General features: G+C 40.1%; 1 protein-coding gene across 1 annotated transcript; it reads right to left on the bottom strand.

The window, feature by feature from the left end:
• Positions 1–123,328: 123,328 nt before the first annotated feature.
• On the bottom strand, positions 123,329–266,120 carry CARD11 (caspase recruitment domain family member 11). The gene is made up of 24 exons (XM_007498411.2): positions 265,799–266,120; positions 181,814–182,026; positions 179,735–179,872; positions 176,657–176,982; positions 175,098–175,277; positions 171,073–171,225; positions 169,601–169,726; positions 168,811–169,008; positions 164,477–164,653; positions 162,732–162,783; positions 159,138–159,205; positions 157,584–157,684; positions 156,020–156,072; positions 154,058–154,190; positions 152,770–152,971; positions 152,147–152,273; positions 146,961–147,201; positions 145,762–145,858; positions 143,393–143,488; positions 142,350–142,485; positions 140,189–140,368; positions 135,078–135,202; positions 131,272–131,387; positions 123,329–124,199 (listed from the first exon to the last, which is right to left on the bottom strand). The coding sequence occupies exons 1-24, from the start codon at positions 265,809–265,811 to the stop codon at positions 123,995–123,997; spliced, it is 3,456 nt and encodes a 1,151-aa protein (XP_007498473.1). The 5' UTR covers positions 265,812–266,120; the 3' UTR covers positions 123,329–123,994.
• Positions 266,121–288,358: the final 22,238 nt, after the last annotated feature.

Below are 288,358 nucleotides of genomic sequence, written 5' to 3'. Positions count from 1 at the left end.
GACAGAAACAGGCTTAGAGAAATGACCTACTGAAGGTTATTTTGAGCCTCTTTTCACTAAAATAAGGTCGTGGACAAGTAAGAATGTTAATACCAATTTGAAACTATGGCCCAAGTTACTAGCTCTGTCCTTCAGTCAGGAGATACTTTCTCCCAGCAAATGCTGTCTCCTTGGTAGTGTGGGGAGTATTGGCAAATGTGGGGAGGCTCACATTTTGTGAGCCAAGAGAACATTTTGTAGGCAGATGTAGGCTGGGCTCGATATAGAAAAGTCTGAAATTTTAGCTGGAAGAGACTCTCAAGGCCACCTAGTAAAAGCTCTCATTTTTTTAGACCTAGGCTTAAGCAGATTATGCCCAAGTCACACAGATGGGGCAGGTACTAATAAGACCAAGATTTACATGAGCTCTTTCCCAAGACATGTAGATGTCTCCCATGAAGTGAAATCGACCATTCTGACTGGCCATGGCCAGAAATGGAAAGCAAACAAATTTTCTGTGGCCAAGGGTGGGATAACTTCCCATTTCTCAGATCTGACCCCCCCTCATCACCTTTTAGGCTTTGTGACTTTTCAGCTGGATAAAGGGCAAAAGGGAATAGATAATGCTTACCCCTGGAAGGATGAGTAGGCTCATTTAAAAATTGCTATTAGAGCCCTAACTTCAATTGAATAAGTTTTCGGGTGCCTCTAGAGAGTCAGATGAAGACACTTGTTTCTTGGCTGTAGGAACATCCTGATTATAATTCTTCCTTTTCCCCTGTAGGGCAGAATAATTCTTTCTCTTTTGGATTTAATGGGCCAGAACCTCATTCCACCTAACTCTGTGGGGCATCTATGGAGAAAATTGAACATTGATGCTCCAGACCGTTGCCCCAAAGAAGAATGATCATAGCAGCAAAAGCCTGTATTACTCAGGAGAAATCCTCAAATAGCAGGCACATTTTAGCTTCCTCACAAAATATGCCTTTCAGAACTAAGGTTCTTCATCCTGACTTTGCAATGAGATACATCATGGATTCTTACCTGGTGGTCATTTGTTTTTAAAAAATATTTGATAACTATATTTCAATATTTAATTGACTTCTTTTGTAATCCTATGCATTTTATTTTGTGTGTTTAAAAACATTATTTTGAGAAGGCATCCATAGCCTATATTAGACTGTAAAAAAGCTCTTTTGCCTCTTTTTATATGCCCACTGCTTAGTATAATACCTGACAAATAGTAGGTGCTTAATAAATGTTTATTGGGGCAGCTGGGTAGCTCAGTGTATTGAGAGTCAGACCTAGAGACGGGAGGTCCTAGTTTCAAATCTGACCTCAGACACTTCCCAGCTGTGTGACTCTGGGCAAGTCACTTGACCCCCATTGCCTAGCCCTTACCACTCTTCCACCTTGGAGCCAATACACAGTATTGACTCTAAGACGGAAGGTAAGGGTTTTAAAACAAAGGGGTGTATGGGGTGTTCAGGGAGGGGAAGTATCTCTGGTATGGAGGGCTTGTCGTGCCCTCCTAGGGCAGCTCTCTGACCCTCACCTGACACCCAGCTTTCACTTGTGGCTCCCAGTAGCTGCTAGCATGCGGCGGTGGCCACACCCCGGGCAACAGCTTCGATAGGCCAGCTAAACCTTGTGAGGGTAGTCATTGGGTCATTGACCCCTGGTGAACCAGGGCTTTGCTCACCCAGCATGTGAAGACTGCTTCGGCCGAACAGATGGAAGAAACCAATAAGAAGGTTCAATGGCTGAGAGGCCGTCGCAACAAAGCACTGTGGAGTGCTTAGGGTGTGATGGAGCACAAAAGACAACACGGCCATCCAATGCAGCTGAGGAAGTCTCCAGGTATAACGACTTTTCGTGCCACTGGACCCAGGCTTCCAACGCCGAGAGAGTGGGACTGTCTCTGTGCATCGACTTTTCTACTTAAATCTTCTTCATGCACAAGTGTTTTTGTGCACACTCATCTATCATAGATGAAAACGCACAAAGACAATCGTCATCCTCAGTTACGGAGAGACTACTACTACTGCTATTGGGGTAGGGGACTCAGGGGATTGAGAGCCAAGATGAGAGATGGGAGGTCCTGGGTTCAAATTGGGCTCAATCACTTCCTAGTTCTGTGACTCTTAACCTCCATTACTTTTCTGACTTAGAATCAGTATTGATTCTAAGATGGAAGGAAAGGGTTTAAAAAATGCTTATTGACTGACTGAAAGGGGGTATAGAACACAAAAAAGGCCAAGATCCCCTAACTTAAGTTAGTTTGTTCAAGGGGTATCATGAATTTTAACAAAAATTTGTAACGTATGTTTAATGGTCATAACTTAGAACTAGAAATAAATGCAATGGGGTCAGCTGGTTGGTCAATCGACAAAGATATAGCTAGAGATGAGGGTTTCTGAGTTCAGATTTGTTTTCAGATGCTTCTTAGCTGTGTTACCCTGGGAAAGTCACATTCATTGCCTGACCCTTACTGCTCTTCTGCCTTGGAACCTCTGCATACTATTGATTCTAATATGAAAGATAAAGTTTTTTTTTTTTTAAGAAATGAATGCAGTTAGTTCAGTTCTAGATCCCAAAGAACAAAAACATCACTCCATATTCTTTCCATCTAAAACCCTGGTGTTTATTGATCACATACAAATTGCCAGTGGATGTACACCAAGAAGATGCAAAATACAAATGCTAATTGGTGCTGTGGCCAACTGATTTCTCAACACTTTGTTCTGGTCCCTGAACCGTAAAGCAGTGACTCAAAATTTTGGGGAAAATCATCCCTATCGCTGGGTCTGAGTGGCAGTAGGAGATGTGAAGGACACTGTTTTATATCTAAGAAGGAGAAGAGAACTAGAATCTTTTTCAACTGTACCCATCTAGAACAAGCAAACCAAAAATACCTTGAATATACGAATCAAGAGCAAAATAGATAGAGGTGTATTCAGAGTGTGATGGATCCTGATCCATTACCTCCCATGTAAAATCAGGCTAGTTCTTTTCCTAAAAGCCAAGTAAGTTGTGCCTGAGATTTTATGAGCTCAAGGCAAAAACTGGTTTGATATTGAAATGGTTAACCTCCTGGTAACCTCAGGATGGATTGATGTGGCTTTCTGTGTACCTAAGGGGTTAGTAAGTCTTCCCACATGGAGTCAGAGCCCTTTGGGCTTGGTGAATGGCCCAGGATCCTTCAAGTCACCACACCCTGCCCTCTTGGCCATTTACCATATGGAGGACAGAGAGGCCAGATCTGCCCAGTTGGAGTGCCACATCCTTGTGGAGTATATCTTCTATGTTATGAATAAGTAAACCTCCTTTTAACTCTTGAATGACCTCTAAGTACAAATCAGTTCTACTATAACTTGTCTTTTTAAAAAGATGAATTTGCTCCAGCCTGATTGATATATTAGGGAGCATAATGGGAATTTTGAGAATAATGCGAATTTCAAGAAATCAAGACTGATTTCTTTCAGCAAAAGGAGCTAGGATGCAGAAAGATGCACCACTTTCTCTCTAACTCATAAGCTATAAGCAGCCCTTCTGAGTCACATTTCCACAAGGAAGATCAAGTGTCATTACTGACTATCTTCTGGTGCAGTGGGAGCTGTGAGTGCAGAAGGGATGGTCCACACTATCCCCAAAAGGTTGTCCTTTCTTCCTATGGCTTGCTTAATTTGCAGCCTGGGGTGCAGGACCTCTGTTTATGGTAGGATGGAGCTTATTGGGAAAATAGATGTTGCATTATAGCAGTAATGACCACATTGCATTTTGGTACAAGGTTGTACCTCAACTACAAGGGAAATGGTCAGTGTCAGATTCCTCCCACTACATAAGGGTAGGTGAAATTTCTTTGGTGTCACATAGCAGAGCAATCTGTCAATGGATTCTTAACATGGACTTCATGAGCTTTTTTCCTTTTTTACCCTTACCTTCCATCTTAGAATCAATACTGTGGGTTGATTTCTAAGGCAAAAAAATAGTAAGGGCTAGGCAATGGAGGTTACGTGACTTGCCCAGGGTCACACAGCTAGATATTTGAAGCCAGGACCAACTATCTCTAAGCCTGGCTCTCAATCCACTGAGCTACCTCGATGCCCCTGCTTATTTTATTTTATTTTTTTACAATCTGGATCTGGATCGATTTTTTACTCAGGTCATGTTTATTCCTCCTTAGGCAACACATTGTCCTCTCTTGGGGCTCACCATTTTGATTACAAACAGTTTGGACCCCTAATTACAAACAGTTTGGACCCCTAGTTCAAGAGATCCATCAGTCTCAGCCTCCCTAGACAATAGTCAATAAACATTTGCTAAGTGTCTGCTATCTGCCAGGCACTCTGTTAAGCTTTGGGGATAAAAAGGAAGGCAAAAGACACTTCTTATTGTGGAAGAACTCACAGATGAATGGAAAAATATGTATAAACCAGCAATCTGTATTATGTTATAATATAGGATCAATCGGAAATAATCACGAGAGAGAAGAATTAAGGCTGTGGGATTTTAGCTGGGACTTGAAGGAAGTCAAGGAAGTTTGGAGGTGGAGAAGAGGGGAGAGAGAATTCCATGCATAGAAGGCAACCAGTGGGAATGATCAGAGTCTGAAGATGGAGTATCTTATCCAAGGTCACTGGATGGTAGAATATTTGGAGGACTATAAGGAATTAGAAGCCTGGAAAATAAGGAAGAGGCCAGTTTATAAAGGGTTTTGAATGCCATAGAGAGGATTTTATATTTGATCATGGAGGCAATAGGGAGCCACTGGAATTTACTGAGTAGTGGAGGTAACATGAGGAGGCTTACTTACTCTTCAAAATCACTTTGACAACTGAATGGAGGAATGGACTGGAGTGGGGAGAGACTGGTGGTAGGTGATTGCTATAGTTCAGGCATGAGATGAGAGCCTGCACTGGGGTAGCTGCCATGTCAGGGGTGAGAATACACATGTAAGAAATGTCCTGAAGGTAAAATTTGACCGGTCTTGGCAACAGATTGGATATGGGCCATGAGAGAGACTCTGAGGATTGATTGTAAGTTTATATTATTATAGATTTATTATATATTATTTTATTTATTAATTATATATAATATAATTAATTATATAATTATAGATTATATATCCCTGCCATGTTTTCTTTTTTGTACTTAAAAACATTATTCTGAAGAAAGCTGCAAAGGCTTCTCCAGACTGCCAAAGTAGTTCATGCCACCAAAATGGTAAAGACCTCCTGTTCTAGTGGTTTCTGCCTACCTATTGGGGTTAGAGGTCTTGTCTCTCCAGATTATATTAGAACTCTGGAGATCATGTCACCCAGCCCCCTTATTTTCTAGAGGAGAAGTCATTTGCCCAAAGTCACAGAAGTCAAAAGAAACAGTCCCAGAATTTGAATTGGACTCCAAATTCAGCCCTTTTTTTGTACTACATGTCATTGTCTAGGTCTATGGATTCCTATGAACGAGTGTTCTTTCCATGTCATTTAAGAAATAAACATAAACCTATTAGATGTTTGGGTTTATGAGAGGTAGTGTAAACTGAAAATAATAATGAACCTAGAGTCAGAGCCCCTGAATTCAGGCACTTTCTACCTAGGTAACTTTAGGGGAAACATTCATCTTTCCTGAGCCTATGTCTAAATGAGGAGGTTACACTACAGGACCTTCTAGTCCAGCTCTGTGAGCCTGTAATTCCAGGAAGGTCATGATGCTGAATGAATTCTCCTCCATCCCCTCCACTCTGGCCCTTCCCATTCCCTGTCCCCAAGAGTGTGGTTAATTGTTTGTTCTTGTCTTGCCAGAATGATTTTTACTAGATTTGCTACTTATTAGACACCCTGAATACATTATCTCTAGAAAATTCCCCATATCTCCCTTCTAGCAGTTTTCCTGACTGGCTTCTAAGGGGTGCTCTGAGGGCCTCGGATGGAATTTAGAGAAGGCGCCATTAGCTTCTAATATAAATAAAACAGCAACATGTATGAACACATGAGGGCTGAATCTTAACCAAATCAAAAAACAACTCCCTGCTCTGCCATCCTGCTGACACAGCTGCTCAGAATGGGCCCTCCTGGTTCCCAGAAGATGTGTTAATGGCTAGGAGGAAAGTGGCCTCTCCTCCCCCCCAACTCCCCCCCCCCCAATTCAAGGCCTGCCTGCATCACACAGCTTTTCTTCCTTAAAATCATGCTGACCCAAGAGAAGCAGACACTGCTGTCAGCATGACAGAAGCATCCCTCTGTTCTACTGTGGCCCGGGAGGGGGAAGTGGGGTGATGTTCCAGGGCTTCTATGTTGCAGAGGAGGCCCCAGTGACAATAGTCCCAGGCCTTTCACAGGTAAGAGCGGCAGCAGCCTTTGCCCAGTGCTCTTGGATGGAGACCTTTCAGACAGAGGCTGAATTTGTTTTTTTTTTAATTTGAGGGGCGGCTAGGTAGCACAGTGGACACAGTGCCAGGTCTGGAGTACAGAGGTCCTAGGTTCAAATTTGGTCTCAGACTCCTAGCTGTATGACCCTGGGCAAGTCACTTTACCCCATTTGCTTAGACCTTGCCCTTCTGTCTTAGAGTTGCTACTAGGACAGAAGGGAAGCTTTTTAAAAAAATTGACAGACATCAATGAACTTCATTATTTCCATATACAAAGAAAAAGAGAAAAAAGGAATTATTTATGAAACCGTGAATCTTAATTATGTATAGTTTGCATTTAAATTTAATGAGAATTCCAATGCTGACCTGATTACCTGCATTTCTTTCTCCTTTCTCTTATATTTTTTTATTTCTTCCATTCTCTTTTATTTCTTTTCTCCATCTTTTTTTTCAACACTAAACCTATATATTCTCTCCTCTCTCCATCAATCTTTTTCTCTTAAGGAAAACAAATAAATGCTTTTTTGGTATTAAATAAATACAGTCAAGCAAAACAGTTTCACCTATTGACTGTCAGAAAATGCCGTACCATTCTGCCCCATCAGCCATCATCTCTCTGCCAAGAGACATTAATCATGTAAGAGTTGTCTTAATTTCTTCTGATATCTTGTCACACCATAGAGGTGGCCTTGGGTTCCTTAGACCATGAGTACATTGCCCAAACTCTGGATGGTCCCACCATGTTGGGAAGATTCCATTTACAGATTAGTGACTGAGACTTTTTCAAGAAACAGCTAGGCTGAGCTCAGAGAGGCTCATTGCTGAAAGGTTCGCTATTATTTTTCAGTCTCATGAATTCACAAAGATTAAGAACAAGAGGGCTTGTGTCTGCTTTAGAATCTAAGTCTTAGGGCCATGAAGGACCTTAGAGGCCTTTTAGTACAACCTCCTCTTTATTTACTGGAAACTGAGGCCGAGGGAGGTTAAGTGACTTCCACTTGGTTACACAAGAAGTAAGGATCCGAGATTTGAATTCAGGTCCTCTGATTTTTTTAAAACCATGTCTATGGTTTCATTGATCATGATAGGAAATAATACTGATATAGATACATGCTTTCTTGGTGACTTGCAGGGAGTTGCCTGGAGAATGAGGGTCAAACAGTCACTGTGTGGGAGGTGTAAGACCTGAAGGATGCTAGTCTGAGACTGGCTTTCTACCCACTAGGTAACACTGCCTTTTGGAACACTCTAAGGTTTTACTGAATGCTTTCTTGACATTTCTTTGCTTTCTACTGCTGGGTGGATTGTCTGGGTATTATTGTCCCCATTTTGCAGAAGAGGAAATTTAGACTCAAAGAGATTAAATGATTTGCCCAAGATCACTCAATGAATGTTTGTGAGCCCATTGCCGTTTCCATGATGCCATGGAAATAGGGACCTAGTTGTGATCCGTGCCATTAGAATATCTACCCACCTCCCAGGAGTGAAATCAGGGAACCTTAATGTAGGGACACAAATATAGTTATTTTGGGTCTTCTCTGAATTATAGACTGTAAGCACTATGAAGGCAGGGACCAATTAGACCAGGGTCTAAATTGTCTGTCTCCATTAGTATCTGGGGTAGTGCTCTTCAGGGAACATGGGAATACATATTTATATAGGGCCTTCTCTTAGCCAGATAGATGGCTCTGTGGATAGAGTGTTGGGGCCTGGAGACAAGAAGACCTGAGTTCAAATTTGACCTCAGACACTTACTTGCTCTGTGATCCTGGGCAAGTCACTTAACCTCTATTTGCCTTAATCCATTGGAGAAGGAAATGGAAAACCACTCTTGTATCTTTGCCAAGGAGACCCCATGGACTGTCTGGCCCACAGGGTCACAAAGAATCAGACATGACTGAACCACGATAACAATAGTGTCTACTCTGTACTAAGCACTTAAAAATATGCCTGTGCACAACCTATATTGGGAAGAAGAGAACATGAATTGCAAAATCTCAGAAAACAATTATTAAAATAAAAAAAAGATCTTATTCAATGTTTGTAACAATCCTGAGGTGGGTGCTATTATCACCTCCTTGTTGTTGAGGAAACCAAGGCAGACAGAGGTTAAGTAATTTGACTGGGGCCCACAGCTAGTAGGTGTCTAAGAATGGGTTTGAATTTCTGAATTCAGCCCAATTCTTTATCTGCTGCCTCTTTATAGTAGATCTCAGTTGTGGCTTCCAGGGGTGCAGATGGAGATCCATGACTGCCCATGATTTGAAGCTCCCTCCCATCCTCTCAAAAAGTCATCACCAGAGCTCTACCCAACCTGCTAGGGACCTTCCTCATGTTCTCTGGACAATTCTGGGATAACAGTAGAGGAAATAGGTCCATCTTGCCAAATGACCAGCCTATCATTTTTATTTTTTAAATCCTTCATTTGCTTTTCTGGCAGAATGGTAGTAATGTGTAGAAACCTGCTCCCATTCACCATGTCCCTTTTCATTGGTCTTTGGCTGATTCTTCTTCTTCTTTTTTAAACCCTTATCTTCTCTCTTAGAATTGACACTAAGTATGAGTTCCATGGTAGAAGAGTGGTAAGGGCAAGGCAATGACAATTAAGTGATTTTCACAGAAGTGTCTAAGGCTGGATTTGAGCCCAGGACTTCCCATCTTCAGGCCAGGCTCTCTATCAACTGAACCACCTACTTGCCCTCTTTTGCCAATTCCCAACTTTAATTCTTTGAAGAATTTGAATTCTTTGAAGAATGTGTTCTACAACACATAATTATATATCCCTGGAAAAAGAACAGTGTTAAAAATATGGGCCTTTGTTTCAAGGAGACTCTTAAGGCCATTAAAAAGAACTATTCAATTTCCCAAAATCAATGTGGCTCATTCTCTTTCTCCTGTTCAATTCTGGTCTCAGATCATTGGACATTTGCAGTGTCTGCCCAAGTCTTGATGAATGAGCTCCATAGGTTGTCCATTCAGCTGTTGTATAGTCATACCTGCACTAAATTGAGCCAAAATGCCAACTCTTTTCTTTTGGTCTTGGGTTCTGGGGAAAGGAGGGCAGAAAATATATTACTGAATATACAGAACAATGGGAAGGTGGTTGATGATAATGCATTGTCAACCATTAGTGGGATGAATGATTAGGTGACAGTCATTAACTGTTACTATGCCAACTCTGATGGCAAGTGGCAGGACCCTTGTCAGTAGCTGGCAGGGGATTTAGGAGATAGTAACTGATCTGCATGTTCTTGAAAATTGCTTAGCATTCCATTTCCCCAATTCATAGTTTTTATACACTCTCTAGGAATCAGGAAGGAAAGAAGGAAAAAAAACCCATTTATTAAGAGCCTACTCTGTACTCTACAGATATTATCTCATTTTTTCTTTGCAATAGCCCTGGCAGGGAAATGCTTTTATTATTATTATCTTTATTTTACAATTGAAGAAACTAAGGCAGACAGAAGGTAAATGACCACCTGGGGGTCATATAGCTAGTAGGTGTCTGAGGCTGGATTTGAAATCAGGTGTTCCTGATTCCAATCTCAATTCTCTTATCACTGCATACTATCTAGCTGCCACAGGAGTGGCGTTATTCAAAAGTACATCATCTCAAGCCCTTTCCTCTGCCTAGTTGCCCAAGTCTCATGTTCCTACTGACACGGAGGGGAAATTTTATGGGATGCTTTTGCTAGTGAAGCTATCTTGGCTACATATGTTCCCTATGTGTATGTCCATTCCTATGAATGTTCCCAGATCAGACTTGGTCATGTGACCAGAAGAATTACTTGGTTTCAAAGTGTTCCTTCCCCAACCAGTGAGCCTGGGGTCTGTGGGAAAAGTGTACCCCTCTGGGTAAGGCAGAGATTTTTCTTTGCCATTTATTTTGAAATATTATTTAATTAAATGCCTTTTGTTCTGTGAAGCAGTCTTGATAACACTCTGTACTAAATATGTATAAAAATGTTAAAGATCTCCTCAACAAATGCCACATAGCTGGACAATGGAAAAATAAAAGATTGACTCACAGGGAGACTAACAAGAACTTGACAATGATAGTCTTACAGAAAAATGAAAAAAGGATTTGCTCATTGTGTCAAAAGCCCCACTTACCCCCGAAACATTTCTATCGACTTGCCACAATTTGAAGTTAACATCATCTGAATCATTCCTTTGGATTTGGAGACCTGGAAACTGTTTGTTGCCTGGGGAAAGGGAACAATTTTAGTAGATACTAACACAATTATATGGGTTACTCTAAAAGATTAGCTAGTTATGTCCTCTGAAGGACTCAGTCTCCTAATTTATAAAATGGGAGCATAATTTTCTAAACCTGATTTAGATAATAGAATGAGGTCAAAGAGTGGCCACTGTAAAATGGAGATTTGAACCCTGGACTTCAATCCCCAGAAGTCCTTCCAGAATTCCCTATAATCTCACCTGAGGGCAAGAACACAATTTAGTATTTAAAGGGCTCTCTGCCTCCCAAGCTCTTTCTTCTTCTGCTTCTAAGCACACGCACCTCTCTACTTGGCATGTAAGATGTAGTAAGTGAAATGTGAATGGGCTAAGGAGCCGTAGGCACGTGCTTTTCTTATTTTATATTTCTTTATCCTTGATTTCTAATAATATTTAATAAACCTCATAAAATATAATACTTTTAGTAGAGAAACTAATTTAATTTTTACACCACTGTGGTAGAGGGAAAGGAGCTCATGATAGTTTTAATGTCTAAGGATGACTTTGGATGACTATAGTGTAGTCTGAGTCACACGAACTGACACGAATACATTTGCTACATGGTCTTTCCTCTTATTTTGTATTCTCATTCATTCATTCATATACTCTACAACCCACCCATAGTAAACTTCACAGCAGTTAAAGACAGCAGATGACAACCCCCCCCCCCAAAGCCTAATGTAGTATTTCCACAGATAAATGACATCATCTGAGTATCTGACATTATTGGATCCATAGGACCCCTGAAAGGGATGTTGCTGGGTGAGGGGAGTGTAAGTTGGGACACAGTTCTAGGAGTGTGGGTTCTTTTGGCTACATGTGTTACTTATGGATGTTCCCTCTCCCATCGGCAGAGATTGTTACCTATTCATGCCCCCTTCTCCCACAGGAATTCCCTGAACCCACATATTCCTTCTCTAACCGGTGGCATGAAAACCTTTTTGTAAATGTACCTCTCTGTGTATGGGGGTAGGTGAGGATTTCCCTTGCCATTTATTTTTGCAAAGCTATTTATGATTATTATTAGCTTCAAAATAGTTGTCTTCTGATTGGTTTAGTAAAAGACACAAGATATTTACCCAAATCTGAGCCTTGCATTCAGGGTAGCTTATAAGGGGTCCAAATGTTGGGGGGGGGGGAGAGTCTCAGCCTATGTATCCATGGGGCAGTATACGTTCGTAGGAATATAGAGCAATACAAAGAGCAACAAAGATCCACTGACCTGCCCTTTCAGAGTCAAGTCTTCTTGTAAAGACCTGTAGCCCTGGGAGCTGGATGCTGTTTCACACAAAGGGACTTCAGCTCTGGGCATGTGCCTCAAAGAGAGATGTCAGGGCTCTTCCCCTCCTTCGCTCTCTAACTCTTTAGCCTTCTCCCTAGAGAGCCAGGGAAAACCTCTTAATAGGTTACTATCATCTCTTCTAGAAGGGTACTTAATGTGTGAGGTAAATTAGGCATAAGATAGCAATTTATTTCTTGTTGCACAAAAGAAATGCTTAAAACAGAAGCCTCATAAATGAGACTTAACCCTGTCACTTAACCCTGTTTGCCTCAGTTTCTCATCTGTAAAATGAGCTGGCGATGGAAATGACAAACCATTCCAGTAGCTTTGCCAAGAGAAAGCCAATTGGGATCAGGAAGAGTTGACAGGAACGAGTGAACAGCAGTGACACAATTATAGCCCACAATGCCTAACATATTCTCTCAAGAGATTTGTCATGAATACATTACATGTATTATCATGTAAATACTTTGTGGGACTGCTATACTGGCATTTTACTCTCGCCTGAGACCTAGACTAGCCAAGCCACTGGGCCAATGTCCATAGCTTCTGTCGGGCTACACAGGCAGGGATCGTCCTGTTGATGGACATCTCTTCTGAGGAGTGTTGTGGTAGCAGGAAGTTTCTGGCCCCAGTCAGCCCCCAGACCCAGGAACTTCCAACCTGTTAAATGCATGAGGTTGCCACTGTGGCTAGGAGCATCTATCTCAGGAGTGCTGGTAAAACACGGATGTTCACTCACTGAAAGAAACAGGAAATAGTCCCTGTTCTGAAAGAGCTTACATTCTACTGAGAATACACAAAAAAATAAATAATTTGAGAATACACAAAGGAAGAAAGAAAGAAAGAGAGAATTTGAGAAAGACAAGAATACTGCAATGGGGGTGGGGTAATGAAAGAATTTGCCTAGGAAATGGTGTCTAAACTAAGCTTTGAAGGAAGTGAAATAGTCTAAGAGGTGATGGTGAAGATGGAGTGCATTCTAAGCAATGGGAGAAAATGCTGAAGACACATATAATGCCAGGTCCAGGAAATTGCTGAGTCTACTATGGATGGGCTGTACACTGTATGACTGGGAAAAGTCTGAAATAAGTTTGGTGAAGTATATTGTGTAGGATCTTAAAAAAATTTTTTTTATAACTGATTACATGTAATAAATTTCAACAACAGAACAATGAGGCAGATGTGATAACCCAAACACACACACACACACACACACACACACACACACACACACACGCAAAGACAGGAAGAGATCTAGACAGTTCTCTAAAGCAATAATATTAACTACTAATATAATTAGACCTTTAAGTGGACCACTTAATTAGGCTACTCTTCCTAACTTGCTTAAGGGGTTGCCTGGGGATTGGTAAGAAGTTAAATGGGTTGCCCAGGTCCCTCCAAGCAATATTTGTCAGAGGAAGAACTTTTGAACTCAGGTCTTCCTAACACCAAGACTGCCTCTCAATTCTAAGATTAAAAACTTGGAAAGCAGAGGACTAATATTCTAGTTTTTTAATTGCTCCACCCAGTGACTTTTTCTTTATTTTTATTCTCCTAGTCCTCCCTTAAACATTTAACAATGATGGCTATTGACTTTTTCTTGAAATTCTCTTCTCCCTTGGCTTTTGTGGAACCACTCTTTCCCTGTTCTAGTCAAGTGATCCTTCTGTTTCCTTTTCCTTATTCTCACCCCACCCTCTAATTGTGGGCAACCCTCAAGGCTCAGTCTTCAACTCTCTGCTCTTGTTCCTATATTCAACTGGTTCATCCACTCTCTTGGCTTCAACAAACGTCTTTATGTCTATCAGTAATAAAATCTTAAAGTTTGAAACTTCTCCAAAACATCTAATTCATCCCATACCCAGAAGGAAGAATCTTTTCTCCAATATTACTAACAGGTGGTCATCTAACCTCCTCTTGATGATCTAATAAATAGGAAACTCACTTTTTCCAGGAATAGCTGCTTTTGATTACATTATATGCTCAAGTCCTGCCTCTGTCACATACTGGTTGTAAGGCCCTTAGGCTCTCAGAATTCAAGGAAACTTTCCAAGATCAAGTTTCAGTGAAGATGCTGACCTAGAATGGTAGAGGGAGTTTCTTCCTCTGAGAGTTCCCTCTATCAGTCAAATCACAGGACCATCTCCTATCCCTGTTTATTTTTCTATTGGTTTGAGGCAGCTAGTTGATATGGTGGATCTCTGGAGCACTGATCCTGGAAGGTCAGTAAAGACCTAAGTTTGAATCTAGCTTTAGACACTTACTAGCTATGTGACTTTGGGCAAGTCACTTAACCTCTGTTTGTCTCAGTTTCTTCCTCTATAAAATGGGGATAATAATAGTACTTACGTTCCAGTTGCATTATGAAGATCAAATGAAAAGTACTGGGGACAAACTTTATGTAAACATTAGCTATTATCATTTTTTTATTAGTTAAGGATTCGCCTCTATGCAAATGACTTTGAAGTCTTTATTTCCCATCCTTACCATCCGTAAATTTAAATTTTTTATAACTATTTCCATATAATTGAGTTCCTTTGTAATTAGACAAAAGTACATATATATATATATAAATATAATATAAATATGTAAATATATATTGTATATAAAAACATAATTCTAAGAAGAGGAACCCAGGCTTCACCAGAGAGCCAAAGGGATTTACTGAAAAAAGAGGTGGTCATTGTTCAGTCATTTCTATATGTAAAAATAGAGACTTGAATCCAGGACTTCAATCCCCAGAAGTCCTTGCTCCACTTCCCCAGAATGCTTTGTAATCTCACTGAATTCTCACCTGGGCCGAGAGCAGATTATGATTTAAAGGGTCTTTGCCATAGGCTGGCGCTCTTTTTCTTTCCTGTTTCTGCTTGCAAGCAGACACGGCTCTTTTCATAATGTAGGTGAGGTTGTGTCTAGGCCTAGACACATGTTTTCTTATTCTGTATTTTCTTTAATCCTTAACCTCTAATAAACCTCTAAAAATATAATACTCCTTGCAGAGAGAAACTAATTTCTACATGCCTCAGCTTTCCCTAAAATTTTAATCTTTCCATTTATGGCAACCACTTCGGGAAAATGAAATATCTCAATCTTCTGATTCTTTTCTCTACTTTAGTTCAGCCTTTAATAGCTACTGCCTAGAATTTTTTTAAGCTACATTTCTCCAAGATGCTTTTTAAGAAAATCATCTTGATCAACTCCTGCTGGCAGCTATCTGCTTCAGACTTCTTGAGCCCTTCTCTCCCACCAGCTCAGCCACTTCTCCCTGCCTGCGTACGTTTCCTGCCTGCAGCCATCTGCTCCAGACCGGTTTGCTGTTTTGACCCAGATTGCAGCTCACCTGCCCGCTCTGCTCAGCCCTGCTGCTTGTCTGCATTCCTGTCCCAGCCCTGCCCACCCCGGTGTTCTCTCTCGCTCACCTGGCCCACCTGATTCAACCTAGATTGCAATCACCTGGTGACCTTCCTGCCCAACAAACTCTAGCCTTGGAGCAGATCACTCATCGCTCAGGACTCATTTCTACCAGCTGGTAAAAAATGGGGGTATTGGCTCCACGTGGGCGGATCAGAGGAGGAGAGAGACAAGAGGGAAAGAAAGGTTTTTTCAAGCAGGAACTTAAAAGCATGGCTATTTTACAAGGATATCTTTTAATTGCATTGATCCTTTTATTGACTTCACCTGTGTGTCAGGGAAAATATTCAACACCCTACAACCATTTAGCTAACTATGGGGAAAAAACTCTGCGGCTCAGTGAACTGAGAGCCAGGCCTAGAGATGGGAGGTTCTCAGTTGAAATCTGGCCTGAGACACTTCATGGCCGTGTGGCCCTGAGCAGATCGCTTGGACCTCATTGCTTACCCCTTATCAATTTGCCTTCGGACAATAGACATTTAAATGGATAATAACCTAAAGAACTTTGAAGATTGGAGGCTATATTTTTAAGGCATTTCAGACTCCAGTGGATTATAAAAAATCTCTGTATTCTATTGCATTTTCCTGATTGTTTTGTTTAAGATATAACTTTGTGATTTTAAGTTCATATATTACTGGATTCAATATTATTCTGTTATACTGTTCATTTAATGTACTGAGTTTTAAAATTCTGTTGCTTTTCCCTATAACCATAATGAGATTATTGTAATTAAGCCCATATATGAAAACAGCCTTTCTATTTTGCCTTTGTAAATTGTCACATAGAGGATAGATAGACTCCATCAGAACTGCTTACAATTGCTATAACAACCTTTGGAAAATTTAATGTGTTAAATATCTCAATTGATTTTAAGGGTTTTTAAACATGATTTTTGGAATTTGTTTTTAACAATCTCTGGTCATTTTTTGCCTGCCCCTACCATGAGGTAAAGGCCCATACCTGAAGTGAAATACAACTATAACCCCCAACCTTCCCACATTTCTAAATATGTGAATGGAAGTTGGGGCAGTTAATCTCAGGGCATTTGTACCCCTAAAAAAGCCTCCAAAAAGGAGCACCTCTCATTTATACTCTTCAGCTTATTACTTTACTTCCACCAGAATGATATTTCTTAATGATGTTCTAAACCCAAAATGAGTTTTAATCACCAAGGTTGAAATATTGCTACATTTGTAAAAAATTGTGACAAATATCTATCAATTCATAGGTTTTTAAAAAAATGCCATACAGAAACATGTGAAATATGATAGTGTGCTTGTTTGCTATTGTAATTAATTGGGCTATTGAGAATTTTGGGGATATTTATATCTACATATTTGTACTACTGTTCTTTAACAATGAAAAATGTTACCTTGTTCAATTCATTTGCTTTCACTCACAGTAGATCATGGCCAGGCATGAAGAGGAAATGGATCTCATTTTTGGTGAGAAAGCCTTTCATTCTATATTTTCTTAGCTGAAACAGAGTGTCAATGATTATAAGCTATATTTTTGAAATTTTAAGAGACTTTTATTATTATATTTTTCTTGCATGCACAATATACTTTTTCAGTTTTTAAAATTATTTTTCTCTCCTTTTTTATATTTGAAGCACATGTCACCAACATTAAGATTTTCTTTAACTTTTTGACTTTTCAGTACTATACGTTTAAAATACATTTGTCAATGCATGCCCCCAAAGCTAGAGACTATAAAAATGATGCCACTAATTATTTAAAAAAATTATGGGACTTTGCTTAATGATTCTGTCTGATTCCAGGACAAGATATACACACAAGAGCCATTGCACAGAGCCAAAGAAAAGTCAATCCAGGATGTATTGATGCGCTTCTAGGCCAATCCAAAGGTCTTGAACCTAGTGTGAAGACTCGAGGTTACTGTGTTTAACATGTTGTTACGATATAGGCTTTCCTTGTGTCCACACTCACTCTGAAGATATTCACAGACAAGTATCCCTGAAACCTTGGCTCATATAATTTGGTCCCCTTTTCTGCCTTTCATAGTGTGGTAACTTTCTGTAGTCCTGGCTACTGACTGGGTAAATGCATCATTGCTTAGATCATTTTGATTGGGCCCTGATTCAAGGACCTGTTATAGATTTATTTTTCTTTTACTTAGAATTTTTATACATAAGACTTTAATAGTCTATATTTTCATCCAGAAATTTTTCTTTTTTATTTGGATTTTTCTGACATTTTTTAAATTTCTCAGAATGAGTATTCAGCTTACAAAGGCTAGCTTTTTATCTTTTGTTGACTGAGGACTCCAGGACAGATTTGGGAGGGAGACTGATGAAAGACAGAAAGGGCAATAAATAACTCAGTTGTTCCCCTTATCTTACCTGAACTGGGTTGAAAGGTGTTTTGAATTGTAGGTCAGGGCCCAGTGTGGGGCCTGACAACATGGTGGGGAACCATGTGTTGAGAACTTGTGTATATTGCCTGTTTGCTGCCTAGTCAGTCGGTGCTTCTTAGCCTGTCATTGAAGTGCTCTCTTTCTTGAAGGGAATAAATGATTGCCTCTTTTTACTCCTGCCTTCTGATTCTAGTCTTGTTTATTTGAGAGTGGGGCACTTGTCATCATTTTTTATCTTACACACCCTCTTTGCCACTTTTCTGTCTTGGAACCAATACATAGCATTGATTCTAAGACAGAAGGTAAGGGTTTTAAAAAAAGAGGCAATGTTGCACATAGAGTGCTGGATTTGGAAGTCAATAAGGCCTGGGTTGGAATTTGATACTCATTAGTTATGTGATCTTGGGCGAGTGACTCACTCTCTCAGCCTCAGTTTCTTCATTTGTAGTATTAATAAGGGTACAGACTTTTCAGGGTAGCTGCAAGTGGAAAGAAAATCTTGCTCTGGAATATGGGTTTAGATGCTGCCTCTGACAATTACTATCTATGTGGACTTTAGTGTTGTCATGAAATTTTAGACCTTCATTTCCTCATCCATAAAATAAAGGGTTTGGGCTGGATGACCACTGAGGTCCCTTCTGGCTCTAGCTCTCTGATCCTAAGTTTAGGATTATTGTGTAGATCACATGAGATAATGTAGGAAAAGCCCTTGGCAAGCTTGTATAAATGTCAGTTGCTCTAAAACAGCGGTTCTCAACCTCTCAATTTGTAGCAATGAGAATACATAATGCATATTCCCGAATCATAACTTTAGCAAAATTATGGTTTTGAAGTAGCCACAAAAATAATTTTTTGGTTTGGGGTCACTGCAACATGAGGAACTGTATTGCGGGGTCACGGCATTAGAAAGGTTGAGAACCACTGCTCTAAAATCTTATTTTTAATATTACTATCGTCTCCTGGTTCAAGAATCTATAATGGCTTCTTCTCTATTGCCTCATCATAGCCAAACTTCTTTGCCTGATGTGATATGCTTTGATCCTCTTTCCCAGAGTTTACCCTGTCTCAGACTCAAAGTCTGTCCTTCAGATTTACCTTGAGGAATTGAGATACTGCTCTATTCTATTACACTGCTATAAGCACCCTTGGCTTGCTCCCCACTATTTTTAGGGGCCAGTCCCCAGTTTCATTTATCCACTTAATAGTGAATAGTATTTAAAAAGGGATATTTGCTTTATTTTTAAAATTGAATTAAAAACTTTTCCCAATTACATATAAAAATAGTTTCCAACATTTACAAAAGAATTCTGACTCTAGAATTCTCCCCCTCTTTCTACCCACACTGAGATGGTAAGCAAAAGAGTGCTCACTTTTAAAAAGGACTAGATGTTAGGCAGTGGAGTGCTGGGGCTCATCTTCCTCAGTTCAGATCTGATTTCAAACACTTACTAGCTGTGTGACCCTGGGCAAGTCACTTGACTGTTTGCCTCAGTTTCCACCTCTGTAAATTGAACTGGAGAAGAAATTGGCAAACCACTTCAGTATCTGTGCCAAGAAAACCTCAAATAGGGTCGTGAAGAGCCAAACTGTACAACAACAAATAGGGAGGGTAGCTAGAATTTACTTTTTATTTACCTCCCCATAGAGAAGCAAGTCACATCCAGTTTTGGAGTGTTACCCCCTGTAGCTCAGCTTTTCTGCTGACTACTGAAATACCCTGAGAAGAGACATTGATTAACAAAATCTTTTCCATCCCATCCAACTGTAGAAGAGATACATTCCTTCCCCTTATAAATGAGTCTTTATGGAGATCATATTCCAAGATTTTCTTTCTGTTGACTTGGAAGATGAAATTCCAATTTCCTGAGTAGCATGTGAATTGTTTCTCTATTTCCATTTTTCTTAATGATTTTAAACAGGATTATGTGTTTTACTTTAAAAATGTATGTTCTTAGTCTGCCAATAAGGAGCTGTAAAGATAAATAAAATAACTTTGAAAGACTCAAGAACTCTGATCAATTTAATAACCAATTTAAATTGCAGAGGATAGAGGATGAAACATGCTATCCACTCCCTGAAAGAAAGGTAATTGACTCAAGGTGCAGGATGAGGACTTGCATTTTCGCAGATGGCCAGGGTAGCAATTTGTTTTGCTTGATTCCACATATTTCTTACAAAGATTTTGTTTTTCCATTTTTTTTTAGTTGGGGAATTGGTAAATGGAAGGAAGAGGGTGGTTGGCAATAGATTTCCAAAAAGAAAAAGAAAGGGAGAAAGTGTCATTAAAGCATTTTTTTTTTTACATTGCACAGAATAGGGGCTGCTAGATGACCTAGTGGATAGAGAATCAAGCCTAGAGACAGGAGGTTCTGGGTTCATATTTGGCCTCTGAAACTTCCTAGCTTTGAGATCCTGGGCAAGTACCTTAATGCTAACTGCCTGGCCCTTATTGTTCTGCCTTTGAACTGATGTAGAATAAGAATTTTTAGAATAACAAAATAAAATAAAATGTACAGAAGAGAACAGAAGGCAAGCTAGAAGGAAATAGATAAGTTTGAAAGTCCTATATTGAAGTTATATATTGATAGAAAGCTGTACTTAAGATGGATAATTTTCATTTACAATTTTTATTCTACTTTGTATATGGAAATACTAATTTTATTTGGTATTTGTTAGGTTCAGAATTAAAATGAAAAAAAATTAAAATGTTTCCCAGCATGTCTGGGATGGGGACTCAAGCCAATGGAGTTCAATGACCCATATTAGTGCTAGGCTGAATCCTTTTCAATTCCAGAGCAAGTGGAAAATGCATTATATCTGTATGTCTTAGAGTTCCTTGGCACAGGACTGCATGGAACAGGCACTCAGAAAATAGAGTATTAAGTTTAGATTTGGGAGACCCAGATTCAAGTCCAAACTCTAACACTTACTAGTTGTGTGATCTTAGACAAGTCACTTAACATCTGTGAATGTCCTTTTCCTTTTCCTTAAAATGTGGATAATAATACTTATATCATCTACCTTAATAGGATTGTTGGGAAGATCATAAGACCATAAAAACCATTTGGTCAAATCCCTTCATTTTATAGAAAAGGAGCCTGAGGTTTGGGGAGTTGAATGCCTCACTCAAGTACATACACAGAGTAAATAGCAAAGTCAGGATTCAAATTCAGTTTCAAGGGGATCCTTGACTCAAGGTTCTTTTCCCTTTACCAAATGACTCTCACCAAATGTATACAAAGCAGTTTGGGGCATTCGCCATCCTCACCTCTTAGTTTCCTTCAGAATTTAGCTTGAACATTGCCTCCTACATGAGACCTTCCAGGCCCTCAGGTTGCTATTGCCTGCTCCCAGAATTTCTTTTACTAATTTAGTATATAGTTGTTATGCATATTGCCTCTCTTCAATCTCCTTGAGGGCAGTTACTATTTCATTTCTGCCTAGCACATAATAGGTTTAACAAATTTATTAATTATCATATATAATTTAATATGATTAACCATTAATTATGTTAAATTAATCAAACATTAAGAAATGTTATGAATAATTATAAAACCATCAAGTGCAAGGCATCATGGTCTGTCATTATTCTTCTTACGGAACGAAGGTTACCAGCGATGCTTGAGATAATAAATTGATTATTAATGAAAAGCTGATCTTGAATGAGTAGTAATTCATTTACTAGTTTGGGTAGCTGGTGACTTTTAACTCCAGCTATATATGTTGTCTATTTCTGTGTCTCCTAGTAAAACATGGCCTGTTGTTTATGCTTTGACCGCTAGATGTCACTTGTGCCACATACAGAGTCTAACAGAAAGATGGTGCACACCCTTCCCCCTCAACCTCACACATGAGTTATTCACAAATGAGCCTTCTATTTTTCCTCCTTAGCATCTGTATTTCCTCCTCTAGGACGGACAACAGATAGTCCCCCATACCTGGCTACAAATTTCCCTGACTGGCTGTAGTCATGCTCTCAGCCTCCCCTGAAAGATCCCTGTGGCCACTGGTCAACTGCAGCCACCTCTGGCTGCTGGGGGAGAGAGACCCCAACCCCCAGAGGCATCTCCTTCCCATGGGATGTCTCAGCTTGAGTCTTCTCAGCACTGTTCTTTCTGTTCTATCTGTCTTGATCTATTGCAGTCAACCATCCACTTTCCCAGCCAGCCTTAGTGGCTGCCCATCTGCCACTTTCAGACCATTAGAGGGGAAAGACCTATGTAGCTAGCCTCATCACTGACACAGCCTGGTCACTCATTCATCAGCCCAATTCTCTTGAGGGATGGGAATGAGTTGTGCAGGGATTGAGTGAAGGTCAGTTCAGTCTCTAAGCTCCTTAAAAAAAACCAACAAATCAAAAACCCAAAGCTAAAAAACCTGATCCTGACAAGAGGCTATAGACTCCCAAATCAAGAGTGGGGCATGACCAAAGAGTGAGTTTGCTTTGCTTGAATATATGTATATATACATATGTATATAATTTATATACATATGTAGTTTTCTTTGGTTTTCTTTTTTATTGAGGGGTAGGGAGGTAGGAGAGAGGAAATTACTTCTTAATTGAAAATGATGATGATTATTTATTAAGATATTTTGTTTTCCTAATTACATGAATGACAATTTTCAATATATATTTCCCAAGATTATAAGATATACACTGTCTTCTTTCCTTTCCATCCCCTTCCTAGAGATGAAAAGCAATTTACTATGGGTTATTCATATATCATCATGCAAAACATTTTTGTAACATTGTTGTAAGAGTATCCCAAAACTTTAAAATAAAAACATAAATAAACTAACATGAAAAATAGTATGCTTTGATTTGCATTCTGACTCCAACAGTTCTTTCTTTGGAGGCGGACAGCATTCTTTCTCATAAGTCCTTTAGAATTGTCCTGGATCACTTCCGGTCAAGATGGCGGCTTAGAGAAAGCTAAAGTCCAGATCTCCTGAAACCCTTCCTTACCGATCTCAAACGGAATGCTCCTAGGGCACCGAAGTTCAAAACGATCAACAGCATAGACCCTGGGAGTCCTCCTCCTGGACCTGGACCTGGATCAAAAGGTATGGCCCCCCCAAAAGCCAGAACCCGAGACCACTTGGACCTAAGGAGTAGGCAGAAGGAAGGTCCTAGGACCCATCCCCCCCAACCCAGAGCGCCGAGTCCGAGTCCAAGGCATCAGAGGCAACCTCAGAGCCCCATGGCCTGCTATTCTGAAGGCCACATCCTGAAAACAACCTAACCCAGTCGAGGGGGCACCCAGACAGCAGGGAAACAGAGAGAGACGGGGAAGCTCGTAACACCCCGGGAGGAGCCCTCGGAGCTCCGGGAAGCTGCGGCCCCTCCCCCTCAGAGAGCAGGGTCATCTGGAACAACAGCAACCCTCAGGGCTGGCAAAAGGGCCTCGGGAGCCGGCTATTCTGAAGGCCACATCCTGAAAACAACCTAACCCAGCTGAGGGGGCACCCAGACAGCAGGGAAATAGAGAGCCTGGGGGAGCTTGTAACCCCCTGGCTGGATCCTTCCATTGGAGTCTCACGAAAAAAGTCCCTGCCTCAAGGCTTACTAAATTCAACCCAGGGAAAGCTAATCTCATTAGGAGCCCTTGGAGCTCCAGGAAGCCGCGGCCCTCCCCCCGCAGAGTGCTGCTGCTGACTGGCTAAGGCACAGGAACAAGGGCCAAGCTAGGCTCAGAGCATGGAAGTAAGGCAATGGAGAAGCATCAGGAGGGTGCCGAGGAGAGGAGGGCAGTAACAGGGACACACCAGCAATTCCTGGCTCCCCGGGAAGACAGAACAACAACTGCATAGAACTGACAATCTGCCTAGGGCTAAAACCTCTGAACGCCAGACAGAGATAAGAAAAGCTAATCCTCCCCACTCAGATAGAGATGGCAAACTACTCAGAAGCACAAAAGCCCCAAAATTCCAAAAGAAACAAGAAGAAGGGGGCAACTTTGGACATATTTTATGGAGCAAAAATACAAAACACAGAGGAGATAGAAGAGGAAACACAAGCAAATGCTCTGATACCTTCCAAAGGAAATGGAAACCCTCCACAAACCCATAAAGAATTTGAATCTGAAATGAGCAAAAAGATGGAAGCCTTCTGGGAGGAAAAGTGGGAAATAATGCAAAAGAAATTCATGCATCTACAAAACCAGTTTGACCAAACTGTAAAAGAAAACCAGGCTTTAAAGCAAGAACTAATAAAGCAAAGCCAAAAGACCAAGAAATTAGAAGAGAACATAAAATATCTCACTGACAAAGTGACAGATTTGGAAAATAGAGGGAGAAGAGATAATTTAAGAATAATTGGACTTCCAGAAAAGCCAGAAATAAACACCAAACTCGACATCGTAATACAAGAGATAATCAAAGACAATTGCCCAGAGATTCTAGAACAAGGGGGCAATACAGCCACTGACAGAGCTCACAGAACACCCTCTACACTAAACCCCCAAAAGACAACTCCCAGGAATGTAATTGCCAAATTCCAAAACTCTCAAACAAAAGAAAAAATCCTACAAGAAGCCAGAAAAAGACAATTTAGATATAAAGGAATGCCAATCAGGGTCACACAAGACCTTGCAAGTTCTACTCTAAATGATCGTAAGGCATGGAACATGATCTTCAGAAAGGCAAGAGAGCTGGGTCTTCAACCAAGAATCAGCTATCCAGCAAAACTGACTATATACTTCCAAGGGAAAGTATGGGCATTCAACAAAATAGAAGATTTCCAAGTTTTTGCAAAGAAAAGACCAGAGCTCTGTGGAAAGTTCGACACCAAAAAACAAAGAGCATGGAATACCTGAAAAGGTAAATATGAAGGAAAGGGAAAAGGAAAAAATGTTATCTTCTTCTTTTACTCAAACTCTCTTCTATAAGGACTACATTTATATCAATCTATGTATACTAACATGTGGGGAAAATGTAATGTGTAAATAGGGGGAAAAGAAAGACCAAATAGAATAATCTTTCTCACACAAAGATTCACATGGGAAGGAGAGGGGAAGAAAACTCCTATAAGAAGGAGAGGAAGAGAATTTTTACTTAAACCTTACTCTCAGGGAAATCAACTCTGAGAGGGAAAAACATCCAGATCCATTGGGATCTTGAATTCTCTCTTACCCAACAAGGGTAGAGAGAAGGGAAAACCAAGGCGGGGAGGGGGAGAGGGAATACAAAAGGGGAGGGAAAGAGGGGGGAATGGGTGGGATCAAAAAGGGAGGGACTAAAAAGGGAAACATATCAAGGGAGGGGACAAGGGGGACCAATTTAAAGCAAATCACTGGACTAAAACGTAGAGCTGAAGAAGAAAAGGTTAGAACTAGGGAAGGATATCAAAATGCCAGGGAGTCCACAAGTGACAGTCATAACATTGAATGTGAATGGGATGAACTCACCCATAAAATGTAGACAAATAGCAGAATGGATTAGAATCCAAAACCCTACCATGTGTTGTCTCCAAGAAACACACATGAGGAAGGTTGACACCCACAAGGTCAGAATTAAAGGATGGAGTAAGACCTTCTGGGCCTCAACTGACAGAAAGAAGGCAGGAGTGGCAATCATGATATCTGATAAAGCCAAAGCAAAAATAGACCTGATCAAAAGGGATAGGGAAAGTAATTATATTTTGTTAAAAGGGACTTTAGATAATGAGGAAATATCACTAATAAACATGTATGCACCAAATAATATAGCACCCAAATTTCTAATGGAGAAACTAGGAGAATTGAAGGGAGAAATAGACAGTAAAACCATATTAGTGGGAGACTTGAACCAACCATTATCAAATTTAGATAGATCAAACCAAAAAATAAATAAGAAAGAGGTGAAAGAAGTGAATGAAATCTTAGAAAAATTAGAATTAATAGACATATGGAGAAAAATAAATAGGGATAAAAAGGAATACACCTTCTCAGCACCACATGGCACATTCACAAAAATTGACCATACATTAGGTCACAGAAACATAACACACAAATGCAGAAAAGCAGAAATAATAAATGCAGCCTTCTCAGACCACAAGGCAATAAAAATAATGATCAGTAAAGGTACATGGAAAACCAAATCAAAAACTAATTGGAAATTAAACAATATGATACTCCAAAATTGTTTAGTTAGAGAAGAAATCATAGAAACAATTAATAATTTTACCGAGGAAAATGACAATGGTGAGACATCCTTTCAAACATTCTGGGATGCAGCCAAAGCAGTAATCAGAAGTAAATTCATATCCCTGAGTGCATATATCAACAAACTAGGGAGAGCAGAGATCAATCCATTGGAAATGCAAATAAAAAAACTCAAAAGCGATCAAATTAAACCCCCCCAGCAGAAAACCAAACTAGAAATCCTAAAAATTAAGGGAGAAATTAATAAAATCGAAAGTGATAGAACTATTGATTTAATAAATAAGACAAGAAGCTGGTACTTTGAAAAAACAAACAAAATAGACAAAGTACTGGTCAATCTAATTTAAAAAAGGAAGGAAGAAAAGCAAATGAACAGCATCAAAATGAAAAGGGGGACAGCACCTCCGATGAAGAGGAAATTAAGGCAATCATTAAAAATTACTTTGCCCAATTATATGGCAATAAATACACCAACTTAGGTGATATGGATGAATATATACAAAAATACAAACTGCCTAGACTAACAGAAGAGGAAATAGAATTCTTAAATAATCCCATATCAGAAAATGAAATCCAACAGGCCATCAAAGAACTTCCTAAGAAAAAATACCCAGGGCCTGATGGATTCACCAGTGAATTCTATCAAACATTCAGAGAACAGTTAATCCCAATACTATACAAACTATTTGACATAATAAGCAAAGAGGGAGTTCTACTAAACTCCTTTTATGACACAAACATGGTACTGATTCCAAAACCAGGCAGGTCAAAAATCAGAGAAAGAAAACTATAGACCAATCTCCCTAATGAATATAGATGCAAAAATCTTAAATAGGATACTAGCAAAAAGACTCCAGCAAGTGATCAGAAGGGTCATCCATCATGATCAAGTAGGATTTATACCAGGGATGCAGGGCTGGTTCAATATTAGGAAAACCATCCACATCATTGACCATATCAACAAGCAAACCAACAAGAATCACATGATTATCTCGATAAGACGCAGAAAAAGCCTTTGATAAAATACACCACCCATTCCTATTAAAAACACTAGAAAGCATAGGAATAGAAGGGTTGTTCCTAAAAATAATAAACAGTATATATCTAAAACTACCAGCTAATATCATCTGCAATGGGGATAAACTAGATGCATTCCCAATAAGATCAGGAGTAAAACAAGGATGCCCATTATCACCTCTATTATTTGACATTGTACTAGAAACACTAGCAGTAGCAATTAGAGAAGAAAAAGAAATTGAAGGCATCAAAATAGGCAAGGAGGAGACCACGTTATCACTCTTTGCAGATGACATGATGGTCTACTTAAAGAATCCTAGAGATTCAACCAAAAAGCTAATTGAAATAATCAACAACTTTAGCAAAATTGCAGGATACAAAATAAACCCACATAAGTCATCAGCTTTTCTATATATCTCCAACACAACTCAGCAGCAAAAACTAGAAAGAGAAATCCCATTCAAAATCACCTTAGACAAAATAAAATACCTAGGAATCTATCTCCCGAGACAAACACAGGAACTATATGAACACAACTACAAAACACTCTCCACACAACTAAAACTAGACTTGAACAATTGGAAAAACATTAACTGCTCATGAATAGGACAAGCCAATATAATAAAAATGACCATCCTACCCAAACTTATTTATCTGTTTAGTGCCATACCCATTGAACTCCCAAAATATTTCTTTACTGATTTAGAATTGTCCTGGATCACTGTATTGCTGAGAGTAGTGAAGTCTATCACAGTTAATCATTCCACAATATTGCTCTTACTGGGTACAATGTTTTCTTGGTTCTGCTTATTTCACTCTTCATCATCTTTACAGCTTTTTCTGAAACCATCCTGCTTATTATTTCTTATAACACAATAGTGAAAAACATTTTTAAGGAAAATAAAACAAAATAAAATCTTGTATCAGCTGATGCCATTCTTCTCTTTCTTTCTCATCTTCTGCAGAAATGCAGAACTTTGCATTTGCAGAGACCTCAGAGACCATCTAGACCAATCTATAAAAAGGAATCCTTTCTACAGTATTCCCAACAAGTGGTTGGTCATCCGGCCTTTGCATGAAGATCTTCATTGAAGAGCAGCCCATCCTATTTTGGAAAAATTTCCTTTATATCAAGCCTTTGCCTCCTGGGGCCACTTGGAATAATGCTAACCCCTCTTTCTTAGGTTTGTTGTTGTTCAGTCATGTCCTACTCTTCATGACCCCATTTGGGGTTTTCTTGGCAAAGATATTGGGTTGATTTGTCATTTGTGTCTGAGGTTGGATTTGTTGTTATTGTTCAGTTATGTCTCACCTTTCATGACCCCATGTGGGGTTTTCTTGGCAAAGATACCAGAGTAACTTGCTATTTCCTTCTCCAGTTTATTTGACAGATGAGGAAACTGAGATAAACAGAGTTAACTTACCCAGGGTCACATAGTTAGTAAGTGTATAAGGCTGGATTTGAACTTAGGAAGATGAACCTCCTTGACTCTAGGTCTAGCACTCTATCCACTTTGTCACTTGGCTGCCCTTCTTTTGGACAACTCTTCAAATACCTAAAGACAACTATCCCATTCTCTCTGTTTTCTCTTTGAGCTAATCCTCCTCAGTTCCTTCAGTGGATCCTCATATGGCATGTAGGCTCTTCAGCATTCTGGATGCCCTCCTCTGGATGTTCTCCAGTGTCCTCTCTAAAATGTGGTGTCCTGTACTGGATTAATACTATAGAAGTTTTTGGACCAGGATTGAGCTCAGTTGGGCTACTACCACCTTAGCCTGGATTAGCCCTTTCTTTAGGGCAACCTAAGAATGCATTTGGGCACAGTGGATTAAGCAACAGTATGATCTAGAAGATTCATCTTCCTGAGTGCAAATCCAGCCTCTACCACATACTAATTGTGTGAATCTGGGCAAGCCAGTTAAACCTGTTTGCCTCAATTTCCTCATCTATAAAATTAGCTGGAGAAGGAAATGACAAACTACAGCTGTATATTTGTCAAGAAAACCCCAAATGAGGTCATGAAGACAATGATGCAGGACGACTTTGAGAGACTTATGAGAAAGAATGCTCTCCACATCCTGAGAAAGAACTGTGGGAGTAGAAACGCAGAAGAAAAACAACTGCTTGATCACATGGGTCGATGAGGGTATTATTGGGGATGTAGACTCTAAAGGATCACCCTAGTGCAAATAGTAATAATATGGAAATAGGTCTTGATCAATGATAGATGTAAAGCCCAGTGGAATTGCTTGTGGGCTATGGGGGGGATGGGAAGAGGGGAGGGAAAGAATATGAATTATGTAACTGTGGAAAATATTCTGAATTAATTGATTAAATAAATATATATAAATAATAAATAAATATAAAATAAAATAAATTACATAAAAGAAAAAATAAAAAAAATTATTTCCAAAAAAATGAAGTCACGAAGAGTAGGACACAACTGAAAAATGACGCAATGACAACAAGACTGCATTAATTTTCTTGATGCTATATTATAACATTGAATTTACAGCTCACTAGAACCACCAGACATTTTTCAGATAAGCTGTTTATATCTTTGCATTTCACACCCTATATTTGTAGAGTCATTTTTAAAAACACAAGAGTAAGACTTTATATTTGCCCTATTATATTCCATCATTTTTTTATTTGGCTCAGGGTTCTGGCCTGGCATGATCTCTTTGGGTCCTCTCATTTAGCTGCAAATATAAGCATGCCACCCAAGCCTTTATCCAAACCATAGATAAAAATGTTAAATCTCATAGATCCTTTAGGCCTTTTGCTAGAGACCTTCCTAGGAGACAAGATTTTTTTTAAACCTTTACCTTCCATCTTAGAATCAATATTATGTATTAGTTCTAAGGCAGAAGTGTGAATGCACAATAGGGGTTAAGTGACTCGCTCAGGGTTGCATGCCTAGGAAGTGTATAAGGTCAGGTTTGAACCCAGGATCTCCTGTCTCCAGGCCTAACTTTCTATCCACTGAGCCAGCTAGTTGCTCCCAACGTTAAATTTTTAATTGATATCCTTTGAGTCCTGTCTTTCAACCAGCTCCAAATCTATCTAACTAAATTATATTATCTAGCCCACATCTTTCCATCGTTTCCCAAGAACAAGCAAATTTTTTTTCAAAAGCTTTTTAAAATTCTAAATTCAAGGCTTGCGTTTGTTACCTTCAACAAGAAATCTTTTCTGATCTTCCCCATCAAGAGTGTTTTCTCTCTTTTCTGTTGGTCTGTCTGCAAGCCAATCTAGCTGAAGCAGAAAGGCACCCTAAGGGAGAGAAGCATATAATAGACAAGTCAAGCCATCCCCACTCCCTTGACCATTCTCTCCTTTAGACTCCAATAGAGAGGAAGCAGACCCTCAACTCAAGAGCTTTGGACATAGTGATGTTTCTAGTCCAACGCCTGCTGCTACTGTTCTGGGAAGTGATCCCTGTGGAGCTATAGCCTGGCAACTGTTCTTGTAGGTGCTATAGCCACAGCTCCCAAAGTCAGAAAAGAGCCAGAAAGCTCTTGCCACCATTGTTCTTTGGTTGTTGTTCAGCTGTGTCTGACTCTTCCTGATCCCATTTGGGTTTTTCTTGGCAAAGATACTACATAGGTTTACCATTTCCTTCTCCAGCTCATTTGACAGATAAGGAACTGAGGAAAACAGGGTTAAGTGACTTCTCCAGGGTTGCCCAGCTAGTAAGTGTGTGAGGCCAGATTTGGACTCATGAAGATGAGCCTTCCTGACACTGGACTCAGGACTCTACCCCCTGCCCCATCTAGCCGCCCCACTAATGTTCTTGGTGCTGTCAAGTAATTCAACATCAGAAAGTGATATGATTTTATTAGTGAAAATGACATTAAATACATGTATAACCCGGATCAAATTGTTTACCATCTCTGGGAAGGGTGAGGAAGACAATTTGGATGTTAGAACTTCAGAAAACGAATGTGGAACATTGTTATTATATGTAATTGGTCAAATAAAATAGCTTTAAAAACAAAACAGAACAAAATAAAGAATTTTTTAAAATGACATTAAAGAAGAGGCAGTACCATAAGGACCACAGGACTTTTTTGTTGTATTTGTAAGATCGAACTAATGTCTGCTAGCGCTTCCTTGCAACATGGATTAGAGGCTCAGTTTTCTTTAAAAGGAGGCAAAGTGATTCCCAAGACCTGACTGGCCTCTGTTTTCCTGACATAGTTTTCTGGTCCTGTAAGGGGATCACCTACATCCCTACCCAGACAGGATCCAACCCTTTCAGACTTTGTGGGTGTCTGAGACCATTTGAGTCACCATACTGTGCCCTGATCACCTGCTGACTGGACAAATTTTCCTAAGGAGGAGAAGGAAGCTGCATTTCGCCAAACTGAAGCTTGCCCCTCTCCAAGCCTTGTGGTGCATCTTCAAGTCTCCACAACATTTGGAAAGCTGTAGGATCACATCCGCCAATTCTTCTGGTCCCTGGGGAGGAAGTTTATTTGGTCCAGGTGACTTGAACTTGTCAAGGTCTATTTTGTTCTATTTTGCTCTGTTCTTCCTATGATCCAAAGATCATTTTCTCCTTGGCAGAGGAAAGAAGCAAAATACAAATTGAGGTGCTCTGCCTTCTCTTTAGAGACTGTAGGATTTTGAGTCAGGAAGAGCTGAGTTCAAATTCTGCCTCAAAATTGGACAGATCACTAAATTGACATCTGCTTCAGCATCTTTATGTGTAAATTGATGATAATAAAAGCACCTACCTACCTTTCAAGGTTGTGAGAATCTAGTAAAATAACCTAAAATGCATTTGTTTTATTTTATTTTATTTGTCAAAACCCTTACCTGCTGTCTTAGAATGAATATGGTGAATTGGTTCTAAGGCAGAAGAGCAGTAAGGGCTAGGCAATGGGGGTTAAGTGACTTGTCCAGGAGCATACAATTAGGAATTGTCTGAGACCAGATTTGAACCCAGGCCTTCCTGTCTCTAGGCCTGGCTCTCAATCCACCCAGCCACCCAGCTGCCCCCACTGCTTTGCTTTATTAAATAATAAATAGTATACACTTAAAAATAAATATTATATGTAAATAAACTTACATATAAATATTATATATAGTATATATAGTAGTAGTCTCTCAGTAACTGAGAATGATGATTGTCTTTGTGCGTTTTCATCTATGGTGTACCCTCATCGGGGTTAGAATAGATGAGTGTGCACAAAGACACTTGTGCGTGAAGGAGATTTAAGTAGAAGAGTCGATGCATAGAGACAGTCCCACTCTCTTGGCATTGGAAGCCTGGGTCCAGTGGCACGAAAAGTCGTTACACCTGGAGACTTCCTCAGCTGCATTGGATGGCCTGTTGTCCTTTGTGCTCCAACATGCCCTGAGCACTCCACAGTGCTTTGCTGTGTCGCCATCTCAGCCGTTGAACTATTCCGTCTGTTCGGCTGAAGCAGTCTTCACATGCTGGGTGAGCAAAGCCTTAGTTCACCAGGGGTCTACAACCTGATGGCTACCCTCACATGGTTTAGCCGACCTGTTGAAGCTGTTGCCTGGAGTGTGGCCGCTGCCGCATGCTAGCAGCTACTAGGAGCCACAAGTGAGAGCTGGGTGTCAGGTGGGTGTCAGAGGCCGGAGAGCTGCCCTAGAAGGGCACAACAAGCCCTCCATACCAGAGATACTACCCCTCCCTGAACACCCCATACACCCCTATAATATATATATTATATAATATAGATAAAATAACCTAAAGTGCTTTGTTTTATTAAATAATAAACATAATATAACAAATATAAATATATTTATATCTATATTAATCATATATAAATATGAATATTATATATAATATAAACAAGGAAAATAACTTAAAGTGTTTTGTTTTGTTAAATAAGTAAATATTATATAATATAAATGTTATAGATTTAAATATGCATTTAAATATAGAAATTATACATAATATAAATAATTAAAATAATCTAGTGTTTTGTTTTATTAAATAAGTAAATTTAATATAATATAAATATCATAATATAATTATTTTCAATTATTTATTATTTTATATATTTGTTTTATTAAATAAGTAAATATCATGTAATATAAACATTATATATAATATAAATAAGTAAACTGAAGTGCTTTGTTTTATTATTATTATCTGCTAGTATTATTCTATTTACTCTGAGAAATGGTTTATCTCTTTAGATCATAAAAATGGAAAAAATTAAATAACTCACCTTTCTACAGAAAGGTTTTCTTTTCTTTGATTTATGAATCTTTTTTTTTCATATCACCATCTCTTTCCAGTGATGACTTCTTTATTCCCATGGAATCCCCTTCTTATAGATAAGAATAGTCATGCAAAAGAAATCAATACATTGGTCACATCTGAAAATATATGCCCAATTCTATACAGTTCTATGCCCAAGTCTCTCTGCCAATAGGGGAGACGTGTTTTACAGGCAGTCCTCTGAATTCAGGAGCACTTACTGCACTGATCAGGGTTCTAAAGTCATCTCATGTTGTTTTCCTTTCTACAGTATGTCCCAAAAGTCTTAAGGCAGCTTTAACTACTTAGAACAGCACTAAGACTTTTGGGACACCATGCATCATTATGGCTTTTGTTGTGCATTGTTATCCAGGTTCTGCTCAGTTTACTCACTCCGTATCAGTTAATTCTAATCTCTCAGTTTTTTTATGAATTCTTCATATTTATAATTTCTTTTGGTTCAGCAATATTCCATTATTTTACAATACCACAATTTTTTTCAGTCATCCTTCAATTGATGGGAATCTACTTTCCTTCTAGCCCTTTGTTACTACAAAAAAGGCTATTTTATATCTTTTTGCAGCTATGTGGCAAAGTGGGTAGAATTCCAGGTTTAAAGTGGGAAGGACATCTATCTGAGTTCAAATCTCATCTCAGACACTTATTTACAAGTTGTGTGACTCTGGGCAACTCACTTTGCCCTGTTTACCTCAGTTTCCTCTTCTGCAAAATGATCTGGAGAAGGAACTGGCAAATCACTCCAGTACCAAGAAAACCCCAAATGGTGCCACAAAGTTGAACCCTATTGAAAAACAAGTGAATAGCAACAAGGTCTTTTCTAATTGTAAATCTACTCTCCTATGATCATCATCAAGGTATCCAGTCAAAAATTCCCCAAATACCCAAGGAGGAGACAAAAAAATGTCTCAGTGACCGATTCAAAATGTAGCTGATGCTCATCTCTCTTTAGGTTTAGATAGAGCATAGAATATCAGAACCAGAAGTAACCCTGGAGATCGTCTGGTCCAAATGCCTCATTTTATAGTCGAGGTCCCATGAGGTTGAGGAATTTTCTTGGGGAATTGTCTTAGGCCAAATTTGAGCTCAGATCTTCCTGACTCCATGTCTATTTACTGAGCTGCCCTGCTCTACTGCTTCATTTTAAGCAGAAAGTAAAGAACCAGTTGGCAGGGATTTCATTGAGAAGACTTCTCTTTCAGGTCCACATTAAATAAGAAGACCTGAGAACTCCTTCAGTTCCTGAGATTCTGGAGGATACTTTATTTAAGAGGTAGCTAGGATTGAGTATTGGGGCTGGAGTCAGAAGACTTGAATTCAAGTCTGGATTTGGATATTTCCTAGCTCTGTGATCTTGGGCAAGTCATTTAACCTCTGTCTGCCTCAGTTTCCTCATCTATGGAATGAGGATAATAATAGCACCTTTTTTTCTCAGGGGTATTGGGAAGATCAAATGAGATAATACATGTAAAGCACTCTGCAAACCTTAAAGCATTATTTAACTGCTATTGTTGTTAATGTTATTGTTATTGTCAGCACAATCAGAGATCTCCAGAGTCCTGATAGCTTAGTTCTCACAGATTGAAAGTTAGGTTCTGGGAGCAGCTAGATAGCACAGTGGATAGAGTGCCAGATATGGAGTCCAGAGGTCCTGGGTTCAAATCTGACCTCAGCTGTTTCCTAGCAAGGCAGTTAACCCCAATTGCCTAGCCCTTGCCCCTCTTCTGTCTCAGAAGTGATGTGAAGACAGAAGGTAAGGGTTAAAAAAAGTTAGGTTCTGTTCGAGGGTCTCTCATTTTAGCATTCAGACTCAGCTTTTACGATTCTTCTATCATGTTCTGCCTGGGAAAGGACCTTCTTCCCCTCTGCATGCAGCAGCACGAATGTTTAACAATTATAACCCAGTCAAAGGCTCCCAATTATGCCACTCAGAACCTCTTTGTGCCACTCAGACAAAGGTGGCTTTGTAAGTGTGCAGAATTATTATTATTGTTATTAATTTAACATGATATCAACACTGCAGCCCCTTCTATTCTGACCCTTTCAATTTGCCTGAATAACTCCAGGCATAATAGACTCAGCCCACATCATTTCCCAGGTAACCATGAAAAGGCGTAAGTGAGCCAAGAGGGCTGCTCATTCCTTACGATAGCCAGCTCTGGGGATGGAGTGGGGCAGTGATGATCATAGGTTCAGAACTCTCCTGTTGGAAATGAATTCAGAGATTGTCTAGTCTAACCCTCTCATTTTACAGATGAGGAAACTGAGACCCAGTGATTTGCCCAAGGTCACACAAATACTAGCAAGAGACAGGATTTGAATTTAGGTCTTTTGACTTCAGAACCAGTGCTCATTTCATCTCACAAAATAAATCATCTTCTTGGTAGCACATATCCAAAATAGTGTGAGTCTTGATTTGGGCATCTGAGCACAGAGAAACATAGATTGAGAGCTGGAATGAATGAATGAATGTTAAAGGTTATGTAACCAATCCTTTCATTTTACAGATGAACGAACTGAGGCTCAGTGACTTATCCAAGGTCACCCAGGTAGTAAGAGTCAGGGGTGAGATTTGAACCCAGGTGTTGTGACTCCAGAACAACTGCTCTTTTTACTGAACTATACTACCTCCCCAAGGGTCTAGCCCTGGGAAAATCAAGCCCAGGCTTTGTTATTTGATGCTGGAGATGTTGATAAATTCATCTTATGACTTGAACTTCAGATGTGCTGTGTTAAAATTTATCTTCTGAAAACACAAAAATAATACTGAGGACTGAACAAGGATCCCTTCAACAACACTTCTCTGTTTTTAGAGAGATCCATAGATTTAGAGATGAAAGGAAACTTCAAGACTGTCAAGTCATTTTACAAAAGAGGAATTTGACATAAAAAGAAACTGATGCACAGAGAAGGCCCAGTGTCACAAAGTGTAGAAATGTCTAAGGTAAGATATAAACCCAGTAGGTCTGTATCCCAAAGGAGTCAGAGATAGGGGAAAAGGACCTATGTCTATGAAAAATTCATAACAGCTATTTTTTATGGTGGCAAAGAATTGAAAACCAAAGGGATGTCCATCAATTGGGGAATGGTTTAGCAAGTTGTAGTATATGATTATAATAGAATATTATTGGGACGTAAGAAATGAGGAACAAGATAATCAGAAAAAAACCCCCGGAAAGACTTATCTGAAGTATTGCAAAGTGAAGTGAGTAGAATCAGGAGAATGTACACAGCAACAGCAACATTGTAGGATGATCAACTGTGAATGACTTAGCTACTATCAGCAACACAAAGATCTGGGACAACTGTGTCTAGCCACTGCCATGGAAAGACCTGACAGTCTGAATGCAGATTGAAGCCCACCACTCTGCTTTTCATTTCTTCTGTGAACTTTTTCCTGTGTAAGTGATATGTGGCTTCTTTCATAATATGAGGAATGTGGAACCAGGTACTGTGTGATAATAACCCATGTCATATTATCTACTTGCTGTCTTGGGGAAGAGGGAGAAGAGGGGAGTAAAGGAAAGAATCTGGACCCCCCAAATGTCAGAAAATGATTATTAAAAATTGTATCAACATGTACTCTGGAAAAAAAAGATGTGAACCCAAGTCTTTTTCACTTCAGACGCCTGTAATGATTGAATTCTCAAGATCTTGCGGAGATAAAAGGGAAATTATTTCACATAAGATATACTAATTCAATATTAATTTTCCACATGCCTCATCATTATTCCAGACTGCCTCTCATCTTTAAAAAAGGTCAGCTTTCACTTTAAAACCTTCAGACACGCTATCTCTTTTTTGGTCTTTTAAGAATTTAAATTATTTATTTTAAAATATTATGAAAAAAAATTCTGAGTTCTCAATTCTCTTCATTCCTTCTACTCCCTCAACTTACTGAGAAGGAAAGTAATACATCAGTTTTACACATGAAATCATGCAAAACCTATTTCTATATTTGCTGTATCCCCATCCCCCCCAAAGCAAGAAAAATAAAGTGAGAAAATGATACTTCTATTTACATTTTGAGTTTGTCAGTTCTCTGGATGTGGACAGCATGTTTTCATCATTAATCCTTTGGAACAGTCTCGGATCATTGTATCGATTAGTGTAACCAAGTGTTTCACAGTAGAATATCTTTATAATAGGTGGTACAGTAGATAGAGTACTGGGCCTGGAGTCAGGAAGACTCCTTTTTCCTGGGTTCAAAACCAGTCTTAGTCATTTACCAGCTATGTGACCCAAACACTTAGCCCTCCTTGACTCAGTTTTCTCATCTGTAAAATGAGCTGGTGAAGGATCTGTCAAGCCACTTCAGAATTTCTGCCAAGAAAATCCTAAATGAGGTCACAAAGAGTTGGCCATGAACAAAACAACTGAACAAAAACAACAAACAACAGTGTTATTATGGTGCATAATGATCTCCTGCTTCTTTTCACTTCCCTTTACATTAGTTCATCTAGGTTTTGCCATAGTTTTCTAAAACCACTCCGTCATTATTTCTTATAGCACAATAGCATTCTATCACAATCATAGGCTACAACTTGTTTAGCCATTCCCCAGTTGATATACATCCCCATAATTTTCAATTTTTTGCTTCCACGAAAAGAACTGCTATAAATATTTTTCTTCAAGTAGGTAATTTCCCTTTTTCTTTGATCTCGTTGGGATACAGACTTAGTAATGTTATTGCTGAATCAGAGGGTATGCATAGTTTAAAAAAAGATCCTTATCTTCCATCTTAGAATCAATACTGTGTGTTGATTCCAAGGCAGAAGAGCAGTAAGGGCTAGGCAATGGGGGTTAAGTGACTTGCCCAGGGTGACACAACTAGGAAGTGTCTAAGGCCAGATTTGAATGTAGGACCTCTTGTCTCTAGGTCTGGCTCTCAATTCACTGAGCTACTTAACTGTCCCCCCCTTTTTTTTCCATCTGAGGTTTTCTTGAAAAAGATAGTAGAGCTGTTTGCCATTGCCTTCTCCAGCTCATTTGACAGGTGAGGAAACTGAGGCAATGGGGGTTAAATGACTTGCCCAAGGTCACATAAGTAGTAAGTGTCTGAGGCAAGATTTGAACTAAGGACCTTCTGTCTCAGCTTGGCTCTCTATCACTAAACCACCTAGTTGCTCCTGAGTACACAGTTTTAAGCCCTTTGGGCATAAATCCAATTGTTCTCCAGAATGGTTGGACCAGTTCAGTACTCCACCAGCAGTTCCTTAGTGTACCCATTTTTTCCTCATCCCCTCTAGCATTTGTCATTTCTGATAGGTGTGAGGTGGTACCTCAGAGTTATTTTGATTTGCATTTCTCTATCAATAGGTCACATTATCTCTTGATGAAGACCATTCCACCTCTGGTTAGCTTGTTAGGAAGATATTCTTTTTTTTTTAAAATATATTTTATTTGATCATTTCCAAGCATTATTCGTTAAAGACATAGATCATTTTCTTTTCCTCCCCCCCACCCCCCATAGCCGACGCGTAAGTCCACTGGGCATTAGATGTTTTCTTGATTTGAACCCATTGCTTTGTTGATAGTATTTGCATTAGAGTGTTCATTTAGAGTCTATCCTCTGTCATGTCCCCTCAACCTCTGTATTCAGGCAGTTGCTTTTCCTCGGTGTTTCCACTCCCATAGTTTATCCTTTGCTTATGAATGGTGTTTTTTTCTCCTGGATCCCTGCAAGTTGTTCAGGGACATTACACCACTACTAATGGAGAAGTCCATTACGTTCGATTATACCACAGTGTGTTTGTCTCTGTGTACAATGTTCTCCTGGTTCTGCTCCTCTCGCTCTGCATCACTTCCTGGAGGTTGTTCCAGTCTCCATGGAACTTCTCCACTTTATTATTCCTTTGAGCACAATAGTATTCCATCACCAACATATACCACAGTTTGTTCAGCCATTCCCCAATTGATGGGCATCCCCTCGTTTTCCAGTTTTGGGCCACCACAAAGAGCGCAGCTATGAATATTTTTGCACAAGTCTTTTTGTCCATTATCTCTTTGGGGTACAGACCCAGCAGTGCTATGGCTCGGTCAAAGGGTAGATATTCTTTTGTTGCCCTTTGGGCATAGTTCCAAATTGCCCTCCAGAATGGTTGGATCAGTTCACAGCTCCACCAGCAATGAATTAATGTCCCTGCTTTGCCACATCCCTTCCAGCATTCATTACTTTCCTTTGCTGTTATGTTAGCCAATCTGCTAGGTGTGAGGTGATACCTCAGAGTTGTTTTGATTTGCATCTCTCTGATTATAAGAGATGTAGAACACTTCTTCATGTGCTTCATGTGCTTTCATTGATTTCTTTATCTGAGAACTGCCTATCCATTTCCCTTGCCCATTTATCAATTGGAGAATGGCTTGATTTTTTGTACAATTGATTTAGCTCATTATAAATATGAGTAATTAAACCTTTGTCAGAGGTTTGGAAGATATTCTTTACAGTAAGTCTAAACCTGTTTCTTCAGCATCCATCCAATTCTTCGCTCTGGGCCAACAGAACAACTCTAATAATCCTTGTTCCATAGGTCAGCCTTCTAAACACTTTAAGGCAGCTCTCAGGTCTCCCCTCAGTCTGTTCTTCTTCATGGTGTCATGATGGTATAATTGATAACAAAGTTCTAACAGATGCTCTCTTGCCAGTTCTTCCAATGAACTTCTACTTGTGCCCCTTATATAAGTGACTAGCCCAGGTCACACAGAAAGTGTCTGAGGCCATATTTGAACCCAGGACCTCTAGTCTCTGGGTCTGACACTATCCACTAAGCAACCTGGTTGCCCCCTTTAACATTCATTTTTGACAAATTTGAGTTCATAATTTTCTCCCTCTTCTCTTCGCTCATTGAGAAGGCAAGTTAGTTGATTTAGGGTATCAATATAGGAAATAGGTGCCTTCATGCAAAACATATTTCCATATTAGGCATGTAAAAAACACAGACCAAGAAAAAAAGAGGAAAAAAAGAAAAATACAGTTTAAGAAAGTATGCTTTAATCTGCATTCAGACTCCATCAATTCTTTCTCTGGAGGTGAGTAGCATTTTTCACGTTGAATCTTTTAGAATTGTCTTAGATCATTGTCTTGCTGAGAATTGTATAGCTAAATTATTGACAGTTGATCATCATATAATATTGCTTGTCCTGTATAAAATGTTCTCTTGGTTCTGCTCACTTCATTTGCATCAGTTTATGTAAGCCTTTCTGAGTTTTTCTACTATAAGCCTATAACTACAACTTATTCAGCCATTGTCCAATTGATGTACATTGTTTTGATTTTCAATTCTTTGCTACAGAAAGAGGTGTTATAAATATTTTTGTGCACATTGTCCTTTTCTTTTTCTTATTTCTTTGGGATATAGATCTAGTAGTGATTTGCTAGGTCGAAGGGTATACCCAGTTTTATAGCCTTTGGGGCATAGTTCCAAACTGCTCTCCAGAATGGTTGGATCATTATAAATTTATTTTTAAAAATACTTCAATAATTGTATTTCAGTATGATTGATTTCTTTGTAATTTTTTGCATTAAATAGTTGTCTAGAGGCAGCTGTCTAGAAATGGTACATTGCATAAAAGGTTGGGCCTATAGTCAAGAAAACCTGAGTTTAAATTTTGCCTCAGATAGTACATGAGCCTGGGCAAATTATTTTAGCTGACTACCTAACTTTCCTCAACTCTAAAACTGGGAATATTAAAACATAATCTACCTCCCAGGCTATTGGTGAGAATCAAATGAGATATTATTTGTAAAACATTCAGCACAGTACCTGGAATATAGTAGGCAGTATTTAGATTCTTCGCATCCCCTCCCCAAATGACTGAGTGTGCTCCTGCTGGACCAATCTCTAATTGAAAGGGTGAATAAAGGGTCATACCCAAACAAAATCTCTGGTCTTGTCAACATCAAAGTTCTTTCCAATGATGAAGATTTTATTTTATTTTATTTTATTTTTGCTTTTGCTTTTGTTTTTAAATTTAAGTTAATTTATTTAGTCAATTTAGAACATTATTCCTTGGTTACAAGAATCATATTATTTCCCTCCTTCCCCTCCCCCACCCTTTCCCATAGCTGACGTGCAATTCCACTGGGTATTACATGTGTCCTTGATCAGAACCTATTTCCATGTTGTTTGCACTAGGATTTTCATTTAGAGTCTACATCCCCAACTATATGCTCCTCCACCCATGTATTGAAGCAGTTGTTTTTTCTTCTGTTTCTACTCCCATTGTTTTTCCTCTGAATGTGGATAGTGGTTTTTCTCATAGATCCCTCTGGGGTGTTCAGGATCACTGCATTGCCAGTAATGGAGAAGTCCATTACAATCGATTGCACCACAGTATATATCAGTCTCTGTGTACAATGTTCTCCTGGTTCTGCTCCTCTCACTCTGCATCACTTCCTGGAGGTTGTTCCAGTTCCCATGGAATTCCTCCACTTTATTATTCCTTACAGCACAATAGTATTCCATCACCAACATGTACCACAATTTGTTCAGCCATTCCCCAATTGAAGGGCATCCCCTCATTTTCCATTTTTTGCCATCACAAAGACAATGATGAAGATTTTAATGGATCTGTGGTTGCCCATATGGTGTGACTTGTGCCTGCATCCTCCTAGAAGTTCACCCAAAAGTCTGGAAATTTTCTGTTTTGTCCTGATCTCACTAGAGTACCAGTAGAGTAATCTGGCTATCCATTTGTCATCCCATACTCTCCCCCAAATGAATTTCTTTTCCAATCATACAATTCCTTGATAACATCATTTACTCTTATTCTTCAAAGTTCATCACTGGCTATGTATCCTTTTTATCTTAATCTAAAAAAATTTTTTGAACTTAAACACATCCCTTCCCTATCCCCCCTTCCAATCCAAAGCATTTCTATATGCACAGAAGAACAAAAAGGAGAGGACTATGTAGGAATCCATTTACTGGTTATGTGTAACACTCTACTTGTACTCACCAACTCTCATCTTTGGAATCCACTGTGTCCAGTGGAGAGGGAAAATGTGAATTTAAAATTGTTCTGTTTGGGAAGGGGTGGGATTTAAAAAAATCTCCCTTACTGTAAAAATGTCAGGATTTATGGGTCACAGGAAGAAGCCAGGTTTTATTTGTTTTCACTTTGGGAGTTTTTTTAGTTGAAATTTTTTTCACATTCCTCATGAATGTAAATTTGTACTATTTAACTATAAAATCTTGTCATGTGTACAAAAATAAAAAATTCCCCCTCCAAAAAATTGTCCTGTTTCATATTCATTTTTAATTTTTCACAGGCTATTTTATTTTGTATTTCACCATCATACAGAAACAACTGAGGAATACTGATATTAGAAATATGGATCCTTGCATTCATGGGAAACTTGGAGCCCTTAAAGGAGCTTTGCAATTTCTTAAATGCAATACAGGAATATTATCTTCCTCTTATTTAACTCCTGATTCAACTCAATGTCCATTTGCGCTGTTTGTAACCAGATACACAGACTGATGGATAAGTTCCACAAGTTGTTTTTCTAAATATATGCCATAATATGGGCAATGGATACTCTTCATCCACTTGATCTTTCCTGTGTGGATGGTGATGCCAAACTTTTCTGACTAACTTCAGATCTCTTCCAGAGCAATGTTCTAGGGCTTAATGTCAACAGCACAGTTTCATATGTAACTAGGAGCATCTGGAGAACCTCATCCATGTTGGAACTTTCTTATCACAGTGGGAGCACCTTTGGTAAGCATACATCTTCTGATATTCCTTCCCTAATAAGTGAATCAATGAACAAGGTTATTATCACTGTTGTATTTTTCAAGGAATCTTGAACGTATGATGTATGGATAGGAGATATCTTGAAAAAAAAAAAGCTTGAGCTATGTGTGATGCTAACCTATAATCCATGCTACTTTCTGGTCTAAACACAGTAGATTTTTTGAGCTTTGGAGTTCTGAGTGATAGTTGGGTTATAGTTTAGGAGGTGTATTCCATATATCTGGCACCAATATGGTGAGTCTTTCCAAAGGGAGGAACACCAGACTGTGCAAAGAAGGAAAGAAAGGAAGGGAAGAAGGAAGGGGAAAAAGAGAAGAAAAAAGGAAAGAAGGAAGGAAGTTATTTGACAGGCACTACATTAAGTGCTGGGAATACAAATATAAGCAAAAAGAATGACAGTTGCTGCCTTCAAGGAGCTTAAATTTTTTAAAAATCCCTTACATTCTATCTTGGTATCAATACTGTGTATTGGTTCTAAGGCAGAAGAGTGGTAAGGGCTAGGCAATGGGGGTTAAGTGACTTGCCCAGGATCATACAGCTGGGAAGTTTCTGAGGCCAGATTTGAATCTAGGACCTCTCATTTCTAGGCCTGGTTCTCAATCCATTGAGCTACCCAGATGTCCCAAGGAGCTTAAATTTTAATGAGGGACACAACAGACAAAAAGGAAAAGTGATGGGGGTGGGTTGGTAGGAGGAGAAGTAGAAAGTCAAGGGGATATGTTTTTGGAGTCCAGAAAGTCCAGAACAGGGCTGGGAGGAGAGTGAAGGCAGGTTGTTCCAGGGCAAGGAGACCCTAGGTACTGAGGGAAATTCCAGGATGAGCCAATAGATGAAAGGGTATAATTTTTAAGTCCAGGACAGAGGGAGAATTGACTTTTTTAATAAATGGAGCCAGTCAAAGTTCCCATGCCCATCAGACCTGTGAAGAGTCTTTATACTTCCAGTGATGGAGGCGAAATTGACCAGCCTTGAAAATACAGGAAAACTTTAATAAGCTGGCTGGCCTTGGGAGTTTGTCAGAACCATAAATACCCCAGCTGTAGTGGGTACCAGATAAAGGCCAGGAAGACCCCAATAAATATGCCAAACTGCAGGAAGACCTCAATAATATAGAATTGTCAAAGTTCTTAGAATAGTAGGAAGCAGATAAGAGCCATACATGCAGGCAAAATTCCAAGGATGGTAGCAGATAAGGGGCTGAAAGACCGTACATGATGAAAAGTATTTAAAACCCAGCCTGTCAGAAGCAACTTGGAACTCTGATGGCAGATGTTCCCACTGGTGCGCACCAGTCCATAATAAAGGACCCTTTGTCTGTTGACATTGTCCTCGGTCTTCCATGGTGGTGGGTGAAATCCCGGACCTTAACACCAGCCTGAACAAAAAAGGAAGTCCTAGTTGTGAGAAAAAGAAAATGAGTCAGAAATATTTTTCTACAGAATTTTATGCTAACTCTCATTCAGTTATGAAATGGTAAAGATTTGAACTATAGTTGACCATCACTTGCAAAATCCTTCTTGTTCATTATTAAGACCCTGATAAAGGTTACCTTCTTCATGAGAGTGATGATGGAGCAGGCTTCCAACCCCTTAATAGAAAGGGGTAGAATGTGTGCAGATGCAGATGTGGGCATGTAGATGTAGAATGAGACATGTATTGAAATATACAGACTATGATTTTTTTTTTGCTTGTCTATACATATTTTTTATAAGTGAGGGTTTCCATTGTTGGGGAGAGGGGGAGAATTGTGGAAGGAATGGGTGATAGTGATGCCAAACTCCCCCCCCCCAAACTACCCCACAGAAAGGAGAGTCATTGAAACATTTAGCAAGTATTTATTCATTTTAATTAATTAATTAAAATATGTTTCCATGTTTCTATGATTCATTTTCTTTCTCTCCTCTCTTCTCTTCTCCTCCCTCCTCTCAAAGCTGACAAACAATTCCACTGGATTGTACAAATGTTGTCACTTGATACCTATTTCCATATTATCATTTTTGCTATAAAGAAATTTTAAAAGCCTAAACCCCAAATCACATATGCATATATACATATATACATATGATAAGTGATATCATATGTTTTTCATTTGCATTTCTACTCCCATAGTTCTTTCTCTCAATGGGGATAGCATTCTTTCCCATAAGTCCTTTAGGAGTGTCCTGGCTTGTTACATTGCTACTAGTTACAAAGTCCATTACATTGAATTATTCCACAGTATTTTACTTAGCAAATATTTAAGAGGGAATACAGAAAAGCAAGGAAATTCTGCTACTATTGTGTTAATTTAATATAAAATAAAATGGATAATATAAAATATCCAATAAAACCATAGATAATAGAGTTTCATACATACATACATACACACACACACACGATTTGTTTCCTGTTCTTTTTTTTTTTTGTATCCTTAAAGGTGACCATGAACATCACAGGAGGTGCCACCATGAGCTGGAGATGTTTTGGTCAAAGCTGGATATGGGGTGAACAGATTGCATTCAGAGACTGCTGCTAATGCAGACTGAAAAAGTATGTCAGACCTATAGACTGCTGATTGAAAAGAGTAAATGGAACAAATGACAGTGAATCCTCTTCTCCACCAATTCTTTTCTTGCCTTTCCAAGAAGGACTTGTGGACCATTCTTAATGCAACTTCTTTTTTTATTCTTATTTCATATATAGCAAAACCATCAAGGTTGATATGATTATTGCTTAGGCAGAAAGTAACGGTTAAAATAAAGAAATATTATTTAACCCAAATCTTCCTATCTTGTTCATAAAGATAGCAAAGCATTTTTCCAATGCTTTGATAAAATCCAAATATAGTACTAAAGAACAAATGGGTCAAAGAACAAATCATAGAAACAACCAACAATTTCATTAAAGAAAATGACAATGAAGAGGCAACATATCAAAATTTATGAGGTGTAGCCAAAGTAGTGCATAGGGGGAAATTCATATCTATAAATGCTTACATCAATAAAAGAGAAAGAGCAGATTGTTGAATTGGCATGCAACTGAAAAAACTGGAAAAAGAACAAATTAAAAATCCCCAATTAAACACCAAATTATAAATCCTGAAAGTCAAGGGAGAGATTAATAAAATTCAAAGTAAGAAAGCAATTGAACTATTAGATAAGGAGTTGGTTTAATGAATAAATAAATAAAATTGATAAACCATCAGTTAGCTTGATAAAAAAAGAAGAAAATCAAATTACCGATATTGAAAATGAAATAGGCAAAATCACAATCAATGAAGAAAAATTTAAAGCAATTATTAGAAGTTACTTTACCCAAATTTTCATTATTATCTAGCTGCTTTATCTCATCCTTTTTAAATAAGTAGTCCCATCTCCTTATTTATCTTCCTCTTGTCCTCAGTATAGATTTTAAAAACCTCCTTTACTTTTCTCAGTATTTATTGCCTCCCAATACCCATTCTCCTGATACTATTCTTAAACTATAGCTATATACTCAATATATATGTACTCAAATATATATACTCAAATTATAGCTATACTATAGCTTTCTTGATACTATTCAGACACATTGCTTCTCTTTTGTACATGTTTATTTATGTTTAGTTCTTCTACATTTAACCAGTAGATGGCACTGTCAGCCACTCTCCTGGTCCTGTTCATCAAGAAGTTTCCAACACTCCACTAGCCCCATCTTCATTCCCTCAGTTATAAGGGCTCCAACTCATTAGGGAGAAAGGCTAAAATTTTTGTGGTTCTCAGAGAGTCTGTGATTATCTGCTTTCTAGCTCCACCACTCCCTGTCATACTGAATTATCATCAAGGAGGTGTTGATTAATGTGGATGAACTCCTATCAGAATTAGCTCTTAAGTCCCTATCCTGTAGAAAAACTCATTTCCTTTTTTGAACTTGCTATATTTCACTGTGTTCTAGTCATGTGACCTTGGCATAATGGGCTTAGTGTCCCATAGGAAGGGACAAACCTTCTTGGATACTGAACACAGTATTTTACTCTTGGCATTGAATTAATAAAAGCAATAAAACCACACACAATAAAGCATCTATTGTGCAGCTACATCCACAGCTTCTTCTAGATCCAGGCAGTTTCCAGATACTCTATGGTTTGCTGTGAAGCCAGGAGTTCAAGGAAACATGCAATTCCTTTTGCTTAGTTATCAAAGTCATGCCTCCTATAACTAGGCAAAGGAACATATTTGTTGTTCAGTTGTTTTATTGGCAAGGATACTGGAGTGGTTTGCCAGTTCCTTCTGCAGCTCATTTGACTGATGAGGAAACTGAAGCAAACAGGATTAAGTGACTTGTCCAGGGTCATATGGCTATGTCTGAATCCAGATTTGAACTTGGGAAGATGAATCTTTCTAACTCCAGGCCCAGTACTCTATCCACTATACCTCCTAGCTGTCCCTGAGGGAGTGTATTCATTATAGCAAATGCACAAGTGATTCCATTCCATCATATCTTCTGCATCAGATTATTTCCACTCTCATCCTGACTCTCTCACTAATCTTCATTCTCTCCTTATTTATTGGTTGCTTTCTTACAAACATGTTCATGTTGTTACTGTAAGTATGTCACTTAACCTCTGTTTGACTCAGTTTCCTCACCTATAAAATGAGTATAATAAAGCATTTACATCTTAGTGTAGTTGTGAGGATGAAATGAGATAATATTTATGTTAAGATCATAATAAAGCATATTGATATTAAGACAATAATAAAATTAAGATAACAAAACACAAGTAAACATTATATTAATTCTTCTTGCTGTTATCTATTGTTATCTTTATTCCTGTTATCTATTGTCCTAAATCTCTCCTCTAGTTGTTGCTAAACTCCTTGAGAAAGCTTTTTTTTTTGTTTGTTTGTTCATTTTAATACCTTATCAATTCCAAGACAGAAGAAAGGCAAGGGCTGGGCAATAATCGGGGTTAAGTGACTTGCTCAGGGTCATGAAATTAGGAAGTATCTGAAGTCATATTTGAACTCAGGTCCTTTTGACTCCAGGCCCGATGCTTTATCCACTTTGCTACCTAGCTGACCCTAAGAAGACTGTCTACAATAGGTGCCTCCACTTTGTTTCCTTTATCTCAACTCTAGTCTGGCTTTTGATATCATTCAACTGAAATGGCTCTTTCCAAAGTTATCAATGACCTAGTGACCTTTACAAATCTATAGACCTTTGCTCAGTTCTCATTTTCCTCATCCTCTCTTCAGGCGTGGATAATCACCCTCTTCTCCTTGATATTCTTATTCTCTCTAGGTTTTCATGCTTCTGTTGTCTGGACAGCTCCTTCTTGGGCCCTTTTGCTGACTCTTATACACATACTTGCAAACTGGGGATATTCTTCAAGGGATTGTCCTGGGGCTTCTTCTCTTTTCTCTCTCTTATTTTATTTGGTGATCTCATCAGTTCCCATGGTTTCAATTTTCATCTCTATGCAGATGATTCTCAGATATGTTTTCTAGCCCTAATCTCTCTTCCTGTCACCAAACTCCCTATTGGACATCTTGAACTAGTTATCCTGCAGACATCTTAAACTTGATACATTCAAAGTCAAAATCATTCCTTTTCTCTGCAACCCTTTCCTTTTTTTGGACTTGTCTATGCCTATCAAGGGCACCATCTTCATAGTCACCTAATCTCAGAATTTAGGTACCATCTTTAATTCATTCTCTCCGTGAAGACTGGATTTAGTTATCTCCTGGTAGCTAAATGAAGATGTGTAGTTCTTCCTTCATTGTAAAGATAAAATTGTAATCTCCAGATTTTAACAATGAAGGTACTTAGCTCTTCCTTTATAGTGAAGCTAGAATTTTAACCCACAATCTATTTTTAGATTTTAATCCACAAAAAGGTGATAACTCAGTATTTTAAGTACATCTACCCATTTTAACTACAAATGGTGTTAAGTAACTACAAAAGGTGAACTTACCAAAAAAAGGTGTTAAGTAACCCAAAAAGATATAATCTAACCAAAGAAGATGAGAATGAGAGTGGGCAATCCTGGAGAAAAGTGTCTGCTGTGATTGTTAGATGTGAAATTTAGGGGAGTTGACACAGGAGAAAAAGATTCTTTAAAAAGAGGATGAAAGGCCAAAAATTAGATATATTTGATCCGAGTTTCAAGTTGGAGGGAGGCTCTGACTTGTAGTAGAGACTGGAAGACAGACCCTTGAGTGACCGGAAGACAGACACTCAGACTTCTTTTAAATTAGAAGGTCATCCTTGGTGAGTGAAAGGCTGAATTAGTGACCCCGCCTTTCTGGAGGTGTGAAGCCTCCAAGAAAGGCCCATCATCTTGAGACTCTCTTCCCCTGACTGGGGCTTAGAAATTTCTAACTGGCTCAGAGGAAGCCAGAGTTTTTTTTTCTCTCTCTCATTCCTTAATATCTTCCCTCTATTGTACTTAAACTACCATAAATTCATTTTACTTTAGTAATTCATTTGGGATTTAGAAATTTAAATCCCTGGCAACTACCTATTATATATTCAGAGTCCAACCACAAACAAATTTAACATCTCTCAGCCCTTCTTCCCCACATTCAATTACTTGTCAAATCCTGTTGTTTCTACCTTGGTAATGTTTCTCATATTCACCCCCTTCTTTTCTCTGACACTAACCCCATCCTGGTATAGGCCCTTATCATGTCATGCCTGGACTATTGTAATAGTCTGCTTATTGTTCCCCCACCTCAAGTCTCCCTCCCCTCCAACCAATCCTCCACTCAGACGGTTAGGGAGGTCTAGCATCTCTGATCCATCTTCGGTGTTAACCTGACACCCAATTTTCACCTGTGAAGCAAACACAGTGGCTAGACCCTGGTAAAACCATTTTGGCAGGTGGTCTCAACCAGGTTGAGGATAACTGAAAAGCCTCAGACCTGTTGGTGAGATGTGGAGGGATGTCTACCCTAAGCCTGTGAAGGCTTATCTCCAAAGAATGGGTGGATGAGAATAATTTATTCTAGCATCCAGTAAGGCAGATGAAACTGGCCATGTAGAGCATTTAGAGCTTGGTCTTGCATCAAAAACACTAAGGTATTCTGGACCATTGCCAATCATCTTTACTTTTGTCCTGCTCTGGACTTCAGTGACTTTGGAAGAGATAGTAAAGTCAACAATTTGGCACAACTCTGCCTCACTTAAATCCAATTCATGCTTGAGTCAAGACATCACTCTTGTGATGTTATTGATCCTCTTCAAAACAAAGGACAAACAGTAATAACCATCTTCCTTAAATGTAGATCTAACTTCATATCCTGTCCTTCTACTCCCACTCCCCAATTTAATAAACTCCAATGGCTCCCCTAATACTTCCAGGATCAAATATGAAATGCTCTGTTTGGTTTTTAAAGCTCTTCATAAGCTGGCTCCTTCCTATCTTCCTAGTCTTCATAAAACTTACTGTCCCTCCATATATTCTTTTTTTTTTTTTAACCATTACCTTGGAATCATTATTAAGTATCAGTTCCAAGGCAGAATAGTAAAAGGGATAGGCGATTGGGGCTAAATGATGTGCCCAGGATCACCCAGATAGGAGGTGTCTGAGGTTAAGTTTGAACCTAGGCTCTCTCCAATGACCCACCCTAACTGTCCTGTCCCCTCCATATATTCTAAGATCCAGTATTGCTGTTCTCATTGCTGTTCCTCCCACATAAAAGTTCCTAGCTTAAATGAACATTCTCACTGGCAGGCCCGAATTCATGGGATGCTCTCCCTCTTTCTGTCTCCCTCCTACTTTTTTGGGGTCTAAGTTTCAGTTAATGTGCCACCCGATGAAGGAATTTTTTTCCAGTTCTCCTTAAGCTAAGTGCCCTCACTTTGAGATCATCTCTAATTTATCCTGTTTATAGCTTATTTGAACATTGTTATTTGCATGTTGTCTCCCCTAGCAGATTGTGAGCTCTTCAAGGGCAGTGTGTGTGTGTGTGTGTGTGTGTGTGTGAGAGAGAGAGAGAGAGAGAGAGAGAGAGAGAGAGAGAGAGAGAGAGAGAGAGAGAGAGAGAGAGGGAAGAAAGGTAGATAGATATGCTGTTAATCTTCCTTGGCATGTCTCTGACCACAAGACTTATTTTTTTTTCTACAACTCTTTCTCATTGACATATTATATATATTTCTTCTTGATCCCCATCAGAAAGTCAAAGTCCAGGCATTCTATGGAGTAGGGGAAGGGCAGAAAAAGCAATAGGGGTATTATATCTATATGCCTTTAAAAATAAAAAATAGATTTTAAAGTATTGCACAGTCATAAAAGCAGTTAGGTGGCATAGTGGATAGATTGCTGGGCCTGGAGTCAGGAAGACTCATCTTCCAGAGTTCAAATTTGGCCTTAGACATTTAATAGCTGTGCGCCCCTGGACAAGTCACTTAATCCTGCTTGCCTCAGTTCCTTGTTCCATTACAATTTTTGTAAAATAAGCTTGAGAAAGAAATGGCAAACCACTCTAGGATCTTTGCCAAGAAAACCCAAAATGGGGGCACAAAGAGTCAGACACAATTGAAAATGACTGAACAAATAGACATAAAACTTCTCTTGGTCAGTGAGTTTCTTTGTTTGTCCCCATTAGTCTCTACAAATTGTCCCCTCTTTCCCTCATTGGAACCATTTGTAGGAGCCATTAGAATTTTATTCTTGGGAGTTTGCCATCTCCCGTAGTTTGCCTTCTTCTCTATATGAGCAATTTTATCTGTCCTGTCTCTTAGCTCTTTGAAAATGTTCTTCTAAAATCTAGGGCACATATGCTAGTTTTCCGTGTCTAGTTTTCCTCTTCTATAATATGGAATCTGAAATCAAGAGGTCATTTTCTTTCAGGGTTCACATCTTTATCAATTTGTTTCTTCTTATTTGTTAGAAGGATGTTTAGAAGAATACTTCTTCTTGTCAATTCTTCCACCTTTTGAAGAATGAAATGACCATCAAGGCAAGTAAAGAATGTATGAGTTGTTTTGCTTTTGAGAGAGAGAGCTCCAGCATCTATCTAGATAGTTGGACTACATATATATCTCTAAGTATATAGTTGCCCAACAAAAAGTATGGGTGTGTGTGTATGTATATAAAATCACTGTTATATCTTGTATCTCACCACATTTGGAATTGGTTTCCTTAAACTCTGGTCCTCTTCTTTCTTCTGGTTAGGTAGGTTGTAGTATGTGAATAGGACAGAGCTTTTCCTCCATTTTTCCTTATCCAAATTTTCTCTTCCTTGTTTTCTCTCTCTAGCTTCTAGGTTTCCTCACATGACTATATATCTCACTATTTAACATACTAACCTTTTATTTATTCTGTCTTTTTTCTAATAAGACAAACCTGTCCATAGCAGTACCCAGGTGTTGTATCCTATTCTACCAATTCTAAGTAATTTCTTTTGGAGACCATATCTCCTTATCTTGACCAGGCTGGCAGGACAGAGGCTGATTGGGTTTAATCCCAGTACTAATGATCTTGACTCTGATTGGCTTTAGATCTACTACAGCTGGGCAGTCCAGAGCCCCGGCCATCCAATAACCACAATCTCTTCTGCATCAGGGATTAGAGGCATGGACCATTGTGGCTAATATGATTTCTAAGAGAGAGACTTTCCCTCCTGCTGATATGATCTTAACTTGGCCTTCTTTATTATACAAGTTGCATCTGAAGCAATGTATTTTTTTTTAGATTTGAAAAAGTTTATTTAATTAATTGATTTCGAATATTTTCCCAAGGTTATATGATTCATGTTCTTTCCCTCCCCTCCTCCCACCCCCCTCCCATAGCCAACAAGCAGTTCCACTGGGTTTTACACGTGTCATTGATCAAGACCTATTTCCATAAGCAATGTATTTTTTGATATTGTCTCTCTTGGATGACTGGCTATTGATTTTTATTAATTATTATTAATATTAATTTTGTTCTTCCTGTGAATAATAATAAAAATAGCTAATATTTATATAGTACCTACTGTGTGCCAGGTACTATGCTACTTTACAATAATTATTTCATTTGATTCTTACAAAAACTATGGGAGAGTGCTATTATTATCCCCATTTTTGTAGTTGAGGAAACTAAGGCCCAGGGTTATATAGTTAGTAAGCACCTGAGGGTGGCTTTGAACTCATGACTTTCAGATTCTAGGTAAAAATAATAATAGCAAACATTTATATAGTAATTATTACTATAGGCACTGTGCTAAATACTTTATAAATATTTTCTCATTTGATTCTAAATTCTAAAAATTTGATTCAACAGCCCTAAAAGGTAGGTGCAATTATTATCTCATTTTAAATTTAATTCCCATCAGAGAGTAAAAGTGTAGTCCTTTTGTGCAGTTGGGGAAAGGCAGAAAAAAGTAATAGGCTAAGTGACTTTCCTAGGGTCATACAATTAGTAAGTAGCTGAGGCTGGATTTGAATTCATGCCTTCCTGACTCCAAGTTCAGTGCTCTATTAACTGTGCCACCTCACTCTCTATGTTGTATTCTCCAAAGTTAATTTTCTCCCTTTGCTTTTTCAATTTCAAGCCCATTTGATAAGATTTTCAAGACTTTAAGCAAATACGTTTTTAACAGCCCTAAATAGTTGCTTGGCCAAGAAGCTGACATTCTCGAACTTAAACCACATTCCAGAAATCCAAATCTTATTCTCAGGTATTATCTTCTTAACCAGCTGTTCACTTCTTAAAGCTTTCTTTCTCATCAGAAATCCTTATCTTCAAGGAGTTGCATCTATAGAGAAATTCACTTGTCACCCATGGCTTCAGTTTCTTGCCTGGTGTTTCACCATCTCTAGCAAAGCTTTTGCTTTCTAGGTTTCATTTGCAGTTATTTCCCTCCGTTGACTTCCTCAGAGTAGGTAATACTCATTAAGTATGATAAAACAGAGAGTTTCTTTGTCATGTTCCATGTATGTGGGCCATATGACCCAGTGGGAGCACTGTACTTTGTAGCCCCATGTCTGCTGGTCCACCTCATGGATGCTCAAGGCACCTCCATGTATGAATCTCTGAACAGAAGTCCGGAGGCAAGGCTAATAGGTTTCCTTCACCTAGGTAGCATGCTTTAAAGTTTGCAGATTGGTTTAGGAGAACTAAGAGTTGGTTCATGTACATGGAAAGTACATTAGCCCACAGAGAGATTTAATGACCCTTTTATGGGGTGGAGGGCCAGTATTTGGTGTTTTTTCCCATTTGAAAAAATAGCCTTTGAAAGCCTTGAATGCCCAAGCTCTGAGGCTCCTTGTCTGAATTCCCAAGGAGGTCAGATCAGCAGCTGTGTAGATAATGATCATCTGTGTGGAAGAGCGAGTGAGTCCCTTAGCTCTGGGAACATTCACATTAGGGTGAATCACAGACCCAGGCCAAAGTCTTAGATATAAGTTAAGAATTTGGATGCTGTGTGTTCTGCTACTTCTCTTTTTTCTGGTCGTTGCCTTGGGACAATTGAATTATACAGTAGTTTCTAAAGGAAAAACTTTTAGAAACATCATGGACTATGTGGGGAAATGAGACTTGTCCTATACATAAGGGAGTTGCAGAAACCTTCAACCTTGGGCTACTGTTTTTCTTGTGAACCTGACTTCTAGCTGGTGGTACTTACAGCAGAGGGATTAGAGGCAGCCTAGAATCCAGGGAATGGCACATGCCTGGTGGACTGTATTCCTAATTGGAAGTACCTTGGGGGGCATTTCAGTAGGTGGGTTTTTCTCTTTTCTCTTTTCCCTTCCTTCCTTCCTTCCTTCCTTCCTTCCTTCCTTCCTTCCTTCCTTCCTTCCTTCCTTCCTTCCTTCCTTCCTTCCTTCCTTCCTTCCTTCCTTCCTTCCTTCCTTCCTTCCTTCCTTCCTTCCTTCCTTCCTTCCTTCCTTCCTTCCTTCCTTCCTTCCTTCCTTCCTATCAATACTGTATATTGGTTCCAAGGCAGAAGAGTGGTAAGGACTAGGCAATGGGGGTTAAGTGACTTGCCCAGGATCACACAGCAGCTAGGAAGTGTCTGAGGTCAGATTTGAATTTAGGACCTCCTATCTCTGGACCTGGCCTTCAATCTACTGAGCTACCCAGCTGCCTCCAATGGGTTTTTCTATACCTTGCCTTGAGATCAAGACTGAATCTTCTGTGCTTCAAAATTTACCCTCAAACTTTTTACTTCATATATATATATATATATATATATACATATATATATATACGTATATATATATATATATATATATATAAACTTTGCGTATGGACTGACTTTAATTTTTTGATATGGCTGCTGACTTACCACAAACCTATCCATTTAGAAAGCATTCACTGCTAAATATGCACTTATATATTATTAGTTGATTTGTGAACTGATTTGGTCATTCTGGAAAACATTTTGAATTACTAGGTCTATACTCCAAAAAGATCAAAGAAAAAGGGGAAAAGTCACATATGAATTTTTTTTTTGTTACACACAAAAATACTTATAGTAATTTTCCTAGTAGTAACAAAGAGTTGGAAACTCAGGGAGCACCCATCAGTTGGGGAATGGATGAACAAATTTGGGCAGAGAAACAAAATGGAATATTGTTTTGCTGTGAGGAATGACAAGTTGGATGGTGTTAGAGAACCCTAGGAAGAGCTATATAGAGCGATGCAGACATAAATGAGCTGAACCAGAACAATTTATACAGTGACATTATAAAGGTTGCATAACCGAGTGGAACTGCTTGTCAACTCCAGTGGGGGGTAAGGGTGGAAGAGGAGAGGGAAACAACAAGAAACATGTAAACATGGAAAAATTTAAATATTTAAAAAGAAAAAACAACAACCCAATGACATTATAAAGGAAAATACCTTTGAAAGACTTGGTGATTCCAATGGAGAAATCCAAATGATTCTTGAAAACTGATGATAAAGCATGATACCACCTCCTGTGATATACTCAGGCTGCCCAAGAAGACAAACATTTTCAAAAACAGATAATGTAGAGTTTGTTTTGCTTGACTACGAATATTTGTTAAATTCAAAATCTTTGTTTTTCTTCATTCCCTCTCCCTAAATAATGGGTGGGAGAAAGGGTGAAGGGAGACAGATTGAATAGGAAAAAAAGAGAGTCATTGAGGTATGAGGGGAGAATAGAAGGGGCCAGAAAGAAGCACAGATAGGACAGCCTTGACAGCAGTATTGAAACAAAACCAATCAAACAAAGAAATGGGCAGCTAGGGAACATAGTGGATAGAGTGCCAAGCCTGGAGATAGGAGGCGTTGGGTTCAAATCTGGCCTCAGACACTTCCTAGCAGTATGACCTTAGATAAGTCACAGCCCCCATTGCTTAGCCTTTATTACTCTTTTGTCTTAGAATTGTTGCTAGGGAAGAAGTTAAGGGTTAAATAAAGGAAAGCTATAGTTTGAATTTACTAAATACATAAAAATACAAGTTGTACAAAATAGATTCCTGTAGCTATCAATACAATTCTCTTTTTTATTCTGCTAGGCATGTAGAAACATTAATTTTATTTGATGCTTGTTAAATTCAGAATAAAATAATTTTTAGAAAATGTAGAACTGATAAGTAAGACAGAAGGTAAAAGTTTTTTAAAAGAAGAAATAGGAAAACAAACAAACAAACAAACAAAGAATCACCTACCATCCACATCCAAAGGAAGAACTATGGTAAAAGAAACCCAGAAGAAAAACAACTGCTTGATCACATGGGTCAATGGGGATAGGATTGGGGATGTAGACTCTAAGCGATCACCTGAGTGCAAATATCAATAATATGGAAATAGGTCTGGATCAATGACACATGTAAAACCCAGTGGAATTGTGTGCCAACTATGGGAGGGGGTTGGGAGGAGGGGAGAGAAAGAACATGAGTTTTGTAACCATGGAAAATATTCTAATTCATCTAGTAAAATTAAAAAAAAAAAAAGGATCACCTACCAAAGTCTCAGTTAAGTACTGAATGGACTTTTCTTGGTACTCCCTGTGTTTCCACATCCTGATTCCTTGAAGCTGAAGAAATTGCTTCCCCTTTAGAGGGCCCAGCTCCTCCCTCCAGGGGGAGAACATCATACCTATTACTTAGTGACAGGTAATCAATAACCCTTTCCTTTTCCTTCTTTTTCTTTGTCATCTTTTTCTATCTTCCAGCTTCTTGACACAGGTAAGGGTTCTTCTCTGCCTCTTATGATTCTCCTTTGTTCTCTCTTTGGAATCCTTCCATTCTTTCAAAGAACACTTCAGTCCCCAAGTGCCTCAGACTAGTCATTATGAACTCCTTCATTCTGTCCCCAGCTGAAAAGTAAGCAAATACTGCAAGCTGGTAAAAACAAGATGGTAGAATTAGACAGAAGTGCACAAAATAGATTAGCTTTAACAGTCACAGAAACCAAAATCAGATTTAGTGCTTGCAATAAACATAATTTCAGTCTCTAGGAAGAAAATTCTCTCCTTCAGTTTTTATCTTTATGGGTCCAGGCAGTGTGATATATAGAGAGCTGGCCTTGAACTCAAGGAGACTTGGGTTTGAGTTTTGCCTCTGACACTGGCTGTGTGACTGTGGGCAAGTCATTTAAGCTCTTGGTGCTCTAGGCTCACCTCTTTGGTTCTTGACTTAGAATCCATGAATTTCTTGTTAATATTTTGATGGTAATTTTTAAAGCAAAATTGTTTTTTGGTAATCATATGTATTTTGTTTTATGAATTTGAAAGCATTATTTTGAGAAAGGATATGGAAGCTTTACCAGAGTGCCAAAAGGATCCATGACAAAAAATGGTTAAGTTGCATTGGTTACAAGTTTCCTTATCAGGGTGTTCCTTCTACAGATGAATAGCAGGGCCATACTTAATTTCTAACAGTATGATGAAGATATATATGTGAAATAATAACCCATAGCATGATACATTGAAAAGAACCAAGAAATGAGAATTCAAAGTCCTGGATTCAAATCTAGCTCTATAGCAGATTTTCTGTGCTTATGGTTGCTGTCCTTTGTACATGAAGAGGACCAAAATGACGTTACAATTGTCAGGATCTGGGGCATTTAGTTGGTTAAGTGGATAGAGTGCCCAGTCCAGAGCTGGGAGGAATTGGGTTCAAATTTAGTCTCAGATACTTCTTAGCTATGTGACCTTGGGCAAGTCACTTAACTCCATTTCTCTAACCCTTGTCTTGGAGTTCTTGCCAAGACAGAAAGTAAGGGTTAAAATATATTTTTAAAAATTGGAACAGCTAGGTAGCATAGTGGATAGAGTGCCAGGCCAGGAATCAGTTCAAATCTGGGTGTAAATCTGGCCTCAGACTTAGCTGTGTGATCCTGGGGAAATCATTTAACCCCATTTGCCCAGGCATTGCCTTTATCTCTTAGAGTTGTGACTAGGACAGAAAGCAAAGGTTTTAAAAAACAAACAAAAAGAAACGATGTCAGGGTCGATGTACAGTGTGTCCAGCTATGACTGATCAAACCATTATGAGCTCGGGAGGCTCTACTGCAGGTCGGGTACAAAGAGCCCATGTGAACATCTGAGATGGAGATGTCTCTACATTTTCACTTCTCATGTTTCTTTTGAGCTCCTGAAATCCTGCTTTGCTCACAGAGCACAGAGCCTCCTTAGATGCGGTGCACCATACCCAATGGTCCAGTGACTTTCTGGATGGCTTTAGACAAGGGTCTTAATCCCTCTGAGAATCAGTCTTCTCATCTGTAAAATGAGGATCAGAATACAAAAATTTGCCTCCCCACAAAGCTGTTATGAGAAAAATGCTTTAGAATTTGGTCCTTTTATCACAGAATTTGATAGAATTTCATTGTTGAAAGGGACTTTAATATCTACCTAATGCAACCTGTGCTTAGTCAAAATCAATAAATTTTGATTAGGTACTTCTTCCCTCAACAACCACATTGGACAAATAGTCATCCAGACTTTGCTTGAAGGCCTCCAATGTGAGACATGAACATGTACCAGGCTATGGTTCAGGAGGTCTGAATTCTTGTCCATGGTGTGTAGGTAAGTCACTTCTGCCTCTCTTGGCTGTAAAGTTTCCTTTTCTGTAAAATAAGATTTGGACTACATGATCTCTGAGGACTGTAAAGGTAAATTTAAGGTTGTGACTGAATATAAATTTAATTGGTCGCTAGGGAAAATCCCAAATAAAATACTCAAGACAGTTTGGAAATGTTATGATGGTTTAATTAATATAGAGGGAAGGAATTAAGAAGAAGAGAGAGGGAAAAGGGTATAGGATTTCTCTGGACTAACCTGTGCCAGGGGGAATTCAAAGACCTCCGCCACGAGGTCTCCTCAGAAGATTAAAGGCTTCCTAAGAGGATAGTGTTTTGGAAGGTAAAGGAAAAAAGAATCAGCCTAAACTCTGAGAGACCTCAGAGAAGATGCCTTACCTGACCTATGATATTAAGCTTCTCCCAGTAACTATATAAAGCACACTCATCCCCAAACCCTGATAATAGCTGCAGCCATGCCAAGATGCTCAGCACGCTGCTGCCAGCCACCTCTCTGTGAGAAGAGGCCGAGAGAGTAAGTGACACGAAATATATAGACTGTTTTTTTACATCACATGTACCAATGGTAGCTTAAGCTTGACTTAGGACAGCTCAGGGTTCTGTCAGTTGTTTCTGATTTGTCATTTGCTAGCACATGTCTGTCAAAGGCCATCCTTCTCAATACTTAATCCTTAAGTAGGGGTAGAGACATTCCTGTTTTGTTAGACAAAGCAGGGTGGAGTAAATCTAAAATTCACAGCTCACTGCTACCTTTACAATTATATGAATGAATGAATGAAACATTTATTAAGCACTTACCAGGAGCTAAGCACCAGGAAGTTGTGTGGCTCAGTGGATAGAGCACTGAGCTGGGAATCAGGAAGACTCATCTTTCAGAGTTCAAATCTGGCCTTGGACATTTACTAGTTGTATAACCCTTGAACAAATCACTTCATCACCCTGTTTGCCTCAGTTCCTCATCTGTAAAATGTGATGGAGAAAGAAATGGCAAACCTCAAATGGGGTCATGGAGAATCAGACATGGTTGAATATGACAACAGATGGGCTAAGCCTTAGAAACACAACTTTTAAAAGTTAGAGTTCCTCCTCTCAAGAAGCTCACATTCTAATGGGGGGGGGGGAGAAACCACAAATGGAAGGTTCAGTCAGATGGAGATATCCCCTGGTCACCAGCACAAAGAGATAGTAATGTCTTTTCTTTAATGTCATTTCCACTAAAAAAAATCCTATCAGCTTCTCATATTGAACCGTGGGATGATGCTAAAGACATGCCAGAGGTGGTAAGAACTTTCTTTTCTGGATCTTTAGTGACTGGGGCTGTAGCACCTGCAAGAGTAATTGCCAGGCTGTATCTCCAACAGAGTTGCTTCCAGGATGATGACTGAGGGCACTGGGCTGGAAGCCTCAGTATCCTGAAGGCTCTTGGGAACTAGTGTAAAAATAGACTCGAACTCTGGACTTCAATCCCCAGAAGCCCTTGCTCCACTTCCCCAGAATGTTTTGAATTCTCACGTGGGCAGAGATTGAGAAGGTACTTAACCTGATTTACAAAGGCTTTTGTGGGTCTTTTGGACTTCTGTTTTGGAGCAGATGCGTCTCTTTCATGGTGTAAGGTTATCTTGTCTAGGCCTCTCTGGCCTAGGCATGTGCTTTTTATTATGTAATTTCTTTAATCCTTAACCTTTAATAAACCTCATAAAAATATAATACTCCTTGCAGAGAGAAACTAATTTCTACCTGCCTCAGTTTCCCTAAAGTTTAATTCTTTACACTAGGAGGCTTGATGAATTGATATTCAGGCATAGAGACAGGAGGTCCTGAGTTCAAATGTGACCACAGACACTTCTTAGCTGTGTGACCCTGGGCAATCACAAACCCATTGCCTAACTCTTACCATGCTTTTGCCTTGGAACTAATACAGTGTTCATTCTAAAATGGAAGGTAAGGGTTAAAAAAGGGGGGGGCAGAGTCCTGGACTTTTTCCATAAGGATCTTAGGGGAGATGGTTGTTTGACTTGTTTAATACCTGTTGTCTTCTGTCTCTCCCTAAGGGATGGATATCTTGATACTTTAGCTAGGTTGGCTTGCCTACCCATCAATGGCAGCTGGTAGAAAGGGCTGGTTTGTTCTCCACAGGAATTGTCTCCCTGGATAATGGCCATGAGGGCTGGACTGGCAGCAGGACAGGTAGTTGGGGGAGGAGGGTGATGATGCTATGATCTATGATTCATAATTCTATTTTTTAATACTATGCCAGCTGCATATTTCTGGTCAAGTATAATGGGTCTGCAAAATGTAACAGAGTAAAAAAAGTATCTGCTAGAGGCAGCTAGGAGCTTGCAGACACTTCCTAGCTGGGTGACTTTGGGTGAGTCACTTAACCCCCATTGTCTAGCTCTTCCTGCTCTTCTGCCTTGGAACCAATATACAGTATTGATTCCAAGATAGATGATAAGGGTTTTAAAAAAGTATATACTTAGAAGGAATACACTTGATAGGCTCTCAGCAGCCTATAAAAGTGAGGCACAGGGGTGGTGTGGCAGCATGAGTGGAGAGTAGGGAGTTGGGAATGGATGGGAGAGAGATTATAGTAGAAAGCAGGAACGAAACAAGCATGTACAGTGCCAGATACTGTACTCAGCTCTTTACAAATATCTTTTCATTTAAAACAGCCTTACAATAACCCTGGGAGGTAGATGCTATTATTAACCCCATTTTACAGATGAAGAAACTGAGGCAAAAGAAGGCTAAGTGACTCATCCAGGCTCACACAGCAGGAATCTGAAGTGAGTTTTGAATTCAGGTCTTCCCGACTCCAGGTTTATCCATCGTTACACTTCACTACCTAGATATTCTTATTGATAGGGTTATCTTCAGCAGGCCATTTGTTGCCCCTTCTTCCCATTCTCCACCCCATTATGATGCTTCCCTCCTTGCCACTGAGCTCAGAATACTCCTTGATTTCCAGCACCCTTGCAGTACCCTATGTTCCCTACCTTTTCCTCTCCTCTCCTTCCCCTTATCAAAACATATCTGTTCTCTGTCCCATTTCTTCATCACATTGAAAACAATCTATCCAATAAGTGAGTTAGAGTACTATGTTCAAGAATACTAAAGATTTCATGTACTAGCCCTTTGGGATAGCTTCTGTTAAAGGAAGCATCCTGGAAACATCACACCTTGCCTTAAGGAAATGGACATGTAGCGATAAAGACGTACTGTGGCTGGTAGAGAAGGGAAATTCTATTAGTTTGAGAGCATCTTTCTGAGCCTTCTCCAAACTCTACTTCTTGTTCAGGCCTTTCTGGAGGGAAACTGATTCAGGAAAAACAAAGGAATCGATTCCACCAGGAAATCTGGTACTCAGTGGCTCTATTCAAGTGGGTAAGTTAGTCCTTCGACTAACAGGCTTGGAGGTAACCTGGATTCTCCTTTTTGCTTCTTGGTAGTAAGGGGCTGTGTGTTTAGCCCAGACGTCAAAGCATACTATTTGTATTCTTTTGTGGAGTGAGCCCAGATCCCCAGGGATGGGTGTTGCCAAAGGGCAAAAGGATATTATTATAGAAGAGGGGCTGTATGATTTAAGGCAACAACATCCTGGGAAACGCAGAGAAGGTGGACAGCAGGAAGATGGAAGAGTGTTGGCAGAAAGCTAACAGAATGAGTGATCTGTATTTCATTGAGATGGTATGTTGGAGTCCACATGGGGGGAGATTAAATATCTCATCCCCTGAATGCATAAAGGCAGAAATAAATCAGGCTTTACTGCAAGCATGGTGACAGGGAGTTAATTAGGAGAGGAAAAAAATACATTTCAATTCACGAAGAAAAGAAGCAAGAGAAAGACTGGTGTTGATGGAGGTCATGTTATGTTGTCTAGGGGCCTGTAAGTCCCCTTCTTCAGGCACTGGAAACTGGGGGCAGTTTAGCTGGTACAGTTGAGTTAAATTCATTATCACTTGTTTCCTCACACTGGATGAGTAGTATTCCCCTATCCTCCACCTTCTACATCCACAGGCACTACGATCACAATACAAAGGAAGGGGGCAATGGGAAACTGTGGGGAGGACAGAAGTTCGAATCCCAGTTCTGCCACTTTATCTGTCTGACCTTGGACAAATTATGCCACCTCTCTGAGACTGTTCTTTCATCTGTAAAATAGAGTTAGGCTTGGACTAGAGGACTTCTAAGGCCCCTTCTAGCTCAAAGTTTATGATTTTATGACCCAAGGTTAAACACTGAGGGGCTTTCTCAACCTCTATTAATCTTTCCTTAATAAATGCTTCTCTAATTTTTTCCAGTTACTGTCCATTTGGCTCAGAAAACATTCTATTGTTCCCATTCCCTAACATCATCAAGGCCATGAACCAGAGATGGGAGGTTCTGTGTTCAAATCTGATTTGAGATACTTGCTAGGTGTGTGATCCTGGGCAAGTTGCTTAACCCCTACTGCTCTTCTATCTTGGAACCAATACATAGAATATACAGTATTTACTCTAGGACGAAAGGTAAGGGTTTAAAAAACCAACAAAAACAACTAATGGGGATGAGGAAAGACTTCATCCAGAAGATTGATACATGCAGTACAATTTAAAATAAACCTTTCCCATGCTGACAATAAGTTTATGATTCATAAGTACTTAATTGCATTAGAGAAGCCATTATGTGAGGGGTTCCCCATCTTGTATACCTGTACCCCAGAGGGTACAAAAAGCTTATCAAAAGGGGAAGGAATAATTGGCAAATAATTCTATTATCCTATTGAAATTAATCTCTTTATTTTATTTCTTATGTACATGTGTGTGGTAAACTCTGGAATTTATTCCCATCCATATGGACTTGTTTGAGGACACAGAAAGGTTGGAAACACCTGACCCATTTGAAGGAACCTTGAAGGGAGTCTTTTTGGGGAAAGACTAACTCCTTCTGTAATGCAGATGAGACCTCATTTTCTCTGAAGAGATTTATTCTCATGGTGAAAGGGGATGTGTGGCATTTATGAACTGAATGTTTGACTCACTTCAGTGAAGAGAAGGCTAGACTTGGTGACAAGAGAATCTGGTTTTAATTCCTCCTTTGGGCACTAATTAACTCTGTGATGCTGGGCATGTCAGTTTAATTTCTCTAATCCTTAGTTTCTTCATCTGCAAGATGGGGATAAGAAATTAATAGTAAAAACTCTTACCTTACAGAGTTGTATGGAAAATCAAACAAGATCATGTATTGAAAGCACTTTGCAAACCTTAGGAGCCCTAGTTAGCCTTGCCAGGAGGAAGAAAAGAACCTGAGGATCTGAGGGAAGACCAGCAAAGGCCTGAACATTCTGGAGGAGAGCTGGGAATGCTGCTCTTCCCATCCCTCCTGGATTCCTCACCATCTCACCGTGCCCTACATCCACGCTATTGCCAAGGACTGTTGATTTCACCTTTGTAGCATCATTCCAGTATGCCCCTTCTCTCCTCTGACACTGCCACCACTTTAGGACAGGTCCTTATCTCCTTACACCTGAACAATTACAATAAGCTGCTGGTGGGTCTGCTTGCCTCAAATCTACCTCCACTCCAGTTCATCCTCTATTGAGCTATTAGAGAGATTTTCCCAAAGTACCAGTCCTATCATGCCACCCTTTGTCCCCAGCCTCTCCACTCAACAGACTCCCTATCGCTTCCAGGAGAAGAAACAAAATTTTCTTCTTGGTAATCAAAGCCCTTAATAACTTGCTAAATTACTTCTTACATTTCCAGTCTTTTTACATAGTATTCCAGGGTCCATGGTCTTCAATCTAGTGACACTGGCATCTTGGATGTATCCTGAAGAAGACCTTCGATCTCTCTGCGCTGAACATTTTTTTTTTCTGGCTGTCCCCATGCTTGGAATTCTCTCTCTCTCTCTTCCACTCTTGAATACCAATTTCCTTAGCTTCCTTTAAGTCCAAACTAAATTCCAACTTCCACAGGAAGCCTTCTCCAACCACCCTTCATTTCAGGACCTTCCCTCAGTTAATTATTTCCTGTTTATCCCATGGAGTGTATGAGTGTTTAAGGACTAGCACTGCTGGTGTGAGGACTTGCTGAGTCCTAACTTTTTAGGGCTGCTCATTTGTCTTTAACTTCTACCTCTCTCCCAAATTTCACCTGTGGCACCAAGCAACTGTAGCATGTCCAGTGGTCATCCCCTGGTACAACTGTCTCAGGAGAAAGGCTTCAAACCCATCAGTGAGTTAGGGAGTTAGGGAGACGCCTACTCCAAGCACTACTCCAAGACTTCTCCCTAAGAATGGGTGGATGAGAGCTATCTGTTACAATGGCCATAAAGGCAGCTGAAGCAGGTGCTGTGGAGCACTTAGACATCAGAGATGCCAAGGTCATCCCCTGCATCCTTGGCCATCATCAGCTGCCTTATCTTTGTTTTACCACTGAACTTAGATGACTTTGGGCAACTCTGCCTCTCTTCAACCCAATGCACACAAGTCAAGAGACCATCCTGTGATGTCATTGGTCTTCTTCACAAAGGACAAACAACATTTATCCCATTTTTAACTTACTTTTTGTGTACTCATTTGCATGCTGTTTTCCCTCTCAGACCAAGGATTATCTTTTGCCTCTTTTTGTATCTCAGGGACTTAGTTTAGTGTCTGCACATAGTAAATGATTATTAAATGTTCATTGGTTGATTGATTGATTGATAGATAAGCCAGTATTTTGTTCCTGCCACAATGTTCATCCCCAAAAGGGGCCATGCAGGAAGGAGTCTTCATAGTATAATTCTTCCTTGGAAATACTTTAATGGCTAAATAATATCACACAAGAAACTCAGCCTTATTATTTTTTAGGCACCTTATTTGGCCTAGCACAGTGTGGCCCAGCTTAATCACCCACTTTTCCCTACTGACTTGGTTCCAAATGACTTCTGGATGTTTAAAAAAATCAATCACGGAATCATAGAATATTTGAGCTGGAAGAGACCTTGGTGATTATCATAAGAATAGTCTCCATTTCTATAGCATTTTAAGATCTGCAAAGAACTTTGCATACATTAAATCATTTGATCCTCTTGGAAATCCTGTGAAGTGGGGTAGTGCAAGCATTATCACTTCAGTTTTACAGATCAGGAAACATGAGACTTATCTGTGACTCATTTGCTGAAGGCCACATAAACTAGTCCTTTAATTCCGGAGGTGTCACAGCAACTATGCTTTAAACCCAGGTTGCTTTAGGGTAGTGATGGTGAACCTTTTACAGATCAAGTGCCCAAACTGAATCCCTCAGTTGCATGTGGGCCCCACCCCTTACCCCTCAGATAGGAGAGAGGAAGCACTCCCCTTGGGCTGTTGGGCTGAGAGGCAATGATGGGACAGATGTCCTCAGGCTCCTGTGGAGAGGGGGGGGTATCAACCTCTTCTGGCACACGTTCCATAGATTTGCCAACACGGCTTTAGGGGATGGGGAGTTCCCCCAAGTGACAGTATCTATAGCATAGGAGTTATCTTATAACATCATAGATCTAGATTTGGAAGAGACCTTAGAGTCATTAAGTCCAATCCCCTCATGTTATAAATGAGGAAACTGAGGCCCAGATATGTTAAGTGACTTATCCAGGTCACATAGTTTGTCAGCATGTGAGACAGAATTTAAATTCAACTCTCCTAGATTTCAAGTTTAGTGCCCTATATTTATTCTCTGGAAATATAGTTTCACTCTGTGTCTGCACAAAAGTAGAAATTCTAGCTACAATTAGTATATTAAAAAGTATGTGTCATGGACTCTGTAGCAGTCCACACCTATCTAGGGACAAGGGAAACAGAATGTAAAGATTGTCTTAGAAGAGAGCATGCTCAGTCTTGCACATGGCTAGGAAAGCCTCTGACCCTTGGCCCCAGCTTCCCCCAGGTTAGGCGGGAAAACAGGTTTCTTTGTGCTCACCTGGCTAAGGGAAACCACACCTATACCTTGTTGTTAACCAATGATAATCATCCCTATGTATTGTGTATATTTGCATATCAAAGAGATTAAATACAGGGCCGCAGCAAGCTCCACCTCTCTTCTCTCTCTCTCTCTCTCTCTCTCTCTCTCTCTCTCTCTCTCTCTCTCTCTCTCTCTCTCTCTCTCTCTCGGATCTCAGCTCCTACTGATGCCTGTCCTTGCTGGAGCTTGGCCAAGCTCCATCTTTGATTCCTTTCCTGATCTACCTCTCCCACCTGGGACCTGGCCTTCGGCCAGGCACTTTCTTTTCTCTATCATGTCTCCAACCTGTGTGGTATTAAATTTGGATCTTTGGATGGGTATAAGCCTTCTGAGTAGTCCACTGATCGTAGTTTTTGCTGTGGCTCCTTGATAATTAATAAGGCCTGGATTTCTGACTCATTCCTGCCACCTCATATCTCTAAGTTGGCTCCGCCATCCCCCTCGTGGCATCCAGAACTTCTATCCTTCCTCTATCTTCCTACCTTGAGGCATCTCACGGGTTCAAGGAAGCTTCAGACTCTGAATGGAGCTCCAAAAAAATACCAAATATGTTCTTATCAAAGGCACCATTGCTGGAGTTAGAATCTGATCTTCTGACTTGTAAGGGATAATATTTATTTGGATGGATAAATTCTGACATGTTGGTTAAAAGGTTAACTACATTATTTTGTAGTCATACTTCTTTTAAAAGCACAGATTTTATTTTGATCTCTATTGTCAATACAAGTATTAAAAAATTGACCATGAGTATAAAATAAAATAAAGAAAATGAACATGAAAACTGAAACCAGTAACCCCTCCCAAAAAACTACAAGAGATTATAAATGATTGTATATACATCTATAAATCTCATTATTTATTGAGTCACAGGTCTCTCTGAATGTGTATGCTATCTTTGTGTATATATATGTGTATATAGAAACAATATCTTTCTCTCTCTATCTGTATCTCTATCTAGATTTGTATCTATTCATTTATCTCTGTCTTCATTTATCTAGCTGTTCTATCTATTAATTTATCTGTTCATCTTTATTTATGTCTGTCTTTTTCTCTCTATCTTTCTGTCTGTCTATCTATCTATCTATCTATCTATCTATCTATCTATCTATCTATCTATCTGTCTGTCTGTCTGTCTGTCTTCCAAGGCAGACTTGAGTTCAAGTCCCAACTCTGTTATATACTAGCTGAGAGATCCTGGGAAATTAATTTTATTTCTCATTGTCCTAGACTCTCTAAGGCTACAATGTGCAGAACAATGACTGATCAGTATTAATAGTTTCTTCACAAGGGAGTTCCCTATACTAATAAAATCATAGATCTAGTCCAACGTATTCCTAAAGAAATTCATACACATACATATACATTTATGCACACATGTAACTATATTAATACTTTTAGATCTCTGTCCAATGTACTAAGCCTGTATGTATGATGCTGCATACATAGTGTGTGTGTGTGTGTGTGTGAGAGAGAGAGAGAGACAGAGACAGAGACAGAGAGAGAGAGAGAGAGAGAGAGAGAGAGAGAGAGAGAGAGAGAGAGAGAGAGAGAGAGAGAAAGAGAGAGAGAGAGAGATACAGGGAGAGAGAGATAGGGGTTCAGTGGATAGTGCTCTATAGCTGAAGTCAGGAAGACCTGAGTTCAAATCAAACTTTAGACACTAGCTAACTATGTGATAGCGAGTCATCCTGGATAAATCATTCAACCTCTTATCTGACTCAGTTTCCTCAGTAGTAAAAGGGGATGATAATAGTAACCACCTCCCAGAGTTGTTGTGAATATAAACATGAAATATTTATATATAACATATGGCATATATAATATATAGTTAGTGGTAGTCTCTCTGTGACCGAGAATGACAATTGTCTTTGTGCATTATCATCTATTGATGTACCCTCATGTGGCTTTGGAGTCCAAAGGCTGAGGCGCACAGTTTGTGGCACATGGGGCCTGGGATGCCAGTTGTTACGGGAGGTGCGGGTGTGGCCTGGTGTTGGCGTTCACATGCAGCGGCAAGATGTCAACGTTGCTCATCTTCAAAGGTGGTGGCGGCATGGTGAATGTGGGTTCGCCAGCTGCTTCTGACAGAGGCAGTGAGTTCTAGTTGCTTTGGTGTCATGCCAGCCCACTTCAAGTTTGACTTTGGCTGATCCTTGAATCTTTTCTTTGGTCAGCCTTGTTTCCTGAGTCCAGCTGACAGTTCACCATAGAATATCTGTCTTGGTATTCGCTGTGGGTCCATGCGGATGACGTGTCCAGACCATCGTAGCTGGGTTTGGAGGACCATGACTTCGATGCTGGTGGAGTTGGCTCTGTCGAGGACTTCCTGATTGGTGAGTCGGTCCTGCCATCAGATCCTCATGACTGACCAGAGGGAGCGTTGGTGGAATTGCTCCAGCTGTTTCATGTGCTTCCGGTACAGAGTCCATGTCTTGCAACTGTACAGGAGCGAGCTGAGGACCACTGCATTGTACACTTTGAGCTCCATCTCAGTGCTTACACCTCTGTGTTGGAGGACTTTGCAGCGCAGCCGCCCGAGTGCCTGGTTGGCCTTTTGGATCCTGGCATTGATCTTGTGGTCTAGGGACCTGTCGTTGGCGATAGTGCTGCCCAGGTACTTGAAAGTGTTGACGTTAGAAAGCTGCGTGCCGTCGATTGTAATGCACGGCTGGTTAGTTGGCCTCCCTGGTGCAGGTTGGAACAGCACCTCTGTTTTGCTGAGGCTGATAGTCAGGCCAAACAGTTTTGTTGCGGTGGAGAACCTGTCCACAATGGTTTGGAGATGATTTTCTTGGTGGGCCATGAGAGCACAGTTATCTGAGAAGAGAGCTTCCAGGATGAGTCTCTCTGTTGTCTTTGTTTTTGCAGTCAGGAGGCGAAGGTCAAATAGTGAGCCATCCAGTCGGTATTTGATGTAGATGCGCAGGTCTAGATCCATCACAGCATGTTGTAATAATATATAAATAATATTTGTAATGCACTTGGTCCATTGCCTGGCACATAGTAGGTGCTATATATTTAGTTATTATATGGACTTCTTTATTTTTATTATATTTATTTCTTTGCACGCTTATATTCCTATGTGTACAATCATATACATATGTGTGTGTGTCCATGTATGCAAGTTCTTTGAGAACAAGGATTTTTTTTTGTCTGTTTCATCCTCAGCAGACCATTTATGTCTGGCACACAGAAGGGGCTTACTAAATACTTGTTGCTTAGTTGATGTATAACTGTATATATGGGAGTGTGTGTATGCAGATATGTGTAGAGAGCACGGTAGAATGTAATGGGGGACAAAGGAGAGATCCCAAGAAATAAAAACTCAGAAAATTTGAGAAGGGAGAAAATGTCTGCTTCTTACATATACAATCCACGCTGCTTGCAATGTAAACTTGTATATGCGCCCACACCTACACACACCAACACTGCCAGCTTGGGAACTCTGGGATTTGTACAGATGAAGACTTAAACTAGTGAAAGGCAGACATGCTTGCTTCTCCTTCTCCATCTAGGCCCTTCCCGGCTCTCTAACCACTTATTGTCGGAAGGCCTTCCCTGATCCCAAAAGTTAAGCAAACCCCAAGTCCCCCGGAACAGATTAGGGGACCAAGAGACTTCCGGGAAAGGGGGGGGGGGCTTCTAAGGCCAGGACCTGTCAGCCAGGAGGGATAGCCCAGCAGCTCCAGGGTTCCCAGGGAATGGATGGTGTAAGGTCTCTGAAGGTGAAGTGTGGGCTGCTCACTCACGGACTTCCCAGCAGCTCCCCAGTAGGAGATACCTCGCGGGCCAGGTGCCACTCCCACTGAGCTAGTGTGAGGACGTGTGGGGGCCCGGAAGCAGCCGGCCCCAGGGACAGATGGCTCTTTGCTGGCTGCCCCAGTCCTGAGCCTGGTAAACAAGATGCGGCTTGGCTAAAGCCACAGGACTATCCCCGGCCCCCACAGCAGACCCACTCCCTGCGCTGTCAGGTGCAAGGATTAGATGCAGAATAATGCAGTCCCCGATCAAACCTGCAGCTGTAACTCAAAGCCCAGACGTTGCCAGCGCCATAAATTTGGACGGAAAGTGCAGCTCTAGCAGTTTGCGAACGAGAGCCGGCGAGGCCGATTGAATTACAGCCGTGGGAGGAAAGCAGAATCCCCCTGCCCAACATCGTTAGCGAGGAGAGCTGGGGATTGATTACTCACCGACTTTAATGAAATGGAATTTTAATTTATAACTCAACACCGAGGCGGGGGATGCCAAGGCGGTGGGTGGGCTCAGTCTGGTGGGGAGCCCCAGTGCTAGGTGGGGAGGGCCAACTCAGTGCGGGACAAGGAGTGGGGTAGGGGACAAACGTAAACTTAAGAGTACCCATCATCCATCCCACTTATTTTGTGGATGAGGAACCTGAGGACCAAAGACAAAAGGACATGCCCAGGCAGGGACCAGAGGACTTGAAACTTGAACCCAGGTCTTCTGATTCCATACGAAGTGCCCTTTCTATTCCACAATGTTTCCTTTAATTAGTGATCAGAGGCTTTGTCATTAACTCAAGTTAATGAAGGGAACTGGCAGTTCCCCAAGGCTTTTTGGGGTGGGGAAGAGGAAGAGGCCTATCATTCTTTCAGTCTCTCTCTCTCTCTCTCTCTCTCTCTCTCTCTCTCTCTCTCTCTCTCTCTTCAATTATACAATTATCTGTCTAGCTAATCTATCTATTATGACTTGACATTTTTGAAATTTTATTTTAAAAATTGTTTCAATGAACAGGTCTATTTTTTCATCCTTATTGGAAAAGAAAAACATAACAAATATACATAATTAAATAAAACAAATTCCTGCATTGACCATATTCAAAATATGCAGTTTGCTCTGCATCTTGAGTCCATTATCTCTTTGTCAGGAGGTGGAGAGCATATACCATTTTAAAATTTATTTTTATTTTTTTTTAACCCTTGCATCTTAGAATCAATACTATGTATTAGTTCCAAGGCAGAAGAGCAGTCAGGGGTTGGCAATAGGAATAAAGTGACCTGCCCAGGGTCACAGAGCTATGAAGTGTTAGAGGTCAAATTTGAACCCAGGGCTTCTTATCTCTAGTTCTGCCTCACTATTCACTGAGTCACCTACCTGTCCCCAAAGCATACTTTATCACTGATCCTTTAAAATTGTAGTTGGTCACTGCCTTGATTAGATTTGTTAAATCTTCTGAAGTTGTTTGTCTTTACAATGTTATTCTTGTATAAATTGTGCTTATGGTTCTGCTTACTTCACTCTGTATCACTTCATACAAGCCTTCCCAGGATTCTTTGAAAACATTCCTTTAGTCACTTCTTTTGGTATAAGAATATTACAGTACATCTACAGACCATTACAAAAAGAACTCCCTCTCTCCCTCCCTCCCTCCCTCCCTCCCTTCCTTCCTTCCTTCCTTCCTTCCTTCCTTCCTTCCTTCCTTCCTTCCTTCCTTCCTTCCTTCCTTCCTTCCTTCCTTCCTTCCTTCCTTCCTTCCTTCCTTCCTTCCTTCCTTCCTTCCTTCCTTCCTTCCTTCCTTCCCTCATCTCTCTCTCTCTCTCTCTCTCTCTCTCTCTCTCTCTCTCTCTCTCTCTCTCTCTCTCTCTCTCTCTCTCATAGTATCAAAGATAAAAACAGACAGGTGGAAAGGGTTAGGCATTGGGGGTTAAACGACTTGACCAAGGTTACAAAGATGTATCTGAGACCAAATTTGAACACAGGCCCTCTAGGTTTTGAGCTCCATCTACTGTGCTACCTAGCTGTCCCCTTTTCTCCTGTCTTAGATTTCTTTGGTAAATGAGCCTAGTAGGGTGATATCTTCAGGTCAAAGTTTAGTGATTTTTTTGGACATAGTTCTAAATTGATTTTCAGAATGGATGGACAAATTCACAGCCCCTACCAACAATGCAATGGTATTGTCCTTCTGACTCCAAATCTCAGAAAGAGATTTCTTAGAGGTTCATTTTACTGATGAGGTCTAGGGAGGTCAAATGACTTGCCCATATCCTTCTTATATAGTCAATATATGTTAGAGGCTGGACTTAAAACCAATTATTTCTAACCACAAAGCCAGCATTTACTACAATGTGGCTGCCTCTTCTGATTTCAATTCAATTTCCCTAGCATTTATTAACCATCTAGTACTTCATACCATATTAGATATTAGAGACAAAAAGGCACAGCTCCCCCAATCCCCACTCTGAAGGAGCTTAAATTCTATTAGAACAATAAATAGCAATACCAGACTCCCTCCTCCTGCCCTATTTAAAAAGTTTCATTTTTAGCCTTTTAAAAATATTCTGGCATTATCTCTACTGAGTTTTGCAACAACTTTTTTGTTCCCATTTTACAAATTAGAAAACAGAGACTTAAAGAGGTTAATTAACTTGCAAATGTCACAAAACTGGTAAGGGCTAGGCAAGTGAGGGTTAAGTGACTTGCCCAGATTCACACACAGCTGGGAAGTGTCTGAGGGTAGACATGCTAGGAATGGCACTCTATCCACTTTATTACCTAACTGTCCTTTCCTGCCTAGTGATTGAATAATTAATTGATTTAAGATATCTATGATGTCTGTGTTAGACCAGGGATGGGGCAAAGATAGAAAGAAAAAGAAATTGTTTAGAGTAGTGGGGTAAAGCCAGAGGCCACCAAACCATGATTAAGGATCCCTGTAGGTAACATATTGACTTAGAAAATCATACATGTGTGTGTATCATCACATTGAAATTAAAGAGGAGTTACATTCTGATCTGGCTCTAGCTGCACTTAGGAGTGTTGTGGGAACATGCAGCTGCATGTTTGATACTTCTGACTTAGAGAACCTGAGCTTCACCAAACAAAATGCTTTTATCCCAGTTGGAGAGCAGAGAGTACTATTAGAAAGGACTTTTAAAAATTGAACACCTCGGGGCAGCTAGGTTGCTCAATGGATGGAGAGCTGGGCTTAGAGATAGGAGATCTTGGGTTCAAATATGGCCTCAGACATTTGCTGGCTGTGTGACCCTGGACAAATCACATAACCCCCATTGCCTAACCCTCACTGCTCATCTGCTTTGGAACCAATTCAGAGTATTGATTCTATGATGAAAGGTAAGGGTTTTAAAAAAATAGAAAATGGAACACCTCAAGCTTTCCTAGGCTTCCTAGGGCTGGAAGGAATCTTAGAGACCATAGGATATTAAATGTTGAGCTGGGAGGAAGTTGAGAGATTATTTAGTCAGACTTCCTCATTTTATAGATGAAGAATCTGAGACTTCAGGAATGTTAGATGACTTGTCCAAGTTCACCTTGGACAGATAGTAAGCATGAAAGGCAAGGTTTAGTCTTTGATTTCAGAGATAGTGTCCCTTCTACTAAGCCATGTCATCTTGTCCAAGTCCATGGAGCCAGTTGCCATGACTCCTGGATAGGACCATTCAATGATCCACTATTTTTTCAGTGTTCCACACTGATTTTCTTTCTTTTTTTTTTTTAAAGATTTAAAACTCATCCTTTCTCTATCCCATCAGACCCCTATCTGGTACTTTCCATCAAGCTGGCTTCCAACAAATGTATGTTTAAACAAACAAACAAACAAAGGCTAATTTAGGGAAATGAGCAGGATACCAGGGAATACTGGGAATATTAAGAAAATCTGGGAATACAGGGAATAACTAAGGACACCTTAGCATGTGAGGAACTTTTCTGGGTGTTGTTTGGGCTGAGCTAGAGTGATTATTCAGAAAAGACCTTTCTTTTTCAATGACCAAGTCTGCTTAGGGAGAAGGCTTTGGTTTTGACTGGGGTTGGAAGCAAGGGTGGAACAAGGAAGTCATGCAGAGAGAAAGCATAAAAGCCTGAGTGAACATAGTGCTAAACTGAATAAGAAACTCAACCTCTATTAGCCTCAGTTTCACTCTCTGCTCCACAGGGTAGCTTTAAGGAAATAATTTTTTCCCCAACCTTAAAGTGCCAAAGAAATGAGAACTGTTTTTCTTGTTGGGGTTGGATGAAGGATGGTGAGGGAAGGTGGTAGGATAATACAAGCATGTTTGTATAGAGGAGGAAGAGGAGAGAGAAAGAGAAAAGGAGGAGAATGGAGAAGAGGAGGGGGAGGAGGAAGAGAAGGAAGAAGAGGAAGGGAGAATAGATGCAGTATGATATATGGAAAGAATACTCTTTTGACATCAAAGAGGACTTTTTTTCCTTTTTGCCATTTCTTGGTTTTCCCTAGCACTTATCACATCATCTGGCTCATAGTAGGCACTTAGTAAATGCTATCTGACTTAAGTTGAAAACCTGATTCTGCAGTTTGTTGCTCGTATGATCTTGGACCAGTTATTTCTCCTCTTTTAGTCTCAATTTCCTTTATTTATAAAATGAGTGATGTGGACTAGATTATTTCCAAGCTCCTTTTCAGTCCTAAATACTATGAAAAGCAGAATCTGGCAGCTAATCTTTGAATCTGTTATTTATCTTTCATTTTGAAGAGGACCAATGACATGGGTTGATGTCTTAATTCTCCAGGTAAATTGGATTTAAGTGGGGCAGAGTTACACAATGTTATCAGTCTCTCTGTTCCAGGGTCATCAGCATCCAGTGGCAAGACAAAAGGCAAGACAAAAGTGCCCCAGGATTCAGTGGATGTCCCTGGCATCTTCAATGTCTCACATAGCTTCAGTTGACTTCATGGCAATTGGAACACATTGTTCTCTTTTGCCTCTTATGTTTAGGAAGGTTTTCATAAGCTTGAGGCAGATATCACCCACCCTGCTAATTCACTGATGGGTTTGAGGCTTGTCACTTAACCTCAACCTGATTTAGTCCATCTGTAGGGGCAGTTTTACTGGGGGGGGGTGATTGCTGCACATGCTACAGCTTCTTGGAGCTACAGATGAAATTTGAATGATAGGGAGACACCAACGATGGATGAGCAGCCCTGAAAAAGGGCTTGGCAAGTTCTCATATGAGAGGTGCTAGTCCTCCCTAAACACCCCATACACCTTAGTACAATGATGGTGAAACTTTTAGAGGAGTGGTGATGTCCTGAAGCTCATGTGGAAAGGGAAGGAGAGGAGCGTGGCCACATGTCCCTCTGGTTTCCTAGTAATTGACTCTGGCAAACTCTGTGCTGGGGCAACAGCAGGAGTGCCCACAGAGGGGGCTCTGAGTACCCCTTCTGACACTCATGCCATAGGTTTGCCATCATGGCCTTAGTACTTCTCTGACTAACTTTTGCTTGATGTTTCTTTGCTATTTTGCCCCAAATTTAAAACTTGGCTATTTGATTTATCATTCTTGCTTGATCTGTCATTAGAATAGGCATATAGTGGGAACTTAGACCTCATATTAAATTTATATTGAACTCAGTAATCCATGGGAATTCCAGAGTAGAACACAATGTATAGATACACCCCCCACATAAAACAAATAAATGTATATATATAAATATATATGTGAATTAATAATAAATTTGTAAAATTATGAAAAAAGCTCTTCCTAAGCTATTTTTGGGAAGAGATGGACAGAGTGACTGAGGATATGGATATGGGTGATCATGATCAACAGTTTGTACCTGGAGACTTTCTCATAGTATTTGTATCATAGAATGGTTAAGACTATATCACTGTTTTGGAAAGAATGGAAGGAAAGATGAAAAGAGAAGTAACATGAATAGTTTTGAATAGTATGAAATCTCACAGGTAGAGTATTTACTGCATTCTTGAATGGTACTGACTGGAAATTAATATTAGTAACATTAGAGAACCTTCTGTTTGGGGTGTCCACTTCAACTGAATAAAGATTTACAAGTTATTGTACCAGATTCTAGGGATACAAAGACAAGAGAATAGTAGTCGCTGACCTCCAGGGGTTTAAAGTTTACTTGGAAGGTACAACATGTAAGCAGACAAATCTATACATAATTATTTGAGGAAGGAAATGCTTCTAATGACTAGGGCACTTAGGAAAGGTTTATGGTAGGAAATAGCACATGAGCTAAGCTTTGAGGAAAGCCAGGAACTTATGATATGGCACTGAGACAGGAGTACATTCTAGATGTGTTGGGAGTTGGGGAAAGCTAATCTGTGAAAAGGCATGGAGGTAGGAGATATTTGTTTCCCTAAATTTGAGGAATAACATGTAGGCCAGTTTGGCTGAATAGAAGCAAATATGAAGAGGAATAATGTGAAATAAGCCTGGAAAAATAGACTAGAATCAGATTGCAGAGGTCTTTAAATATCATGCTAAATATTAAAAATTTTTGTCTTAAAAGCACGAGGGAGCTGCTGAAGACACAAAAAGAAAGGTGTGATATGGTCAGATTAGGGAGATCTTTATTTTGGCAGGTGGGTAAAAGATGACTTGGAGAGAGGAAAGATTATGCTAAGATGCTAAGATGATGCCTGTTTTCAGGCATCAAGAAAGATGAAGGACTGAATTAAGAAGAAGAGTGTTGGAGTTGAGATAGGGAATGGATGCAAAGGATGTTATAGAGACATAATTGTCAAGATTCCTTGTCCTGGGACCATTCCCCAGCATCTTTCCTAGTCCTTCCTTCGATTATTCAAAAGTATTTCTTTATGCATAAATCCCTCCAACGTCTTAGAATACCTAACAGACCTAATCATAAGTCATTGACCATGACACACAGAAGGATATTTTCATGGAAGGAGGCCTGTCTTAAACTTCAAGGCTTCCTGGTTAGGCCATTATGATACAGGTGTCTTGCCCCCAAAGTCATGGTGAAGATCCTCCAACTATTCTATACACACCTCTCTAGCTAACAGCAAGCCACCTTGTCTGTTCTAGGTTCAGGGGTCCTCAAGGCACTGAGACTGCTCCTAGCACACACTGCCAGGTGGCCATTATGGAAAAATGGTCTGAGATCATATTCAAATTGTCTGACTCAACAAAACTTAATTTGGAGCCTCCATTCTCCTGTCTAGGGACCTGAGACATTAAGGTTAAGACCACAAGCTAGAGGAAAAAGGATGTTTCCCCCCCCCCCCATTACATGTGGACTGGAGCCCATGCCTCTGCTCTGGGAATGTCAGTGAAAATTTCTGAAACAGAGAAATTAACAGTAAAAATGTATCCCTCATTTGATCCCCTAGCCTCAGATAATTATAGAAGACTAAAACTTATTGATAGGTTATATCTTCACCATGAGAAAATGATAGAACCCGAATAGAATGTAAGTTCCTTGAGGGCAGGGACCCTTCCCCCCTCGCCTTACTTTTGTCTTTGATCCTTAGCACCTGGGACAGTTCTTGGTACATAGCTTCAAAAAATGCTTGCTGAATTGAATTGAAATTAGAGCAACTTCACATATTAGAGGAGGGAAAAAAAAAACCATTTCTTAGTCACTTACCCTCTGATGAAACCCAGGCACCTTATAATTTCATAGGCAGAAATCGTATGTTATTCTCTTCTTCATGATTTCTCTTTTGGAAAGAATAATTAAAAAAAACATTAAAAAAAGAAATAAACCAGGAATCATCAAGAAGTTCTAAACTATGGGATGGAGTAGTACAAAAGAGAGCATTGAAGGCAGGACTGGAGCTGCCCAGCTCAGACAAACTCAGAAGTTGGACAGCAGGGCTGTCTCTACCCAATACCCTAGGTTCATCACTACTGAGTTACCTCAGAAGTCATCATGATCAGTTATCAAAGTTTGTGCACTAAAATCTCAGAGTACTTAGGAATCCTTTGCAAAGTTCATTTTCTCAAACTCTTGCAATTTTACCCTGCATCTTGCTTTGTTCATCTCAGGTTTTATCTTTCTTTGAAGTCTTTCAGCTATATGACCTGCCACTTACCCAACTTATCATCTTTTTTGCCTGGTCCTTCTAGCCCAAATCTATAAAAAACCCTTCTCCTTCTTCCTCATAGATTGGGGAAGTTTCAATCAGTGCTATAGCACCCGTGTATAGCATTTATCTGGCAAATTGGAGTTTGCAAAGCAAATTTTACATTAATTCTATTTACCCTGTGATAAGACACACTTATTCCCAGGATCGGATTGGCCTCAAATTCTAAGACACTGCTTCTTTCCATACCCCCTCAGTCCACATGGAGTAGGCCCTGAGCAAAGCTACCCCTGGTACTTCAGTGACTCTGGCTTCCCTGATACAGTTTCTTGCTTATCTAAGGTCGTGGTGTCAAATATAGTCAGCTACATTCCCAAGTTGGATCAGGAACCAAATTAAAATGTAATTTGGAAATATTTAATAAAATAAATAAAAATACAATAAACATAGATGATATTAATTTGTGGTTTTCTTAGTCAATATGCAATCTGCAGAGATGTTTATTTATGGTTTTGTTAGTGGCCTTGTTTCTATTTGAATTTGGCACCACTGATATAAGGTCATTAAAAACCCAGCTATGTGGAATCTGGATCTTTCAGTCTTGGTGGGTGCCTAAGATCATATGAGTTTCCAAATTCTGATAACATACTGAACAGAGGTGTTTCTAGATGCAGAGGAGGGGAGCTGTGTCTAGATAAGCTAGGTGCTTTTGTATGGTTGTGGCATATTCTTCCTGTGCTAAGGGAAAATAAATCTGCTTTGTTAAATGTTTAACTACTTCTGAGTGCCTCATTTTGTCCCAACTTTGAACTTCAACTAAGAAATGGCTGGTGTTAGAACTGTACCTAGACCCACCCAACAATCCTGTAAGATAAGTCCTATTATTATCACCCACCTATTATATTTACAGATGAGGAAACTGAGGCTCAGAGTAGTTAAGTGATTTGCCCAGGTCACATAGTTAGGAAGTGTGAGAAACAGGCTTTCTGCTCAGATCTTTCTGACCCCAAGTCCAACACCTCCTCACTGCCTCAATTCATTCCTTATATTTGTAACTCCAGTGCCTTGCATGATGCTTTAATAGAAGGAACTTAATAAATGCTTGTTGATGGATTGATTGATTGAGTGACAGGTCTTCCCTTGGCCAGAGAAAGGGGGTAGAATCTCAGTCCCTGATCTGCAGACACCAAGAGATGTTACATGGGTTGGTCATACCCATGTCCCACCTCTCCAGTGCTTGTTCAGTGGATGAACCATTGTTCTAGATGAGAGTTTGGTAGAAATGCCATTCTCCAGAGTTGAGGAAAGTGAGGAAAACCTCTCTGAGAGGCTGGAAGACAAACAATCATCTTGGGAAGCCAGTTATAGTGAGGGAGTGTTTATACACATGAAGGATGGCGAACCTAGGAGATCCAAGAACTTTCTGAAAGATGGAGGAAAAGCCGAGTGGAGTGGCTCTGGCTGCTTGTCACTACTCTGACTTAACACCTGTCTATGGCCAACTGGAGGATATAGAGAACAAAGGAATAGGCTCTGTACTATTCTATTCTTCCAATCACCTTGCCCCCCCTCCATAAAATATAAGAGAAGCAATGTTATGGTGTTTTCTGTTTGCATGTTTTCTCTTCATTTAGCCCGTGAGCTTTTTTGAGGGCAAGAACTATGGCTTCCCATTCCTTTTGTATGAGACCTGATACATTATAAGTACTTAATAAAAGCTTCTCCAACTTGACTGGTGGAAATCTTCCTGGACTGGGAGTCAGAGGCCTGAATTCTATGCCCAACCTTTATTCCTGGCTAGCTGTGTGATGAAGACAGGTTACTTTCCCTCTCTGGTATTCATTTTCCTCATCTGTAAAATAAGGGCATTGGACTTGGTTAGAAGGTCTTTACTTGAGATCCATGAACTTGTTCTTTGAAAAAATTTAATAACTTTCAATATAATTGAATTTCAGCATTTCAAAATATAATTCAATAGTTCATTATAATTGATCTCCTTTACAATCTATGACTTTTAAGCATTAAAAATCATCATTCTGAAAAGGGTCCAGAGATTACTTCAAATTATCAAAGGGATCCAAGACATAAAATGGTTAAGAACTCCTGGATCAGAGAGTTACAGCTTGAACATTCTATGAGGCACTGAGAATTCTCCCCAAATGCCCTAAGTTTTAGCTAATTTTGGCATGTCAGGCTTGTATAGAGGGATTCAATGGTCAGAGGCTAAGTGTGATTTCTTTATCATTTCCTTTTATCTCTGTCTGTCTCTCTCTTCAGCAGCGTCCTTCCTGCCATCATCCTGACATTAGTTCAGCCTGGCACGATGGATGGATGGGGCCAAAAGGCAAATACTGTCACTATACAGAAGTTAAGGCAGACTGATCAGACACAGTCTGATGGGTGAGGAGTAAATCTTTCAGGTTTGGGGTAGAAACTGTTTTCTCCTGCTTGATCTGACAAGTGAAGGTATTTATAGGGAGGTGTGTATGTGTGTGTGTGTGTGTGTGTGTGTGTGTGTGTGTGTGTGTGTGTGTGACATGGATTATATAGGTAGGGCCAGACTTACTATAGCTAAAATAATACCTATATCTGGTGATTTAAAGGGAGCCTCTAACTTCTTCTACCTTTAAATACCTCCCTCATTGGCCAAAGTGTTTGAATTCTCCTGTTAGGGTAATCCTTGCTAGTTAAGGGCACTGTATTTTTTGAAATCTCCTTTGAGATGCAAACACATCAATTGGGAGTCAATGCATATCAGCAAGAATCAGTTTCTTCCACATTTTCAGGAAGAGATTGGACAAAAACTCACTTACTTTTAGGTGAGAAAACTCGGTCCTAAACATATGAAGTGACCTGCCAAATGTCATATCTAGGTAGTAAGGAGCACAGTCAGGATTCAGTGAGGATTTGTCATTCCAATTTCAGCACTCTTAACAGGATCAATGTATCACCCATTGGATCGGAGGATTTAGCACTGGAAGAAACCTTGGAGGTCATCTAATTCAGGGAATGACCTGGTAAATCACCTCTGCGAACCGGGCTAAAGCAGGTTGAGAATAACTGATGGGCCACAAACCTCATCCATAAGTTAAGGGAGTGTTTATAAACCTCAAATATGTGAAGACTCCCCCTGGCAGATGAGAACAATTTGTTCCAATGGCCACGAAGGAGGTGGAAGCAACTGTTATAGGGCACTTAGAGCTTGTTTAGACATTGGAGAAGCCAAGATCATCCACTGCCTCTGGGGCCATTGCCAGTCATCCTGACTTTGGTCATGCCACAGAACTTTTATTTTTTTAACACCCTTACCTTTTGTCTTAGAATCCATACTAAGTACCATGTTCCAAGGCAGAAGCCTGGCAAGGGCTAAGGCATTGAAGTTAAGTGACTTGCCCAAGGTTCCAAAGTTAGGAAGTATCTCAGTCCAAATTTGAACCCAGGACCTCCTGTCTCCAGTTATGGCTCTCTAACCACTGAATGGTGATGGACTCTGGAAGAGAGAATGAGGCTGATGACACAGTGCAACTGTCTTACTTAAATCCATTTCACATAGAAGTCAGGCCATTACCTCTTGATCTTATTGGTCCTTTTTGAAAATGGAGGACATGGGGCAGCTAGGTGACTAAGTGGATTGAGAACCAGGTCCAGACAAATTGGCCTCAGATACTTCTAGTTGTGTGACTCTGTTGGGTGTCACTTAATCTGTGACCCGGGCAAGTCACTTAATCCCCATTACCTAGCCCTTACCACTCTTTTGCCTTGAATCAATCCAAAATATTAATTCTAAGAGAGAAGGTAAGACTTAACAAACTGAAGGACAAACAGCAAGTTCAGGGGTTAACAGACCTCTATGGCCCTTGAGCTCAGAATGCTTTTTACATTTTAAATAAAGTTTTATTGTATTTTAACAATAGACTGGATTCTAGCCTCACCCCCTTCATTTCTTCATTTGACAGATGGGGAGGCTGGGGCTTATGGAGGTGAAATAATTTGTCCAAGGCCACCACCAGGTAAGAGGTGGCAGAGATGCCATTTGAAACTAGGCTATCTGATTCCAAATTCAGAACATGTGCCACTCAGATCAGGGATTCTAAATCCATGTCTATGAACTTTAAAAAATATTTTTGTAACTATTGCAATATAATGGGTTTTCTTTTGTCATCCTATGTATTTTATGTACTTAAAACCTTATTTTCAGGAAGAGGCCCATAGGTTTCACTGGACTGCCATAGGGGTCCACAACACAAAGAGAAGATTCCCTGCCTTAGGGAAAGGGGGTGGGGTTCAGGATGCAGGAACTGGGGAGCCAGGAGCCAGTAGGAACCTATCTGTGGGGAGGCCACTGAAGATGAACCTCTTTCATGTTTTTGCCTCAGGCCAGTCAAGGCAGGAGGTCTGAGGGATGGCTAGAGGGAATGTATACCATGTCAAAGGACTAATGGAGAGTCCAGGGTACTGTAGCAGGGGACTGGAGACTCAGAGCACACAGATCAGTCACAGGAGGAAAGGTGCCAAGGCAGTCCTGGCTTTTTGGCTTTACATTATTTTTATAGAAGGTAAATCAATACAAATGTGCTCCAGCACACTCATGCACAGTGTCTTTTGGCTACAAGGTGACCAGGGGTTGGCCATGTCTCCTCAGAACTGAGAACAGCTCAATCCAGGGAGATTTGTACCATCCAGTGGCATGTAGTTGCAGGTGAGAAGAAAAACTTGAGCTGGGAACAGGGTCCTGTCAACTTGGCAGCAGCTCTGGGCCCGGGTCCTCAAGGCTTCCAAAAGACAGACTCTCTAGTCAAGGGGTAGACCTTATTTGCAGCCCCCAATGCAGGTCATGTTGATTCAGCTTGTCATCCAGGCATTTCAATTAGGACCTGACTGTACCAAGGGGCGTCCTAAATGGTTTCTATCAAAGACATGCCTCAGAAAGGACATCATAATTGAATGAGCCTGATAATGATGAGTATAATGACAGGGCACTGTCTCCCTTGGAGTTGTCACATCTGTAAGGCACAATTGCACATACATCAATATTTCTTCCCTCTGATCTGCTTTCCTTTCCCCTGCCAAGGGCTCCCACAAACTCACTTCATTGGGTTGATTTCTAATAATAATTTACATTTCTATTGAGCCCTTAAGGTTTCCAGTGCACATCTCTATGAGATAGGAAGGGAGAAGAGAGGGATGTTTCTAGATGTTGACATTCATCTCATTGACCACTAGAGAGAGGTATAATTCTTTACAATGCAGAAATTAATCTGTTAGAAAATGCACAAGAATGAGAGAAAGAGAGGGGGGGAGGGGGGAAGAGAGAGAGAGAGGGGGAGAGAGAGAGAGAGAGAGAGAGAGAGGACGAGAGAGAGAGAGAAGACGAGAGAGAGAGAGAGAGAGGAGAGAGAAGAGAGAGAGAGAGAGAGAGAGAGAGAGAGAGAGAGAGAGAGAGAGAGAGAGAGAGAGTGAGAGGGGAGAGAGAGAGAGAGAGAGAGAAAGTTTCAGAGAGACAGGGTGGGAGTGCCAGAGAGACAGTGAGGGACAGATAGACAGAAAAAAGGAAAAGGCAGAGGGAGAGAATAAGAAAGACATAGCCAGAAACAGAGAGATAGAGAAACAAATGCAGAGAGAGTGAGAGAGAGAGAGAGGGAAAGAAAGGGGAAAAAATGAAAAGAAAAAATGTCAGGAAAAATATAGTAGTTGATATTAATCCAAGGTGAATGCAGTAAATCATGGAGTGTAATAACAATAATAATAAAGTTAACGAATTGAAACAGTGCCAGATTAGCAGAGATATTTAATGTTTCACTCTCGGCATCAATAATGTTGCAACTGAGTCTTTTCCCGACATATGGACTCTGGGTGAAATCCATCACCAATATCTTAATGCTTCTAAGTATACTTCATTCCCAACTGCTACCTTTCCCTCTAGACTACCACGGAGTCATATCAGTGGGGAAAAAATTTCACAATTACAATTGTGAAGCCTTGGGATTGGAGCTGGCCACTCGGCTACACAACTGTGACCCTAAATGCAGCAGAAAATTGGTCCTGCAAATGTTACCGTCTCTGCTGTCATCTCTCTTGGCTGGCTGCCCTATTCAATTACCCTTTCAGCTGCTTCAGGAAGCCTGCTTGATTTTTTGGGAGTAGGTCCTAGTTCTCATCCACAGAAGAACGCTGAGCCCTAACCACAAAGTCCAGAAGCACCCAGCATGGGCCAAAGCTGACACCCAGATTTAGGAAACTAGGGAAGATGGGGGTCACCTTCAGGGGAGAGTGAACTGCAAGCGTGGGGCTAATTGTCCGGCCATGGAGATGGCTATTCTAACTCCTCCTGGGATGAGCGTACAGCCCATCCCCCACACCTACCATGTCCCCCCTGGTCAGAATCGCACAAAGCCATTTTTATTTCAATATTCATTCTTAGCTTGTTTGCATGCAGTGTGTAACTGTTCTCTCTCTCCTTTATTTTATCATGATTATCTATGGGTCTGCTCTAATGTGATCTATTTTAAGCAACTGTGTTCCTAGAGAATCAGGAGGCCCGTGCCTTATTGCAGGTTACTGTATTAGTGCCTAGCACAGTGCCAGCTGCATTAGCATCCCAAAAAAATTTGTATTTGATGATAAAAAGGATCTTTTAACAGTGATGACAAGAACCACTAGCACAGACGTTAGAAATCCCATTTAATAATAGCTCAAGGCCTCAGCCTTCAGCAAAACTCTTCTTCCCCAAATTCCTGTAACACTTATCATCAGTAGCATTCCTGAGATCATAGGCTCAGAGATTTAGAGCAGAAAGGAAACTGAGAGATCACAATCTCTAAAGTTTGAAGGCAACATTGAGGCCAGCTAGTCTGACCAACCCAATTTTATAAATAAGGAAATTGGAGTGGGCATAGACAGGGTAAATGACCTGTCCAATGTCACACAGACGAATGGAAATGGAAAAGAAAAGTACGAATCCCAGCCTTTTGAAGCTCTGGACAGCTTGGTGGCCCAGCGGATAGAGCGCAAGGCCTGGAGTCAAGAAGAGTCTTCTTTCTGAGTTCAAATCTGGCCTCAGACACTTACTAGTTGTATGACCCTGGGGAAGTGGCTTAATCTGGTTTGCCTCAATTTCCTCATCTGTCAAAAGAGCTAGGGAAGGAAATAGCAAACCACTCCAGTATCTTTGCCAAGAAAACTCCCCAAAATGGGGTTACAAAGAGTCAGACACAACTGCAAAATGACTAACAACAGACTTCTGAGATTCCAAACCCAGAAATTTTCCATTGTACAACTTGGTACTTTGCACATGCTGCCTAGCATTATTATGTATCTTTGGGGAGTACAGATTATGTTCCCCTTTTAGATTATTAGCACTTGAAGACAGATTTTTTTGTACATATTCTATCCCACCTAGCAGAGTAATTTCTTTTTAAAATAGATTTTTATTGATATCTTTTGTTTTTGTATTATGTTTCCCTTGTAGCCCTCTCTGCCCTCCTGAAAAGCCACACCTTATAACAAAGAATTTATTTTTAAAAAATAAAAACAGGAAGAAGGAAAAAATTAAGTAAAACTCATCAACATTAAAAACATGATTTCACATACAATATTCCACACCTTTGCACCCTGAATTTTGCAAGGAGTTGGGGAACATGTCTTTCCGTATCTCTTCATTGGGGCCATGTTTGAACATCATTTCACACCATTCAGTTTTGAATGTTGGGTAGTTCTTTTCATTTACATTGTTGTCGTCCTTGTGTAGGCTTTGCTTACTTCCATCTGCATCCGTTCATTTATGTCTTTCCATGCGTATCAGTATGTACAGTATTCATCTTTTTTTACATCACAATAATAGGGGCAGCTAGAGCACCAGGCCTGGGGTCAGGAGGACTCATCTTCCAGAGTTCAAATCTGGCTTCAGACACTAATTGTGTGACCCTGGCCAAGTCACTTAACTCTGTTTCAGTTTCCTTATCTGTAACATGAGAGGGAAAGGGAAATGGCAAACCACTCTGGTATCTCTGCCAAGAAAAATCTAAATAGAATAACAAAGAGTAAGATATAACCAAACAACAACAATATAATAATTCTACTCCATTACATTCACATACCACAATTTGTTTAGACCTTCTCCAACTGATGGGCCATTACTGAGGCACAAAATATGAACAAAATCATTTCTGTACAGATTAAGCATTCAATAAAGGTTTGTTGTTGATGGTGATCATGTTTTGTACTTTTGCAATATGTTTTGGGCACATCATTTCATTTGGCCTTCAAGAATGAAGAATGCAGAACAGATTTCGCTACCGCTATTTTACAAATAAAGAAACCGAGGTGTTGAGAGGTTGGGACTTCTCAGCAACTATGATAGGTAGATTATACTTACAAGACCATTTATTTCTTCCCTCTCACATGCCATAAAGCCTAGGCCTCTCCTTGGCACAGAGGCACATAGAATCTCAGACTTGAAGGGATTTCAGTGGCCATTGACTTCAACTTGCATTTAAATAGCAATTTCTTCTATGGCATCCCTGCTAAGTGGTCATTCGGCATCCCCTTGAAGTTCTCTAGTCATGGGGAACTGATTATTTAATGAGAGAACCCATTCCACACTTCAGTAGAGCTAATTTTAAGGAAATTTTCCCTTATATTGAGCTGAAATCTATGTCTCTGAAACTTCCAAATATTGCTTTTAGTGCTGCCATGAAGAGATAAGCAGAAGGAATCTCATACCTCTGCCATGTGGCAACCTTACAAATGAATATTATTACTACCTGTACTAATGATAATTCACAATTAAATAGCACTTTGAATTTATAGAAGTTTATAGAAACTTTCTCATTTGGTCCTCATAACATTATGAGATGAATGTTATTATTATTCCATTTTATAAATGAGGAAATTGAGGCAAAAAGGCAAGTGGTTTTTCCTTGGTCCCACAACTAGCAAGCATCTGGGGTAGAATTTAAACTTCCTCACTCTAGGACAAGTTAAGGGTCTTCCTGACTCCAATTTCATACTACTTTTGAAAATAGATATCGTGTCCTTTCAAATTCTTCTCATCTTCAGGCTAAATGATTTATTTCCTTCATGGGCTATGATGTCTAGTCCTCTCACCATTTTCTTTACCCTCTACTGAAAATACTCCAGCTTGTCTCTACCCTTTATACAGTACAAAGCCCTGAGAACTAAATACAATTTCTCAGAAGTGGTCTGACCAGGTTAGAGTAAAACAAAACCATCATTTCCTTAATTTTGACTTCTTTGTTGCTATTATTGTGTTGGTGGTTCATCCTTTATCTTCAAAAAGGACTAATGTCAATCACATTTTAGTGAGGGCAGAGTTGCACAAAGTTATCAGCCTCACTTTCTCTTCCACAGTCAATGAAGTCCACTGGCAAGACAAAAGTCAGGACAATTGGTGATGGCCCAGGATGCAATGGATGACTTTTGGCATCTTTGATGTTTGACTAAGCCCTAAGCAAGTTACAGCTTATGGCCATTGTAATAAATTATTCTCATCTGGCATTTCATTGGAGGAAATCTTCATATTTGTAGCGTAAGAGTTATGTATGTCATAATTATTTATTTAGCTAGTAGGTCAACAAGTATTGAACACCCAGTTGATTTTGTTCAGTAATAAGGACCATTTTCTGTCAAATGCTATTAGCAGTGGTTATACTGAAGTGGGATAATTTAGTGGATGAGATTTTGAACTTAGAAGACCTTTGTTCAAATCTCATCTCAGATGATAGCTGTGTGACCTTGGCACTTAAAGCTACTCTGTGCTTCACTTCCTGGGCACTGTGGCTTCTAAGGTCTTCTCCAGTTCTCAGTCTTTGATCCTGTGGTCTTGGGTGTCCTGACTAATACCCAGAAGGTACTCCGGGAGTGATATTAAGCTCCCTCTAACTCTCAGTTGGTTACTTCTCTCCCTTATGTCCATCTCACAGGAATGGGTAGCAGTACTCGACTCTTTAGTCTAAGCTTTTACATTGTTGGCCCAGCCCCAAATTCTATACTGGAGAAACTATAACCCTGGTCTATTGTTGAGTTTCAGTGGGACTTATATAAGAATAAGATATATATAGTTCTCAAGAAATTTTATTAGAAAGGAATAAAATCCAACACATTAAAGCAATCAGCATGTGTTGAAAGCTCCCAAATCCTTCTCAAGTTAGGCAATCCAACCTTCCCCCCTCTCAGACCCCTTCCTCATTTTATCTTCTAGCAATAAGGAACCCAGTTCAGATGCTCAGGTTCAATTCCCTTTCTTACAACTGAAGAGAAGGAAAGCATTGGCCACAGTTAATTGGTCCAGCTAGATTGGATATTAAAGGACCTGACTAGATGCTGATGGGGCCTTTCCTTTTCCTGATTCACCTCCAGTCTACTCAGTTTGTTACTGAGTAGAGCACAGTGTTTTGTTTTGATTTACCTCGGGGGCAGCTAGGGAGCTCAATGGATTGAGAACCAGTCCAGAAGTCCTAGGTTCAAATCTGGTCTCAGACACTAGCTAGCTGTATGACCCCTGGGCAAGTCACTGAACTCCCATTGCCCTAGCCCTTACTGCTCTTCTGCCTTGGAACCAATACATAGTATTGATTCTAAGCCAGAAGGTAAGGGTTTAAAAAAAAACAAACTCTTACCTTCTGACTAAGTTAGCATTCTAAGGCAGAAGAGCAACAAGAGGGAGGCAGTTGGGGTTAAGTGACTTGCCCAGGGTCATACAAGTAGGAAATATCTATGACCAGATTTGAACCCAGCTCCTTCCAACTCCTGGTCTGGCTCTTTATCCATTGTGCTGTCTAGATGCCCCAGATGCAAGTTTTTTTTTTCAACATATAACCATTTTTTAATTGATTAATTAACTTAGAATATTTTTCCATTGTTATATAATTCATGTTCTTTCCCACCCCACTCCTGGAGCTGATGGACAATTCCACTGGGTTTTACATGTATCATTGTTCAAAACCTATTTCCATATTATTAATATTTGCAATAGAGTAATTGAAAGTCAGCATCCCCAATCATAGCCCCATGGAACCATGTGATCAATCATATGTATTTCTTCTGTGTTTCTACTCCCACAGTTCTTCCTCTGGATGTGGATGATGTTCTTTCTCATAAGTCCTTCAGAATTGTCTTGAGTCTTTGCATTGCTCCTAGTAGAGAAGTCCACTACATTGATTGTGCCATAATGTATCAGTCTCTGTTTATTTATTTATTTATTTTAGTTTTTAAACATTATTTTATTTGGTCATTTTCATACATTATTCATTGTAAACAGAGATCATTTTCTTTTCCTCCCCACCTCCCGCCACCGATGCGCGATTCCACTGGGTATCACATGTGTCCTCGATCCGAACTCATTTCCATGTTGGTTTTTGCATTAGGGTGTACATTTAGAGTCTCTCCTCAATTATATCCCCTCTACTCCTGTAGTCAAGCAGTAGCTTTTCCTCGGTGTTTTTATTCCTACAGCTTGTCCTCTGCTTGAGGATAGTGTTTTTTCTCATAGATCCCTGCAGATTGTTCAGGGACATTGCATTGCCATTAATGGAGAAGTCCATTACGTTCGATTGTACCACAGTGTCTCAGTCTCTGTGTACAATGTTCTCCTGGTTCTGCTCCTTTCACTCTGCATCACTTCCTGGAGGTTGTTCCAGTCTCCATGGAATTCCTCCACTTTATTATTCCTTTGAGCACAATAGTATTCCATCACCAACATATACCATAATTTGTTCAGCCATTCCCCAATTGAAGGGCATCCCCTCATTTTCCAATTTTTTGCCAATTTGTACAATTCTTGTACAAATCTTTTTCCTTATTGTCTCTTTGGGGTACAAACCCAGCAGTGCTATGGCTGGATCAAAGGGCAGACAGTCTTTTAGTGCCCTTTGAGCATAGTTCCAAATTGTCCTCCAGAATGGTTAGATCAATTCACAACTTCACCAGCAATGAATGTGTCCCCACTTTGCCACATCCCCTCCAGTATTCATTACTTTCCTTTGTTGACAATCTGCTAGGTGTGAGATGATACCTCAGAGTTGTTTTGATTTGCATCTCTCAGATTATAAGAGATTTAGAACACTTTTTCATGTGCTTATTAATAGCTTTGATTTCTTTAACTGAAAACTGCCTATTCATGTCCCTTGCCCGTTTTTCAATTGGAGAATGGCTTGATTTTTTGTACAACTGGTTTAGTTCTTTATAAATTTGAGTAATTAGATCTTTGTCAGAGGTTTTTGTTATAAAGATTGTTTCCCAATTTGTTGCTTCCCTTCTAATTTTAGTTACATTGGTTTTGTTTGTATAAAACCTTTTTAATTTGATGTAGTTAAAATTATTTATTTTACAGTTTGTGACTATTTCTAAGTCTTGCTTGGTTTTAAAATCTTTCCCTTCCCAAAGGTCTGACATGTATACTATTCTGTGTTCACCTAATTTACTTATAGTTTACTTCTTTATAATCAAGTCATTCACCCATTCTGAGTTTATCTTGGTGTAGGGTGTGAGGTGTTGATCCAAACCTAATCTCTCCCACACTGTCTTCCAATTTTGCCAGCAGTTTTTTATCAAATAATGGATTTTTGTTCCAAAAGATGAGGTCTTTGGGTTTGTCATAGACTATCTTGCTGAAGTCATTTACCCCAAGTCTATTCCACTGATCCTCCTTTCTGTCTCTTAGCCAGTACAAAATTGTTTTGATGACCACTGCTTTGTAATATAGTTTGAGATCTGGGACTGCAAGGCCACCTTCCTTTGTATTTTTCTTCATTATTTCCCTGGATAGCCTTGATCCTTTGTTCTTCCAAATGAACTTTGTTATGGTTTTCTCTAATTCAATAAAAAAGTTTTTTGGTAGTTCAATGGGTATGGCACTAAATAGATAGATAAGTTTGGATAGGATGGTCATTTTTATTATGTTAGCTCATCCCACCCTTGAGCAATCAATGTCTTTCCAATTGTTTAGATCTAGTTTTAATTGTGTGGAGAGTGTTTTGTAGTTGTGTTCATATAGTTCCTGTGTTTGTCTCAGCAGATAGATTCCTAAGTATTTTCTATTGTCTTGGGAGACTTTAAATGGAGTTTCTCTTTCTAATTCTTGCTGCTGAACTGGGTTGGAGATATATAGAAATGCTGATGACTTATGCGGGTTTATTTTGTATCCTGCAACTTTGCTAAAGTTGTTGATTATTTCGACTAGCTTTTTGGTTGATTCTCTAGGATTCTTTAAGTAAATCATCATATCATCCACCAAGAGTAACTGCTTGGTCTCCTCATTGCCAATTTTAATACCTTCAATTTCCTTTTCTTCTCTAATTGTTACTGCTAGTGTTTCTAGTACAATATTAAATAATAAAGGTGATAATGGGCATCCTTGTTTTACTCCTGATCTTATTGGGAAGGCTTTGAGTTTTTCCCCATTGCAGATGATGTTTGCTGATGGTTTTAGATATATACTGTTTATTATTTTTAGGAAAGGCCCTTCTATTTCTATACTCTCTAGTGTTTTCAATAGGAATGGGTGTTGTATTTTATCAAAGGCTTTTTCTGCATCTATTGAGATAATCATGTGATTTTTGTCGGTTTGCTTGTTTATATGGTCAATTATGTGAATGGTTTTCCTAATATTGAACCATCCTTGCATTCCTGGTATGAATCCTACCTGATCGTAGTGGATAACCCTTGTGATGACTTGCTGGAGGCTTTTTGCTAGTATCCTATTTAAGATTTTTGCATCTATATTCATTAGGGAGATTGGCCTATAGTTTTCTTTCTCTGTTTTTGACCTGCCTGGTTTTGAAATCAGTACCATGTTTGTGTCATAAAAGGAGTTTGGTAGAAGTCCCTCTTTGCTTATTATATCAAATAGTTTGTATAGTATTGGGATTAACTGTTCTCTGAATGTTTGATAGAATTCACTGGTGAATCCATCAGGCCCTGGGGATTTTTTCTTAGGAAGTTCTTTGATGGCTTGTTCAATTTCTTTTTCTGATATGGGGTTGTTTAGGTAGTTTATTTCTTCTTCTTTTAGTCTAGGCAATTTATATTTTTGTAAGCATTCATCCATATCACCTAGATTGCCATATTTGTTGCCATATAATTGGGCATAGTAGTTTTTAATGATTGCCTTAATTTTCTCTTCATTAGAGGTGAGGTCTCCCTTTTCATCTTGGATACTGTCAATTTGTTTTTTTTTCCTTTTTTAATTAGAGTGACTAGTACTTTGTCTATTTTATTTGTTTTTTCAAAGTACCAGCTTCTAGTCTTATTTATTAAATCAATAGTTCTTTGACTTTCAATTTTATTAATTTTTCCTTTGACCTTTAGGATCTCTAATTTAGTGCTCATCTGGGGATTTTTAATTTGTTCACTTTCTAGTTTTTTAATTTGCATGCCCAATTCATTGACTTCTGCCCTTCTTAATTTGTTTATATATGAACTCTATAAATTTCCCCCTGAGTACTGCTTTGGCTGCATCCCATAGGTTTTGAAAGGATGTCTCACCATTGTCATTTTCTTCAATGAAGTTATTAATTGTTTCTATGATTTGTTCTTTAACTAGCCAGTTTTGGAGAATCATATTGTTTAATTTCCAATTCATTTTTTATTTATCTCTCCATGTATCCTTACTAATTATTATTTTCATTGCATTGTGGTCTTAGAAGGTTGCATTTTTTATTTCTGCCCTTTTGCACTTGTTTGCAATGTTTTTGTGCCCTAATACATGGTCAATTTTTGTGAATGTACCATGTGCTGCTGAAAAGAACGTGTATTCTTTTTTGTCCCTATTTATTTTTCTCCACATGTCTACTAACTCTAATTTTTCTAAGATTTCATTTGCTTCTCTCACCTCTTTCTTATTTATTTTTTGGTTTGATTTATCTAGTTTGGATAGAGGAAGGTTCAGATCTCCCACTAGTATAGTTTTTCTATCTATTTCATCCTTGAGCTCCTCTAGTTTCTCCTTTAGAAATTTGGATGCTATGCCATTTGGTGCATACATATTGAGTACAGATATTTCCTCGTGCCTATACTGCCTTTTATCAGGATGAAATTACCTTCCCTATCTCTTTTAACTAGATTTATTTTTACTTTGGCTTTGTCAGATATCATGATTTTGACTCCTGCCTTCAGTTGATGCCCAATAGATATGGCTCCATCCTCTTACTTTCACTCAGTTTCTGTTTATAATGCTCTATTGGTTCTACTCCTTTAACTCTGCATCAATTCCTGGAGGTCTTTCTAAAAACACAAGAGTTTTGAAGGAGTACTTGTGAATCACTCTTTTACCTAAGGATTAGGAATGCAGCTGAGATAAACTCCTTAATAAATCAGTCATTAATTAGGTGATTTCAAAGTGCCAGGGATTATGCTAAGTGAGTATCTGGGAAAAGATTTGAACCGAAGTCCCATGACTCTTGAAGTACTTCTATTTCTTCTGTGCCATATACTATATACTAATACTAGTCTTTCTAGTATTATTTTTTCTTTTTCTAGTATTTAAAACTTTTTTCTGCCTCTGTTCAGGTCTCAGAAACTTTAGTGGTAAAGTGATTTGTCCAAGGACACAAAGATAGCAAGCAAGTATCAGTCAAAACAAGATCAGAACCAAATAAAACATGTGAGAACAAAGAAATTCCTGTGTGAGAGATTCATTTTCAGTCACCCCAGAGGCTCGGAAACTTTCAATATAGTTTTAGCAAAGCATCTGATTTTCCAAACACACTTTATTAATGAGAAGTTGATAGAGTTTTCAGTCTCTTCATTCATAAACTAGGCTAATTTTAGTATACAAACAAAAAAGCAAAACACCTCCCTCCTCCTCCTTTTTGTTCTTGTCCTCCTCCTCCTCCTCTTCTTCCTCAATCCTCCCCCACCAGCTTCCCAAAAGCAGTTGCCTCTTTACACCCACGACCAATTGCAACCTCAAACTTCCTGTCTACATTAGAAGCAAGCCAGAGAGAAGGAAGGAAACATGTGCCCTGGGTCTCTGAGGCTTTACTCCTTCAGACCCTCAGGATTCCAAAGTGAACATTTTGTAAGAAGTGATGCTCTTTTCCTTTTGATATCTCCCCTGGCCCTCTTTCCTGTTTATTTAAGTTGAGGATTTCACCAAACTATCTTTGTTGACTTTTTTATCCTGGTCTATAATTTCTCACTCCTGATTTTCCCATATTACATGTGTTTAGTGTTCCATCTCAGAGAATTCTATGGAAGTTTCTTGAAAAAAAAAGCAGGTATTGCAGAAATTATGGCAAGGATTGGACAGAGTGAGTGGGTAGGGTTGGTGAGTCCTAGATATAGACCTAGAAGGGACTTAGAAGCCACTTGCTCATTTTGCTTATCACCTTAGATTCATAGAATGGGAAGGAACCTCAGTGTGTATCAATCCGACATCCTTATTTTATGGATGAGGAAACTGAGGCAAACGGAGGTTAAGTGATTTGTCCAAATTTGTACTGCTATCAAGAGTCTGGGACACAATCCAAACCCAGGTTCTCCCAACTGAGTACAACACACTATCCCACTGGGCCAAGGTAAAGGAAGGTATGGCAAAGGTTGTTGTCCCCATAGTTGTCAATGCCTGGCCTCTCCCTACCATAGCCTTCTTCCTTCCTCCACCTAGAGAGGGAGCCAGGATCTTGAAGTGTTTACGACATTTAGACCATGAGTTATAGTTGGCTCAAGACCATTTGGCCCATTTTCTTACTCTCTGGCACCTTGGAATTTCCTTCTCTCTTAAAGATATTTAGCTCTCGCCACTGCCATCACCATCTTCCAAATTTACCTTGAGATGGACTTAGCTACCTCTTGGATTGTGACCATCTGAGCTCACATTAGTCTGGGTCTGATAAAACCTAACTGTAGCTGGCTCTTTAGCTGAGTTCTAGGTGCCTTGGAACAAAGAGGAGTTGTAGGCATTTGAAAAAGGAGGGAAGGGATGTGCATTTATTAAGGACCTAATATGTGCTAAGTGCCTTACAAATATTCTCATTTGACTGAATATCCTCTCATTTGCTTGAAAGAGGAGATGTCATGAAAGATATATAATTGGACAAAGGTGTCTGCAAGTATTTTTGTGCACAGAGCAAGTTCCAGAATCCTGTGTCCAGAAATGTTCCTTTAGGAGCATAAAAGAGGCTGGGGAGGAAGGAAAAATCTCATAGGAGCCGCTATCTGATAACTTCTAATTTTAACTCATTATTCTTGCTACTTAGGTGCTAATTTTTGTTGTTTCTACCCAGATGAAGGACTGCAAGTTTTGCCAGCACCCTCTAAATTTGGCACCCAGAGGAAAAGCCTGGATTTGTTTCCATGTAACTATAGCTCTATATCTAAGGCTGAGCCAATTCCTGATATGTTTCCAAAGTGACATCTAAAGAGCAAAGAGCTCATGTGGGTAGCTTGGGTCAAACTGCCAAGATTCTGCTCCCAGAAATGTCTCTGGTCTCTGGGAAGTGCAAGTTCTCTTATTCCCTAGGTGTAGCTACAATAAGATCAGAGCCCCAAGGAGAGTGGGAAGTCATTTGATGGGGTTCAGACATCCCAGGTACCAAAAAGAAAAGGAAGTAGAAAATGTCTCCCCATACCCATTGAAGTTGAACTGTTTCGAGCCTTGCACCGAGTAAATAACTGTAATATAATGTGATGGGAAAATCAATGGGAACAAAAGAAAGCCTGTCGGTGCTGCTGTATTCCAGCTCCCCAGTCCCATTGTTACTGCTTTGATTAATAAACAGAGATCTGATAACAAGGCCGAGGCAGAGTGCCAGGGCAGAGGAGACTGCAGACAGAAGCAGATTCAAGAGGGCATTGGAGAGCCAGGCTCAGCTCCATGAGGGCATGAGGGAAAACGTGCTCCCCTATTCCAGGTCTGCTGGGAGGGGAAGGTCCTCTAACCTGTCAGGTAGGACTGGAGCTCAGGTGGTACAGTTTTGGTAGGGGGCACAGGGTAGGGGAGGGAAGGGAAGGACAGGCTCCAGGGGCTTTCACTCTGATTTTTTATGCATGAAAATCCAATAAAACACTTGGGTCAGGAGAAAAGTTTGGTGTGAGCCAAGTAAAGGTCAGAAAAGAGAACTAGCTTTGTGCCTTCTGTCTTTCTGTCTCTTCCCTGCCCCACTCCAATTGCTTCAATTCCATTCTTTGTTGCCAAAATGTAAATTATTCTTCTGGTGTCTTTGCTTGGATTTTGTTTTCCTTGCTTTCAACAGATCCATCTGCTAGGGTTACAGAGAGTGCCAGTGAGTAGGGAATCCTGTTCTCACCTCTGTACTATAGGAGTTCAGAGCTCTATGGTGTGTTCTTGCTTTCTTCAGACTTGGTATGGAACAGTTAGACTAAATCCATGTTGGTAAACTTATGGCACGTGTGCCAGAGGGGGTTACTACCCTTACCCTCTCCACCATGACTGAGGACATTTCTCACATGACCCCAACCCACTTCCCCTCCACCCAATGGGAGCATTTCCTCCCTCTCTTGTCTGGGGCAAGGGGGGGGCGGGGCTCACATGTGCCATAAGGATGAAGTTTGGGCACTTGATCTCTAAAAGGTTTGCCATTAATGGACTAGATCTTCATAAGGTAGCTTCTTTCCACCTTGAAGTCCTAGCATCCTTTGAGTGTTGATCTCTTTCTTTCTTCCCCAACCCTTTACATTTCTGGCTTCTGGGAGATTCTTGGAACTCTTAAGGTTTCCTGTAGTAAGATTTGTTATCAGAGGTAAGGTATAGGTGTCCAATTAGTTAAGTTCTATTCCAAGAGACCCCTACTGTTTCTAGGAAGAGATGGTTCTTGGCTTGCTTCTCTATGTCTATGTGGCACCTACGTGGTATAATTACAATAATAGCTAACATATAGTGCTTACTATATGCTAGGCAACCATGCTAAGTACTTTACAATTATTTATCTCATTTCATCCTCTCAACAACCTTCAGAGGGAGGTGTTATTATTATACCCATTTTATATAGGAGGAAACTGAGGCAGAAGTAGTAAGTATCTGAGGCTAGATTTGAACTCAGGATCTCCTGACTCTAAATCCAGTGCCTAATTCTCTGTGCTGTCTAGCTGATCCTTAGTGGAAAAGGTGCTTGTATTTGGAGAGAAGTGAGAATGACCTAAGTTCAAATCTTGTCTCAGATGCTTATTACCTGTGTGACTCTAGGCAAGTCACTTATATACTCTCAGCTTGAATTTACCCATCTGTAAAATGGGGATAATATGCAATTCACAAAATTATTGTCTGGATCAAATGAAATAACATATGTAAGGTATTCTGCTAACATTGAAGAATTATACAAATGCTAGCTATTAACATTTATCTACTTAAAAAACTTCCATTAGTTCCTCATTAGATGGAATATAAAGTTCTGATGCTGGTATTGAAGGCTCTCCATAGGCTGATTCAAATTTAGCTTTCAGTTCTTTCTCACACTGCTCCCTTTCACATACTTTGCACTCACATGGAACCCGGATTCGTCCTTAGAGCAGGCAGCCTGACTCAAAGTGAAAGGATTAGGTTTCTATTTATTTCTTTGGTTTCTTATTCTCCTACCTTAACATTAAACTCTGGGAGAAGCACTAAAAACAAAATGATACAACCCCCCTCCACGCCCCCCCAACAACTTAGGTATGACACAAGTCTAGGTCCTTCTGAAAAGGAATTAATTAATTAATAGGGTCCTCCTAGAAAGGTATCTGCTATAGGTATCTGTTATAGGACAGCTATTTATTTGTTCCGCCACCAAAGGAAAGCTTTAAATAGTCAATAAACATTTGACCCTACCATGTGCCAGGTACTCTACTAAGTGCAAGAGTATACAAAGGAAGGCAGTAGACAGCTCCTGTGTTCAAGGAGCTCACAGTCTAATGGGGGAATAGAGTACATAAAAAGAAGTTCAAAAGGGGACGGAGGTACCTGAGATGTGTGTGGGAGGTGGGGGGAAGTGTGATGAAATGCTGACAACATAAAAGACCCATAAGCTTGCATCAAGAGATGCTTAAAACACAAATAATAACCCACCACCGTCATTAGAGTCTTCCTGAATGTGCTTTGTAGGACTACTGAACAGATCCGTTTCACTTTCACCTCTGAGTCAAAAGATGTAGATCTATTGACCAGCTAGGCAGCACGTTGTCTCCTCTAGTTTCAGAGGATAATATTTGTGGTCACTTTCTCTTCTGAGAAGTAGGACAGCTGCATGAAGTTCCTTCTAGTGGAACAAGAACTCAGGAAGTCCACAAGGTGGTCACTAAGACGACAGACATTGATCTCTTAGATCTTTGGTTTCTTGCCATAGACATTCTCAGAGAAGGAACCCAAAGAACTCAGGTTCACTGAGGCACATTTTCTCACTGCCATGGGCTTATAACCATGATCTTAGCTCTTATGGGGAGGATCTGGGAGAAACGTATCCTACTCCCCTCATTGGAAGTCTAAAAGGAAGTCATTAAAAAAGAGGAATGGAACCATTTCTCCTCCATCCTCTTAGCCTACTGGGAAGAGGGAGGCTTCTTTTGACTCTGTGGCCATTAGTCCTCAACACAACCCAAGTCACTGAGAAGAGGAGACCAACCAAGAGTTGCTAGGTCATGCTTGTCCCTTAGTAGGGGGTCAGAGGACATGACTTACACAAAGGAGCCAGACAGCATAGCCAGTATTCTATTCTGTTATCTCCCTCTTCCCCATGCCCTCCAGACACATTCCAACCCAATTATTCTCTCTCCCTAGTATCATACTGCCCTTTCATGTCTCTGGCATGGCCTCCTTCCTTTTCTCCCTTCTCTCAATCTCTGCATATATATTCTTTGAGCTCTTTGAGTCAGAGACTGCTTACATTTTTGTTTTTGCATCCTTAATTTCTAGCACATAGTAAGCACTGAATAAATTTTTGTTGAATTAAGTTGAAGTTTCTCTTCCTTCCTTCCTTCTTTCTTTCCTGCCTTTTCCAGTCCTGATAGGCATTGGAACCTGCTTGAAGGTCACCCCTCCTCAGGCAGCCTGTTGGCCCCATGTTCTTGGGGGTCTTCACATATTGGTGTTGGACTTAGTGCCAATACCTAAATGGCTTGGTCTATTGTTTCTCAGAGCTCTAGAATGCAAGTGATCCATCAGCTTTAGCCTCCTGAATAGAGAGGGTTATAGGCATTGCCCAACACTTTCCATCTCTCAAGGACAAAATCACCTCTTTGATGAAGTCTTCTCTGAACTTCCCAGCTGGTTTTTCTTTTATACTTACATACTCTCCTTGTAGCATCATTAATAATAATAATAGTTCCAGCTAATATTTATATAGCACTTATTTTGTTTTGGATTCTGTGCTGTGCTAATTTTACATTTCTTGATTTCATTTGATCCTCCACAACAATCCTGGGAGGAAGGAGTTGTTATTATTCCCATTTTACAGATGAGGAAACCGAGACAAACAGAGGTGAAGCAACTTGCCCCATTCACACAGCTCATAGATGTTTGAGGCTGAATTTGAACTTAGGTCTTCCTAACTGCAGATCTGGTACTCTATTCACTATACATCTAGTGACCTGCTCTTCTCACAATGTCATTGTAGGCATTCTGAGAATAGGGCCTGGGGCTATCTTTGTATCCTTGCTGAGCTCAGTCTTTTAAAGAAAGGATGGGTCTAGGGACAGTAAGGTTGCACAGTAGATAGAGCTCCAGGCCTGTAATCGAGAGGACCTGGGTTCAAATTTGACCTCAGATACTTCCTAGCTGTGTGACTGGGCAAGTCACTTGACCTCAGTTGCATAGCTCTTGCCACTCTTCTGTCTTAGAATTGATACTAAGACAAATGGTAAAGGTTTAAAAAAAAGCAAGAAGGGACTGGCCTCTCCTAAAGTCCCAGCTTACAAATTTATAGCTAGAAGGGACCTCAGAGGTCATCTAGACTAATCACCTCATTTTATAGGTGAGGAAACTGAGGTTAAATGACTTATCTAATTTCATGCAGGAGCCACAGAGCTAAGATTCAAACCCAAGTCCTAGCCTCCAGAATCACAGCACTTCCCATTTCACCATGCTGCCTAATACCGACTGTCTCCTGTTGTGACTTCGAACTGTCCCTGCCCCACTCAGCTCCCAGGAGTTTCAGCAGCACTTTTTAGAAGCTGCCTCTTGGTACTGTTTGGTTGGAGAAGTAATAAATGAAATTGCTCCCAGCTGCTTTGTAGCTTCCTTTTATTTCCCTGGTGTGCTCAGTTCTCAGAGGAAAGACCTTTTCCCTTCCCCCCAGTCATGTGTTCTTATTGGGGGCTGGAGATTTCTGACAGGAGGGACCTGAGGCAGTGACATTGTTCAAAGAGATGGAGGCACCTACTAGTCAAACAAATGCCTTTTGCCCAAAGCAAAAATAGTCTCTTCATTTGGCAGGAAGCTTCCTGGTAGACAAGCTGCCTCCCTCAACTAAATAACCCATTAGAATCCATGACAATTTGCTCTTGTTTTTGCCAAATAATATATTGGGCCACGGTAGAAAGCACTGGATTCCTTGGGGTTCAGACACTCGGCTTCCAATGGCTGCTGGGAGCGTTCTGATCCCAATTGTCCCTGACCCAAAGTGTGACTTTGGCCAAGTTATTTCCCTTCAAGAACTGACCTCCCTGCCAAATCTCAGACCAAGACTTCATATTGTTTGGCAGCTCGATGTATTTATTTTTAAAATATCTATTTATTACCAATTATATATGATAATAAATTTCCTCATTTTCCCAAGTTACATGATCAAACTTATCTCCTTCCCTCCCTTCCCTTCCCCTCCAGGTGCTGGCAGGCCATTCGATCTGGGTTATGCACGTATTAGCATGTAAAACATATTTCCCTACTGTTCATTTTTGTAGGTGAGGCATCTTAAGAAACCCAAACTCCAGAACATAAACCCAAATAAACAATCAAAAAATTGTATGCTTTTATCTGCATTCTGACTCCAGTGGTTCTTTCTCTGGACATAGAGTTTTTTTTTTTTGTCCCAGTCCTTCAGATTTTTCCTGGATCATTATATTGTTTGGCAGCTTTCTCATGAGGAAATTCTACAAAGAGGTGATTGTCATGGTTTCCGCAAGTGGTAGTGAGGGCCTGAATTAGGGTGGTGGCAGCAAGAAGAGAAATGAGGGGACAGATATGAAATGTGAGGTATAGGACTTGGTGGCTAATATAAATTTATCTCTGGAAGACCTGAATTCAAATCCAGTCTCTAACACTTCCTAGCAACATGACCATAGGCAAATCACTTAATCTCTGCCTACCTCAGTTTCCTGAACTCCAAAATGGGATTATAATAGCACCTACCTCTCAAGATTGTTGTGAGATCAAATGAAATAACATTTACAAAATGCTTAGTACAGTGCCTGCTATATAAATGTCCAATCCCTTCTCCCTGGTAATAGATTGGATATGATTGGTGCTTGACAGGTGAGGAAGAAGGAGGTGTCAAAGATAATCCAAAGGGAATCAGCATGAGAGGCTGGGGAAGAAGTAACATCACTAACAAAAAGTCAAAGCAGAGAGAGGAGAAGTTTTAGGGGTGAAGGTATTAGTTAGGCACAAGCATTTAGGAAGTGCTTAGAGGACTAGCATCTCTGGTGGGAGCTTTTTTCAGGGCTTCTCATTCACCTTTGATTTCCACCTTTCACCTGTGGCTCTAAGATACACACTGGCTTCACCCTAGAAAACCATCTCCATGGGTAAAACCAGAGAGAGGGTAACCAATAGCCTCAAACCCATTGTTGAGTGAAAGGGATGTCTGCCTCAGGCATGGGAACACTTCCCCCTAGTGGAATGGGCCAATGAGAATGATTTGTTCCAATGATCATGAAGGTAGGGCTGAAGGAGGTGCCTCAGAGCAAGGTCATTCTGACTTTTGTTCTTCCACTGGACTTTGATGATTCTGCAAGAGAGAGTGAGGCCAATGACTTTATTCAACTCTGTCTCACTGAAATCCAATTCACATGCAAATTAAGACATCACTGTCTGATGTCATTGGCCCTCTATTTTTTCCATATTATTCATTTTTGTAATAGAACAATCTTTTAAAACCAAAACCCCAAATCATATAACTAAGTGATATATCACATGTTTTTCTTCTGGATTTCTTTTCCCACAGTTCTTTCTCTCCATGTGGATAGTAGTTTTTCTCATAAGTTCCTCAGAGTGGTTCTGGATCATTGCATTGCTTTTAGTAGCAGAGTCAATCACATTTGATCATCCCACACTGTTTCAGTTTCCGTGTACAGTGTTCTCCTGGTTCTGCTCATTTCATTCCGCATCAATTGATGGAAGTCTTTCCAGTTCATAAAAATCAAGCAGTTCATCATTCCTTATAGTATAATAGTATTTCATCACCATTGTATACCATAATTTGTTCAGCCAATCAAGGAACATCTCCATATTTTTCAATTTTTTGCCACCACAAAAAGTGCAGCTAGAAATATTTTTGTACAAATAGAACCTTTTCTATTTTTTTTTAAATCTCTTTGGGATACATTGGCCCTCTTTAAAAAAAAAGGTTGAACAACAAGTGTATGCCAATATTTTGGGCTAGTTTGAGTTTTTAATTCCCTATGGGAGGTCCAGGATTCTGAAGGCCAGTGTAAATTCAGCTCCAAGTTCTGAACATGGCTCATATTTAGAAATTCATGTTTGTCAGTCTTCTACATTGAAGCAGTAACAGACTCTAGAGGGAAACATTTACAAGTAGGACATGGGAAAAGGACAAAGGAGACTGAGGATCAGTCAGAGAGGTAGAGAGAGAACCAGGAGACTCTGGGTATCCCTGATATCATGCTAGGAAAGAGTTTGTGGTAGAAATTGGTTAGCAGCATTCAAAGCTAAAGAAGATCAAAGAGAGCAAGGATGAAAAAAATTCCCTGGAATTTTTATTTGATTAGGTTATAGTAGGTGACTTTGGGCAAGTCAGTTTCTACAGTAGCAGAGGAAGAAATCCAACTATAAGAAGTTGCGATGAGAGAAGGTAGGAAGAAAGTGGGGGCATTGGGGAGACTTCTTTAGTCAGGCAGTTGACAAGCATTTATTATGTCTGGGGACAGAATGAAAGACAAAATACAGTCCCTGATAGCAAGGAGTTTACAGTCAAAAGCAGTGAGAAGCACAGGTTTAGGGGTGAAGGTATTAGTCAACTAACAAGCATTAGTGAAGTACTTACCATATGCCAACACAGAGTAGTAAGGCACTTTGGGCTAGTTTGAGTTTTGGGGCCCTGGGGAAGGTCTGAGATGAGACATTCTGAAGGCAAACGTAAATTCAGCTCCAGAGTTCTAAAAACAGCTCACAACTAGAGTTTAGGGAGACACCATGTAGATAAACGATGTACAAACAATCTACAGAGTAAATTAGAGTTAATCGATAAAGGAAAGCACTAGCTTTTAAGGGGGATCAGGGGAGGCTTCTCAGAGAAGATGAGATTTTAGCTGGGACTTGGGGGAAACCAGTGATGTGAGGAGGGAGAGCATTCCAGACATAGGGGATAGTCAGTGAAAATGCCCAGTTTGGAGGCAGCTAGGTGGCACAATAGATTGAACGCCAGGTCTGGAGTCAGGAGGATTTGTGTCCAAATCTGGCCTCAGATACTTTGTAGCTGTGTGATTCTGGACAAGTCACTTCATCCCAGTTGCCTAGCCCTTGCTGCTCTTCTATCTTAGAATGGATATTAGGACAGAATGTAAGGGCTTAAAAAAATCAAGAAAATGCCCAGTCTCAGGAGAGGGAGTGTTTTGTGTGAGGAATAGCAAGGAGTCCGTTGCCCCTGGATTGTAGAGTACGTAGGAGGGAGTAAGGTGTGAGAAGCAGGACAGGTTATGAAGGGCTTTGAATGGCAAACAGAGGATTTTCTATTTATCCTGAAAGTCATAGAGAACCACAGGGAATTTATTGACTAGGATGACATGATTGGATTTATGTGACAGCACAGAGGACCAAACTGAACAACCTCTGCCCTCAAGGAGTTTACATTCTATTGGTAGGAAAAATTAAACATGTAAGGGGAATTAGTAAAGGTTCCTTCAACTGAATTCTGAAGGAATTGTAAGAGGAAGTTAGATGACTCAGTGCCCATCTTGGAGTCAGAAAAGATTCAAATTCTTGAAGTCAAGTCTGGCTTCATATACTTATTGGCTGTGTGACCTTGGGCAAGTCACTTTACCCCCTATGCCTCAGTTTCTTCATCTGCAAAATGAGCTAGAGAAGGAAATGGCAAACCACTTTAATATCTCTGCTAAGAAAACCCCAATTGAGGTTACAAAGAATCACACATGAGGGAAAATGCCTAAACAAGAACAAGGAATTATAAGAGACAAAAGTAAGGATGGGACTGTACACCAGGCATGAGGGATAGCCTGCACAAAATCCCAGAGATGGGAAACACAGTGTGGTGTTTGGGGAACAGCAAGCAGTCCAATTTGGCTGGAATGTAAAGTGTAAAAGAGAATAAAATATGTAAAAAAATAAAATATGCATCTTAACTATCCACCTACATTTTTAGAATATGGTGGGGGAGGGAGGAAAGGAGTCCATCAGGTTTTTCAGATTTTATTATTAGGTCAGGGATGGTCTTTTGCCTCTTTTTGGGTCCCCAGCACAGCCGCTAGAACAGTACCTGGCCCACTCATCGTAGCTTATTGACTGACTGACAGATATGCACAATACCTTGAGAATTCTTGAATGCTGTGTTGTCTGCAGATTGAACAGCTGTATATGTGAGCGTGGGGCTCACGTACTCAGGGTTCCATTTGGGGGGAGCATGCCAAGAAAGTTAGAAACTCTAGATCCCAAGAAGTTTTCTCTTTGGTTCCTTGTTTCCACTCCTAAGTAAAACTGGTGAAATGTGAATAAAGTTCACATAGAACCCTTGTTTCCTTAAAATGTGGGTAACTGCATCCGCACTCCCACCTAGAAACTCACTGTTCAATCTAACATTCAGGTAGGAAACAGCCTCTATTTCTTCTACTGCAGAAAAAAATCCATGTCTATAAGACCCAACAGATTTATTGATTGGTCCAGGACGAAGTGAAGCCAGTAAACAAATATGGAAGCATAAAACACGTGAATAGCCTGTTAGATTCTTTTGGACTCCCCCCCAGCCCCAAGATAAAGACACTTTGGGGCTGCTTAACAAACTCTCTCCCATTCCACCTGCTCTCAGAGTAACTCAGAGTTATATCTTGGAGGGTTGGCAGGGCCCCAAACTCTTGGCCTTCCTCTAGCCTCCAGAGAATTCCTTTTCCTTCTCCACATTGCAGGTCATTGAGAAAATCTTCTCTCACTAGGAGCCCAGTTCAAAGTATTAAATAATTTAAGTCGAAATGTGAAAAAAAATTTTTTGCAATAAAATAGTTCTGGTGATATTTGTGCTACGCCTTCTTTAGTATTATTAGGAGAATACATTTGTTGGAAGGGTCTGGAAAAACTCAGTTATTTTGGTCATCATTTAGATATGAGACCTCGGTTTTCTATTCTGTAAAGTGGGAGGATTAGCTAAGGCTCATGGGCTGGAAGGGGTGTTAGAGACCACCTTATTTGCCACTCTTCCTTTTTCCTGCCTTTTCTCCTCTAAGCCCATTTTACAAAGGCAGAAACTGAGTCTGAGACATTATTGCTATTATACTAGATCATGGAGCTCTTAGGTTCCTGCCTGCTCTGTCATTCTAACAATGAAGGAAACACTTTTAAAGCTCTTTGCCAAAGGGGAAGTGCCAGAAATATCAAGTGCTTAAAAACTTAGAAATGTAAAAGATGCTTGCATGGTAGGTGCTAGACAGACAAATAGAATTCACATATGCTAACTGCCCCAACGGCCAGGCAGGCCAAGATGGAAGAGCTCCGAACCAGACAAATGACTGGGTTCTGGGAATGCGAGTTTATATCTCCCACTTAACTGAAGGCTTCATCTCCCTTGCAGCTGTTGCTCTGAGCTGCTGAGGCCTGAAATATCTTCCTCCTGGGACTTGGCCTGATAGAGAAATATCCGTCAGGGGCCATGCCTTTTTAACTTACTGGGGAAATGCTTTGAACAGTACCAGGGACAGCAGGAGGACACTGAATAAGTGGATGTGATGAAGAAGAAGGTGGGGTCAGTGAAGAAGTCATAAGATATCATAGTCCTCAAGTCAGAGGTCCTGGGGCCCCAGTCATCACTTCCCACTCTTCCCTTTGATAATTCCTTAAGAGATAACATTTACAAGGCACTTACTATGTGTCCAGCACTGTGCTAAGTTCTTCTCAATTATATCCTTTGAGCCCTGGGAAGTAGGTGTTTATTATCCCCATTTTACAGTTGAGGAAACTTAGGCAAATGAGTTATCAACATTCCCTGGAAGGTAGATGCTATTATTATCCCCCATTTTATAGTTGAGGAAACTGAGGCAAATGAGTTATCAACATTCCCTGGGAGGTAGATGCTATTATTATCCCCCATTTTATAGTTGAGGAAACTGAGGCAAATGAGTTATCAACATTCCCTGGGAGGTAGATGCTATTATTATCCCCCACTTTACAGTTGAGGAAACTGAAGCAAATGAGTTATCAACATTCCCTGGGAGGTAGATGCTATTATTATCCCCCACTTTACAGTTGAGGAAACTGAAGCAAATGAATTATCAACATTCCCTGGGAGGTAGATGCTATTATTAGCCCCCATTTTACAGTTGAGGAAACTGAGGCAAATGAGTTAAGTGATTTGCCTAGGATTATACAGCTAATATCTAGGGCAGGATTTGTACACAACTCTTTCTGACTCTAGACCTGGTATTCTAGCTACTGTCCCACCTAACTACCCAACTCTCGTTGACTTGTATTGGCAACTAACTGGGTAAAGTGCTAGGCGCAGAGTCAGGAAGACTGGATTTCAAATGCTGATCCATATACTTACTAGCTATGTGACTTTGCGCAAATCACCTAAATCTCTCTCAGCCTCAGTTTCCTCATCTGCCAAAAGTGGATGATTATAATAGCATCCTTGTTGTGAGAATCAAGTAGGTTAAATACATAAAGCACTTTGCAAACTTTAAATGTTATATATATATGTATGTGTGTGTACATATAGATATTTATTTACATAATATAAATACCTAATATGGACATTTATATCCATATTTATATATGTCCATATATTTATGTAGAAAAGTCCAACTCCATTTGGATGACGAATTCCCATCACCAATCTCTTTTCCCAGCACCCCAGATATATGTTTGTCCTTGACAGACTTGCCAAGTGAATTTAGTCTATCTGTTCCAATCTTTGCTATGCCACAGTTTCCAAATAAATCATGATGTGGTGTGGTAGAAAAGAAGGAGCCCTGGATTTGGAGTCAGAAAGTATGGGAGCAAATGCAGGTTCTGCCCCTTTCTAGATAGGTGACTATGAGCATATCAGTCTCTGTGGGCCTCAGTTTTCTCTTTTATGAAACAGATATAATACCATGGGGCAGCTAGCTGGTTCAGTGACTAGAGAGCAAGGTCTGGAGATGGAGCTTCTCAGTTCAAATCTGGCCAGACATTTCCTAGCTGTGTGACCCTGGGCAAGTCACTTAACCCTAATAGCCCAGCCCTTACCTCTCATTTGCCTTGAAACTAATACACAGTATTTATAGCAGTTAAAAAAAATAAAGGTACCAATACTTTGACTATCTATTTCATAATGTGTTGTGAGAAGTTTTTGGGAACCTACTTTTACAGCATTTTTACTCTTTTAAAGTAAGACATGAGAGGTAAGTGTGCCACAAGTGTGTGAGAGGTAAGTGTACATAGAGAGGCAGAGCGCCACAAGCATGGCCCCATGGGTCTGCATGTGGCCCACAATATCCCCAGAACAGCCTAAACTAGAGAAAAATCTTATTCTATTCTGATGTTAACATGTTAATATGTAACAAAAAAGGAAATATATAAGTATATGGTTTGCTAAATCAATATGTGGGCCACAAGGATTCTTCTATATGATTTAGTGGCCCCCATTTCTATTTGAGTTGGACATCCCTGGTGTAATGGATAGAGAGAGACCCAGGCTGTATACACAAAGCCTCAGAACCTTTTTCTTGCATATCCTAGCTGGGTAACCCTGAGAAATGCCCCCAAACAACCTTCTAAGACTCCTAAATTACAAAGAAGTTGCTGATTTGCACCCGTGAACTCATAGGTACACAGTAGATTCAAAGTATTATCTCATATGGAAATATGTTTTGCGTGATAATATATGTATAACCCAGATTGAATTGCTAGCCCGATCCAAAAGGGGAGAGGGAAGAAGGGAGGGAGACAATTGGATCATATAACTTCAGAATAATTATGTGGAAATTTGTTATTAAAATGTAAAAAATAGAGTATTATCTCACCGTGCACCATTTTGGATCCCATCCAAGTATGGTGAACAGAAATATTCACAATATTCAGCAGAAGCTAGCCTCATCTCTAGTATCTTTGCCAGAACAATGTTGTAAGGCTCTAGCCCACTTTGGGGGTGTTTTTCCTTTGTTTCCCTTACAGTTTCAACATGTTCCTTTGTAGTAATGTTGTAGAGAGCAAGGGCCATGCCTATCTGAACCCAGCTCTCCAGTAACAAACAATTCCCATGGCTCCCAAATTGTTTGCTCAAAGAGTGATTCTTAAATTCTGTATGACTCAGTTGTTGCAGTCATGTCTGACTCTTTGTGATAACATTTGAGGATTCCTTGGCAAAGATACTAAGGGGGTTTGTCATTTCCTTCTCCAGCTCATTTAACAGATGAGGAAATTGAGGCAAATGGGGTTAAGTGACTTGTCCAGGGTTACACAGCTAGTAAGTTTCTGAGGCCAGGCTGAGTCTTCCTGACTGTAGACCTGGTTCTCTATTCACTGTGTCTCCTAGTTGTTCCAATTCTTTAATAGTCTGAAAGAAAGGAACACTTTGGTCTTTGAAATCCAGTGGTTATGGCTTCTCTGTTAATCAATGGCATTTCCTTTACTCACCAGACCACCTACCTTTGTCAATTGAGTCTCCATCTCTACCCAAGCCAAGCCTTCTTTTTCTGTGTCTTTCTGGTTTAGGATAAAATCAATATGGCTGCTTGTTCTTCAATTATTAATTCGTTTTTGATACTAATAGCTATTCAAGTGGCAAGAGAGATAGAGAAGGAAGCAGTTGGCTGGGTTTTGATATGTGCCCTCCCACTGTTTTCATATCACTCACCATCTGTTTTTAAAGTTTTTTTTTTCCAGTGACTAAAGGCATATTTAACCCCAGAGAAGCTTTTGAGTAACATGAACATCAGAGTTTTTTCTAAGGCAGAGGAACAGCAAAAGAAGTTGGGTTGAGCATGTGTGAGAAATGGGCCCGGAGAGGAACTTCCTGTTGTTCTCAGTTTGGGTTCCTGGGGTTTTAAATTGAAACTAGAAGCCAGGGTTCAGCTAACAGCTGGAGAGTGACAACCCTCATTTGGAGACGCCTGACTCTCAGGTCACAAGAGCAACGAATCCAGAAACCTCTTCTCTATTCACTCTTTCCAGTGAGGGCCACCCTGATGCTGTGGGGAGCCGCTGAAAACCCACAACTGTGAGTATCCCAGAAGCAACCTGGGATGTGTAAATCTGACATCATCCAGCACTTCGAGGTGCTGCTCTGCAGCCAAAGCAATGCCTTTAATCATGAATCCAGGAAAAGGACAGACAGGAGACCAAAGTCAAGGCCAAGGTCAAAGCATTCCATCTTGTTTCCATTCTAGAGACTAGAAGCCCAATAGGAGAATTCCTTCTTCAGGGAAAGGCAATCAGGAGTGCATGAGCTCAGATGTTCTCCTTGGACAGGAGGCTCTAGGCTAGACTCAACCATAATTAGTATCATCGTTTCTTTCTCCAGTCAGGATTTATTATTAGTGTGGTCCACAGAGATCCCGGGCCTTGACTATGGACTAACATGGTTCCAGTGAACATCATCACCTCCCATCCCACAGTGATGACGCCAGGGCAGAAGACCATACTGCAAGACCACAACTGTGCTACCTAGCGTCGGTAGGTCCTGTACATCCTGTCAATGTACAGTGGACTAAGCAGGAAAATGATGTCATTTTGAGGAAGGGCACAGATCTGCTGAGCTTCATTCTTTGGATTTCATCACCACCCTTCCTTGTTTGTCTCCCCTCCTCTCATTCCCCCCTCCTCTACTTTCAGGGTCCTTTGTCTTCTGGCCTTGAGGGCAGGAGCTAGCTTTCTTTTTCGTTTGTATTTGCATCCCTAGAACTTAACACAGTGTTCAGCACATTGTTGTTACTCAGTCATGTCCAACTCTTCTCTTTGTGACCTCATTTGGGGTTTTCTTGGCAGTATCTCTTGGCAGAGATACTGAAGTGGTTTGCCATTTCCTTTTTTTTTTTCATTTTTACCTTCTGCCTTAAAATGGATATTAAGTATTAAGTTCCCAAGGCAAAAGAGAGGTAAGGGCTAGGCAATTTGGGATTAAGAGACTTTCCCAGGGTCACACAGCTAGGAAGCATCTGAGGCCAAATTTGAACCCATATCTTTCTATAACTAGGCCTGGCTCTCTGTCTATTGAGTGACCAAGCTACCCCTTGCCTTTTCCTTCTCCAGCTCATTTGGCAGTCGAGGAAACTAAGGCAAACAGGGTAAAAAAGTGACTTGCCCAGAGTCATGCAACTAAGTAAGTCATCTGAAGTCAAATTTGAATTCAGGAAAATAAGTCTTTTTTGACTCCAGGTCCAAAACTCTATCCACTGTACTACTTAGCATATAGTAAATACTATTGATTTGATTTGACTTGAATTCCCAAGTAGCCCATTAAAAGACACAGAGGGTGGCAGCTAGGTGGCTCAGTAGACTGAGAACCAGGCCTGGAAATGGGGGTCTGGGTTCAAATCTGACCTCAGACACTTCCTTATCTGTGTGACCCTGGGCAAGTCACTTAAACCCCAATTGTCTAGCTCTTACTGCTCTTCTGCTGTGGAAACAATATTTAGTACTGATTCTAAGACATAAGGGAAGGGTTTAAAAGAAAAGGAAAAAAGGACACAGAATAGGTTTAGGAAAGCAACATGGAGATTGGAGGGTAGGTGGGCAGGACTTGGGAAAGGACAGTTTGTTTTAGGCAAAGGAAGCCTGAAATAGCTTTCATAATAGAAAACTAGTCATTTCCCCATCAGCTACAGTAACACAGATGTGGGTTCAGTCAGTGAGTTGACCCAAGGTCCATGGGAATGGCTAGTCTTGACATTCCTTGAGGCAAATCCATTGGATATATGTGATAGTAGGAGGCCTCCTAGTATAGAGGGAGGTCTGGAGTCAGAGGACCTGGGTTTGAATCCTGTCTCTAATGCTAACTGCTTCGGTCACTTTGGGTGAGGAGCTGACTTTGGGCCTCAGTTTCCTAATCAGTGAAAAGAGGAGGATCAGATTAGAAGGCCTTTAAGATCCCAACAGTTCTAAATCTATGATCCTATAATACGGGGATGGGGGGAACCTTTATTTTAGTAACACAAGGACATTTTCCAGTTGACTTCTGTACTGTATTCGTCTCTCTCCCTCTTACCACCACATACAGGCCAGTTTGGTCTTCTATAAGCCAATCTGCTTCGATTCCAGCTGGTTGGCAGTGCTTTGGGTTGTGCCCTACAATAACAAGATTGTCTCAAAGGAATCTCTTGCACCCAGACCAACATTTTAGTTGTACTCTTCCACCATGGTTTCCAGCATCATCCCCAAACCTCCTCAGGGTACTGTCCCATCAGAATTAGCCTCAGAAGTCTGAAATTGGAGGGATCATTGGGGGATGTGGAGGGAGTGGTCCTTTGCTTCCCAATAGCTCCAAACGGGGATTGGGGATGGGAAGCAGGGGGAGAAGTGTCTGAACCTGTGATTAAATCAGTGAGGGAAACTTCTGGTAGAAAAACTCCCTCTGCCAAAGTAGCCTGGCAGCCAATATATTATTTAGAGTCTTAGAGAGTTGCCAGGGGCACAGAGAAGCTCATAGGATGATGGGTTTAGTGCTGGAAGGGACTTTAGAGTCTCTCTAGTTCAACATAGGACTTTGGAGGGGGAGCATCATTTTACAAATGGGGAAAGTGAGGCATAAGGCAGTCAAAAGGCTTATCAATTCTCACATAACTAGTTTGTGTCAGAGGCAGGACTTGAACCAAGCTCTTTCCAATTCAAAGCCCAGTTCTACAACTATAGTGTAACTATCGCCTCCCTTGTCAGATTAGTGAGTGATTAATAGCTGTGAGTTCATGAAATAAGCAAGGCAGCAGGCCTCAAGGAGACAAGTCTTGGCCTGAAAACAATGTCAGTCAGGAAAAGCCATAGAAGATGCTATAACATAGTCAAAGGTCAGAGGCAAGTTTTTTAACCAGAGAGATATCACATGTAAGGGCAAGGCAGAAGAATGATTGGAGTTCCCAAACAGCTCATTAAAGGACAGAGGGGAGGGTTGGGGAAGAAACATGGAAGATAGAAGGTGGTGGGCAGGACTTGGGAAAAGGTTATTTGCTCTGTGCAAAGGCAGCCTGAAGCAGCTGAATGCATCACTGTGAGCAACAAGCTCTTCACCTCTTCTTCTTCACTCAGCTGAAGGCAACACAACTGTGTGTCCAGACATCATACTGTCCCAAGGTCTATGGCGATGGCTAGTACTGCCATTCCTCAAGGCAATTCCAACTTCTCATGCCATGTTGGAATGCCTTGTTTTACAGTAGAAGGAAAGAGTAGGGGGCAGCGAGGTGGCACAGAGGATAGAGTGATGGGTTCAAATGTGGCCCCAGATACTTCCTAGTTGTGTGACCCTGGTTAAGTCACTTAACTCTTTTTGCCTAGCCCTTGTCTTTCTATCATAGAGTTGTTACTAAGACAGAAGGTAAAGGCTAAAAAGAATAAAAAAAAAACCCAAAGAAAGGGTTCTAGGTCTGAAGTCAGAAGATTTGTCTCTGATGCTTATTCGCTCTGTGACTTTGGGCAAGTCTCTTAACTTGGACCTCAGTTTCCTCATTTTTTTAAATGAAGGAAGTTGTCTTAAATGACCTCTAAGTCATAAATCTATGATCCTCTATCAGGAAGTTTTCTTTATCATAACACAAGGACATTTTCAATTAGCTCCATATTTCGTTACAAGGTACTCAGTGAGGATTTTTTCCAATCTCGTCTACAAATGAAGTCAACACAATTTATTGATTGGTTACTGTGTGTAGAGCAATGGTCTGGGGGTAAAGGCAGGCCAGAGAAGATGGGACAAATAAGATATAAACGAAATAGCTTCTACTCTTGAGGTACCTAAATTTTATGTGAGGAGACAAAAATTATTTTAAATAATATGAGGGAGTGGAGGCAAGATACATAGTGGACAGAGTGCCAGGCTTGGAGTAGGAAGACCTGGGTTCAAACCTGGTCTCAGACACTTCCTAGTTGTGTGACCTTGGGCAAGTCACTTAACCCCCAATGCCTAGCTCTTATAACTCTTCTGCCTTGGAATACACAGTATTAATCCTAAAATGGAAGGTAAGAATTAAAAAAAAAAGACATCAGCTCAGGAATGAGAAGATGTGAGTTCAAATTCTGCCTCTGATGCTTATTACCTATGTAGAAAGCTATAATACTGGGGTATGAACTGGATGGAGTTTGAGGCCCCTACCTAGTCTAAAATTATGATCCTAAACCTGAAATAATTTTTTCAAGAGGTAAAGGATTTGAGTTAAACAATGTAGAGGAAAAGATCCACATCAAGCTTTTGGTACAGAATCCAAGTAGGACCAGAAGCAAGGAGAGAGTGGCTGTAGAGACACAAGGAGAGCCAAGCTTGGAGACAAGAATAAAACATTTAGGGCCAAAGTAAAGGTCAACAAAATTAATGGGCCAAAGGAAGAGTCTGAGCTGGGCAAAAGCTTCCTATACTTTGTTACTTCTAGTGAAGTGGGATCAGCAGAGGACTTAAGCCCAGGGCCAGTTCTGCCTACCTGATATCCCTCATGAATCACTCCTGGGTGCTTCTCTGGTTCACCTTCACATAGGCTTGAATAAAAGGCAGATATGGAAGGAATGACAGTCAACGGTGACAAAGCATGTGTGTTGGCTCAGCAAGGAAAGCAGGTCAGCAAAGGTGTAAGCTAGGGGCAGATAACAACCTTAGGCTATTAATACTCCAGAGTTCTGCCCCAACTTGCACTAAAACCACCAGAATCAGGAGTGCAGTCCTGGGATTTTGAGGCTATCCCTACTTTTCAGTTTTAGAGGAGAGAGAGCGCAGACTGAGAAGACCTCTGTTGTACCAGAACAGAGCATTATGGTTGCAGGGGCTGGGGCTCCTGGATGTCATTCAGTGTACATTTCTAGGCTTGTTTCCCAGTGCTTTGTTTGCTCCCCACCACCCCCAGGTAATTTTCCTTTACCAGGCCTTTGTGTAGAGCTGTCAGAAGTCTAAGGCATAGAAAACTCCAAATGATTTTGTTGGTGTTGGATATATTCTAAAGAAAGCTACTTCCTTGACCTGAGCCTCTTTCCTGGGTGAAGAAGCATTGATGCTTGGGAGAACTCTCCTATCAGAAACTATGGGATGTAGAGAGACTAATATGGAGGCCATTCTAAAGAGGACCGAATGAGAAGAAATGAAGATGGGAATGAATAAGTAAAAAGTTAATTGGTGGGACAGTTTGGTGGCTTAGGGGATAGAGATTCAGGCCAGCCTAGGGAATAGAGATCCAGGCCTGGAGATGGGGGGGGGGGTCCTGGGTTCAAATGTGACTTCAAACTCTTCTTAGTTATGTGATCCTGGGTCAAGCCATTTAACCCCAGTTACTTAGCCCTTACTGCTCTTATGCCTTGGCACCCATACTCAGGATCAATTCTAACACAGAAAGTAAGGCATTCTTTTTAAGTTAATAGGCTTGATTGTAGCTGAGCAATCATGCTGAAGAAGAATGAAAATACAGGATGACAGGATTCCAAAGTAGAAGAGACCTTATCGGCCATTCCTAGACAAAGATCCTTTCTACAATATATTTATCTAGCTTTTCGCAAAAGAACCCCAGTGAGAGGAGACTCACTACCTCCCAACACAGCCAGTTGTATTTTGGAATAACTCTGATTGTTAGGAAGTCTTTCTCACATCAAACCTAGGGTTGCCTTTTTTTTTTGCAGAGGTAAGGTTTCTTAGTTCATGGTCACACAGCAAGCCTGCGACAAAAACAGAATTCTGTTTCTAGAATTCTACATGGAGCCATAACATATTTCTTTTATTGGCAGTTGTGTGTGTGTGTGTGTGTTTACTTTCATTAGTCTAATACTTTACTTTTGTAGTAGTGATAGTAGTAGTACTAGTAGTAGTAGTAGTAGTAGTAGTAGTAGTAGTAGTAGTAGTAGTAGTAGTAGTAGTAGTAGAATAAGGGAGCTGGACTAGATGACCTCCCAGCTCTGAGCCTATGCTCTAAGTATGAGGTAGGACCTTTGCTAGTCTTCTGAAAAAACTTAGTCCTTGTGGTCTCGTCTGTCTTTGCTGGAGAAGTATAACAGAAACCATAAATGGATAAAGAGGATGGGAGGGTTGGAATCCCCCAAGCAGAGGCACAGGAAGTATTCAAACAATGGCTCAGAGAAATGAAGTTGGAAAGGACCTGAAAAATGGAGCGGACAACTCTGTCCAGGGACTATTTAACCACAGAATGCCAACTTTTATAGGGACTTTGTTCTTTTCCTTCATCTGCTCAGTTTCTTCTAAGAGCTAGTTCTGCCTTATTGGTTGGTTCTAATGGCAGGTCACATGGCCACAGACTTTACTGTGGTGATGCTGAACGGAACGTCTGGCTGTGCCCAGCCACATCCCCATGACATATCCACCAGGGACCAGACAAGGTATTTGTGTGCTCCAGGCAAGGTTTGAAAATCGTGCCCTCTGCATGTTATTGTTCACCAGAAGTTCTGAGTTTTTACTATACTACATAGAAGCTGAGAAGATGGACTGATGTAGCAGGGAAAGTTCCCATCTACATGACACTTTTGCTAATGCCCTAAGCTGTTACTCTCCTTCCAATTCTCTTGTATTTATTTTGTATATTTTTATGTATATTTATATACCTACACATTGTTTCCTCCATTGTCCTTGAAGTCAATGACTATGTTTCATTCTTCTTAATGAATGTATTCCTAGTGCCTAGCATGCTGCATGGCATACAGTAGATTATTAAAAAATTCTTACTGGGGGCAGCTAGGTGGCACAGTGGACAGAGTACCAGGTCTGGAATCAGAAGGACCTGGGTGAAAATCTGGCCTCAGACACTTCCTAGCTATGTGACCCTGGGCAAGTCACTTAACCCCATTTGCCTCAGCCTTGCCCTTCTGTCTTAGAGTTGTAAATAAGACAGAAAATAAGGGTTTCAAGAAAAAATTCTTATTGGCTATGGAAAAAAAAAACATGCATTTCCTTTTTTTTTCTTTGCAGAGGTAGAGAACCAAGGGTATAGATTCTGGACTACAAATTCTGGATAGATTGCTTTGGCTTAACTTCTTCTCCTTTTTCTTTTTTAATTTTGCTCACAGGTTAGGTGAGAGGGGGGTCAATTTTGAAATGAAGGTGACACAAAAATAAAATATAACCATTGAAATTAAGATCATCATAACTACATTTAAAACTGAAACAAGTAGCAATATTGAAGAGAGTCCTTCCTTATTACTTGTTATATTTGTGTCTTAAGGGCCTGCCTCCCCCAGCTCCTAAATCCCAGTGCCCAGGAAAGCCATCTTGGGCTCAAAGAGGGTAATGACATCCCATAGACCCTGCCATTGCTTCCCCAAAAACCCCAAGTTGGCAGAATTTGAGGATTCTGCAGTGGCAGTCCCTGAGTGATACTGTGCTCCCTGAGTCTGAAGCAATGCCATCTGAAGGTGAACATAACCACCCCGCTTGTATTTATCAGCCTGGCACAGCCTCTCTCCTGTCATCCTAATCCTTGTGGCAGCCTCGGTAGGGCATCCGGGTTACCAGCCCCTCAGTTCTCCAGCCAGTTTGTTTAGAACAGCTCTTTGGCTCCCTGTGGGGTCCCTGACATCCCTGGGTCATTTGCAAGTGGCTTAATATAAATGACTTTGGAAATAGAAAATCGGTTTCCATCAGTTTCTTTTGGCAAAAACTGGAGCTGATCTCCAGACAAATTTTGTGGAGGCTTCTGTGGCTGCCCACTTCTCATCCCATCCTTGTTCCTCCAATCCCTACCGGAACCTCTTTCTAACTTGGCTTCATGTATTGACTCTTACTGGTTCCCCTGAAGCCTCACAAGGGGGGCAGAAAGTTAGGGTAAGACTGTGTCATGAGGCTCCTTTGAAATTTTCCCCCAGTCTAATTTTCTGGGGTTCAGAGCTGTGCCCTGCTAACCTTAGCAGCATTTCATGGGCAGGGTGCTTCCTTTCCAGCCCCCTCATCTCTTCTCTTTGCCAAGCCCCCCCTTCTCCCTGGTCTTCTTAGCATAGACCATAGAGCCCATCTCAGGATGCCTGAACATGCTTTAAATTCCTTTAAGATACCCAAAGCACCTTCAGCTCTCATTCCCAAAGTTAAACCCATTGCTGTGCCCAGGCCCCTTCCCCACTCAATGCGGATTAATGGAAGGCATGTGTTTGGCCCTGCTGCACACAATGGGACAGACAAAGGATTCAGAAATGAAATCAGCAAAAATCAAAATAAATCAGCAAGCTTTTACTCCAGTGGCTTTTTCCAAGCACGTCTATCCCCTCTGTGCTAAGTGCTTTACAGGGAAACGCTGTTTCTAAGTACAAACACAATGCCTCAGCTTGGAGAAAATTTACTGTTTAACTTCAGCTTTTAACAAGATAGAAGTTGAAGTCCTTCCAGCCCTCAACTCCCAACATTTAGCGGTTTATTTGGCCTTAAATAAGCACAGGAGGACCTTGAGAAACATGGCCTTTTTCTCTCCACAACATCAAATTTGTTTCCAGGGGCAGTTCCAGCAACAGGAGGATTCTTCAATTTACTCTGGAAGGACATTTTAGTTGAGAAGAAATTTCCTTTGCCTACGTGGCCTGTCCCACATTATACGGGCCTGCAAGGAATCCATCAGGCCTGAAATGGGCTTGAAATATAGGTGTGATGGAGAGGAAGGAGCTTTTGAAACAGTGAAGCTGGTCACTGATTCCTCTGATTTCTCTTCTCTTAATTTCCAAGGTCTTCAAATGGAATATTAGAGCCAAGAACTGACCTGAAGAGCTTTGCCTTCAAGATTAGTTGTCTGGGCATGATGCCTCCTCACTTTGCAGATGAGTTCATGGTTTATAACCATGAAATCTTACCCTGAGGCCAAGCACGGAGTAGTAGCACGAGTTATCCCCAATCTCCAATACAATATGTGCAATGGAACTGCACATAAAGAAAGGACCAGCAACTAACAGAACTCACATGGCTAGCTTTAAAAAAAAAATCCTTACTTTCTGTCTTAGAATTGATACTAAGTACCAGGCCTAGAGACTGGAGGTCCTCCATTCAAATTTGGCCTCAGACACTTCCCAGCTGTGTGACCCTGGGCAAGTCACTTGACCCCCATTGCCTAGCCCTTACTGCTCTTCTGCCTTGGAGCCAATACATAGTATTGATTCTAAGACAGAAGGTAAAGGTTTTTACCCAGTGGAATTGCTCATTAGATATGGGGGGGGGGTTGAGAAAGGGAGGAAAAGAACATGATTCATGTAAACTTGGAAAAATATTCTAAATTAATTAATTAAATAAAATCAGTACAGTTTTTCCTAAAAAAAAAAAATAACAGTACAAAATAAAAAAAAAGGTAAGGGTTAAAAAAAAAGAATTGATACTAAGTATTGGTTCTAAGGCAGAAGAGAGGTAAGGGGTAGGCAATGTGGATTAAGTGATTTGCCCAGGTCACACAGGAATTGTTAGAGACCAGATATGAACCCAGGTCCTTCTGTCTCTAGGCCTGGTTCTCCATCCACTGAGCCACCAAGCTGTCCCATATATTTTGTTTAAAAACAAATCTGAATCTGGTGGAAATGTTCTCTTCCAATAAAGATTCACATGTGCTCTGAAATTCAGCCTTAGATTAAATGATCGATTCCAGGTCCCATAGTTTGCATCAGAGTTTGGACTTGAATTCAGGTCTTTCTGACTCTGAGGCCAATTTTTCATCACATGCATAGCTGTCTCTGGACCCTTTAACTCTTGGTAGTTTCCCATCCCATCTAATCTTCCACTGACTCTTATCTCACTCTCTGCCATTGCCAACTGACTCTACCTGATCTGATACCCTATATACCGACCCTGAATCTTTAACTTCCATATTGTACCTTCTGGAATCCCTCCTCCAGGTCCTGGAGAAATTAATCCCTTCATTTTTGGAGTTTCTGCCCTAGGCTCAACCCGTTAGATTGGCCACTGGATTTTCCCAAACTTGCCTGCTTAGCTCTACTGGCTGACTCTAGACCCCAGACCCTTTTCAGTTTCACATCTCATCTTCTCCAGCCAAGCCACATCACAATATACCTGCTACCACTTTACCTTTTCTCTTACCTCCACTTCCCATCTCTCAGAACAAAATATCCTACTCTGGTTGGCACTCATACACACACACACACACACACATATACATACATGTATGTATATATATATATATATATATATATATATTGTCCTTCCTCATTAGAATAAAAAATCCTTGAGGGGAGGGACTGTCTATTTTAATAAAATTTTTTTTTAGTATTCCCAGAGCTCAGCACAGTTCTTGGCACATTATATGTACTTAATAAATACTCACCCCCTGTGGAGGAGAGAAATTACAAGGCATGCAGCAAGACAAGAAGCTGGAGCTTGATCAGCTGTCAATCAAAGGAAAATTCCATTTGGAATGTTACCGGAAAAAGCAGTTTGGAGCCAAGCCAATGGTGACTATTTGGAGGTCTTTGGGCTTCTGGTTGATCTGAAGGAAGAAGCTGGGTTTATCTTTGGGACTTGGGATAACCAAGCTGGAGGTGGCTTGGCTGATTTGAAGGCAGAAGAAGGACAATAGTCCATATATCTCTCTCTGACTGGCTCTGTTTCATGCTAGTGACTGAATTGCCATTTCTCTCAGTATCCTCCAACCTTACACTTACTGTAGATAATAGGGAAATCCCACTTTTCTTACCTTATCCTCCATCTTTCCTGTTTTCCCCAATAAACCCTTACTTAAGATAAAGAAGAGAAAAGAGTATTTCTTCTGAAACATCATAGTTCGCCCTGAGTGACTTAGAAGGAGGCTGAAGAAGGGGGAAGGGGAAACTGAAGGGAAGAAGAGGGGAGTAAGGGAGATTGGAAGAGGGAGAAAGGGAAGTATAAAAGGGAGGAGGGTAGGCAAAGAAGATAACTACCTGATCTATTAGTTATCATGTATCCATCAAATATACCTCAAATATCATCTATTACACCCCCCCATCCCATTCATTTGTTCAACTGAATCAAATTCAATGTGGATAACCATTAAAGATATCTTGCTATCTTTTTATGAAGTGCATAAAGACAGAATTATAATTCTATTCTGCTAACTTGTTAGCAAAGGGATACATCCCTTTCCTTTACCTTGGCACAAACAGACTCACAGCAACAATAAGGGGAAGTCCAAGTAGTGTGTGGGCAGCTCTGCCTGAACCCTGGTTCTATGTGTTTCATGCGTCAGAACAGCCTGACCAGAAAGGCTGCATCTCCTACCTCTGTTTGGCTCAGGTACTCTTGGAGGCTGCCCGAACCCCTGATCAATGCCACGTTGCCCTGCCAACATTTCATGCCTGACAGGACTTCCTTTTTCTATTTAGCCCTACTCTCCCCTAATCAATGTCTGCCCCCTGGGTTCCATGGCGTTGTGGGAAAGCAAGTTGTCCTTTCCTAGCAATATTCCTACCTCAGGCTCAGAGCACTCCCAGAGAATGGGAGCCCCTTCTAATTTCAGTAGTGCATGCTCACTCCTGCTATGTTTGTAGCGTTTAAGTCCACCATCCCCAGAAAAGCAGAAAGAAAGGGACTGTTTGCCAATCTCCAATCTCTAGGAGAAGGTCCTGTCTTCAGGACTAGGAGCAGCTAGCATAGATGGAGAAGCTAGACCGAGAGAAAACAAAGCAAAGACAGGGAAGGTTCATAGTACAAGGAGCCAGGGACTGTAAGCTACCAAGAATAAACATCTCAAGGAGAAACTGTTCCTCTTACTGAGACCAAATAGGGTGAGAGTAATAGAGCTGGTTTCAAAATCAGGCAGGCCAGACAACCTAACAATAGCCCCAAACACTTCTCAGCAGGTGGAGGAATTCACAGGTTCTTGCCTTAATCCTGCTCCTTCACTGTTAAGTAGGTGCAAAGTGCTCCAAATGTTCCCCCTTGCTTGCTCCCTCCTTTTCCTCCCATGTTCCCTTTTTGTGCTCTTCCTAGTTTCTTCCTTACCTTCTCTCCCTCCTTCTATTCAAACTACAGGATGGCAGGGGATATTATGCCCAGGGTGCCATAGTTGGGGCTAAGGAAGCAAATTCCTTATAAAAGGGGATTAAAACCATTTTTATTTCATTGTCATCTGCTTCTCAATGTCCTACATACATTGAGAGGCAATATGCTGTAGTGGGTAGAGTGGTGGACTTGGAGCAAAGAGTACATGGGGCAGATAGATAGAGTCCTGAGCCTGGAGGCAGAGGATCTGAGTTTGAATTCAACCTTAGATGTTTACTAGCTGTGCAATTCTGGACAAGTCAATTAGGCTCTGACTGCCTCAATTTCCTCATCTGTAAAATTAGAGTAATAATAGTACCTACTTCTCAAGGTCATTGGGAGGATGAAATGATATTCATCAAGTGCTTAGCACAGTGCTTGGAACATAGTAAGTTTTTAATAAAAGCTCATTCCCTTCCCCTTTGGAATCCTTTGGTCTAAGTCCTATGTCTTTGGATAAGTCACTTAATATTTCTGGGCCTTTGTTCCTCATCTGTGAAAGAGGGGACTTGGATCAGATGGCTTCTAAGGCTCCTCCTTTCTCTTTCTCTTTGATCCTATACAATAAAACCAAAGGTTTAGTTGGACCCAATTGTTGTTTTTAAAAAATCCACACCTAACCATGGCCTTCTGGTATCCAGACTTTTTGGTTAATGGGAGGAGGGAAGGTTGTTCTGGGCAGATTCCCTCAAGAGGAGGAAATGAAGGTAACTGTCAGGGAGTAGAATGCTGGTCCTTTTAGTTCATGGCTTAAAACCAGAGCTTTAAACCTGGTGGTGGCAGTTTCCAAAGGGGTGCCCAGATGAGCAAAGGAGTAATATGCAGGGGGTTGAAGACAGCTCAACTAAGATAAAGACCAGGATTTATGGCCTCTGAGGCCCCTCTTAGCTCTAAATCTATGATCCTAGGATTCTACAGTTAGACTTTGATGGGGAAAGCACAGGGTAGGGGGAAAGAGCCACGGAGTCAAAGGCTTGGAGGTCCAGATTCCAGCTCTGCCACTGATTACCTGTATAATCTTGGGCTGTCACAGCCCCCTTCTGGATTCCAGTTTTCTCTCCTATAAAACAAGGGGGTTAGTTGGACTAGATGCCCTCTGAGGTTCCTGCCAGCCCCCTAAGACCCTGGGAACCTAGACTGCCTGTGGCCTCCCTACTACCCAGGGAAATCTTGTTATCCTGCACTTAATAAGATGCTTGGAGCCCTTTATGAAATGTTCGCTTAAGGATGCAGAATTTAATTTCTAATGCTGGAAGTGGGGTTAGAGTGAGGAGAGGGGCTACTGGAAGTTCCTGCTAACTGTAAAAGCAACGAATGTCAGAGAATTCAGGCCATAGGGTACTTTAATGCAAAAAACAAATACCAGGACAATGCAACGTCTCTCCAGCCTGGCCAGGCTACCCACACACATACCCCCAGAAAGGACCACAGATGAGAGAAGTGGTCTTGCTTTCAGGGGTGCCCAGTATGACTGGATGTCGAGCAGAGTCCCTGGTGAATTACATTCAAATGCTAGTCTGATCTAGAAGGGGCCTTAGATTCAATGTCCTTTGGCTGAGTCCATGTCTCGGAAGATTTCTGGGCTCTGATAACGTCAGGAGTGCGAAACGACTGGGATGGGGTCCAGGCAGTGTGCGGAATAAATTACTCCTAACTCCCTCCCACTCTTTCTTCCATTCCCATGGTTAGAACAGCTGCTGTTGCCCTTGGGCCGGGGGGAAGGGAGGGGAGTGGGATCCTGTGGTGGGACAGCTTACTAAGGGGAAGTTCAGTACTGGGCTCCTATTACCCAGAGGCCCAAGTAGGTCCTCCCAGCTGGGTTTGCTCCATCTGCAGAACAGAGCTGGCCAAGAAGCACCGGGGAGCCCCGAGCAATGCCCTGGGGGGACTCTACCTGCCCAAACTCTGCTTGGTCAGGGCCTGCCCAAACTCTGCTTGGTCAGGGCCTGCCCATCACTGACAAGCCCAGTTCAACATGAGGGATGCCTGGTTTACAGCTGGTCTTCATCAATCCAGATGGTTTTGTGTTGCTCCTCTCCTATCTTCTCCTTGATGACGCGGATTAAATCCTCCACGCTGCTCCACATGTCAACCTCCACTGAGGCATAGAGACAGGGGAGGGCTTCTAGCTCTTTCTCCTTCTGGCGGCACACCCTTAAAAATTCCTCCTCCGTTTCTGGCCTGGGCAGCAGTTTCCTATGGCCGAAGAATAACAGACATACAATTGGTGAAAAAGGAGATTACCTCGTCACTGAGCCTTAGGAAAGAACAGGGTGGAGGTCCAGGTAATAGCCAGCTGGGCAGTACACCAAATAGTGTTGGACCTGGACTTAGGAAAACTCATCTTCCTGGGTTCAGACACAGACTAGTTGTGAGATCCTGGGCAAGTCACTTAACCCTATTTTTTTTTTTTTTTTAGTTTCCCCATCCATAAAATGAGCTGGAGAAGGAACTGGCAAACCCCACTTTAGTATCTATGCCAAGAAAACCCAAATGAGGTCACAAAGGATCAGACATGATTTAAAAATGACTAAACAACCAGATCATCCACATGTTCCTTCTTCTATGTGGAGACCCTTATGCAAGCTGTTCCCCAATGTCTTTTCTTCCTCTCCTCTTCTTAGAATCTCTAGTTTCTTCCAAAGCCCAATTCTAATGCCACCTCCTACTGGAAGCCTTTCTTTATTGTCCAGGGCTATTGCCTCTTCCCTCCAATTGCTCTGAAGCACACCTGAAATTTCTTTGGTGTTTGGAACTCAGTGCACAAAATTCCTTTCCCAATACCCACTTATATATCTTGTTTCTATAGAGTTGCTTAGATATGGTCTCCTCTATTTGACGTAAGCTCCTTGAGGGCGGGAATGGTTTCTGCCTTTTTTTGAATCTTTAGTGCTCGGCACTGTGCCTGGCACATACTTAATGAATGCTTCATGACTTGAGAAGCTAAATGTAGATCAGCATCTGCTCCAATGTACAATCTTGGGGAGCTGCCTGGGCTACTGATGTTAAAGGACTGACTTCTCTAGGGTCACACTACCAGAATTTGTCAGAGGCAGGTCTTGAACTCAAGTCTTCCTGACTCTGAGACCAAGTCTCTGGATATTACACAACAGTTGATTCTTTAGTCAACATTCCCCTATATTTATTTTTTGTTAATTTATATGCATACATGTTTTCTCCTTTGGGACTATATTATTTTTGTATTTGTACCCCTGGTGCCTAATGTAATGCCTGGCAGTGCAGTGGGTAAGACTGTTGGTTTTGGGATTAAAAGACTTGAGCCGAAATCTAGTCTCAGACACTCACTAGCTATGTGAACTTGGGCAAGCCAATTTGCCTCAGTTTCCTCATCTGTTAAATGGGGACAATAATAGTACTCACCTCCCAGGTTGTATTGAGGATAAAATGATGTAATAATGGTAAAGCACTTAGCAGAGTGCCTGACATAATAGCAGGCACTATAAACATTAAGTATTTTATTATAAATGCATTTTTCAATTGATTAGTATTTTTACAAAGTGATGAAGGCTTAGGAGGCTGTGTAGAGAAAATTCAAAGACTCAGGAAATGGTGATGTCACCATTCAATTCAAGAAAGCAAACATTCATCAAATGTCTGCTATGTGCCAGACATTGTGCTAGGCAATGGGGGTTACAAAGATAAAAATAAAACAGTTCCTGTCCCCCCCCCCCCAGCAAGGGGATCCTGGATGTATATATTTATGATGAATTCGATTTGAAAGACACCTTTGAAATCAAGTACAATTCCCTCTTTTTATAGATGAGAAAACTGAGGCCCAAAGAGGCTAAGGAACTTTGATGAGGTCACATGGAAAATAAGAAACAGAGCAGAGATTTGAGCACAGGTTCTCTGACTCCAAATACAGAGCTTTTTTTATGGCACTGTGATGCCTCTACTTCTCCTGCTAGGCAGAATAATAATTGATTTTTTACAACATTTTTAAAGATTGCAAAGGTGTTTTATATAGATTGTCTCTTTGGAATCTCACAACTGCTCTATGGAGTAGAAACTGAGGAGACTATGAGGAGTCGAGGGACTCTAACTGCTGCTACCTACCTTGTGCCTTCCTGTACTTTTTTTTTAACTCTTACCTTCTTTCTTAGAATCAATACTGTGTATTGGGTTAAGCAATGGGGGTTAAGTGACTTGCCCAGAGTCACACAGCTAGGAAGTGTCTGAGGCCAAATTTGAACCCAGGACCTCCTATCTCTAGGCCTGGCTCTCAATCCATTGAGTCACCCAGCTGCCTCCCTTCCTATCCTTTCTAACATTCACCAAAAGACAACTTTTTATGTTTGATTTTTGTGGTCCTAGGCCCTGACTCTCTTCCAAGTTTCTTCTGTCCCAGCATATTCCAGAAGGATACAAGTGAGCTGAGAAGGTGGTGGAGAAGAGAACTGGTTTTCAGAAGCTTAAATCTGGTTCTATCTTTCTCCTCCTCAGTACCATTGGAAACCCATGAAATAGACACCAAAACACCAATATCATACAAAACAATAACATGATAAGTAAGTAGCCTGTTGTTACTTACAACACTCAGCACAGTACCTGGCATGTAGTAGATGCTTAATAAATGTTGATTAGATTGGAAAGCAAGTTTTTTAGGGAAAAGGTGGGCAATGAAATGTCAATTAATATAGGGTAGTGATGGCAAACCTATGGTACCAGTGCCAAAGATGGCATGCAGAGCACTGTCTGTGGGCACCCAGCTGCCCTCCTTCCCTATATCCCTCAGAGTTTGTTTCTAGGAAGGCAGAGAGACTCAGGAGGAGCTACTCCCCTCCCCCTCTTCACCTCACATGATGGCATTTTTTCACATTCCCCTGCTCCTCTGCCCAGCAGTTCAATGGGAGTACACAGGGGATAAGGGGGTGGTGGCTCACAGTTAGCAGAGCTGGAGGGGAGCAGAGAGCCAGACAACTTCCCTCCCCTTCTCTACACTAGCTGAGGACATTCCTCACTTCACCCACCCCTCTGTCCAGAAGCACAATGGGAGTGGATCCTCTCTCCCCTGTGGGGTGGAGGGGCTGGGGCATACTCAGCGTGTGTGTGTGTGTGTGTGTGTGTGTGTGTGTGTGTGTGTGTGTGTGTGTGAGAGAGAGAGAGAGACAGACAGACAGACAGACAGACAGACAGACAGACAGAGAGACAGACAGAGACAGAGAGAGACAGAGACAGAGAGAGTCATGGCACTCCATTTCTAAAAGGTTTGCCATCACTGACAATGTAGTATAGGGAAAGTCTACTGCTCTTGAAATTAGGAGACTTGGATTTTAGTCCCACCTCTGCCAAGAGTTAGCTTTGAGACCTTGGTTAAAATTCTTTTGGCTTTGGTTTCCTCATGGCTAAAATAAGAAGGTGAAACAAGATGATCTTGAGCATAGGAATTTTTAATCTATTTTTGTGTTGGATCTCTTTGGTAAAAAAAACAAAAACAAACTATAGACTTGGTAAAGATAAAAGATAAAAACTATTGACTGTGGATCCTGGTAAAACCTATATACTGCTGCTCAGAATGACATTTTTTAAATGTAAAAAAAGAAATTTTTAAGATTACAAAAGAAACCAGTTCTTTTAAATATAGCTTGAAGAAAGCTTCAATTAGTGCAAATAATGAAGGAACCCCATGAAATGATTGCATTAATCAAATTTGTACTTATTTGAAAATATAATTGTACATAAAAATATGGTAACAGATTCCAGCCCAAAGCAAATATGTGATGAGAATTCAAATAATCTGACCACTTCTTGGGAATTTATTATTAGCACTAATTGGGTCTTAGCTATGTCAAAATATTAGAAAAAAAGAAAACAAACAAAGCAATCTCCTCTCAAAAAACTAAGTTCCCTGATTCAGTTAAGAACCCAAGCAATTATCTTCCAGCTTTAACATTCTGTGTTTAGAATCTTAGAATGTTAAACCTCCTTCATAGTTCAGCTCATGTTTTATCTCTTTCCTTTGACCTTGGGTGAGTCACAATCTCTATCTGTCTCATTCTTCTCATCTATGAAATGGGGTGATAATAGCGCCTATCTCTAAGGGGTATTGTTGAGGATTAAGTGAGATAAGATTTGTAAAGTGCATTGCAAACATTAAAACATTATATACATGCTAGCTATTTTGTCAACAATATAATATAAATCACATTATCCATTACAAATTATATATATAGTATATACTCATATGCACATTATAGAAATATACATAATAGAAATTATAACAAGTGAATGTAATGTTATAAATATAATTAGGATGTCACTTGACTTACTCAGGTTCAGTTGCTTCATATGTAAATAGGGATAATAATAACACCAACCTCCCAAGGTTGTATTATTATCATCAATACTATTAGAACATAAACTAATGTAATGATACAACTAGAATTATTGTTACTTGACCTCTCTCAACCTCTGTTGCCCTCATCTGTTAAATGGGGATAAATAAGAGTGCCTTCTTCCAAAGATGGTTGTGAGGATAAAATGAGATAAAAATATTAAGAAGTTTGAAAACTTAAAAATACTAGATGGGTTAGCTATTGTTATTACTCTCACCACCACCACCATCATCATTCTATGTTAATAAGGCATTACTACATGTTAATCAGTATGTTATTAATATTAACAATAATTATCATTAATATTCCTGAGTGGTTAGTTTCTTTTTTGGCCCCCTAAATTATGTATATGTAGTTTTTGTATTATATTTGTATATCTACATTGTATTTGTATATGTATTTTTTCCATTCAGGATTTCATCAGTATATAGAACTCCCTGGTAAGGAATCTCCCACCAGTGTAGATGTGCATCTGTTCTGAACTTTAGTCTTTATAGAGTTGTCTTTTTGTTATGAAATCATTTTCAGTTGTGTCCAAATCTTCATGGCCCCATTTGTTTTGACAAAGATACTAGAGTGATATCCTGTTTCCTCTTCCAGTCCATTTGACAGATGAGTAAACTGAGGCAAAGAGCGCTTTGGGACTTGCCCAGGGTCATCCAGCTATTAAATGTCTGAGGCCAGATTTGAACTCAGCAAAATGAGTCTCCTTGACTCCACACCCTTCACTCTAACACCTGAGCCTCCTAGCTTCCTTCCAGAATCGCCTGTCAGTGAGAAGTTAAATGATTTGCCCATAGCAGAAGAGTCAGTATGCAAGAGATAGACCTTGAAAGCAAATCTCCCTGACTGTGACTGACTTTCTATTCACTACCTCATTCCTGCTTGTTTTTAAGTAGAAATCTGGTTTCTACTAACATATGTACATGTTTTCCCCAGTTGAGAAGAAATCCCTTGAGGGTGGAGATTATCCTAGTTTTATCTTTTATTCTCAATGTCTGGCATACAGTAGACACTTAATAAATGTTTTTTGACTTTCTACCTTGGGTCTATTTTATGTATTTTGTTTATATATATACACATATATATGTGGGTGTATATATAAATAAATACGTATGTGCACATATATGTTTGTATACATATGTAAATATATACATATATATATATATATGCTATTTTGCTTGATAGACTATCAGCATTTTAAGGGCAAGGACCATTTAATTTTCATCTTCTTTTTTCAGATGTGTAGCATTCAAATCTGATCTCAGGCAGTTACTAATGGTATGACTCTGGACAAGTCACTTAACCCTGTTTGCCTCAGTTTCCTCATCTGTCAAATGAGCTGGAGAAGGAAATGGTAAACTATTCCACTATCTTTGCCAAGAAAACCCAAAAGAGATCATGAAGAGTTGGAAATGACTGAAAATGACTAAAGAAAACACATAATAGTTGCTTAATAAATACTTATTGAAGGGCAGCTAGGTGGCTCAGTGGATAGAGAATTGAGCCTGGAGATGGGAGGTCCTGGGTTCAACCATGGTCTCAACACTTCTTAGCTGTGTGACCTTGGCAGGTCACTTGACCCCAGTTGCTTAGCTCTTACTACTCTTCTGCCTTGGAACAGATACTATTGATTCTAAGATAGAAGGTAAATGTTTTTAAAAATAGATAAATGATTGTTATTACATGTAAATGGGAAACTAAATAAATATATTTTAAAAGTAACATAAAATAGACAAATAAATGAATGCTTGTTGATTGATAATAGCTAATGTTTATAGAGCACTTTAAGATTTCCAAAGTGCTTTAGATATTTAAATCATTTGATCTTCACAATAACACTGTGAGGGAGTTGCTAATAGCATCATCTTCATAGGAAAATGAAGGAACTGGAAGCAACTAAGAAGTTTAGCTGTTAGAGAGCCAAGTCTGGAAATGGGAGGTTCCAGGTTCAAACTTGGTTTCAGGTGTGTGACCCTAGGCAAGTCACTTTATTTCCATTGCTTAGTCCTTATCACTCTTTTGCTTTAGAACTTCTAAGACAGAAGGTAAGGGGGGGAAAGAAAGAGAGGAGAGAGAGGGAGAGAGAGAGAGAGAGAGAGAGAGAGAGAGAGAGAGAGAGAGAGAGAGAGAGAGAGAGAGAGAGAGAGAGAGAGAGAGAGAGAGAGAGAGTCAGAGAGACACAGAGAGAAAGACAGACAGAGAGAGACAGACAGACACAGAGAGAAAGTACAGAAGGAAGGAAGAAAAGAAGAAAAAAGAAAGAAAGAAAGAATAAAGGAAGGAAGAGAAAGAAATTAAAAGAAAGAAAAAAGAAAAAAGGAGAGAGGGAGGAAAGGAGGAAGGGAGAAAGGGAGGGAGAGAAGGAGGGAAGGAAGGAAGGAAATAAAGAAAATGAAAAAATTGGGCCTAAGAGAAAGTAAGTCACTTGCTCAGGATTTGAATCCAATACTGTCTCCATGACACCACTTAATTACTGAGGTATTGTATGTTCATAAGTGCTCTGAGAATGTGTAGCCATTCAATATGGATGATCAAGAAATCCTTCACAGAGGAAATAAGTTCTAAGCAGAGTTTTTAAAATCAAGGAAGTTTGCCAAGTTTGGCAAGCTCAGTAGAGAGCACTTTGGGTAGAGGGAGGGAGGCAGAGTCAGGAGTCAGAAAGCTGTATGCATGGGGGCATTGAATGACATGCCTTGGGGTGGCATTTGTTCTAGATATAATCAGGATGGCCATACCGATAGGGGCAATGGGAGGCTTTTGGGGGAGTGCCTGAGAAACCACCCACATGCACAAGGAGAGCAGGAAGCATTCCAAATGCCCAGGAAGACATCCTGGGGCAGTTCCAGCATGAGCTTCACAGGCAGAGTTGCTGGTTGACATACGACTGTAAAAACTCCCTTAGATATTACCTGAATTTCTTGATATTCTTCTCTGAAACTCTGATGAAGAGAACGATGGGGTAGATCTTTGCTTTGATCAAGTCTTTTGTACAGCTTATCCCGGCCTCCAGCAGGCAGTGTTTATTCTGGAAATAAAACCGTCACAGTGTCACTGGAGGACAAATCTCCATCTCGCATGTGTATGAATATCCATGCGTGTGTCTGTGTCTGTGTGCAATGGTAGACAGTACATCTGATGGAGAGGCGGGCACAGGAAAAGGACTGCTGTTGGCAATTCAGCAGCTGGGGAGCCAGTGAAAACCAGAAGCTAAAAGAACCATTTTACTAGAGATGAAAAATGAAAGTGCAAATGCAATTTAGACCAACACACCCGGAGACACACTTAATACTCCTCAGCCGTCTATGCATTACAGAGCATGGCCACCCATGTTAGACCAGGAGCCCAGGGGCCTGAAATAAATTAGGCTCTAAGTAAGCTCTTTAATGAAAAATGGCAATGATGACTGATGGCCCTTGGTGGTACCTCAGATACAGGATGCTAGCTGCCATCAAATACATCCCTGGGATAACTGCAACAGGGTAGAAAGAGCTCGAGACTTCTATTAGTTGGTGAACATTTTGGTGGGCTGGTTAATTCTTTGAATCTCCCTGCAGGGCTATTGTAGAATGTCTTTTCAGTACATGGACCCAGCAATTCTAAAAGCGAACTATAACTTGACCCTGGCTGATCAGGAAGTGTCTTTTCTTGTCTTAATTGTGCAAAGGCTGGCCTGGAATGCTCTCCTTTCTCACAAACCCTGGCTTCCTTCAGGATTCAGTTCATAGGTTTCTTAGCATTGTTGGAACTCTCTCTCATACGTACTTATTTTGCAGTTGGACATCAAAATGGATAGAGTGCTGGGCTTGGAGTCAGGAAGGTCTGAGTTCAAATCTTGCCGTAGACAATGACTAGCTATGTGACCCTGGGCAAGCCACATAAGCCTTTTTGCCTCAGTTTCCTCATCTGTAAATTGAGCTGGAGAAGGGAATGGCAAAACACTCCAGTATCTTTGCCAAGAAAACCCCAAATGGGGTCACATAGACTTGGATATGACTGAAATGACTAAATAAACACTTATCTGTTTACATGTTGTATCTCTTAGAAGAATGGAAGCTCTTCAAGGATAGGAACTGTGTGGCTCTCAACTCTAGTTGAGAATCAAATGTGAACTAATTTCTATATCTGCCATTTTAAAACCTTTTCATCCAAGTTCTTTTATTCCCCTTTACATACTTTAATGTCCAGCTAAATCAACCTTCTTGATTATTTTTTATTTTTATTTTTTAAACTCTTACCTTCCATCTTAGAATCAATACTGTGTATTGGTTCCAAGGCAGAAGAGTGGTAAGGGCTAGGCAATGGGGGTCAAGTGACTTGCCCAGAGTCACACAGCTAGGAAGTGTCTGAGGCAAGATTTGAACCCAGGAATTCCCATCTCTAGGCCTGTATCTCAATCCACTGAACAACCCAGCTGCCCCCTTGATTCTTTTTTAAAACAAAAACAGCACTCTACTATTTAATATGCTACCTCCATGCCTTTGTATAAGTTGCCCCCCACTCCTGGAACTCAGATCTCTTCTTGTCTCCACCTTTGAGAATCTCTATTTTGTTGTTCAATCATGTTCAGCTCTTTGTGGTCTGCTTTATGACCCCTTTTGGGGTTTTTCTTGGTAAAGAATTGGAGTGGTTTGCCATTTTCTCCTCTAGCTCATTTTACAGATGAGGAAACGAAGACAATCAAGGTTAAGTGACTTGCCCACGGTCTTGGCTAGGTTTGAACTCATGAAGATGAGTCTTCTAGACTCCAGGTCCAACATTCTATCCACCTAGTTGGCCTTTGAGAATCCCTCGTTTCCTCAAAAGCTCAGCTCAAGAATTGCCTCTACAAGAGACGTTTCTAGGTCCTCCAGCAGCTAGTGTCTGGTTCTGAAATTACCTTACATTTATTCTATATGTAGTTTGGATATACTTGTATGTGTACATGTCATCTCTAAAAGAGTCTAATTTCCTTGAGGGCAAGAATTCTCATTTTTATATTTGTAGCTCCAGTGCCTAGCATGGTCCCGGACTTAGAGCAGGCTTTTAATGCCTTTGGAATTGGATTGACATTATCTTTAGGCCAAAAATACATTTTAGTTGCAAACTCGTGGCTATGTCACTTACCACTTAGAGCAAGTCACTTAATATTTCTGGGGCTCAGTTTTTTTTATCTGTGAAGTGAAGGGGTTGGTATGTCATTTATCCTTATTTAAAACCATGGCCAGAAACTGTTCTGATGGGCTTTGGTCAATGCTCCTGTCAATCATTCTCTGAGGTCTGCATCTCTCAGTTTTTGCAACAGTTTTTGCAAACCTTTCATCCTTTAACACGTAACTAATTGGTCTCCAACCTGTTGGTGATTTAGGAGCATATGTGAAGGAGATATTGGTATAAATCAATTATGTCAAACTATAAATAAAATAGTAATGGGGTTGTTTATCTGTATACAAGGATCCCTGTGGGCTGCATAAGGTCTTAGTTTGAAAATGTAATGCTATCTTTTACTGTATTTTTATTTATTTTATTAAATATCTCCCAATTACATTTTTAAAATCCCTTACCTTTCCACTTTAGAATCAATACTATATATTAGTTCCAAAGGAGAAGAGTGGTAAGGGGTAGGCAATGGGGAGTTAAGTGACTTGCCCAGGGTCACACAGCTGGAAAGTGTCTGAGGCTAGATTTCAACCCAGAAACTCTTATCTCTAGGCCCCCCTCCCCTCCCAATTACATTTTAATCTGGTTCAGGTAGCACCCAACAGTACTGCAGCTGCAGACCTCTGGTCTGGATAGCTTCTGACATCCCTTCTAGTTCTAAATTGATGCTCAATGATCTTTCCCTGTCATTCTTATTGCTCATCACAGAGTTTATCGCTGAGGACAACAGCCCTAAAATAATAACATGTGCTATGTAAACTTACAGGTGGTTGTGCCCAAGACTTTGTCTTTTGTGTCAAAATGGGAAGGAGACCGAAGATGGGCATTTGATGGAAAATTCCTAGCACTTAGCTACATGTAACTGTTCCATTTTGTTGAGATGGCCAAAAGCACTTTGAGAGTTTATGTCTCCCACAGTTAGGATATGCCATTGGCCTCAATTTGAGCATTTTTCTTGTCTAGGGTAAGGAATAGCCCCCATGCTTAGGACTGAGAGGCTCTACAACGTATGGGCACTTGAGGACCAGAAAACACTACAACCAAAGTGTTTGTTTAAATTGTGTATGTATACCTTTTCTCATCCCCTGCCAAAGACCATCCTAATCTCCCACTTTCCACTTGTTCAGCAAATGTCGTGCCTGACACCAACTCTCTCACTTTGTCTGTCTCTCACTGACACATTCTTTCTCTATCTCTGGCCCTGTTATCACAACCAGACACACACGTACCTAACAATGCGAACTAGGACACAAACACTGAAAACCATTAAAAATAGAAGATGGTTCTGCTAAATAAACACACACTGGAGTCCTGCATACAAGGGCAATAAAGAAGCTGGAGAAAGGGAGGAGAAAAGGGCCAGTATAATGGGAAAGTTAGTTTGGAGTTAAAGGAAGAAAGGGAACAATGAAAAAGAATGGAGGAAAAGTGGATAAGAACTTGGGAGTAGGAGAAGGAAAGAAACAGAAACACCTCTTTCTACTTTGGTCTTTATCAAGATGGCATCAAATAGATTGTGAGAAAGGAAGATGCACATAGACAGACAGACCACAGACAGCTATATCCAACCCTTGGTCACCTTGGCAGCCACAGCTTCAATATTGCCAGGAACAATGCATTCAAAGGTGTTTGGATTCTTTTCCCGGGAGAATATGATGGTTTCTGTTTTCTCTTTCCTCAAGAACTCCTCCTTTGTTACAACATCTGGAGAGGAGGAAAACAAGGTTTTAGTTGTAGTGGGAGCATAATGGACTTGAAGTCAGGAGGGTCCATTTTTAGATTTCGTTTCAAATACTAGCTCTGTGACCTTGTAAAAATTGCTTACTCTCTTTCAGTCTCAGTTTTTCCATCTGTAAAATGAGGATATTAACCACTGTAGTACTCACTACTCAAGGTTGTTATGAGGTACAAATGAATTAATGTTCATTGATTGCTTCACAAATGTCATTACTGTTGCATAATATCCAGGGCCCTGACTATCTTTCAAAGGCTCAGACCAAGTCTCACCTCTGCTATCAAAATTTCCCCGAGAACCTAAACCACGATGAACTTTCCCTCCTCTAAACTCCTGTACCACTTACTTATTGCCTACCCCACTCACGAGACATTTAGCACATATGCCCTAATAGCCTATTCTTAAGGTCCATGGCAACACGGAGATGACCCTGGATTCTTCAAAGTTGAAAGCAAAGTGTAAGTTCTACAGGCTCTTATTAAGTTGGAAAAGTTAAGTATGAGTTTGAGACAATCTCTCTCTCCCTCCCTCCCTCCCTTTCTTTCTCTCTCTGTCCCTCTCTGTCTGTCTCTGTCTCTCTCTCTCTCTGTCTCTCTGTCTGTCTGTCTGTCTGTCTCTCACATACACAGACACCTGTGTCTTTACTATCCAAAGACCAGCCTACATAAGTAGGGGAAGGATTCATCATTGGAGGGTTAATCAACATAGAAGGAATTTTTCATGAAGGCAATACATAAAATGGGGAAAACAAAATCTGTACTTAGACCAATAAAATCAAGACCATTCTAAGTATCAATTACTATTAATTGTTCTATATATGAAAATTAGGTATATATGTATGATATATGCATATTGTATATGTACATTATATGTATCTGTATATAGTTCATGATAATTAACTGCATGTCATAATGGATAAGCAGCTGGTATAGAGTCATCCAGATCTGGATTCAAGATACTGGCCATGTGACTTTGGGTAAATAACCATTCAATACACACAGACAATTATCTAAGACTCTAAATTGGTATACTCTACATATTGGATTAAAATATAATTTTATTGGGAGAGGAAACTCCTGCTACTATTGCAGATGGGTACCTGCTCTGCAATTTATAATATTAGAGAGTTGCCTGTGGACACTGAGAGTTCAAGTAACTTGTTCAAAGTCAGATAATCTAAGGTGAAACTTGAACCTGTTCTCCCAACTCCAAGGTCAATTCTCTATCCACTCTGCAATTTTATCCCTCTCCTCTCCTCTGCTCTCCTCTCCTCTGTTCTCCTCTGCTCTCCTCTGCTCTCCTTTCCTCTTCTTCCCCTTCCCTTATTCCCTCTTTCCATCTCTCGTTCATCTCCCCTTTTCCTTCCCTTCTCTTTTCTATTTTTTAACCATTATCTTCTATCTTGGAATCAGTACTGAGTATTGGTTCCAATAGAAGAAGAGCAACAAAGGCCAGGCAATGGGACTGAAATAATTTGCCCAGGGCCATACAGCTAGGAAGTGTCTGAGGCCATATTTGAAGCCAGGACTTTATGTCTCTAGGCCTGCTCTCAACCCATTGGGTCACTTAGCTATCCCTCTTTCCCCTCTCTTTTCTCTCCCTCCCTCCCTCCCTCCCTCCATCTTTCTCCTCTCCTTTCTTCTCCCTTCCCTTTTAATATCTACCTTTTCTTTTTTTCTTTTCTCTCTTTCCCCCTCCATCTCTTTCCTCTCTCTTCTCTTCCCCTCTCCTCTCCTCTCTTTCCTTCTACTTCTTTTCCCTTCCCTCTCCCTCCACTTCCTTCTTCTCTTCTCTTCTCTTCTCTTCTCTTCTCTTCTCTTCTCTTCTCTTCTCTTCTCTTCTCTTCTCTTCTCTTCTCTCTCATCCCTCCATCTTTCTCTCCTTTCTCTCTCCTTCTCCCTATATCTCTCCCTCCATCTCTCTCCTCTCCCCTTCCCTCCCCTTACTTTCTCCTCCTGTTCTGTCCCATCTTGTCCTCTTCTCTCTTCCCTTCTCTTCTTTCTTCTCCTCCTTTTACTCTCCTCTTTCTTTTCTCTCTTTCAAAGGATCATAGCCCTGGGGCTAGAAGGGATCTCTGAAATCCCTTATGTAAATCCCTTATTTAAAGATGAGGAAACAGACCCAAGGAACTTAAATAATTTTCTGAGGTTGCACATCAGAGGTAAGATTTCAACCCAGATCCTCTCAATGCAGAGCCAGTACTATTTCCACAGTAACACACACACACACACACACACACACACACACACACATGTATCTTGATTCCTCAAAGAAACTAGAAGAACAGGGTTCCCTGTTATTCTTATAAAACCTGACATGATGCTCCGATTATAGTTACAGATTTTTTTCTTCAAAGGACAAATGTCCATTCTATCTGTGATAATGTGGAGAAAAAATTGGCAATGAAGGAAGGCTTGGACTAGATGACCTCAATTTTTTGCTGATTGATCAACATACCAACAATGAGTTTTCCTTAACAGGATGGTTCTGGCTCTATGGCGGTGTGAGACAGTAAAAGGATCCAGTTTCTGTCCATGTGGAATACTAGGTCTACTGGGAGAGTGTTTTCTCCCACTTGAATTCTTTGCTCCCTCCCCTCTCCCAGTTTTTAGTCCAGTCACCTCAATTATTCAGAAGATTCTCCTTTAACCAACCTTGATTAAGCTAACAACCAAAAAGCATTTAAGTGCCTACAATGTTCTAGGCACTGTGCAAAAAAAAAGGCCAGGCACACAGTGATAGAAAAATAGTAGAAAAGTCTGACTAAGGAGTCAGGGATCCCAGAGCTTTAGTTTTAGCTGCTAACTGGTTGTGTGATCCTAGAAAAGTCACTTTGCCTCTATCTGATGAAGAGGTTGACCAAGATGATGACCAAAGAACCTCTTAAACCCCAGGATTCTAGGTGCTAATTAGCCCAAATTCCACATGAGGCACCAAAGAGCCAGAGTGGCCAATAATCACAACCTATGGAAGGGCCTAAAGCTCACAGCTCAACCAGACCCAGATGGTGGAGATGAGGTTAGGGGGAAGTCAGTGAGCAAGTTTTCCAGCCCACTGGCAGTTACTAAGGCAAAATGGCTTAATGTGGATGGATAAGACTATGGTAAAGAGCCTGAAGGGCCAACATCTGGCCCGGAGAGGAGCCTTCAGGCACAAACAGGCCCGGATGAATAACTGAGGGGAACACGGGCCAGGCTAAGGTGGAATGGACCGAGCCCTGGAGTTCAGTGCTGTGACGTGGGATTTAAAAATAAGGCTTCACGAAAGCCACGTGTGGGGCAGGACGTCAGCTGGAAAATACTTCTGTCCTGAAACATGAAATGAAACTCTTTTGTCTTTACACACATCCTTGTGGTGTGGATGTGAGTCACAGGTGGCAGAGCTGTGGCCAGGACTGCAGGGTGGCGGGGTGGAGGAGGGGGGGGAAAGGGGAGGAGTCTGAGAAGTTCATGGGATGCTGCACAGCCGAGGTATGGAGGAAGCATCTCAGGGCAGTCATCTCCCCGGCCAGAAAGGAAGCGTGTGCGATTTTCAGCTATTCTAGCTATGCTGAGAGACATGGTTCCTCTGAGTAGACCTATTAGCATTGGACATAAATTCGCTGGAGGGAGTTTGCTCACTTGCTTTGCTGCTGGGAAACCTTAGCCCCTTTCCATTCATTCACTGATTAAAATATTTATTAAACATACTATTTATGATTAAATTTATTATCTATTAAATAGCGACCATAATATGTATTAGGGTCAGCTAGGTGACACAGTGGATAGAATGCCAGGCTTATGAGTGAGGAAGGTACATCTGGCCCTAGATACTTACTAGCTGTGTGACCCAGTGCAGGTCATTTAAACCCTGTTTGCCTCAGTTTCCTCATCTATAAAATGAGCTGGAGAAGGAAATGGCAAACCCCTCCAAGATCTTTGCCAAGAAAACACCAAATGAGGTCACTAAGTGTTGGGTGCAACTGAAAAACCATTAAGCAACCACAAAAAAATGTGTAATGCACCAAGATAGGTCCTAGAGAAGATATAATGGTAAATGATATATTACTGTGTATAGAGAGGTAGACTGAAGTCTCTCCCAATTCTCCATAAGGAGCAAGACACAGAATGAAATATCGGGAGCATTTTCACCCTTTTTTTTTCTTTCAGATGGCATGGCCTAGTAGGAAGAGTATTGGGAAAAGAACATGGCATGGTAGGAGGAGTACTAGGCAATGGAAAGTAGGCTGTATTTGGACATACTCTTGGTTCAAATCCTGCCTATGTCATTTACTACATTTACCTATTTGACTTGGTATAATTTCTTAACATCTCTGAAGCTCATCTTCCTCAACCTTAAAATGAAGGGAATAGACTTGACCTTACACCTCTATATCTATGATTTGGGTTTGAGATTTTGCTCTCACCTTGAGCAAATTGCAACATTAATAGCTCAGCTTTCTGACCTGTAAAGTGGGCACCATACCAGCCTACCTACATCATAGAGTTGTCATAAAGAGTAAATTTGGAGGGCAGCCAGGTGGCCCAGAGAGGGGAGGTCCTGGGTTCAAATCTGGCCTCAGATACTTCCTAGCTGTGTGACCATGGACAAGTCACTTAAACCCCATTGCCTAGTCCCTACCCATCTTCTGCCTTGGATCCAACACAGAGTACTGATTCCAAGACAGAAGATAAAAGAGTTTATTTTAAGTGAATAAATGTGATAAGGTGTACAGGAGGCCTTAGATGCTAAACAAAGATGGGGTATCATTATTATTTGCCCAGCCTGGAGTGCCACTTACTCCCTGAGGATGAGTCATAATTTAAGTGCTGACTTCATTCATTTTCTGCACTAACTCACCTCCACAGGAAAGGGAGGCTGGGGGATATGTGCTGAAAACCAGTACAGGACTAATATGGACCCAAAGGTTTCTCCTGACGTCCACGTCCTGGGGCTACACTTCCCACCTCACTCACCCGGCTTGCACATGTTGAACTCCATGGCCCCTCCAGAATTGAGCAGCTTTTGTACCAAGGTTTTGGCTAGCATGGTGGGGGTGAAGAGGACGGGCCGTCGCCGCTCAGAGTAGAAAGAGCGTACCAGGCTGTAAGGGATCAGGTTGAGACTCTTGTTGAGATCATTTTCAGAATCTACATCTGCAAGGGAAGAACAGTCAGTCTAAGTTGGCTGTTCCTGAGCAGTGGAAAAAGAAGGAAATGTAGAACCATGGATTGGAGAAAACCTACGTTCTTGGTTCCCAGCACCACCGTGGCTTGCATCTCTGCAGCCACTCTCTAGCCACTCAGTTATGTGATCAACAGAAGACCTCTTGCTTGTTCCAGGAGATGATTTCCTTGACCACCAGGCTGCACATAACTAACACAGAGCTTTCTTCTGGGGCTGACCTTCATTTTGGCTCCGTCCCATACATCCCTTCCACCCCTTGGTCTTACCCCATCAGGTTTAGGATGAAGAAACATTCCCCAACCAGATAGTTGGTGGTGGTGCTGGAGACTGGATCCCTTCTTCCCTCCCTCCCTGACCCTGAGCCATCCCTGTGCTGAGAATATCCCCTTCACCAGCTTGAAAAATGGCAAGAAGCATTCAGTGGAAGAAAAAAAAATCAATAAATAAACATTTCACAGCAAACAGTTCCAATTAACATTAGCATTCAGGTGCTACTGGCTGCCACAGATTTTTAGTTAGTGTGTGACGAGGGAAACCACAGCCTGATACAAATAATGGTGATGGGGTCTTGCCCCTCTGAGTAGATTTATATCCATGCCCTTACTGGCACTATTGAATCAGGAAGGGGCATAACGAATATGATCCAGGGTCTTGCTGGGCCAAGGTAGGAATAGGTAATATGGGAAGCCACCAAAAAGGAATGGAACTTTGGAGAAACAGGTGGAGTTAGACAAACAGTCCACTTTAACATGCCCCCATATCTTGCTTCCTGATCCATTACTGCCTTTCCTTTTTGAATTCCTGCTCTAGGAAACTAGTTATCTTGTTCTTCTCAGCTCTGGGGAAAAAAGAGGCAGTTAGGTGGTCAATGAATGGAGGGCTTGGCTTGGAGTCAGGAGTTCAAATCTGTTCTCAGACCCTTATTCGCTGCATAATCAATGGCAATTCATTTAATCTCTGCCTCAGTTTCCTCAATTGTAAATTGGAGATCAACATGGTACTTCCCTTACAGGATTGCTGTGAGGATCAAAAGTGATAATATTTGTAAAGGGCTTCCTACACAGTAGCTATTTAATAAATGTTAGTAACAACCTGGATTTTTGGTTCATCCAGAGACACCCTGTCTTCCCATAGGCAGGGGTTGTTCTTCCCTTGCCAAAGTATTCTGTGCTTTGTTCCCCCCATTTAAAATGTTCTGTACTTAATAAACATTAATAAAAATGAGCCTGCTCACAGACAGAGAACCGAAAGGTAAATACAAGAAACCTTGAATCACTCTCGTTTGCTTCTCTTATTATATATATATATATATATATAGTCAATTCTACTTTTAGAATAATTCAATACTACTTTTCAGAGTTGTCCTGCTGGCCTGTGATTCCTTCTAGCCTTCTATCTATTCTTGTCTTTGCATTTCAAAAATATTGTTTCAAAGACTCTCTTCTCTTTCTTTTCTTCCCCACCCCCTAGCAATTTTGTTCATAGCTCTCCCTCCTTGCTAACCACACCACCCTCACCTCTCAGAGAAAAAGGAAAATGAAGCCTTTGTAAACAAGTATAGATAGTCAAGCAAGACAGAGTTCCACATTGGCTGTGTCTAAAAACCCATGTCTCATTCAGTAACTTGAGTCCATCACCTCTTGGTCAAAGGTCAAAGTAGTTTCCTAATCACTAGCAGTTGTGTGGATGTCAACTCCAGCCTTGAGAGCCCTCCTCTCCTCCTCAGACTAATGTGTTCCATAACTGTTCCTTTCCTCCTCGATCCTGACAGACCCAAAGTCTGTCTTCCTTGTTGGAACCATTCCATCTAGGATATGACGAGCATTTTATCTTCCCTGTGTTTCCTGCCATAGACAAGGGGACTTGGGTTCTCTTGAGTGTCTTTCCATAGACATCTGACCTACGGGTTTCTGGTTTCCCTATGGGCACCCAGAAGGCACTTCTTCTTACCTTCATGCTTCTCTGACAAGGGTTTCATAACATCAAGTGAGGCTCGGGCCAAATTCCCTGGGTGGCCACTAGTGATAATGCGGACTCGTTCATTGCTGTTCATCCTCTTGTATTTGTTTTCAGATCGACTAACAAACTGAAAAACAAAACAAAAACAAAAACAGAAAACAGAGGACCAATCACCCTTATAAGGTCCAAGACCAGATCTCCAGGCTTTGGTATTTAACTAGCCCTGAAATGATTTGTTTTCTATACAGGGGGAAGGGGAGGGCTGTGAATAAATGACCTTCAATCATAAGCCTGTCCAGGTATAATTGGATCTTCCCATCACCTTAAGTACAGAGGCTTTTTCATTGTTGTCTCTGGATTCCTTGTGCCTATCATAGTGCCTGACACACAGTAGGTGCTTAATACATTTATTGATTGACAGATTAATTTTCTAGAATAAATAGCCCCCACAGGAATAGTCTAGAGTAGGTAGCAATAGAAAATGGTCTCATTTTCCAACTGCCCTCATCATCATGGGATATAGTTGAAAATCCTTTTTTTTCTTACTGTTCTCATCATAGTGGAAGGAATGCTTGCCTTAGATTTGCAGGTCATGGGCTCAAATCTTCCATATGATATTACCTGTGACCTTGGGCAGAATATAACTTCTGGGGGCCTCAGTTTCTTCATTTGTGTAATAAAATGATAATAACATCTGTCTCATACAGCTGCTGTGCAGCTCAGAGGAGATGATGGATGTGAATCATCTTGCAAACTTTAAAGTTCTCTATAAATGTGAACTACTACTACTATTATAAATTTATTAGTCAACTAGGTACAAAAATATCTGTCCTAAAAATATCTGACATCCTTTCCACGTCTAGTTTATGGTTCTGTGATCTTATGATCTCATGAGTTTGTTGCAGGGATAAAATGAGATAATAGATGTCAAAGGACTTTGGAAAGTTAAAAGTATTATTGTCATTTTTATAAAAAGCATCATGGGGAAAGCATATAGAAGTACCAAAACCCTAGATTGTTCTGAATAGCCTTACCTGGATGAGCTGACCAAAAAGGATGCTGGCTCTTGAGAGACGGGGGCTCACCCGGGGGTCATTCATTGCAAGAGGCTCCTCCGGCTGCAGAGTATTCTGAAACCAGTTTGTCAATCAATTAATCCAAAACTCCTGAGGATGGCACCATTTATCATTTTTGAAATATTTCTAACCTTAAGACATTCAGACCTAAGGGAGAAGAAGCTCAACTCTCATGGAATCAGAGGCTTTCAGAGAAGGAGAACACATAATGGGTGCAATGGAAGGGGTCCAGAGCTCAGGGGAAGGTGACCTGTGCCTGTTAATGGAGATTACAGGATGGAATGAATGAAGACCACATATCACTTGCCAGCAGGCTTGGTTCAGTCATTCCCACTTCGCTTTTCAATGGCAAAGCCTAGGAGGGAAGCCTATGCAAAAGGGCATCTTCAGGGCAGAGTGTCCTGCCAATATCCTGCCTGTAGCCAGGACAGAGAGGAAAGTAGGTGCCAAGGAAGAAGAAGGGACCTGAGAGATATAGGAATAAATTAGTCAGTGTAGGCAGCCTAAGGTGACAGAGAAACTTTCAGACCAACAGACAAGCCTTCTCTTGCTGAAGAAAGGAGGACTTGGAAAGCAGCTATGTAGGGAGATTATCCAGATCTACCCCAGGTCTTGGCATGGGATGAGGTTCTGGAAGATGGGAGGGAAGGGGGGGGGTGCAGCTAGGTGGATAAAGGCTTGGAGACACTCCCAAATTATGTGACCCTAGGGAAGTCACTTGACTCCAATTTCTGAACTTTACTGCTCTTCTGCCTTGGTTTTTTTTTGTTTGCCTTTGTTTGTTTGTTTTTAAACCCTACTTTCCATCTAAGAATTAATACTGTATATTGGTTCCAAGGCAAAAGAGCAGCAATGGCTAGGCTGTTGGAGATTATGTGACTTTCCCAGGGTCACACAGCTAGGAAGTATCTAAGGCAAGATTTGAAACCAGGGCTTCCCATCTCTAGGCCTGGCTCTCAATCCACTGAGCCACCTAATTGCCTCTTCCCTTAGTACTGATTCTAGAACAGAAGATAAAGTTTTGTTTTTTTAAAGAGAGGAGGAAGAATGTTATAATGGATAGATAAGGTACTAGACTTGGAATTAGGAATACCTGGGTTCAGACTTTACATCAATAGTCACTGAAACTTTTTGGGCCTCAGTTTTCTCATCTGTAACATGGGGACAATGATAGTTGCAATGTGCCACAGTGGATAGACAGCCTCAGAGCCAGAAACTCCAGGTTTGCTTCTTGTCTATGACACATGCTGGCTATATGACCCTGGGTAAATCACTTCAGCTCCGTACCTTAGGGCAGAAGTATCCAACAGACTACCCTACTCCTCAGGGTGGACAAAGTGTTGCATTGTTGGTTTTTTGAAACCCTTACCTTCTGTCTTAGCATCAGTTCTAAGACAGAAAAGCAGCAAGGGGTGGGCAATTGGGATTAAGCAGTTTGCTCAGGGTCACAACGGTTACTCTTAAAATTATCTTGAGAGACCAATTTTGGGGTAAGGATTCTATCAGGTTTATTGGTTAGGTCAGCATCATAACCGATAAACGGATAGAGATCTCCATGGCTCTCTTGTGACTAGGCAGCTTAATAAATAGATTTTTAGGAGTTCATTATTCAGGCCCTCCCTTGACTATCCCAAGACATCTTTAACTGGTTATTGCTAATTAAGAGGTCCTTTAACCCATCCATCCCTCCCCATTCCCACAGGTGGACAGGTCACGTAAGCAGGAAAAAAAACTCTCCCTTTCATTTATTAATCAAATTGTATTAAAAACGATGACATTCTTTGGGATTCCCAAGGACAAAGAAAAAGCAAAAAGCTACGGACTGGATGGTATCGCTGACCCAAATCCCCAGACATAGGAATATACAAAAATTCTACCTTATATATATGTGTGTGTGTGTGTGTGTGTGTGTGTGTGTGTGTGTATGTATGTATGTATATTATCACACAGCTAGGGAATGTCTGAGACCAGATTTAAACTCAGGTCTTCTCTCCTCCAGGACTGGCTTTCTATCCACTATGCCACCTAGCCACCCCCTCATTGTTGTTTTTGTTTTTGTTTTTTTTTTTGCAAAGTGAGCACTTTGTGAACCTTTAAGTGCTTTTATAATATAAGTTGTTATTACAGGGGCCACTAAACAGTACACAAGGAGTATTTATTCAAAGAGACAGAAGATAAACTGCAGGGACTTTATTTCGCATGAGGGAATGGAGTCTTTTCTGCCTCTTGTGAGGATGCTCCTGAGAAGAGGGAAGGGGAAGACAGATCTCTTTTGCTTCCTCTGGAGTTTTGTGAGTTTGGCAGGACCAATGTTGGAGCAGACCTACCCGTAGCGCTCTTAGTGTGTGGTGAGAGTTCTCGGTTTCCTCTCTATTCCCTCTATGCATCAGCCTCTGAAGCTTCACCAAAAGGAGTTGCTGGGCTCTGGGAGAAGGAAGAAGAGATGATTTGAGGACCATGGTTACCTCCAGGATCCAACAAAGTATCCTGTTTGGCTTTTAAAGCTCTTCATGATTTGGCCTCTTCACACCTTTCCAGGTTTCATTTTATTCATCTAGTAATATTGGCTTTGCTATTTCTCATAAATGACAATCCATCTGCTGACTGTCCTCTTTTTTCATGAGGTTGTTCTGCATGACTGAAATGCCCTCCCTCTTCACTTCTGCCTCATGACTTCCTAAAAGACTTATATTTTTAGCTTGCTTTTGTGTTTTGTTTTCTTCTGTTAGACTGCAAGTTCCTTGAGAACAAGGACTTTTTTTTCCTTTTTTGTATTCTCAGAATTGCCTGGCATATAGTAGTTGTTTAATAAATGTTTATTTGTCTTATGTATCTATCTAATAAATGCTTGTTCACTGACTTACTGACTTCAAAGGATCAAAAGATTTAGAATCGGAAGTGATGTCTAGATACCAACAAATCTAACCCCCTTAATTTGGATGTTGGGGAAACTGAGGCCTTATGAGGTTAAATGACTTGTCTAGAGTCACAAAATTAGTAATTATTCAAGGCAGGACTAACTCAGCACTCTATCCACTGAACCTTGTTTCCTCTCAAATCTGTAAAATGAGGGGATTGAGCTAGATTGGCTTGTGAGGCCCCTTCCAGCCCTAGATCTATGATCCTGTGAACATCTTCACCCTTTTTCTTCCTTCATATTCCCATTTCCATTGTCGGACATTCCCATGATTCCTCGGTCTCTTCACAATTCCCTCTAGACATTTGCTCATTGCCAGAGGTGTTACTGTGCATTCAGGCCAAGATGAGCTGGGAAGGGAGAACCCCAGTGAGGTGCTGAGGCAAGGGCACACTGGCAACCGAGAGCCAAATGTTAAACTTTCCATGCCACACAAATCAGCAAAACCTACAAATCAGGGCTTGGTTGATTGTTTCAGAGTGTTAGATTTAAGAAAAGCGAAGGAGAAAATGTTAATAAGGCAGATTAAACTTAAAAATGTAGCAGGTGCCCTTTCCCTTCTGCTCCTATTCCACCCCTGGATAGACCCCTTTATATTGCTAGACTCACCTGCTGTAACTGGGGATAGTTCCCATTTCCAGATCCCTGTTGTTGAATGGATCGACCCGAGCACATAGCCATTCGTATTTATCCTGGTACATTGTGTCACGGACGTGTACAACTTCATCACACTTCACTGACATAGAACAGGAATCAAGTTGACTGGAGATGTTCAGATTTAGCCGAATATAAAATGAGTCCCCTGATGTGATCAGGCCATCATCCATGTCCTTTAGCAGCTTCCGATAACCTGAGGGGGAAGATTTTTTTTAAATCACCTCTACCCAATTGCGTGTGTGTGTGTGTGTGTGTGTGTGTGTGTGTGTGTGTGTGTGTGTACTAGGATTTTGGAAGATTCTATTAAGATGCTATCTCAAATGAAATATAGCATGGTAACCGTGGCTCCCAATGGATCAGTGACAGTGCAACAGACCCTGATGGAGACATCTGAGGACCCTGAGTCCATGAACCCTGGGAGTAGCATTGCTTTTAGCACAGCGCCCTCAGCAACCATCCAGGGATATCCCCTATGGGGAGATACATCCTGGTGTAACTGCTCCTGAAGAGGCTACAGCCACAGAAGTGTCCCCAAACAAAATGATTGTGACTAACATCCTTGACATTGTCAAATGATCCAACATCAGAAAGGGATGTTATTTTACCAGTGGAAATGACATCAAAACAAAGGGCTGACCATCTGCTTTGCTGCCGCACCCAAAGGACCATGAAACCTTTGCATCTGACTTGCTGCTGAAACTTGCCATATGTGGTCTCCCCCATTAGAATATGAGTTTCTTGAGAGCAGAACTAGCTTACTTTTCTATTTTTATCCTTCATTCTTGTAAAATGTTTTGCACATAGAAAGTACTTAATTAATGCTCTATTCACTCATTCAGTGCCTTCCATAATTTGCTGGAAACAAAGACTAATTAAACAAAGATCTGAGAATCCTAATAGAGAAAAAAAAAGAGTTCCCTGGATTTTTGGGAAATCAGAAAGACTTCTTGGCTATGTGCAAAAATCATGAAGGACCTGGACTAGTGCCAAGAGGGAGAAGTGGACTTTAGAGTCTCTATCATTAATGGCTAAGCTGATTTATGTACAATGGCCATTTGGCTGTAAACAGAAAAGGGAAAAATGAAGCCAAATCAGCTCTGATCCAAAGACATCATTCTAAGAAATCACTTTCTGGATCTTCTCTGTCCCAGGATAAGGGAACTGCATGAGTGGACCAAGACCAATTTAATGTACAATGAACTCCAGGTTTTCAGTTTGATAACTAAGATAAGAAAAAGCAGTTAAATGCTAGATTTTTGGGGGTTTATTATATTATATGAATCCTCTACACAATAATAAAAAGAGTTTTAATGACTAAAAAAATCAGCCAAGTAAAAATAAAAATAAGAAAAATAGTAGCATATATGTATATATACATAAAAAACTCTTTAAAAATTTCAATGTTTCATAAATATTACCCTCACAGCAACCCTGGGAGTTTTTTTTTTAAATTTTATAGTCATTATTCCCATTTTATAGATGAGGAAACTAAGGCTTAGCAAAGCCAAATGATTTGCCACAAAAGTAGCAAGTATCTGAGGCAGCTTTTAAACTGAGGTCTTCCTGACTCCAGCTGCAGCATTCTATCCACTGGATCATCTAAAGACCTTCCTCCTAAGGGTAGTATGTCTGAAACCTGGTTGAGGTGCTTGTTGACATACAAGGAAGGCATTGGAGACTGAATATGACAGGCGTAGTATCTGTCTTCTAGATAATTGACCTTATCCAAAGGGAGAATTGTATATCACTGTAAAAAGATAATACAGCTATGAGTTGCTTAAGAATGACTATCAATTTGAATGCTGAAGTGGAATAAGTGAGAGCTAGGCTAGATGAAGCATTCCATTGGTTTGGAAGGAATGTCTCCCCATGCCTCTAGCTTAGGACTAAGATTCCATTCCTTGATCCCCATCAGATAATAATGATGGTATCTGGTATTTATGCATCATTTCAAGGTTAGGAAAGTGTTTTATATACTTAAACTCTCTGATTCTCACAACACCCCTATGAGAGAAGTGCTATCACCATGCTCATCGTACAGAAGAAGAAACTGAGGGTCAGATAGATTAAATGACTTGACCATTCACAGTTGGTAAGGGATGAAACATGATTCAAACCCAGATCTTCCCGATTCCAAGTTTAACCCTTCAGCTACTATGTCATGCTGCCTAGGGTATCTAAATAAGGGTTAATAATAGAGGCCAACCATAGACTTTGTAATTTGTAAGCATGAGGCTGAATAAGTGATAAAGGGATCACAGTGCTATAATTGGAGACAGAATGCTTGATTAAAATCCAGGGTCTGCTATTTACTACTTGGATGACCTTGTGGGAGTACCTTTACCTCCCTTTACCTCAGTTTCCTCATGGGTAAAATGAAAGAGATGGACTAGATCTACTCTAAGGTCTCTTCCAGCTCTAAGTCTATGATCAAACAAACAGTTCTTTATTATAGAGGGCTTTTATTTTCACTGGGTGGCCAGGTGGTGAGAGGATGGAGTGCCAGTCCTGGAGTAAGCCCTGAATTCAAATCAAGCCTTGGGCACTTAACTAGCTAATTGATCCTGGGTAGGTCACTTAACCCTGGTGATCTCAGTTTCCTCATCTGTGAAATGAGTTAGACAAGGAAATGACAGATTGTTCCAGCATCTTTGCCAAGAAAATCCCAAATAAGGTTATGAAGAGTTGGATGAGACTTGAAAAACAATAGAACAACAAACATTTTCATGGGGGAAACCTTTTGGAGAGCGAGTTTACAGAAAGTACCTCATGATTTTATGTTCAAATGAATGTCGTACCATGGAGTGAGAAAACTACTCCCTACCAAGTGTCTGCTTTCACCAAGTCAAATTTGACCTGTTTAGGTGCAGAGCATTATGATGATTATTTTCTGCACCGACAGGACACTGCTGGGAGGATGCTTTTGCTGGTGGAGAGACTGTGTCTGGCTATTTATGCTCCGTTTAAACATTCATGAGCCCTAGTAGTTAAAAATAAGATCCAGCTGCAGAGATAATCATCCAGGAAAACTCAGAGGTGAGAATGGTAAATCAGATGTTGGAAATGTAAAACAAAACCCAACGCACAATAGCCAAGCAACTTAGGCAAGCTATGGGTAATACTATTAAAAAGCCACTGGAGGCCAAGAGAAAGGCGAATGCTTGTTACAGGGATGCTTGAGGAACCAAAGAGCCAAAGGTCTCTGAATTTTAATCCAATCATAGCCTAGTCTCCCCAGGCAGAGCTCAGTCCTGGACCAAGAATTGGTTGCTGCAGCCAAGTGATTGCTTCAGATCCAGGAGAAAGTGTATTCCTTAATCATGAATGTGAAAACACAAAAACCCCATTTTGCAAAGAATCTTCTGTACCTTTTGGTGTTTAGATGTCATGCCTGTTCTATGTAACCAGTTTCTAACTTGTGCTTGCATGCCTGGGGGTCATATTTTTCACTTGTGGCCAGGGAGGGTGTAAAATGCCATGGGGATCAGTGTCTTGCCTTTGGTCTGATCATAATCACTCAGAGCCCAGGCTGGTCTGTAACAGGAGAGGGGAGAAATGGTGGTGTGGATACATAGTTGCCCCTATGGAGAATAATCTGAAGTAGATGTCTGTGGGAAGATTTCAGGGGGTCCATGAACTTGGTTGGGAGGGACAGATGTCTATTTCCATTAGCCTTTGGTTTCGTTCTTATCTCTATGTTTTTTATTTTATGTATTTAGAAAATTCTTCTGAGAAAGGAGGTTTCCCCAGACTCAGAGACACCTCCTAAAAAATGAAGAACCCTTGGTTTAAGAGAAAATAAATAGTATTGATGCAATTCAACAATTGAACAATAGGAAAAACTTTTATGACTAGAATGCTTTGATGTTTCTAAGTACTTTCCTCAAAAAAGGAACTATGAGGTAGGCAATACAAGTAGATTGGAATAGTGGAAAGGGTACTAACCTTGAAAACATGAGATACTCAAGTTTGAATTCTGGCTCTGACTCTTACTGGCTGCGTGACATTGGGTAAGTTACTTAACCTCTCTGAGCCTGTTTATTCATCTGTAAAATGGAGATAATAATACTAATACTAAGTGTATGTATGTATAGCTATATCATATCTAGGTACATTGAGAGCCAGATCATTTATATTTCCTATACATATCTTGTTTATACATCACTATCTGCATCTTTTCTCCCCCATTAGATTGAGAGCTATTTGAGGGAAGGAACTGTTTTTGCCTTTCCTTGTATCCCCTGCACTAATCAGAGTGCCTAGAACATAGTGTGATTTTGATAAATGCTTGTCATTTGACTTACTTGAGAATAGAAACTTGGCCCAGGAATCAGGAAGAGCTGGCTTCACATTCCATCTTGGACACACACTAGCTGTGTGATCTTGGACAAGCCATTATTAAACCTCTTAGTGGCCCAAGTACTACAGTCTCTAAATCTAAAAATTAAGGAATGGGTGCTGATCTTCATTGGTACAGAAGTTTCTTTAATTATAGCTCCCGATACCTTAGAAATGATAGGGTTTTTTTACTTCTTCCTCCCAAATAATCATGGAGCAGGGAGATACATGTAGCTAAAGAGAGTAGGAAAGGTCTCATGTAGGATATGATATTTGAGTTGATATGTACAGAAAACAAGGGCTCCTAAGAGGCAGAGATGAGAATGATGTGATTTACAGGCATAGGGAACAGCCTATGCAAGGACCTAGAGAGAGGAAGTGAGATGTCATGTCTGTTCTACTGGTAAGTGCTTAGAAGAAGGGTTTTCCTTATAGAGAATTACCTAGACCAGTGAAAGCCAGATTAAGTCCCTTCCCCAAACACATTTCCAATCCTTCCTTTCCTTTCCTTTCCTCCCTCCCTTCCTCCGTCCCAGAATGGTTGTGAGAAAAGCAGTTTGTAAATGAAATACGAGTTGCTATTATTATTGTCCCCATTTTACAGGTGAGACTCCAAGAAATCTGGTCACTTGGTCTGGGTTCTCCAGGCAGGAAATGCCAGAGCCAGAATTCAAACCTAAGCTTCCTGACTCCAGATCCAGTGCCCTCTCCACCATTTACAAGAGAAGACTGGTGAGAAATGAATGGGGCGCCACTGGTGTGTTGGCCGTGGTGCTGAATGGGGTTTACTCAGGCCTTACCTTCATGGTTGAATTTATAGTGCAGTGTGACGGGGCCGTTACATCTCTGAATTGTCCAGTGTGCTTCCTCCTTTGTGCAAGTATCCAAGGGAACGCTCTGCTTCTCTCCTTTGATGCAGCCCTCTAGCTAGATATCAAAGAAACACTGTTCCTCACTGCGGGCTCCATAGGCTGGCTGAGCCTCGTGAGTAGGATTATTCCACATATGAAATAAAAGCATCTTTTTCTGAACAAACAACTTGCCTGGTGCTGCTGGGAGGGAATAAAGCGTCCTACTTAAATCATGCTTGTTAAACTTTTTTATCACTTGCCTCTCTGAGCATATGCATGTACATGTGTAATGGGAGGGTCCTGCTCTAGAAATACAATCAAGAATACTTGCTGGGGATGGGGAGGAGAGGAGGATGTGACCTTTCCTAACTCCCATCCCCTCCCAAAGATGGTATTCTTGGGAGGGGGCAGAGAAGAGGCTCTGCCCTTTCCCATTTTTTTTCTCTTTCCATTTAGGCATTCCATAACAAAACACAGGAACAGATTGTCAGGGGGACCTTGCATTGTGTCAGTGGCATAAACACAGAGAAGAAATAGAGGGGAAAATAATGAGAACTTTTTTTAAGCCTCACCAGTAGCAGCTGGTGTCCCTCCCGGAGGCCTTCTTTTTCCGCCAGGGATCCTGGCTTGACAGAGTGAATGAAGCTGCCTCGATCATTTCCCCCCAGCAGGGTGATTTCAGTGATGAGGTTATCTCCGTTCAGGGTTGTATGCTGTACTGGATGGCATGTGGTCTTGATGTGACCAACAGATGTGACAGAGGGACGGAAAGGTCTAGGGCCAGGAAATCAAGAAGCTGCTTAGATGGGCCTGGTTTTGGATGCACTAGGCTAAGAATAGAGAGCTTCTACCCAGGAAAAGCCAAGGGGAGACAGAACCTGTATGTGCCAGTTTCCTGTGTTTATTAGAAGCTAGAGTGTGGATGGAGAGAAAATGGTCTTAGGGGTTATGTTGCTTAAGTTATGGGAGAAGGCTTCCAACTAAGTCCTTAATCGAAAACACAGGCAGGAAATGGAACCTATTTCCCCTGGCTAGAAAGAACCAAATCCAGACACTATTAGGATTTAGACACAAGGTCACTGGAGTCAGTCTAGTTCAATGAAACCTGCCCCTTCCTTGACCATGCCTCTGTAAGCCACAAGACTTCAGCTGGAACAGTTGGTGACTTTGCCAAGTAGGACTTCACAGGGACTTTGAGTTGTATTGGGAAAAACATCAAATTGGGAGTTGGGAAACTTAAGCTCATAGGATCATAGATATATAGAGCTAGAAAGGATCTTAGAGATCATACAGTTCAAACCCCTCATTTTAAGATGAGAAAACAGAGATCTAGCCAAATGAAGTTATTTTCCCATTATCACACAGGTGAGTGCTGAGATTTTAACTCATGCCCCTCTACTCTAACTCTAGCATTCTTTCTACTGGCTCATACCATTCTAGCCCAGAATCTGTGTCTAACTAGCTGAACCACTATTCAATGATTTTAAAGTTCTTTGGCTTTGGGGGAAGCTAGGTGGCTCAGTGGATTAAGAGCCAGGTCTAGAGTCAGGAGGTCCTAGGTTAAAAATCTGGCCTCAGACACCTCTTAACTGTGTGACCCTGGGCAAGTCACTTAAACTCTATTGCCTATCCCTTATTGCTCTTCTGTCTTGGAACCAACACACAGTATTTATTCTAAGAAGGGAGGTAAGGGTTAAAAAAGTTCTATGGCTACAGTATAACTCAGGAGTACATGGTGACATACAGCTATTGCAGGTTAGTCAGACTATCAGAAGAGGACTTTTCTCCATAAAGCCAGCTATTTCTCTTTACTAATATCCCTATCCTTAGTCTCTACTTTCCCATTTCCTGCTGTAATACCTTTCCAGAGAAAATTTCCTAAACATGAAGTTGACTTGCTCAAGATCAAAAGCATCCAGGCTCTCAGACTGGTGGGAAGAGGAAGAAGAATGGATGGAGGGGGGTCCAAAGGAATAGCGGTCATGGTTGTCATCTGAAAAGAGAGAAAAATAATCTTGACTGGGCTAATGAAGTAGCTCATAGTAGCAGTGACCAGTCAGGGAAAGGGACTTTATATATGGAGGTAGGAAAACCAATCCATATATATATATATATATATATATATCAGTCTTGTCAGATATCAGTGATATTTCATAATTACAGATAAATTTATTCTCTTGCTTCTTTTCAGCCAAAGCACAGCTCCTGTGCTATAAATGATCCCCTAACCAAAAGACCACATTCACTTTGGAGAGGCTGATGCCCTTGAGGAGAGAGGTTTACTAACAGGATAAGGAAGTCAACAAGGGGAACACAGTAGGGCCCACACACTTGTGCCCACTCTATGATTCAGAGAAGATAACCTTCAGAGGCAAAAGCTAGTTTAGACAACAGTCCATTTATCTCCAAAGTTCTCCCTTTTATTTTCCAATGTTTTTTTCAATTCTTCTAATTTACACAGCCCCTGTCAGAAGCAGTAAGCTTTCTGCACTATTTTTCATCTTATGACTGTCTCCAATCAAGGAGGATTCCCCAGTGCCTTTTAAACTGGAGGACTGTGGGCTGCCGCATATGAGAGGTAGGGCTGGGGTGAGGAAGGTAGCTCAATTTAGGGTGGATTGAAAGGGCAAATGCTTGAATATTAAAGTCATGAAACCCAAATCCAGAAATCTGGAGAGTTTTCTGCACTGCCAGTTTAACAAGACAGAGGACTCCATGGTTGACAGTGATGCCTTCTTCAAAGCCTTGATGCCTAGGCCCCTCTTCTTCACTTAGCCACAAGTGCCTCCCTTGGAAGGTTGTGATGATAACATTCTCTTCATCCTCTTCCCCTAAGACCTTTCAGTCTCTTTCCTGTACCTACTTTCTGTTAGGTAATAAAACTAACCATTCCTTCCTTCCTTCCTTCCTTCCTTCCTTCCTTCCTTCCTTCCTTCCTTCCTTCCTTCCTTCCTTCCTTCCTTCCTTCCTTCCTTCCTTCCTTCCTTCCTTCCTTCCTTCCTTCCTTCCCTCCTTCTTGTTTTTCTGTTAATCTATCTAGGAGTCCTATGCTTTTAGGTTTAAAGACAGTAAAACATGTTGCCCTTTTTTTCTTTCTTAGCCTTTCTCCTTCTTCTTCTCCTTCTTCTTCTCCTCCTCCTCCTCCTTCTTCTTTTTCCTTCTTCTTCTTCTTCTTCTTCTTCTTCTTCTTCTTCTTCTTCTTCTTCTTCTTCTTCTTCTTCTTCTTCTTCTTCTTCTTCTTCTTCTTCTTCTTCTTCTTCTTCTTCTTCTTCTTCTTCTTCTTCTTCTTCTTCTTCTTCTTCTTCTTCTTCTTCTTCTTCTTCTTCTTCTTCTTCTTGTTCTTCTTCTCCTTCTCCTCCTCCTTCTCCTTCTCCTCTCTCTCACACACATACACATACAGATGCAGCTCCCTTTTCCTTCTCTCCTACTGCCTCTCTGAAAAACCCCTATAAAGCTATATATAAAACCACCAGAGTTAGGCAATGGCTTCCCTTCTTATATCTTACAGTAATGAAGAACAACTTCAGTGTTCTCCTTGTCATGTGAACCTCTTCCCCTTCCTCCTCCTCTTCTTTCTCTTTCTTTTCCTTTTTTAGAGGTTATTTCTCTCTGTTTTGCCCAGGCTGGAAGTTCTGTGTTTCATCATATTGATTCCAGGCTTGTGTGTAGAAGTGAAATTGACTTAACTAAAGAGATATACCAGCCTCAGCTTTCTTGGTAGCAGTGATTATAGGAATACACCACCACACCCAGGTCCCCTTCATTCTTGCACCACTAACTGATTGATACTTTGAGGATCCCTCCAATTTGCCATACACTTACCATCTAGGTCTAAGGCATCAAATCCAAAACTGTCAGTGTCTTCTTCAACTATACTGTAAGACAAAAGGGAGAGATGATGGTAGCAGAGTATGTATGTATGTATGTGAGAATGCTTGAGAACACACACATTGTATATATGGGGGAGTGGTAGGGGGAGGAGAAAGAAGAAAGAGAAAGAGAAAGGGATTGTAAGAGATTCTCAACTTTTCAAGAGGTATTGATGAGGGGGTCCTATGTGACAGGACCAGGAGATGGCAGGCTGAAAATAAATGGGCAGGTTGGTATGGAGACATCAGGAACAATATTGGGGAAGCAAAATATACCCTCATGAATCCTTAAGTTATTCATGGGAAGGAATGTGTCATTAGTAAGGCATCTTTGAATGGAAAATGGCTCTGGAGACTGAGGTGTATATATAGATATAGAGATCTATATCTTTATACATTTATCTATCTATCTATCTATCTATCTATCTATCTATCTATCTATCTATCTATCTATCCATCTAATCTCTCTCTCTCTGTCTCTGTCTGTCTGTCTGTCTGTCATCTATCTATCATCTATCTGAGGCAACCAAGCATGAAAACTTGTGGGGAGGAGAGCATTGCAGCTGCCATCCAAGCATAGGTAGTATTAATGGTGTAAGCCAAATGGGGATGGTAGGTGAGCAGAGGTCTCTGATGGCCTGAGCCTGATATTTCCACTCTCATTCTGACTTCTTTGAGAGTCTAATTGTATAACATCCATTTATACTTCAATGGACTTTATTCCATGATGGGTTGAAAATAGAGTGAGTACCCTGATAGAACAAATGGAAGACAGTAATGCTTGATACTATTCTGGTATTTCTACACTTGTGGTCCTTTCAAATGGGGGGCATCCAAGGACAGTAATAGAAGATCAGGACATAAGAAAAACAATAATAACACATGGCTGTCTAAAAACAAACTCAGAAGATTCCATTTTATCAGGCTTGCTTCCTGCATTAGGGAAAGGAGGCACTGCATGATGGCTAAGGGAGTTTGTGCAGAATTTTCAAGTTAAGTCATTGGCATGGTAGATGAAGTTAACATGGAAATTCTACCTTTCCCCCCAACTCATTTTTTAGAAAGGACTATGGAGTAACTCTTTGGTTCTCTTACTGCCCAACCCAACAATTCCTTTCAATAGATGACTTCTCTCCCCCAAAAAGGAGGAAACAGAACATCCAACTATTCTTCTGAATGCACAGCCAAGGAAGGAAGGAAGTGGTAATGATGGGTCCTACCAGAAAGTCATTTGCCAGTCATTGATTACCCACAGAGGATGCCAAATATTCATATACTTCTGAACATCTGTATTCTTGCCAACATTCTTCTATTTTCAGTCAGGTGTAGAAAACTGTGCAAACATAATCTCTGCCATGGTCTATTTTCATTTCTCAGTGGCACTGGTGGGTTGCCAGTGACTCCTTGGAAGAAAGTCTAAGGATTGTGGCTCTCAGATGGAAGTGGTCTAAACTGACACTGAGTAGCAAGGTAGTTGGTTTTTCCAATGGACATGTCTTCCTTCCTTAGTCACCTACCTACGATGCGGAGCATCTTCTTTACATCTTCTGACAATGGAATCATTTCCTGGAGGCTCAGCAGTGATGGACATGATGCTGTTGCGATTTCTATGAGGCAGCTTTAAAACACCCAAATATATAGACATATTATATAAAGACAGATATTTTGTATATGCTTACATATATGTACAAATATATACATATGTCTGCGTGCAATTTAATATATCTTTAATGTGAATCTGCATTATTAGCCAGATTGGTGTTTCTTTCTGCTCAGAAGTTTTTGAGGGCAATCAGAGCTCTCTGTCTTTCCCTACAAATCCTGGCCAGAGAAAAGGAACAGGCTTAGTTCATGACCACTGGGATCAGTGTGCATCTGCTTACACATCTGTGTGAATAAAGGGGGTGGGGAGGAGAGAAGGACTGCTCTAGGCAGATTTGCCAAAGAGCAGGATGCCACATTCTCCCCTCCAGAGATGAGAGAGCTTTCTTTGCTCACTATACCCAGGACCTTTATGATGTGCTCCAGGAGCAGAGGCACATTGCATTAAGGCACCAATTGCTTAGTTGGAATTGTGGGCTTGAGGCTTAGCAGGCCCATATAAATGCTGAAGTCAGGTCCATGTTAAGGAGGTCACCAGACTGCCTTCCAGGAGCTACCTTGGAGATATTCTTCCCTATGTAGCCATCAGTTCATTACAAATATCCCTGTCCTCTTTCCTTGGGACTTATTTTGAATGCCAAACTGACCTTCCTAGGACAGGAGTTCTTAATATGGGGGTTTTGAACTTATAAAATTATAATCATACATTCATAAAATTGGTTTCCTTTGCAACCCCAGTTATTTTGCTATGCACTGGAAAATATTATTCTGAGAAGGGGGCCATAGGTTTCATTAGCCCTCCAAAGGAGTCCATGGCACTAAATAAAAGGTTAAGAACCCATATCCTATGTGGTCTACCCCTGGAAGGGGCAAATATTCTAATTTCCTGGAGCTGCTATTCCTTGTGGGGGGTCTGGGTAATGGGGCTAGGGCAGCTTGGTTCAAGGTTGCCTGGGTAACATGGGGTAACAGCCCCATGCAGTGGGGCATGGATGGGGAAAATTTGCTTTGATATACGTGCATTTCTACCTGCTAACAGCATCACCATCTTGCCTCCCTAATCCTGCCAAAATTGCCAGAGGCTGTCTGAGAAGATACAGCAGGTCCCAGTTTTTTGACTGTATAGGATTCATTACAGCCCTTGGTAGCTCTAGCTTGGTAGCTTGGTAGCCATATCCTCCTCCCTTCAAAATGTTAAAATTGAAAGAGGAGGAAGCAAGGAGGTGTCAGTGTGGTATATGGTTGTATTGAAATATCTTTAAATACATATAAGCCCTAGCACAATGACTCTGGAAAGGTAAATAGTATGGCTCCAATAATTTACCTGTGCAAAAATAGGAAGAGGGAGCCAATACTCTGGGGGTGGGAGTGGCAACACACAACTTAGCTAATGATAAGTCTTAAATCAGAGAGTTGGGGATCAGGTTCTGAATGGCTACAAGTTAAGGAAAAGGAGAGGTTCACCTTACCATCTTGTTGAAAGAGCTGTCAATGGAAAGAGGATTGGAGGAGCTGCTGCTGGCATCCATCCCGTTTTCTTTATGGGAGAGAAAGAAGAATTAGGGTGGGGGGAAAGAGAGGGTGGGGAGAGAGACAGAGAGAGACAGACAGAGAGACAGACAGAGAGAGACAGACAGAGAGACAGACAGAGAGAGACAGAGACAGAGAGACAGAGAGAGAAACAGACAGAGACAGAGAGACAGAGAGAGAGACAGAGATATACAGACAGACGGGGGGGGGGGGGAGATCAATGTATCTAGGCCATTTTTTACTTGCCCATTTCAATCTGCACAAGAAGCTTCAGTGGTTCCCTATTGACTAGAGGCAATACAAACTCTTTTGTTTATCAGTTAAAAACTTTCAATCTGGCTTCAGTTGACCTTCTCACACTTAGTTCTCATTACTCCCCTTTGCTACTCTCTGGTCTAGTCACATTAGCCTACTTGCTGTTCCTTGTATGTGACTTTTAAATTCCTCCCTCCACACCTTTCCATAAGCATGTCTCTCATGCCTGGAAAGTGTTTCTTCCTCACCTCCATTTCTTGGAATCCCTAACTTCCTTCAAAGTTCACCTCAGATTCCATGCCTTATTAAGCCTTCCCTAAATTCCTGCCCCCTCCAGTTGTTATTGCTTTCCATACCCTTCCCCGTTAGAAACAACAACAACAACAACAACACCTTATTTTCTGTCTTATAATTGATACTAATTTCCAAGGCAGATGATCAGTAAGGGCTAGGCAAATAGGATTAAGTGACTTTCCCAGGGACATACAGCTAGGAAGTGTCTGAGGTCAGATTTGAACCTAAATCATCTCAATGCCATGCCTGCCTCTTTATCCACTCACTAAGTCACTTAGCTGCTCCTTATCATGTGACATAAAAAAAACTTCATCTTTTAAAAAATTTTTTCAAGTCAAATGTATTGTTATTCTTAAATCACTGATCCTCAATTTTGATTAAAGTACCATTATCTTCCCCAGATATGAAATTTCAGGATCTCTTTGGAATACTAATTTCATGTTTCTAGGTTTAATAAAACTTTAAGAATTTAAATTCTATCTTAGTCCCTAGAATCATTAAACAGAGAAATATTGCTATTAGGATTATATGCTTACCTCTCTTTCTTTGTCTTATTTCTTTCTTCAGTGCTCCTACCCTATCTTGTTGGCACTCAATGTACCTCTACTACCCAGAGGCCCCACTTTGTGTGGCAGTAAGCAAATTCTTTAATGTCTCTGAGTGTCAATTTCCTCTGTAAAATGGAGTTGGATTTATTAAATCTCTATGGTTCCTCCAAGACTCACCTAAGAAGAAAGCATCTGATAAACTAGTTCACAATGAATGACTTAAAGCATTATCACTCCTTATGATGTTTTTATTATATTGTTGCTGTATGATACTATAAGAGGTTCCTAGAGAGGGTAATGCCTAACATAAAAGGCTGAATTTCTAATGGAGAATTTTCAGGTGCATAACTGGTTGGAAATTTTTGAGAGGTGGTGGTGGAGAGAGATGGAGGCAGAGAGACAGAGAAAGAGAAAGAGGGAGATAGAGACAATCTCAGATGGAGAAAGAGACAAAGAGACAGAGACAGAGATATAGAGAAACAGAGAGACAAAGATAGACAGAGACAAGACTGAGACAGAGAAAGAGATAGAGACAGAGGCAGAGAGAATGGCAGAGAGACAGAGACAGAGATAGAGACATAGAGACAGAAATAGAGAGAGACAGAGACAGAGGAAGAATTGTTTGAGTATATGTGAGCTTACTACTTCCTGATATCCCCTTACCCCATCCTAGGTAGTCATCTACTCCACCTTTGAGTAAATATGGCCCTGACAATGAGAAGTCTAGGAGGCAAGCTAATCTAGCCTGGAATTGTTACCATTTTCTTCAGTCCTCAAAGTATTGCTGCACTGCAGGGTGAGAGCACAGAGCAGAGTTGGGGACATGGTAGAATTAGGGCAGGAAGTATGTAGGCTCACAAGATTACAACTTTAGAGCTGGAAAGGATTCTGGAGCCCATCTAGTCCTTCACTTTACAGATGGGGGAGTAGAGCCCCAGAAAAGCAAATTATTCAATCAGTTTGCACAAGTAGTAAGCGGAGGTTTCAGGATTTAAATCTAGGTTTCAGGGCTCTAAATGCCTTCTTTCCACTGTACCATGGTTCCAGCTACTTAAAAGGGGTTACCATTATCTGATATTCCTCTAAAATGAGCTCTAAGAAGAGGAAGCTCTGGGTGTAGGGAAGGGGATGGGCAGACAGCTCTGACCAGAATCCTCTTTACAGTTCCAAGAGGGAATTGGAGTCTAGAACTGTGAATTCTAGAATGTCTGGCTCTAAAATCTACAGTTTAGATGTTGGCATATCATAAGAGGTCCAGCAGTTAGAGAGGACTGAATCAAGGATTTCCTGAGTCACCCTGAGCCCTGAGAGTGACTATTATCCAATCTACTTAAAAGAATAGGAAAAGTAGGACAAGGTGGAACAGTAGATTGAAAGTCAAGCCTAGAGATGAGAAGTCCTGGGTTCAAAACTAGTTTCAAATACCTCCTAGGTGGCACAGTAGATTGAAAGTCAAGCCTAGAAATGAGAAGTCCTGGGTTCAAAATTAGTTTCAAATGCCTCCTAGTGGTATGATCCAGGGAAAGTCACTTAACTTTATTTACATAAGCCTTGCCATCCTGTCTTAGAGTTCTTATTAAGACAAAAAATAAGGGTTAAAAAAACAAAACTAGGAAAGTACATTGACTCTAGGGTCAGGAGATTTGGATTCGAATCCTGCCTTTCTTACTATCTCTTTCTGTCTTTAGATGAATCAATTAGTCTCTCTGATGCCCCATTTTCTCATCTGTAAAAAATGTGGGGATTGAACTAGATGGCCTTCAAGATCTCTCCCAGCTTTAAATCTCTGTGTCCATTCTTTTGTGATCCTATGACTACTTGATTGGGGTGTCAGCTTTCCTTAGGTTCTACCCCCAGCTCTGTTGTATTCCCCTTATTCCCTTAATTTTCTTTTGCCTTATCTGTAAATTATAAATTGCCACACCCAGCCTTTCTATTTCTTGCAAGGATGCAACAGGACTGGATGAATGAATGAATGAATTGAGGTGTATTAAGAGGGCATTTCATGTCTCAGGGAGCCAGGTGTTTGCAGATGTCTCAGGTCATATTCGCTGGAGTCTCACACATCTCTGGGGATTTTCCTTGGTTGAAGAGTTTTAGGAAGAAGGTCATGCAGCCTCCTAAATAGTAATCCATTAGGAAAAATGCAAAGTTCAGCAGGAGTATTTAAGGGCCCTAGATAGAAGTACCAGGAGGCCTAGGAGGCGTGAGCTTGAGCCACAGATGTTACGTTTGATCAGTCAGACTCCTGCCCTCTTCAGATGACAATTATCATTAATTATTGTCTAAAACCTTCTCCCCCTCTCCCAACATGGGGGCTCTCAAGCTTTGTCCTAGGTTTACCCTGCCGGATTGATTACTGCATCGGGAGAAAAAGATGGACTGCAAGAGACAGATTGACAGACAGTCAAGAGGGATCTGGGTATTCTCACTAACCTTGAAAATCTGATGCCCGCTTCATGCTGACGGGGGATTTAGCTCTTTGCATCTGAAAGAGAAGGGGGGTGAATGGAGAGGGGAGAAAAAGGATGGGATAAGAATCAAACAGGACTCTAGACACATGTCACAGTCACTGAGAAAGAAAGAAAAAGAAACAAGCCACCACTGCCATTCTGTCCTTTGTTAAAACACAGCCTGGGCTACCCTCATCAGATAGAGGCCGAGGAGAGAGTGAGAGTCCCCAGAATAAAGGAGCACCTGCGCCAAGATACCCGACTCCTGCAGCAAGAATGACAAGAGTGGAGTAGGTTCCCCTGGGCTCAGATCAGGCAGCTGCTAATACAAACAAGAAAGCTTTCCCCTGCCCCCAGCCCCCAGCCCAGCCTCCACACATTCAGGCTAGAAGCACAATATAGCTCTGGGCAGAAGATGCTACAGGATCCCAGGAGTGGAGAGGTGGGGGAGAGATAGGACTCAGATGTCTCCAAAATGAGAGTGAGGACCAGTAGACAAGGGTATGTGGCACAGGGAAATGTTGGCTATGGGGGGCATAGAGGGATGATTCTACGATGTAGGAAGGGACAAAGCACTCAGGCATCTCTGAGATGACCCCTTGTGGTACCCAAGCCAGGAGGCTGTTCCCTGGCTTCTCACTCAGATTGTGCTTTGGAGGCACGTGCCCAGATGACCTGGCAAAAATGGGGTGAAGATTACAGATTTTTCATGCCCTGATTGGCATCAGTTTTCTTCATCTAGACTGCATACGTCACGTTGTTGATCATGACATAGTCATTCAGTCAGCAAGCATTAGATGGACAAGCGCTAGCAGCTCAGTTAAAAAGTGATCAAAAGGTCCCTTGACTTCACTTTATTTTTTATTCTCTCCTGGACCAAAGAAGAGAGTTGGACATGTGTTTACCTCCAATCTGGCTCCTTATATCTGCTCTCCTTTCTGTCAGTGGTGGTGTATCTGATTCTCACTACTAGGGACTAATTATAAGCAAGGAAATGATGGGAACTTAAAAGGGGGCAGGAGAGTGACCCCCTGACTCCTAGAATTAATGACTGAGAAAGAGAGGGAATCTGGGCATGCATCTAAAGTTGGGGAAAGCACATTTCAAGGAACTCAGAGGTACCATAAGTAGGATCCTATGGCCTGAAATTCTTCAAGGGAACTCAGTCCAGAATTTCCCAGAGATGGGAAATTCTCAAGAATGAAGTTCTGTAGACATGAAAGGAAACAATTCCAATAAGAAGGATAAATAATAGGCTCATATTCCTCATCAATAAGAGCTGGCTCATTGATTGCTACTAAGCACTTGGGAAACATAATAAAGAGTGGTCTCGGGTTCCCCCTTCTAAAGCTCATGTGATGGTGTCAATAGCCACTGAAGCCCCAAAGCCAGCCTTCTTGTTAACAATTTGTCTGGGGTAAATAAGAATTGATCTTTGGTAAGCTATAATTTTTTATTTTGTTATTATCTGTAATCATGAAGGAAGACAGATTAGTAGAAACAGAATAACAGGCATAAAAGCAAATTAATAGGTCTGGGGCTTCCATTTATGAGGTTGAATTGAGCCCAGTCACATTTGTGATGACTGAATCCTTGCCTCTCCAACCCCCCAAAAGGGGAACATTTACATCTGAAGGAAGTAGCATTCCTTCTCTTCCATTCAACCAGGAGAACTAAGTGGTTTTGGAAATTAGTGCCTACATCCTGGGTTTCCCCATAAGGAAATACCTGAATGCCCTTCAAATTCATTCTCCGCTTTGGGGGGTGGTAGGGCAAGAAGTACTTGCTGTCTTCTGGTGAATCCTCAGAAGTTGATGAATCATCTGCCTCCTGACCATTGGCCTTAGGGCTGGAATCTCCAAAGGTCTGAGAGATAACAGTTACAGGCAGATTCCTAGGGAGACTCTGGAAACAGGGAGATAAATTTAGGGTAGGTAAAGGTACTCTAGAAACGGACCACAAATGAAAGTGTTGGATGACATATCATTATTGGTACTAGCAACTAGTCTCAAATATTTCCTAGTCATGTGACTCTGCTAGGAAAGTCCCTTAAATGTCTTTTTGCCTCAATTTCCTCATTTGTAAAGGGGGATAATAATAATAGCACCTACCTCACAGGGTTACTGTGAAGAACAAATGAGATAATATTTATATGGTGCTTATTCAGCACTAGTGCCTAGGACCTACTAGGGGTTATATAAATGTTATTGCTAGTGTAGTTGCTCTTGTTATTATTAATGTTATTACATCTTGGAGTTATCCTTCCTTCTTTCCTCTCTTTTCCCTATATTGATTATTCCATCAAGATTTCTTTCATTACATACTTCTTATTTGTCTGAAAATTTTAATTCCCTCTTCGCCACCATGGCACAACCATTCATCACTTGTGTAAACCTCAAGGTCCATCTAAGATCTGCTATTCGTCTTCACATTTAGATCATTATGATAATTTGATAACTGGTTTTTCAGCCTTTAATGTCTCTCCTTTCTGGTGCTCTCAATCATACTTCATATTGCTGAAAGATGGATTTACATGTGCCATAAGTCACACTCCAGCTCAAAAATCTTCAGTGGCTCCCTACTATCTATTAAAGAGAGAGCCCAAATTTCTCTCTTTTTAAGCTTCTTTTATAATCTAGTTTCTGGTTACTTTTGCAAATAATTTTCCTCCACTCTTGCACAATTTATAGGATCATAAATTTAGAACTGGAAAAGATCTTTGAGGCCATCTAGTCTAACCTGTTTTATTTTACAGATGAGGAAACAGGATAAGAGAGGTTGAATTGCCCAAAGTCACACAGTTAGTGAAGTGGCTGAGCTAGAATGTGATCCAAGTTTCTCTGAATCTAAATCTAGAACTGTCCAATGTACCACTGCTCCTCCTGTGTCCTTTATGTGCAAAGACAATCGGGCTTAGTTTGGGGAAAGATGACTTTTAAGACAGTAAGACCAGATGCATAATTCTGTCTCTGACCCACACTGGCATCATGACCTGGGAAAGTCACTTAAGTTCTCAGCCCTTCCAGCAACTTTCTAAGACTATAAGTTGCAGAGAAGCTGGTATATATATATATATGTGTGTGTGTGTGTGTGCATGCATTCACCATACATGTGCGTGCACACACTACTCCAAAATTCTTGATGTAATCTTAAGCTTAAATCTAAAAATTTAATTATTTTTTAGTAATTTTAAAACTTTAATAAGCTTAAAACTGCACCAAGGCTTTTAGACATCCTATGCACACACACATGTATAAAAATATATACATATACATGAAATATCTATATCTATATATACATCTAGGTCCCAATTAGTGTGAATAATAGGTCCTATGAAATAGTGACTTTGAATTTGGAGATTTTCATTGGGTTAGAACCAATGACCATATTTTATATAATGATAACTTTAAACAGTATGATTTTAAATATATGTGATCACTTCATGGGATTTATTATTTTTTATTTTCATTATTCAACTACTTATTTATTATGTTATTATTAATTCATTATTAAGTAGAATTAAGTAGAACCTAAGACTTTGAGGCTACTGTGTATATGGATATATATGTCTAGCTATAATTTATATATCTATATGCTGTGGTCAATTAACCTATTTTACACATTATAACTTTTTAAATTTAAATTGTATTTGACTATTCTTTAAAAAAACTCTTTGGAATCAATACATAGTATAGATTCTTCTGTCTTAGACTCAATACTATGTATTGGTTCCAAGGCAGAAGAGCAGTAAGGGCTAGGCAATGGGGGGTAAGTGACTTGCTCAGGGTCACACAGCTAGGAAGTATCTGAGGTCAAATTTGAACCCAGGACCTCCTGTTTTCAGGTCTGGCTCTCTATCCACTGAGCCACCTAGTTGCCCTGCTATACATTATAACTTTAAAAAGTGCATATTTGAATACTTGTGACCTCTTCATGGTATTCACTATTTGTATTCAATGGAACCCAGGTGTATACATACAGAGGATAAGTAACTTTCCCAGAGTAACAGAGTTAGTAAATATCTGAAACTGGATTTGAACTCAGGTCTTTCTGACTCTACCTCCAGTGCTCTATTCCACTGAGCCACCTAGTTACTCAATCATGCTGCAAACAGCACACAATTTTAAAAGAGGTAAACAGAATATTAGATGATTCAAGTACAGCAGGAGACTCACGAGTCCCCCGTTACTGTCAGCAGTAGTTGGGTTTTTACTATGTCCTGTGCTCAGCTGTGGGCTCCCCCACTAAAGAGGGACATGGAAATCTTGGGGAAGCTTTAGAAGAGAGCCAAGATGATTAAAGATTTAGAGAATATAGCAGCGCTGCCCTTTTATGTATGTTAAGAGCTAAAGACCAAAGGACTAACACTGCAGGGAAGAAGAATTAGCAAATTAATGAATCAGGGTTTTGTTTATACTGGTCTTAAGAAAGGCAATCACTTGTTCCCTTTAAGTAAGACTTTCTGCTTTTCTTATAAATGCTAGTTGCTGAAAGCCTGGGTCCTTGCTGTGAAATAAACCATCAAATGGAGACCACCCCCTGGAAATACAAACACATTATCATTTACCCAGGCACTAATGGCTTCAGTGAAGTTATTAAAGCAATAATTGGCCTTGATGATGGAAGTGTAAACAGGATCCTAATGAATGACTTTATCAATTGTGCTTCTATTACTGATATATACCTACAGAACATAAAATTATAAGAACATAATCAGAAACTAGGTAGTTCAGTGGATAAATAATTAGAGATGGGAGGTCCAGGGTTCAAAACTGGCCTCAGATACTTCCTAGCTGTGTGACCCTGGACAAGTCACTTAACCCCTATTGCCTAGTCCTTACCACTCTTCTGCCTTGGAACCAATTGTATTGAACCAAACAGTATTGATTCTAAGACCAAAGGCAAGGGTTTAAAAAAAAGATTAGAGGATCATAGATTTAGAGCTGTAGGGGAGCTGGAATCCCCACCATTTTGCAGATAATATTAGTCAGGATTATTTAGGATGGAGAAAAGTTGAACCTTTAATTTTAAGAAAGGCAAGTCTTAGAGCAGAATTAATCAAAATGTGATCCCAGAACCTCAAAGACCCTTTCAGGGAGTTCTATTAAAAAAAATACTGTCATTTAGATATCTAATACCAAATAACTACAACTCACAGAAAAGCCCTTTGGGAGACCCTTGATAATTTTTAAGAGCATTGAGACCAAAAAGTTTGAGGAACAGTCTTAGAGGATGATGGTTCAGTTTCAATACTGACTTTTATATTTGCTATTAATATTGTTAAAAAGATTTTGGAAAGAGCTAGAAAGACCTCCATGAACTGATGTAGAGTGGAATAAGTAGAACCAGGAGAACTTTGTACACACTGATGGCAATATTGGGAAATGATCAACTGTGAAGGACTTAGGTCCTCTCAGCAATACAATGATCAGGGACAATTCTGAATGACTTATGACAAAGAATGCCATACATCTCCAGAGAAAGAATTGTTGGAGTCGAAATGCAGATAAAACATACTGTCTTAATTTTAATTTATTTGGGTTTTTATTTTGGGTTTTGGTTTTATATGATAATTCTCTTACAAAGATGAACAATATGGAAATATGTTTTGTAGGATAATACATGTATAACTCAGATTTAATTGCTTGTCAGCTCTTGGAGGGGGGAAGGAAGAGGGAAGGGAAACAATTTTGATTATATACCTTCAGAAAACTTATATGGAAAATTGTTATTAAATGTAATTAGTAAAATAAAATATCTTTAAAATATTGTTATTATTATGATGTAGTTTAAAGTTTGCAAGGCACTTTTCTCAAAATACATCTGTAAGGTAAGCAAGGCAAATATATTATCCTTATCTTACAGAAAAAGAAACTAGGCCATTCACCAAAGTAACAAGTCTAAATAAGTATCTGAGTCATGATTTGAATCTAGGTCTTCTAAGTCCAGTGTTCTCTCCATGCTACCTATACTTATAATCAGGTATTAATTGCCTCACATTAAGGCAGTATTGTGGCTTCTCAGCCTGGAGAATAGAGGGAAGGTGAAGGGCTCCATCCTACCTGGTCAAGGCCATTGCTGTCTTTGGAAAGGCGCCGTACTTTGCTCTCTAAGTTCACAATGCAGGCTTCCTTCCGGACCATCTCAATCCTCAGTTCATCATTTTTCTCCTCCAGCTCTCGGATCTGCTTTCTGTACTTGTCCTTTTCAATCAAACACTGGGAATATTGCGTCTGTGCTTCATCACGAGAATGGAATGCCTACCATGGACAAGGAAATATGGCCACCTAGGTCAGTCATACAAAGATCAAATCAATCAAATCCCAAATCCCCATATTCCCTGGCCTCCAGTTAGAAGGACATCTTTTTTCTCATTGGCTGGAAATCATGATATAGCTGATGTTATGACCAGCTATCCTGGTCAAGATACTCTTTGCCATCATGCTTTACTTGTTTTAGCTATAATTATACCTTTCTCTTCTCTACTAACTTAAAGTCTTCATCTTTCCCTCTAGTTTTTTCCATCCTTAAATCTGAGCTGTCAAGGTCTTAACCCAGTATATTGCAAAATTCAGGTGGAAGCCAATTCAGAAAGTTTCCTGATTACAAAATGTAACTTGGATAAAGAAAGAAGTGATAGAGATTTAAAATGATCTCCATTTTAGCTAGGAACACTGCACAAGTTGAGTGTAGTCCACAGCCCATGATGGAAACAAATGATCCAATGAGGGTGATGACTCCTCTGGTCTGATTGCACATAATTCTAAGGTCAATCTCTCCAACCCTTGATGGAAATGGAATTCTATGTTGTCAGCCATCCCTGTTTTCTGGGAGTGTCGCTGCCTTGGGTACCTGGTCTCGCTCTTTCTCAACTTCCTCCAGTTGGATCATCACAGTATTCATGCGGTGCTTGTACATATCACAGTCTTTCCCCAGGGTTGAGCACTTTAATTCCAGGTCTTCTTTCTCTTCTAGGTACTATAGGAGGGACATGGGAAATCAACACATTTATCAAACAATCAATAGGTCATGCCTGACAAAATTTTCCTTGTTTTTTCTCCCTCTAAGAGTAATAGAATTGGGGAAGCTTGGTGGCTCAGTGGATAGAGAGCCAGGCCTGAAGAGGTCCGGGGTTCAATATGGCCTCAGATACTTGTATCGATTCTAAGAGCAAAAAAAAAAAGTGGTAGAGTTCCCTGTTCTTGGTTCAATTGATATTAATAAGATGCTGCAGTTCAGAGATTCATAGATTTTGAGCTAGAAGTGATGTTACAGGTCATCTAGTCAAACCCCCTCATTTTACAGATGAGGAAACTGAATTTCAGCCCATAGTGGTAAATTCAGACCCTATTGTATATCAGATAGCAATCACATAGACTGTACATGGCACAGGATCATGGACTCACAAATTAGAAGAGACCTTAGAGGATATCTATTTCAACCTTTTCATTTTATAAAGAAGGAAACTGAGACCTAACAAGACTAAGTGATTTGCTTAAGGCCACCCAGATAGGAGAAAGTTGTACACAATAACAACAATAATGTAAGATGATTGACTGTGAATGACAACTATTATCAGTTCCATGACAACTCCAAAGGACTTATGGTGAAAAAGGTTGTTCAGTGCCATAGAAGGAACAGAGTCCAAATGCAGATCAAGACATACTATTTTTCACTTATTTCCTCAATGAACTTTTCTCTCGTGTAAGCATTATGTTTCTTGTGTCACAACATGATGAACAGGGAAATATGTATTATATGTGTACAATCTATATCATACTACCTGCCTTCTTGAGGAAAGGGAATGGATGGAAAGGAAGGGGAAAACATAAATAAGACATAGATTTCTAGTTATAGTTAATGTGAGGATTTGTTTCTCTTGGATAAGAATGTTTATTATAATTTGTTATATATTTATAACAAAGCATATATATTGCTATTGTTATGTTACATATTACATTGTTATATGTAAAAAAAACAGTAATTCTAAATTTATAAAAAACCATAGCTAAGATTTGAACCCAGGAAAAAAATAGAATTGCTGGGAATTTAACCAAGACCCTCTGAATCCAAAGCCATCCTTTTGGCATTACAAACCAAATGAATTGAGGGCATTATCCTCAGATTCTCAGGCAAGGGAAAGAGTCAGGTACGAAACAAATATTTGACAAACCAAAGGAAATTATACTCTGCCTGGTATCACATCTCCTAGAGGAATGGGCAGCCCAAAGGGGGCCCAACTACAATGAAGCTTGAGGAACCCCTGGGGAAGGTGTGGCTCTTGTCCCCTCCCATAGTTGGTTCTCTCCATCTCTGGTTCCCACCTTGTCTCTTAGCTCCTCAGCCTGACGCATCTCTTCCTGCAGGTTATAAATCTTGTTGACCAACTCTTGTCTGTCTTCCAGAGCCTCTTTCCGGTCGTGTTCCAGAATATCCAAAATAGCTTTGTCTGAGTCTGGCAGGCTGCGTTTTCCAGCCTGGAAAAAAGAAAAAGGGTTTTAAAGCTGTAGGTGGGGTAAGTGAGATGGAACAGGAAGGAAGTAAGAACAAGAGCAAATGACAGGCATAAAGACAGCCTGGTTTATAATGGGGAAAGTGAGGAAGGAGGAGAAGTCTCCTGGGATCCCTAAGAAGCTTATCACTTAAGAAGTTTATCACCTGGAAAGGCGAATCAAACCCACCTCTTCTCAGGAATATCTTGACTCCCATTGTTCTGCACAGGCTCTTATCAAGAGCTGACAGAAGCAGTTGCAGCTACTTGAAACATTCTGTAGGCAACAACAATGAGAAAGCTGATCTGCCTTCCAGACTTTACACCTGAAATATCAATTAATCTGCCCTGTTTTAACCCAGGATTCATCTTCTGCCAGGAGGAAGAAATTATAACAGTAGGGAGTCAATCTTGGGTGAAAGAGCTGGGGAGAAAACAGGACAAAACCCATCTCCACCCATCCCACCCCCCTTTTCTTATGGATAGTTTAGGGGGATGAATTTTTTTGTTTTAGAACTCGTACACCTACCAATGCCATAGAATTCCAAGATCTTAGAGCTCAAAAGAATCTTTTTTTTTTTAAACTTACCTTCCATCTTAGAATCAATACTATGTGCTGGTTGCAAGGCAGAAGAATGGTAAGGGCTAGGCAAGGGGGGATAAAGTGACTTGTCCAGGGCCACCCAGCTAGGAAGTATCTGAGACCATATTTGAACTCAGGAAGAGTTCCTTATCCACTGCACTGAGTTGCCCTTTCATACACTTACTTGTCTTTTTAAGAGCCCAGTAGGATTTGTAAATGCCTCTCTTAAAATGAGTTACAGAACTGAATAAAATAGTTCCTTGGTTTCCTTTAAGACAGCTCAAATCCCAGTTTCTACAAGAGACCTTTCCTGGTCTTCCAAGCTACTAGTACCTTCCCCTATCAGATTATCTTCTATTTACTCTGTATTTATCTTGTATGTACCTGGTTAGTTACATGTGGTCCCCCCCATTAGAATGGAAAATCCTTGAGGGAGGGCTGTTGTTTGCCTTTTTTGTGTATCCATAATGTTTAACACAGTGCCTGATACATTGTAAGCATCTGATAAATGCTTGTTTCCCAATCGATTGAATAATATTCCAAATGTGGTCTTACCAATGTAGAATCCATTAGGATTGCTGTTTGCATTTTTATGAGCATTGAGTGTGTGTGTGTGTGTGTGTGTGTGTGTGTGTGTGTGTGTGTGTGTATAGAACATATGATTGCACCAATGTAGAGAACTCTGTATGGAAACTCTCCAGCAGAGCAAACCGGGAACTCATTTGTAACTTAAGAGTCTTTCTTTTAACTATTGAACTAATAAATAAGACTAGAAGCTGGTATTTTGAAAAAACAAACAAAATAGACAAAGTACGGATCAATCTAATAAAAAAAAGGAAAGAAGATGAACATTGTATCCTATTTATTCCTTCTCATTCTATGTAGCTATTGACCATATTCTTCCATGGTTCTTTTATGAGAGAGCCATACAAGATGCTGAAGATTTTCCTCTATAACTTGTTAACATTGAAGGATACCATTGGGGTACTCACACTGTCCAGATGCTTTTCCAGTATCCTTTACTTTTGCCCATTACCAGGCTACCTTTTTAAAATTTCCTTAATGATATCCCTGATGCCATACAAGTATGTTAGTTCTAACTTAGTTTATCCTTAAAACTATATTAGTTTTATTTTATATATAAATTTAAAGGCCTAGGATGGGGTAACATGAAGGAGAAATTTAAAAGATTTTTTTTCTTTTGAATTTAGATGAATAACAGTAATTTTCAGAAGAAAGGAATCTTTCTTTTGTTGTTGAGTTGTATTCAGGACTGTCTGACTCTTCATGATCCCACTGGAGGGTTTTCTAATGGCAAAGATAATGGAGTAGTTTGCAATTTCTTTCTCCAGCTTATTTTACAGAAAAGGAAGCTAAGGCAAACAGGGTAAAGTGACTTGACCAGGATCACACAGCTAAAGGCCAGATTTAATCTGAGGCCAGATTTAAACTCATGAAGATGTCTTCCCAATATCAGGCCAGATACTTTATACACTGGGCTACCTGATCGCTACAATGGTCATATCATTCCAGTGACTCATATTGAGATCTTCAAGTTTTTTTTGACATGACTATTAAGTTAGGTAATCTGCTCCTCCACTACCCTGCCAACTTTTCTATTTCTGTGGCCATTTTGGGATACAGGGTTTAGGGTTTTACATTTATCCTCATTTACTTTCATCTTGAAATTTAGTTCATATCAGCAAACTCTTATTAAGTATCAATTATATTCAAATCCCTGGGCTAGGTGTTGGGGAATAATGAAAGTTATCTACCATCAAACTTCCAGGGGGCAGGCAGGTAAGTGGTGCTGTGGAAAGAGAACCAGGCCTAGAGATAAGAGGTCCTGGGTTCAAATATGGCCTCAGAGACTTCCTAGCTGTGTGACTTTCAGCAAGTCACTTTACCCCAATTGCCTAGACCTTTCTCCTTTTCTGCCTTGGAACCAATACCTATTATTAAAACTAAGATAGAAAGTAAAGGGTTAAAAAATAAAAGGAACCACTAGAGATTAGGTAGGTGGCTCTATGGATAGAGAGCCAAGCCTAGAGAGAGGATGTTCTGGTTTCAAATCTGCCCCTTGACACTTCTTGGCTGTGTCTCTCTAGGTAAGTCATTTGATTCCCATTGCCTCACCCTTACTGCTCTTTGGCCTTGGGACCAATACTTAGTATTGCTTTTAAGACAGAAGGGAAAGGTTTTTTAAAAAGAGTCTTCCATTTTACTGCTGGTTTTGACCTAGCACTTAAGCCTATCAAGATAATTTTGATATATTGGCTGTCCCTTTCAGCTTTGTGTCATCTATAAATGTGATACTTTTAATCTAAGTTCTTAAAATGTTGAATGGGTCTAGGCCAAAGATAGAGCCTAATGACAGGGCATTAGAAACTTTTCCTTGGGTTGACACCAATGAACTAGTGAAAACATTTTTGTGGATGGTTATTCTCCTGTGAGAGGCAGTGTAGTGTAATGGACACAGAGTGGTCCTCAAAATCAGGAAAACCTGGGCTCACAAGATGATTTGTTGGCTGGGAAAATTACCTTGGTGCTCCTGGCGATATTCTGGGACTATAAATTCAGCAGGAGGTGTTAGAGACATTCCTGTACCAATAAAGTCATAGCCCAAACTCAATCCTTATTCAACTATAGGAATCATCTAAGCTTTCACTTCCCCATTTTGTCCTTGAAGTTATCATGAAATAGTTGGTCAAACGTCTTGCTGAATTCCAGCATTTTTCAGATCTAGCATCTCAAAAAAGGAAATAAAGTTAATTTGGCAGGACTTGTTTTTACTAAACACAAATTGCTCCCTATTGATCGCCACTCCTCTTTCAAAAGACTCACAAGCCATATCTTTAGGATTTTCATGGCAGCTGAAATCGAGCCAGTCGTTCTGTAGGTGCCAGGATTAAGCTTTATTTTTGACAATTGTTGGGGATCAGATGTGGTTATAATAAACAAACCCATTCTCTATTTGTCTACATACATATTCATATATGCATATTTAGCTTTAGTAGATTAAAACTGCATAATAGAATATCCCACATAAGTAGATATAATATGCCTGTGTATATATTCTTACATTTAAGTACCCATGTATATGCGTGTGTTTATATGAGTATACTCAGAATATGGAGATACATGCATGTATTCACACACACACATGTAAAATCTGAACTTATTAAATCCCTGAAGGACAAGTTTGTTTTCTTGATATGCTTTCCATACTATCATGTACCAGTTTTACTTGGAAAATTACCACCAAAGGCACTCACCTGAATAATCGATTGTAACTCCTGAATTTTCGTTTTCAGCATCTCATTCTCCCTCTCCAATTCCAGAACTTGCTCCTTTTTGGGCCGATTCTCTATGTCGTTCTTAAGTTTGAGAGATTGATTCCTCTCCAGCTTGCATTCCTCCTCCATCTTGTTTAACCTGTGCTTCAGTTGATCAATCTGGGACACCCCCAAGAAATCAAGGAGAAAATGAGCTGGCCAAGAAACCATGAGTGATACACAAAGAATTGGCATCCAGATCCTTCTGCACAACTTGCCTGCAAGCCAGTGTTTGTTTTTTTTTTTTACCTGTGTTAATCTTGTTCTCACACATCCCCTTCATTCTCTCCCTGGGATTGAGAATCCTCTTACCCAATAAGCTTGCACTGTGTAACTTTCATCAAGTCACTTAACCCCAATTCCCCTTTTCTGCCTTGGAACTAATACCTAGTATTAAAACTAAGATAGAAAGTAAAGGGTTAAAAAATAAAAGGAACTTCTAGAGGTTAGGTAGGTGGTTCAGGGATAGAGAGTCAAGCCTCTCTTTCTCACTCTTTCCAATTAAGCAGGTCCAAATGACCTTAACATTGGAGCATTCTTGACCAATATTATGACATCAAGAACAGGACACTAATACTTTTTGCAGGGTACTTTATAGTACACAATTCATATAACCTGATTCTACTCTATTCTCCCTTCTGTCAATCTGCCCCTGGGAAAATATAATGTATAGTCAGGCAGTCAGGCAGTCAACAAACATGTATTAAATGATAACAGTGTGGCTGGCACTGTGCTAAAAATTCATGATTTAAAAGAAAAAGAAAAAGAAAAAATGAAAATGTCTGCCTTTGGGGAGCTCATGCTCCAAGAGGAATGACAAACAGAAATAACTAGGCACAGGACAGGTTAAATACAGAACCTGACTAGTTCATTGGCATTTACATAGAATGCTTTTCCAGGATCAAAATAAAACCCTTCTTTTTCACTCAAGGAAAAAAAAAATTCTATTCCTTTCTCATTCTCCATTCATAGGATCACAGAGTTATAGATCATTAGATCACTGATCTAGAGCTGAAAGGAACATTAGGAGTCATCTCTGCTTTTTTTTTTTTCAGAAAAGAAAACTGAGGTCAACATAGGTGAATTAATTTGTCTAAGATCACACTAAAGTATTAAGTGGCAGAAGTGAGATTTGAATACATATTCTTTGATTCCAGAACTAGTGCTCTTTCTATGGCACTACAAATAAATTCTCCATCTTGGTAATGCATAGCTACACAAGATTATACCTACCACGAGCCCTGATTTAGGCATCCAACATATAGATAGATGGATTTAGAGTTGGAAGCAAGAAAACTCAGACTCAGAGAGGAAAATAACTTGTGTAAGAGAGTAAGAGTTAAATTTGAACCAAGGTCTTTTGACTATAAAGACAGCCTCTTTCCATTCAACCAAACTGTCTCCCCCAGTAAAGTTTCCTCGTCTCATCAAATTGAATGTTTGGATCCTATCATTGTATCTGTGCTCTTAACCTAAACCCAGTCCCAAGTGAGTTTCACCTCCAACTGGAGGTCCCGGCTCCTCATCACCGCCATGTTCTTCTCCTCACTCAGCTGGGCATAACGCATTGCCAAGTTGTAATTGTCATCCTTCACTTTGATCAGCTCATCATTGTAGTTGTCTCTCTCCTCCTTCATCTTTTGGTACCTCTCCTGGAAAGTCATAAGCTCCATTTGGGTCAGAGTCAGCTGTTTCTTTTCATCTTCCAACTGGCGGGACTTGGCAAGGAGCTCACAGCGTTGCACATCCTTGGCTTTCATTTGTTGTTGCAGCTTGATGACCTCATTCATTAGAAAGTGGGTGAGGCCTTCATGGCCTTCCTCCACTAAAGAAAAGGGGACAGATACTATGTCATTTTCCAAGGCCCAGAGAGATGGAATATAGAGAATAACAGAGAATTTTTTCTTTCTTTCTTTTCCTTCCTTCCTTCCTTCCTTCCTTCCTTCCTTCCTTCCTTCCTTCCTTCCTTCCTTCCTTCCTTCCTTCCTTCCTTCCTTCCTTCCTTCCTTCCTTCCTTCCTTCCTTCCTTCCTTCCTTCCTTCCTTCCTTCCTTCCTTCCTTCCTTCCTCCCTCCCTCCCTCCCTCCCTCCCTCCTTCTCTCTCTCAGGTAGGGAAGGGTGAATCACTATCACCACAGGACTTGGCCTCAGGGATAAGAGAGGTTGAATCAAACTCTCATTCTACCTTCTAGATTAAAGAATCTTATTACCAATAAAATCCAGGAGCAAGAGATAGAAAGAGAAATTCCATTTAAAATAACTAGACAATATAAAGTATTTGGGCATCTATTTCCAAGACAAACACAGGAATTATATGAACACAATTACAAAACACTTTCCACATAAATCAAATTAGATCTAAACAATTGGAAAAACATAAATTGTTCACGAATAGGCTGAATGGTCAATTAATTTACTTATTCAATGCCATACCAATCAAACTACCAAAAATCTATCTTATAAAACTAGAAAAAATAATAAAATTTATCTGGAAGAACAAAAGATCAAGAATCTCAAGGGATTAATGAAAAAAAATGTGAAGGATGGTGCCCTAGTAGTACCAGATCTCAAACTATACTATAGAGCAGTAATCATCAAAAGTCTGATACTGGCTAAGAAATAGAATGGTGGATCAATAGAATAGATAGGGTAAATGACTTTAGCAATCTGGCATTTGATAAATCCAAAGATCTTAGCTTTTGGGATAAGAACTCATGTTTGACAACATCTGGGAAAACTGGAAAATAGTATGGCAGAAACTAGGTCTAGATCAATATCTCACATCTTTAGGTCAAAAAGGGTATGTGATTTAGAAATAAAAGGGGATACTAAAAGTAAATTAGGGGAACATATAATAATTTACCTGTCATATCTATGGAGAAGGGAAGAATTTATGTCCAAATAACAGAGAGCATTACCAGATGTAAAATGAAAATTTTTGACTAGATTAAATAAAAGGTTTTATACAAATAAAACCAATTCAACCAAGGTTAGAAGGAAAACAATAAACTGGGGAAATTTTTAATAACAAATCTCTCTGATAAAGGTCTCATTTCTCAAATATATAAAGAAGTAAGTCACATTTATTATAAGAATGCATTCCCCAATTGACAAATGGTCAAAGGATACGAATAGCCAGTTTTGGATGAAGAAATCAAATCTCTCAATAATCATATGAAAAAATGTTCAAAATCACTTTTGATTAGGGAAAAGCAAATTAAAACAACTCCAAGGTACCACCTCATACCTATCAGATTGGCTACTTTGACAGTAAAAGAAAGTAATAAATGTTGGAGGGGATGTGGTAACATTGGGCCACTAAAGCATTGTTGGTGGAGTTGTGAACTAATCCAACCATTCTGGTGGGCAATTTGGAACTATGGCTAAAGGGCTATAAAACTGTGCATACACTTTGACACAGGAATATATCCCAAAGAGATTTTTTAAAAAAGACAAGGAAAGGACCTACTTGTACAAAAAACATTTATAGGTGCTCTTTTTTTGTGGTGGCAAAGAATTGGAAACTGAAAGAATGTCCATTAATTGGGGAATGACTGAACAAATTGTGCGACATGTTGGTGATGGAATACTATTGTTCTGTAAGGAATGAACAATATAATTTCAGAAAGAGCTAGAAAGGACCTACATGAATGAATGCTAAGTGAAATAAGCAGAACCAGGAAAACACTGTACACAGTAACAGCAATATTGTGGAATGATCAACTGTGATAGACTTTGCTACTGTGGGCAATACAATGATCCAGGATAGTTCTAAGGGATTTATGACAAAGAATGCTACCCACCTCTAGAGAAAGAACTGATGGAGTTGGAATGCAGATCAAAACATATGATTTTTCACTTTAGTTTATTTGGGATTTTACTATGGGGTTTTCGTTTTATATGATTATTCTCTTACAAAAATAAACAAAATAGAAATATGTTTTGTATGATAATACATGTGTAACCCAAATTGAATTGCTTGCCATCTCTGGGAGGGGGGAGGAAAGGGAGAGAGACAATTTGAATCATATAACTTTGGAAAACTTATGTGGAAATTTATTACATGTAATTGATAAAATATCTTTATAATATATTAAAGAATCTTAGAATTTGAGAGCTCAAAGGAATCTTACAAGTCTTCTAATATAACCTCATTTTCCATATGAGAAAAACAAGGTCCAAAGAGATAAGTGATTTCTCCAAGGTCACATAAAGAATTAGTTTTCTGGCTCTTGATCACAAGTCTAGCATTCTTTATTGTGCCATGCTGCTGGGGCAGATACCTTGTAGCAATTAATGCTCCACGGACATCCTATTTCATTATACTTTTGTTTTGATTTCTTAGTTTCTTTCTCCTTTCTGCACCTGATTTCTACCAGCACAAATGAATAGCTAATAGGGCTAAGGTTCCTCATTCTGAGCTGAATTGCTCCTTCATGATTCTCCATATTCCATTATTCCCTTTGTAAACCTGTCAGAGATTCACAGCTTTGCAGATAAATATATGACATTGGAATTGCTATTCCCCTCTACACAACTACATATTTGCCTTCCCCCACCCAGCTGAATGCCACTCACCAACAATAGTAGAAAACCTTCGGGTGGGCTCCTTCCCTGTCACCAGCTTATAAAGTTCTGGATAATAAAACTCCAGGCTCTCCAGGAAGACCACATATCCTCTTTCTCCTTTAGTATGAAGAATGTCCAAAAGTCGACCTGGGACAAATAATATGTCAGAAGACGTAGAAGCAATGAGATCACATTCTATAATAAATCAGTCAATAAACTTCTATAATCTATGCCAAGTACCACTGTACTAAGAGATGGGAAAGAAAAAGGGGCAAAAGAGAGTTTCTGCCCTCAATGAGTGACCAATCTAATGGGAAAGACCAAAGGCAAACCCATATGTATAAATGATATAGGAAAATAGTGAATAATTAATCGAGGTAAGGAGAATGGGATTTTATTTGAAAATGAAGGAATTCAGGGGTGCCAGGAGAGATGAGGAGGGAGAATGTTCCTAGCATGGGAGAAACCAGAGAAAATGCCCAGAATTTAGAGACAGAATGTCTTCTTGGGGGAGGTTAGTGTTACCATATCAAAGAATATGTGGCAGGAAGTTAGGTGTAAGAAGATTGGCAAGGGAGAAAGGGCTATGAAGAAATCTGAGTGTCAAACATTTGGATCTATCCTTATCTGGCTCCAATAATTCTTAATTAACACTAATATTAACATAGCGCTTGGAAATTTGCAAAACATTTGTTATTTTAACTTTCAATTTATCTTCAAAATAACTCTTGCAGATGAAGAAACTAAGACTAAAAGAAGCTCAGTCACTTGTCTGGAGTAACATAGCCAGGAAATGTTTGAGGTGAGACTTGAATTTAGATCTCCTTCACTCAAAGTTCTGCACCCAATCAAGAAGCTCCCTCTTCACATAGGAAAACTATGCTGGCACATTTTACTACCTTGAATTTTTACTACAAACCCCATAGAATTGGCTTCAAAAGTTACTTGAGAAGCAGAGCAAGAGGTATTAGATGTCTGGAAAGGGGCATAACCACTGTGACTCCCAGCTAAGTTGCAGGTACTACAAGAAGTTGGGATCAAAGAGTTCTATTGATCAAGATTACTATGGTATGGCTTATTCTCTGAGACAGGATAGGAAAAATGGTGAGTGTATTGGATGAGGGGTATGTATATAGAAGATAAGCATGCATGCATGCATGCATATATTTTATATGACTATCATTGTGTTCAGTTTTTCTAAGAAAAATTTAAATGTAGGGAGACAAGGAGGTTTTATGCTGGCCAGAACACTGCACAAAATGAGAGCCTCTTTTTTGCCCCTGCAAACAGAACTATATAATAAAAGCAGGACTGTCGACCAATAGGGTAAAATGTGATAATGTTGCCTTCTTTAATTGGTCTTTTTTCTCCCCTTGACATTATTTGCATGCCAGTCAATGAGGACCTTGGGAGGAAGTTGGATTGCAAAGTCTCAACTTCCAAATAGCTTCTGTATTTTGTGGGGTTAGGGTTTGTTTTGGGGGAAATGGGAGAAAAAATATAGAATACCCATAAGTTACTAAAAGAGAGTACTAACAGGTTTTTCAGATCCTAAATTAGCTAGTTGTACGAGCAAGGGACTTGAAATTAGCACTAAATGGAGTAAAACAAAACTGGCTTCTATTTGACTTCCCTCTATTGAATATGGTAGCTCATAGCTATCTCTTACCCCATTCTTATTAGGGAGAGGCTTTCTGGTCATCATATCTAAGGCAGATTTTCTGGAAGGAGAAGACCAGGTGTTCCACAAAATAAATTTAAAAATCTATAAAAAGTTCCCAAATTTCGTCTTCCACAGATGTAAGCTGAGAGCTAGCACATTCTTTTAAATTTCATACTTGGGTTTTTCTTCACTTCATTTTCCATAATCCTTATTCTATCCTCTAATATATTCTCCTACTCCAAACTTACCCGTGATTCTCTTTTCTTGGTAGCATTTTCTCATATCAAGAAGAACCACATTGAAAGATCCCTGGTATACCCTAACCTCATTTTGGAAAAAACAACTAACAGCTGTAGCTATCACCTAATGCAACTGGATTCTCTACACCCTCCCCAATCCCTGTGATTTCTGGGAAAGAGGTTTACCTGATCGGTTGATCTTGGAAGGCAACATAGGAGCACTGAGCACTTCATCTTCATCCTGTTCATCAATGACCTTACACTGGCGCAGGTAAGGAGTCAGCTTGGCTGGGTTGATGTACCGGCTTAGCATATGGCGGTTGCACTCCACATTTTCCCAAAGGGCATCTTCTTCATCCTTTAGAGTTTCCATGTAGTCACCCATCTCTGGCCCTCCTCCTTTTACAATCAGATGCACACACACAAAACACCAATTATTACAATCAAAATATATGGGAAATGTCCGTTTATTTGGTGTGGGTTTGACTGAACCAATTAGCTAAGCAGATTAAACACCGAGCCATTGAAATCAAGGTCACAGGTTCAGTTCTAATTTGGCTCAATTACCATTGAACAGAGAACACTGCTTCCTAGACACAATCTGCATATCTGTCCCTGTCAAGGTGCTTATAGTTCAGTCAAAGGCTCCCTGGCATGGTTCTAGAACAGGAGTCAGGAAGATCTAAATCTGAATTCTACCTCTGATATGTCTTCTAGTAGATTTCCTCTCAGAGCCTCAGTTTCTTCACTTGTAAAATAGTAATAATAATACCTAACGTATCTGTCTCACAGGTCTATTATGAGGCTCAAAGGACATCACGTGTGCAAAGTACTTTGTAAACTCTGAAGCACTATTCAGGGTGTCCCAAAAGTCTTAGTTCATTCAATGCTATTAAAGCTTTAAAATGTGCTAAGGCTTTTGGGACACTATATAAATGTCAAATATTCAGCCACTGGGATAACTTAAAGTAGCCTTCTGGCAGTAAATAAATTTCAACACTTTTATGTAAAAATATGGTTCAAAACCTTTATTTTTTAATGGACCCACATCCTAAGAAAATTTAATTCAAAGGAAACTTACTGAATACCTATACATCTCTATCTATCTATCTATCTATCTGCCTACAGACAGATGGATAGATAGATGGGTAGATAAGTAGATAGATAGATAGAAAATGGGCAACTATATTGAGAGTGGATAGAGCACCAGACCTGGAGTTAGGAAGATTTCCTCTTCCTCAGTTCAAATCTAATCTCAGACACCCAGACACAAGTCCCTTAACCCCATTTGCCTCAGTTTCCTCATCTGTAAAATGAGCTAAAGAAGGAAATGGCAAACCACTTCAGAATCTTTGCCAAGAAAACCTTAAATGGGGTCAAGAAGAGTCAGACATGATTGAAATGACTGAACAACACACACCTGAATGTATATGCTTATGTGTACACACACACAAACACCTATATATATATATATGTGTATATATATATATATATATACACATATATATATAATATGCAAAGTTTTGAACAGGTGCTGTGGAAGAAACAAGAAACATGGTCTTTATTCTTACAGATCTCAAGACAACTCCTGAAAGAGCTGAACTATACACGGCAGCATGACCAATAGATACACTCAAGGTGAGGTAAGTTATTCACAGTGACCTTCACTTGCAATGTAGGCTTGTATTTTCCAAATATAAAGTTCTACTTTAAGGCATGCTTAGTGAAAGAGGTTGCTTGGGGAAGAGAGGGGCAGGGAGTGTTAAAACTTCTCCATTCCAAAGCACTTCTACCAACTTGGGCATGAATTTTGGCTCCTAAACAGACCAATGTGAACATTAGGAATTTCAAAAAGGAAGTGAGAGAGGAAGAAAGGAGATTTATAAAATTTAGAGCTAGAATGGACCTCAGTGACTGACTAGTCCAGTCACCTCAGTTTTTATAGATGAAGAGACTGAAATTAAGTGACTTGCTCAAGGTCACACAAATGGTAGGAATTTGAACCCCTGCCTTCTGACTCCAGTCCAATGGAGCTGTTTCCATCAGAAAAATGACTCTTTCCCAAGGCAAAAAAGAATGGAATCCTTTGCCATGTTCCTATATTTAGATATATACTTTTCTCCAACTTGTCATTTTACTTGCTAATTACAAAGTAAGATTTAAAAAAAAAAACTCTTACCTTCTGTCTTAGAATACTAAGCATCTGTTCCAAGATAGTAGAGTGGTAAAGGTCAGGCAATTGGGGTTAAATGCCGTGCCCAGGGTCATATAGCTCAAAATTGTCTGAGGCTAGATTTGAACCCAGAATCTTCTGTTTCCAGGTCAATTTTTCCTATCCACTAAGCCATTTAGCTGCCCAAAATAAGCTTTTTAATGCCAGGCACCATTTACTTCTTAGACTTTATATCTGCATTGCCTGAAAGGCACAGCAGATAGAGAGCCAGCCTTGGATTTGGGAAGACTTTCTTTCAAGTCTGATTTCTGATACATACTCACTTACCCTCTCTCATTTTGGTTCCCTAATCTGTAAAATGCAGATAATAAAAGGACCTACCTTACTGGGGTATAGTGAGGATCAAATGAGATATATGCAAAGTGCTTTGCAAAACCTTAAAACCCTATATAAATACTAGCTATTATTTCATGTTGGTTATATGACCTTGAGTAAGTCTTAGATCAGTGGTGTCGAACTCAAATAAAAATGAATTCTTGCTGCATTTAGTTGTTTTTGATGTTGTTGTCCAGTCATTTCAGTCATGTGCAATTCTTTGTGACCCCATTTGTAATTTTCTTGACAAAAATACTGGAGTGTTTTGCCATTTCCTTCTCTAGCACATTTGATAAATGAGGAAACTGAGGCAAGCAGGGTGAAATGACTTGCCCGAAGTCATATAGTTAATAAGTGTTTGAGGACATATTTGAAGTCAGGGAGATAAGTCTTCTTGATTACAAGCCCAGTGCTCTATCCTCTGCTCCACAAATTAGCTTTATCTATTTTATATTTTATTTTTATTTAGCTCATTAAATATTTCCCAATTACATTTAAACTGGTTCAGGCTGAGAGCTTTGCAGGCAACTCTTTAATACTTTAATTTGCAGAATTTTTGCTGATCTACTTTGGTAGAAGGATCTCCCTTCCCAAATGAGACCACAGTTCTAGATTTTAGAAAATCCCTAGCACCTACTACATTGTCTGGCACAGAGGCATGTAATAAATATTTGTTACATTTTTTAAACTCTTACTTTCTGTCTTAGAATTAACACAAGTATTGATTCCAAGGAAGAAGAATGGTAAGGGCTAGGTAATTGAGGTTAAATGACTTACCCGGAGCCACACAGCTAGCAAGTGTCTGAGTCCAGATTTGAACTCAGGAGCTCTTGTCTCCAGGTGTGTCTCTCTATACATTGAGCCACCTAGCTGCCCCACATGACTGTTATTAAAAAAAATTAAAATCCTTACCTTCCATCTTAGAATCAATACTGTACATTGGTCTTAAGGTAGAGGAGTAGTAAGGGCGAGGCAATGAGGGTTAAGTGACTTGCCCAGGGTCACACAGCTAGGAAGTATCTGAGGCCAGATTTGAACCTGGGACTTTCCACCTCCAGACCTGATGCTCTATCTTCTGAGCTGCCTTGCTGCCTCTTAATAAAAAACATTGAATTGAACAGAACAGCAATGCTCAGCACAGTGCTAAGCTGTCATTCAATAAATACTTGTAAATTGTTGTTTTCTACAGTTGTCCTTTTTTTTTTTGAGTGCCCACTCAACACATGACACTCTTCCTATCTCCGTCAATGCCCAAAGACTGGCAGTGGTATCAGAACCACAGCATGAGGATGCCCGCTCAGTGCAACCTCTGTAACCTAAGAGGCACAGCTCTTCTAATCCAGATGGGTAGAGAGATTGATGCAACCTGAGAACCACGAGAGTAGATACCTATGTCATTTGTCTGTCATTTTAAAAGGAGTCTCTGGCTAAACAGATCTTAACCAAAACAACAAAAATTCAGGACATGCCTTGAAAGGTCCTTCCCCCTCCCCTGGGGTGTCTGCTCCTCTCACCCACCCACTGTACTGTCACTGGATCTGACTCGGGTCTCCCTGTCACCTGGGATGAAACCAGGAGCCGTCTCAGTCACAGGGAGACTTCTCCGCCACAAAACAATTTGTGCAGAAAGGCAACCTGTCCACAGCTCATCGGAGAGGTGTCAGCTCTGAAACTGATCTCCAGAATGTGAATTAGCAACGCTGACTGCCCTTGGGTGAGGAAATATTACAGGGATGGCTTCGTAGACCTGTTACTTCCCCACAGTTAGGATGGGTCTCTAGCCAGCCCGAATCTTTTCTCAAGGTTCCACTTGTACTTAACAGCAAAGAGGGCAGAGGTAGAAACAGAGATGTAGAGACAAGGATGTGACAGTTGGGTCCATCAAAGGCTGGCCTTGGAGTCAGAATTTTTTTAAACATTTACCTTCAATCTTAAAACCATTCCAAGGCAGAAGAGTGGTGAGGGCTAGGCAATGGGGTTAAGAGACTTGCCCAGGAGCAACCAGCTAGGAAGTGTCTGAGGTCATATTTGAACCCAGGACCTCCTGGCTCTGGACTCAGTACTCTGTCCACTGTGCTAACTAGCAGCCCCTGGAATTAGGATTTCATAGTGCTGTAGATCTAAAGTTAAAAGACTGAGGAGACCATCTATCTAGTCAGACTTCCATTTTAGAAGTGATGAAACCAAGATTGAGGAATAAAGGAATTTGCCTGCTATTATACAAGTAATGAATATCAGAAACCAGACTTGAGCCCAGGGTCTATTTCTTCAGAGATAGCACGTTCTTTCCACTGCTCCTTACTTCTTCAAATCTCACCCAGATATCTAATAGCTTTGTGATCACTTCACCTCTTTGGGTATCAGTTTCCCTAGCTGTTAAATGGGGATGATAAACTTATTATATTATATATTATAACATATTGTGTATATATATTATATTATAAACTTATTATAAACCTACCTCACAGGTATTATTAAAGCTCAAACTACTCTATATTTTAAGAAGAAAGCTTGAAATTCAGAGTTTATTGCAGAAATATGTAATGACTGGAGTTTTCACCCCACCCTATTAATCACCAGGAATGATTGCTCCCCAAAAAGTTGCTGTTGCTTCTATGGGGAAGTCATTACTGAACTTTCCAAGAATTCATTTAGGATGATGATGATAATAATTGATGATGATGATGATAATTGTTGTTCAGTCATATCAGTTGCGTCTGACTCTTTGTGGCACCATTCATGATTTTCTTGGCAAAGATACTGGAGTGGTTTGCTATTTCCTTCTCCAGCTCATTTTACAGATGAGAGCACTGAGGCAAACAAGGTTAAATGACTTGCCCAGGGTCACAGAGCTAATAAGTATCTGAAACCAGTTTTCAACTCAAGAAAATGAGTTTTCCTTGCATACTATCCATGGTACTACTTAACTACTCAAAAGCTCTTTCTACTATAGGATATTACCTTCCTTACCACTTAGCCCCAACCCAGTCCCCACCTTTGCCATTACTCAGTTTCCAAACGGTGGGCAAGAACACTTTAAAATTTAATAATCAAAAGATGAGACTTTTGAAAGACTCATGCTGCCCTCACCTAGAGTGGTGGACTGTGGCCAAGCTGCTCCCACAGTTGGGAGTGCCCAAGCCTTTCTCAGATACTTCCCATAGTCCATACTCAGATGAGATACCTTTTTCTTATATTCAGGGTGAAACTGAGCTGCCTAAACGAGATTGTGTGAGTACCAGAATTTCATTCATTAAAAGGAACAAACCAAGCAAATAATAACTGATGGGACCTCTATGAGGCAGGTACTAAAGGTATTATTCTACCCCCATTTAACAGATAAGAAAACCAAGGCTCAGAGAGGTTAAATTCCTCAGATGTGGTTAGAAAACTAATAAATGGAAGACAGGATTCCAACCAATGTCTTCTGTGCTCCCAGTTCAGCATTCTGTCTTCTACACTATCCATTTTATTTGATATGGAGATTACATGATATTTCCCCACTTTCCATGGTTAATCTTTGGCAAGCTGCTCTCATAAGGAGGTGGCAGAGGTTCCATAGAGGGGTATGTGTCCAAAGGTTTGATCAGAGGAACCCCTGATTTATTGGCTTGGAAGCTCACCAAGACATCCTTATGTTATTCCAGCAAAGCACATGCCCCTCAGCAAAGGACCAGAGTCCTTGCTCCATAGCAGGCATTTCAATCCAAGAAGAAGTCTCCAATCACACTGGTTATACCACCAAAGGATGATTTCTAGATAGGAAATTCTCCCAAACTCCACATCCCAATATTGAATTCTCTTAGAGTTCTGCAGCAGGGTCTGGCTTTTTCATTTCCCTAGTTGGGTCTAGGTTCTCCCCGACTTTATAATGGCTGAGTTGAGGTCTGGGCAGAAAGGAGGAAGGCTCTTGGTGCCCCTTGAGCCATTTTATCCAAGAAGGTGGCCAGATGAGTTGAGAATGACATGGACTTCAGGATGGATCATGTAAGCTCCAATATGGCATCCCTCAGGGAAGTCTTCCATGCTCCCTTCAATTGATAATGACAGGAATGGACAGCTGACAGGAAGCCCTGGAAGCGAATGCCTTTTGCCCCTACCCAGGGAAACTCCAGAAAGCACAACGATGAGGCCCCAAGACAGTGGGGACAGAGAAAAGGTCAGCTGGGTACCTCTGAGGTTAGCCCTGCTCCATTTGGAAGCTACTTCTGGGGCCTTCCTAAAAAATCAACCTGGATTCTTCAGCAGCTCTGCTCTGTGGAATGGGGACATTTTAATCAGTAAGTAATTCATTAGGTCAAGAGCAGTGAACTATTTCCTTTTGCCCAGAAGAATTCCCTTCACTGTGAATTATGTCTTCAGCCTCCAGCTTGCCGTAGGTTTCGGCAGCCACACGCCGTGGCGTACATGCTCTAATTTCCCAGAGGTGGCATTTCTTACAGTGACTGGCAGGTTCTGCTGGTTCCTCATCGAGGCCATTATTAATGTGTGGCCAGATCACTTCAACCACCCAGCAGGGTTTTTCTGGTTTGTGTGGGAGATAGTGGGTTCTCTACCTTGGAAGAATCAAGAGACCCTGGGGTAGGAAGTGATGGGAAGGGGGATGGAGAGGGTACGAGAGGGACACAGTGCTCTACCAAGGTGAACCTCTCCTGGATTCCCCTGCAGATTCTAACATCTGGCAGGCAGGGCCCTCTACAGGAATAACCATGGGAGGCTAAGCAGAGACATCTTTGCTCAGGCACATTAGGAACTCCAGCGCTCCTAAGATACTGCTGTTTAATCAGGAGTTTGCCCGGGTTGGGCTCTTCGACTTAATTGCATGTGACACTAGATCTCCCTATGCTGACAAAGGCTGCTCTTGTCGTGTGTCAGCTAGGATCATGGTGGGCTGTCAAAGATGCTGGTCTGGGAATAACTCTCAGCCCTGGGGGATGCTGAAGAAGCTCATCTCTAGAGGTCACCGTCTCCTTGAATTCCTTATAGCTCTTTTGCACAGAGACTGAAAGAAGGGTAGCCACACTTAACTGCTCCCCAGCAACTGTCATGGGCTTAGTGGATGGGAGAGGGTGACAACAAATAATGGAAGGACCAAAAGGTGCCTTCCTGACCCCAAGCACTCCAGTCAGATTGACAGCACAGTGGTTTGATGGAGCAGTTAGTTAATCTCCAGAAAAGGGAAGATGGGCAGGTACATCCCAAACTGGGAAAAGATGTGCATCAGATTTGGCTTCCCTTGCGTCCTCACAGATGGGGAAATCAGCTGTGAAGCAGATGTGTGTAAGAGGACCAAGGACAAAACTGTCATCACTGATAATGCCTTATTTCTTTTTTTCTCTTCTCAATTTGGATTCTTATTGCACCCTTTAGACACTTGGTTCCAACTTTGGAACAAATTCATAAAATATTTTAATGGATTCACTTATAGTTACAGTATCTGCAAGCAAGATGACAATTTACTTTGCTTCTAGCCTTTTGGTATTCATTTTTAGGAACAATAATATTTTTGAAAATTCTTTGGTGTATTATCTTAGCACACTACTCTGATTCTCTTATCTATTCATTATGCTTCCACATGAAGAACCAATGGGTAGATTTGTTTTTCAATATAAAGCACTTTCTAGCAGTTGGCACTGCTCAACAATGGGATGAATTGCTGCAGAAGGTAATGTGCAACCCTACCATTAAGAGACTTCAAGCAGAAGATACTAGAAAGGATGCTACAGAAGAGATTTCTGCTTGGGCTGGAGGGTGGCCAGGTGTCCCCTTTACTTCACATGATGGAACTTACTTCCCTTTGAACTTGTCTATTCCACCATGGGATAGTTCTGTTTTTCCTTATATGGTGCCAAACTGTACTCCTCAGAAGCTTCTATTCTTTGCTCTGAGTTCTGCCTTCCCAGGAAAAGAAAAACAAGTTTAATTCTTCATCTTTTTTTTTAACCTTTACTTTTTGTTTTAGTATCAATTCTCAGACTAAAAGAGAAAGGGTAGGTAGTTCAGGTTAAATGACTTGTCCAGGGACACATAACTAGGAAGTGTCTAGGACCAGATTTGAACCCTCTCAACTTCAGGTCTGGTGCTCTATCCACTGTGCCACCTATCTGCCCCATTCTCCATCTTTCTTATGCCCTTCCAGACCTAGAAGAGTGCTAACCACTTCCTTCTGCCCTTCCCTTTCTTTTCGTCAGGGTAAACATCCTTATGAGGCAGCATAAGAAATAGAGTTGGCCTCTGAGTCAGGACAACTGGGGTCCACATTTGACTCTGATAGGTACTGGTGAATCTGGGCAAGTCCCTTACCTGTCTGGGCCTCCGGACAATTCCCTAAAACCTTAAGTTGCTGAACAATTGGAGTTATTCATTAGTAGAGGGAATTGCCTCATCAGAGAATTCCTCAGATTGATGAAGTTACAAGTCTGGTCCAAAATCCAAAAAACAATCCTTGGTGCCTCCAGGCAATCTTAGTACTGTTGGCTTTCCAGTCCTTTTACCATCCTTATCCTTTAGGACAGTCTTCTCAACCCAAATCCAGTGCTCTTTTTATGATTCTATATGTTTTTTTGGGAAAACAGACATCACTTTCTTCCTATGTTTCTTTTCTGCAGGGTATACATTCCCAGTTCCTTCCACTAATCCTCATATGGCCCTGGCATCAGTACTTCCACCACCCTGCTTGTCCTTCTTTAAATGTTCTCCAGCTCATCAATATCCTTTCTAAAATGGGGGGCCCTAACCCGAACAGATGTAGCCAGTGTGCTTTGGCTGGGGCACAGAACAGCGGGACCATTGCCCTGACCTCTAACTACTGTTATTCCAAGATTTTAGAATTCATATTAAGTTCAATTATCCAGCACTATATATGTTTGTGTTTCTAGTCTCAGTGAAAAGAAACTCTTGTCTCCTAAAGCGTATGGATGCTGAATGAAAAAATACTTTTGATGGGAGTTATTTCTTATTAGTATTGTGTGTAAAAAAATTGTTTTGAAAACCACTCTGTAGGGTTTACCTGAAAGATGAATCATCATCAAGAATTTGAGGAAGTGGGCAGAGCTGAGAAACAGAGGCAAGAAATACTTTGTCATTGAACGTGAAACCTCTCAGATGTGTGTGTTCTGCAAATAAGTTGAGCCCTGCAGTCTCAAATTTGAAGACAAGTCATTTGTGTCCAGTTGTAAAATGAAGACCTTAGACCAGATCACCCCTGAGATTATTTCCAGGGATGAAATCCAGCACTCTCTTCATTGTCCTATGTGCTTCCTTCTCTCATTCTCGACAGAATGGGGCATCTAGTGTGCTGGTATGGAAACATGCTTCTTCCTCCAAGCCATATGATGTCCCTGGTCTTTCTAAAGCCTTTGCTGGCTCCTTTCATTTGATCACTTGCCCAGAACTTCTCATAAGGCCAGCTTCCTTGTTATTGTAAGGATAAAATGGTTCCTCAGTCTCAGTTTTCCTTTCCACCTTATAACATCCTCTTCCCCTTTCCCCCCTCTGATCTTGCCATCCTTCTGATTCCTTCCTCCTTCTCTGATTCCTTTCCTTCACAGGAAAACAGACATCATTCCTATGGGGAAGATGGGCCACCCCCTTTCTTGGTGCAGCTCCATTTGGGGATAGGTCTTCTCTGACCTTCCTATAATTAGGATAACAACAATAACAGCAACCACAATCCCTGCCCCATCCACAATGATTGCTATCCTTTGCAAATTGCTTTAAGGTTTATAAACCTCATCACAACTCTTGGAAGTATGCACAACTAGTACCCCATTTTTACAGATGAGGAAACTGAAGTACAGAGAGATTAAGCCAAGTTTACATAGCTATTAAGTCCTGTCTCCAAGTTAGGAGCTCTAAGTACTATGCCTGCCAATTATCCCAGCAATTGGATTGGACCTAGGTATAAAAATTCCAAATGACATCTAATATATGGGTATTTGTGTGAGGATGGGGGTTTCTAATTTGAGTTCTGAGCTGGGCAATTGATCACAGGTTGGAAGCTATTAAGAGTGGATAATTTCAGCTTATTCCCTAGACTTGTCCCCAAGTTTATCTGTCTTCGGAGATGCATACAATGAGAATTTGTAGGACACTTGCAATAGAATATGGTTATAGAGCAGCAGTCCAGTGAAGCCTGGCATCAGTAGAGACAATCTGGGGCTCACCTTTAGAATAAGAGCATGAAATATGTGCTGAGAATCTCACCAGACCACTAGGTCTACATGAGGCTAATTTTGGTTAGGTGTCTTTGATCGAACATCCCATCCAGACAGGACTAAGGCCAAGATTAGAAATAGGGGCTTGGAGTCCCATTAGCCTTGCCAGACAAGCTAATCTGTGACTAAACTTTAGGATAAGAAATCTGTGCTCAGTAATGATCTTCCTTGATTGCACTATTGATTCCTCAGAAGAAGGCTGACTCCAGAGATAGCTATGTGGAGAAAGCTTAGTATGGAGAGATCTAAGGAGAATGCATCATTATTCCTCTTATGCAGAGGCGGGGGACTATGGGTGTAGAATACTGCATGTCAGATTTTGTTAATGTATTGGTTAATTTTGCTGAACATCTTTCCCCTTCTTTTTTTTATTCTGTTACTAAGGGATGGCTCTTTGGAGGAGAGCGAAAAGAGATTTTTTTAAAAAAGGAAAAATCCTTAATAGATCTCATTGTGACTACATTTCAATGAAGACCAGGGAAACGTACAACCATTTTAGGCTTTTAAGACTTCATATAATTTATAAGGATGCTGTTTTATTATTTTCTTAAACTCCTGGGTTTTTTTCTTATAGCTACTAATGGTAAAAAAAATCCCTCAGAAAACTTGAAAAGGGCTATAGGTTTTTGTTCAGTAACAGTAGATGGAGGGAGAAGTAAAAACTTGTGCCCCATTCCATAGAGAATGAGAGAAGAAACCAGGTAGGGCAATGGAGAGAGTGTCAGATCTGATGTCAGAAAACCTGAGTTCTAATCTCGATTTTGCTATTTATTCTCTGCACCAAACTGGATGAGTTTCTTGGCCCATAGTTGAAACAAACTAGTACCCACAAAAGAAAAATTGGGCTGGAGAAAGAGACCTTCACATTTTCTGGGAGAAATATCCTCTTTGGATACCAAAAAGGCTGTTGCTGGGGAGAATGGAGAAGGGTAGACTGTACTAAGCTTACCTGGAGTCCATCTTCCTGGTTCAATTTTAACTACTCTTGCTTACTGGATGCTTAGTTGTTTCTGCTTGCTGAAAGGGCATGAATGCTATTGGCACACTCTAAATTTTGGCACCTAGGGACAATGCCCTATTGCCCCGCCCGAGTTACGGTTTTGACTTACTATCTTTGGGCTCCACTTTCCTCATCTGTAAAAAATAGGAGTTGGACTAAATGACATCTAAAGTACCTTTTATCTCTAAATGTGCAGCCTGCTGAAACCCTGGGGCTCCTGAGAGGGAAGAGAAAAGGAAAGAAAGAAAGAGAAGGAAATAAGAAGACTAAAGCTGAGAAGCGTCTGGGGAAATTGCACACCAGCAGGAGACCCATATGCTGCCATTTTAAGAGCTAGAAAACAAAAAACTTTCAAAAACAACAACAAAAAAATTCATTATACCAAATTCTGAACTGACCAAACTGGCATTTCTGACGTTCTTGAAGAAGAACGGCACCTCTCATCTCAAAGAGCTGCCACCGAATAAAATCTTTGGAACAAAAAGGGGGTTAGCTGCCAGTTAGATAAATGTGTGTTTGATTAATTGATTTGTCTGTGTAATTGGAATGGGCTGCTTGATATGGAGAGTTTAATTATTCTAAAGAAATCTCCACCTAATTGAAAGGACTTGTTGCAAAAAAGTAGTGGGGGGGGGGGGAGGTGAAGATGATCTGAAAGGATGAAATATACCCCATCAGAGAGAACTGAGGAGACACTCCCACCCTTCAAGCCTCCAGAGCTCTGCTCCTGAAGCTGCAGCATCTTGGATGAAGCAGTAGCCTTAAAGAGAACCATTTTCTTAAAAAAGTGGCCCCATGACCCAGACCCCAATTCCTTAAAGAGGGACATTTATCATAGTAGTTTGAAAATACTCTTTGCAAGGCTGACCAGGAAAAACAATTTGGTTTAATGCTGAGAGAATTGGTGCGGGAAATAAGAGATTTTAGACTCTGCTTTGGTACTCAGACCTCCATGAAAACAGCTCAGAACCCGACAACTGGGATGAACCTTGATTTGGCCACTTTTGTTAACTGGGCGGCCTTGGGCAAATCCCTTGAATCTTCTGGGCTTTCATTTCTGTATCTGCTAAGTTGGGATGGTAATACTAGCGCCATGTTTGTCACAGAGTGGCTGTGAGGATCAAATGAGATATCTTGATTAAGCTCTTGCTGTATTCTGGGTTCTGCTCTAATGGATGTGTATTTGTGTGGGGTTGGGGATTAGGCAGCTAGATGGCTCAGTGGCTTAGAATCAGGAATACCTGGGTTCAAATATGACTTTGGACACTAGTTGTGTGATTTCTGGGCAAGTCACTTAATCTCTTTTTGCTTTAATCCACTGGAGAAGGAATGGCAAACCACTCTAGGATCCTTGCCAAGAAAACCCCATGGACAGTATAATCCATGAGGTCATGAAGAGATGGACATGACTGAACAACAGCAACAACAATAAACTAGATATTGTACTAAACACTATATATAAAGAGAGAAAAGGAAATAATCAAAGAGGGGAAGCTGGATGGCTCAGTAGTTTAAGAAGTAGGCTTAGGTCCTGGGTTCAAATGTGGTCTGAGAAACTTTCTAGCTTTATGACCCTGGGCAAGTCACTTAACCCCCATTGCCTAAACCTTACTGCTCTTTTGCCTTGGAAACAATACACAGAAATGATTTTAAGAAGGAAGGTAAAGTTTTAATTTCTTAAAAAAAGGAAAGAGTCTGTTTCTTCAAGGAAATGAGTTTATATTCTATGTGTGTGTGAAATCTGTGATTTCATTAACATGGGAAATTTCTTGGGTGGGGATAGTTCCTCTTTCCCTTGAAGTCAACACCTATAATAATGAAGGATTAAGTGATTTATCTTAAGTCATAAAGCCAGTGGGGGTATTTGAACCCAGGTCTTCCTAGCTTTGAAACTGGCTCATTATCTACTCCACTATGCTGTCTTTGTGTAAAAACTTATTTTGCTTAACTAAGCATATTTGTTCCAAGGTTTGTTCTTTTCTTTTCCCCTAATAGTGGGAGGAGGTAGGAAGGAGAGAAAGTAAATGCTTGTTAATTTTTTAAAAATGACTAAATATAATAGGCTAAATGCAAATGATTAGAATGGTTTAATAGGAAAATTGGGATAATCATGTTTTCCACCAATGAATATTTATGAAGCAGTTTCCAGACTGTTGATAAAATATCTTTTGAAAATAGCAATCGTCATTCTTATTTTTGGCTACAAATAGTATCTAAGCCTTTTAGGAAAGGCTGGTTGGTCCCTGCTCAAAAAACTGGGTAATGATCAGATCCCCCGAGCCTTTTCTTTTCTTTTCCTACTTTCAGATACATAAGTATCAGAAAATCAATCTAGGAAGTCATTGACACCATGTACATGTGCTGGGTTAGAGGCTAGGAAGGATACAACAATGTAGAAAGCTTGGTCCCTGTTCTCAGGGAGCTCGTAATGTTGTTTGGGAGATAAGACATCCCACATGGAAGCTAACAGAATCTTCTATTATCTATGTGTTCCATTATTCAGTTTCTGGTACACAAGCTGAAAGCCTGTTTTTCAATAGAGTTATACTCTGCTATATATTGAGGATAACTCAATAGTATTATTCAGTTATACTCTATACTCCTGGATCCACAGCTGACCTCTGCCTTTGGCCCCCTTCTTCACTCACTGTCTATCCATTTCTTTTTCTTTTTAAACATTTACTTTATAACTTAAAATCATTACTAAGTATTGGTTCTAAGGCGGAAGAGCAGCAAGGATTAGGCAATAGAGGTTAAGTGACTTGCTCAGGATCACACAGCCAGGAAGTACTCGAGTCACCTAATTACCTTCTGTCTTGGTGTTGTTATTAAGAAAGATGATAAGGGGTTTTAATAAAAAGAAAAGGGGAAAATGGGCCAAGATTTTAGGATTTAATCTTTGAATTCAGAGAATATCTATTAATCAATTAAGAAACATTTATTAAGTGACTCCTTTGTGTTAGGCACTAGGTGATACCAATATAAGAATGAAACAGTTCTTTTCCTCAATTTACATCCTGTATGAATATAAGCCTGATCTAACCATACCATTCCCAGGGGCAGCTGGGTAGCTTAGTGGATTGAGAGCCAGGCCTAGAGTGGGGAGACACCTTCCAGTTGTGTGACCCTGGGCAAGTCACTTAAACCCCATTGCCTAGCCTTTACCACTCTTCCACCTTGGAACCAATACACAGTATTGACTCCAAGACAGAAGGTAAAGGTTTTAAAAAAATACCATTCCCCTTGGCTCCAAATCATTAATTCCCTTGTGTCTCCAAACTTATACTGACTCAAAGTATTTTTGGAAGGGCATGTATTCTGAAGGAAATTAATCTTTCTGCCTCCAGCCTTCATTTCTCTAATATTGCTGCAGAGAAGCTGATTTTGCTTAAAAAAAAAAACAAAAACAAAAAACCAAACCCAAAACAATTAGGAATGACAGATTTAAATTGTTCTAAATTGTGCACCAATTTATCACATTTGATCTGCATGAAAATCTTTCCATCACATTCCCAATTTGAGAGCTGCCTAAACTGCAGCCTGACATCATTGGTGGCTGCAATCTGCCCTAGTGGTCTGATTGCACCAAATACCAATCAATGGGTGAGGTCACCAACTTGGGCTACTTTGGACAGCAGTTTCTAGGCTGGAGTTGGCCATGGGGAAATGAGGCTGCACATAGGGGTAATGAAATATTTCTCTCCTGCTGGGTGTGTGTGTGTGTGTGTGTGTGTGTGTGTGTGTGTGTGCGCGCGCGTGTGCACGCACATTTTAAATTTTTAAATGACTGGTTGAGCAGATATTTCTTAGCTACAGGAAGACTGTGGCAGTAACAATAACTTCTAGTTAGTTCCCTTTTGAAAGGCATCTGTGCTTCCAAAGAAAAACCCAGTTCCAAATATGTCCTCTCCCTTAAAAGGAACTCTACCCCTTTCTGTGCCTGGTTCACCCAATGGGATTTTTTCTCTTTGCAAGAGCCCCCTTTTCAACACACTGGTTATTATTTCAGGGAGAATAGAACCTGATTGAACAAAACATTTCTCCTGCTTTTTAACTATTTGTGCTGGCAACTGTTCTGGGCTGAACAAGGAGAATCCTATTTAAACAGCAACCAACAAACATTTATGCCATGCTCTGATAAGCCCAGCACTGATGAGAGACTGGGTTCTTTCCTACTGAAGAATCAAAATTTCCTTCATCTTAGAATTATAGATAAGCTAGTGGGTCTAAGCAGACACAGTGTTTGCTGTTAAATTACTATTTCAGTAGCATCTCCTAAGAGAGTGAAACCTAAAGATGAGGGGTACTAGAATCAAGTGAATAGTCCAAAGTAGGCAAATAAAAAATCTGTCTAATTAAGATTATGGGGAAATAAAATCTAGGGAGAATTAGACCCAGGTAAGTTTTTGTTGTTGTCAGGGCATAGGAGGGGTATTTCAGAGGGAATAGTCTTTGGTAATAGAAGGCATCTATCAGGTAGTCCATATCTATATGGTAAAGGACAATCTACTCCCCAAGACCCTGGGCATATGTTTCTGAGTCTGAAGAGAGAGACCAAGAAGACCTAGAGATGGCTCAGATCTGTCCTCTGTCCTTGCTGTGTGATCCTGGGCAAGTCAGTTCACCCCTATTGTTCCCCTTACCAAGCTCCTGCCTTGGAATCAAAACACCCTATTGATTCTGAGATGGAGGGTAAATATTTAAAAAAAAAAAAGAATACCATTCAATTTCTCCCAATCTACTGGTTTTTCCCATGTTGCTTACAAACATGAATTGGACATTAATGACCCCCTTCTTGAAAATCCCTCTTGTTCTTGTGACCCTATACTTTCCGGATTTCTCTCCTTGTCTGACCACTCCTCAGTTTTCTTTGCTGGATCTTTATTCAGCTCATACCTACTAACCATAGGTTTCCCTAAGTAACTGTGTCGGACACTCTTCCTGTATATTATGTTGATTTTATTAGCTCCCATTGGTTCAGTTTATCATTTCTATGCAAATAATTTCCAGAGCTATATTTACAACCCCAATCTCTCCCGTGTTCACATCCTGCATCACCACTTGCCTATTGGATATCTATCTCTGGATATCAATCATTGGAGATATCTCTAACTTAACATATCAAAAATAAACCTCATCATTTCCCCCAAACTTTCCCTCTTCCAAATTTTCCTCTTGTTGTTGAAAGCACCACCATCTTTCCAGTCACTTAGACTCAAGACCTTGTTATTATCCTCTTCTCAGCTGCATTGACTTCATATAGCCAGTCCCTTTCCAAATCTTATCATCCCTGCCCAAACAGCATCTCTCCTTTCTCTCTACTCACACACCTCCACCCTGATGGAAGCCTTCCTAATCTCATTCCTGGACTATTGCCATAGCCTGCTAGTTAGTCTCTCTGCTGCAAGTCTTTCTCCACTCCAGTCCATCCCCTACTCAGCTGCCAAATCAGTCTTTCTAAATTGTAAGTATAACTATGTCACTCTCATCCCCAATCAAGAAACTCCAGGGGCTTCCAATTATCTCTAGGATCAAATAAAAAATCCCCTCGGCTTTTGAAGTCTTCTCAGGCTGGTCCTTCCTTCCTTCCTGTCCAGTCTTCTTTTACTTTATCCCCTCTACATATACTACTACAATCCAGCTACCAAGATCTACTTGCTATTCCATACACATAACACTCTACTTCCCAATTCTGGGCATTGTATTGGCCGTCGCAATATCTAAAATGCCCTCCCTCATTACCTTCTATTCCTACCTTCCTTCAAGACTCGATTCAAGTTTTATCTTCTTTGGAAGGGCTTACTTAGCCCCCCTCATTGCTATTATTTCCTTCCATGTATAATATATATATGTGTAAACATAATATGTGTATATATGTCTAATGTAGATTGCTGTTTGAGTGCTGTCTTTTCCATTAGAATGTGAATTCTTTGAGTGTTCTTGCCTTCCTCTGTATAACCAGCACTTGACACAGTGCCTGGCACATAGTAAATGCATAATAAATATTTGCTGAAGACCACCTCCTTCCTGGATGGACAGTGCCAGCTGAGGATCCCATTGTGGGTATTATCTGTGAAAAGAACCAGGGGAAGGTTCTCTAATGATCTTTTCAAGACTTGGTTCTTGATGAGTAATGGCAAGGCAGTCTGTTACTAGGTTGAGGGAATGGATTATTCTTAACTACTTTATTTTTCTTCTTCTTCTACTACTACTACTACTACTACTACTACTACTACTACTACTACTACTACTACTACTACTACTACTACTACTACTACATGCTGTTTGTCATTCAGTCATTTTGATTCTGTACCACTCATTGTGTCCCCCTTGGAGTTTTCCTGGCAAAGATACTGAAATGGTTTGCCATTTCCTTCTCCAGCTCATTTTGCAAATAGGAAACTGAGGGAAACAGGGTGAAGTGATTTGCCTAGGGTCACAAAGCAAGGGTCTAATATGAGTAACAGCTAGCTAGCTAGCATTTATATAGCACCTGAAGTTTTGCAAAGCATTTTACAAATATTATCTTATTAATTCTCATAAAAACCCTGTAAGGAAATGCTATTAATTATCCCCATTTTGCATTTGAGTAAACTGAGGCATATAGAAGTTAAGCAACTTGCCCAGGTTCATGTGGTAGTATCTGAGGTCACATTTTGAATTCAAGTCTTTGAATTCAAGTCTGAGTTTGAGGCTCTGTGTTCACTTAGCTGCAGATCTGGGACATGTCAAAATTATTCAGTTGCAACATTATTGACTGGCATAGGTGCTGGAATAGGGAGACCTTCTAGAACTCCTGGCTTCCTTCAAAGCATAGTTCAAATGCCACCTCTTATAGACCTTTCCAGATCTCCTCAGTTGCTAGTGCCCTTCCCTCCCCACAGATGACTTCCTATTATCTCTCTCTCTCTATGGATCTTGGTGTGGTTTTCCCTCAGTAAAATGTGCCTTAAAAACAAGGATTATTCTAAAATCTTTTAAATTTAGAGAACCATAGTTCTAGGTCTAGATGGGACATCAGAGGCTATGTAGGTCAACCCATTCACTTTACAGAAGAGAAAACTGAGGTTCACTGAGGTGAAGTCTGCCCCAGCTCACACTACTAGCGCTGTTTTCCTCTATAGAAAGTGGTAGAGCTAGAACATGAACCCAAGTCCTTTGACTTCAGTGATCTATCCATTGAACCATGCTAGCTCAAAGCCTTAGAGGCAGTGTGGTTTACTGAACAGAAAGCTGACTTCTGAATCAAAAGATCTTAGATTTAAAATTCATTCCTCTGAATATCCTCTAAATGTGACTCTGGGCAGGTCACTTATCCTTTCACTGTCCCAACCGAATTTTGTGTGGTCAGACTGGGTGGTCCCTATAATGAAGAAATCCCTGAAGGGGGATCAAATTTTTTTAAAACAGACTTATTACCCCAGTGCCCAAGATGAAGGGAATATTCCAAAAATGCTTGTTGAATTGAATTGATAAAGGAAACAAGATACAAACACTGTCAGTGAAGAAAAGAAAATAGCTATCAGTGAAGACAAAGAGGATTCAGGACCCCAAGACAACAATTAAAGAGAATTTGGGGGAAGGGCAGAACTGGAGAAAAAAGAGGCAGGTCCCTTTAAAAAAGGCCAAGGGGGGTGGATAAAAAGAGAATGAAGGAAAAGATGTAAAACAAGTTCAGAGAGAGAGAGAGAGAAAAGGAAGGGGGGAAAAAGGAAGTGATAAGAGAGTTGGGAACAGAAGGAAATTGAAAAAGGGGAGAGAAAGGGAAGCAGGGACCCTGAATTATAGCCCAACTCTGCCCATATATTAAAGGTGTGCATTAGTTGAGAGAATTCAAATTATAGTAAGAGCACAATAATTTACCAGGGGAATTTAGCACAGTTCACCCGGGTCACTATCACCACCGCAAATGAAGTTATCTCCTTGGCCCAGAGCTCGTCTCCTCAGCATTGCAAGAATCCTTTGAGCTCTCAGAAACCCAGGCACACACAGACCAAATACCAAAATCTCCTTTTGCATTCATAAAATGCACTGAAAATATACTTAGAATCGATGTGACGATCAATTTAAAATGTATTGCTACTGGTTGGGGCAAGCTTTTTTTTTTTTATTAAATATCATGGAAATAGGTAAATGCAGCAATACCTTGAGGAAGCTGCTTAGGCATTTGAAAGTAAATCTGCCATATATTTCAATCAACTGGAAGGTTAACATCTGGGGAAAAGGCAGATTCCTAGTTTCCTATTCAGGAACTGAGAATGAGGTTCCCCATCTCTTACCTTTACCTCCTAATACTTAGACCAGGAGATAGGTGGGGGAGGAGAGAGAAGGAAAAGAAGAGAAATCAGGGCAATGAGATGACTCTCAGTGGGTAGAGTGAGGCCTAGAGACAGAGACAGACAGAGAGAGAGGGGGGTGGCGAGAGCACAAGGAGGTTTTTAGCCTAGGTTCTTATCATCTGTATCTCAACAACAATCCACAATTCATGAACACATTCTCAAGAGATTCGATCAATCCATAAACAAGCATTTATTACATGTTTACTATGGGTCAGGCATAGTGCTAGGTGAAAATAAGAGTTCTTGCCCTCAAGAACTCCAATTCTTTGGGGATTCATTCTCACTGCTGATCAAAAATGGTGTTTACCTCTTTATCAACCATACATCAATTTGTTTTTTATAAGTATATTTCTTGGCCACTCTAGACAACGAGACTCTAAATTCCTTTGGGGTTAGGTCTATATCTTCTACTTCTCTGTATTCTCCACAAAATATGGAACTGGACATGAATGTGAAAGGTGCCCAACTTATATTTCTTTTACTTAGCTGTGTAAATTTTGTATCCTCTTAGTAGAAGCTACTGAGTCTACTGAGAAGTACTGAGCTATTGAGGGCAAATATTAGAAGTCATTTTGTGTTTGTACCATCAGTACCTTCCTATATAGTAAAGGATTAATAAGTACATGTGAATATAAATTTATGGATTGATTGACTTCTAGTGGATATGTCTTTTCACATGACTCCTTCTATCTGCCTGGATAGGACCTTGATGTTTAGATGTAGTATTGGATTCTACTTTTATATTGATTATGTGCCCTTTGTTAGTTTTGGGGCAATAGCATCCAGTATACTTTGGCTGTGCCTGGAGTTTGGACCTAACTTCCCATTTGTCATTTGCTGTCATGGATTAGAAGTATATAAAAGTGCTTTTGAAACCCTCTGTTCCATGCAAGGTTTGTGAGAAAATATTAATGTTCTCAAGCTGCTTCTATCCTCCGAAGAAGCAGAGGAACCCTCATTATGGTAACTGCACCATCCATGCTGAAGGTACTTTGAACACCTGACCTCCCAATTTATTAGTTGCCCCAGCTCCCACTATCCACTTCTATCTCCACTATCTCAGTTACCCAACTTCACCATCACTTAAATCTATCCCACCTCTGAAATTCTCCCCTTGGATCATTACCTTCTACCCCTCCCATTGTACCATTCCTGGCAATTCACTTGTCATCATCACTTAACCTTGCCAAAGGATGAGGGCATTTTTTTTTTCTTAATCATGTATTTCCTTGATGATATCTCTTACTCTTGTCCTTCAAAATTCCTCATCGGTTCTATGTTGCAGCTTAATCTCTCTTACCATTTGACTTTCCATTATCTTCTGTAGAATTATTATTTTAAAATTGTTGGGTTCTATTTTTTTATCACTGACATTGCTGATAGGATGATGGACGATTATTTCTTGGAGAAGCTTGGGGTCATGAGAGGAACCCTGAAATTTTCTGAAGGCAAGATAACCTGCTCTCCATCCTTATAACTCTGGGTCCAATTCAAGGTCCATCTACATTGTCTGCCCCAGAAATACAAAGGAATAGATACGTTCAATAGGTTTTTCCATCCAAATGAAGGTCATAATGTGTGAAACAGATATCTTTTGTCCATTTTGGTTTTTTTTTCATGTGATCTCACAATTTTTATATCAACAGTCATATTGAAGTATATAGACCACTAAAAACTATTCTATTCTCACTCCCCTCTGCCTTCTATCTACCACTTGGCCACTATTACTGTGAAATTAAAAGACTACAGAGGAACAAGTATAATTTTTAATTTTTCTTTACTACATGGGTTCCCATGGCCAAAAAATCATCTCCAAGTATCCAGACTGCAGGTCTAAGTTTCTCCATTCTTAGTTGGTCTAGTCTTTGAAATTGGACTCAGTCTATTGTCAGGTCTTCATTTGAACCTATATCCATGGTCAGGTAGGTGACTCAGTGGATCAAAAGCCAGGTCTAGAGATGGGAAGTTCTAGATTCAAATCTGATCTCAGACACTTCTAAGCTGTGTGTCCCTGTCATTTAACTCCAATTGTTCAGTCCTTACTGCTTTCCTGCCTTTGAACCAATAGTTAGTATTCATTCTAAGACAGAAGGCAAGGGTAAAAAAGAAAAGCTTACATTCCATTGGCAGAGCTTTCAAGAGCTCAAGGTCACCTCCATGCCACAATAAATACAATACAGAACACAGAGATTGACTAAGAACAGCCTCTGGACTGGTGATTTCATTGGTATGGATAATTCCCAGGAGATGAATTTCCTTCTTCAAGTACGGGTTGGCATCTTCTCTGTAACTTATGAGTTTTAGAGAGTTGCCTAAAGCACTGAGCAGTTAAGACTGGTAGGATTTTGCGAAGGATGTTTTTATGGTCCATCACTATATTTCATGGCTCAAAGTTCACTGGGGCCAGATTAGGGAAACATTGACCCAGACCTCAAATATACTTGTTATGCCAGCTGAAGCCAATGCATTCACTCGCTCAGTCATTCATTCAAGAAGCATTTATTAAGCACCTACTATGTGGCAGGAACTGACTAGAGATAGGACAAAAGTAAAATGATACCTCTCTTCAAGAAACTTATATTCAATGGAAAAGAGAACATGTATGTACTCTACAAAATAAACACACAGTAATATGGGGGAAAGAGGATAATAACAATTGGAGAAATCAGGAAAAGTCTTGGGTAAGAGGTAGCATTTAAACTTTGCCTTGAATGCAGCAGAGGGAGCCTAAGAAGAGGAGATGAAAAAGGAATCTATTGTAGACATGAAAGCACAAAGATGGGAACACAGTAGATAGAGTGCTGGGTTTAGAGTTAGGAAGACCTGAGTTAAAATTAGTTCTCAAATACTTATTAGCTATGTGACCTTGGTAGAGTCACAACTTCTATTTGCTTCAATTTTCTCATCCATAAAATAAGAACCATAAAAGCATCTCTTTCCCAGGATTCTTGGGAGGATCAAATGAGATAATAATTGTAAAGCAATTAGCACAGAGCCACCTGGTACACAGTAAACATTGTATAAATGTTAGTTATTGTTGTTATTTTATGCATATGGATGAATAGAGACTAGTGTGACTGGAACATGAGTGTGTGGAGAGAAATGTACAGTAAACCTGGAAAAGCAGACAGGAGCCATACTATGAAGGGCTTTAAATGACAAATGGAAGAGTTTGTCTTGGCTATGGAGCTTTTTGAACCAGAAGCTGCATGGTAGGACCATACTTCAGCATTATCAGTGAGGCCCATAACCCTTTTCAAGACAGCTTTGAAAAGCAGATAGGTTCCAACAGACCATGGACAGACAAATTTATAATAAATATCAAGGATATGGCTTTACGGTTTCCAAAGGGCTGTACAAATATTATTTTATTCCTCACAAACAACCCAAGAAGTAGGCACCATTATTTTACAGATGAGAAAACTGAGCAGACAGAAACTAAGTAAGTGTCTGAGGTAGAATTTGATCTCAGGACTTCCTGACTGCAGGGCAGTGAGGTGACACAGTGGATAGAATGCCGGGTCTGTCTGGAAGACTCATCTTTCTGAGTTCAAATCTAGCCTCAAACACTAACTTTCTGAGCCTGGGCAACTTGCTTAATCCTATTTGCCTCAGTTGTCTCATTTATAAGATGAGCTAGTAAAGGAAATGGAAAACCACTGTAGTATCTTCACCAGAAAGATCCCCAAAGATTCAGACATGACTGAAATCTACCAAACAACTTCCTGACTCCAAGTCCAGGGCTTGACGGATTACACCATCTATTTACCTATATATCTATTCTCTGTTGTTACTCCCTGCTGACTCCCTTGGTACCTTGACCTTACCCTGACAAACTACTTAGGTCTGAGTTTTCTTTACCTGCATCCTTCTTCTTGCCCTGCCAGAATGAATTCTGGCAAAAGATTTGGACTTACTAGTGCCCCAACTCAACTCCCTTCTTGGAACTTCTCTTTCATATTTCCCTCCTCATTTTCTTTGTGAGCAAACTTTACTGGTGTGTCATGAATCTGATGGGGATCCAGCTCTGCACTTGAATCTACAGGATGGATCTGGCTAGACTACAATGATGCTTTCTTCATTTCTAACCTTCAAAGATACAGAGAAGTGCCCCAAACTTCCCAAATCCTGATTTATCTTACACTGGTTCACTAGGAATTAGAACTCTCTATTAATTGACTCTTTTGAAAGAGTGCTCTTAGACCCACCATCTCTTTATTTCCCACCTGGCTGCACACCTTTGAATGGGACTTTGTCATCATCATGTCTCCAGGGACCCTATAATCTAGAAACCAATCATCCGAAAACACTGCATCAATCTTGATTCTCACATCTCATCAGTGGCATTAGTATCCTCTGTCCTTCTGACTGGAGGGCTGGAGACTGGAGCAAAGAACTCCCAAAGCTTCTATTTAAAGAGGGCTCACATTGGGTAGCTAAGTGGCTCAGTGGATAAAGAACCAGCCCTGTAGTCAGGAGGATCTGGGCTCAAATATGACCTCAGATACTTCCTAGCTGTGTGACCCTGAGTGAGTCACATAACTCCAAATACCTAGCTATCTCTTACCACTCTTCTGCCTTAGAACCAATACTTAGGATCAGTTCTCAGAAGGTAAGGTTAAAGGTAAGGGTTAAAAAAAAAAACACTCCAATTGACAAATGGTCAAAGGATGTGAACAAATAGTTTTCAGATAAAGAAAACAAAGCCATCAATAATCATATGAAAAACTGTTCTAAATCACTCTCCATTAGAGAAATGTACATTAAAACAATGCTGAGGTGCCACCTCACACTATCAGATTGGCCAATATAGCAGTAAAAGAAAGTAGTAAATGTTGGAGGGGATGTGACAAAATTGGGACATTAATGCATTGTTGGTGGAATTGTGAATTGATCCAACCATTCTGGAGGACAATTTGGAACTATGCCCAAAGGGCTATAAAACTTCATCCCCTTCAATCAGGTAATACCACTCCTAGGTCTGTATCCCAAAGAGATTGAAAAAAGGGTGGTGGGGAGAACTTACTTGTACAAAAATATTTGTAGCAGCTCTTTTTGTAGTGGCAAAGAATTGGAAATTGAAGGGATGTCCATCAATTGGGGAATGGCTGAACAAATTGTGATATGTGTTGGTGATGGAATATTATTGTGCTATAAGAAATGATAATGAAGATGATTTCAGAAAATGTTGGAAAGATCTGCAGGAACTGATGCAGAGTGAAATAAGCAAAACTGGGAGAATACCGTACACAGTAACAGCAATATTGTAGGATAATTCAACTGTGAAAACTTGGCTACTCTCAGCAATTCGATGATGCAGGACAATCCTGAAAGACTTACAGTGGGGAATGCTCTCCACCTCCAGAGAAAGAACTGTTGGAGTCATCTTTCACATCAGTGTATTTTAGGTTTAATTTTGGGGGTTTTGTTACATATGTGTGTGCTCTTACAACAGTAACCAACATGGAAGGGTGTTTTGCATGACAAAAATACTTTTTTTTTTTCAAAGGGCTCACAGGCCATCCATTTCTTCATTTCCCACCTGGCTGCACTTCTTTGGACTGGATTCCATCATGATCATGCCCCTGCAGGGTATCTATCCCCTGATCCATTTTGTGTGTTATTAGACTGTGAGATCCTTGAGGCCAGAGACCATTTTTCTCTTTTGAATTTGTATTCTCAGTACTTACCACAGTACCTGGCACATAACAGACATTTAATAAATGTTTATTGACTGGCTGAATAACTGATCCCTGAATATCTTCACTATAATAGTTCATGTTCATGACTGGACCTCAAAGCACTGTAAAATCTTCAAGTGTCTATGGAATCAGCAAAGAAAAATTGCTACCTTCCAGTCACTATAATTATTTGTTGGATTCTAAGGCTTTGAAAATCAGTAATCCTGTAATAGCCAGAACGTTGAATTAGCCATTATAGTTTATTCTCCCATTACAAATCAACAAGCATTTATTAAGAGATTACTCTGTGTCTGTGGGCTGCTAGGTGACTCAGCGGATAGAGTGCTGGACCTGAAATCAGAAAGAATCATCTTGAGTTCAGATCTAACCTCAGACACTTAGTAGCTGTGTGACCCTGAGCAAGTCACTCAACTCAGTTTGCCTCAGTTCCTCATCTATAAAATAAGCTGGAGAAGGAAATGGCAATCCACTCTAGTATCTGCCAAAAAATACCCAAATGGGTCCACAAAGAGTCAGACATGACTGAAATGACTATATAACAACAATGTCTACACAATAGGAAATGCTACAATTACAAATAAAGACAAAATCTGTCCTCACTGTCAAGGGGCTCTCAGTCTAATGAGAGAAACAATAGACAAACAACTATGTACAAGCAAGACATTTACGGGACAAATAAAATTACATGGGATAATGACTATTTGCTGTAACTTCCTCAGCTGGTGACCTTGCAAACAGATGTTCTTGTATAGATGAAACAGAATATTTGTCTTCTGCACTGTGGGATGTCTGGCACATGGTGGCTACTCAGTCAATTGATTATAGGGATTGGTTGAAGGAATCAAGGACATTTTGTTTGGAGAGGAGAACAGTTATCTGATAGAAGAAGGATTAGGCTTATTCTGCTTGGGTCCAGTGGCCAAAAATAGGAAGGGGGGTAGAAGTTTCCAAGAGATTCATTTAGCCTTGAGAAAAGGACAAGGAGAGGCAATGGGATGTGATGGAAAGAATGGGAAATGTGGGTAGAGTCAGGAAGTTATGGCTTCAAATTCAGCCTCAGATACTTATTAGCTGTGTCATGATGGGAAGTCACAAGATAATGAATTTAAGGTTGGAAGGGATCTTAGATCTTACATCTCATCTAGTCTAACTGCCTCATTTTACAAATGAGGAAACAGAGGTTTAGAGAAGTGAAGAGACTTGTCTAAGGTCACTTAGGAAGTGACAGAATCTGGATTCAAACCCAGGTCCTCTTTCTACCCATTTAACTTCTGAGCCTCAGTTTTCTCACCTGTAAAAAAATAAAAACACCTCCCTCATCAAGTCATTTTGAGAATCAGATGTGATTATGGGTTTTAAGAGCTCTTTGTAAACCTTTAAGTATTATATAAATGGGAGTTTAATTACCTCTTGATGATAATTAGAGTTATCTAAGAATGGAATGAACTGCTTGAGAAGACAGCAGCTTATTTATTAGCTGTGTCCCTGGCCAAGTCACTTAATCCTGTCGGCTTTATTTTCCCCATCTGTAAAATGAGCTGGAGAAGGAAATGGCAAATCACTCCAGGATCTTTGTAAAAAACAAACAAACCCAAAAGGTGTGAGGAAGAATTGGACATGACTGAAACAACTGCATAGCAACCACGACGACAAAAATGCTATGGATACAAATAAAGCCAAAAATCACTCCCTGCTCTCAAGGGGCTCCCAGTCTAATGGGAAAATATTCATTCAGAACCCAGATGTTTACTCATCAGGATGCCAGAGTAAGGATTCCTGTTTTGATGGATGAGAGAATCTATGAAGTCTCTTTCAATCATGAGATACTGTGATTTTGTACTAATAACAATTCCCCCACCAAACCGTGAGAGCTGAGGGAGGCAGCATTTGAGCAGATTCTGTTGTTGCATAGAAGGGATAGGAAAATCTTCCTCCATAAAATTATAATCATTATGCGGACATTGTCTGCTACCCAATCCAGAATTCATCCAGAACACGGCTGGTGCTTACTAAGAGAAAAGAAATAATCAAAACCATGACCCTGGCAAATTGCTGGACAAAGTGGCAAAGACAGAGGAATGGAAAAGGTTTTTGTTTCTCATCTCATCATGTCCCATCATTTAGAAAACTCACAGGCATTTTGCAAACAGGAACGAAGCCAGTGCTTCCTTATTCAAGGACTGATTACCCCATGTGTTAATTATCCAACCAGTTCCTTCTCACCTCCCTATTTTTTCCCTTCCCTCCATCAGTCTTGGTTTCTTATCAGTGCATGTGAACATGATTTAAGATTGTCCTGGTTGAATGGTAACAGCATGAATACAGAGTCAAGTTCAAATTCTGGCTCTGCTATTTATTGATTTATTTGACCTTGGGCAAATCATTTATTCTCTCTTAATCTCAGCTTCCTCCTGTGATAATGAGGGGTTAGGAAAAGTGGTCTCTATTGGCCCTCCCAGCACTAAATCTTCTATTCTACAAAAACTGTCTGTTGGGGCAGCTAGGTGGCTCAGTAGCTAGTGAGCAAGGCCAGGAGATTAGAGATCCTGGGTTCAGATTCAGACACTTCTGTGTCTGTGTGTGACTCTGTGCAAATCACTTGACTCCCATTGCCTAGCCCTTACCACTCTTATGCCTTGGAATCAATATATAGTATTGATTCTAAGGCAGCAGGTAAGGGCTGGTTTTTTAAGTTCTTCTATCTATAAGGTGTTAGTAATTACAATTTTTTACTGTCATTACTGTAAGTAATCATCATCTTGTTCTCATTTTTTTTTCAGTAGGGTTGTCTACAACAAATTGCTATCCTGTTACTATTCTTTCAGGTAGAGATAACAATTGCCTATTGAAGTTGAGTTTGAGTATTAGGATGTGCTCTTATCTTTCATCAGCATCCTTGGTACAGCTCCAGTAACAGACAGGACAACAGGGATGATGTGCCTCTCGTTCTGTCCACACATGATTTTTCTACTATGTCTCTGGCACACAGTAAACAGTTAAATTCTAGTTGGCTGAGTGCCATTTTCACTAGGCTTTTAAATTTTGAAAAATTTTCATTTCATCCAGCTTGGAAATTATAAGTATTTGGCATGGTGAAATCTATTGAAAATATTGTTTTTAAGTTTTTCTATTTTATCATCTTCACAACCACCACTATCCTCTCCTTTCCTAGCACCACCACAACTACCACTACCACTGCCATTCATCATCATCACCACTACTATCACCACCACCACCACCATCACTGCCACCATCATCACTGCCATCACCATCACCATCATCATCATCATCATCATCATCATCACTTCCATCAAAGAGCATCTAGGAGGAAGGCAGCCAAGTGAAACTCAAATATTTTAGCCCCTTCAGTTCTTCTCCTAATGCTATGGTGAGGGCCCAAGATTTTTAAAACAAGCATTAATTGAGCAACTACTATTTTTGAAGAACTACTGCAGACTTGGGGATTAAATTAAAATTCTGGCCCTCCAAGCTAAATAAATTCAGAAAGGGCCTGCAGAACCTCTTATTAACTACGAAATAAACAGTTCTCCATTGGAAAGGGCTCCCCCCCTTCTTCCATGCCCCCCAACTCATATTTCAATTATCTATGTTATTCTTGTCCCCCATTAGTACAGATATCAAGAGTTGGTTGTAATTAATTCTAACACCCTGAGGAACCACGCTTGATTGAGGCTCTGGAAAACCTCTTATGTGTACATTTCTTCCATTCACCCTCTCACTAGACTCATATTCCATCCTTTCTGATCAAAGGTATATTTCCCAGCTGAGTGGACAGAAATGGAACAGAATACCTGGGAAGGAGAGTCTATCTAGTCCTCTGTTGCATCCTCTCCTTTACTACAACTCCAACTTGTCCCTCTTCAATAGTCCCTTGTGACTGAGAACTAGTAATGTTGTACTTCCCCAAAAGCACATCTAGCTGATTTTCAAAGATTTGACCCTTAGTTCAAGGTTGGTGAACTCAACATTAAATACTTCTTAAGCTCCTACCATATGCAAATAGGCATGGCATAGCGGATTAAGTGCTAGGATTGGAATTAAGCCCTGCTTCTGGCCCTAGCTCTGTGACCCTGGATAAGATACTTAAACTCTATATGCCCAAGGCAACTCCTAAGAACTTATGTGCTAAGAGAAATATTCCCTTTCATACTTCATACCTGTGTGGCCTCAGGCAAATCACTCAATCTTCCTCAGTAATAATTTTCTCATCTGTTAAATGAGAGGGTTGGAATAGATGGTCCTTCCAGCTCTCCATCTATACTCCTATGATACCGCACAGCTTTAGAGTTATGATTTTATAATTCTTTCATCATAGAGGAGTTGCAATCTGTGTTGGTGGAAGAATTTTCCAAAATGAGATTTCCCACAGTGCTGAAATCACAGATCATTTGTGTTTCTTCTAAGCCCAGGGGATACACAGATGCAAAATGGCATTGTCCCTGATCTCACAGTCCACTGGAATTGAATGTCTCTGTGTTAGAAATAGGATCCAACCTTGGACTTTGGACAACTTTTGGTCAATGGTTCAGCCTGAGGGCTTTTGTAGACCAGGCACAGAAAAGTGTGACAGAGAACAGAAGCAGGGATTCCATTTTAATTAGTACAAACAAATGCAAACTATAAATGTGACAGAGAAGGGAGAAGGTGGTAAGTAGGCATGGAGCATGCAGGGAAAAAATGCAGAGAGAGAATAGGGAAGGAAGGGGCAAAAAATAGGAAAATAGCATCATGTAAGTGGGAGAAATTCTCTGACTCTAGCTGATTTGCTCTAGCAATGAATATGATTGCTTTATCATCTTTCCCTACCACTTGCTCTTCATTGTTTTCCCCAAAGAGCTCCAGTGAATGTAAGCCCTGGGCATGCACATTTTAATAATTCACCTGTTTTAAAGGGAACTAAGAAGCTGAGGGCTTGACACTTCACAAATATTTTGACTCACACTTTCCACACCTTAGTGCAAGATCAGGAAGGCCATGGAGAAAATGTAACAATACATTTCAAAACCCATGAACCTTCCATTAAAAAAAAAAAGCCATCGTTATCACCTCCCTTTTGAATTATGTATTAGAAAAGCATCCTTTAAATGAATTGTGGGTGATGGAATACTATTAAGTTGAAGGCTATATGGGGCTTCTTCTATAAGCTGGGAAGGTGAATCTTCAATAGCATTTAAGTGAAGAGGGCAGCGAGGTGGTTCAGTGGATAATGTTGGACCTCGAGTCAAACAGACTCATCTTCCTAAGTACAAATCTGGTCTCAGAGACTCGCTAGCTAGGTGATCCTGGACAAAGTTACTTCACCCTGCTTGCCTCAGTTCCCCAACTGTAAAATAAACTGGAGAAGGAAATGGAAAACTATTCTAGGATCTTTGCCAAGAAAACCCAAATGGGGTCACAAGGAGTCAGACATGCCTGAAAAACAACTGACCAATAAGAAGAGGGCAGAACCCCAAACCATAAATACACATAATGAAGGCAAGAATGCAAAGATGAATGCATGGGGATTAATGAAGACTAGAAGAGAATTTAGAGTGATGGATAAAGCATTTAATTTTCATCAGCCTCATTTTGGGTGTAAGTCATTTACATTCATAAATTAGAACATATATTAAAAGAAATTTTTGAGGGATTAAGACATTTCATTTTTACCCTTTTCTCCAATTAATAGAAGTCATTGAAGTTAAAATAAGGAAATCTTTTTTTTTCTTTTTCAGATTTACTTTAAAATGAATCTATTTAAATGTGGTGATGGAAATAGGCAATCACAGGAGATCCCTGATTTTCTGAGTAAAGAAATTCCCAGAATAGGAACCCCTTCTACAAGAGAAGAGCACAAATCAACTGTGAATTAATACATGAATTCTAGGGATTTGCTTGAAGTTACATAGAAGTTAAAAGACTTGCTCAAGGTCAAAAAGTAAGTATAAAAGGTAGAATTCAAGTCCAGGTCATTCTGAGTCCAAGCTTAGGACTCTCTACTAGAAGAAAGCTTAGGACTCTCTACTACTGATGCCTCTGGAACGAGAATAGTGTAATATATAACTGACATTAATATAAAGTTTTCAGTCTGCAAAGTGTGTTGCCAGTTTTACAGATGAGAAAACAGAAGTTATCACAGGTTACAGCTTATCCATGGTGACATAGGAGTAAGTGTTGGAGGTTAGATTTGAACCTAGGCCTCCTATACACTCTTCTACCTATCTTCTCTTAGGAGTCAGGACTTAAGCTCACATTTTTCATTTCAAGACCTAAGTTCTCTAAAGCAAAGCAATTTAGGAATCTCTTTGTAAGAGGCTGTTCACAGGTTTTTACAAACCTCACAGAACAGCATCCCCAGGTAGGTTACTAGCAAATGACTAGAAAGCATTTGAAAACCTGAGGTCCTATGATATGGGACTGCCGAGTGATGAAATTATGAATAATTAAATTAAAAGGTTGACCAAAGATGGCAGGGACCAATTGAAGTCCAGACTAGACTTGGGGTTCTATCATCAAGGGTAGATACTGTGTACCAGAAATGAACTGGAGGAATCAGAAAGAATGCGTGCTCCTGTTCTTATCACTTGTCCTCTCTCCTATATCTGTGTGGACTTCTAAACGAGGTCAAGATTTCATTAGGAACCCAACCTTGAAGGTCAACAGCCCAGCATGGTGTGATGATGTATCAGGCATTGAGTTCCACCCAGGAGGATAATGAGTGCAAAGGCTCACTTTGAAGCTTAAAGCAAGAAAAAAGAGGCATTTCTGCTCTGAGGGATGCTTTTTACTCCCCTGCTTGGAGCCCATGTGAAGTGATCACTTTATTTTCCAGCTTAAAGGATGCAGCCAAAAGCAAGCTGTTTTTTCTCTCTTCCAGAGAGGCCAAAGTAATCTTCTTTTTGAAATGTCCATAGCATCCCCATATGGTCTATAAACAGCTCCCAAGGGGCTGCGACATGACTTCAAAAATGTAGGGCTTTTTTTTTTTATTAACACAAAACCCTTTTCATCAGCCTTCCTGAAGGAAGTTATATGTGATCCCTTCAAGTTATTAATGATTATCTCCCTCCTTAATCTTACAATAGCAACTTGTTCACTCCTCTTTTATGCCTTTCTGATTTGTTGTTTTGCATCAAATTTATCTGCAAAGAAGTCTCAGTCTTCCAGACTCTAAGTTCCATGAGGGCAGGAACTCTGTCTTTTTAAAACTTATTACTCCTTCTGCATGTACCATGAAGCTCTGGACCCAGTAGGAGTTGAATAAATATTGAAATGAATTTTTTTTTAAAAATGTGCTTCACTAGAAACCAGAAACTTTACCAGATGGCTCTATGAAATCTCAAGAGATGGAATTCCCCCTCAGAATCTACCACTCATTCACCAGCCTTTCTCAGAAAAATGCCTTCACTTCCCTTTGTTCCTTTTATTACCTTGAACGTTGGATAAAATGTTTCTTTTTTTAAGGCAAGAGCCTTATCGTTCCATTCTAGTTTCTGAATTAATTTTCGTACAGCACAGAGTGCAAAATCATTTGCAGGGTCATAATAAATAACAAGTTTACTGATCTGAGGGTGCACCTTCAGGAAAGCACTGACCATTTTTCTCTGCTGTATCTTTGCTTGGAATGCTTTCCTGCCTCACCTTCTGACTCTTGGAATCTCCAACTCCCTTATAAAAGGTTCAGCTTCAACGGTACATCCTACATAATATTTTGCCTAAAATCCCCCCACATGTCAGTACTCTTTTCCAAAATAGTTTGTGTATTCTTTATATATAAAGAAAATATACACATATATTTATATACATATAAAGAATACACAAATATATATATATATATGTATATATATATATAAAGAATACACACATATATATTTGGTATTTATTTATCTGTGTAAATTGTTTTCCTCTCAGTATAAAATAAGCTTTTCAAGCAGGAAATGCCATTTTTTCTTTGAGATCTTAGCATCTAGAATGGTAGTAGATGCATAGTGAGTGTTGGAGCAATCAATCACCTTACATTTAATAACTGTCTACTATATACTAGCCATTGGGTTAAGCACTGGAGATACTAAAGAATGAAATAATTCCTACTTGCAAGTTTTCTAATGCTTGCTAAAGTGAATTGACAATGGGTGGAGTTGGACCCGGAGTGAGGAAGTTGTTGTTCAGTCATTTCACATTGGAACTCAGGTGGCATAGTAGATAGAGTGCTAGTCCTGGAGTTGGGAAGACTCAATTTCCTGAGGTCAAATCTGACCTCCCGACACTTACTAGCTGTGTGACCTTGGGCAAGTCACTTCACTATGCCTCAGTTTTCTCATCTGTCAAATCAACTGGAGGAGGAAATGGCAATCCACTCCAATATCTCTGCCAAAAAAACCTCAAAAATGAGGTCACAAAGAGTTGGACACAACTGAAAACAACCAAACAATTGAGTGAGAAAGACCTGAGTTCAGATTCAGACTTAGCTGTGGAACTCTGGTCAAGTCACTGAACCTCTGTCTACCTCCATTTCTTCAACTGTAAAAGGGGGATAATAACATCTACTTTCCTGGGGCTGTTGTGAGGATCAAACAAGATAATTTTACAAAGTGCTTAGCACATTGTCTGGCACATAGTAGGTACTTACTAGTTGTTATTGTTTTTGTTTTGTTTTGTCTTGATTTTTTGTGTTTGTTTTTTTAAATGAACTAGGGAGCCTGGAATAGAAAAATACAACAGGACTATTTATGGCAAGTTTCTTCCCTTGCCTTGTAGTCATCAGCACAAGCTATGCCATGCCAATTCCAGGAAAAATGTGTCCTAGTCCTGGTGGACTACAGACCACAAATACTGATTGGTACCCATTAAGGAGCTGACAAATCCCCCAGTAATGTCAAGCTTTTTTCATAGAGAAGACCAAGAACTTTGTAACCACTCCTTTTACCTGAAGCCTAGAACTAAGAAGGATTATCCCTGATCAAGTCAACAAGCACTTACCATGTACCTATAATTCCTGGTTTTTAATCCAACAAGCATTTATTTAGTGCCTACTATTTACATAAGGCAGTGCATTCTAGTGAATAGAACATAACCTCTAAATCAGGAATCCCTGGATTCAATTCCTGTCTCTAATATATACTACCTCTATCATGCTAGGAAAGTCATTTGTGGGACTTTGGAGAACCTTTTGGCTCCTCTGTATTCCTCTTTTATCATCTTTAAAAGGGGGTTGGCAAGAGCACTGTGGAAAGAGTACCGGTTGTGGAGTAGGGGGGCCTGGGTTCAAATATAGTCTCAGGTACTTCTTGGATGCATGGCCCTAGGCAAGTCAATTAACCCCAATTCCATAGCCCTCATTGCTCTTCTGTCTTAAAATTGATACTAAGAAGGTGAGGATTTTAGTGGGGGGAAGTGGGGGTAAGGGTTGACCTAGAAGACCTCTAAAATACCTTTGACTTAAATGCCCAATGTCCCACCCAACTCCAAGATTATAAATTGTTGAACAGTTGCCAATCTGCCCTGGCAGTATTTTATGGCCCCAATGAAATAATGGCTCAAATCAAAGGTCTGGAACAACAATAACAAAATATTGCATGCCCTCAAGGAGCTTAATTCTTCTCCTGAAAATAAGCTTGAGTTATTCATAATCTCATCCAGGGGGCCAAATTTCATGCATGTATGCACAAATGAATGATATTGCATGCTTGTATGTGCCAGGCTCTCCTGTGCTAACTACAGAAGATATGAACACAGACAAGAGAATCCCTGCCCTCAAGGAACTTACCTTCTAACATGGGAAGACCATACATAAAGGGGAGCTAGAGGAAACACATATGAAAATGGGGAGCATGACAAAGATATGACAAAATCTTAGTCAAGTTATTGAGAGATTCTGGGGCTTTCTCAGAACCATAAAGGAAGCATAAAAGGCCGAATTTGAACCCAGTAACTTCCTTTCTTCCTTCCTTCCTTCCTTCCTTCCTTCCTTCCTTCCTTCCTTCCTTCCTTCCTTCCTTCCTTCCTTCCTTCCTTCCTTCCTTCCTTCCTTCCTTCCTTCCTTCCTATACTGTGTATTTGTTCCAAGGCAGAAGAATGGTAAGGGCTAGTCCATAGGGGTTAAGTGACTTGCCCAGGGTCACAGCTAGGAAGTATCTGAGGTCATAATTGAACAGGACCTCTCACCTCTAGGTCTGGCTCTCTATCCATTAAGCCACCCAGCTGCCCCCTGAACCTAGTAATTTCTGACTCCAAGCCCATGCCTCTATTGGCTTTGTCATACTGGCTCTGAGATGGAAGGAGAACAACATAATACTTATAATTCTTGCTGCTCTTCTGCCTTAGAATTGAAGCTAAGAAAGAAGATAAGGATTAAAAAAAAGATGGGGCAGCTGGGTAACTCCAGATTTGGATAGAGATCCAGGCCTATAGATTAGATGTTCTAAGTTCAAATTTGATCTCACATACTTCCTAGCTTTGGGACCTTGAACAAATCACTTAACTCCAATTTTTTAGTCCTTGCCTGAGAATAAAACAGAAGGTACAAGTTTAAAAAAAAAAAAAAGAACCAAATCACTAAGCCACATCTCCCATCTGTAAAATGGGGATAATAATAACTCTCATTAGTGCAATTATTTAAGGTATGAAGAGCTAAGCATAGGCAGTGGGTGCAACAGGAATTTGGGTAAGGGGGCGATTACTCATTACATCTCAGTCTTGCCTAAGACCCAAAAAAATTCACTCAGAACAGCTGACACAGGCTAGTCTAATAAAAGCTCATGCTGCAGGGTAAAGGAACTTTTTGGTTGAAAATCTTACTTCCATACTTTAAAAATATCTGTACCCCAAGACTGAATCTTTGTGTCATGATTCTTTTCTTGAATCCCCATCTCCTTTCACTTGCCTAGAAGATGCTAATGCTATGGAACCATCAGGCCTCCCCCGGAAGCCACAGCTTACACCCCCCTTTCACAGAGGCTGCCTCTATAAATAGTAGCTACCAGGTAGTGGGGGTGGCTCTGCTCCCTCCTACCCCACCTTTTTTCTGATTGGAACTGTGGACAATTTTCAGAAGAGGGGGCGAAGGGGTATGCATGAAAACCAAGAGGAAATACTCTTTTGTTGATGAAGTTCAGTGTCTAGAGAACTCCTATGTCAGCTGTGGAGCATGGAGAAATGAGCACCCAGTGTGTGTGGGGAAGGGAGAGGCTGACATGTAAAACTTCCTCCCTTCCTGGAGTAGCAGTGGTTTACTACTCCAGGTACAGAAATGCAGAAAATACCAGGGTTCAAGTAGTGCTAGTTTTGCTTGTGTCTGGTAAGAGAGAGAGAGAGAGAGAGAGAGAGAGAGAGACAGACAGACAGACAGACAGACAGACAGACAGACAAGCAGAGACAGAGAGACACACAGAGAGACAGAGAGAGACAGAGACAGAGAGAGGGGGGAGGGAGAGAGAGAGACAGAGAGGGAGACAAAGAGACAGAGAGTAGGGAGGAGGGAGGGAGGAAGAGATACAGAGAAAGAGAATAGAAAAAAAGCATTGGATGGGGGTAGTTAGGTAGCCCAGTGGATTGAGAGCCAGCCTGTAGTTGGGAGGACCTGGGTACAAATCTGGCCTCAGTCATTTCCTAGCTATGTGATTCTGGTCAAGTCATTAACCTCCATTTGCCTAGCCCTTGCCCTGGGACATGTAGAGGGTCACAAGCTGCCAAGAAGCCTTGAATTAATAGACAGTCAGCCATCCACTGTAGCATAGGGATGTGTTGTTGTTGTTGAGTCACTTCATTTGTGCCCAAGTCTTTGGGAAACCCATTTTGGGGGGTTTTCTTGGCAAAGATACTAGGGTGGTTTGCCATTTCCTTCTCCAGATCATCTGACAGATGAGGAAATGAGGCAAATAGGGTTAAGTGACTTGTCCAAGGTCACCCAGCTACAAGGTATCTAAAGCTGGATTTGAACTCAGGAAGATAGATGAGTCTCCCTGATTTCAGCTCCAGGGCTCTAAACGTTGAATACTGGTCTTTAATAACACTTTCTTGAAAACTATCTGGCATTGCTTATTCCCTGATGATCAAGAACTAACCTTGACTCTGTAAAAATCTCTCTCTTTCTATCCACTTAATTGACAGGTTTTTGCAGTGGGAACATTTGGTCAGTTGGTGTACCTTTTGAGTAATCACACAACTATTGCTTAATAACTGACTTGTCTGGAGAATTGGGATCCTTTGGAAGATATATCCCAACTAAGAAATCACTTTTCCTTGACCTGCACTTTAAATATATTAAGGCAGGAGGGGCTTAGCCATCGCCTAGACTAGGGCTCTTATGCTAAGGATTCCTGAACTTTTAAAAAATTTGATAACTGTATCTCAGCATAATTGACTTCCTTTGCAATCCGAAATCTTTTACTTTTATGCACAAAAAACTTGTCTTCTGTCTTAGAATTAATACCAGGTATTAGTTCCAAGGCAGAATGGTGGTAAGGGCTAGGCAATGGGAGTTAAGTGACTTGCCCAGACACACAGTTATGAAGGATCCAAGGTCATATTTGAACCCAGGATCTCCCATCTCCAGGCCTGACTCTTTATCCACTATGCTACTTAGCTGCCCCCATTTTATGCATTTGTGAATAAAACATAATGAGATGGAGTCCCATGGCTTTGTCAGACTGCCAAGAGTCCATGACACAAAAACAATTAGTACTCCTTCATCTAAACAAATATCTTCACATTACTCAAATGGAAACTGAGGCACTGAACATTGAAGGGAGTTGAATGTAGAGCTGGGACTAGAACTTGGGGCTGCTGGCTCTTAGTTCCTTTCCACCAGGACATGCAGTTCACCTCTCCCTTCAGGGGAAACGCCTTTTCTGAATCAGATTTGAGAAAGGGCATTGAGCAATCCCCATCCCTGTGGCTCTCTAAGAACACACTTTCAGAATCCAGTGAGGAATTTCGAAGTTGGAAAAGACCTCAGGAGGCACCCATCCACCCCACAAGAATTCCTCGTGTAGTGTCACCAACAAGTGGCCAGCCATACAGGTTTGCCTTGAAGACCTTAAATGAAACAGAGCTAACTTCTTCTAGAGCTGCCCATTAGGGACATTTCCTTAGCCTCAAACCTAAGTTTGACACCAGAAGCTCCAAGTTCTGTTCCTTGGGGGACGGGTAGAACAAATTGAACCCCTTTTCCACATGATAGTTTCTCAAATACTCCAAAGATAGCTAGGATGCCCCTGTGGGTCTCTACTTTTGGGGACTAATCATTTCCCATTTCCTCTACCTGAGCCTCTCCAAAGAGAAGGGGGAGGGGCTAAGATAACCTTTTCAAACTTCCTCCCAAGGATAGAATTCTAAGATTATACTTTGGAGAAGGCCACCCTCGGGCAGCTAAGATGCTCAAAGGATAAAGCACTGGACCCCAAGGTAGGAAGATGGAAGTTCTAATCCTACCCCAGATATTTATTAGCTATGTGATCCTGAGCAAGTTAATTAATTTCAGTTTCCTTATCTGTAAAACTGGGAATCAACAGTCCAGCTCCTCAATTCTGTAATGAGAGAATATTTGAAAAGTACTTAGCAGACCTTGAAGTACTATATGAATATTGTTGTTTAGTCATTTTTCAGTAGTATTTGACTCTTCATGACCCTATCTGGGGTTTTCTTGGCAAAGCTATTTGGAGAAGTTTGCCATTTTCTTCTCCAGCTCATTTTACAGATGCGAGCACTGAGACCAACATTGAGGGTTAGATTTGCCCAGGGTCACATTGCTAGTAAGTGTTTAAGGCCAGATTTGAACCCAGGAAGCAGAGTCTTCCTGATTCCAAGGACAGCCCTCTATCTACTGCACCCACCTACCCACCCTGTATGATGTTAGATATTATTAGTTGCCTTTCTTTGAATCCCTAGCCCTTGGCACACTGCCTGGTACAAGGAACATGTTTAATAAACGTTTGTTGACTGGCTTATTGGCAGGACTGAGATTAAAGTCAAGTTATATCAAGTCAATAAGCTTTTATTAAGCACCTGGTATATGCCAAATACCATGCTAATTGTTGGAGACCCAAAGAAAGGTCCAAAAGATAGTATCTGTTCTAAAGGAACTCAGTGCCAAGTAAGGGAGTCAGCATGTAAACAATTTGGTACAAACAAGATATATACTTAAAAAAACAAAACCCAACCCTTATTTTTCTAAGGTAAGGGCTAGGTAACTGGAGTTGAATGATTCGCTCAGGGTCATACAGCTAAGAAGTGGCGGAGACCAGATTTGAGCCCAGGTCCTCCTGGATTCAGGCTTAGTTCTCAAGCCACTGAGCTTCCCCCAAATAAGAGATACACTTTCAGAAAATCTCACAGGGATGCCACCAGCATTTAGGGAGTAAGTTTCTTGCAGGAGGTGGGATTTTAGGTGAGACTCGAAGAAAGCCAAAGAAGCCAGGAGGAGGAGATGAGGAGGGAGAGAATTCTAGGCAAGTGGGACAGCCAAAGAAAATCAACAGAATTAGGAGATGAAGTGCTCTGATCAAGGACCAGAGGGGAGACTAGTGTCACCGAATGGCAGAATATATGGAAGGGAGTAAGGTGTTAGAAGATCAGAAAGGTAGAAGGAGGCTAAATTATGGAGGACTTTAAAAGCCCAACAGAGGATTTTATATTTGATCTTGGAGGTAAGATGCAGGCAATTGCCTAGCTCTTACCTCTCTTCTGCCTTAGAAAGGGAAGGAATTAAAAATATATACATATATATGTATGTATATGTATATATATATATACATATATATATATATATATACCCCAATTGCTTACATAGCATCTCCCCTATTAGATGCTTAGCTCCTTTAATAGAGTTTTCTGGAGGTACACAATTAGACCTGCATTTGATAGAAAGTCTTGGGTCTTGGGTTCAAATCTGGTCTCACATTTCCTAGCTATGTGATCCTGGGCAAGTCACTTAACTCCCATTGCCCAGTCCTTAGTTCTCCTGCTTTGGAACCAATACCTGGTATTGATTTTAAGATGGTTTTTAGCTATATGACCCTGGGTAAGTCATTTAACTTCCATTGCCTAGTCCTTACCCCTCTTGTGCCTTGGAGCCAATACTTAGTATGATTCTAAGATGGTTGGTTCTTAGCTTTGTGAACCCGGACAAGTTACTTAACTCCTATTGTCTTGGAACCAATACATGGTATTGATTCTAAGATGGTTCCTACCTATGTGACCCTCGTCCTGTCCAGTCACTTAACCCCCATTGCCTAGCCCTTACCACTTTTCTGCATTGGAACCAATGCACAATATTGATTCTAAGAGAGGAGATAAGGGTTGAAAAAAAATTAAAGATGCTTCATGGGTTCAAATTTGGCCCCAGACACTTCTCAGCTGTGTGACCCTGGGCAAGTCACTTAACCCCCATTGCCTAGTCCTTACCACTCTTTGTCTTGGAACCAGTATTTAGTATAGATTTTAAGACAGAACATAAGAGTTAAAATTAAAAAACAAAACAAAACTTTGTATTGGATAGACTAGAATGGGGAGAGATTTGTGGCAGAAAGACCAACTGGGAAGTCTATTGCAGGAGTCTGGGCGTGAGGTGAGGAGGGTCTGCCCTAGAGTGGGAGCAATGTCATGGGAAAGAAGGGGCAAAAATAAGAGATGTTGGGAAGGCTAACTTGCTCGTGTTGGAGTCGTCTTGGACTCACTGGGGAATCATGAGTAAAATGTCAACCTTGGAGATGGAGGAAATGAGATTTTCTTCTCTCATGATCAAAACAAGAAGGCGGTTCCTCAAGTTCCTGGTTTACAAGATACTTCAGAGACGACCCCCACCCCCACCCCAGACTTTAGCACAAAAGCTCACATAGATGAAAAGGAAGTGGCATTGGAGGGCTTCCGGCACGCAAACCCCAAACTGAAGGATGAATAGACATTGGCGGGTAATGAATGCTTTGTCTGAGGCTCTACACCCCTATATATAGAAAATCAAAGTCCCGCCTAGGGAAAACCTCATTGGAAGCATCAGTGTCAGATTCACAAGGAGCCAGGCAATCCTGTTCCCTGCTGAGCTCAGCTTGTAGAGACCCATAGCAATATTCCCATCTCCAAAGCCTTCCCAAATCAATAGAGAGGCAGGGAGTAGAGGAGGGAGGGAGGTGACTTTTCTTTTCTCAAATGGACATGGGATTGTTCTGCTGATGCCCAGAAATTAATATAGCTACAGAAGCTTTCTAGGACTTAAAATTAAACGTTCCCCATGTCATTATTTGTTCTATTTATCTTCCTCTTGAAACAGGAGGTTTAAACTTTGCGGGCCCTGGACTGCTGACTCAGCTGCCCGAGCCAAAACTCATAAAAATCTATTTAAAAAAGGTCCAATGATTTTATTTTCTGATCATAAATATGAAATTTAATTAGCAGCTCGCCGCTAATGAAGTCACTGTAGAAGATGAGCCTCAAGATGCCGGCAGAGAAACAGAACTTCAAACATAAAAACAAAGCAGCCAGCCTGCAGGAAGGAATTTAACTCCTGCCATCCCTCCTAGCTTGGAAAACTTGTTGGCCCTTCTGGCCTATAAAGGAAAGGAAGAGCAAATCTGTGCATGCCAGGAATTCAAATTCTGATTCTGACTTTGATGCCAGCTTCCCCAGATCAGTGGGAAGCTCCAACATGCCATAGAAGCAAATACGTTTTGTCCCCAGGGTTGGAGCCCAGACTTTTTGTTATTCTCTAGACCTAAATTTCAGCTTGTATGAAGAAAAGTCTGACAATCTTATCAGGTATTAGAAAGGAGGCAAGGGGGAAAATACAGAGTGAGAAGCAGTCCTTCAAAGGACAATGAAAGGAAAAGCAGTGTCCAAATCTGGCCTCAGACATTTCTTGGCTGTGTGACCCTGGGCAAGTCACTTGACCCCAATTGCCTAGCCCTTATCACTTTTTTGCCTTGGAACTGATCATTCTAAGACAAAAGGTAAGCATTTTAAAATAAATAAATAAGAACCCAAGGCACCATTCTCCAGCACTTTAAAAATTCATTAATCCTTCAAGAATATGTATTTTAGGGCAGCTGGGTAGATTGAGAGTCAAGCCCAGAGATGGGAGGTCCTGGGTTCAAATCTGACCTCAGATACTTCCCAGTTGTGTGACCCTGAGCAAGTCACTTAACCCCCATTGCCTAGCCCTTACCACTCTTCTGCCTTGGAACCAATACACAGTATTGATTCCAAGACGGAAGGTAAGGGTTAAAAAAAAAAAAAAAAGAATATGTATTTTAGCCAGACTCTGGTACTAAAGGACTAAAATATGAAATCCTATTGGGCAAGAATCTGTTCCCCACATCTAGACCATGTATTTATCCGAAGGGCTAATATTTGAATCAACTGGCTTAATGTAGAGTTGTGAATTTCCCAAACATTTTGGAAGTTATCCATTTCTAGCTGTCACCCATGTTGAGATTAGCCAGATGATCCTGACATTAATCACAGTTCAGATTTTAGCACTAGGGTTGTTATGGGTGAGAACACATATGGTGTCTTTGCATTTGTAATTCTTAAAATTCATACATGTGCAGTCAGGTTTAGGGTTCTGCACATATCCAACGTATATGTCCTTTGTACCTCAATCCGTGTCTGTGTGTATACACATGTGAGTCTATGTTTTCATGGGACAGGATGTAAGAAACATTGGCCCATGAATGCGTGGGAGGAAGAGCGGAGATTCATGCTGATTGATTCTGCAGCACGATTCTTTAAACTTAGTTTGTAGTCAAGGCACACAGGATTACATTCTTGAAAAGACATTTATGGCTGAAGGTAATAGGGTATTTGAGAGTGGTTTTTTTTTTTTTTAACTAAAGCATATTGTAATTCTGTTGGCTTCTCAGCTCAAGCTCCCAAGTACAAGTATGCATTTTTGTGCCCCTGTGTTCTTGGAGCTGCGGAGGAATTTCTCCAAGTTTTATCACTCACTTTGCTGGCCAGCGAGGAACCAGAACTCTTGTTTAGGACTGTTTGTCTAGGCTGCAGAAGAGATGGACCTCATATTATGCAACAGATGTGCTCCTTAAAAAATTACTGTATAATGTATACTGTATAATGAAATGTTTTACAAATCAAATATTTTTCTGATCCACTAGTTTACATTAATTCTGTGCCCTCCTGGACCCTAGGCATTGCCATTTGGCCTGCTGTTGCACCCTGAGGGCCACCAGGTCTTTCCATCCACCCTACAGCCATGTTCTCCTATATGCATCACTTTCCTCAATGAAAATGTGAACTTAATAGGAGAAACTGTCTCCTTTTGCTATTTTCTCTCTTATACTTAGCACAGGGGTTGGCACAGAGCAAGAGCTTAAGAAATGGATTTTTTCATTCATTCATTTTCATGACAATGATGCTCCAGCTTCATTTGTATTTATCTTTAAATGGAAATAATTCTAATCATTTTAGATTTTCATCACCCTTCCTTCTGTGAAACACTTAAACATGATAAAGGAATTTCTTATTTAAAGGAAGCCTGCCCATTGGAGGTGCTTATTGGATCCCGGGGGGGGGGGGGGGGGAGGATAGAGGGGAAGGAAAGAAAATGAAATATGGAAAATGGAAAAATATTTTTAGAGTAAAAAATAAAGGGATGCTGTATTAAGATCTTTTGTAAAGTGAAGAATTTTTTGTAATGTATAATTATAATAATCATTTAATGTGTGAGTATATATGTGTGTGTGTGTGTGTGTGTGTGTGTGTGTGTGTGTGTGTATAAACAAAATCCACACAAGTTATCTGTTTTGTAAGTTTAGATTTTCATAGCTTTTGGGGAGAGGCTTTCAGAGAGAAGACACCTTTAATATTGTTTGGAGAGAAGCTTAAGAGGCACCATGTCTGCCCATGATGGTACTACCCTACTTGGACTGAAATTTCCAAACACTAGTAAAGGTTGGGAGAAACTTGATTGGTCATTTAGTTTGAGTCATAGGGAAACCAGACCTGGCTCTACCGTATCTCTGACATCTGGTGTCTTCTACCTGAAGACCTCCAGGGGTAGGAAATCCACTAGCTTTGGAGGCAGTCCATTCCACTTTTGTACAGTTCTGATTGTAATCAGTTACCTCTTTTCTTAAACCACAAGGGCAGAAGCATTGTCTTCGGAAGGTCACTGTTGAAATGCACAGATTACCTGGGAAGAGATGGAGGTCCCTGGGGATCACTTCTAGCCTTCTCCCATTAGGATGGATTAATTTATCAGACTGTCACCTTTGAAGGCCTAGAGAGCCTTGACCCTGAGGGGATGAGATAGAGGACAGGTAAGTTTCAATCAGAGATATGGGAGGTGGGGAAGGAGAGGAAATATATAAGGACAAAGCAGTAGGTATTTCTAAGACTTAGATGGGGAATTTCCTTGATCAGAGCATCCTGAAGGTTGGAAGACAAGAGGGGCAGGCCCTGGACACAGAGGCAGAGGGCACATTCCTCCCCACATCCCTGCCCCAATACCCCACAATTCTGCGGAGAGCTGAAGCTGTCTCCCCATAATGCAAGGGACAAAAGGGCCTATAACTTGATCAAAGTTACCTAGCTGAGGTATCTTTAAGATTTTTTAACTGTGCTGCCTAAAAAGCCTACAAGGGACAAAACTGTATCTGACTGTAATTTCAGATAACAGGAAGCTGGATGAAACATTTATGGGGGGAATGAGTGTAGGGACAAATACCATCAGTATTCCTAGAACCACCATATAAGTAGCCACCTGTTCGCTTCTGCTTAAAATTTCCAGCCCTGTTTAGTTTCTTTTTAATCAATTTCAGTTGCGTCCAGCTCTTGGTGAACCCTTTTAGAAGTTTTCTTGGTAAAAATACTGAACTGATTTGCCATTTCTGTCTCCAACTCATTTTACAGATGAGGAAACTGAGGACAACAAGGTTAAATGACTTGCCCAGGGTCACAGAGCTAGTAACTATCTGAGGTCACATTTAAACATAGGTCTTATTGATTCCAGGACTGACATTTTATCCACTGTACCATTTCATTAGAGGGGGTACTTACTGTTTATAAATGCAATATTCCATGAACCTTAAAGGTTCATTGCTTTAATAGATACTATTAAAATTCCTTCCTTTAGAAGTATTCCACCTTATCTTTTTTTTTTTAACCTTTACCTTCCATCTTAGAATTAATACTGTTTATTGGTTCCAAGGCAGAAGAGCAGTAAGGGCTAAGCACTGGGGGTTAAGTGACTTGCTCAGGGTCACACAGCTGGGAAGTGTCTGAGGTCAAATTTGAACCCAGGACCTCCCATCTCTAGGCCTGGCTCTCTATCACTTGAGACACCCAGCTGTCCCTCCACCTTGTCTTTTGAAGGAAGTAACATACCATATATATATATGATTGCCATATATATATATACATACATACATGCATGTATGTATATATACATACTCAGATACTCAGAATAAAAAAGATATCCAAGAGAATATAATGCTAGGGCTTCTTGAGCATTATTTTGATATACAGAGCATTCTAACTTGCCATACCCTTGATGTATATACTTTTCTCATGAAATATTTCTTCCTTCCATACATTTCTTCGACCTAACTTTTGAAAATTAATTTCCCCCAAAGATATCACATGACACTTTGCTTTGGAAATCTCGATTGTATTTTTTATGTAATATTGTGTATTGTAGCTACAGGTATTGGTGCCTTATTTGATTATAAATCTCTTGAGGTCAGAAACCACAGCTTAGCTAAATTTTGCATTTTACTAGCAAAGAGTGCTACAAACAGTAGGTACCATAAAACATGGTGGTTGTTGCATGTAAGTAATGCTAAGGTTTTTTTTTTTTTACAAACATAAAAGAATGTAAATAGATATATGAATTTTAGTTCCTTCAAAGTAGTCACCTTGGGCAGTCGTCCAATTATTTCACAATTCTTCCTACCACTAATCACATAATTTCTTGGACTCCTCTTTTTTTTAGTTGCTTTCAGAACCATTTTATGGGTCACAGAAAATTCCTTCTTATTTCCTTACTTTGTCTTGACCCCACTTGGAATAATCAGTTTATCAAATTTAGCTGGTTACAAATGACTTTTAGTTATTTTTTTAAAAAGCAAATAAAGCAAAGCAAAAAACAGACTTAACCTTGAAGGACAAAGTCCCTAAAAGAGGAGTTTCTAATACATTTTAGGAAATGGTATGATTGGAATAAATGTGTGACTTTTCAAGATGACCGTTTTGGAAATGTGACATTTATTTGTTCATACAGTCGTCCCTTTCCATATCGTGGTTCACTTATCCTGGCTTCACTGTATTGCAGGTTTAAAAAATATATATCTAATTGTGTATCATGGAGTTTTCACCGTAGCATGGGATTTTGTTAAAATTATGTAGGTTTAAGAATGCAAAAAGTGTTTAAGAGCATATGAAGTGTTTATAAGAGTGTAGGAAAGGTTAATAAGAGTGAAAAAGATTTATAGGAAAGTGGGAAGGTTTTATAAAGCCTTAAAATATATATATATATAAATGATAAAACAAATATAATACCGCTACTTTGCAGATTTTTACCTATTGTGAGGGTCTCTGGAACGTAACTCCTACAATAGAGGAGGGATCACTGTATATGCATTTTATATGTACATATATACTTATAGATTTCTATGTTAAATTTATTTCGGCAATAAGCACAGGTTTATGAATAGAAGCTTCATTTCTTGGTTTTAATCCCTGAAGACAGAGCATGTTATCCTTTAGCACAGGCATAGTATATATTTAGAATATATATGATTCTCTTTATAGATACATATTATAATAATGATGGTGATAACTGGAATATATATATATATATAGCACTTAAAGGTTTGCAAAGTGTTTTATCAAATATTATCTCATTTGATCCTCATAATAATTATGGGAGATAGGTGCTATTATTATCCCTACTTAACAGAAAAGGAAACTGAGGCAGATACTGGTTTAGTGATTTGCCCAGGGTCACAGAGTCAATAAGTATCTGAGGCTGGTATTTTTTGAATTTGAATTCAGGTCTTCCTGACTATACTGTATATAGTATATATAGAGAGATAGCTGGCTATAACCAGAATGAGTTGTGTCCCACGTTATCTCAAAGCAACTATGTTGGAGCACACCTAAGTTATTTCCTCCCCAATTCACAAATAACACAACATGGACTATAATGGTATAGAGACACTGCTCTCTTGAGATGTTGAAATTCAGGAATGGTAACTGGGGACCTGAGGACAAGCAAATACAGCTCTTGAACCATGGTATGTGCTTGATAGCTTGGGGCTTCTAGGCAAAGACCTAAACAGGAGATTGGAAAGAAGTGTGGAATTAAAGCAAATGGTCAAGAAGGAGAAAAATCTAGAACCCTCTGGTCATAGGAGCAAAAAGGTAGAGTATTACCACCCCCCCATCCCAATATCCTATTGGTTTTGGCTTGGGTTTTTCTCTTCAGATCCCAAGTCATTTAGATACTGGGCTGGTCTCTAACATTACACATATAGTAGGAAGCAGAGCTGGGATTTGAATCCAGGTTCTCTTACTCCAAATCCATCAGATTTTCTACTACACTATTAGAGTTCTATATCTATCCCAGAGAAAAACTAAGAAATAATTTCCTTTTGTTGTTAGGACTCTATTTGGAGTTTTCTTGACAGAGATATTAGAATAGTTTGCCATTTCCTTCTCTAGCTCATTTGACAGATAAGGAAAATGAGGCAAATAGAATTAAGTAACTTGCCCAAGTTCACACCATTACTAAGTATTTGAGGATAGATTTGAACTCCTGGGAGATGAATATTCCTGACTTCAGGCTTGGTGATCTATCCACTGTGCAACCTAGCTGCCCTAAAGGATCCCTTCAAACACCTATCATTTCTCTGCCATTATTTTTTTTCCCCTTACATTTCTGTTTTAGTAACAACTCTAAGCCAGAAGGGCAAGAGCTAGGTAAATAGGGTTAAGTGACTTGCCCAGGGTCACACAGCTAAGAAGTATCTGAAGCCAGATTTGGAACCTGAATCAGGGTCCCCCAGATTCCAGGCCTGATGTTCTATTCATTGAGCCACCTAATTGCTCCTTCTTTGGTATTACTTTTCCTAGATACTGCAAAAAATTCCCAGAAGCTCACACTACCCCTATTGTCCCATGTCAGACCCTCCTCCCTACCACAAACCTGGAATATATATATCAATATCTCTAGATACATAGATATAGATTTTTTTGCCTGCCAATTCAGACCTGCTACTTGCCAGCTACAGATGTGAATTTATCATGGGGATGGGGGGGGGGCAAGAAAGGGAGTGATAACACACCAGGAATAACAAAAATGGAGTTAACAAAGATAGAGGTGACTTTTTGGGTTCCCTCTTACCAGGAGTGATTAATTTGTAGCCTTTTACATGCTAATGTTTCCCTGCCTTCTGCCAGTAATAAATAACCAATATGCTTTAATACCTAGTTATTATTCATCCCTCTCCGATATTTGGATTTTGATTCTTTGCTGCAGCTCAATCACATTGGATTCCTTTAACCGGGACAGCTCCATTAAGACTCCTCTCCAAGGACATCCTGGCAGCTGGGGTGACAGTAATGGATAACGGGTGACATGAAAGAATGGGAGAATGTAACACGAAATATTAGCAGCCATGGGGAAAATAAGGGGAAACTATAATAGAAGGCACCCACCAAACTACATTTAAGCAACGGTAAGGTTGTGACACAAACCAATAAAACCAGAAAACTCACAGTTAAGGCTGACACACCATTCTTAACTTGTCCTGTTTTGCCTGGTTACTGCCCTGCAAAAATGTGGTTCTCTTTAATCACCATCCTGACAACCCAATGCTTTCTGTGTACAATGGAATGAGTAAAGAATAGCATGCCAGCCCCTAACTATGCATTTCCTTAGGGTTTTGGGGGTTGATTTAGTTCTCACTTTTTGCACATTAGCTTCCTTCTGGTTTTTTTTTTCTCAAACAAAAGGACAGACATGCAAATAATAATAGACTTGTTTCTTCACTGACCATCTACTCTCCAAAGGATCCTAGATCTTTCTCTCCACCCTGGTCATCTGCCACCTTGAAACACCTCACATTCTCCCCTGAATGGGCCCCTTTCAGATCAAGGACTAAAATGATAAGATCCTAGAACTGGTAGGAAGAAACTAGCTTAACCCCCTTCATGATCACTGTTGTAAATTATTTTTAATAAAGAAAATTGTAAATGGATGGCCATGAGATGGTCTATTCTATTTTTGGAGGGTGAGGTGGAGAACAATTCTAATTCTCAGAGAATTTTTAAAATCCCAGGATTATGGAACAGGTAGTAGAGTCTGCCTTCCTCCCGCTCATAACTCTGAACCCATTACCATTAGTTTTGCCCTATGGAGTCACAGAAAACAACTCTAAAACCTTCTTCCAAAGAACAGCCCATTAAATAGTTGAAGACACAGTTATCATGTCTCTACTAAGACTACAAGCCTCACTTTCCTCAAAAACTCGGAACATAGAGCTGTAAGGGATTATGGACTCCATGTAACCCAGCTCCCTTATTTTATAGATTTCCTGGTGCTGTGCTCTCCTACTACTTTTCCAAAAAACAAAAACCATGCCTTCATCTCACTTTAGGAGGGCAGATGTGTTGGGAAATCTACAGCTCTACTGGGACAACTCAGCCTTGATTTGTTAGGTCCTTGTTTTCTCAGCTCTAGTAACTGTACACCTAGTCTGCTAAGAAGGCAGCCAGATCCAGTGGGGGGCTCTAATAGGAAAGTTTGGGACAAACTTGACCTTGTTGTGCATGACCCACAATGGATTTTCTGCATTGATCTCTCTCTCTCTCTCTCTCTCTCTCTCTCTCTCTCTCTCTCTCTCTCTCTCTCTCTCTCTCTCTGTCTCTCTGTCTCTCTGTCTCTCTCTCTGAAACTGAACAGCTATAATTCTTCACATCTGACTGTATCTACCTCTGCTTCCTCATCTGTTAGAGCAGTGGGGCGGGGGGAGGGGGGAAGTTATGGTGCCCATTCTTCCTAAGTGTTAGAGCTCTTTGAAAAGTAGAAAAGACTTTAAAATGCAAGGCACCTCCGCCATCATCATCATCATCTTATCTGGCATAAACTCTCATAATAAAGAAGCAGCTACATAATAACCCTGTAGCATGAATGCATTATTAGGTTATGCAAGTTCATATTCCACCTGCCACAGTTTGCTGTGCCCCAGTCTGATTAATTACGGCTGGCTGGCTTGTTCGTAATAGCTTTGTACCATAAGAATGGACCTGGCCCTGCCCCTAAGCTTCTGCAACAAGATGCAGGAGACCAGGGTGAGAGGGCGTTCAAAGACCTGAGTAGGGTCAGAGATAAGGGGGCCCATGCCACTGGCTAAAGGCAATGGGAGAAGCCTCTGCCTTTCCCTCTTTTCCACCCCCCAAATTAACTTCATTCTCATTTGGATCCCTTCCATGGTAGAAGGGATTGCTTCCAAAGCATGCAATATGTAAAGCTTCAGTCCTCAATCCATTACTGGCTTATTCCAGCAGGTTACTATGGAAATAGTGTGTCAGGTCCCTACTGGTCTGGAACATTTATTGAATCCCGAATGAATGAGTGTTAATGGTATGAGGGCCACAGGGGGCCAACAAGACCCACTCCTAAGCAGACTTACAATTTCAGGGCTTTCAACAGGCAGGGTAGAAAATGACAAGAGAGGGTCAAGAGAAAAAAAAGAATCAGTACAGAGCCATAAAAATAGCAGGGTGTGATCAGCTGCTGTGCTAGAGAGATGTGTCCTAGAGAGTTTCAAGGATAGTCAACAGCTGAACTTCTGAGAATTAAAGGAATGGAACTCGACTCTAAGATAACCAGTTCTGAGGACTTTTAGTCCTTTAAGTGCACAAACCACTATGGTGTTCACAACACTCACTTGGCTTGTTAGTGGATAAAGCCAACAAAGCCCTGGATTTGCAGGTCCAATGAGACAGGTTCAAATTCCAGTCCTGCTGTTTATTCATTGTGTGGCATTGGATGAGTCACAAACCCCTTGCCTAAGGGTCCTCATCTGTAAAATGAAGGGATTGGATTAGAAAATCTCTAAGGTTCCTTTCAGATCTAAATCAGTGGTCCTGTAAATAAATATCCTCAACAATTTCCAAAGGGCCCATTATCAAGTTTATCAGTTACTTACTATGTAAGTACTGTGCTACATACTCTCAAGGATAAAGAAAGGTTTCAAATTGTGGTTTTGCCATTCAGAGTTTGTGTGACTTTGGAAAAGTAATTGTTTCCAGTCCTCTGTGGGCTTTGATTATCTCAACTGAAAAATGATGGGACTGAAGGGAATCCCAAGATCTCTTCGGCAATGGGCAATGAGGTGGCACAGTGAATAGCATGTGAGGCTTGGAGTCCAGAAAATCTGAGTTCAAATCTTGCCTTCAACAATTACTAGCTATTCACATAAATGATGGGCTAATCATTTAATTTAACTCAGCATTAGAACTCTCATCTGTAAAGTGTACATAGTAATAGCTCCTACCTCTCAGGGTTGTTGTAAGGATCAAATGAAGTGACACATTGAAAGTACAATATGGATCTTAAAGTGCTATGTAAGTACTTGCTATTATTATTTCAACTCTTTATCCCATGATTCCTTATGATGTGGTCCTGTGCCTGAAGGTGTTTACAATTAAAGTGGAGAGGGCAGCTAGCTGGCAGAGTAGATAGAGTGCCAAGCCTGGAGTCAGGAGGATCTGGGTTCAAATCTGATCTCAGGCCCTTCTTAGCTGTATGTCCTCGGGCAAGTCACTTAATCCTGCTTGCCTAGCCCTTCCCCTTCAGTCTTGGAGTTGTTACTCAGACAAAAAGTAAGGTTTTGTTTTGTTTGAACAAAAAGCAATCCAAGTACAGAGAAAAACCTTCTGTGTATGAAACGATTCTTCTACCAAGGTCCTGTTCTGATAATTCATCATGGTGGGAAGATGATCCTGATTTTTCAAAATCTATACCAGGAGTACAGTATAAGCTTTGACAGATCCCTCTAAGCTGGGAAGAATTTGAGGAGGGGGTCCAGACCAGGGAAGTTAAGTTTGAGGAAGTCTATCACCGGAGGGCTGATGACCAGATGATAATTTTTTCTTTCTCACAAGCTAGGAGACCATCTAGTATGCCATAGAGGGGATTGAAATGGTATTAAGCAGAGGGAGAATCCATCCCTACAGAAGAAATCTTTTGAAATATTATAGAAGGAAAGACAAGAGTGCTAAGTTTAGAGTCCAAGCATCTGGGTTAGCATCTTGCCTCTGCATTTAATATCTATATGACCACTTAACTTTGCTGGGTCTCTTTTCCTCATCTGTAAAATGGAAATATTGAACTAGATGACTTCCTTTCACCTCTGTATGATCTTAAAATTAGCGACAAATGTAACATTACATAATTAAGTTCTAAATTGTATGTTATTTACATGCCAATTCAGTGTATCTTGATTTCAGCAAAGCATATGGCAAAGCTTCCTTGTAACTATCCTTACAAATGAGATGACAGAATGCGGGCTGAGTAATATTTTGGTTGTTCGTCAGTCATTTTTCGGTCATTTCTGATTCTCCAAGTCCTTATTTGGGATTTTCTTGGTAAAGATACTAGAGAAGTTTACCATTTTCTTCTCTATCCCATTTTGCAGATTAGGACACTGAGTTAAGCAGGATTAAGTGACTCACCCAGCATCACATGACTAGTAAGTGTTTGAGGCTAGATTTGAACTTGGGAAGATGAGTCTTCCTGACTCCAGGTCTGGCACTCTATCCACTGCACTATCTAACTGTCCTTGGGTCGTATTAGTGTAAGGCTGATTCATAACTAGTTGAACAAATATACTCAAGGAATGCTGATGAATGGACATGAGACCACTTGGAGAGAAGATTACAGTGGATAGTCAGTGGGTTTTGTCCTTGAACATATCCAGCTCAACATTTTTATCAATGGTTGGGATTATAGATAGAAGGGACATCTATCAAATCTGTAGAAAGTACAAGACTGAGATGGATGGATGATGTAAGTGACCAAATCAAGATTCAAAATGGATTGCCAACAGGCTAAAAACCAAGAAGATGAAATTTGACAAGGATGAATACAAAGTCCTACAGTGAGGTTACATTTTTATTCATCAAAGGCTTTAGAACAGGATGGGGGAGACCTGGCTTGGCAGAATTTTGTTTAAGGGGGAAAGCTTTGGGGTATGTAGTGGATCTCAAGTTAATAAATCAACTGAATGATTCAGCAGTTTAAAAAAATAACCTGTTTTCATTAATTGAAATACAATGTCCAGCAAAAGGGAGATGATAGCTCCATTGTATTTTGTGCCTATCAGACTACACAGAAGTAAGAGATCATAGAATTCAAAGATACCACAAGGTCATCTGGCGACCCCTTTATTTTACAGATAAGCAAAGAGAGACCCAGAGAGGTTAAAGTTATTTGTCCAGGGTCACATGACTAGGAAGCACCTGAGCTGGAATCTGAACCTAGATTTTCTGGACTCTAATGTCTGTATTTCTTCGACTTGTTTCTCCAAATACAAATTTTAAAAATTCTCTTTGGCTTTCAAAGCTCACCCATAACTGTCTCCTTTCTAACTTTCCAGTCTTCTTACACTTTACTTCACTCAGGCACTTTTTAACTATGTGACCCTGGCAAGTCACTTAACCTATTTACCACAGTTTCCTCAACTATAAAGTGAGGATAACAACACCATCTGTTTGAAGGATTGTTGTGAAGATCAGACAAAATATTTGTAAAGTTCTTAGCACTGAGTTGGTGCTATATGAATGTTTTTTTCCCCTCTCCCCACTCCACTGGCTTCCTTGTTGTTCCTGGAACATGATACTCCATCTCCTGTTTTTATGAATTTTCACTGGCTGCCCACTATACATGAAATTCTCTCCCTCTTCATCTCTGCCTAATTTCTTCTTAGATTTCCCTCAAGTCTCAGTTATAAGTTCTACTTCTGCAAGAAGCCTTTCTTATACAGATGAACATCTCACACCATATACCAATTTAAAGTCAAAATGAGTACATGACTTAGACAGAAAAGGTGCTATCAAGCAAATAACTGAAGCATGGAATAACTGACTTATCAGGTCTATGGATAAGGGAAGAATTTATGACCAAAAAGTGATAAAGAACATTTTTGGGTATAAAATGGATAATTTTGATTACATTAAAAATTTAAAAATCTGGACAAACAAAACCAATGTGATCAAAATTAGAAGGAAAACAGAATTGAGAATATTTTTTATAGCAAACATCTCTTACAAAGGCCTCATTTCTCAAATAGTTACAGAATGGAGTCAAATTTATAAGAATACAAGTCATTCCTCAATTGACAAATGGTCTAAGGATATGAACAGGTATTTTTCAGACAAGAGGGAAGAACAGAGAAAATTTGGAGCTCAAAAAGTTAGAAAATGAATGCAAAGATTATTTTACATATAAATTGGAAAAAAACAATACATTGCTGAAGAAGAAAAAAATAAGCCTTTCTTAGTTTCTTAGTCCTCCTAATGTGGCACCCTCTGATTTATCTCTTGTTTATATACAGTTATTTGCATATTGTCTTCCCTATTAGAATATGAGCTCCTTGGGAGTAAGTACTGTTTTTTGCCTTTGTATCCCCAACACATAGCACAGTACCTGACACATTGTAGGTACTTAATAAATGCTTATTGACTTCAGTTGACTTTAACTCTCCCCTATATTATGCTGCCAATTAGAATGTATTCCATTGTGGGAACCATGTTTTAAGAAGCATATTCACAGTGAAGTGAGCAGAACCAGGATAACAATGTATACAGTAACAGGAACATTATCTGATGATCAACTGTGTAGGACTAAACCATTTTTGGCAAAGCAAGTCTCCTAGACAAGGGATTCATGATGAAAATGTTATCCATAATCAAAGAAGGAACTATTGGAGTCAGAGAGCAGATCAAAGTAGGTCATCTTCCACTATATTTCCTTCATGATATTTCTTTTGTATGTTTGATGCGTCTTTTATGACATGAGCAATATGGAAATATGTATTGCATGAAAGTATGTGTATAACCTATATAAGACTCTACATTGCTGGGGGCAAGGGAGGGTAGAGAGGGAAAAAATCTGAATTTTAAAATGTTAAAAAATTGTCAAAAATTGTAACTGAAATTTTTTTTTAATTATGGGAAAAAGGGTATATTGACAAACCAACATGCATCCATATGACAATGATGAGAATGGCAAAGTATGTGGAAATCCCCTGATATGAGTAAAGGTTGAGATACATGGAACTATTAACCTTGGAAAAGGGAAGCCAGCTGATACTAAGGAGCTACCTTGTAAAAGAGGAAGCAAATTTGTTCTAAATATCATCAAAGGCAAAACTAGAACCCATTGGTGTTCATCATATTGGGAAACAATATGATAGAGCATAGCATAAATGATTTTCTAATTTGTGCTGTTAAACAATGGGTGGTAAGCTTCCCATGACTGGAGGTATTCAAACAAAGGCTGGATAATTATCTGTATAGGATGAGTGGGAGGCAGACTTCATTTGATCTCAAATTCTTTCCAATGTTGCTATGTTATAATTATGAGTCTTTGACCATAAATAGATGAGGAATTTGAAGAAGGGAGAGGTCAGGGTGGCTTGAAATCATCAGAGAACTTTCCTGGAGGACAAAGGACTTCAGCTAGGATTTTAAAGATGGGTAGAATGTGGATAAGCAGAAAGAGAAAAGGTGTTCTGGATGGGGAGAAAAATGCACAGAGGTAGTAATGAGACTGGCATGTATGGGGAAAACAACTTGTTTAGAATGGTGAATATGTGCTTAGTAGTGGTGTTGGGTTGGAAGGGCAGGAACATATTATAGAAGGCTACAAAAGCAAGACAAAGAATATTCAGCTATGTACATCCTACCATCAGTCAGTCAATAAAGATTTGTGAAGAGCCTACTATGTGCCAGGTACTGTGTCAAATGCTAGAGATTAAAAAAAAAGAGAGAGAGAGAGAGAAATAACATCTTCCCGCTAGGAGCTTACATTCTAATAGGGAAGACAACATGTACACATACAGATGTTCCCCAGATGCCACTTGAGCGTGACCCATCTTCCCTCCTTTACCTTCATATTTCTCAGTTCAGAGATATGTTTAACTCTCACCTTTTCCCTGTGATGTAAGAGAGAACACGAGTGAGAAGGTAGCTAGAAAGGGAGTAAGGAAAGGCAATATGCCATCATGGATTTCTGAACTTGAAGTCAGAAAAGATATGAGTTCAAATCCCAGTACAGACACCACCTACTAGCTATGTAACCATGAGCAAATCATGGTTCTCTGAGCCTCAGTTTCCCCATTTATAAAATGAGAGCATTAGATCCAAGGGTTTCTAAGATCCCTTACTAGTCTAAATCTATGATCCTGCGAATGGAAATGAGATGGAAATCAAGGCTTTATTTTATACAGAACTGTTTTCATGTCCAAAGGCAGGGCACCCACACCTGTTATCCATCAGCTTTCAACTTTAATGAAAAGAAATGTTCCAGGCAGGGAAGCAGCCAAACTAGATTTAACATGCAACTGAACTAGGGAATTATCCAAGTACTGCTTCTTCCCTCTATGACTTTAAAATGAACCTGCGAAAGCTGCCTGAGTAGGTCAGGCTGTGCCAATTTTTAAAAAATTAGCTCAGCTCCATGTCCATCTAGTTGCTCCCTGAGAGTTGGTGACGACAATGATGATGGTGAATCCATGAACATTAAATTCTCTTTCTGTGGCAAATTCTTTAATGCAGCCTCGAGGAACAAAGGGCTAATTGTTAAATAATCTCCACTGAGGCTCTAGCACAAGCATTCTGGGCGACTGGAATATCTGATGTTTCGCTTTGATAAAAGAAGACATTTTTTCCTAATATAGAGGGAATCTGCTGCTTGGAGCAGCAACAAGACAATCAATCAATTAATCAACATGTATTAGATATAAGCACTGGGGATAGTGTAGAGTGCCAGGCTTGGAGTCAGGAAGACTTGTCTTCTTGATTTCCAACCTGGCCTCAGAACCTAGCTGTGTGACCCTAGGCAAGTCACTTCACCCTGTTTGCCTCAGTTTCCTCATATGCAAAATGAGCTGGAGGAGGAAATGGCAAACCACTCCAGTATCTTTCCCAAGAAAACCCCAAATGGAATCATGAAGAGTCAGATATGATTGAAAAACAAGTGAATAACAACTTCAGAGTAGCTTCAGAGAATGATCCTGAATAACCCATAATTTAATTAAAATCATTCCAGATTTCTTTTCATGGTAGAAGCTGATATGTTTTAAATGATACAATAGAAGAAACCCTGAACTTGGAAATGCAGGACCTGAGTTCAAATTCTTCACAGACACCTTTCAACTATGTGACTGTGGGCAAATAATACCATAGATTATAGTATCATCAATCTAGAAGTAGAAGGGACCAAAAAGAACACGCAGTACAACCTCCTCATTTTACAAGTGAAGAAACTGCAGCCCTTGGACACTGACTTGACCAACATCACTCATGTAGTCAGTGTCAGAGTCAGGATTTGGACCCTGATCCCTTGATTCCAATGTCAGTGCTCTTTCCTCTGTATTCCATGTTGCCTCATCTCTCCAAGTATCAGTTTCTGTATTGAGAAATGGGGATAATTCCATTTGTCCTACCCTCTCAGAAAGGATTATTGTCAGCCTAAAATGAGATAATATCTGTCAAGAGCTCAGTAAGCCATAAAGTGCTACACAAATGTGAATGATGATAATAGCTATTACCATTACTATTAACAAAGCGATTATTATTAATGTCCTGGATGCATCAAGTCACTTTGTGATTATATGATCAATTGGCAACCTTTAAAGAAGATCTGAATGAAGCATTCTAGAACCAATCCTGTGAAGTAATTAAATGTATGGATACTCAATTACTTAAGATAAGTAACATTTAGAAGCTTCTATTTCAATCAGCTTTACTTAAGAGTCTCCAAGTTGATTACTTTCCTCATATCTGCCTCTTACCCTCCTCCCCTTCCCTCTCACCATCTGGATTCTGAGGTCAAGAGTTCCATGGAGCTGGCAGAAGTTGGAGCGCAATGGAAAATAAGTAGGATTTGGAGTAAGAAGACTGGTTTTGATTTTTACTCTGCCTAGGGTAGATATGACCCTGGATAAGTCCCTTTACTTTCCCATGGCAGCTAAGTAGATAGACCCTGGAGGACAGAGCCAGAAAAACTCTAGTTTAATCTGTCCTCAGGCATGAAGTCACTTAACCTCTGCCTACCTCAATTTCCCCATCTGTAAAATGGGGATAATAATAGTACCTATCTTGCAGGGTCATGAGAATCAAATGAGATTATATTTGGAAAGCTCCAACCACAGTGCTTGGTAAGCGCTATAGAAATGTTAGCTGTTGTTGTTGTTGTTGTTGTTGTTGTTGTTGTTATCTGGGTTTCAATATCTCTTTGTATTAAAAAAAGATGGTTGGTCAAGATAGCCTGGGAGGCTCTGGTTCTTAAACTGTGCTTGAGAGCACCATGCCACAAAGATCTGAGTGCAACTAGCTTTATTATAAGAGCAGCAGATTACAAAGGCCAGAGTTTGGTACACACACGGCCAGCTGGGTCTGGGGCCCTGAGCTCTTGGGTTCTCCAGATTTTATAAGCATTGGCAGTGATTCAGCAGGAGTTATGAATTGAGCATGGTGTTCTGAGCAGGGTTTATGAAGCAGACTCAGAGGCAGGGATCATGACCACGGCATCTCCTCTTTTCTCCTTCCTTTTCTCAAGTGACTTGGCCATGAAACGGCAGGGCTAGGACCCAGGTTTCCCCCTGTCACAATCTCCAGAGTATGTGGCAAGATAAAGGCACTTTCATCACTGAAGAGGCTTTGATTACGATTCCTATTGCTATTATATATTATTTAAACCACACAATAACAACTTACCAAACCCTTATAAGTGATTCAAAGCTACTTAATTAAATTTCTTCTTATATCACTCCCTCTTCCTTCCTTCTTCTCTTTCTTTTGCTCTCCTCTCCTCTCTGTCTGTCTGCCTCCCTCCCTCTGTCTCTCTTTGTCTCTTTGTCTCTCTGTCTCTGTCTGTCTGTCTGTCTGTCTCTCTCCCTCCCCCCCTTCCCTCCCACACCCTTCACTTTGGCTTCCTCTGAATTTGCCTTAGTTGGAGAGCTCCCAAACCTGAGGCCTTCATGGCTCTCCATGGCAACGGTCTTCCCTAAGCTGCAGTGGATGGAATGATGCACTCTACAATCAGTAATCAACTCTTAGTAATGAAAACTCCAAGCATCTCTGGAGAAGTTCAATGTTCTGTCACCGTGGGGGGATGAGTCAGTGGTAGTACTGGAGAAGAGAGCCCACAAAGTCTGCGGTCCCCATTTCTGCATCTCTCGTGTTGTAACCTCAAATTATGCTCTTCCAGTGTAAGACAAAGCAACACCCAAATGGAAAGGAGAAGGAGCCCGGGCAACTTTAGTGAAGAACCAGTGTAGTGGAAGCCAGCTGGCACTTACTGGTGCAAACATCATTGCCTGCTATGGCAGCAACCTAAACCTCTCAGCTGAAACAAAAAAGAGGAGTTGCCCTGGACCAAAGTTCGGTAAAACAAGCAAAAGGAAATGAGCTGAAATACTGCTGTTTATCCCTTCACAGCTTTCCACTTTGTTTCAGTCCCTTGCCCTGTTACTAGGAGGAGTAGCAGCAGCTGTCAAAACAAAAGCTGTAACAAACCTCAAAAACTTCCAAAACACCCAGCAGGGTCCCCAACTAATAAAGGACCATTCTGTTTTTAATGCAAGGGGAAAATAATCCAAATGGATCCTCCTCGGTGGGAGGGAGAGTCCTATCATACTGTAACTCAGAGTAGATAAGTAGTAGAGAAGACAGAACACTGGATTTGGAGTCAGGAAGACCTGAATTCAAATTCTGCCACAGACACTTAATAGCTATGTGACCCTGGAGAAGTCATTTAACCCCTCTCAGCCTCTGTCTCCTTATCTATAAAATGGGGAGGGAATAAGAGTAATATAATAATAAGATAATATTAAATAGAGCAACAGAATAACACAGAATATATAGTATTACATATCCCATATGTAATCTAGACTATAATATAATATATAATAGTAATATCATAACAACAGTACCGTAACATATAAAGAAGTTTGTGAACCTTCAAATGGCAATAGCTAAAATTTATAAAATGCTTTTAAGGTTTGGGATGCACTTTTCATGTTACCTCATTCAATCTTCACAACAGCCATGGAAGGTAGATGCTATTATTATCTCAATTTGAGACAGAGACAGAGACAGAGAGAGACAGGGAGACAGAGACAGAAAGAGACAGAGAAAGAGGCAAAAAGAGAGATCTCTGGGATATATGTAAATGTGTGGGCCATTGTTATTATTCAAATTCTTGGCTCGGAAATAATTTATGCAGTTCTCTTGTTGCTTTGGCATATAATTTACACATTAGTACACGTCATAATGCCTAGAGATCCACTCCTTATCCCACAAAGCTAACACAATAAGGTAGGTAGGGCAATTGAGTTGTGGGGGGAGGACAGAAGGCAACTGCTACTAAGTACTAGAGTAGCTCTTTCACTGAAGCTTCTTTCAGAGAGTAGATAAAAGCAGGGAGCTATAATTTGGCAGAGGAGTAGCTAAACTGGTTCTTTATAGATGATTGCAGAGTTGATTGTTTTGATAAGAGAGAGCAAAAAAGCCAATTCTTTGTGGCAGAGTGCTGTCCTGAGTCTCTGGTGTTTTATAATGTTACCTTATAATTGCCTTATAATGTGTGTGCTGCTGAGGATGCCTCCTGCACAAGGCTGGGCTTTATTGCACAAAGTCTTCGATGCAAAAAAATTCCTTAAAAGTTGAGCCATGCAAAAAACTGGAAAATGAAGGGGGCGGGGGCTGTTCATTGATCGGGGAATGGCTGAACAAATTGTGGTACATGTTGGTTATGGAATACTATTGTGCTCAAATACTATTGTGCTTAATGAACTGGAGGGATTCCATGGAAACTGGAATGACCTCCAGGAACTGATGCAGAGTGAAAGGAACAGAACCAGGAGAACATTGTACACAGATACAGATACACTGTGGTACAATCGCATGTAATGGACTTCTCTACTAGCAGCAATGCAGTGATCCAGGATAATTATGAGGGACTTATGAGAAAGAACACTATCCACATCCAGAGGAAGAACTGTGGGAGTAGAAATGAGGAAGAAAAAACATAGGATTGATTGCATCAATGGGTGTATGATTGGGAATGGTGACTTTAAATGACCATTCTATTGCAAATATGGAAATATGGAAATAGGTTTTGAACAATGATACATGTAAAACCCAGTGCACTTGCTCATCGGTTCTGGGAGGGGGGAGGGAAAGAACATGAATCATGCAACCATGGACAAGTATTCTAAATTAATTAAAAATTTTAAAAGTTGGGCCAGATTGACTCTGTATCATAAGGTTGATGACTCGTGTGTCTTTGGTGACACCTTCTGAACCCTTTCCTATTCTCTGAGGAATCTTATACCTGAGGCTGTCTGTAGGACTGGAAGTCAAGGGATCTTGACAAGAACACCATCTTTATGGGGCATGTCCTGCCCCCTAGAACTCTAGAAGTTCTGATGGAGATAATCTGTGAGCTGAGATGGTTTCAGAAATTTTATGGGGTAGACTATTTGCCTCCTTGCACAGCAGTTTCATCCTACATATAAGACTATGTATATAGATCAGCTGGGTGGCTCAATGGATGGAGAACCAGGACTGGAATTGGAAGGACCTGAGTTCAATTCTGGCCTCAGACACTTCTTAGTTGAGTAATCCTAGGCACATCACTTAACCCCATTTGCCTAGCCCTTGCCCTTCTGTCTTAGAGTTGTTACTAAGACAGAAAGTAAGAGTTTAAAAAAAAAGACTACATATGATAGCTTCATTGTGGTTCCCTGCCATGGTAGCAATGCTGCTACCTCAGTCCATCATAGTTTTATCACCCATATTCAAGAAGTGGAGGGAGCATATATCAGCCTTCTTTAACCAGTGTGAGCTGATTTTTAAGCACTAGTCCCCAATTTTTATAATAGAAGGTAGCCTATGCCCTTGAGACATTGGAATAATGTTGTCTTAGATTGAGCAGTTCTGATGGAGGAGGGAAGTTCTCTGCAAGAGAATTTAAAAGAGTTCTTGGTAATTTGGGGGTACCTTCATGAGACACAAGCTGTTGCTGAATTGATTTTTAGGTATACAGTAGAACAATAGGTCATCTCCCAGATATAAAAGGGATTTCACCAACTGAATCTAGAGGACCTAGAAAGATACGGTCTTAATAGAAATCTCTAAAAAGGAGTTAATGAGAGTTTCAGAAAAAAGTTGACTGGGTGCCTGATAACCTGGCAGTCTTCTAATGGACATGTTTGTGCAGCTAAATAACAAGTTGGAAAGAGGACACAATTGGACTGAGAGGAGGGGAAAGGTATCTGCCAATGGAGGGGAGAGAGATCATTGAGTCTATGCAGCTGGGGCACAGTTGTCAAAGGCAGGTTTCCCAGGACTGGTAACATAAAACATGCCATGGTTTGTGTTATGACAGCTGGTTGGTACAGCAGATAAGCACTGGAATTGGAGTCAGGAAGTCCTAGGTCTAAGACCTGCTTTAGCTGCTTACTAGTTGGGTAACTAAGGGCAAGTAACTAAACCATGCTCAGTCTCAGTTTCCTTATCTCCAAAATGGAGTTAACAATAGCACCTACATCACAAGGTTGAGGTGATGATCAGATGAGATTATATTGGTAAAATATTTTGTGGACCTTAAAATGTGGTGTTATTATTATTATTTATGATGATAAAAGAATTTTTCCATAATCATCCGACTAAGAAGAAATCTAGAATGGAACAATAGAAAGAGGAAAGAGAATCCCAGCATCACCATACAACTCCTCATGACTCAGTTTCCCCATCTGTAAAATATGGGACTAAATGGCTTCTTAAGTCCCTTCTAAATCTAATACTATGATCCTACTATCTTTATAACAGTGTCCTGTGGGATAGAGAAAGGAGATATCAAGAAAAAAAGGATCAGAAAAAACAAAAGAACTTCTTGCTCTAACTCGAGTTTCCTCATACCTTCTTCTCCCATTGGGTGAATTTTTTGACAAATGCACTCAACAGGCAACCATGTAATAATCAACAGGTGAAGCACCATTTTGTTTTTGAAGGTCTATAATGTATGTTTTCCTGCATGGACTTGGAACGGATCCAGCTTCTTCATACTGCATCAAAATAAAGGCAAAACTCTTAGCTATAAGGCTGCTGCAGTCCTTCAGCAAGTGTTTGTTCAGTGGAATTTATGGGACCCTTGTGACGACTATAAAGCTTCTTCATGTTACCATCTTTGTCCTTTCTTTTCACTAAAAAAATCGACTTCTATCACAGAATTTCAGAGCTAGAAAGGACCTTAGTATCTATCTAGTCCACGTCACACCTTTAAAGGATTCTTACCAAATGGCCATTCTTGTTTTCCTTAAGGACCTCCATCCACTGAGGAAAAACTCCCTACCTTCCAGTGTAGTCATCCATTTTTGGGGATAGTTCTAATTGTTAGGAAGTTTTTCCTGATATCAGTTTAAATTTGTCTTTCTGCATATCCCATTCAATACTCCTAGTTCTCGCCTTTGGGCCCACATAAAACAACTTTGATCCTCTTCCAGGTGACAATTCTTTAAATAATTTAAAGCAAATTTTATGTGCCCTCTGAATCTTTATATCTTTTCCAGACTAGCATTTCTATTTCCTTTAACTAATCCCTATATAGCATGCATTCAAAAATCTTCACCATCCTGGTTACCTTTATCTTTATATTCTCCAGCGTATCAATGTCATTCCTAAAACATGGTTTCCACAAGATAACATTCCATATGAGGCATGACTAAGGCAGGGTTCAGAAGGGTTTTTTCTTCTATGAATGTGAAAATCATTTTAATTTGGGGGGGGGGAAGTTGTCAAGTCCCTCTGTTTATATTGAGCTTGAGGTCCTCTAAAACCTTCAGATCTTTTTTTAAACAAACTGTTGTCTAATCATTCTTTTTTCATCTTGCTTTGATAAAGTCAAACATTTTTTAACTCAAGACTTTGTATTTAATCTTACAAAATTTTATTTTACTAGTTTGGAGTCAGTATTTTGGCCTGTAAAGATTTTTTAAAATCTTGAGCTTTATTCATTTTGTTAACTCTCCCAATTTTGTGGCAGCTTCAAATCTGATGCTGCTTTTTCCTTTATCCAAGTTACTGATAAAAATGTTAAATAGTGCAGTACAAAGCATAGATCCTCTGAGGTAATCTTTAAAAACAAAATTAAAAACTCTTGTCTTATGTCTTAGTATCAATTGTAAGACAGAAAGAGCAACAAAGGCTAAGCAATCAAGATTAAGTGATTTGCCAAGCTCAGAGAGCTAGGAAGCATCTGAGATTTGAACCCAGGTTCTCCTCTCCTAAATCCAGTCATGGTGCTCTATCCACATTGCTACCTAGCTGCCCCTAATTGGAGGGATTTGACTGGAGTCCTCCTGCTAAGGCAAAATCAAACTATTAGTAACTATTATTTGTGTCTGATCATTCCATCTACTCCAAATACACATAATTGTACCTAGTTCACCTCTCTATCTCCTTTCCAGAGGATGACTGAGATTTTTTATAGAATGCTTCTCTCAAATCTAGATAAATTATATTGAGAACATTCCCCTGATCTTTCATTTTAGGAAGTTTATTTAAAAAAAGGAAATAATACTAGTCTAGTAGGTGTTTCAGTGAAGCTATGCTGGCTCCTAATGATCACTGCTTCCTTTTCTATATATTCACTACCCCCTCTCCTTTAATAGTATGTTCTAGAATTCTCCCAGGAATCTAAGATAAGAAAGGAAAAGAAGGAAGGAAACAAGAATTTATTGAGTCCTCCTATGTGCCAGGCACTGTGCTAAGTACTTTATAAATACTGTCTCATTTTATCTTCACAACAATCCTGGGTGATATGTGTTATTATTACCCCTATTCTATAATTGAGGAATTTGAGGCAGATAGTGGGTTAAGTGACACATCCAGGGTTATGAAACTCTTGTCTTCTGTGGAATTTGAAACCAGGTCCTTCTAATTCCAGGCCCAGCTCTCTCTTAACTGAATCACATAGCTGGTTCTGTCAAAAGAAATAAGGTAATCAGGGTGGAAAGGCAAGCTGAAACCATGTTGTAAAGAACTTTAAATGCCTAGCAGAAGTGATCCTGGAAGCAATAGGGAGCTTTTTTGAGCAGGGAACTGTGGAATGGTCAGACCTATGTTTAGGAATATGAGCTCCCTATTAGTCATTTTTGCTATGGCTATTTTCCTTGGAGTTATTTTCCTTGGTAGAGAAACAAAAGTTAATCAAGAATTAAACAGCTTTCTCTTCTCTCTGTCACCAGTCATCATCTCATCCCCTTTAAGCAGTTGTCCTTTTCTTCCTTCAATCCAAATCTTTCCCTTAAAATAGCTAAAAACAACATAAACAAGTCCAAATCAATCCAAATTTCTTTTTATGGGAGACTGCTCATGTTTGGTTCAGCAATACAATAAGTTGGAAAACGACATGGTAGAAGCAACTTTAGAGAATCATTTTTCCAAGGACCCTCAAGTTCTCTATGACCCTCATTTTACCTGTATTTTTTGGATGACATTCCTGAGAGGAAAAATGAATTATCTTTCTACTGATGAGGAAATTAAGGATCAAGTCAGTGACAGACTTGGAAGAGAATTCAATTTTAGGCCAAATGGACCACATACACACAGAATTAGGGCAGGAAGATCTAGTCTGATATCAGTATACAAAGAAAAATGATTTTTATCCCAGAGGGATTAAGGGACTTGCTTCAGGTTATAGAGGTTGTCAGTGGAAGGGCTGAAGTGTGAACCCCCATCCTTTGACATATTGTATACCAGCATAGTATGGTTCCTCCTCTACTATTTATTTTCATTAGAGTTTGCAGCACGGTGATGTAGTGGATAGAGAATTGGATCTGAGTTTTAACTCAGCCTCAGACACTTACTAATTGTATGGCCTTAAACCAGTCACTTAACTCTGTTTGCCTCAGTTTCCTCATTTGTAAAATGAGCTGGGAAAGGAAATGACTAGTATCTCTGCCAAGAAAATCCCAAATAGAGTCAAAGTGACAAACAAGACTGAAAACAATTAAACAACAACACAGCTGACTTCAAGGTCTAAGTCTTGTCTCAGACATATTTCATATGATCCTGGGTAAATCATTTCACTCTCAGTGCTCCAAGGCTACTCTAGAAGAACCTAAATTGAAGAGGAAGTGCCCATTTATATTAGGAGGAGTTTCTTTTCTTGGTAGGTCCTATTCTAGTGAAATTGCATCTCAGAATGGGATTAACCATACAATTGGTAAATTTCTCCAAAAGAGGAGGTGTGTCCAAATTTAGCATGAAGAGAGAAGGGTACCTATTGTAAGGCAAAATTGGTTTTCCAGCATCCATCCTTCCTTTTATCTCCTGTGGGAATCTAGGGCTGTATGTAGTTTCCTGCCCAGTGTTTAGTTCTCCCCACCCTTTCTTCCCAGTGTGAATAAATAGAACTCCAAAGAAACAGTAATAGCCATCCCAACTTCCCAACAGCAAGGTCAGTGTACCTGTCAGTGTAGAAAGTAAATCCTGCAAGTATGGAACAGGCCAGGAATGGGGCCACTAATTATGGCCTCAGAGAAGTGACTGAAAGCAGACTATAAAAGAAAGCATCAGACTATAAAAGAAAGTTTCACTGGTAGAGGTGATCTTCTAAGACTGGCCACATTTTTTCTGGAAGAAACAGTGTATCTCAACTTCCCTTTGGTGCCCCAAGCTGACAAGGTCCAGGACACAAGTTTCTTGTGATCATGATCACTCAGGGTTTCCTTTTCGTCACAGCCTCTTCTGTTCTTTTGTGTGATTCCCATGAGATTCTAAATTATATCTTTATGAAGGCAGATAGGTGGCACAGTGTGTAAAGTGCCTGACCTGCAGTCAGGAAGACTCATCTTCCTGAGTTCAAATCCAGCCTCAGATACTTCCTAGCAGTGGGACCCTTAGAAAGTCACTTAACTCCCATTGCCTAGCCCTTACTACTCTTCTACCTTGGAACCAATATATAGTATTGATTCTAAGATGGAATGGAAGGGTTAAAAAAAAAAGACCAGAGTTTAGCCTTAAACACTTATTGATTCTGTGTGATATAGGGAAAGTCATTTAAGCCCCATTTGCCTCAGTTTCCTTAGTTGTAAAATGGGGATGTAATAGCACCTAACACTACTCAGGGTGGTTGTGAAGATTAAATTAATTAATAATTGGAAAGTTCTTTGCATGTAGTAAAAGTGTTATATAAATATTAGCTATTATTATTATTATTAGTGGGAGTAAACTAGGAACTGTAAAATCTACTGGCTAAGTTCAAGCCTGAAAGCAATATTTTGGGGAGGAGCTTCCTCTCAGTTCAACCAGAATGCAGTATGGTAGGATGGAGGGAAGAGTTCCTTCTAGAACCTCTGTTTAAGAAGGGTGCCCAGGCCAGTCATCTCTTCATTTTTCTTCTTAAAGTCTTCACTCCTGAGGACTTCTCCATAATTCCCCAGGCCTGGGTATCTTCCCTCCTTCCTCCCACCCCACACTTTCAGCTGTCCTTTGTGTCTTGGGTTTTTTGTTTGTTTGTTTGTTTGTTTTGCCCATTGGGTTGTAACTCTTTGAAGGCAGAGACATTCTTTTTTCTATTTGTATTTCCAGTCCTTATCACAGTGCCTGGCACACAGCAGGCACTTCATAATTTTTTATTTAGTTATAATAAGCATCTTTTAATCAAGGCCACAGATTATAATCTGGGAAGCCACAAAGAAATGTAGTACTGGGACTTCCTGCTTTATAAATGTTTAACTGACTGTCTAGTGCTAAAAAGAGTGAGTTGACAACATTCTACCCAGGCTCCTTTTTGCGCTGAACCTTTAAAGCTTAGTTGTCAACAACACATATCTACTGAGTTCCAATTTTTTAAAGGAGGAGTCCTTGTCCTGAGATCCATGACCTTGCTTTTAAAAATATAATAGCTAACATTTCTAAAGTTTATATATTTGTAATATATTATACAATATAGTTTATTTATACATAATTAACATATTTGTATACATAATATATATAGTTCATATATTTATATGCCAAATTCTTTACAGGTATCTCACTTTATCCTAACAGGTAGGTAGATGCTATTATTACTTTTATTTTACAGATGAGGAAACTGAGGCAGAGGTTAAGTGGTTTGGCTCAAAGTCATACAGAAAGTATCTGAAGTAGGATTTATAGTTTGGTAACTTCATTTTGAGGTGATTGGTTTCCTTTTTAATTCAATGTATTTATTTTATGCATTTAAAAACATTATTATTTTAAAAAAACTCTTACCTTCTGTCTTGGAATCAGTATTGTATATTGGTTATGGTATATTATATATATGATATATATGATATATATGTATATATGGTATATTGGCAGAAGAGCGGTAAGGGCTAGGCAATGGGGGATAAGTGACTTGCCCAGGGTCACACAGCTGGGAAGTATTTTGAGGTCAAATTTGAACCTAGGACCAACCTCCTGTCTCTAGGCTTGGTTCTGAATCCACTGAGCCACCTTGATGCCCCCAAAAACATTATTCTGAGAATGGATCTGAGAGTTTAACCTATCTGCCAAAGTGGTCCACAACATCCACATAAAAATTAAGAACCCCCTGCTTTAGAGCCATGGTTTTTTTTGTTTGAAGGCAGTGGTTAGTAATGGGTTAATTTGACAAAACTCCAATTGCCTGACTCACAACCTCCACTTGATAACCTAATACCTTATTTAGTTACTCCTTACTTCATTAAAGTACATCACGCTTTAGGGATCAGTTCTAGACCAGGAATTTCATTTATTCTTTTAATTCTTCTAGGTCAAACTCATACAGAAATGAGGACCACTAAATTGTACAAAAGAATATGTATGCATCGCATATTATCTCTTTTCTATTGCATTCTTATTTGTTTTCTGAAATACAGTATTCCCAATGACATTGTCATCTGGTTCAGCCATACTCAAGAGAGCGTTGAAGTCAACAATGTCCATGATTGAGACTTCTATTCTAGATAACTGTCTAAGCCCAGGAGATGAAGGTCTGCCTTGGTACACGAAGTTTTCTACCTAGAGCAATGAAAGATTAAATGACTTGCCTGGGGTCCCACAGCCAATATGGATCAGAGGGAGAACTTGAACCAAGGTCTTCCTGACTCTCTAGCCACCTTTCAGGTAAAACTTGTTAGTTCAATGTATTTTAGTTACAATGCACTTGTTGGCAGAGCTAGGATGGGTGAGGAGTTCCTTAGACTGGGCCCATTGTTTTTTTGGTTCCGCTTATTTCACCTGGAGTCTGATGGGGACTTACTGGATTGGGAGGGGAAGCCCTGGGTGGAGTTGAAAGAGACAGGCTCGGTGGGGTTTGGAAGAATATCTCCAGAGAGGGCTCCAAGTTCAGCGATCTATGGTCAGAATGAGTGATCTGTGGTCTGAACATCATGAATGTTGGAAGATAGAGAACAACAGGTGAATGAAGGTATGCATGAGGGAGCGTTGAGATAGATGTCCATTTTATTTAAACCAATGCTGGATTTTAAGTAGGGAGGTTGCCAGGTATAGGAACTAGATAGGACAATGTAGTTTTTGAAAAATAAAGTGAAACAGAGGTTTATTTTTACAGTGGAGTGGATAGAGTATACTGAACTTGGAGTCTGGAAATCCTGGATTCAAATTTGACACTACTTATGTGACCTTGAGAAAATGACTTAATCTCTCTGCCTCAATTTCCTTATCTGTAAACATGAACTCAGTAGACTCTAAAATACTTTGCAGATCTAAATTTATAATCCTCTGTAGACAAGTTCCTTCTTCATGTAGGTATCACTCCCAGTCACTTGTGGTTCTTAAAGACTGAGCTGGTTTAATTCAAATTAGGCATCTGTCTCCAGAAGGTCCTTAAAGAGTAAATTTGATGGTGGCATTTTCAGAGAAGCTGCTGGGGTCTTTTTTAAAGTGGGTCTTTAAATTAGATTCCCTAAATAGCTGCCAATTCTACCTATGGAATTGGCAAGCCCTGACAGAACGATGCACAAGACATTTATAGGCTAAGGAAGCATTCATTTGGGGAAACATCTCAGCACGAGAGTGCCAACATTTGTTTGCTTTTGGGGGGCAGGAATAGGTTGGAGGGCAGAGATTCAATGTTGCCATGTCCAGGGTAAACAGTTTCACAAATTTTCCTCAACAAAAGATTTTTTTTTTTTGGTTTTGAATACTCCTTGTCTCACATTGCACCAACATCGTTCACAATAAAGGCTGCAGAACAAGGAACTGAGTAAAAGACTGAGGAAATGAAACTCATTACAATAAAATACATAAACTAATAAATAAGATTCCAAGCCATGAATCCGACTAGAAATATGCCACTGGCAAGAAGAAATGCCCCAAAGCTTTCCCAAGCCAAACAGGATAAGGATGGATGGCTCCTAAGGGTCTATGGGAAAAGGCAAGAAGGAAGGAGACAACAAATAAAGAACTTTTTCCAGGGCTGTAGCAGGAGAACCAGAAAAAAAAACAAAAAAACTTTTATAACACTCAAGGTGAAAGAAGGGAGGCTCTCCAGATTCAGGGACAGATAAGGTTTCACAGTATAATGCAAAATCATTTTGGTGGATTTCAACAGACTGTGGAGCAATCCCCACTAAAGAAATTATCTTGGGGATTCATCCAGCAATGCTTCAGGGAACCTGATTGCCTCCTAACTACCCAACTGGAGAATTAACTTAGCTCCAGAGATGTTGGCAATGAGGGTAATTTCATTCTGGAAGATTCCCCTCTCCACCCACCCACCCCCAAGTGTGGCACGGACATTACAGAGATGTAACTTTATCAAGTGCTTAGGACACAGGATGTGAAGTCAGGAGTCTCTGGGGGCTATTCGAATACTTACCCAGGAGCTGTTGAGTGCCTTTGAATATGCTTCCACACCTCAGCTGCCTCATCTGTTTTTAAATACTGTGATCTTCAGAGCACAGAAACAGCCTAACCAATATATCAACCACATTAATTACCTTTCTAATCATCACCAGCATCATCCAAAGTCATTGTTTTGTTATAGTTTAAAAAAAATCACACAATAAAAAACATCAAAGGACAACACTACAATTGAATCTGCCTACTGTTTGGGGAAATTGAAACACCAAGGCAATTTTATTACTATCTTATTAAATTGACTCCAAATTCTTGGTGTCATCTATAATAAAAAATATATTGGGGGGGGGAGTAGAAAAAGAGAAACTAACTCCCTCTCTGTATACCCTTCTCCCAAAAGAAAGTAAAAGTACCCTTGGTAAAGTAAGATCATACAAATTAGTCCTGAAACCAAAAAATCTGGGATCAAGTCCCATCCCTGACACTAGCCATGTGACCTTGGCAAAATCCCTTTACATCCTCATCCACAAAACAAAGAGAATATCACCTGAGGTAGCTAGGTAGCACAGTGGATGGAGCACCAGGCCTGGAGTCAGGGGGACCTGGATTTCGATGTGGCCTCAGATACTTTCTATCTGTGTGACGCTGGATGTTTATCCCTGATTGCCTAGTCCTCACCACTCTTCTGTCTTAAAATTGATACTAACACAGAATGTAAGGGAGACAGGGAGAGAGAGAGAGAGAGAGAGACAAACACAGACACAGAGGCATAGACACAGAGAAACAGAGAGAGAGAATAGCACCTATCTTGCTTCTCTCCTGAGTTGAGAGTTGAGACAGTGTTGCTAAAGGTTTTTAATAGTTTATAAAAGTGCTATAAAGATATAAACTAGCCTTATTAGAATGGTTTACGGAGATCAGAACAGAAAAAATAATTAACATTTATACAGCACTTGCCTTATAGCAACTGCTTGAGATAATATGTAATAGCATTTGATTATTAGAAAATGATAGAATTTCATTTAATTTTTCAGGTAAGGAAATGGATGCTCTGAGTAAGTAAAACAACTTGTCCAAGGTCACATGGTCCTAAGTGTCAAAGCCAGGATTCAGATGAACATGATATAACAGACTTAGAAATCAATTGTCTGAGCATCGAAGTGACCCAATGGATTGAACGCTAGCCCTAGAATTTGAAGGACCTGGGTTGGAATTTAGCCTCAGACAATTTCTAGTTGTGTGACCCTGGACAAGTCACTTAACTCTCATTGCCTAGTCCTTGCCACTCTTCTGTCTTGGAACCAATACACAGTATTGATTCTAAAATGAAAAAAAAAAAACAAACAAAAAAATATATGATCCTAGGAAAGTCACTTAATCCCAATTGCCTAGCCTAGTGATGGTGTACCTTTTAGAGGGGTGGGTGATGTCTGCAGGTGCAAGTAGAGATGGGGAGGGGAGAAGTCTGACCCTAGATCCCTCTGGTTTTCTAGTAACTAACTCTGGAGAACTCTGTGTTGGGACAACAGCAGGCATTACCCTATTCTTCTGCCTTAGAAATATTACTAGGACAGAAGGTAATGGAGAGAGAGAGAGAGAGAGAGAGAGAGAGAGAGAGAGAGAGAGAGAGAGAGAGAGAGAGAGAGAGAGAGAGAGAGAGAGAGAGAGAGAGAGAGAGGAAGGCAGGAAGGAAGGAAGGAAGGAAGGAAGGAAGGAAGGAAGGAAGGAATTTGCAAGAAACCTTATGGAAGTAATTATATGTTAGATTTAGAGATAGGGAAGTCCCAAGTGAGGAAATTCCCTCTATGTCAATGCAAGCACCTTCTCTGTAACTTATGGTGTCAGAGCAGGGGGATTTAACCTTTTTAGTGTTTTATGTATTCCTCTGGGAATATAGTGAAGAGTATGGAGCCCTTCTCATCATAATGCTTTTACCAGCACAAAACAAAATGCATAGGTTTACGAAGAAAACAAATTATATCAAAACATAGTTTAAACATTTTCTAAAAATTCACCCACTCCCAGAAATCTATTCCCAGTTCCCATGGGAGTAGATGGACCCCGGGTTAAGAATTCCTTTTCTAGAGAGTTTCTGAGGAAGAACAAAAGTTAAGTGAATTGCTCTAGTATATGTCAGAGTGAAAACTTGAATGTAGGTCTTCCCAGCTCCAAGGAAGCCATCTCTTTCCAGTAATATCTGAAGCCATGGCCAATGGAGCCATGATTTTATTTATGAAGCTACTTCTTTCATTGATGCAAATCACACTCCCCCCCCAACCCTTTGCAAACACCTGGGCATATTGGCATGGTGCCGTATTCATGTTGCACCTTTTAATTTTCAATGTGCTTTTACATCTGTTTTCTCAAGCATACCTCATAATATCACTGTGTGGTAAACAGGGCAGGTGTTAGTAGTTTTGTTTTACATATTAGGAAACTGAGTTTCAGAGAAACCAAGAGGTTTGCTGAAGGTCATAAAGTAAGTTAATACCTGATTAGCCTAGTGTTTTGTGTGTCCTGCCTCCCACTACAATAGTCTTTCTTCACATTCTTGTTTATTTGGGAGGGAAGGAAGAGAACAAGCACTTAAAAAAAAACCCAAACCCTTACCTTCTGTCTTAGTATTAATATTAAGTATCAGTTCCAAGGCAGAAGAGTGGTAAGGGCTAGACAGTTGGGGTTAAATGACTTGCCCAGAATCACATAGCTAGGAAGTATCTGAAGCCAGATTTGGATGAAGGTCTGGGGAAGCACTCCTTTCACTGTGCCACCTTGCTACCACCAAGTGTTTCCAGAAATCATTAAGGCAAGGGTCTGCTAGTGGATAGAGTGCCAGGTCTGGAGTTGGGAGGACCTGAGTGCAAATCTGGCTTCAGATACTTCATAGCTATATGACTGGGCCAAGTCATTTGACTCTGTTTTCCTCAGTTTCCTCATCTATAAAATGAACTAGTGAAGGAAATGTTAAAGAACTGGCAAAAAAAAATTTACCAAGAAAACCCCAAATAAGGTTGGGAAACGTCAGACACAACTGAACACCATTAACAATAAGAAGTAAAAGGGAGACTCCATAGTTTATTTATCAGTAAGTTATTATCTACAGGTCTGCAATAGGTTACTGAAACTAACAATATTCTGTCTGTCTAGAAACCTACTGCTAATGAACAGGGTTAAGTAAATATAAAATATAATACAACCACAGCCCAGTGGTGAGGTGGTAAATATTTAATGACCAGCTCTGGGGTGGGGGAATCTATGGGAAATAGGTTTTTTTTTTTCTCCATCACTTACTTTAAGTCTAGACAATCAACAAAATAGTAAGTCAAGCCCTGATTTGTAGCATTTGCTATTTTTTCCAAGGTGTAAATGCTCACAATGAAAATTTAACATTCGGTTTTTGTGTACAAGCTTCTTCTAAGAGCACATCCCTGAACAATATCTCGAGTTCTTCCATTTCTCATATGGTGCAGGTAGTAGAGGAGAATAGGCTGGTTTGATCATGCTGACCATCTGTGCAAGGTTCAGTGCACCAGTGTGCTCAGTGGGTATTCAGTAAATCCTTATTGACTAGCTGGATGAATAGCCCTTCTAGGTGTATTCAGAAAATCTTCAGGACTTCCTTATATGATGCTCCTAATTTCTATGGGGCTGACTCTCCCAGATTATAGGGGAAATGATATGCCCCCATTCAGAGAATATATCCAAATAGACCACCTGAATAGGCCTATAAAGTATACACCTTACATCTTTATAGCACTCTATACTTTTCAAAGTGTTCTTACACATCTATTATCTCATTTGATTTTGTCTCATATGCCCAATTAGGCTGACTCTGCTATAATATACGAAGGCTTTTTTATGCATCAAAAAGCTATATTTCAAAATTAGCTAGTGAAAAATGTGTCCATATAATTTGAGAGGAAAAAAAGGGAGAAGATCCATTAGGCGTTCAGAGCACTTAGCTCCTACAGCAGCCATATGGCATTCTGTGCTTGTACATCTTCAAAATTCTTACCTATTATCTCTTTCTCTCCCCATCTTTTATCACTCTCCCCACCCCAAAAAAAGTCTCAGAAAGTTTGCATTTCCAGAGTACTTAAAAAAACCCCAAACTTTTCCTCTGACCCTGTGGGAAGGATTATTTTCTGATAGTCAGAAAACTAGCCCAGGCATGAGGATTCCTGCCCAATGTCTACGTGCCTCAGTTTCTCATCTGTGAGAGAGAGAGATAATTACTCAATTCCCAGAGGCACTGTAACGATTAATGAGTTGGTTTTAGAAAAACAGCTGAGAATCCTTAAAACATTCTGTGTGAGAAATAAGGCAGTATCATTATTATTCAAACTCACTATTTTAGAAATTGAACTAACTATACCCAATTCCCTTTATAATATGTCTGGTTTTTCCCTCCCTTGACTCTCAATGAATTATAAAGACTTTACTCAAAGGCAGAAACTGAAATACTAATGTCAATAAAATGCAGTTTTACTTCAAACCAACATTTATTCACTGAAGTAACAATTTATAAAAGCCCTAATAATACCCAAACTGTGCTTTTGTTTGCCCTTAGATCAAAAAAAGGGACATCCATTTTGCCATTGGATGGCACCTCTGAGGCCTCTGTGATTTCTGGCATAGCCTGTTATTGCCATTCAAAGCTGGTACCATAACTCATTGCAGCAGAGGGTGTGCCAGAGAGGAAGCTCCCCCAGGCAGCTCTGCTCCTAAAGAGAGCTGAAGGGCCAGTGGGGAAGAAAGGCCATATGAGTTTGTTGGAGAGTGAGATGGGAATGATTCAACAATTGTTATTCTTCAAAAGTTGCTCATAAATAAATCGAGCTCATGGGAAATGACCTCCCCTACCACTAAGCCTCCTCTCTCTCCTCCTACCCGTTGGGGAAAAAAAGGCAGAAGAAAGATGTTGGTTGGAAACAGAGAAAGAACTAGGAAACAAATGCTAATTCTCTCTCTTTTCTGAATGTCATAGACCCGGGTAGTGCCAGTGAAGCCTTCCAAAGGCACAGTCTTGTAGAAGCGATAAAATCATTGACCTAGATACCCACTTTTGGCTCTACTGGGTTACAAGAGAAAGATTCACCAGGACAAAGAAGAGAATGGATGTGGATCAATGTGTCATAGAAAATAGAATACAAGACTTGAAGGCAAGGATGGATTGAAATCCCATCTCAGACACTTACTGGCTGTAAGCTCTGTAAGTATCTCTTGGCCTCAGTTTCTCCATCTGTTCAATGAGGATCATAATATCAATACTACTTCACAGTATTGTTTTGAGAGTTAAATAAGCCTCTAGTGTGTTCCCTCTCAAAATATCCTCATATTTACTTGGTGTTTATTTATCTTAACGCTCACACATATAAATAATTTAAAATCTTTCCTTTCAGTCACACTGACCTCTTCCTGTAATAGCTAAGTGATGTAGTGGATATTGGCCCTGGAGTCAAGAAGATCTGAGTTCAAGTCAGACACTTACTAGCTGGGTGACTAGGCCACTTAATTTTAGTCTCCCCATCTGTAAAATAGGGATATTGGTGTCTGACACATACTAGGTTGCTTTGAAAAGTGCTGTTTCCTTACATCCCTACTTCCCCATCTCACTTTCATTCCTTTAAATAATGTCTTCACACCCTCAGCCAGAATATTTGAATATTAGCTCTCCACCTAAGCACTGGAGGGCAAAGGATGTCTTTGCAGCCCTGCCTAGCACAGTGTAGGCACTTAACTCTGATTGACTGGTAAATACTCAAAGTGCTTGGCAAATCTTATCATCTGCCTATATGTCAACTGTAGGTGTTATTATGCTATCTTGTCAAACTGCTATTGTTCCTTCCAGGCTTCAGAGGTGTACAGAGTGAGGTAGGCTTGGGTAAAAAAAACATCAAATGAAGTCATTGAGCATTTATTAAGCACCTTCCATAGGCTAGACACTCTGATAAGTGCTTGGACAATTAAAAAAAAGCTTCCTGAACTCCTCCCTCCCCTCAAAAAAAAACAACCAAAAAACCCAAAACATGGTTTTGTTTAACAAAATAAAATTGTTAGAATCTAATAAAAAGCAGCCTCTGCTCTGCAGGACTTCATGGTCTAGGGGAAGACAACACGTAAATAATTATAATTGATAATAATAATCTCTAGCATTTACATAATGCTTTAAGATTTGCAATTATTATTGTTTTGTTTCTGCCCTATCCTTCATGACCCCAACTAGAATTCTCTTGGTAAGGATATTGAAAAGTTTGTCATTTTCTCCTCCGGTCCATTTTAAAGATGAGGAAATTGAGGCAAGCAGGGTTAAGTGGCTTCCTAAGGGTCACATGGCTAGTAAATGTCTGAGGCCAGATTTGAACTCAGGAAGATGAATCTTCCTGACTGCAAGGCTAGCACTCTATCTGCTATACCATCTAGCTGATCTCATTATAGATCTCTTAATGTTCTATTGACTAATACTCAAGCCTGAGTTCTGATTTGCTAGCTGTGTTACTTTGCAACTCACTTAGCTTCTTAGAAACCCTAAAATGGGCAGACAAACCTTTCATAAAACTATCGACAGGAGAAAATTTTATAAACCATATAGCCCTATAAGCCATAGAAACCACAAAACATAAGCCTTATGTAAATGTAAGTTGTTACTACATCCTTGGTATAGAATTTCCATAGAGAACTGAACACCTTCTTTAGGGAGAAGATCTTACATGAGATTCCAAAAAACTCTTTTTTTCTCTTGCTGACATCCTCAAAATAAATGCTCAGATGGAAGTAATTCACTAACCAAATTGAGAACATAAAAGGCTGTAGGTAACCTTTCTCAGGGAAACTAGAGTATAATAGACTGGTAGTGGGTTCATTCTTCGTCATCGAGGGCCAAGAGTAATCAGGGATGGAAGAAACTGGAGGAGGGGAGGTAAGAAAGGAGGGATGGAGAGAGAAGGGGGGTGGAATGACTGAAGAAGCTGAAACAGAAAAGCTTTTATTACTCATTGGCTCTGTGCCACAGACACCAATTACATAAATTTGACAGTGCCATTATAATCCTTGAGCCCTTGAACAAATGACAACCAAAAAGGCTACCCTCCCGAAAATGTTCACCCCATTAAAACCATTGACCCAGAAAGAAGGAGTACCTCAAGGGCGTAGGCAGAATCTTTGAGGAGAATGTTGGGGGAGGGTTTATTGGCAGCCATACCTGTGTTTGGAATGTGTGCACCTGTGAAATGCTTAGAATCCAGAGAGAAACTTGGCTTCATTCTTCTTTTTCTTGAAATAGGATTAGTAAGAGGAAAGGGCTTTTAAGGTAGCACTGTAGAGCATCTCTCCTTTAAATTTTGGCATTCCTCTAGTTTAAATTCACTCAAATATTTTTCCATATATATAAATAAATAAATAAATATATATATATACATACACACACACACATATATATGTATATATATATATATATATATATATATATGATGGCACAGCCAGGTGAGAAGGTAATGTCCAGGAATAAGGGAAAGGTCCCTACTCCTCAGTGGACAGACTTGGTTGGTTGACTCACCCTTAGTCAAGTTTTGAGAATGGAGGCCAACTTTGGGCTGTAAGAGAAAAAGATATATTTTGTTTCTTATGTTGAAGTGGGCACCTTGGGAATGTCCTGACTCATTAGACCAACACTATTATAAGAAAAAAATTGGTTGAATCTATAGTGTATATGCAAAGAAAAAAGAACATTAAAAGCTGGCTCTATTGGCCCTTGGACTTAAATTGATTTGACATTTGGTAGTTATTTTCATTATAATCATCTAAAAACCCTGATTTGATTTAGCTTTTGATTTATAAAGAGGGAAAATCTGTCTGCACTTCTGAGACCTCTTTGGTCTCCATAGGCCATTCCTTCTATGCCTCTCCCTCCAGTTTCCAATCTTCCTCTATTTGCAAGTATTCCCTTAAGCAGATCTTTCTGAAAAGGGTGGTAGGTAGCCTGATGAAAAACAGATTTACAGAAATGAAATAAGAGTAAGCTTCTGACACATTTCTTTCCTGAAATACCTTTCTCTCCACCTATCCAAATCCTACCCACCTTTCCAGGCCAAACTCAGGTCCTCCCAGTGCCACAAATCCTCCTAAGACTATTCCAACCTCTAGTGATGTCTTCCAACTTTGCACTAAAGCATTTGATTTAATGAGTGTATCACAGGTTCATTGAATTTAGAATTGGAACAATCCTTAGATATCATTTAATCCAACCTCCTCACTTTATAAGAGAATTAACTGAGGCTTAGAAAGGCTACCTATATGACTTTAGGTAGATCACATAACAAGCACCAGAACACTTGACCTAAACACTCTTATGACCATAATATCATAACGATGTCCCTTGGTGACCTCATTTGGGGTTTTCTCAGCAAAGTTACTGGCGTAGTTCACCATATCCTTCTCCAGTTCATTTTGTGGATGAGAAAATGGAGGCAAACAGATTTATATGATTTGCTCAGGGTCACATAGCTAGTAAGTGTCTGAGGCTAGACTGATGATGAATCTTCCTGATTCCAAGCCCTGTGCTTTATTCATTATACCACTTAGTTGCCCATAAGATCATAGGACAATAGATTAGAGTCAAAGCTAGAAGGACCCCCAGAGCCCAGCTAGCCCAACACTCTTCTTCCCCATTTAACAGATGGGGGAAATTAAGATCCAAAGAGCTAAATTAAGATCCAAAGAGCTAAAACAAAGATTCACAGCTAAAAAAGCATAAAAGTAATCCAAGTCCTTTGACTTAAGAGCCAGTGTGCTACACTGTCTTCTGACTCTAGACCTGAGTAGTGTGGGGTAATGGACAGAAAACTGGACTTTGAAGGCAGAAAACCAAATCCTTGCTCTCCTGCATGCCATCTGCATGACCTTGGCTAAGTCACAACCTATTTGAGACTCAATTTTCTCATTTACAAAATGAGGGAATGAAATTAGATGATCCCTGAAGGCCATTCCAGCTCTAAATCTATGATACTGCAAACTATTCTTCATTCTACTATATATATCACACATATCCTACTTCTGTGGGACATATAATGTCCTCCAGGCATTATTTTTAGTTGGGGGCAAGGACTATCATGACTTATCTCTCTCATATCTACCTCAGTTTCTAGAATAGAACTAGGCAGATAGTCAGAGCTCCAAAATACTTTATTGATTCAAGTATCATCCTTGGAAATAAAACAGGTTATGTATTTAAAAGGACCATGCAGGTTATAAATCAGGAAACTCTCTCCCTCTCCTAAAATTAAATATTTCTTATTTTGCTATAAATAATGGGAAGGACCTAGAATCACATAGAGACTTGGAGTGTGGAGGCAATTCAGCAAATAATCTGAGTAAGAATCTGTTCTTTAACATCCTTGACAAGTGGCCATTCAGCTTCCATTTAAAGACCACTGGTGACAGGGAACTCATTACACTAGAGGAAGCTTCCCCTTCCACTTTGGGACAGTTCTAATTGTTAAGACAGTTTTCCTTGTAGCAAGGCAAAATATCCCTCATTCCAATTTCCATCAGTGGCTTCTTATTCTGGCCTCTGGGACCAAGCAAAGCAATCCAATCCTTCCATATATGATATGTCTCCAAATACTTAAAGATAGCTATCATGCACTTCCTAAGTCTTCCCTTCTTTATGCTAAATGTCCCCAGTTCCTTTACTTTATCTTTGTATGCCATCATTTCCAAACACTTCACCATTCTGGTTACCATCTTCCAGGGCTGTGTGGGTAAATGTTTAACAACAACAAGGTTTGTTTGGGGAAGGGGGGAGGGTGGTAAGAGATGTACACAACAGACTGTTGATCTGCATTATTAACATTTTCTCCATCACTTTCTTCCCTCTAGCAATCAATAGAATATTAAACCAAATCCTGATTTATAGCACCCAGAACTGAGCTCAGTGCTCAGAATATGGTCTGACCAGCACACTAGGACAATCCCCTCCCTTATTCTGGACACTACATTTCTGTTCATTGAGATCTATGACCAAGACCATACGGTTGTGGCATATTCAGTTTGCAGCACCTTTGGATATTTTCCATATGACTGTTGTCCAGCCACACCTTCCCAATTCTGTACTTGTTCAGATGACTTAAAAAAATCAGCTCAGGTGTAAGACTTCTTTTACCCCTATGCTTACAGTATACCTACCCATTCTTCATTGCTTCTCATTCCAATAATATCCCTGTGACTTCCTAGACCAAAACATAGGTTCATTGATTTAGAGCTAGATTTTGGAGGTCATTGCCCAACCTTGAGGCAACTAGGTGGTTGAAGTGGATAGAATGGAGTCAAGAAGACCTGAGTTCAAATCTGACTTTAGAAACTTACTAGCTGTGTGTCCCTAGGCAAGTCCCTCAACTCAATTTGCCTCAGTTCCTCATCTATAAAATGAACTGGAGAAGGAAATGGCAAATCATTCCAGTAACCTTGCCAAGAAAACTCCAAATGGGATCATAAAGGATTGGACACAACTGAACAAGAAGTCCAAACCCTCTTTTTATAGATGAGGGAACTGAACCTAGAGAGGTTAAGTGACTTACCTAGATCCTCACAGCTTGAGTTGAGGCAGGTTTTGAACTTGGGACTTACTGACTTCAACTCCTACATTTTCCCCATTATACTACCTAACTCCCTCTAGTCAGCCTTGCCCTATATGTATTGTCTTCTGTCACACTGCATCATGAATCAGGAAGACCTGAATGAAAATCAGACCTCAGACACATTTGTGTGACCCTGGGCAAATCACTTAACTTCTTTCTGCCTCATTCTCAAGATGGAGATAATAATTGCATCTATTTCCTGGGGTGGTTGTGAGGATAAAATGATATAATCTTTGTTGCTATTGTTTGTTTGTTTTTTTAATCCTTACTTTCTGTCTTAGTATCACTTCTAAGACAGAAGATCTGCAAGGGCTAAGTAACTAGAGTTAAGTGACTTGCCCAGGGTCACACAGCTAGGAAGCTAGGAGATCCTCCCAACTCCAGGCACTATCCACTGTTCTACCTAGCTGCCCCCATGAGAGCTTTGTAAAGCACATTGCAAACATTAAAACAATGCTAGTGGTTATTAGAATATAAGTTCCTCGAGCACAGAAACTACCTCGATTTTTGTTTTTGTATCTCCAGCACTTGGCACAATGCCTGACACATGCTAAATGCTTAAAAGACCTTTACATTCATTCTTTTGTTCTGGTCCCTAGTTCTCATCTGCTAAGACAGCTATAGTGCTCTTAGGTTAGTGCAACCAACAAATTTTAGGAGTGAGGGGGCTCTGCTCTCTTCCTAATCTGTCAAAACCCTCCCAATTTTCACTCAAGGCTTTTCGAGACTGTTATGATGTACTATTGTTTGCCAATTTATCCTCGGATCTCATTGTCTGTGATATCGTTTCCTTACACCTGCTTTGAGGGTAAGTAGAACCAGAGATTAGGGAAACGCAAGCAGAGGATTCTAGCTAAATTCCCAGTTGCTTGATTAATTCATCGCTCAAGGGAGTTGGGTCACAGGCCTCTGCACTCAGTGAATGTGAAGTGACAAGACAACTAGCTTCTGGTGGGTTAATCCGTATCCACCTTCAATACAGAGGACAAATGTCAGCAGAAATAAAAACAATATTAGAGATTCACACAGCGCCACACATAATTAAATCGTAGCCTAAGTTTTTGTTGGAGGAGGGGAGGAACCTCTGGGAGGGGGGAAGGACCTACAGGTTACCAGTGCTCCCCCGCCCCCCCCCCCCCCAACCTCAAGTCTGGTTTCCTACAGGCCTTCGATCTTTCCCTGGGCCAGGGGCGGGGGGGCTGTACCTCATCTCTCCCCTCCCCCAGAGTAGAGGTCAGGGCCCGTTCCAGTCAATTTCTGGGCATTCTCGGTTTGTGGTCTTGTCTTTGTGGCCCCAGTCTTGTCTAGCCCTGAGCCCTCAAAAGTTTCAGGCTTCCGGGATGTTTGAAGACTTCACTTGCTCTGGAGGGCAGGTGCACGGAGGAGGTTCCTCAACCCGGTAGTTTCTTCACCCCATACTCCTTCCCCCTCTTCTCTTCAGTATAACAAGCCCCTCTTTTCTTACCGAGGGGGAAGGAAGAAGAGAATGGGGAAGAGCAGAGACCGAGACAGAAATAAAGAGACAAACTCAGATACAGTCTCCTAAATCCTGGGGGTTGTGAAGAGGGATTTTGAGGCTCGACCCGGACTTTCTAGCCTCCGAGCCACTGCCACCAATCCCCCTGTCCCTAGTCGGGTCCGGGGTTTCCTACCTCGAGCGCTCATGCTTTGCGCCTCGCAGGAGGTCCAGGTCCTGATCAGTGGCTCTCCTCCTACATGCCCCAGCAGTGGCTGGTTCCACCAGGCCCAGACCTCCTCGGTGATCCCCACTTCCTCTTCTTGCTGAGGATGGGGGAAGGAGGGCTGGCTGGCTGAGGCTCCTAGTGTATCCCAGTGGTGATGGGAGAGGCTGGGGTGGTGTAGACTGAGCACTGCGTTCAGGGCTCTGAGGGAGAGCAGAGAGGAGAGGTATTGCTGGGGGAGGAAGGAAAGGGAGGTCAGGTCTTATGCCCTGAGGAAAGAACTTGGAGCAAATAAAAGAGAAAAAAAAAGGATTAAAAAAAGAGAGAGAAAGTGTGTCATAGGCTGGGAGGGGCGGGGGAGGAAAATGCAAAACCCAGACAGGAAATGAGACTAAAAAAATGCAAAAGGTTAGAAAAAAATTAAGAGAGAGGAGAAAAAGTTGTTCAGATCTGAAGGAGAATTTGTTGAAGGATTTAGAATGAAACAGAATGTTTTGGAGAAAGAGGGAAGTGAAAGATGAGGAAAGAGAAAGCTGGAGTAAAGATGGAGATGGGGAGGATGGGGGATGGGAGATGACGAGGGAGGAGGAGAAGGACTTGGCCCCTTGGGGCCCTTCTAGTGCTTTAGGCTGTTTGTGTCTTGGTTTAAGAGAGCTTGGCTGTCTTACCTGCTGCAAATGGGCCCTACCTGCTGGCCTGTGAATGCACATGGATTTGAGTTGTGCTGAGCCCTAAAGGAATAGCATATTTCTGCCCTCTTTGGCTTCAGAAGCACACCTTGGTAGTCCCAAAGTATGGAGTTTACTTCCTCCAGGAGTTTAAATAACTTCAGAAGGTCTGTTATGCACTTTTCAGACAAGGTCAGTTCAGAAATTAAAACAGAAGACTTCCCAAAGAGAGATGAGAAACAAAGAGGGCTACATTTGAACATTCAGTCTCTTCCTCTTTCTCCCTTCTCCAACAGCCTCTTTTTAGCTTTGCTGGTAGTCACCTTCAGCATTTTTGCCTTCAGCACTTTTAATTCTGACCCAATAGGTATATATCCTCTGACCTCCTAACCATTGCCCAAGGCATTCTCTCTGTTCCTTTGGAGGGACACTTTATGTCTCCTTTTTCTCTTTGTTGGGAGCCTTCTCCCATACTAGGTATGCATTCCCTGCTCATCTCCACCTCACAGTCTCTCTCTTCTTTCAAGATTCTGCTCAAGCACATTTAGCACAAAATGTTTCCTGATCCCCCCAACTATTAGTTCCCTCTGTCTGAAACCACTTTGCATTTTACTAGTTTGTATTTAGTTTTTTTTTAATATTCTCTATATCCTTGAATAGCTGCCTACCCTCTTAGAATGTGAGCTCCTTGAGAGATGTTATTTCATGATTTGCATTTCTAGTGATCTATCTGGATATCTATCTGTCCATCATCCATCCATCCATCCATCTATCTATCTATCTATCTATCTATCTATCTATCTATCTATCTATCTATCTATCTGATCCTCAATATTAACCTAGTGGTTGGTACTTAGTTGCTTAAGAAATGTTTGTTGATTAGTGGCAAAAACATCACTGGTTATATCAAATTCTTGTATTTTGCATTTGTATAAATCTGTAATACACACACATATCGAGTTTTCTTTTTTCCCTTGAGATAAGATAGCTTAGACTCCTGTTTTTCCATTTGGGGAGGTTGCTTTTGGAAAGGAGTGATTGGTTTACCCAAATTATAACCTTAAGACCTGGATCCCAAAAGGACCTCTCTCCACCCAGAAAATCAATCAGCCCTATGCTCAGAAGTTTATTGCAGGGGGACCCAAGTGTCATGGTAAGCTCCATCTGAAGTCTGTAGGCCACCTAATTCTAGACCTGGGTTTTCTTTCCCCTTCATCCCCACACCCCCAGCTTCATCACATTTGATCAAGAGGAAGTGAGACAAATTCCAGAATTTCAAGGGAAGATGCCTGCTGCATTTTGTGATTCACCACTTGCAGACATAGGAGATATTGGGTCAAGAGAAGATTCAAAGCCTCAGGATAGATATTTTTCAAGAAAAAGTATTGTTCCAAAGGTGCAAATACCTAATTCTCAAAAATGTTTGCAAGAGGAAGATGATCCGCCAAGTGATAGCACTATTCCTGGTATTCAGAAAGTTTGGATACGGACATGGGGTTGTTCTCACAATAATTCAGATGGAGAGTATATGGCTGGTCAACTAGCTGCTTATGGATATAAAATTACAGATGAATGAGATGGGAATTGTACACTTGGAATACTGGAACGGCTAGCCCGAGCAAGGAAAACTCCCTTTGTGGTCTCTTAGAGGAACTGAGTGAAGAAGATCTGCTCTACAGACCATCTTTCACTGTTGGAGACTGGGAATGATGGAAAGTAAAGTAAAGTGCAGGTTGCTTAAAAGTTATAGAGGATGAGCCACAAGTATAGTTATTAAATGTGCTTTTAAAATGTAGACTGCATCAAAATAAACTTTTAGTTTCTTCAATGCAAATAAAAGGTTACAAACACATTCATCGTAAGAATATAATTAGTCGTTTGTTGTCTAAATACACACATGGCTCTGTAGCAAGGAATATGTTGGAAAATAGATGTTATAATGACTGCAATAGAGATCTAAAAATACATTTTCACATTCGAAAGTTGTGTTGTCAGAGGTTCTGTGCAAGAGCTTGCCAAAAAACCATCATCTGGTATCGATTGTGTAAAAGACCTGACAGTGGATTGCAGATGTATCTGTGCGCTTACATTTTTATATCCACCAGTTATGCCAACCAAAAATGAAGGAGTTATAACAATTTTTGTTTTTTAAAAAGCAAATAACCTAAGTAGTAATCATTATATCATTTACTATGGGTGAGACTTACTTATGTAAACCTGTTCTATAATTAATTTTTTTTTTCTTAAAACCTCTTGGAGAAGATTTTGTAAGGAAGAATGACTGATTTAAAGAAGAGGTCTGAATTCAAGTAAGCATCCTTAAAGCATTTACTAAGTTCAGAACACTGGGTTAGCAGCTGGAGAAGATAGAAGGACATAATTCCTAACAATGGCTCTTCTGCAAAATTTAAACTCACATTTGCAAATATGTTCCACATACTGAATTTTGTGTGTGTTGCCTTTATTTTAGGAAGTATTTGTGAACTTAATTCTGATGTTATACTTTTAAAGACTATTTTAGATGTTTCATCAATGTAATAAAAATATGATGGATCTTGATATCCTTAACTAAATTCAAATTATGTATCTAGTGTTAGGCTGCATTTTCCTTGATTTTTAAATTTTTTTCCATTTTATAAACCCTAGAATTTTTTCTTGTTTTGATCATTCTATGAAGCACAAAACTACATGTTGTTGAAAGCAACAAATTGCCATGGATTATTGTTATTTATTTTGCATTGAACTATATGTTGCATATCTAATTGTAAAATATACAAATAAACAGTGAAATTTAAAAAGTAAAAAAAAAAAGTTTATTGCAACTTCACTGATACAAGTCACTTAGGGGTTTAACAAGTTTCTTCCTAAAGACTTGACTTTTCCTTTGCTGGCTCTTTCTATTCAATGACCTATCCCTCTCATTTCACTTGGTTTTGTTGTTTACTTACCAAAACCTAACTTTCTCCCCATTCTCTTTTTTACAATTTTATATTATTCAGTTTTTGTAGTTTTTAGTTCTTTAAAAAACAATCCTCTAGGTTCTTCTAGGGAAAATGACTTGGAAAGAAGATAAATAAAATATGAGAAGTATTGCCCACATGTGTAAGATCATGAAATCTTGTCAACTTGAAGGAGCAGAACACTACCAATTCAAATTTAACATGGAACTGGAGGGCATCATCTTCCTTTCTTCAAAATATATTGACCAAAGATAGCTGAGAAAAGAAAGGAGATGAATTTCCCAAAATAAATATAAAATACAATAATATCTGAAACTAAGGACTCTTTTTTATCCTCCCAATTCTCAACCAAATATAGGAAATATGGGAGATATCTCCCATGAATGCAACATCTTAAATTGAATCAATAAGAGCCTAAGATGAATTTGGATTTCCTTCATGTTTCCCATCCATTGTGTTAAGGACCCAGGACAACTTCCAACCAAAGTCCTTCTTGGGGACTAACAATCAACTGGGCAGTCAACAAGCATTTATTAGAAGCCCTGAGGATACAGAGAGAAAAGTGAGAGTCCAAGTCTTCATGAAACTTATATTACAGGGAGTCAGCAAAAAGTATATATGAAACAAATAGAGGATAATTTTAAAGAGGAAGGCATTATCAACAGGGTCCATGATTCAGGGTCTCTAAATAAATTTGTAAAGTCTTTTATTCTGGATAGAGGTCTCATATCCAAAAAAAAAAAAAGAACTTTGTCAAATTTTAAGAATAAGAACTATATCACAACTGATAAATGGGCAAAAGGCATAAACAGAGTTTTTGGATGAAGAAATCAAAGCCATATGTAAGTATATGAAAAAAAGTGCTCTAAATGACTACTGATTTGAGAACAATTCTGGGATATTGTCTTATACCTATCAGATTGGCTACCATTATTAAAAGGCAAAATGACAAATGTTGGAAGGAAGTGGAAAAATGGGGACACTAATATATAACATAGTTGGTGAAGCTATGAACTGATTCAACAATTTTGGATAGCAATTGAGAATTATGCCCAGAGATTTATAAAATTGTGTATGCCCAAAGACCCAGCAATACCACTATGGTATCTGTTTCCCAAAGACATCTGGGAAAAAAGGAAAAGAATCAGTATGTTCCAAAATACTTATTGCAGCTTTCTTTGTGGTGGCAAACAACTGGAAATAGAAGGAATCACCCCCAATTGGAGAGTACTTGAGCAAATATGATGGAATACTACTGTTCTGTTGAAATGATGACCATATTAATAAAAATAAATAAATTTTGGAAAACCTACATGAAATAATGAAACAAGAAGAATCAAGAGAACATTATATGCAATTTGAATCCTGACTCAGACCCTTCCTAGCTATGTGATCCTGACAAGTCACTTAACCCTGTATTTTAACTAAATAAAGTGAACTGAGAAGGAAATGGCAAACCACTGCAGTATCTTTGCCAGGAAAACCCCAAATGGGGTCACAAAGAGTCAGACATGATTGAACTGACCCCCAAATGGGGTCATAAATAAAGAGTTGGAGACAACTGAAGGACGGAACATCAACATGTTTCTTTAATGCTACTCTTTACTTCAGTTTTTTGTAGTTCCTTGCATATTATAGGCATCAGCTTGCCCTTACCTGCCACGAGTCTCTCTCCACAGCTCTCTGAGGGATTCTTGACATTAGTTCTTCAGAAACTGTGATGTTGCATGACTAGTAGCTATATCAGAATACTGGCAGAACATTTAGAAATACATATTTACATACACATATGACACAGATACGTGTGCCTATTTATAAAAAGGCAGCTTAGTATAGTAAATGAGAGCCTTGTGTGACTTTGTGCAAGTCATGTAAATACTTGGGGCTAAATCTAGGTAACACATGTAGTCTGTCTCTTTGCCGCTTTCTCTCTCTGTCTTTCTCTCTTTCTAGTGACTCACTCTTTCCTCTATTTGTACAAAATAGCAAAGTGATGTCTTGAACAAGAAAATCTGTTGTCTAGTTTCAAACAAGTCTGTCTGTCTTTAAGAGTCCATTTTGAAGACTTAGAACTGGAAACATTGGCCCTAGGTGTCTTTATAGGGGAGACTTTAGATTTGGCTGCTTCCATGTCAGTGGACCAACTTGGGTTGGCTTAGCAGCCTTGGAATTACTGGGTTTGGTAAGTTTATCACGGAACTTAGAAATCCTGATTTTGGAAGTGATGGCCTCAGGATCGAACTTTGTGACTTTGGCGTTGCTGGGGGCTTAGTAACTTTAGGGCACGTGGTTCTGGAGCCCCGAGAGCCTAACTTGGCGATCTTGGGTCTGAGGAGTTTGGGCCTGGGCTCCTGGGTCCAAAGGATGTTGGAAGGCTCTGTTTGGTCACCAATAGTTTTGGCATTGGTTTTCTGGACCTTCTTCAGTCCCTTGATGTTCTGCATCTTACCAAAGCTCAGAAAGATGGGGCTCAGTCTCTTTCAAAGATTCATGTCCCTGTGTCCTGGGTCTTTTGAGGCCATTTCCATGATATTTGTGGGACTGGCTATGTGTGACGTGATTCTTTTTAAACCCCTATCTTTTGTCTTAGAATGGTACTAAGTAGCTGTTCCAAGACAGAAGAATGGTAAGGGTTAAACAATTGGGGCTAAGTGATTTGGCCAGCAGTACATAGCTAGGAAGTGTCTGAGGTCAGATCTGAACCCTAGACCTTCTGTTTCTAGGCCTCGCTCTCTATCCACTGAGCCATCCAGCTGCCCCTGGATAGTGTGATTCTTTTTTCTCCCTCTTAAGATAGTGTGATTCTTAACCTTGTCTCCTTGTGCCAATATAAGCCTCCCTCATTATTAAGACTTAGCCATCTTTGTACTGTTGCCTGTGCTCCTGGAAACTCTCCTGACTTGAAAAGACTAAGAGCTATAAAGACCCTTAGGTAATTTTCCAGGTGTCAGAAAAAGTCCTGATCTATACTGGGAGAGGGAGATTCCTCATGGGGTATTTCCTATACCAGTGAAACACCAGGGCTGATCCTTATCCATATATATTTATATTTATATTTATACATATAAATTCATTTTTAGAAGGAAAATATATTCATTTAATACAGAACACCCAAGGTTCCTTGGAACACAGTTTGGGAAACACTGATTTTTAAAAATTGAAATGTTTTATTTAATTAATTAATTTTGAATATTTTTCCATGGTTACATGATTCATGTTCTTTCTCTCTCCTCCCCATCCTGCCCGGGTAACCAATGCACAGTTCCACTGGGTTTTACATGTGTCATTGATCAAGACCTATTTCCATATTATTAATATTTGCATTAGGGTGATCATTTAGAGCAGGGGTCCCCAAACTATGGCCCATAGGCCACATGTGGCCCCCTGAGGCCATTTATCTGGCCCCCACTGCACTTCCAAAAGGGGTATCTCTTTCATTGGTGGTCAGTGAGAGGAGCACAGGATATGCAGATGCATCCTGTGCTCCTGGACTACTGTATGTGGTGACACTGCAAAGCGCAGCGTCACTCACATACAGTACTGCTTCCAGTGACATAATCCTTTGCATGGTGCCTTGTTCTAAGAATCAGGCGCCATGCAAAGGATTATGTGGCTGCACAATGGAGGATGTCAGCATGGTGAGCAGCGATCTGGGGGAGGGGATTCCGCACTGTGTATACTGCTGCCCGCTATAGTGATGGCGGTGATGGGCCTCTGCAAGGTGTGACAAGCCCACCACAGCCAGCACTGCAGCCTCCACTATCCCAGACAGCAATATACAGTGTCACAAGCCCAGCACCACCTCCAGTACTGTATATAATAGGCATTGGATAGCGGTGATCTGGCCTGTGACATCAGCGGTGGGTCTCTACTGTAAGAAGCCCACCACTGCCACTGGGTGTTTTATAAGACACCCCCTGCTTTGGGGGTAATATAAGACAGTGTCTTATTTTTGGGGAAACATGGTAGTACAATGGCCCCCATACTCCTCTAGATATGCAACATAATGGCCCCTATTATAGGGGATATGGGGGCCATTGTACTGTGTAGTAATGTGGGGAGAGACTTTTGGGCAAAGGGAGGTTATAGGGGCCCTTATGCATCTGGGGGAGTATAGTTGCCATTGTACTATGTGGAGGAAGTGAGGCATGTGTTTTTTATATTAAGGTCTATAATTACAGATCCTTGAATATGGACCGCAAGAGGACACACATTTACCCATGCTATCAGATTCCTGTGTGAGTTTGCACAGGGTAGTGTGACTGGAAAGGTGGTGGAGGAACCGGCTCTATAATCATGCAGGTTCCCACACCGCACCAGTGTGAGCCTGAGGTAAAAGTGGAGTTCCACCAATATGACCACTGGTGAGGCTGAAATGATGTGGACTGGGAAGGCTGCATTGATGGACACAGATCTTGATGGGCAGTGCAGTCTGGATGCCTCTGGGTGGGCAAAATTATTATTGGTATATTGTTTTTGTAGGGCTGTATATATATATATATATATATATATATATATATATATATGTATATGCATATATACATATATACATAAATATATATACATATATTTACATATAGTAAAATACCAATATACATATATATATATGTATATTGGTATTTTACTAATAGCAATTTGGAATCCCTAGGAAACAATGACATCAAGAAAGAGAAAAATTGACTCGGAGTGTCAGATATTCAAAGAGCTTTATGATTTATGATTACTTTTTCATGCAGTACAAGGAAAGAGCTGTGTGTTTGATATGCCAGAATATAGTGTCTGTGTTCAAAGAATATAATTTGCATCAACACTATCAAACTCAACATAAAGATAAATATGATTGTTTGGTCAGAGATGTGAGAAAAGATAAAATATTGAAACTGAAAAATACATTGACAACTCAGCAAAATACTTTTATGAAGCAGAAGCAGCTAAATATTTCATCACTGCCAGAAAGTTTTCAAGTTGCCAAGCTAATAGCATGCACTGGCAGACCATTTGTAGAGTGAGAATTTGTTAAAGAGTGCCTTCTTTCTGTTGCCAAAGAGATGTGTCCAGAAAAGGCAGACTTATTTAGTACAGTTAGTCTTTCAGGATCTATAATTACGAAGGATTGAAGAAATGGGAGACAATTTGCATCAGCATTTGCAAAACTCCACAAGAAAACTTTCCTATTTTTCCTTGGCACTCAACGAGAACAACGATGTTTGTGATTCTGCACAACGTCTAATTTTTGTTCGTGGGATAAATGGCAATTTCAAAGTCACAGAAGAACTTGCTTCACTGCAAAGCATCAAAGGAACAACTATAGGAGAGGATATCTATGAGAAGGTTTCCCAACTGTGAAGGATTTGGGACTGGACTGGACTAAACTAGCCAGTGTGACAACTGATGGTGCTCCTAGCATGATGGGGTCTAAGAAAGGAGTAATTGCTCAAATTAACCAAGAGATGGAGAAATGTAACCATTCTCATCCAATAGCCATACATTGCTTTATCCACCAAAATGCACTGCTATGTAGTAAATCACTGAAGTGGGACTCTGTTATGAAAATTGTGGTATCTTGTGTTAACTTCATCAGAGCTAATGCACTAAACCACAGACAATTTCAGGAATTTCTGTCTGAGCTAAATTTTGCCTATGAAGATGTTCTGTACCACACAGAAGTTTGTTGCCTGAGTCAAGGGAGAGTTTTGAGACATTTCTATGACTTACTTACACAGATTACAGCTTTTATGCTTTCAAAAATCAAAGAAGTACCAGAGCTCAATGATGCAGAATGGAAATGGCACCTCACCTTTCTGACAGATGTAACAGAGCTACTCAACAGTTTTAATGTGCAACTTCAAGGAAAAGGGAAGCTCATCTGTGATATGCAATCACATGTGAAAGTATTTGAAATAAAATTAGGCCTCCTTATCAACCAAATGAAGGAGGGAAATTTCTGCCATCTCCCCTTAACTCAAAAATCTGTTAACAGAAAAACCCTTGATTATATTCCCAAAAGAAACACGTGTGGATTCACTGGAAAAGTTGCAAAAGGAGTTCCAATTCAGATTTAAAGAGCTTCATCTCCATGAACAGGACATAGTTTTTCTGTAATCCATTTTCTATTGACATTGAAAATGTGGATACAATTTACCAAATGGAACTGTCTGAATTGCAGAATTATGACTCTCTGAAAGACACATTCAAGTCAAGCAGCTTACCTAATTTCTATGCATCTCTCCCCTCTGAGACATATCCTAATCTCAGGAACTCAAAATGGCAACCATCTTTGGCAGCACTTATGTTGGTGAACAGACTTTTTCCAGAATGAAACATCTGAAATATCCAACCAGATCTAGCCTGATGCACACTTGTGGCACCTGTTACTGCTAGCAGTGACAAATATGGAACTGGACATTGACCATCTCATTAGCCAAAAGCAGGCCCATAGTTCCCATTGAAATACTGGTCAGTTTATTGATTTACATTTACTTGTTCTTTATTTAAATATTGTATTTGTTCCTGTGTTTTTTTTTCACTTTAAAATAAGATATGTGCAGTATGCATAGGGATTTGTTTATAGTTTTTTTTTTATAGTCTGGCCCTCCAACTGTCTGAAGGACAGTGAACTGGTCCCCTGTGTAAAAAGTTTTGGGGCCCCTGCTTTAGAGTCTGCATCCCCAATCATATCCCCATTGACCCATGTGATCAAGCAAATGTTTTTTTTTCTGTGTTTCTACTTCCACAGTTCTTTCTCAGAATTATACTGGATCATTGCATTGATGCTAGAAGAGAAGTCCATTACATTTGATTATGCCACAGTATATCCGTCTCTGTGTACAATGTTCTCCTGGTTCTTCTCCTTTCACTCTGCATCAGTTTTTAGAGGTCATTCCAGTTCATGTGGAATTCCTCCAGTTCATTATTCCTTTCCACACAATAGTATTCCATCCCCAACAGATACCACAATTTGTTCAGCTAATTGAAGGGCATCCCCTCATTCCAATTTTTTGCTACCACAAAGAGAGTGACTATGAATATTCTTGTACAAGTCTTGGGAAACTCTGACCTAAGGGATTATTTTGTTAGTCTCCTCAAGTCCCAGCACACACAATCTGAGTGAAGATGCCTCTTATCCAATTTGAATTTCTGCCTATTCAAAAACCTCTCCACTTTTCTTCCCAACATTCATAGTATGCCTTTTCTATAATTTCCATAGAAAATGTTTTGTAAACCTTCCATCTCCTTTTCCTTTCTTTTGTAATGGCTGTCCCCCATGCCTGGAATTCTCTGCCACCCTCACTCTGCCTGAGGTATTCTAGGAAGATTAACACCTCTGGTGTAAGGGCTTGGTGAACCCTTTTCAGAATTGCTCATCTACCCTTGGTGTTCACCTTACACCCAGTTTTCACCCTGTGGCTCCAAAAAGCTAAAGCAAGGTGGCCACATCTCAGTAAAACCATGTTGGCAGATGAGCTAAACCAGGTTGAGAGTAACCAATAGGTCTCAAACTTGTCAGGGAGTTAGGGGAATGTCTACCCCATGCATGTGAAGACTTCTCCCTTTGGAATGGGCAGATGAGAACAATTTATTACAATGACCACGAAGGTGGCTGAAGCAGGTACTATGGAGCACTTACAACTTGGACTGAAATCAAAGATGCTCATGCCATTCACTGCATCCCCAGTCATAGCCAGTCAGTCTGACTTTAGTCTTGTCACTGAATTTGGATGACTCTGGAAGAGAGAGTGAGGCTGATGACTGTGCAACTCTTCCTTCCTTAAATCCAATTTATGCATGAGTCAAAAGACATCACAGTGATGTAATTTTGGTTATTTTTGAGTACAAAAGTCACCAATAATCAACTCCAGCAAATAGTAAGTGCCTAACAAATATTTGTTCTTGATTGATTTTACATAGCACATGTTGCTATACCTAGAACTTGAATCTTAAGAGAAAAAAAAGGAATATTACAAAGGTAAAATGGATAGGTTTGGGTGACAGAGTGGATATGAGGGGAGAAGAGAAAGTGTTAAGTTAAGGATGATATGTCGATTGGGAATCCAGGTAACTGGGAGGTTGATGATAGCCTTGACAATAATAGAGAATTTAGGAAGAAGGGAGAATTTAGGAAGAAAAATAATGAATTCAGTTTTGGTCAAGTGAGTTTAGGAGGTGTATGAGACATCTACTTTGAGACATCCAATAAGCACCTGGAGATGAAAGAGAGGAGGTCAGAAGAGAGGTTAGAGCTAAATAATAGATATGATCCCTTCTAAATTCTGTTTAAAAGATGATACATGTAAAACCCAGTGGAAACCCATTGGTTACAGGAGGTGGGAGGGAAGAAGGGAGGGAAAGAACATGAATCATGGAATCATGGAAAAATATTCTAAATCAATTAATTAAATGAATAAAACTTAAAAATAAATAAATAAATTCTTTTTTAAAAAATACTTTTCTTCCATCAGTGATTAGCTTAGGTGCCTCTAGGAAGACTTTTCTGATCCCTCTCCTCATGAATTGTTAGTGTTTTCTTTCTACTTGTATTTTACCAGATAACTGATCTCTTTCTTTCCCCCTTTACTCCATACTGGTATTACGTTTTATTGTATACATTTTGAATCCTGCCAGTAGAATGGGAAGCTTCTTAATGTCAGAGACTGCTTAGTTCCACCTTTTTAATTGAATATGGTTAATACCATCTCAGAAAGGGAAGTTAATGAATCATATGTATCCCCGAAGCCCCAATCCTAACCACTTGGGACCCTAACTTCCCTTCATTCTCTAATTTTAGAAATACTTACATTTATTTAATAATAATAGCTAACATTTATATAGCACTTGCTTTGTTTTATAATTATTAACTCATTTAAACCTCAAAGTTATCAGGGAAGGTAGGTGTTATTATCCTCACTTTAAAGATGAAGAAATTGAGACAAACAGTTTAAGTGACTTGATAAAGGTCAAATAATAAGTAAGTGTCTGAGGCTGGATTTAAACTCTTCTGTCATTCAAAGCCCTTCACAATCTGCCCTCCTACCTTTCCAATCTTCTTACACTTTACCCTCACTCCCATGGACACTTTGATCCAGGGACTCAGGATGCCTTGCTCTTCCCCCCTCATGGCACCTCACTGCCCAACTCTTGAGTATTTTCACTGGCTGTGTCCTTCCTCATCTCCATCTCAGCTTCTTAAGCTTTCTTTAAGTTTTAGCTAAAATCTCACTTTCCACAAGAAATATTTTCCAGGGCTCCTTAATCTTAGTGCCTTTCTTCTGAGATTATCTTCAATTTGTCTTATAAACAGATTGCTTGTACATAATTATTTGCAAATCATCTGCCACATTAAACTTTGAACTCCTCCAGAGTAGGAACTATCTTTTGCCTTTCTTTGTATCTCCAACACTTAGCACAATGCCTAACTAGTATATCCAAGGTGCTTAATAAATGTTTAATGACTGAGTGCGTTCTGACTGTGAAGGCTGGTCTATATGAACATAAAGAAAGGCACGATAGAATGTTGAATTTGAAGGAGCAACTAGTCCAGTTTGGCTCTAACAAAGCATATTGACAGGTAGTAATGTGAAGAGTGGAAAGGTAGATTGGAACCAGACAGAGAGCTTTGGAGTTCAGGCAGAGGAATGTATATTTGTTCATACAAGAAATGGGAATTAACTGAAGATTTTTTAATAGGGGAGTGATGTGATCAGACATGTGTTCTATGAAGTTTATTTTGGCAGCTGTATGGAGGCTGGATTACTGTGGTGGGGGGATGGGGAGAAGAATTCAACCAGAGAGGGTAATTAGGAAACTATTGAAGCACTCAGAATAAGAGATGTTGAGGGATGAAAATAAGGTAGTGGCTCTGGCAGTAAACAGAAGTGGAAATGTGTGAGAACTTTGGCAAAGGTAAAATTGAAAGAACCTGGTGGTTTGTTGAATATAGGCAGAGATATGTTGGTAAATGCTTAACAACCAGGGAGGGGGTACAGAAATGTATATAGCCTGTACTTTTGATTTTAATTTGCATTATTAACATTTTCTTATGTCCAGATAATCAACAAAACAATAAAGTCCTGATTTATATATAGTGTTTGCTGACACTGAAAAGCATAAATGCTCACACTGAAAATTTAACAATGAGAGGTTAGTGATCTCTCCAGCACATCCCTTGGACATAGGGACAATGGAGAGTCAAAAATGACAGCGAAGTAACAAAGCTGAGTGACTAAAGAGATTGTGCTCAGAGGAGAATTGGTGGTTTAGGAGAAAAACTGATGTGTTAAATTTTGGACATGTTGAATTTGAATTGCTGATAGGACTGAAATATCCAAGTAGAAATGTCTAGAAGGTAGTTGGTTATGAGGGACTGGAATTTATGGAAAAAAGATTAAGATTCAATATATTAAATATATTGTCATTTACATAAAGAGGGAAGCAGATGATATCACTGACGTAGAGTGTTTAAAATTGTTTAAATTAAAAAACATTTTTACATGTTGATATAATTTTTATTTACTATTTTCTGACCTTTTTTGATCTCTGTTATCACCCACCCTTCCCCCTCCCTAAGACAGCAGGTTGTACTATGTTATCATACAGTGTATATTTCTACATTCATCATATAGTAGTAGTCTCTCGATAACTGAGGATGACTATTGTCTTTGTGTGTTTTTGTGCACAAAGACACTTGTACATGAAGATTTAAGTGGAAAAGTTGATGCACAGAGACAGTCCCACTCTCTCAGCTTTGGAAGCCTGGGTCCATTGGCACGAAAAGTCGTTACATCTGGAGACTTCCTCAGCTGCATTGGATGGCTGTGTTGTCTTTTGTGCTCCAACACGCCCTAAGCACTCCACAGTGCCTTGCTGCATCGCCATCTCAGCCGTTGAACCTTCTTATTGGTTTCTTCCATCTGTTCAGCAGAAGCAGTCTTCACATGTTGGGTGAGCAAAGCCCTAGTTCACCAGGGGTCCACGACGACCCGATGGCTACCCTCACAAGGTTTAGCCGGCCTGTTGAAGCCGTTGCCTGGGGTGTGGCTGCTGCCACATGCTAGCAGCTACTAGGAGCCACAAGTGAGAGCTGGGTGTGAAGTGAGGGTCAGAGGCTGGAGAGCTGCCCTAGGAGGGTACAACAAGCCCTCCATACCAAAGATATTACTCCTCCCTGCGTACCCCATACACCCCAACATTCATCATATTGTGAACGAAAACACATAACAACACTAGAGAAAAATTCATGGAGGAAATAAAATGAAAAATAGAATGCTTCAATCTGCATTTAGATTTCCTAATTGGCCTGTCTTTGGTGCTGGGTAGTTTTTTTTTTTTTTGCATGAATCCTTTGGAATTATCCTCACATTGTTGATAATCATGCATTCATTCACAATTAATTGTTGTATGTTACTGCTGTTACGGTGTACCACATTCTCCTGGTTCGGTTTACTTCACTTTCCATCGTCTTTCCAAGTTTTGTGGTGTGTGTGTGTGTGTGTGTGTGTGTGTGTGTGTGTGTGTGTGAGAGAGAGAGAAAGAGAGAGAGAGAGAGAGAGAGAGAGAGAGATCATCTTCTTCATCATTTCTTATGGCATAATACTTTTCCATTACAATCATATACCATAACCTGTTTGGCCATTCCCCAGTTGATGGTCATCCCTTCAGTTTCCAGTTCTTTACCACCACCAAAAGAACTGCTATGAATAATTTTGTGCAAATAGGTCTCTTCTCCTTGTCTTTGATTCCTTTCAGATACAGACTTAGAAGTAATATTGCTGAGTCAAAGAGTATGCCCAGCCCAGCTCCAGTTTGCTTTCCAGAATGGTTCCATCAGTTCACAGTTCTACCAACAGTGTATTAGTGTCCCAGTTTTCCCACATCCCCTCCAACATTTATCATTTTCTTTTTTTTATCATATTAGGCAGTCTAATAGAGGTGAGATGGTATCTTAGAGTGGTTTAAATTTACATTTCCCTAATTAATAATGATTTGGAGCATTTTTTCACATGATTAAATATAGTTTTAATTTCTTCAGCTGAGAATTGCCTGTTTATATCTTCTGATCATTTGTCAGATGGGGAATGCATTGTATTATTATAAATTTGTCTCGATTTTTTATATATTTGAGAAATGAGACCTTTGTCAGAGACATTGGCTACCCCTCCCCCCCAGTTTATTTTTTATTTCTAATCCTGGAAGCTAGAGTGTTAATAGAGAAGAAAAGTTCAAGGACAAAATTATAGAAGATTCCCTCATATAAGGAGCCTGAGAATGAAGACATACTGATAGGAATACTAGGAGAGATCAGTGTCCCAATAGCCAAGGGAAATGAGAATATCTAAGAGAAGGGGGTGGTCAACAGTGTCAAAAGCTGGAGAAAGGCCAAGGAGGATGTTTCAGCAGTTAAAAGATAACTGGTAACCTTGGAGAGAGCAGTTTCAGTAGAATCAGGGTTGGAACCCAGACTACAAGCAATTAAAGAGAATGGCTGAGGAGGAAATGAAGATATATAGACATCCCTTTTCTAGAAGGTGAAAAGGAAAAGGTACAGACATTTATATAGATATATGTTATGTAAGATATATAGAAAAGGTAGGTAATATGTAAGATATATATATATGTAAGATATATACATAAAATATGCATAATATAGTTCCTTTTTAAAAATAGGTTTTTTTCTTTTCTTTTTTATTTAGAATATTTTTCCATGATTCCATGATTCATGATCCCTACTCCCCCACCATCCCTCCCCATCCTGGAGCTGACAAGCAGTATCATACATGTCTCATTGCTCAAAACCTATTTCCATGGTATTCATATTTGCAATAGAACGACCATTTAACATAAAAACTCTAATTATATCCATATTGAACTACATCAATGATCATGTTTTTCTTCTGTGTTTCTTCCCCCACAGCTCTTTCTTTGGATGTGGGTGGTGTTCTTTCTCATAAGTCCTTCAGAATTGTCCTGGATCATTGTATTGCTGCTAGTAGAGAAGTCTATTACCTTAGATTGTGCCACAGTGTATCCGTCTCTGTGTATATTGTTCTCCTGGTTCTGTTCCCTTCACTTTGCATCAATTACTACTGTAGGTCATTCCAGTTCGCATGGAATTCCTCTAGTTCATTATTCCTTTCATGGATATAGTTTCAAGAGAAAACAGACATGAGAGAGAGAGAGAGAGAGAGAGAGAGAGAGAGAGAGAGAGAGAGAGAGAGAGAGAGAGAGAGAGAGAGAGAGAAGAGATTGAGGATTCCCAGATAAATATTATTATGGAGATGTAGCAATTTTGGGTCAGCATGAGGCTAAAATTGTGATGATCCCCATAAGTAGCTGTGGTAGATTAAAATTAATGGCTTCACAATCATCTTGATTACTTGTTCATCCTCAAATTTTTAAGTGCTTATTGTGTGTAAAGTGCTAGCTAGAATTCCAGGACAAAAGTATAGACTAGATAAGAGATACTCTATACCTCATGGAACTTACTTTTCTCTGTATCTACCTAATATCAATTCTCCTCATGACAATCCAGAAAAAAACCCCAAAGTATAATTCAACCAAGAACTTCTTAAATAAGAAAAAGAGGAATAATATTCTAATATTTCTAGCTAAGTCCTAGCCATCTTTTCACTTTAGAAGCTGTCCACATACTTGAGACCAAGATACTTCTTGACCCAGGTCCAAACACCCTGGTCTCCCAGAATCTCTTAATTTCCCAGAATCTCTTAAATTCCCATGAATGCCAACTTCATGGACCTCATGGTCATATCCCTGATCTATCTCACTGTCACCCATGATTGTTCTACTGCCATGATTCAGCATTCTATAATTCTTTCTAGCCTTTACCTGCAATCCTATGATATTTCCTTTAGTTTCTTCTTCTTCCTGTGAGCTCTATTACTTCCATTTCTTGCTGTTCTTCCCAATGACCATTACTGGCCTTCTTTCTCTTCTTTCACAGTCTCTGTGAAATATGTGGTTGAACAGTTCAGATATACCCTGCCAATTATTCTTAAATCCCCTGTGTCTTCGTCCTATGGTCAGACTCAAATTGCCAAACCCCAGCCCTGGGTTATTCTTACTGTCTTCTCTGTTCCTCTTCAAATGCTGTCAAACATCCTTGGAGAAAGTTGCTCAACTATGCCCTGTATGTGACATATTTATGATTTGTTCTCTCATGTAGGCTCTCATTAGAACATAGTAATTCTTTTTTCCTTTCCTGATTATCTATCATACTCTCTGCAATAACAATTGCAAACTTCCTCTCTCCTTATACCTCTTTAAAAGAAAATCCTTACTTTCCATTTTAGAATTAATGCTGTGTATTGGTTCCAAAGCAGAAAAGAGGTAATAGATAGGCAATGGGGGTTAAGTGACTTGCCCAGTATCACATAGCTAGAAAGTATCTGAGGCTAGAACTCAGGGCCTCCCATTTTTAAAGGCAGTTGAGAAGGACCCATTGCTTATCCACTGAGTCACATAACTGCCTTCTCCTTATGCTTCTTAATGGAACCTCTTCCTCCCTTTCAGCAGAGGATTTCATCTCTTATTTAACTAAGAAATTAGATGCCATATATCTTGAGGATCCTCTTTTTTTCATTCTACAACCCCAAACTCCTTCTCCATCCCTCATTTAATTATCCTCTGTTACAGTTTTTGGTGAAGTGGTATACTTTCTAGCCAAGGTTAATCCCTCCACTTGTGCTATTGATCCCATCTTCTCCCACCTCCTCTGAGAGTTCACTTTCCTCTATCATTTTCTTTTTCTAATATTCATTCTTGCCTTATTTATTGGATCCTTCTCAACTGCCTTTAAAAATCCCATTTTCTCTATCTTTTAAAAAAAATCCATTTGAAATTTCTACCCCATCAAGATATATTGTGTGTGTGATTCCCCTCCCTTCTCTCTTTCATAGCTAAATTCCTAGAAAAGGTTGCTTTGTTTGTTGCCTCCTTTTCCTTACCCCCCAGTTAGTTCTTAATCCTTTCTAATCTGGTTTCTTAAGAAAGAAACCCAACACTTAACTGAAACTGCTCTTTGTAAGATTACCAATCATGTCACAACTTTATCGGTAACTTGGCAGAGAGCTAAGTTCTGGTTTGTTCCTCCCCCCCCCCCCAGTCTTATTCTTGATCTCCTTCTTGACCACTTTAAAGCTTTCTTTCCTCCTCAATATTCTCTCCTCTTTGACTTCTATGATAGAACTCTGTATTAGCTTTTGTCCAACCTATTTGACCTGCCCATTGTAAATCTTGAAATTTCTCAGACTTGTGAATGTTAAAAATTTCCCCATCGGGGAATTCTCAATTGGAACAATTCCCTACTAGGAACATTCCCCATTTTGACTGTGAGAACTCACCAGGATCAGAAATGGGAGGACCTCTACTCTACCCGTACTTAAGACTGCTTTAGGGGAGAAAACTCTTTGCTAAACAATGAAAGTACTTGGATCCATGCTTATGATGAGGCAGGGAGTTCTTTGAGCCATGCCTGTTTTTAGAATTGATACAATGGGATGCTTAGGTACCTATAAAGGTTGGGCAACTTGTAAACTTGCCAGGAGCAAAGAGGTGAAAACTTATTCAGAGGTTTTCTCTTGAGGGGATTAGTCGACTCAGCTGTGTTTTCTCTGGTTCAAACTTACTCAGAGGTTTTCTCCTAAAGGGAATAGTTGACCTAGCAGTGTTTTTAGAATGGGTTGTCCTTTGGAAAACGTCTACTGTGATTGGTAGATATAAGGACTCAGGGGAGGTGACATAGGAGAAAACCCCCTATATAAGAAAAAGCAGAATCTCTTGGAGGACAATCCTTTTGGAGAATCTCTGGAGAGATGCTTTTAGAGGCTTTTGGAGGCTTTTGGAAGGAGATTCTTTTGAAGATCACTTGAGAGGAGCTCTTGGAGGAATTCTCTAAGGAGGTCTCTCAAGGGAGGCTGACTCTGGCTGGAACTCCCTCTGGGGAGACTCTGTCCCTCTGAATCCCTTACTTAGACAAATCTTATGGTGAGTGATAAAAGACTGACTGATTTTCTCTCTCTTAAGACTCAGGTCTAGGCCATGTTGGCTTAAGGCCCTTCATACTTATTCCTTTTTTACTCTTTCTCTCTTTCTTTAATTCCTCATTGTATTATTAATTAAATTCTCTATAAAACCTAGTTGACTTGGGTATATTCATAATTGGGAATATATTCCCTGGCGACCACCTTATATTTGATTTAAAACAAGACACTGTAGTGAAAACAATTTCTGCGGTCATAATTTACTCACCCACTCTTATATCTATCACAATTTATATCTTCCACCATTTTAACTCACTACAGTTTACAACATCAACCATTTTAACTCTTACAGTTTATGACCCCAACTCTTTTAATTGCCACAGTTTATGGCAGACAACTATTTTAATTATAACAGTTTATGGTGACCACGAAGGGACCCGTCTGGGGGTCTTCTCACCAGCAGCAGGGTAAAGCAGCTGGAGAAGACTAGGACACATAACTTCATGTTGGTGGCCCGAAAACTTTTCCTTCTCTGGGGCCTGGGGCTCGGCTCGCACCCAAGACCTGGCCCCAAGCTCCTCTCCTTCCTCACTGCCACCCCCTTTAGCCACTAACTCACTGGCCCCCGGAAAGTTGGGGGTGAAAGACAACTTCCCGCGAGAACCATACGCTCCGTCCCCCCAGCTCAGTCCCGTGGCTCGCGACCGCCCACACCCGGACAGGCCCAGTCAGGACTCCCACCCTCCGAATGAGAAGCTTGATTCCATGCTGTCAGATTATGATATCCTTTCTTTGTCAAACATCTAGCAACATGACTTGAGGAAAAGGGATCTACAGACAGCATCACATTTAGAAAGATTATTTACTTTTTCAGCCTTAAATAGACATTTTAAGGTATATCTAACATCAAGTGCTGAACGCTTTTCACAAAATTTCAAAGTATTGGTTGTGGATGGGAAAGAAGAGCAAGAATATCCTGTAAAATGGCAAGATTTCTTCTCAGGGCATGTAGTGGGTGAACACAACTCCAGAGTTCTGGCCCATATAGGTGATGATGACTTTACAGTAAGAATCAATACAGATGGGGCAGAATATAACATAGAGCCACTCTGGAGAGATGCTTTTAGAAGCTTTTGGAGGCTTTTGGAAGGAGATTCTTTTGGAGATCGCTTGAAAGGGAAGCCTTTTGGAGAATTCTCTGATGAGGATCACTTGGGAAGAATCTCTTGAGAGAGGCTCTGGAGAAGGGAAGCTCTTGGAGGACAATCTCTAAGGAGGACTCGCTGGAGCTCCTCTGAGGGGACTCTGTCCATCTGGAGGCTCTGGAGAGAGGCCCTTTGAAACAGTCTCTGGCTGGATCTCTCTTTGAGGAGGACTCTGGCTGGAACTCTCTCTGGTGAAGTCAGCTGAGATGGAGCTGGCCTGGTGTCACTAGAATCCTTGCTTAGACAGACCTTGTGGTGAGTGATAAAAGACTGACTGACTGATCTCTCTCTCTTAAGACTCAGGTCTAGGCCATGTTGGCTTAAGGCCCTTCATACTTATTCCTTTCTTACTCTTTCTTTAATTCCTCATTGTATTATTAATTAAATTCTCTATAAAACCCAGTTGACTTGGGTATATTCATAATTGGGAATATTTCCCTGGCGACCACTTTATATTTGATTTAAAACCAAGACACTGTAGTGAAACATATTTTCTGCAGTCACAAATTTACTCACCCACTCTTATATCTACTATAATTTATATCTCAACCATTTTAAATACCACACCACTAAGTCTGGGTGTCCCTAACTGCTCTTTCCATTTTCATCTCCTCCTCTCTTGTTTCCTTTCCCTAATCATTTTCCCATGGGAATATCATAGATGCCAATGTGTTCAATTATTGTCTCTATGAATAGCTCCCAAATCTAGATATATCCAGTCATAATTTCTAGACTGAAGTATAGTGCTATATTACCTATATAATATTCACCAAATGTCCCAAAGGCATTTCAGATTTAATATACCTAAAATAGAATTCATTATATTTTCCCCTAAATCCACCCTATCTCCAAACTTCCTCATTTCTTTTGATGGCACTATCCTCATTTCATTCACACTTCCATTTTAGACAAAGGGGGGAACATGTTTCAAAGGCTCCTCAAGGGCACCTCCTTGTTAGAACTGGGCATGTCCAGAGAAGACCAGGTTATATATGAAAATAGTTTTCACCTCATGGACAGCTTGAAAGGATCTCTGTGGACCATGCTCATTCTCACAACCTTGGAGTCCTCTGGGACTCTGTCTTGTAACTTCTACTTCCAATCAGCTGCCACATCTTGTGAATCCCACCTTTGCAGTATCTCTAGCATCTTCCCCTTCTTTCTACTCACATAGCCTTTCCTTATTTCTCCCCTAATTACGACAATATTTTCTTAATTGGTCTTCCTGCTTTCAGTTACTTTTTTATTCTACCCATACTCCACACAGCGACCAAAATAAACTTCCTAAAATACAGGTCTAACCACGTCCCTTTCCTGCTCAGTGGCTCCCCAATGCTTCTAGGATAAAATGAAAACTCCTCTGTTTGGCATTTGAAGCCTTTCACGATCTGGCTCCAGCTTATTTTCCTTGGGTTATTGTATATTAGTTCCCTTCACACTCTCTGTGTTCCAGCCAAACTGGGCTACCAGCTGTTCCCCATATGTGATATTCCATCTTCTACCTTTTTGCCTTAGTGGAAATTATCCTGAATGTGGAATGACTTCCTCCTCACCTCAGTCTCATAGACTGCCTTCTATGTGTTTCAAAGCACAGTTTGGGCACTGTCTTCCACATAAAGCCTTTTACCATTTCCCTTGGAAATGGCACACTCCTTCCATCTCAAAATTATTTTGTATTGGCTTTGTATGTATGCACATGCTGTAT

This window comes from Monodelphis domestica, chromosome 7 (assembly GCF_027887165.1).
Source record: "Monodelphis domestica isolate mMonDom1 chromosome 7, mMonDom1.pri, whole genome shotgun sequence".
NCBI classification, from domain to species: domain Eukaryota; kingdom Metazoa; phylum Chordata; class Mammalia; order Didelphimorphia; family Didelphidae; genus Monodelphis; species Monodelphis domestica.
The sequence above is the reverse complement of the archived record's forward strand: the minus strand, read 5'-3'. Positions and strand labels throughout refer to the sequence as shown.

Bases quoted from the DNA above. Each gene is read 5' to 3' on its own strand.
- CARD11 (XM_007498411.2), bottom strand. The intron at 175,278-176,656 runs GTGAAACTCACT...GGGGTGTCCCAG, and splicing joins GCCGGGACCTCCAGTTGGAG to ATTGATCAACTGAAGCACAG. The intron at 152,972-154,057 runs GTATTACAGCAG...TCCTGGCCCTAG, and splicing joins AGGAAATTTTCTCTGGAAAG to ACCTTTCCGTCCCTCTGTCA.